Source organism: Macaca mulatta, chromosome 1 (assembly GCF_049350105.2).
Source record: "Macaca mulatta isolate MMU2019108-1 chromosome 1, T2T-MMU8v2.0, whole genome shotgun sequence".
Taxonomy (NCBI): domain Eukaryota; kingdom Metazoa; phylum Chordata; class Mammalia; order Primates; family Cercopithecidae; genus Macaca; species Macaca mulatta.
In genome coordinates, this window is record NC_133406.1 from 217780731 (window position 1) to 218041753 (window position 261023).

At 43.8% G+C, this 261023-nt stretch overlaps 4 protein-coding genes, 3 long non-coding RNA genes, 1 other non-coding gene and 1 pseudogene across 33 annotated transcripts; 3 read left to right on the forward strand and 6 right to left on the reverse strand.

Annotated features, from left to right (window-relative positions):
• The first annotated feature begins 18482 nt into the window (after positions 1 to 18482).
• On the forward strand, positions 18483 to 45139 carry HTR1D (5-hydroxytryptamine receptor 1D). Of its 4 annotated transcripts, XM_028838298.2 has the most exons (4): positions 18514 to 18694; positions 31835 to 31965; positions 39415 to 39473; positions 43097 to 45139. In XM_028838298.2, the coding sequence occupies exon 4, from the start codon at positions 43871 to 43873 to the stop codon at positions 45002 to 45004; it is 1134 nt and encodes a 377-aa protein (XP_028694131.2). In that variant the 5' UTR covers positions 18514 to 18694; positions 31835 to 31965; positions 39415 to 39473; positions 43097 to 43870; the 3' UTR covers positions 45005 to 45139. The 4 variants fall into 4 exon arrangements, with proteins under 4 accessions (XP_014986040.2, XP_077826623.1, XP_077826618.1 ...); XM_015130554.3 differs by lacking the exon at positions 39415 to 39473 and having other exon boundaries at positions 18483 to 18694; XM_077970492.1 differs by lacking the exon at positions 39415 to 39473 and having other exon boundaries at positions 18497 to 18694; positions 43208 to 45139.
• Positions 45140 to 59833: 14694 nt separating this feature from the next.
• Positions 59834 to 156523, forward strand: LUZP1 (leucine zipper protein 1). 16 transcript variants are annotated; one of them, XM_077970168.1, is made up of 6 exons: positions 60191 to 60292; positions 76322 to 76408; positions 131420 to 131485; positions 131942 to 132047; positions 147045 to 150235; positions 152412 to 156523. In XM_077970168.1, the coding sequence occupies exons 5-6, from the start codon at positions 147164 to 147166 to the stop codon at positions 152565 to 152567; spliced, it is 3228 nt and encodes a 1075-aa protein (XP_077826294.1). In that variant the 5' UTR covers positions 60191 to 60292; positions 76322 to 76408; positions 131420 to 131485; positions 131942 to 132047; positions 147045 to 147163; the 3' UTR covers positions 152568 to 156523. The 16 variants fall into 16 exon arrangements, with proteins under 16 accessions (XP_077826324.1, XP_014986010.3, XP_077826344.1 ...); XM_077970179.1 differs by lacking the exon at positions 60191 to 60292 and adding an exon at positions 68996 to 69086; XM_077970194.1 differs by lacking the exons at positions 60191 to 60292; positions 131420 to 131485 and adding exons at positions 69968 to 70595; positions 72467 to 72552.
• LOC114674978 (U6 spliceosomal RNA) lies at positions 73746 to 73840 on the reverse strand (annotated as a pseudogene).
• Positions 75008 to 75114, reverse strand: LOC114674937 (U6 spliceosomal RNA). The gene has a single exon (XR_003726029.2). It is a non-coding gene; the product is annotated as a U6 spliceosomal RNA (small nuclear RNA).
• Positions 78524 to 101724, reverse strand: LOC144335362 (uncharacterized). The gene is made up of 2 exons (XR_013406172.1): positions 100949 to 101724; positions 78524 to 78796 (listed from the first exon to the last, which is right to left on the reverse strand). It is a non-coding gene; the product is annotated as an uncharacterized LOC144335362 (long non-coding RNA).
• Positions 107676 to 108802, reverse strand: LOC144335359 (uncharacterized). The gene is made up of 2 exons (XR_013406165.1): positions 108357 to 108802; positions 107676 to 107962 (listed from the first exon to the last, which is right to left on the reverse strand). It is a non-coding gene; the product is annotated as an uncharacterized LOC144335359 (long non-coding RNA).
• Positions 156524 to 158045: 1522 nt separating the features above from the next.
• On the reverse strand, positions 158046 to 223683 carry KDM1A (lysine demethylase 1A). Of its 8 annotated transcripts, NM_001265639.1 has the most exon segments (21): positions 158046 to 158532; positions 159296 to 159442; positions 160087 to 160214; positions 161993 to 162107; positions 162480 to 162667; positions 164288 to 164420; positions 168236 to 168347; positions 169465 to 169538; positions 170297 to 170431; positions 172503 to 172593; positions 172973 to 173115; positions 175584 to 175595; positions 182896 to 182990; positions 184276 to 184357; positions 185798 to 185904; positions 186664 to 186756; positions 188306 to 188384; positions 191961 to 192094; positions 197949 to 198008; positions 211826 to 211991; positions 223204 to 223671. In NM_001265639.1, coding segments are annotated over 21 exon segments (2631 nt in total). In that variant the 5' UTR covers positions 223555 to 223671; the 3' UTR covers positions 158046 to 158346.
• LOC144335357 (uncharacterized) lies at positions 216042 to 219787 on the reverse strand. The gene is made up of 2 exons (XR_013406159.1): positions 217761 to 219787; positions 216042 to 216794 (listed from the first exon to the last, which is right to left on the reverse strand). It is a non-coding gene; the product is annotated as an uncharacterized LOC144335357 (long non-coding RNA).
• Positions 223684 to 227989: 4306 nt separating the features above from the next.
• On the forward strand, positions 227990 to 231978 carry TEX46 (testis expressed 46). The gene is made up of 2 exons (XM_077970536.1): positions 227990 to 228262; positions 231370 to 231978. Exons 1-2 carry the CDS (start codon positions 228071 to 228073, stop codon positions 231568 to 231570), a joined length of 393 nt encoding a protein of 130 aa, XP_077826662.1. The 5' UTR covers positions 227990 to 228070; the 3' UTR covers positions 231571 to 231978.
• Positions 231979 to 261023: the final 29045 nt, after the last annotated feature.

Sequence of the window (261023 nt, forward strand, 5' to 3'; positions counted from 1 at the left end):
TTTGGGAGGCCGAAGCGGGTGGATCACCTGTCAGGAGTTCTAGACCAGCCTGGCCAACATGGTGAAACCCCGTCTCTACTAAAAATACAAAAATTAGCCGGGCGTGGTGGCAGGAGCCTGTAATCCCAGCTACTCGGGGGGACTGAGGCAGGAGAATCACTTGAACCTGGGAGGCGGAGGTTGCAGTGAGCCGAGATCGTGCCATCACACTCCAGCCTGGGGGGACAAGAGCGAGACTTCGTCTCAAAAAATAATAATAAAATAAAAATAATAATAATTTAAATAAATAAAATAGTTCAATCTAGTGAACACAGTTACAGTCTAGGAAGGAGTATTAAGCTGGGCTCATGAACCCCCACAATAGTTCCATGGACAGAATTCAGGTGGAGCCTAGATAGGGAAAAAATTAATTACATCTGTGTTCTCATCATCATGTATTTGAAAGTTAGCGTCACTTCAATTATGAATGGAGGTTATAAACCACTTATTATTAGTAATTTCTGTGGCTTTCATACCCATGAAAAATCATAGATATTTTTGTATCACTTTATGGTTATCACAGAAAACATATTTTATGTTTTCTCATCACTACTTTGAAATTAGAGTGGTTATTAGACCAGCCGCTAGATCTTGTTATGTAATGTGTTAATAAAGCAGCACTTTTGTTATTATGTCATGGATTTGTCAGGGTTTAAATATATATACATATTTTGACAACTATATTTCCTTATAATTGGTTTCCTTAGCAATTCTACGTATTTTATTTTATGCATTTTAAAACATGTTCTTAAAAATAGCACTGCCGCTGGGCATGGTGTCTCATGACTGTAATCCCAGCACTTTGGGAGGCCAAGGTGGGTGGATCACTTGAGGTCCGGAGTTCCAGACCAGCCTAGCCAACATGGTGAAACTCCATCTCTACAAAAAAATATAAAAATTAGCCAGGCATGGTAGTGCACACCTATAGTCCCAGCTGTTCAGGAGGCTGAGACAGGAGAATTGCTTGAACCCAGGAGGTGAAGATTGTAGTGAGCTGCGATCACACCACTGCACTCCAGCCTGGGCAACAGAGCGAGACTCCATCTCAAAAAATACATATATATAACTACCATTCAACACAGAAATCCCATTACTGGGTATGTACCCAAAGGAAAATAAATTATTCTACCAAAGAGACACATGCACCTGTGTGTTCATCACAGTACTATTCATAACAGCAAAGGTGGTCAGGCACGGTGAGCTCACGTCTATAATCCCAGTACTTTGGGAGGCCAAGGCGGGCGGATCACGAGGTCAGGAGATCGAGACCATCCTGGCTAACATGGTGAAACCCCTTCTCTACTAAAAATACAAAAAATTAGCCGGGCATGGTGGCGGGTGCCTGTAGTCCCAGCTACTCGGGAGGCTGAGGCAGGAGAATGGCGTGAACCTGAGAGGCGGAGCTTGCAGTGAGCCGAGATTGTGCCACTGTACTCCAGCCTGGGCGACAGAGTGAGATTCAGTCTCAAAAAAAAAAAAAAAAAAAAAAAAAAAAAAAAAAACGTAATAGCAAAGACATGGAATCAACCTAGATGCCCTTCAATGGATTGGATAAAGAAAACACGGCTGGGCATGGTGGCTCATGCCTGTAATCCCAACACCTTGGGAGGCCGAGGCAGGCAGATCACCTGAGGTCAAGAGTTCAAGGCCAGCCTGGCCAACATGGTGAAACCTTGTCTCTACTAAAAATACAAAAAAAAATTAGCTGGGGTGGTGACGCGCTCCTGTAGTCCCAGCTACTTGAGGAGGCTGAGGCAGGAGAATAGCTTAAACCCAGGAGGCAGAGGTTGCAGTGAGCCAAGATTGCACCACTGCACTTCATTTCAACCTGGGCAACAGAGGGAGACTCCCTCTCAAAAAAAAAAAAAAAAAAAAAAAGACAAAATCATTACTTTTGCAGCAACATGGATGCAGCTGGAAGCCATTATCCTAAGTGATTAACACAGAAGCAGAAAACCAAATATGAAATGTTCTCACTTATAAATCGCAGCTAAGCACTGAGTACACATGGACATAAAGATGGGAACAATAGAGACTGGGGACTCCCAGAGCAGGGAGGAAAGGAGGGGCAAGGGTTGAAAAACTGCCTACTGGGTACTATGCTCAGTACCTGGGTGATGGAATCACTCATATCCTGAATCTCAGCATCACCCAATATACCCATGTAACAAACCTACACATTTTACCCCTTGAATCTAAAATAAAAGTTGAAATTTTAAAAATAAATTAAAGGCTGGGCATGGTGGCTCACGCCTGTAATCCCAGCACTTTTGGAGGCAGAGGCAGGAGGATCCCTTGACCTCAGGAGTTTGAGACCAGCCTGGCCAACATGGCGAAACTCCATCTCTACAGAAAAACACAAGAACTAGCTAGGTGTTTTGGTGCATGCCTGTAACCCCAGCTAGGTGTGGTGGCGAGGAGTCCACAGATTTTACCAGATTGCCAAAGGGGTCCACAGCATAAAAGCAGGTTCGGAATCCCCAACTAGCCCTGCTGCTATTCCATGACTCTAATTCTTAGCCTCAGTGAACCCCAGCCTGCCCATCTATAAAATGGGAACATCAATACCTATCTCATGAGATTGCTGTAATGTTTAGACGAAATAAGCATAGTGTCTGCCTGCTTTACATATGGGAGGAAATATGTACGTGTTGACTTATCTTCCTCCATCTTCAGCAATTCCCAACTAGTGGTGTCTCGGAAAGCACAGGACTTTGATGCCAGATCTTCCTGGGTTCGAATCCCATTCCTGCCATTTTAGCTGAGGGACTTAACCTCTCTAAATCTGTTTCCTCATCTTTTAAAAGGGGGCATTTCTTTCTAGCAGTGTTACAAGAATGAAGATCTTAAATATGTAAAATGCCCTACATAGCCTGGCATCGAGTGGGTTTCCAAAAATAGGAGCTGCCATCATCATCGATGGTCACATCGGTTTCTGGACGCTGCCTAGCACACACCAAGTCTTTTTCTTTGCCAGGGAATCACCCTCATCCTCAGCCCAGCCCTAAATGGTCCCAATCACCCTCTTCTAAGTGATAAGCAAGTGTTGAGGGGTCTCTCCTCCCTGATCTGCTGTCCCCCCATCACCCCCTCAACATAAGCTCTGCAGGCAGCCCAGCAGGACAAACTTGGTGCTGTCATTATGCGTAAAACACCAAGTGAGCCAGGCACAGTGGCTCACGCCTGCAATCCCAGCTACTTAGGAGGCTGAGGTAAGAGGATCTCTTGAGTCCAGGAGTGAGCCGTGATTGCGCCACTGCACTCCAGCCTGGGTGACAGAAAGAGACCTGTCTCTTAAAACCAAACCAAACCAAAACGCCCACTAGGTGGTCAGAGCTGAAATGTCCTCTAGACCTTGTGTTATAAATGGGGAAACTGAGTCCCAAGAGCGTGAAGGTGCTTACTCAAGGTTGTGTAGATTTCCTTCTGGGACACAGATACAGTTGTCCTTTGTACAAATTGCCTCATCTCTTCTCTGCATTCTTCCTGCCTCAGAAGCAAGAAAGGAGACAGAAAGACCATGCAGGGTCAACTCTAGGCTTTTCAGGAATGGATGGGTGGATACAAACACAAAACAGTAACAAGAGGCAAGACGGGCGCAGTGGCTCATGCCTGCAATCCCAGCACTTTGGGAGGCTGAGGAGGGTGGATCACCTGAGGTCAGGCGTTCGAGACCAGCCTGGCCAACATGGTGAAACTCCATCTCTACTAAAAATACAAAAAGGGCGTGGTGGCGGGTGCCTGTAGTCCCAGCTACTGGGGAGTCTGAGGCAGGAGAATCACTTGAACCTGGGGGGTGGAGGTTGCAGGGAGCCGAGATCGTGCCACTGCACTCCAGCCGAGGTAAAAGAGTGAGACTCTGTCTCAAATAATAATAATAATAATTTTAAAATAATAATAACAAGAGCCAAATATTAAGCATTTAATTATGCCTGGCCTCAAGAGCTGTACGCATATCACCTCTCCACCCCTGAACAAAGTAGGTATGACTATCCCCATCTTACAGAAGAGGAAATTCCAGCGAGGGTAACATATCTTGCCCGAAGTCACATAGCTCGCCAGGGCCAGAGTCTGAATCTAGAGCTGTCCGATTTAGCACGTATACTTTTTCTTCTACGAAAACCCAAAACTTTCATTGGAAAGTTCCAGCGGCTTCCATTGGGTTCCAGTGCTGCTGTGACTTTTACAGCCTTGCTGTTGCATGGGGCCAGCACTGTCCTAGCTGGGGCCCCCACTCTCGCAGCCTCTCCCCAGTATAGCACTGTGCTCTCCACTCCCCAGCCCCCATTGTTAACAGTCAGTACCCACTGCGGCCCCAGCATGCTCCAGTGAGAACCCAGGTTCAAGAGGAGCCCAGGAGCTGACCTGCCACCCACCCCATGGGCACTGTGCTCCTGTTTTTTCAAGATTGCGAGGCAGGCGTAGACCTGCTAACTGTGTTTGTATTGGGGTTGATTTGTATTTGTGCTCAGCACGCATCCACACCCCCTACCACGAAAGCAGATGGGCACGTCTTGCCTTCGAAAGAAATATAATTAACGCGATTTAGCATCTTTCTCAAACGATGATCTTCCTCCACGTGGGAGGAAATGTTTTTGGAGCTGCTTTAGAATATTTGAAGTTTAATTCTGTGGTGCTCACAGCTGGTCCAATCGGGAAGAGGCTGAGGGGTAAAAAGGGGGAAGCTTCTTCTTCTTTTTTGAGACAGAGTCTCACACTCTGTCCCCCAGGCTGGAGTGCAGTGGCACCCGATCTCGGCTCACTGCAACCTCCAGCTCCCGGGTTCACACCATTCTCCTGCCTCAGCCTCCCAAGTAGCTGAGACGATAGGCGCCTGCCACCACGCCCCACTAATATTTTGTATTTTTGGTAGAGACGGGGTTTCACCTTGTTAGCCAGGATGGTCTGGATCTCCTGACCTCGTAATCCACCTGCCTCGACCTCCCAAAGTGCTGGGATTACAGGCGTGAGCCACTGCGACGGCCTTTTTTTTTTTTTTTTTTTTTGCTTAGGTCCTGGGGCAGGAGGAGAGGAGCCACCAATTCAAGGGATGACTTGCTTTGTGATTTTGAGAAGGTCTCCCCCATTTTGAGCCTCAGTTATCACATTTGTTGAAACAAAAATAATAATACATGAAAATAAAACAACTCAGCAATAGTTTTGAGACCAGCCCTATAGATTCAGAATCCTCGAAGATGCTGAACAAGCTTCACGGGTGATCCTGACTCAAGCCAGGCTGGAAAACCTTTAGTGTAAAAGCATTCTTTGGGCTGGATGGGGTGGCTCACGCCTGTATATCCCAGCACTTTGGGAGGCCAAGGCACGTGGATTACTTAAGGCCAGGAGTTCGAGACCAGCTTGGCCAACATGGTAAAATCTCATCTCTACTAAAAATATAAAAATTAGCTGGGCATGGTGGTGCAGGCCTGTGGTCCCAGCTACTCAGGAGGCTGGGGCACCAGAATCGCTCAAACCCAGGAGGCAGAGGTTACAATGAGTGGAGATTGGGACACTGCACTCCAGCCTGGGTGACTGAGTGAGATTCTGTCTAAAAAAAAAATTTTTTTTGTGCTTCACTGAAAATGCTGGTGTGGTGGCATGTGCCTGTGGTCCCAGCTACTTGGGAGGCTGAAGTAGGAGGATCACCTGAGCCTGGGAGGTCCAGGCTGCAGTGAGCTGAGATAGTGCCACTGTACTCTAGCCTGGGTGACAGAGCAAGACCCTGCCTCAAAAAGAAAAAGAAACAAAGGAAAGAAAATGCTTTAAAAAAAAGAAGAAGTAATGTAGAATTTTAGAGCCAGAAATAACTTTAGTAACTTTTCTTACATAAGGTAGAGCATGAAGCTTGCTGAAATAAAGCAGCTTGCTCACAAGCTTCAGAATTACTTTCTTCTCCTTTATTTATTTTTTTTTATTTATTTTTTTAGAGACAGAGTCTTGCTCTGTCACCCAGGTTGGAGGGCAGTGGTACAAGCATACCTTACTGTAACCTCCAACTCCTGGACCCAACCCATCCTCTCACCTCAGCCTCCCAAATAGCTGGGACTAAAAGCATACACCATTGTACCTGGCTGATTTTTTAAAACTTTTTGGGCCGTGCACAGTAAGTCACACCTGTAATCCCAACACTTTTGGAGGCTGAGGCAGGAGGATCACCTGAGGTCAGAAGTTCAAGACCTGCCTGGTAAACATGGTGAAGCTCTGGTCTCTACTAAAAATACAAAAATTAGTTGCACGTGGTGGCGAGTGCATGTAATCCCAGCTACTCGAGAGGCTGAGGCAGGAGAATGGCTTGAACTTGGGAGGCAGAGGTTGCAGTTAGCTAATATGGTGCCATTGCACTCCAGCCTGGGCAACAAGAGTGAAACTCCAACTCAAAAAATATATGTATATATTTTTTGTAGAGACAGAGTCTCCTTAAGTTGCCCAGACTGGTCTCAAACTCCTGGGCTCAAATGATCCTCCTGCCTCAGTCCCTCAAATATGTTTATTTTATTTAAATCACACAAATTACATGCCTGTAAAAAAGTGCCAACAATACTCTACATAGGAGAATAAAAGGGAAAGTTCCTTGCACCAGCCCCATCCCTTTCTCCCTGCAGCTGTCCACTGGCAGTAGTTTGCTGTGGTTCTTTTCAGGGTTGCTTTTCTAGCTAAATGCTAGAAATTTATCATACTTGGCACAGAAAATTATCATATCAATATATAGAAATCTACCGAGTTATTTTTAATTTCTTTATGGTAGTTTGTAACATAGATACAGTATGATCTATTTAACCAAAGGCAATTCAAAGGCATTTAGGGCATTTTCAGTTTTTTTCGCTGTGATAAACATTCATCTGTGTGTATTTAGGAGGGTATTTTTGTAAGATGGTACTCAGCAATAAAATTATCAAAAGGCATGCTTACTTACAATTTTGATAGATGCTGCCAAATTGTTCTCCAAAAAAGACTGCCTGAATATGCATTTCTCCCAATAGTTAATACTGAGGCATTTCCTTGCACCCTAGCCAATACTCAATGTTATCAGTCTTTCTTAATTTCTCCAGTCTGATGGGTGAAAATCAACTCTAATTCAAAATTATCTTTTTTGTTTGTTTGTTTTTGTTTTTGAGATGGAGTCTCATTCTGTTGCCTAGGCTGGAGTGCAGTGGCTTGATCTTACCTCACTTCAACCTCCACCTCTTGGGTTCAAGCGATTCTCCTGTCTCAGCCTCCCAAGTAGCTGGGACTACAGGAGTGCACCATCACACCCGGCTAATTTTTGTATTTTTAGTAGAGATGGGGTTTCGCCATGTTGACCAGGCTGGTCTCAAACTTCTGACCTCAGGTGATCCACCCGCCTCGGCCTCAAAGTGCTGGGATTACAGGCGTGAGCCGCTGGATCTGGACCAAAATTATCTTTTGAAATTTTTTTTTAAGAGATAGGGTCTCACTCTGTCACGCAGGCTGGTCTTGAACTGCAGTTCATTGCGATCCTCCTGCTTCTGCCTCCTGAGTAGTTAGAACTATATAGGTGCATGCCACCACAACCAGCTAATTTTTTATTTTTTGTAGAGACAAGGTCTCCCTATGTTGTCCAGGCTGGTCTTGAACTCCTGGCCTCAGGCAATCCTCGCCACTCTGCCTCCCAAAGTGTTGGGATTACAGGCGTGAGCCACCATGCCTGGCCTGAATGTTTATTTCTAGATGGAATTTGGAGGTTCTTTATGTTTTGAAAAGAATACCTGAGATTTTGAAAGGATGCTCAGGAATCTCAAATGTGTCTGTTAATTATCCATACCAGAAAGTTCCCTTGAATTTCAGAGACTGTCAAACCGTCTTGTCTTTGGAGAGATGAGAGCTGCTTTTTCTACAATATCTGAAGGTTAAATTTAGAAGCAGCATTCATGTATTATTATTTTTTTTTCCTAGCCACCTTTTAGAATTCAGTCCTGCCTTTCAGCTTAGCTGGGTCCTGTGGGAGTGGTATGATGAGACTATAAGGTGATGAGACTGGTATGTGTGTGGGCTTACATCAGCCCTATTTCTCTCTGCTCAACTCAACATAGAGAAAGAACCCACTCCTTACCAGATTCCTCTCTATAATGAGAATGTAACACGCAAGCACTCAGCAGAAAAACTCTTCAAGAACAAGGACCTTGTGTACTTCAGGGGTACAATGAAGAGAAAGGCAGGGAAGTAACTTTTCAGAGCTGTCAGTGGCGCCAGGCATACTGCTGGTTACTCTCCCTAAGCTCCTTTAACCTCAATCTTGTAAAGGTAGATGTTACTATTGCTTTTTTTTGAGACAATGTCTCACTGTGTCACCCAAGCTGGAGTACAGTGGCGTAATCATGGCTCACTGCAGCCTTGACCTCCTGGGCTCAATCTTCCCACCTCAGCATCCCAAATAGCTAGGACCACAAGTGCGCACCACCACACCTGGATAATTTTGATATATATTTTTTTTTGTAGAGATGGGATTTCACCATGTTGCCCAGGCTGGTCTCAAACTCCTGGGCTCAAGTGATCTACCTGCCTTGGCCTCCCAAAGTGCTGAAATTGCAGGCATGAGCCACTACACCCCGCCTACGATTCATATTTCATAGTTGGAGAAACAGACTCAGACCAAGCAATGTGGGCCCCAGAGCCAGCTCCCTACACTGGAATCCCAGCAGTGTCATTTATTTGCCGTGAGACCTTGGGCAAGTGACCACCCTTCTTGTGCTGTTTCCTCACCTGTAAAATGTGGATAACTAAGTACACAGACCTCACAGATGGACTAGAAGACTTCATTTGCAAAGTGCTTCTGAAGACAGTGCCTGGTATCCAGTAATCCCCTTTTAACAGGTGGCTCTTTTTTTTTTTTTTTTTTGTAGCTCCCCAAGATAACTTGGGGAGAGTTATTTCAGTCCTCTGAGCCTCCGATTGTTCATTCATAAAATGGGCATGATAATCCCCTCCCCAAAGGCTGTTGTGAAAATTAATTAAGGAATTTCTTAAGTGCTGTGCCTAGTGCGGAAGAACATAGCAGAGAGAGAAGCAGTGCTCGTCATCTTCCCAGCTCCCTCTGTTTCCCTGAGTGATCTCAGCGCCTTCTCTTATTGATTGAAATGTTCACAGGAGTGTTGTCCTGGAATACTCTGTTAGCCCAGTACATAGGAGGTGACTTACAAGACTGTGGAAAGTGGTGGGGTTAACTGAAGATGCTCTCTGTGTCTCTCCCTAAGTCTAGGATCAGTCCAGTTAGAACCTAGTGGACTTCAGCCAGGCGCGGTGGCTCATACCTGTAATCCCAGCACTTTGGGAGGCCGAGGTGGGAGGACCACTTGAGGTCAGGAGTTTGAGACCAGCCTGGCCAACATGGTGAAATCCCATCTCTACTAAAAATACAAAAATTAGCTGGGCATGGTTGCGCACACCTGTAGTCCCAGCGACTCGGGAGGCTGAGGCAGGAGAATTGCTTTGAATCCGGGAGGTGGAGGTTGCAGTGAGCCGAGAGCACCCACTCCAGCCTGGGTGACAGAGCAAGACTTTGTCTCAAAAAACAAGAGCAAGACTCTGTCTCAAAAAACAAAACAAAACAAAAACAAACAAAAAACTAGTGAACTTCTCAGAAATAGTCCTAATTTTTGCCTCGTCATCTTTTTCCCCACACCACTGCCTGGAGTCAGGCCCCACACCTCTCACGACAGTCTCCTGCCTGGACTCCCCCATTGCAGACCCTTGTCTTCCTGCATCCTATACCCGAGTTCTGTAGTTTTCTCCATATCACACACAAGTGTGGAGTAAACCTGTACGGTCTATTCAACCCCCTGATTTTTCCGGGGCACTTACTATGCACCTGGCCCCATGCTAAACACTTTGTTGGCATGGTTTCACATGGGCTTCCCAACACAGGTAAATACTTTTACTATGCCCATTTCGCAGATGAGCAGGGAAGGGAGGAGTTGGGATGTGAACAAACTGGAAACCTCACACAGTCCTGTGAGGAAACGAATAACCCTGCTTTATATTATTTTGTTCATTCAGGAAATGCTGACTGTGTGTCTAATGGGTGCAGACATCCTTCTAGGTCCAGGAGAGCCGGGTGTGGTGTGGTGCATGCCTGCAATCTCAGCACTTTGGGAGGCCCAGGTGAGAGTTTAACCATGTTGGCCAGGCTGGTCTCGAACTCCTGACCTCAAGTGATTCACCTGCCTCGGCCTCCCAAAGTGCTGGAATTACAGGCATGAGCCACCATGCCCAGTCCACCATTGCCTTATTATTAATAAGAATAATTTTTTATTTAACAGTGTGAGTTGGAACAATTGGGAATATCAAACTTTGCCTGTTTCCTTGACTGGTTTAAATATCTTTTAATTTGCACCACAGACTCTAAAACTTACAAGTTCCTGTAGGAGAAGAGTCTTGTCTTGGGATTAGACCAAAAGACCCCTGTGAACCGAACTTCTCTGCTGCAGCTTAAGCCCATCACAGTTCAATCTGAGTCCAAATAGGCCCCTCCCTCCCTTCCCCTCGGCCACCGGCCTCAGCTCTGCAGTCCCCTCAAATTTCTATTCTCCAGGCAAGGCAATTGAGCTCTTAATTAAATTCTCTCATTATAAGTCAAGCCTGAGGAAAACAAATAGCAAAACCTCTCCTGTGAGACTTGTCTCTTCCTGGCTGGGAGACTCAATACTGGAGATGGTATCGCTGACTGCCCTTGGACATCCATCCCTTGCTGCTCCCCAGGAATTTCCTGTTGGCTCCTTCCCAGGCTCAGCTTCACCTCTTCTGGCCCAGAGGAAATTGCAATGGGAGGTGCAAGGATGTTATCAGGCGTTTCATTGTGTGTTTCACTTAGGGGTGAGTCTCTGGACTCTGGTCAATAAGGGAGAATGGGGGGGGCTTCAAAGACAGGGAAGAGGCATGGTGAAAGGCATTGAGATATGGGGTCAGGGACACAAGGCACTTGTCCCCAAGGACAGTGGACATGTGATCACACACATACCAGCCCCATACCTCCCCTGATTATACTCTAGTAGATACAGGAAGCTTGGGGAGCTGGAAAGAGCACTGGACTGGGAGTCAGGAAACCCTGAGTTACTAACTCACTATGCAATTGTTTAATAGTAATCACAGCAAAATGTATCGTGGGATTGTGTGCTAAGCATTATGCTAAACCCCACACATGCTGGGTGTGGTGGCTCATTCCTATAATCCCACACTGGGAAGCTGAGGTGGGAGGATCTCTTGAGTCCAGGAGTTTGAGACCAGCTTGGGCATAGGGAGATCCTATTTCTACGTAAAATTTAAAATTTAGGCCAGGTACGGTGGCTCAAGCCTGTAATCCCAGCACTTTGGGAGGCCGAAATGGGTGGATCACGAGGTCAGGAGATCGAGACCATCCTGGCTAACACGGTGAAACCCTGTCTCTACTAAAAAATACAAAAAACTAGCCGGGCGAGGTGGCGGGCGCCTGTAGTCCCAGCTACTCGGAAGGCTGAGGCAGGAGAATGGCGGGAACCCGGGAGGCGGAGCTTGCAGTGAGCTGAGATCCGGTCACTGCACTCAGCCTGGGCCACAGAGCGAGACTCCGTCTCAAAAATAAATAAATAAATAAATAACATTTAGCCGTTGTGGTGGCATTTGCCTGTAGTCCCAGCTGTTTGGGAGGCTGAGGCAGGAGGATTGCTTGAGCCTGGGAGTTTAAGCCTGCCGTGAGCTACGATTGAGCCACTGCATTCCAGCCCGGATGACAGAGTAAAACCCCTTTGTTGCAGGAACTCAGGGACCCCAAACGGAGGGACCGGCTGGAGCCGTGGCAGAGGAACATAAATTGTGAAGATTTCATTTTAATATGGACATATATCAGTTCTCAAAAATAATACTTTTATAATTTCTTAGGCCTGTCTTTACTTCAATCTCTGAACATAAATTGTGAAGATTTCATTTTAATATGGACATTTATCACTTCCCAAATAATACTCTTATAATTTCTTACACCTGTCTTATTTTAATCTCTTAATCCTGTTATCTTCATAAGTTGAGGATGTACATCACCTCAGGACCACTGTGATAATTGTATCTAACTGTACAAATCAATTGTAAAACATGTATGTTTGAACAATATGAAATCAGTGCACCTTGAAAAAGAACAGAATAACAGTGATTTTTAGGGAACAAGGGAAGACAATCATAAGGGAACAAGGGAAGACAATCATAAGGTCTGACTGCCTGCAGGGTTGGGCAAAAAGAGCCATATTTTTCTTCTTGCAGAGAGCCTATAAACCAACCTGCAAGTAGGAGAGCTATCGCTAAATTTTTTCACTAGCAAGGAATATTGATAATACTCTGGGAAAATAATTGCATTCCTTTGGGGAGGTCTATAAGCAGCCGCTCTGGGAGTGCCTGTCTTATGTAGTTGAGATAAGCACTGAAATATGCCCTGGTCTCCTGCAGTACCCTCAGGCTTATTAGGGTGAGGAAAAAACCACCCTGATGAATTTGAGGTCAGACCGGTTCTCTGCTCTCAAACCCTATTTTCTGTTGTTTAAGTTGTTTATCAAGGCAATACATGCACAGCTGAACATAGACCCTCATCAGTAATTCTAATTTTGCCCTTTGCCTTGTGATCTTTGCTTTTGTCCTTGCCCTGTTTCCTCAGAAGCATGTGACCTTTGTTCTCTTTTTGCCCTTTGAAGCATGTGATCTTTGTGACCTACTCCCTGTTCATACACCACCTCCTCTTTTCAAATCTCTAATAAAAACTTGTTGGTTTTGTGGCTCAGGTGGGCATCACGGACCTACCAATAAGCAATGTCACCCCCGGTGGCCCAGCTGTAAAATTCCTCTCTTTGTACTCTTTCTTTTTATTTCTCAGACCAGCTGACACTTAGGGAAAATAGAGCCTATGTTGAAATATTGGGGGTGGGTTCCCCCAATACCCCTTCTCAAATAAATAAATAAAATAATAATAATAATAATAATGGGCCAGGCATAGTGGTTCATGCCTGTAATCCCAGCACTTTGGAAGGCCAAGGTGGGTAGATCGCTTGAGCTCAGGAGTTCGAGACCAGCCTGGGCAACATGGCAAAACCCCATCTCTACCAAAAATATAAAAAATTAGCCGGGCATGGTGGCGTGCACCTGTAGTCCCAGTTACTCAGGAGGTTGAGGCAGGAAAATCGCTTGACCCCAGGAAGTGGAGGTTGCAATGAGCTGAGATCATGCCACTGCACCCCAGCCTGGGTGACAGAATAAGACCCCATCTCAAATAATAATAATAATAATAATGATGATGATGATACTAAACCCCATGCATGGATGATCTCACTTAATTCTCACAACTTTATTCCTCTTTCTTGGATAAGAAAACTGAGAATCAGAGAGGTTAAGTGACCAACTCAAAGTCACACAGCTAATAAGTGGTAGAGCTGAGATTCAAACTAAGTAGGCTGGCTGCAGAGCCCAAGCTCCTCTCCTAACTGTGTTTTCCAGGTAATTCCTCCTTCTAGATCTCAGTTTTCCCAACTGTAAATCAACAGGATTAGTACACTCAAACTCCAAAGACACTTCTAGCTCTAACAACCTGTGCTTTATTCGACAGTCACTGTTTTGCCAGGCCCTGAACTGGGAATACAAAGATGAGGAAGCCCTCATCTCTGTCCTCAGGTTAGAAACTTCTTCAAAGTAGAAATCACATTTACTTATCCTTGCTGGCCCCACCCTACTTACCACAGCAATGTGTAAAGAGAAGATGCTCAAATTATTTGTTGACTAGACAGACACCTGATTCATGGGGAGTCAGATGTAACTGAGGACCTTGTCCTGTCACTACCCTTGCAAGAGAAAGTCACTTACCTGTTGAGTCTGTTCCTTCATCTATAGAGTGGAAATACACAATAGTCCTTTCCCCACAGGGCAATGGAGAGGAGAATGCATGTTAGGCCCTTAGTGCAGTGCTTGGCGCACACACACACACACATGCACACACACACAAAGGTCAGGCATGGTGGCTCACACCTGTAATCCCAAGATTTTGGGAGGCCTAGGCGGGTGAATTACATGAACTCAGGAGTTCAAGACCAGCCTGGGCAACATGGTGAAACTCCATCTCTACTAAAATACAAAAAATTATCCAGACCTGATGGCACGTGTCTGTAATCCCAGCTATTCGGAAGGCTGAGGCATGAGAATCACTTGAACCTGGGAGGCAGAGGTTGCAGTGGGCCGAGATCGCACCACTGCACTCCAGCCTGGGCAACACAATGAGACTCTGTCTCAAAACAAAAACAAAAACAAACAAACAAAAATTTTATCCTGTTGCTAGCTAGTGAGGGGTTTGCTGTACCCCTCTTTGTCATCCTCAGGTAAAAGCTATGAACCTATTTCCACTACTAGGGGCAGGTAGCAAATTTACTCAGCCAGATCCTGAGTGATGAGGAAGAAAAAAAGAGTGAGAAGCCTGGGCTTCCTATTCCCCGAGAAGCCCTCCCCAGGATCTTGATTCCCATGCAGTCCTTGTTCCTCCTTTCTGTCTAGACAGCTCTCCCCTGAAGAAACTGCAAACCACAGACTGTCTAATGACAAAGCTTGCCCCAGACACTAGTCCCCTGACACATGATTCATTTAACCCTCTTTAAAAAAGAACAAGCCTGACTCCCACCTCTGAAGCAGAGAGGGACTCTATGGGCATAGAATTGGCTGGGTGTCTTCTTCTTTCATTAATTTATCCATCCATCCATCCATCCATCCATCCATCCATCCATCCATCCATCCATCATCCTTCCTTGGTTAAATGCTTACAACGTACCAGATTCAGTGCTAGACACTGGGGATACCTAGGTGAGTAAGACACAAGCTGGCCTCTAGAAACTCATAATATTGGGGGTGGTAAACACAAAATCATTGTGAAAAGTGTGGCATCCCAACTATAAGTAGAGTCATAGGGAACACTCCTTCCTGTGTGCAAGGTCCTGTGTTGTGTACTTCAGATGCATGATTTCAGTGTGGCCCTCATCATAACTAACCCCATGAGATAGGTATGCTTAATTGTGATCATTTTACAGATGGGCAAAATGAGACTCGCAGAATTTAGATAACTTGTCCAGGATTGCACAGCTATTAAACAGCTCAACTAAGATTCAGACCCAGTCTGATCACTGGACTTATACTTTTGTTTTTCCCCAACAGTGTCAAGTTTATTCAACGGTGAGCAACTTGAAATATTTTATTTCTATTAAGCATTGATAGAGTAAAACAAAAAATTTTATAGATTTTAAAAATAAAAATGAGATTTCAAAATAATTCTAAGCTTTTAGTGAGCTACTTTGTTTCACACATATAAGTTCCTAGAGTTTCGTGCTTTCCCCCTGATGCTGGAGTATTGCAGTACAAATTTTTGAGATGCATATATAGGGTAAGAAACTGAGAAAAACCAAGCTTTAAAAGAAATATATTGGGTATAATTTAAGAGGGATCTTGGGCAATTGATAGGAAAAATTGGGTATTAAGTTTCAGGGCATCAGGGATTAGCAATCTGTCCTGTTTATCATGTCATTCCCTTGCTCAAAGCCCTTCCCTGGCTCCCATCACTCTAAGGATAAAATCCAGCTCCTTTTTCTGGCATTCAAGGTTCTTCAGATTCTGGCCCCTTCCTACTCCTCCAGCTTCATGTCAACCACTCTCCACAATTCTAGTAATACTGAAAGACTTGCAGTGGCCCTAACTGAATTCTCTTTAGCCTCTGTGCCTTTGCACAAGTATTCCTTCTACCAGGGAACTTCTCCCCGTCCCTTGCTCTTTCTTTGCTTAGATGCCTCCCACTCATCCTTCAAGACTCAGCACAGGGCTACCCTTCCCAGCTGCTTCCTGACTGCTTGCCTACCTCCCAGGTGCTCCACTCTGAGCCCCATGGGCCCCCTGCTACCTCTCTCCTGGTCTTCCCCACTGTGCTGTGCTTGACTGTGTGTGGGTTTTCCTTTGTGGACTGTGAGCTTCTTGAGGGCAAGGACTGTGCTTAACACATCCACTGGCCCAGGATAAGGGCTCAGAAGCTGAAGTGAGCCCTCTCCAGCAGACCCAGCCTTTTCCTTCAGCCAGCTTTCCAATGTCATTTACCATCTTCAGCTGCTTGTATTGTTCAACGTTGTCAGCAGATGTTTTGTCAGAAGGCGCTGAGATGCCGTACAAGGTTTACCCAAGGTTCGCCCTGACGGGGCGGCTTCTGGGGCTGTTGGGGTCTTTTCATTGAGGACACACACCCAGGATGTGTCTGTATTTACTCTGCCATTTGGATTTTCAATTGCAGGATCTTAGGCTAGGACCCCAGCAGCAGCTGCAGGTGCTTCGGCTCTGTAGACAGGACGCTTTCCTCCCTCCTGACTTCAACCTAGGGCATGAGCCGCAGTGCCTATTTTGGGAAATGCCTACCTTTGTCATTGCTCAACCTTCCTATTTCCTATTTGGGAAAAGAGCCTAGGGCCTGAGTAGAGTGGAGGCCGAGGTGTGGTTGCCGATAACTCCTATTTGCCAGTGATTTATTTGCCTGGGATTTGCACTAAGTTGAAAAGAACGTTTGCATTATTAATGATCATTGATCACAGGCTTCCAAAACAGAGAGCGATTGAGAGAGATGGAGGCTCCAGGCCAATCATCAAATGGTAAACCAAGAGGGTGGGGTGTGAAGAAAGGAGGGGAGGGCTAGGTTTATAGAGAATTATGCGGAGACAGAAGGACGCAGAAGGACGCAGAATAGAAAGTCTAGACGAGCTGCTGAGTTTTGGGTGTGCCAGATGTCCAACAGCTGTGTGGGCTGCAAATAAACCAGTGCTGGTGGGTGCTGCTGGCCACTCCCTACACCCAGCGAAGGAGACTTCAAGACAAAGAATGTTACCAGGGACAGAGGGTCATTTTGTAATGATAAAAGGGTCAGTTCATCAAGAAGAAATAACAGGGTTGGCCACGGTGGCTTACGCCTGTAATCTCAGCCCTTTGGGAGGCCAAGGTGCGAGGATCACTTGAGTCCAGGAGTTTGAAACCAGCCTGAACAACATAGCAAGACTCTGTCTCTAAAAAACAAACAAAAACACACAAAACAACAATCTTAATGCCCCAAACTAATAACAGGTTTCAAAACACATGAAGAACAAGCAGATAAAAACGCAGTAAGAAGCCGGATGTGGTGGCTCATGTCTGTAATCCCAGCACTTTGGGAGGCCGAGGCGGGCAGATCACGAGGTCAGAAGATCAAGACCATCCTGGCTAACACAGTGAAACCCCGTCTCTACTAAAAATACAAAAAATTAGCCGGGCGGGTGGCACGTGCCTGTAGTCCCAGCTACTCAGGAGGCTGAGGCAGAAGAATTGCTTGAACCTGGGAGGCGGAGGTTGCAGTGAGCCACTGCGCTCCAGCCTGGTCAACGATAGAGCAAGACTCCGTCTCAAAACAAACAAACAAACAAACAAACAAAAAACCGATAAGGATAGAGAAGGCAAGGCCAGTTCCGCATGAGCTGCGAGAAACCTGGACACAAGCCATGGCCGGTGTTCGTGCCTCTTCAGTGTCTTCGGTGGAAGCCTCTTGGCCGGTCCTGCCTTTGTGCTCAAGTCTTCTCTCTCCCCTGGTTCTCTGCAACCAGGCTGGTTTATCTCAGCACCCCAAACACCTGCTGTGGAGGCTGGCACTCGGAATCTGTCCTTTGAAGGACGCTGGGAGCTGCCCCTCCCCTACCTCTCTGGCCATCCCTCCCGCCCCCCACCCCGCTTCCATTCATCCAGCTTGGACACCATCCGGCTCAGGGGCTTTCCCAAGACCTACTCCTTCACCTCCTGACTTTGCTCAAATGCTACTTTTGCAGGGAGGTGCCCCTGAGCCCTCACTTCCACTCCCTACCTTTTTTCTCTGCTTTCTTTTCCTCCCCCTCTTTACCTCTATAAATATTTTATGCGTTTTGCTTATTAAATGTATTGTCTCCCCACAACAAAATCGAAGCTCCCTTAGGTCTACCTCTGTTTTGTTCACTGCTGTATTCCCAGTGCCTAGAACATGCCTGACACAGTAGATCAATAAATATTTGTTAGACGAAGAAAAAAAAAAATCTAACTAGGAATGAACACCGGGGACCTGGACGGATAGGGGAGGCTGGACTTCCACCAAGTGTCTCTGGGCATGGCCCACCTCCCTGCAGACTCCTACCCCAGAGCCAGCCCACCTGCCCTCCTACAGGTGGGGGCCGGAGAGCGCTGGCCTGGGGCTTTTCCCACCTCCCTTCCGCTGCGCGTACCCACCCCGGGGGCTGGGCGGGGGCTGCTACGAGTTGCAGGCGGGGGCTCGGAGCTCCGGACCAGCCCCAGTCGGGAGGCCAGGGGCCAAGCCTTCCTCCGGGCGGGCGGGGGGCCGAGTAGGGAGGGAGCCCGGCGAGGGAGGAGCTGGAGGAGGGAGTGAGGGGGAGCGGCGGGCGCGGGAAGGGGAGCGCGGAGAAGGAGCCGCAGGGCGCTGGGAGGGGCGGAGGCAGGTGCGGGATCGCGAGGGCGCGAGCCGGGAAGGGCCCCGGCGCGGCGGGGCGGGCTGCCCCGGAGCTCGGCGGGGGTCGCGGCGGAGACAAGGCGGCCGCTGCGGGGAGATGCCGCGCGAGGAAGTGGATCGGGCGGGTACGCCGGGTGTGCGCACCTGCGCGCCGGGCAGCGGGTAAGCGCTCGGGGCCGCGTGCTCTCCGGGGAGTGGAAGCGTCTGCAGCCTGGCCCCAGCGGCGGTCCGCGAGGAACTGAGGCCAGGAGCGGCGCCCCTCCTGGGGCCTCGGGGGCCCAGGGCGTCCCGCCTCTCTGTGCCCTCGGACGGGCGCGCGCCAGGGAGAGGGTCCCGGAGGACTTGCCCGGCCGGAGGGAGGCGACCAGGGGTCGCCGTCAAGATCCCCGGGAGAAAAGGGAGGGCTGAGGCAGCGCCCGGGGCGGCTGCGGGATCCCACGCACGCGTTGGGGGTGCCCAGCGCCCAGGCGAGATCTGGAGGGGCGGGAGTCACCCCCGGGCCGGGGACTGCGACGCCCCCGGAGGGGCCCCGGTCGCAGAGGGAAGCCGGGCGCTGCCCCCTGCTGGCCAGGTTCGGGCGCGGCGCCGTGGAGCGGCCGCCCCTCTCTGGAGGGAGTTGAAGGGGCGTACGGTGTGGAGTCCCGGCTGGCTCCGGGCTGGGGCTGACCGGCTCCGTCACCTTGGGCAGGTCACTGCATCTCTCCGAGCCTCAGTTTGCACGTCTATCAAATAGAGGGGGATTCTCTGCCTTGCAGGGTCCGTGGGAATACGTGAGATCCGCGCTAGATGCTTTTTTAGAAACTGTAAAGTTCTATGTAAATCCTAGCTAATCACATAATGCTGGAACTGGAAGGGCGCTAAGAAATCTGCTTTATTACAAATGGGGAGAGTGGGGAATCCGTCTTGCCCAAGGTCATACTACCAGTAGAAGAATCTAAGACTAAAGTCCCCAGGTCTGGGAAAGTTCGGGATTAAGAGCAGGGCTCTCAGTCAGGGTGGTTGCATTAGCAAACTGGCCTTGGCCACCTACTAGCTGTGTGATCTCGGGAAAGCCCTTACCTTCTCTGAGGCGTGATTTCCTCCCATATGAAGTGGGGACAACAATGCTCACCCCACAGGCTTACAGTACAAATCTAATGGGAATGTCACTCAGCACAGCCCCTAGCTCCAAACAAGAGCTCAGCCACTGGTGGCCATCATTTCTCTGAGTAGCAGCAGCAGCAGCAACCCCTCCACTCTTCCTTGCAACCAGCTTCCAGTGTTTTCCAGTTGAGCCTGTGGTGTGGGTCTGTGCTGTCCTCTGGATCACACAGCCACTGGCTGGGGTCTCAGTCCTCCTCACAAGGACATTTGGGGACACTTTATCAGCAGCAAGCGAGGCCACTGGGGTAGCCGGCCTTTTTCAGTCTTTAGTCCTGCTCCACTGGTGGGGAGAAGTAGGCAGGCTTTGTCATTGGGACATCCAGGAAACCAGGACCTAGAGGGTGGCTAGGAGGGAGGGACCAGGCCAGCTGGACTTGACTGGCAGGGGCTAGGGCCTCTACCCCTACAACAACCTCCACAAGCGCTTCAGGGCCCCGCCCTCAGACCAAGGCTTTGACCTCATGAACAAGTAAGTCCCAGTGCAGCCCAGGGGTGGGGGATGGAGATCATGTCTCTGCAGCCACAGAAACCCTGAGCCCTAGTGCTGGCTTCCCGGTCCCAGGCCTGCCTGCTGGCTCATCACCACCCAGAACCTAGTACAGGGCCAGAAATACAGAGATGCTTCCTCAGGGTAACTGACAGAGTTACCCGATGGCTCAATAATGAGGGCGGGTCCACTGGGTCATCCCTTCTCTCCTAGGCCACAGATGGATGACTGTTTTTTTTGGTGAGAGTGATGTGAATGTGAGCAGAAATGTAGATTCTCAGAGTGTGGAGTTCCCAGGCCTGAGAGGTCTCTTTCATCGCACAGATGGTTCCCGTCTAAGGCCCACAGAGGGGCAGGGGTCAGCCGTGTCTTCCAGGAAGCTGAATTCAGTAGACACCACTCAGGCTTTTTGTTTATTTGTTTTTGTTTTTGAGACAGGATGGTGCTCTGTCACCCAGGCTAGAGTGCAGTGGTGTGATCATGGCTCGCTACAGCCTCAACCTCCCGAGTTCAAGTGATCCTCTTGCCTCAGCCTCCCCAGTAGCTGGGACTACAGGCATGCGACACCTTGCCTGGCTAACTTTTGCATTTTTTGTGGAGACAGGGTGTCGTCATGTTGCCCAGGCTGGCCTCGAACTCCTGGGCTCAAAGAATCTACCCTCCTCAGCCTCCCAAAATGCTGGGACTACAGGTATGAGCCACAGAGCCTGGCCTGCTCAGTCTTTCACTATTCTCAGCAGCAGTTGATGCTGCTGACCATTTCTTCTCCCCAAAACACTCTTCTCTGGGCCCCTGTGACTTGACACTCTTACATTGTTCCCTCGTCTTCTCTGTTGTTTTTGCGGCTTCATTCTCCTTTCTACAGCCCTTAGATGCTCTGCTCCCCCAGGCCCTCTGCTCCTCTCCTAGTAGACACTCTCCCTGGGTGATCTCAGCCACCCCATTGGCTTTAGTTATCACCTCTATGTACATGACTCATACATGTATGCCTCCAGCCCAGATTGCTCCTCAGGCTGTTGACCCACCTATTTATTTTCAGCCAAGCACTGTTCTAGGCCCTGGGGATACAGGGATGAGCTAGACAGGAGGTGTATGTTAGCAGGGCATGAGGCAAGTGGGGGGCGTGTGGGAAAGACATGCAATAAACAAACAGGCAGAAAATACCAGATCGGGTTAAGTGCTAAAATGTGCATAAACCAGGGTGATGTGGTGGAGGAGGGGAGCTGCTTTATATTGGCTGGTCAAAGTGTTGCCAAAGGGGTGATATTTAGGACGAACAACTGGTAGGAGATGAGGTCAGAGAGATGGCAGGGGTGGCAGCAGATCACGTAGGGCCTTGTAAGCCATAGGAGTTTTGAATTTTATTCAGAGTGAAGTGGGAGCTGTTGGAGAAATGTATTTATTTATTTATGAATGAATGAATGAATGAATGAATGAATGACAGAGTCTGGCTTTGTCGCCCAGGCTAGAGTGCAGCGGTGCACTCTGGGCTCACTGCAACTTCCAACTTTTGGGTTTAAGCCATCCTTCTACCTCAGCCTCCAGAGCAGCTGGGACTACAGGCGCGCACCATCATGCCCAGCTAATTTTTGTAGTTTTTGTAGAGATGGGGTTTCTCCATGTTGCCCAGGCGGGTCTTGAACTCCTACCTCTGGAATTACAGGCGTGAGCCATTGCACCCAACCAAAAATGGAGAGGAGGAAATACGGATCCTTCTCCAGAGCCTACTTGAGCCTTGCAAGAGAAGTTATTTCCTGTTATTTGCCAGTCTACTGTGCTGTGAACACTGGAGGGGGAAGGAAATAGGTAAATCTTCAAGGAGCTTCCAGCAGTAGGCAGTAAGAGGCACAAACAAACCTGGAGTCGAGAGAGGGCTTAAAGGAGAGAGATTTTGCTCTCAGTTGACCAGGGAAGACTTCCTGGAGGAGGTAGCTTTTGAAAAGGACCTCAGAAAGCAGAGAGAGGGGCTGGGTACAGTGGCTTACACCTGTATCCCAGCACTTCAGGAAGCCCAGGTGGGCAAAGTGCTTGAGCCCAGGAGTTCGAGATTAGCCTGTGCAACATGATGAGACCCTATCTCTAAAAAACAAAAGAAAAATTTAGAAAGCAGACAGGAGTACAATAGATATGTATGAAAGGGAATGGGAAAGAGTGCTGTTCCAGGCAGAAGGAACAGCCTGAACTAAGGCACGAATGCCCCAAACATGTAGTGGAGACAAGGGAGAGAACACAGAATGTGTAGGGGAATGAAAGGTCTGGCCTGTTAAGAGAAAGGCCCTAGACCTTGCCATTGATATGTGAGCCTCTGTTTCCTTATTGTTTTTTTGTTTTGTTTTGTTTTTAGATGGAGTCTCGCTCTGTCGCCCAGGCAGGAGTGCAATGGTGCGATCTCAGCTCACTGCAACCTCTGCCTCCTGAGCTCAAGCGATTCTCTTGCCCTAGCCTCCCAAGTAGCTGGGACTATAGGCGCGTGCCACCGTGCCCAGCTAATTTTTGTGTTTTTAGTAGAGACAGGGTTTTACCATGTTGGCCAGGACGGTCTTGATCTGACCTTATTATCCGCCCGCCTCGGCCTCCCAACGCTTATTATTTTTATGAAGTAACTGGTTAAGCTCTGGGGAAGATAGTGAGGAAGAATTCAAAGCCTGGGCTAGGTGTGGAAGAACAGGATAAGGTCTGCTACAAAAGAGGCGCTGGCCAGGTGTGGTGTTTCACTCCTGTAATCCCAGCACTTTGGAAAGTCGAGTGGGGTGGATTACTTGAAGTCAGGAGTTCGAGACCAGCCTGGCCAACATGGTGAAACCCTGTCTCTACAAAAATACATAAATTAGCTGAATGTGGTGGCATGCACCTGTAATCCCAGCTGCTTGGGACGCTGAGGCAGGAGAATCACTTGAACCCGGGAGGTGGAGGTTGCAGTGAGTGGAGATTGAGCCGCTGCACTCCAGCCTGAGCAACAGAGTGAGACTCCCGTCTTAAGGAAAAAAAAAAGGGCACTCAAGAGGGCCTGCTATGAGTGAGGTGGCTTGAGTTTAGGGCCCCTGTGGAACATCAAGGAGGGATGACCAAAGGATATTTGGGGTCAGAGGTACAGAGAGAGGAGTCAAACAAAGGTAAAACTGTCAGTATTCTTTTTTAATTCATTCTTTGAGTAAATCTCAGCATCTGTGAGTATTAAGCCTAAAATATACAGCTATGAACAAAGCTGTATCCCTGCCTCGGGAATGCACCATCTTGTGGGGAGACAGACCCAGGCATTGGACTGCAGGATAATGAGATGTGTATTACAAATCCTAAACACAAGGCACTGTGTTGGCATAGAGAGAGGCTGGCTCCACTTGGGCAGGAGGAGGACAAATTTCAGTAAAGAGGGGAGAGTTAAACTTGGTCTTGAGAGTGAAGTTGGAGCTGGATGGTGGGTGAGAGGGACGGGCATGCCACACACAGGGCAACTCATGCTTCATGGCATGAGTTGCCCCTTCCTTCTGGAACTCAAGTCTAGCAAGGAGACAGTGTGGGGTGGGCAAGAAAGCCCAGTCCAGGGGAGTCCAGTGTGATGTATACATTAGAAGGCCAATGGGGTGTAGAGAAGGGAAGTGATCAGGTCCCTCCCTAGTTACCAGGAAACTTCCCGAGAGGGTGGGGGACATGAGCAGAAAGGCATTCCAGGTAGAGGGAATAGCCTGTGCAAAGACTCAAGGAAGTAATAGAACTGCAGTGTTTTTGCAGCCAAAGGTCTCGGCCAAGAGGTGGGCTGGAGGTGGGGTCTTCTGTTCAGTCCAGGTGAATAGGAGGATGAGAGGAAATGACCGGGCTATGTGATCCCTGGATAGGTAAACAATAGGAAATGTAGAAAAAGGATTTGGGGCTGGGCATGATGGTTCACAACTGTAATCTGGTACTTTGGGAGGCTGAGGCAGGAAGATCACTTGAACCTAGGAGTTCAAGACCAGCCTGGGCAACATAGGGAGACCCCATCTCTATAAAAAAATTTTAAAAAATTAGCCAGGCATGATGGTGTACCTGTAGTTCTGGCAACTTGGGAGGGTGAGGCAGGAGGAAGGCTTGTGCTCAGGAGGTTGAGGCTGCAGTGAGCCACAATCGTGCCACTGTACTCCAGCCTAGGCAAAAGAGAGAGAGAGCCTGCCTAAAAATAAATAAATAAAAATACATACATACATACATATATACATACATTCACACATAAAAAGGATTTGGAGTGTATTGCAGGGAAGAGTTATCCAAGGTTCAATCCTGTGGAATAGGTATCATTGGCCCCAGCTTCTCTTCACTTGCTAATTCCTTGTTTGTTTTTAACTCAGGACATGGTATGAGATTTCACTTGTTAATTCTATTTGCCCTCTCACGCTCAGCTTCAAAGCCACTTTCAGAGTGAGACCTCAAGGTTGCAGCAGGCTACCTGTCCCCCTACTTTCCTTCCCATAGCTCCCTGCATGCCCCACCGTTATCCTCATCATATCTGTGGTCTTCATTGCAGGATGGTTTCCCCAGGGCCATTGTAAGTCCTCCTAAGAGCAGAGTCCACATCTGCATTGCTCATGCCAACATGTGGTAGACTTTAAGTATATTGTAGTTGAATAGATGAGGAAACAGAGAGGTTGAGTAATTTGCCCAAGGTCACAAAGCTAGAAAACGGGTCAGGTGAGACGTGAATTCGGTCTACCTGACTCCATAGCTGTACCTAGCTCCAAAGTTTGTGCTCTGAATCACAGCTGTATTGTGGCTCCCAGAAGAGAAAGCAGATGGTAAATAGCAACTTCGTATCCTGTAAACACTAACAAATTTTGGTGTTTGGTTTCAAGAAAATGAATTCCTGTTGTTAGTACTTTGTTTACCCAGTCTAGAGAAGATAGCTTCTCCTCTGTCCTGGAAATATTCACTCCATCAGCTCCAAGTGTTCTCTGGGGACCCAGGTGTGCAGCATCTGTGGGAGAAGAGAAGAGACAGGTTGGGCTCCAGTATAGGGGGGATGCAGTTCTAAAGTCTTCTTGCAAAGTATGGTCAGCCCTGCCAGTCGGCTCCCAGGATTATTCACCTGGTGTGGAAACTCAGATGAGAGCTGGGGGGAGACTTGAAAATGCCAGAAGTATATAGTGTGAAATGGGTCTGAGAGCCTCTGGATACTTCTGTCCATCAACTCAAATTCCTGCTGCAAGTAGGAGCCAGTAGAAGGAGCCCTGGTGGGAGTCTGAAGACTTGGTCTTAGCCTGTAACACACTGTGTTACCTTGAGCAAGTGTCTTGCCCTCTCTGAGCCCATTTCCCTGTCAGCATCATGAGGAGTCGGACTAAATGATTCCTAAGAGTCCTTCCTGTCTAATACCCTGATACCCTTCTGAAATCCAGGGGCTGACACTACTGCTACCCCTCACACCACCACCGTGTGGCAGAGCTGCAGCATCTCCTGAGAGCTTGTCAGAACTGCAGACCCGGCCGGGCATGGTGGCTCACGCCTATAAACCCAGCACTTTGGGAGGCTGAGGCGAGTGAATCATTTGAGGCCAAGAGTTTGAGACCAGCCTGGCCAACATGGTGAAACCCTGTCTCTACTAAAAATACAAAAATTAGCCGGGTATGGTGGCACATGCCTGTAGACCCAGCTACTCAAGAAACGGAGGCAGGAGAATCACTTGAACCTGGGAAGTTGCAGTGAGCCAAAGATCACATCATTGCACTCCAGCCTGGGTGACAGAGCGAGACCCGGTCCCAAAACAAACAAGCAAACAAAACCCTGCAGACCCACAGAATCAGCATCCAAATTTTTTTTTTTTTTTTTTTTTTTTTTTTGGAGACGGAGTCTCGCTCTGTCGCCTAGGCTGGAGTGCAGTGGCCGGATCTCAGCTCACTGCCAGCTCCGCCTCCCAGGTTTACGCCATTCTCCTGCCTCAGCCTTCCGAGTAGCTGGGACTACAGGCGCCCGCCACCTCGCCCGGCTAGTTTTTTGTTTTTTTTTTTTAGTAGAGACAGGGTTTCACCGTGGTAGCCAGGATGGTCTCAATCTCCTGACCTCGTGATCAGCCCGTCTCGGCCTCCCAAAGTGCTGGGATTACAGGCTTGAGCCACCGCGCCCGGCCAGCATCCGAATTTGTAATAAGATCCCTGGGTAATGCATGTACACATTCAAGTGTGAGAAGCTCCGCAGTCACCACTTCCTTCCCCTTCCTTTGGGTTGTGCCAAGCTCCCATCACCAGGCCTGTCAGAGAGAGGTCCTGTTCAGGAGATAGTAGTGGAGCCTGGCACATCACAGGTACCCAGTACAGATTTCTTGAATGTGTGGGGTAGGTATTTATGGAAAGAAGGAAGTGGAACTGACTTTACCTGGCACCTTTTATGGATGGTGGAGCGTGGAGTTGGGCAAGCCCAGATTCCAATCCTAGATCCACAGTGCCCCATCTCCAGGGTCTTAGGCAAGCCATTTCTGTGAGCCTCACTTTCCTCCCCTGGGAAGTGGGAATAATTGATAATAATAATAGTATCGACTACAGAGGGTTGCAGTCAGACTTCAATGAGTTAATACATGAGAAGCTTAGAACAGTGCCTGGCACATAGTAAACTCTCAATAAATGTTGGCCACTACTTTACTACTGGGGCCATTCCGACCCCTCCTCATCCCCATGCCCACATAGCAGCCCCGGGCCCCCTCCCTGCTGTCCCAACCCCCTCCCTGGAAATGCAGTTCCCTGAGGACAGACTCCTGATCTGAGCCCTAGGGAGCACTATCACCGCTGCTAAGAGCCACTGCTAGAGGAGGACCAACCAACAGAAATACAACGTGAGTGACACATGTGCTTTTTCAATTTAGGAAATTTCAAAGTAGCCACATTTTTAAAAAGTGAAAATAGGCTGGGTGCGGTAGCTCATGCCTGTAATCCCAGGCATTTTGGGAGGCTGAGGCAAGCAGCCTAGCCAACATGGTGAAACCCCATCTCTACTAAAAATACAAAAATTAGCTGGGCGTGATGGTGGTGCACGCCTGTAATTTCAGCTATCCAGGAGGCTGAGGCAGGAGAATTGCTCGAACCAGGGAGGAAGAGGTTGCAGTCAGCTGAGATTGCGCCACTGCACTCCAGCCTGGGTGACAGAGCAAGACTCTGTCTCAAAAACAAAACAAAACAAAACAAAAAGTGAAAATTTTATTTATATATTCTACTAACCTACCACATCCAAAATATTACCATTTCAACATGTAACTGATACATTTATTAGTGAGCTATTTTACACTTTTTTTTTAACATTCTTTTTTTGAACCAGGTACATCTCAGGGACTACATTTGAAGCGCCCAGTGGCCACACATGGCCAATAGTGGCTATTTTATTTCTGAACTTTGGCTGTCAATCCCAGCTATGCCATATATTACCTGTATGGCTGGGAGCCAGTCATTTTACCTCTCTGGACCTCAGTTTCTTCGTCTGTAAAATGGGTGCACTAATTCATTCCCCGCACCCCCAATTAGTAATAATAGGAGCAGTTGGTGATATATATATATCACCAAATTTTTTTTTTTTTTTTTTTTGAGACACCATACCCGGCTAATTTTTTTTTTCTTTTTATTTTTATTTCTTTTTTTTTTTTTTTTTTTTTGAGACGGAGTCTCGCTGTGTCGCCCAGGCTGGGGTGCAGTGGCGCGATCTCGGCTCACTGCAAGCTCCGCCTCCTGGGTTCACGCCATTCTTCCGCCTCAGCCTCCGAGTAGATGGGACTACAGGCGCCCGCCACCACGCCCGGCTAGTTTTTTGTATTTTTAGTAGAGACGGGGTTTCACCATGTTAGCCAGGGATGGTCTCGATCTCCTGACCTCGTGATCCACCCGCCTCGGCCTCCCAAAGTGCTGGGATTACAGGCTTGAGCCACCGCGCCCGGCCTCTTTTTTTTTTTTGAGATGGAGTTTTGCTCTTGTTGCCCAGGCTGGAGTACAATGGCACAATCTCGGCTCACTGCAACCTCCGCCTCCTGCGTTCAAGCGATTTTCCTGCCCCAGCCTCCCAAGTAGCTGGGATTACAGGCATGTGCCTTCATGCCCAGTTACTTTTATATTTTTAGTAGAGACAGGGTTTCACCATGTTGGTCAGGCTGGTCTCGAACTCCTGATCTCAGGTGTTCTACCCGCCTCGACCTCCCAAAGTGCTGGGATTACAGGCATGAGCCACCGTGCCTGGCCACCTGGCTAATTTTTGTATTTTTTGTAGAGATGGGTTTTTGCCATGTTGCCCAGGCTGGTCTCGAACTCCTGGCCTCAAGCAGTCTGCCCACCTCCATCTCCGAAAGTGCTGGGATTATAGGCATGAGCCACCACACCTGGCTAGATGGTAAGAATTTAAAACCTCTTTACCCACTTTCCCACAGCATGAGTGAATATAGTGAGTTGTTAACTTCAAAGGCTCTTGCCGGCTGGGCACAGTGGCTCACGCCTATAATCCTAGCACTTTGGGAGGCCAAGGTGGGAGGATCAGTTGAGGTCAAGAGTTCGAGACCAGCCTGACCAACATGGTGAAACCCTGTCTCTACTAAAAACATTCAAAATTTAGCTAGGCGTGGTGGTGGGTGGTGTAATCCCAGCTACTCAGGAGGCTGAAGCAGGAGAATTGCTTGACCCTGGTGGGCGGAGGTTGCTGTGAGCCGAGATTGCACCACTGCACTCCAGCCTAGGCGACAGAGCAAGACTCCACCTCAAAAAAAAAAAGAGGCCCTTGCCTTTTAACAGTGTGTTTGGTGGTTTGAGGTGGTCTCTTGCCTGTTGAAGGCTTGTGGAGATCCAGTGCAAGGTTAAAAGCAGGAAGGCACTGGGGCCTCATATTTCCCTAACCATTGCAAAGGCCTTGAAAACAGGTTTCATCTGTCTTTGACTTTTTTAAGGTAGTCAAATTGTCAGTGATGAAGATAACTAGGTGTCATCCAGGCCAGTGGTTTTTCATCTTGGTTTCACCTTAGAAGCAGCTGAGAAGTTTTCAAAAATCAGTGCCTGGGCTCTGTCCCCTGGAGGGTGAGGCCTAGATATCTGTTGTTGTTTTTAACAGACTTTTCTTTTTTTTTCTTGAGATGGAGTCTCACTCAGTTACCTAGGCTGGAGTGCAGTAGCACGATCTCAGCTCACTGCAACCTCTGCCTCCTGGGTTCAAGTGACTTTCCTGCCTCAACTCCTGATAGCAGGGACTACAGGCGCGTGCCACCACACACCACACCCAGTTAATTTTTGTATTTTTTGGGGGGGGGGGTAGAGACGGGGTTTCACCATGTTGGCCGACTGGTCTCGAACTCCTGACCTCAAGTGATCTGCCTGCCTCAGCCTCCCAGTGTCCTGAGATTGCAGGTGTGAGCCACTGTGCCCGGCCTGACTTGTATTTTTAAAGCTCTTGCAGGTAGGTGATTCTGATGCTCACCAAGAGAATCTCTGATCTGATCCAACTACCTCATTTTCAAGTTGGAGAAACCGAGGCTTGGAGGAGGAACTGACTTATCCTAGGTTACACAGAAAGTTAGCAGCAAAGCCAAGCTAAAGCCCGGGGCCTCTGCCTCTCAGGCGTGTGCTCTGTTCTCAGGGCCCATTCCCCACCAGTTCCTGGACCCTTTCATAGACAGGTGTTGATGCCTTGCTCTGGGCCAGGTGTCAGGGCTACAGGGGTGAATGAGACATGGTCCCTACACTCAAGGAGCTCTTGTTACTGTGTCAGAGGCCGTCCAATATGGTGAGAGCTAGGGTGGCAGGCTCTCAGGAAAGGGGTACCTGAACCAAGCTGGGCTTGGGGGGAGGTTAGGGAAAGCTTCCTGGGGAGACACCAGAGCCTAACTCTGAAGGGTGACTTGGAATTAGGCAGCCAGAGGACTGAAGAAAGGACATTTTCCAGGCAGAGGATACAGCAGGGAAAAAGGATCAGCAGGAAACAGCACTGGAGCCGGGGCTATGGCAGGAGGGTACTGGAAGAACAGGCAGGTCTGTGCTGCTGCAGTGTGAAGGTCACAGCCAGCTATGCTGAGAGATGGGGTTGGAGATGGAAGGAAACACCAGTTCATGAAGGGTCTCTTAAACCAAGCTGTGAAGCCTGGGCTTAATCCCGGGTGCAGCGGGAGCTACTGGAGGATTTTAAGGGAGTGACCTGGTCAGACTGTTAGTTGGGTGGGATATGGTTAGAGAATGGGCAGGGGCCAAGAGTGGAGGCTGGGAGACCATTGAAGCCAGGAAGGATGGTTTCACTCTCCTGAAACAGAACAGTGGCAGTAGGAGTGGAGAAGGGAGAGAAGAGTCAAGGCAGTTAGGTGTGGGCAGTAGAATGGACAGAATCCAGTCATTCAGTGAATGAAGGGGCCAGGTGTGGTAGCTCACGCCTATAATCCCAGTACTTTGGGAGGCGGAGGAGGGTGGGTCACCTGAGGTCAGGAGTTTGAGACCGTCTCTACTGAAAATACAAAATTAGCCGAACCTGGTGGCGAATGCCTGTAATCCCAGCTACTCGCGAGGCTGAGGCAGGAGAATCACTTGAACCTGGGAGGCGGAGGTTGCAATGAGCTGAAATAGCGCCACTGCACTCCCGCCTGGGCAACAAGAGTGAAACTGTCTCAAAAACAAAACAAAAACACACACTCAGTGAACGAAGGGACTTTATCAATTGGCTATTGCTATGTAACAAGCTACCCTCAAACTTGGTGAAATAAAACAACAGCATTTATTACTACGAATCATGCATTTGGAAGTTGGCTGATTTAATCTGAACTTGGCTGGGTATTTCTTTTTTTTTTCCCATAGGTTATTGGGGTACAGATGGTATTTGGTTACATGAATAAGTTCTTTAGCAGTGATTCATGAGATTTTGGTGCACCCATCACCCAAGAAGCATACACGGCACCCTATTTGTAGTCTTTTATCCCTTGCCCCCCTCCCACCCTTTCCCCCAAGTCCCCGAAGTCCATTGTATCATTCTTTTTTTTTTTTTTTTTTTTTGAGACGGAGTCTCGCTCTGTTGCCCAGGCTGGAGTGCAATGGCTGGATCTCAGCTCACTGCAAGCCCCGCCTCCCGGGTTCACGCCATTCTCCTGCCTCAGCCTCCCGAGTAGCTGGGAGTACAGGCGCCCGCCACCTCGCCCGGCTAATTTTTTTTTTTTTTTGTATTTTAGTAGAGACGGGGTTTCACCGTGTTAGCCAGGATGGTCTCGATCTCCTGAACTCGTGATCCGCCCGTCTCGGCCTCCCAAAGTGCTGGGATTACACATTGTATCATTCTTATGCCTTTGCGTCCTCATAGTTTAGCTCCCACATATCAGTGAGAACATACAATATTTGGTTTTCCACTCCTGAGTTACTTCACTTAGAATAATAGTCTCCAGTTTCATCCAGGTCGTTGAAATGCCATTATTTAAATGCTTTTTATGACTGAGTAGTATTCAATCGTATAAATCAGTTTCTTTATCCACTTACTGATTGATGGACATTTGGGTTAGTCCTATGATTTTGCAATTGCGAATTGTGCTGCTATAAACAAGCATGTGCAAGTATCTTTTTTGTATAATGAGTTCTTTTCCTCTGGATATACACTTGGCTGGGTATGTCTGCTGATCTTGGCTGGGCTCGCACATGTGTCTGCTGGTTGTGTGAGAGGCTCTGTTCTAGGCTGGGTTTGGCTGGAACAGCTCTGCTTCATGTCCTTGTCTCTCCCTGCAGGGACCAGTGTGCTAGCCCAGGGATGTTCTTCTTATGGCAATGACGGAGTGCAAGCAGACACATGCACAGCCTCTAGAGGACTACATTTGGCACCAGCTTACTGTCACTTTTGCCTCATTCTGTTGACCACAGTGAGTCCATGTTGAACCCAGAATCAAGGGACAAAAAAATATACTCCTTTTGATGGGGGCAGGGAGAGGTGGCACAGGGCAGTAGAAGCATCGAGCTGAGCTGAGAGGGACACCAAACTGCCATGTGAACTTGGGCAAGTCACCTACCTCTCTGTCACTCATGTGACAGTCACGTGACATTGGTGCTGTTGTTTGCATTTTCCACATGAAAAAACTGAGTGCGGCCAGGTGTGGTGGCTCACACCTGTAATCCCAGCACTTTGGGAGGTCGAGGTGGGTGGATCACTTGAGGTCAGGAGTTTGAGACCAGCCTGACCAACATGGTGAAACCCTGTCTCTACTAAAAATACAAAAATTAGCCAGGCGTGATGGTGTGTGTCTGTAGTCCCAGCTACTTGGGAGGCTGAGGCAGGAGAATCGCTTGAACCCGGGAGGTGGAGGTTGCAGTGAGCCAAGATCGCACCATTGCACTCCAGGCTGGGCGACAGAGCAAGACTCTGTCTCAAAAAAGGAAAGGAAAGGAAAGGAAGAAGAAAAGGAAGAAGGAAGAATGGAAGGGAAGGGAAGGGAAGGAAAGGAAAAGGACTGGGTGCAAAGAGGTTCAGTGATGACTCCAAGTTCTCCCTGTAATCAGTGGAGCTGGTGCCTGAGGCTCTTAGGCAGTTAACCACTATTTTTTGGGGGGCGGGAGGGCAAAACTTCCAGAAAAGCAAAAGTACCCCAAACACAAGTGTGCAGCCTGATGAATTTTCACAAAGTGAACCCAGCAGCTCAAGAAACAGAACATGACCTGCACTCAGACGCCCCCCTTATATTCTCACGGGAAACACAATAGCCTGACTTCCCTCAGTGTAAGTCAGTTTTGCCTGTTTTTGAACTTTATGAAGTTTAAATCACACATGACGCCCGGCTTCTTCTGTTTAACATTATGTCTATTAGATTCATCCACCTGTTTGTGTGTAGCTGGGAACCATTCTCATTGATGAAGAGTGATTCTTATAATCACTCTCTCTTATACGATTATGTCACAATTATTTATTCATTCTACTGTTTGTTGTAGTAGTTATTTTTTAGAAACAGGGTCTTGCTCTGTCACCCAGGCTGGGAGTGCAGTGGCACTATTAGAGCTCACTGTAACCTCAAACTCTTGGGCTCAAAAGATCCTCTTGCCCCAGCCTCCCAAGTAGCTGGGACTACAGGTGGGGGTGCTGTCATATCTGGCTTTTTTTTTTTTTTTGTACATGAGTGTTCACAGCCACTTTATTTGTAATAGCCCATCAAGTAAATGGATAAACACATTTTGGTGTATCCATACAATGGAATACTATTCAGTAATAAAAGAGAACATGCAATAACATGGATGAAACTCAAAACAGTTACGCCGAATGAAAAAAGCCAGGCAAAAATGAGTAGATCTCTGATTTTACTTATGTAAAATTATGTAAAATGCAAACCAATCCACACTGATGGTATTAGTGTGTTCTCAAGCTGTTAATAAAGACATGCCCAGTGAGACTGGGTAATTTATAAAGAAAGAGGCTGAATTGACTCACAGTTCCACATGGCTGGGGAGGCCTAACAATCATGGTAAAAGGTGAAGGAGGAGCAAAGTCATGTCTTACATGGCAGCAGGCAAGCGCTAATATTCTTTAACTTTTTTTTCTAGAGACTGGGTCTCCCTGTGTTGCCCAGGCTGGTCTCAAACTCCTAACCTCAAGCAGCCCTTCTGCCTCGGCCTCCCAAAGTGCTGAGATTATAGGTGTGAGCCACTGTGCCTGGCCCTATTCTACTGTAGACGCTTGTTTAGGTAGTTTGCAGTTTGGGGTTGTTATGAATAGTGCTGCTATGAACAATTCTTGCATGTATCTTTTGGTGGATGTACATACATGTTTTTCTTGGGTGTACAGCTAGGAATGGAAGTACTGGGCTGGGAATTTGGCGAACTTTTATTTTCTGTGTTTCACAGAGGTGTTTGTTTGTTTGTTTAAGATAGGGGCTCACTCTGTCGCCCAGGCTAGAGTGCAGTGGCACCATCATAGCTCACTGTAACCTCAAACTCTTGGGCTCAAGCAGTTCTCCCACCTCAGCCCCCCAAATAGTTAAGACTACAGATGCATGCCACCATGCCTGGCTAATTGTTAAATATTTTGGAGAGATGAGGTCTCGCTATGTTGCTCATGCTGATCTCAAACTCCTGGCCTCAAGTGATCTCACCTCATCCTCCCAAAGCACTGGGATTACAGGCATGAGCCACTATGCCCTGCCCATTTTCCAGATTTTATGATTAGAGAAACTGAGGTGCAAGACTGATTTGTTTACACCTCAAGATACTGATTAGATTTTAAAACTGGCATTCAGATATAGGTAGAAAGAGAGAGCATGAAATGGGGGAGATGCATACACATACACACACACCCATACCCATGTTAAAACTTTCCAGATTCGGCTGGGCACGGTGGCTCATGCCTGTAATCCCAGCACTTTGGGAGGCCAAGGTGGGTGGATCACCTGAGGTCAGTAGTTCGAGACCAGCCTGGCCAACCTCGTGAAACCCCATCTCTACTAAAAATAAAAAAAATTAGCCGGTTGTGGTGGTGCATGCCTGTAATCCCAGCTACTCTGGAGGCTGAGACAGGAGAATCGCCTGACCCCGGAGGCGGAGGTAGCATTGAGCCGAGATTGCCCCACTGCACACCAGCCTGGGCGACAGAGTGAGACTCTGTCTAAAAAAAAAAAAAACAAACCGAAAAGAAAAAGAAAGAAAAAGAAACTTCCCAGATTCTTCCCCACACATGTTCTATCCAACCCTCATTATATCTCTGGGAGGTAGACTCGATACCCTGATTTTTGCAGAGGAGAAAACTAAGGCTGTAGGAGGTCCCATGCAGGAGAGAGAATGAGATGAAATAACAGCTGTGGGTGCATTTTGTAAAATATAAAGCCCTGTCCAGATTTGCGCAGAGTGATTTCTCCACCCAGAGCTCACTCATCTGTACTACACAGCATCTACAGCAAGAACAGCCACAAATTACTCTGTGGGGGATGTATTCTACTGCAACAAATCTTTTTATCACAGAGCCTTACTTTTTTCTTCCAAAGAGATGAGACTGGCTTCTAAGGACACATTAAACCCATACATCCTTTTTGTTTCTGGCAAGGTTTTATGACTCACTTAGTTAAAGAGCCCTCAGAAAGTGGAGGCGACAGATCTTCCTGCAGGCTGAATGAGCTCTGGGTAGGACGCTTTTGTAAGAGGCCGGCTTTTGCTTTTGTAAGACGCCGGCTTTTGCTAGCCGGGTGCGGTGGCTCATGCATGTAATCCCAGTACTTTGGGAGGCCGAAGCGGGTAGATCCCCCAGCACTTTGGGAGGCCCAGATGCGTAGATCGCTTGAGGCCAGGAGTACGAAACCAGCCTGGCCAACATGGTGAAACCCCCTACTAAAAATACAAAAATTAGTTAGGCGTGATGGTGCATGCCTGTAATCTCAGCTACACGGGAGGCTGAGGCAGGAGAATCAGTTGAACCTGGGAGGCAGAGGTTGCAGTGAGCTGAGATTGGGTCACTACACTCCAGCCTGGGCAACAGAGTGAGACTCTGTCTCAGAAAAAACACCTGCTGTGTGCCAGCCACTGTGCTAGGCATGTTCTCCCTACTTCATTGAAGCCACATAACAATTCTGGGTGAAAGATGTCATTACCCCAATTTACAGATGAGGAAGAAGGGCCCAGGAGGTGAAAGGACTTGGACCCCACAGTAGGGATTGGTTAGTGGGAAGGAACCAAAAGTCCCCTGTCTTGACTGGGCACAGCGGCTCAGCCTCTAATCCCAGCACTTTGGGAAGCTGAGGCAGGAGTATCACTTGAGCCCCGGAGTTCCATACCAACCTGGGCAACACAGCGAGACCCCGTCTCTACAAAAAAATATTGAAAATTCACTGGGCATGGTGGCTTGTGCCTGTAGTCCCAGCTACTTGGAGGGCTGAGGTGGGAGGATCACTTGAACCCGGGCAATCGAGGCTGCAGTGAGAGCCATGATCGTGCCACTGCACTCCAACCTGGACGACAGAGGAAGTCCCTGTCTCTGAAAATGAAAAAGAAGAAGAAGAAAGTTCCCTGTCTTACTACCATTTCTCAAAGGCTGCTGTGTCCATGTGAACTGGCTCAGCTGGGAAAACACGAGTTGGTACAAATGAGGTTTCCTGGATAGAAGGTCGCTTATGGACATACAGGGATGGGAAGGAGTATTCCCTGGCCTGGAAGCCTCCTTCCTTCTCCTCTCCCAGGACAGGTGGTTCCTCTCCCTCAGCTTCTTTCTCTGCTCCGTTCTCCTGCCTCTCTCTACAGACCTGTTTTTTGTTTACCTTTGGCTTTTCTATTCCCCCCAAACCTTCCTTGATTTGGTAAAGGCTGCAGCCTGACTCCAGCCGCAGGACCCTTGGCCTGCAGATTTATCTTCCCCCATCTTCTATCCAGCCCAGCTCCCCATGGTCACCAGTCTAAACTCCCAAGAGAGAATCTGATTGGCTCATTTTGGGTCACATGTCCTCCCTGGTCCAATCAGCTGTAATCAAAGGTGGTCTCTGAAACAGGCCGAGATTGGTACATAAGTCTCTCTGTCTGCTTTTCTCTTTGCACCCCTCTTCAGAGATGCCAGACCTGGGAGATGCATGGTGTGGCTGGAGTCCACGTGATCTGGACTTCAGGGGAGATGCTTGTGGCCTGGAGGTGGAGGCGGGGCCGAGAAAGGTCCTTGCTTCTGCTGCTGCTATGATGGCCCCTGGGAAAATGGGTGGGCAGGGAGGAAGCTCCTTGGTATATCTGGGTTTCTGGCAATGGCAGACATCTCTCACCAAAACGGTCAGTGATACTTTGTTTCTGGTGAGGGAAGTGATCTTGTTGCCTGGATATCTGAATTTGGTTGGATGCACCATAGAGAACCCAGATAAATCACATTTGTGGTCACCATTGACTACAAGGCCAGGCATGGTGGCTCAGGCCTATAATCCCAACACTTTGCGAGGCCAAGATGAGTGGATCACTTGAGGCCAGGAATTTGACACCAGCCTGGGTGACATAGGGACACCTTGTCCATAAATAAATAAATAAACAAAAAGAAATAATTTACTATGTTGAGCATTTTGTATCCATGATATTGACAGTTCTCCCCAAACTCCTGTGAGATTTGGATTATCATCTCCATCACTGAGGCTGTGCAGGCTCAGAGAGGTGAAGTTATTCGCCCAGTGGCCACAGCAAGAAAGCGAACCAACAGGAATTGGGACCTGAGAATGCCTGCTCTTAGCCACTGTACTCCTCCTTTGTTAGCATCATTACATTTGTTCAGGACTCTTCTGTTCACAACACATCACATACATTTGATCTTGCTGGAGCTACTCAATACTCCTTTGGGACAGCACAGCCAGGCTTTTGTTCTTATTTCACCAAGGAAGTAACTAAGGGTCAAAGAGGTTGTGCTTTGCCCATGGTTACCCAGCTGGTCAGTGGCAGAGCTGGGACCGGAATGCAGATCTTCTGCACTAAAAATTATCAATAGGTATTAATGTATCAACATATTATTGCTGGTAATAGGATTCTTTTTCATGATATACAAAATAGATTGAGAAAAATTACATATACTACCGAGTGCGATGGCTCACGCCTGTAATCCTAGCACTTTGGGAGGCTGAGGAGGGCAGATCACCTTAGGTCAGGAACTCAAGACCAGCCTGGCCAACAAGGTGAAACCCTGTCTTTACTAAAAATACAAAGAATAGCCAGGCAGGGTAGTACGCACCTGTAGTTCCAGCTACTCAGGAGGCTGAGGTGGGAGGATCACTTGAACCCGGAAAGCGGAGGTTGCAGTGAGCGAAGATTGCATCACTACATTCCCGGCTGGGTGACAGAGGAAGACTCCATCCCCCCGTTAAGAAAAAGAAAGAAAGAAAAATTACACATGCATCATTCCCTACAAAGCAGTACACACACACACACACACACACACACACACACACACACACACACACGAATAACAATATTAATGCACTCACCACCTACTTAAAAAATAGAACATCAGGCTGGGCATGGTGGCTGATGCCTATAATCCCAACACTTTGGGAGGCCAAGTTGGGAGGATCACTTGAGCCCAGAAGTTCAAGGTTGCAGTGAGCTATGACTGTGCCACTGTACCTGGGTGACAGAGCAAGATCCTCCCTCTAAAAAAAAAAACAAAAAAAAAGGCCAGGCATGGTGGCTCACACCTGTAATCCCAGCACTTTAGGAGGCCAAGGTGGGAGAATTGCTTGAGTCTAGGAGTTTGAAGACAAGCCTGGACAACATAGGGAGACCCCATCTCTGCAAAAACATTTAAACATCAGTTGGGAGTGGTAGTGTGTATCTGTGGTCCCAGCTACTCAGGAGGCTGAGGTGGGAGGATCACTTGAGCCCAGGAGATCAAGACTGCAGTGAGCTCTGATCACGCCCCTGCACTCCAGCCTGGGTGACAGAGCAAGACCCTTTCTCAAAAAGGCCTGGCGTGGTGGCTCACACCTATAATCCCAGCACTTTGGGAGGCCAAGGCAGGCTGGCCAACATGGCGAAACCCCATCTCTACTAAAAAAAAATACAAAAATTAGCCGGGCATGGTGGTACATGCCTGTAATCCCAGCTACTTGGGAGGCTGAAGCAGGAGAATCACTTAAACCCGGGAGGCGGAGGTTGCAATGAGCTGAGATAGTGAAAAGAATATAATTGAAACTTTTAAAACCCTTTATGATTATATTCCTCTGTCCTTTTCCCTCCAGGGGTAACCACTATCCTGAATTTTATTTATTTATTTATTTATTTATTTATTTATTTTATTTTATTTTATTTTTTTTGAGACAGAGTCTCGCTCTGTCGCCCAGGCTGGAGTGCAGTGGCGTGATCTCGGCTCACTGCAGCCTCTGCCTCCCGGGCTCACGCCATTCTCCTGCCTCAGCCTCCCGAGCAGCTGGGACTACAGGCGCCCGCCACCACGCTCGGCTACTTTTTTTGGATTTTTAGTAGAGACGGGGTTTCACTGTGTTTGCCAGGATGGTCTCGGTCTCCTGACCTCGTGATCCGCCCACCTCGGCCTCCCAAAGTGCTGGGATTACAGGCATGAGCCACCGCGCCCGGCCCCTGAATTTTATATTTTTAATTTCTTTGCTTTTCCTTATGGTTTTGCCACATATATTTATCTCCCTAACAGTTTGTTTCTTCTTGCATGTTTTTGACTTTGGCACTCTGCCTTGTTTGTGATAATCACCATTTTGGTGTGTGTAGCTGTGGTTTACTCTGTTTTGCTTCTCTGTAGCACTCCATCGTAGGACTATGCCATATGCTACCATTCTGCTGTTGATGGACGTTTGGTTGTTTTTAGCTGTTTGCTATTTCATGCTACTAGGACCATTCTTGTTTCTGTCTTCTAGCGAACACAGAAGAGTTTCTCTGCCATGCATACCCAGCAGTGGAATTGCTGAATCATGAGGTAGTCATCACATCTTTAGTTTTATGAAATAATACTAAATTGTTTGCTTCTTTAGTTTTATGAAATAATACTAAATTGTTTGCTTGTGAAGTATCTCCAATCACTGTGTTGCCCAGGCTGGTCTTGAACCCCTGGGCTCAAGCAATCATCCTGCCTCAGCCTCCCAAGCTGCTGACTCTTATTAACTGACATGACATGATCAGATTTAAAATGCTGTACTTTTCTACTAGGTGAAAATGGCACCTTGTTGTCATTTTAATTTTTCTTTCTTTCTTTTTTCTTTTGTTTAAAATAGATAGTCTCGCTATGTTGCCCAGGCTGGTCTTGAACTCCTAGGCCCAAGCGATCCTCCCACATGAGCCTCCCAAAGTGTCGGGATTACTGGCATAAGCCACCACACCCGGCTTTCATTGTCATTTTAACTTTTTTTTTTTTTTTTTTTGAGATGGAGTCTTGCTTTGTCGCCCAGGCTGGAGTGCAATGGCACGATCTTGGCTCACTGCAACCTCTGCCTCACAGATTCAAGCGATTCTCCTGCCTCAGCCTCCTGAGTAGCTGGGATTACAGGTGCCTACCACCACGCCCGGCTAATTTTTGCATTTTTAGTAGAGATGGGGTTTCACCATGTTGGCCAGGCTGGTCTCGACCTCCTGACCTCAGGTGATCCACCGGCCTCAGCCTCCCAAAGTGCTGGGATTACAGGTGTGAGCCACCATGCCTGGCCTGTATTTGTTATTTTATTATTTGAAGTGTGACGGGAAAGAGAGAGTTGCTTATGGAGCTACAGTCCATGTCTCCAAAGGCAGCTAGATTATGAAAACTTCTCCCACCTTTGTTCACAATGGGGGGGGATAGCAGGCAGGAGAGAAGACAGCCTCTGAATTGTGCTACTTCTTTCAAAGCTACAGCCTAGCTTTCCTCACCAAGTCTGTCTGCTCCTGTCCCTGTGTCCCTGTCCTTCTTCCCAAGATGTCACCGAGGGCTGGAGGGCTTGCACACACACCAGCCTCCTGAGCCTTTCTGAACCCACGCCTTTCACTGAAATGAGGTCACTGGAATGCTTGGAACTCAAGGAGTGACCTCATGAGTTTGTGGGGCCGGCACACCAGGCTTCCATGGGAAATGACGCACCTCAGTCACCCAGACTGTCTGCAGGGGAGAAAGTTTCGAAGAGCCAACCAGAGTTCACATTTTCCCCGTGAACCAAAATGGGAGCAAAACTTCAGCCAGAGGCTTTTGGGGTGGAGCCTGGGGAGAGTGGGGGTAGGAGGGGGTCGTCAAACCAGCTATGCATGCATGCCTTAAGGCTTTTCATCCTCAACTGAGGCAATGTAGGCAAGGGTAGAAATTTCTTGAGATCTCTGGACCTGGTTTTTCCACTTCCAGCCAGGTGGCCTTATTTTTTTTGAGACAGAGTCTTGCTCTGTCTCCCAGGCTGGAGTGCAGTGGCGCCATCTCGGCTCACTGCAAGCTCCACCTCCCGGGTTCAGAGCATTCTCCTGACTCAGCCTTCCGAGTAGCTGGGACTACAGGTGGCTGCAACCATGCCCAGCTAAATTTTTTTGTATTTTTAGTAGAGACGGGGTTTCACCGTGTTAGCCAGGATGGTCTCGATCTCTTGACCTCGCCCACCTCGGCCTCCCAACATGTTGGGATTACAGGTGTGAGCCACCCTGCCCAGCCCTTTTTTTTTTTTTTTTTTTTTTTAAGGCAGAGTTTCACTCTCGTTGCCCAGGCTAGAGTATAATGGCGCCATCTTGGCTCACTGCAACCTCCACCTCCTGGTTTCAAGCAATTCCCCTGCCTCAGCCTCCCAAGTAGATGGGATGACAGGCATGCACCACCACGCCTGGCTAATTTTGTATTTTTGGTAGAGACAGAGTTTCTCCATGTTGGTCAAGCTGGTCTTGAACTCCCGACCTAAGGTGATCCACCTGCCTCAGCCTCCCACAGTTCTGGGATTACAGGCAAGAGCCACTGCGCCCAGCTGGTGATTGATTTTTAAAACATTAAGGAGCTAAAGCTGCTCGTGGCTGTAATCCCAGCACTTTGGGAGGTCAAGGCTGGAGGATTGCTTAAGTCCAGGAGTTTGAGACCAGCCCTGGCAACATAGCAAGACCCTGCCTCTATGAAAACAAACAAACAAACAAACAAACAAAAAACAATTAGCTGGGCATGGTGGTATGTACCTGTAGTTCCAGCTACTTGGGAGGCTAAGGTTAGAGGGTCACTCGATCCAGGAGGTCGAGGCTGCAGTGAGCTGTGGTCATGCCACTGCACTCTAGCCTGGGGGACAAAGCTAGATCCTACCTCAAAATAAATAAATAAACAAATAAATAATTTAAAAATTACTGGTTTATTATATAGAATTCAAATGAACAACCAGAAGAAAAGGTATCTAGGACAAGGTCTGAAAAAGCTTCAAGGGGCCAGCCACGATAGTTCACACCTGTAATCCCTCCCACTTTGGGAGGCCGAGGCACACGGATCACCTGAGGTCAGGAGCTTCTAGACAGACACCTGGATACTTGCGCCAACCCAGAAGTTCCCAAGATTTTTTTGCAGCTAGGTTTCCAGTTTCCATTTGGAAAGTTGAATGTATTTTCTGGATTAAACTTCCACAATGGGGAAGGAAGGAAGGAAGGAAGGGAGGGAGGGGAGAAAGAAAGAGAGAAAAAGGAAGGAAGGAAGGAAGGAAGGAAGGAAGGAAGGAAGGAAGGAAGGAAGGAAGGAAGGAAGGAAGGAAGGAAGGAAGGAAGGAAGGAAGGAAGGAAGGAAGGAAGGAAGGAAGGAAGGGAGAGAGAAAGAAAGAACGAACATAATAAAAACATTTTTAAAAATAGACTTCCGGCCAGGTACTGTGGCTCATGCCTGTAATCCCAACAGTTTGTGAGGCTGAGGCGGGCGGATCACAAGGTCAGGAGTTCGAGACCAGACTGGCCAACATGGTGAAACCTCGTCTCTACTAAAAATACAAAAATTAGCTGAGTGTGAGGGCGTGTGCCTGTAGTCCCAGCTACTCGGGAGGCTGAGGCAGGAGAATCGCTTGAACCCAGGAGGCAGAGGTTGCAGTGAGCCGAAATCGCGCCACTGCACTGTAGCCTGGCAATAGAGTAAGACTCCGTCTCAAAAATAAATAAATAAATAATAATAAATAAATAAAAAATAACATTATTCATGCTCACTATAGGACATCTGAAAAATTCAAATGAGTAGAAAAAGTAGAAAAAAGGTCACAACCTTTACTTTGTAGAGAAATACATGATGACAATTTGGCTTCTTTCCTGATGGTCTTTATCTTTCCCCGTGTACAGTTTTATTTTGTTTCCATTGTTGCTAAATAAATAGAATGACGCTTTCTGATTCACAACTTACAGAGCTGATTTCATGTACTTCTAACAAGCTTGTGATGATTCCAACAGCTATGACACTTTGTCCCCTGTGGGAATTGCCTGGGTGGGGCACATCACCCACCCCTGTATTCTGATACTTTCTAGAATGCCAGTTCCACAGCACCATGGCCAGCTTTAAGTAGTATCTTTTTAATCATGTAGTTCATTTCAGGCTTCCACATTGTCCTTCTAGAACCTAACTCTATTTTTTTTTTCTTTTTTAAACCCCAGATCTTCTGAACATGTCCCCATTCCGTGAGCCCACAGTGATCTGTTTGTTTTGCCTGGTCCCAGCTCATGCATTCTTCAAGTCTTGGTAACCAGGATGTTTTGTCTGTTCAGGCTCTAAACGATCAGTGGGACAGGAACCGAAGTTAAGTAGCTCAGGATGCATCAAGATGAACTTGGGAAAACCGCGAGCCGCTGTGCTGACTGGACTGCTTCTCTGAATCAGCTGGAACTTCTTTTTGTGTCTAGTTTTAAAAGCTCCTCGGAAGCAATCCTAAATCCAGAATCGTTTCAATTATTATGAGGGGAATTCTGAAGTTCTCATTAAACACACGAATGACTCAAGCTTTGAAAAGAGCCAGATGCCACAGGCAAGAATCCCAGGGCATTGCCCACCTGGGTGTGATCCCCTGATAACTGTCTAACGAACTCAGCATGTGTCCCCCGGGCATGACCATCTGCTGGGCAAAGCTCCAGGACCCTGAGACATCCTGGAATTCCTGTGGTTTAGGAAAGACCTTTAACTACCAGTGGTAGTTGTCTCATCGTTCTTCAAATAATCTGGTCTTGTTTATTATTATCATTACTATTTAATTTTATTTTATTACAGCTGTACTTGGAGAATAGTCCGGTCTTGAGGCCTTTTCACTGTGGTCTGTTCTAGTGTATGGCTCCCACCAGTGTGAAGCAGAAGGATGACTTTGCTCTGTTGTCAGGACAACCTTGAAGGAAGGAGCCAAATGTGTGGAGGTCTGTGGGAAGAGAGAGCCACCTAGCATGTCCCCACTGAACCAGTCAACAGAAGGCCTTCCCCAGGAGGCCTCCAACAGATCCCTGAATGCCACAGAAACCCCAGAGGCTTGGGATCCCAGGACCCTCCAGGCACTCAAGATCTCCCTTGCCATGGTCCTTTCCATCATCACACTGGCCACAGTCTTCTCCAACGCCTTTGTACTCACCACCATCTTACTCACCAGGAAGCTCCACACCCCTGCCAACTACCTGATTGGCTCCCTGGCCACCACCGACCTCTTGGTTTCCATCTTGGTCATGCCCATTAGCATCGCCTATACCATCACCCACACCTGGAACTTTGGCCAAATCTTGTGTGACATCTGGCTGTCTTCTGACATCACGTGCTGCACGGCCTCCATCCTGCATCTCTGTGTCATTGCTCTGGACAGGTACTGGGCGATCACGGATGCCCTGGAGTACAGTAAACGCAGGACAGCTGGCCATGCGGCCACCATGATTGCCATCGTCTGGGCCATCTCCATCTGCATCTCCATTCCCCCTCTCTTCTGGCGACAGGCCAAGGCCCAGGAGGAGATGTTGGAGTGCCTGGTGAACACCTCTCAGATCTCCTACACCATCTACTCCACGTGTGGGGCCTTCTACATTCCCTCGGTGTTGCTCATCATCCTATATGGCCGGATCTACCGGGCGGCCCGGAATCGCATCCTGAATCCACCCTCACTCTATGGGAAGCGCTTCACCACAGCCCACCTCATCACAGGCTCTGCAGGGTCCTCCCTCTGTTCGCTCAACCCCAGCCTCCATGAGGGGCACTCGCACTCGGCTGGCTCCCCTCTCTTTTTCAGCCACGTGAAAATCAAGCTTGCTGACAGTGCCCTGGAACGCAAGAGGATTTCCGCGGCTCGGGAAAGGAAAGCCACTAAAACCCTGGGCATCATTCTGGGGGCTTTTATCATCTGCTGGTTGCCCTTCTTCGTGGTGTCTCTGGTCCTCCCCATCTGCCGGGACTCCTGCTGGATCCACCGGGCCCTCTTTGACTTCTTCACCTGGCTAGGCTATTTAAACTCCCTCATCAATCCAATAATCTACACTGTGTTTAATGAAGAGTTTCGGCAAGCCTTTCAGAAAATTGTCCCTTTCCGGAAGGCCTCCTAGTCTTATTCAGTGATGACTCTTGTTATCTTTTGTGTCCTGTAACCTAATCAGGATTTTTTTTTAATTATTATTTTCTGAGACCTGGATTAATTAATGATATCTTGAGTCTTGGTTCAATTAACAGAATTGTTCTTTTTCCTGTTGTTTTCTTAACTTCTGAAAGAGCTGTGGGCAGGGGGGCAGGACTGAAGATTTCACTACTTAGCATAATATTTTCTTTCTTTCTTTCTTTCTTTTTTTGAGATGGAGTCTTGCCCTCTTGCCAGGCTGGAGTGCAGTGGCACAATCTCAGCTCACCACAGCCTCTGCCTCCCGGGTTCAAGAGATTCTCCTGCCTCAGCCTCCAGAGTAGCTGGGACTACAAATGCGTGCCACCAGGCCCAGCTAATTTTTGTATTTTTAGTAGAAACGGGGTTTCATCATGTTGGCCAGGATGGTCTCGATCTCTTGACCTTGTGATCCGCCCATCTTGGCATCCCAAAGTGCTGGGATTACAGGCATGAGCCACTGTGCCTGGCCAACATAATGTTTTCACAGTTCCTCTTTGTTGGAAGAAATGTGACCTACGAGATCCCCAGTTGATACAGTTGAGATGAGAAGCTATCTGACTATAGAAAAGACCCCGGGCTCAAAGGGAAGGCTCTCTGGTCTACCTGAGATCTATATGGAGCTTAAAGGAGGGTGGATGCTGGGATTACAGGTATGAGCCACTGAGCGTGGTCTCTGAGCTCTTAATCATCACGCTATCCTTAATTTCTCACATCCTGATAGGAGAGAACAAGTGCCAAGGCTGGAGCGTGGGACCTGGCGTGTGGTAGGTGCTCAACAAATGCTAGAGACTGAATTGAGCTGAATGGTTTCTATATCCAGGGAGAGGAGGAAAAATCACCCAAAGACGTTACTGGCCATGATGTCTCATGCTGCCTGTAGCCAGTAGTCCCAGCTGCCTGGGAGGCTGAGGTGGGAGGATTGCTTGAGTGTGGGAGGTTGAGGCTGCAGTGTGCCATGATCATGTCACTGCACTGTCCTGGGTGACAGAGCAAGATCCTATCTCAAAAAGGAAAAAAAAAAAAAAGGCTCAGGACCTGATGCCTCAACTCAAATCCAAGTGCAGCCAATTTCTCCTGGGTGAACCTGGACAAGTTTTCTTTTCTTTCTTTCTTTCTTTCTTTTTTTTTTTTGAGACAGAGTTTCGCTCTTGTTGCCCAGGGTGGAGTGCAGTGGCCTGATCTCGGCTCACTGCAATCTCCACCTCCTGGGTTCAAGCTATTCTCTTGCATCAGCCTCCCGAGTAGCTTAGATTACAGGCATGCGCCACCACGCCTAGCTAATTTTTGTATTTTTAGTAGAGACAGGTTTTCACCATGTTGGCCAGGCTGGTCTTGAACTCCTGACCTCAGGTGATCCACCCGTCTCGGCCTCCCAAAGTGCTGGGATTACAGGCGTGAGCCACCAAGCCCGGCCCTTTTCTTTTCAAGACAAGGTCTCACTCTGTTGTCCAGGCTGGAGTATAGTGGCACAGTCAGGACTCACTGCAGCCTTGACCTCCCAGACTCAGCCTTCTGAGTAGCTGTGACCACAGGCTTAAACCACCATGACTGGCTAATTTTTTAAATTTTCGTTAGAGATGGGGATCCCACTATGTTGCCCAGGCTGGTCTCAAACTTCTGGGCTCAAGCACTTCTCCCACCTCGGCCTCCCAAAATGCTGGGAATACAGGCATGAGCCACCACACATGGCCTAGAAAAAGTTTCTTTATCTCTCTTTGTCTCATTTTCAAGTATAAGCTTGCAGTGAGCTGAGATCCGGCCACTGCACTCCAGCCTGGGCGACAGAGCGAGACTCCATCTCAGAAAAAGAAAGAAAGAAAGAAAAAGAAAGAAAGAAAGAAAGAAAGAAAGAAAGAAAGAAGGAAGGAAGGAAGGAAGGAAGGAAGGAAGGAAGGAAGGAAGGAAGGAAGGAAGGAAGGAAGGAAGGAAGGAAGGAAGGAAGGAAGGAAGGAAGGAAGGAAGGAAGGAAGGAAAGAAAGAAAGAAAGAAAGAAAGAAAGAAAGAAAGAAAAGAAAGAAAGAAAGAAAGAGAAACCGCTTATGGGCTGGGCATGGTGGCTCCTACCTGTGATCCCAGCACTTTGGGAGGCTGAAGCAGGAGTTTGGGACCAGCCTGGGCAACATAGGGAGACCCCATCTCTAATGACAACAACAAAAATTAGCCAGACATGGTGGAGCACACCTGTAGTCCCAGCTACTCAAGAGGCTGTGGCTACAGTGAGCCCTGATCATGCCACTGCACTCCAGCCTAAGAGACAGAATGAGACCCTGTCTCAAAAAAAGAAAAAGAAAAAGAAAAAGAAGGTTAGCCGGGCGCGGTGGCTCAAGCCTGTAATCCCAGCACTTTGGGAGGCCGAGACAGGTGGATCACGAGGTCAGGAGATCGAGACCATCCTGGATAACACGGTGAAACCCCGTCTCTACTAAGAAATACAAAAAACTAGCCGGGCGAGGTGGCGGGCGCCTGTAGTCCCAGCTACTCGGGAGGCTGAGGCCGGAGAATGGCGTGAACCCGGGAGGCGGAGCTTGCAGTGAGCTGAGATCCGGCCACTGCACTCCAGCCTGGGCTACAGAGCGAGACTCCGTCTCAAAAAAAAGAAAAAAAAGAAAAAAAAGAAAAAGAAGGTTATGTTAGGGCAGGTTTCATAAAGAGAGAACACTTCAGCAGACTGCCAAAAGCTGAGCCTATGTGGAATAGATAGGAGCCCAAGAGAGGGGAAGTCTGACAAGGCCTCTTGGGGGAGATGGGACCGAGCAGAGGAAGGTAGGGAAGGCCACACCAGGTGGAGAAAAGAGCAGTAACAGAGCCTCAGAGACAAGTAATATTCGGTGGGGTCTGTGGTCACAGAAAGAAGAATGAGGGGCAGGAATATAGGGTGTCAGGAAGGAAAGGGAAAGGAGGGAGGCCGAGATTGAGAGGATGATTGGTTATCCAGAGGAGTCTTGTGCTGATTTGAAGCTCATGCTGGACATCATCCAGTGCAGCCCTGGACCACCTGCATTAGAATCACCCATGCAGGGCTGGGCACAATGGTGCACTCCTCTAATCCCAGCACTTTGGGAGGGCAAACTGGAGGATTACTTTAGTCCAGGAGTTCGAGACCAGCCTAGGCAACATGGTGAAACCCCATCTCTACTACAAATACAAAAATTAGGTGGGCGTGGTGGTACACACCTGTAGTCTCAGCTACTGAGGAGGCTAAGGTGGGAGGACTGCTTGAGCTGGGGAGGTTGAGACTGCAGTAAGCTATAATGGTGTCACTGCACTTCAGCCTGGGTGACAGAGCAAGACCCTGTCTCAAAAAAAAAAAAAAAAAAAGTCAAATTGAAGATAAACTTAGAACTTAGGCTGGGTGCAGTGGCTCATGCCTGTAATCCCAGCACTTTGGGAGGCCGAGGTGGGTGAATCACCTGAGGTTGGGAGTTTGAGACCAGTCTGACCAACCTGGAGAAACCCCATCTCTACTAAAAATACAAAATTAGCCAGGCATGGCGGGATGCGCCTGTAATCCCAGCTACTCGTGAGGCCGAGGCAGAATTACCTGAACCGGGAGGCGGAGGTTGTGGTGAACTGAGATTGCGCCATTGCACTCCAGCCTGGGCAACAAGAGCGAAACTCGGTCTCAAAAAAAAAAAAAAAGAAAGAAAGAAAGAAAGATAAACTTGTTTCTCATGACCATAGGGGAAGCCTGTGTTTAGAGCCTTTCTCCTCTTCTCCCCACCCATCCCTGTCATGCCCCTAATTCCTTCACGCTTAGTCACAGACACACACACAGCATGATGGTGATGATGCAGGTTCCCGTCTAGCACAGGACTCTGCTTTTTTTTTTTTCCTGCAGCCAATCCGATTCCCTGGTCACAGGACCCTAGGTCCGTTTTTTTGTTTTTGTTTTTTTTAGAGGTGAGGTCTCACGATGTTGCCTAGGCTGGAGTACAGTGGCTATTCACAGATATGATCGTGGCATACTACAGCCTGGAACTCAGGCGATCTCAGTCTCAGGTGATCCTCCTGCCCCTGCCTCCCAAGTAGCTGGGACTACAGGCACGCACCATCACACCAGGCCTCAGGTCAGCTTAAATGGCAACAGGCTGCAGCCTGTAGGAGGTGAGTCCTGACGTTTGACTAAATACGTGGGCACCGTGGCCCCCCTCTGCTTTCTCAGCCAGTCTCCTTAGGGTGCATGTCACTGTCCCATGATCTCTCATCAGTCTAGGAGCCCTGCGGTGTATTTCATTGATCTTTGTACTCTTAGTACCTGGCACACAGCCTGTGCTCAATTAACGATAATAGCGAGTGTCTATTGAGCTCTTACTGTGTACCTAGGTACTGCCCTAAGCATTTTATGAGTGTTAACTCATTTAACCTACATGAAGTTGGTCCTATTACTATCCTCCAGATGAGGAACTGGAAGCCCCAAGAAATTAAATACTTTGCCCATTTTCACACTGCTGAGAAGTGGTGGGACCAGAATTCAAGACACAGTTGCAGCCCAGAATCCTCACTCTTAACCCCCAGGGGATATGGCCAGGGCCAAAATGGCATGTGGCTCTGAGGAGCAGCATAAACTAGCGAAGAAAGCACTGATCTGGGAACCAATGAACCTGTCCCAGTTTTTCCACTGTCTTGCTTCACATCTTTCTGCCTCAGTTTGTTCTGTACAATGTGGGTAATAATGTCAACCTCAGGGTGGTTGGGGCCTGTGCTCAACTCTGGAGCATTCAAAACTGGGGAAGGTTATTGAATGAGACGAGGCCACAGTTAATTTATAAGGAATTAACTAAACACACACACACACAGACACACACACACACACACTCACACACACAGAAAACATGGTGCAACTATGCAGATCATCAAACAGGCCTGTGAACAAGGTTTGGCCTCTGGGCCACCAGCTGGCAACCTCTGATCCTCCCCATTGATCCCCCCCATGCTATTGACTAATTTCTGTTCTCCATACAGCAGCTGGGTCCCTCGTGGAGCTCACAGTTCATCTGGGGGCCAAAGTACATGAAACAGATTACAAAGGCAGACAGTCTGTCCTCCACCAAGTCTGTGCCACACCCCACGCCCTCAGCTCTCTCAGGTGCATTCCAGCCACCTGTCACAGGAAGAGGCGGACTGGGGGGAGGAAGGCAGAAGTGCCCTTTTTACAGGGTCACTGGCAAGGACAGATGTGAGTAGTCCTCCGCATCCGAGGATCTTAAGATAGTGCATTTACCTGCTTCCCTGGCCCCCCTGTATTTTGCTCCCAAGGGGAGGAGTAGGAATTCTAGACCTAGAGGATATCAGATGGGAGAGGGCCTTCAAAGTCATCCAGGACAACCCCAATCAGATCACTAATATCAGAGCAGCAGCTCATGCATTATAATTGGTGAAGTGGGAACTACTATTATCCCCATTTTGCAGATGGGTAAACTGAGACTCAGAATGGTTAAGTAATTCACTCAAGGTATTGCTGCAACTAAATAGCAAAGACAGTAGGCATGATAGCTCAAGTTGGTAATCCCAGCACTTTCGGAGACTTAGGTGGGTGGATTCCTTGAGCTCAGGAGTTTTATACCAGCTGGGCAACATGGTGAAACCCCATCCCTACAAAAAAACACAAAAACTAGCCAGGTGTGGTGGCATGAACCTGTAGTCCCAGCTACTCAGGAGGTTGAGGTGGGAGAATCCCTTGAACCTGGGAGGTTGAGGCTGTAATGAGCCAAGTTCATGCCACTGCACTACAGCCTGGGTGACAGAGCAATACCCTATCTCAAAAAATAAAAACAAAAATAAATAAATAATAAAGCCAGCATTTACATCTACCAGTATGACCCGAGGGCCAGCATGGCTAGCCATCAGCCTCTACCAACTCCTTGGCAACACTTGTACCAGTTATTTGACCGGGTGCTGATTACCTTTCTGTTTATTTATTTATTTATTTTTTTTGAGACAGAGTTTCGCTCTGTCACCAGGCCGGAGTGCAGTGGTGAGATCCTGGCTCACTGTAAACTCCACCTCCCAGGTTCGAGCGATTCTCCTCCCTCAGCCTCCTGAGTAGCTGGGACTACAGGTGCGGGTCACCACGCCCAGATAATTTTTTTTTTTATTTTTTGTATAGACGGGGTTTCACCATGTTGGCCAGGATGGTCTCAATCTCTTGACCTCGTGATCTGACCACCTCGGCCTCCCAAAGTGCTGGGATTACAGGCGTGAGCCACCGCTCCCGACCCTTTCTGTATTTTTTTAACCATAGCTACACTAACCCAAGACTAGTCAGGCGCTAGGCCTTGCACTCGGCACTTTATTTATTATTACTATTATTTATTTATGTATTTTTGAGACAGAGTTCCACTCTTGTTGCCAGGGTGGAAGGCAATGGCACAATCTTGACTCTCTGCAACCTCCACTTCCCGGGTTCAAGTGATTCTCCTGGGAAGCAGAGATGCGATTTCACCATATTGGCCAGGCTGGTCTTGAACTCCTAACCTCAAATTATCGGCCCATCTCAACCTCCCCAAAAGTGCTGGGATTACAGGTGTGAGCCACCATGCCTGGCCCACTTGGCACTTTAAACATGCTTTCTATGATTCCCTCATAACATTTAAAAAAAAAAAAGTCAAATTGAAGATAAACTTAGAACTTAGGCCAGGCGCGGTGGCTCATGCCTGTAATCCCAGCACTTTGGGAGGCCCGCATGTTCCTGCATGTTCCATAGTATGCCCATTTTATATGTGAGAAAACTGAAGTTCAAAGTCGTGAGGGAATTTACCAAGCTTAAAAGCACATTACGGCCAGACTGAGATCAAATGTGTATTTGTTATTTATCCAGCTATGACTGAAAGCTTCCCTTGGTTTTGGGGAAAGAAAAATCTGTCTCCCAGAAGTGGCAGCCCCTGGTTCCTAGTTCTCAAAGTCCACATGCTCTTTTCAGATGTTTGAAGGTGGGCACATTATACCCCTTCAGTCTTTTTTATACCGGAGTCAGAGAGTGCCTCCTTCAACTGTTCTCCATAAATTGTGATTTTGACGTACCCCCAGCCATCATCTTGCTCATTTTCCTATGGATAAGTTATACTTCTACATGTTCCAGTCAAAGTTCTGATCCCAAAATGGAACACAGTTCTCTAGACATGGACAGAAGGACTATCACCTCCCTCACTGTACACACAGTGCTTCTATTAATATAGCCCCAAACCCAATAAAGTATCTCCTATGTACAAAGCACCACCCCATGCACTTAGGATAGAGAATGAACAGCCAGCAACTTCCCTGACCTCCTGGAGCTTACATTTTTCTCACTGAGCTAAGGGAGGAGGCAGAGTCACTTTAGACATGAATCCTAGAATGTCAGAATTGGTAGGGCCCAGTCCTCGCCTGCCTTTTTATTTTTTTGAGATGGAGTCTCACTTTGCCACCCAGGTTGAAGTGCAGTAGTGTGATCTCAGCTCACCACAACCTCTGCCTCCTGGGCTCAAGTGATCCTCCTCCCTCAGCCTGCCAGGTAGCTGGGACTACAGGTGCTCCCCATCAGCCCCGGCTAATTTGTGTATTTTTAGTAGAGATGGGGTTTCACCATGTTGGCTAGGCTGGTCTCAAACTCCTGACTTCAGGTGATCCACCCGCTTCAGCCTCCCAAAGTGGCTGGGATTACAGGCGTGAGTCAACGCACCCGGCCTCCTGCCTTTTTTATTAACAGATGAAGAAACAGCCCAGAAAGGGGCAGTGACAGACCCAAGATTCTTCCGTGGGACAGAATTCACTTCTGCCTTTCTCATAACCTCAGGCACTGGTCAGACCTGGGCCAGGCCTTATAGAGAAATGTGAACTGGGATGAAAAGTCTGCTGTTGAGAATTTTGCTAAGTGGACCCACCCCAGACCTCCTCAGAGCGTTCTTCAGAAATCCTAATTTATTTTAGGTATGGCCACCAGGTGGCGCAGGAGCACCAGGAAAAAGTGCAGAAATCAAAGGTTGGTGGGCTCCTTCCTCTTCAGATCAATTTTCCTTAGCAATGGGGAACGGTGAATGGGGAATAGTAAAGCCAGCCTGGCCCGGTGGCTCGCACCTGTAATTGCAGCGCCTTTGCAGGCCGAGGCGGGTGGATCCTTTGAGGTCAAGGAGCTTGAGACCAGCCTGGGCAACACGGTGAAACTCTGTCTCTACAAAAAACACAAAAACTAGCTGGGTGTGGTGGTGCATGCCTGTAGTCCCAGCTACTCAGGACGCTGAGGTGGGAGAATCCCTTAAGCCTGGGAGGTCAAGGCTAGGATAGCATTATACTGTATACATTATACATATATACATATACATGTACATTATACATATACAGAGGTGAATTCTGCCTCATTCGAGGAGGTAGCATGGAGTAGTGGCTAAGAGCCTGGATGCAGGCATCACACAGACCAGGTAGGAAACCTACCTTCCTTTTGCTGCCGGGGAACTCCCTGACACCTAGCTCATCAGGTAACCTCTGACCCTTAGATTTGGGTACAAGATAAGGTCCGTATTTCCCAGGGCTCTACACAGAGTTAGAGTTGCTGGTGCCCTCTTCCTGACAGGTCCCTTTTCCAGACAGTTGATGGTCAACTCCAGTCCAGCAGAGAAGTTTCTGCAAGAAGGTGGGAAGTGTTTGCTGCCACACAGAGAAAGTGAGGCTAATGGAATCCAGCAGCTCCACAGCCCAGTATACGTGTGGAAGCTCATCCATACTTCTGTATATCTCATGACACACAGATGTGCAAAGGGTCTGAGGCTGAAAATGATGAATGATTCAGGGGGCTGAGAGTCTAGAGTTCGGGGATGCTGAGAGTCTAGAGTGTCTGAGAGAAAGAGAGAGTTGGAAAAGTAAGCTGGGCCTTGGGGACTTGACCAAGCTCTCTACATTGAACTTTATCCTGGGAGCAACAGGGAGCTATTGAAGATTATTTAGCAAAGGAATGATACAGTTAGACCAGTGTTGAAAGCAATCACTCAAGCTGGGTGTAAAAGAAGGAATGGGCTGGGTGTGGTGGCTCACACCTGTAATACTAGCACTTTGGGAAGCCGAGGCGGGCGGATCACTTGAGGTCAGGAGTTTGAGACCAGCCTGGCCAACATGGCAAAACCCCATCTCTACTAAAAATATAAAAATTAGCTGGGTGTGGTGGCATGCACCTGTAATGGCAGCTACTCAGGAGGCTGAGGCAGGAGAATCGCTTGAACTAGGGAGGCGGAGGTTGCAGTGAGCCAAGATCATGCCACTGCACTCCAGCCTGGGTGATAGAGCGAGACTTCATCTCAAAAAAACAAAAACAAGGAATGGAGGTGGGGGAGCCTGGAGGCAGACAGTCCAACCAGAAGAGCTGCAGGCTAGAATGGAGAGATTACACTGCTGGCTGATTTTTCATCCACTCAGAGCTTTTCATCGGCCAAGGGGCACTCCAGTGAAATTTGTCTGGCTTGCCCAGGAGTCAGCTCCTCCAGGGTAAGGGGCTGCCCAGCCAGAGAGGAAGAGTGGTTGGTCCCAGCAGCGGGTGTGTCCAAGGAAATCTTCGATATAATCAGACGACCTAGGAAGAGAAAGGCTGGCTAATGAGAGAAGCAAGATTCTGAGTCAGGTTGGAGGGCAGAGGCAGTGTGCGATGTAATGGTTAAGAACACATAATGGCACCAGACACATTTTGTTCAGGTCCCAGCTCTGCCTCTTCTTGACTGTGTAGTTGTGGCCAGGTCACTTTGGCTTGCTTACTTTTTTCTTTCTTTTTTTTTTTTTTTTTTTTGAGACGGAGTCTCGCTCTGTCGCCCAGGAGGCTGGAGTGCAGTGGCCGGATCTCAGCTCACTGCAAGCTCCGCCTCCCGGGTTTACGCCATTCTCCTGCCTCAGCCTCCCGAGTAGCTGGGACTACAGGCGCCCGCCACCTCGCCCGGCTAGTTTTTTTGTATTTTTAGTAGAGACGGGGTTTCACCATGTTAGCCAGGATGGTCTCGATCTCCTGACCTTGTGATCCGCCCGTCTCAGCCTCCCAAAGTGCTGGGATTACAGGCTTGAGCCACCGCGCCCGGCCTACACTTTTTTCTTTCTTTATTTCTTTTTTTTTTTTTTTTTTTCAGACAGAGTCTCACTCTTTCACCCAGGCTGGAGTGCAGTGGTGAGATCTTGGATCACTGCAACACCCACTTCCTGGGTTCAAGCAATTCTTGTGCCTCAGCCTCCTGAGTAGCTGGGACTAAAGGTGCATGCCACCACTCCCAGCTAATTTTTGTACTTTTTCTTCAGTAGAAACGAGGTTTCGCTATGTTGGCCAGGTTTGTCTCAAACTCCTGACCTTTAGTGATTCACCTGCTTTGGCCTCCCAAAATGCTAGGATTACAGGCATGAGCCACTGTGCCTGGACCACTTTGTCTTTCTGAGCCTCAGTTTCCTCATCTGTAAAATGTGATTAGGAATAGGGCTCATGCCTTGAGACTATTGCCGGGACTAGACAAGGGAACGTGTGTAAAACTCAGCACAGCACTGGATGCCTAGGAAACACTTGATAAGGGAAGCTCCAGGTTCTTAGCCCATCAAAGACAGTCTGTTGCTGGGGCAGGGTGGTCATTCTGGCTTTGCAGCACATCTCCAGGCCAGGGTGGCTTCAAAAACTGGCCAGTCTGAGCTGATACCACACTAAGTTAGGCGAAGAGAATTCCAGCCAGAAGCAAAGAAATGATGCTTTGGACAGCCCAGGACCACACTCTGGGAGAGATGTGCCATTTCTGTTCCACCTTTATTTATTTATTTATTTATTTATTTATTTATTTATTTATTTATTTATTTCTTGAGACAGAATTTAGGTCTGTCGCCAGGCTGGAGTGCAGTGGTACAATCGTAGCTCAGTGTGGCCTCGACCTTCTAGGCCGAAGTGATCCTCTCACCTCAGCCTCCTGTGCCCAGCTGATTTTTAAATTTTTTGTGGAGACAAGGTCTCACTTTGTTGTCCAGGCTGGTCTCAAACTCCTGAGCTCAAGCAATCATCCCACCTTGGCCTCCCAAAGTGTTGGATTGCAAGCATTGACCACTGCACCTGGCCTCTGTTCCAATTTTTGAAACATTAAAAATTATTCTCCTTTTTCTAGGGGTTCTAGGTGATATCCTCTGTTTTATTTTGCTGGTTTCCTTTTTATTTTGTGGGTGGTTGTATACTGAAGTCCTCCTATAAAACTATAAAACTAGTTATTGTGATAAATGTTTTATGTCCATCCTTGTTTTTCTTTTTCTTTTTTTTTTAGAAGGAGTTTTGCTTTTGTTGCCCAAGCTGGAGTGCAATGGTGCAATCTTGGCTCACCACAACCTCCACCTCACAGGTTCAAGCAATTCTCCTTCCTCAGCCTCCTGAGTAGCTAGGATTACAGGTATGTGCCACCACACCTGGCTAATTCTGTATTTTTAGTAGAGACAGGGTTTCTCCATGTTGGTCAGGCTGGTCTCGAACTCGCAACCTCAGGTGATCCACCTGCCTCAGTCTCCCGAAGTGCTGGGATCACAGGCGTGAGCCACCGTGCCTGGCCTTATGTACATTCTTTTATGTAATCTTTATAGCAACCCTTTCATATAGTGTTATTGTCCTCACTGTGTGGATGAAGAAACTGAGGCTTGAACAAGTTAACAAACGTTCCTGGGTCTGTCTGGCACTAACCCCTTCGGCCTTTGTGACTAAACTTACCTGGCCTGTCAGCAGAAAGGTCCCTAGAACCTTAAGTTACCCTAGTATCCTGCCCCAGAATTACCCAGTGAGTAGAATGCCAAGGTTTGTCTGGACCAAAAATAAGAGAAACAACCATTGGGAGGCCGAGGCGGGCGGATCACGAGGTCAGGAGTTCAAGATCACCCTGGCCAAAATGGTGAAACCCTGTCTCTACTAAAAATACAAAAATTAGCTGGGCGTGGTGGCAGGTGCCTGTAGTCCCAGCTACTCGGGAGGCTGAGGCAGGAGAATCGCTTGAACCTGGGAGGTGGAGGTTGGAGTGAGCCGAGAACGCGCCACTGCACTCCAGCCTGGGCTACAGAGCAAGACTCCATCTCAAAAAAAAAAAAAAAAAAAAAAAAGAGAGAGAAACAACCATGTGACACGGGGCGCAATTCTGATTAAGGAACCATCTGTTGTATTAGGGTCACATGTGTAATACATTCCCTGAGAATTTAATGCGGGGAAAAATTTGTCTCTCCCAATTCACTGGCCTGATTTTTCCAACCATATCACAGCAATAGCTAATTCTTCTATAGGATTTACCACGTGACAGGCCTGTTATAAGAACTAAATATGCGGCCGGGTGTGGTGGCTCATGCCTATAATCCCAGCACTTTGGGAGGCTGAGGCAGGTGAATCACTTGAGGTCAGGAGTTCGAGAGCAGCCTGACCAATATGGTGAAACCCTGTCTCTACTAAAAATACAAAAATTAGCCAGGCGTGGCAGCAGGGGCCTGTAACCCCAGCTACTCAGGAGGCTGAGGCAGGAGAATTGTTTAAACCTGGCAGGCAGAGGTTGCAGTGAGCTGAGATTGCACCACTGCTCTCCAGCCTGGGCGACAGAGCGAGACTCCATCTCAAAAAACAAAACGAAACAAAAAAAAGAACTAAACATGCCTGAAGTCATTTAATCCTTCCAGGGACCCTAAGAAAGGGGTTTATTATTATATTGTCCTGTTTTTCAGAAGAAGCAACAGAAGCACAGAGAAATTAAATAACTGCGTAAGGTCATGTGACTAGTAAGTGGCAGAGTTGGGTTTCAAAACAACGTAATTTGCCTCCAGGGTCTGTGTATTCAATCACATGTTTACTACTTCCTACACAATTTGTAACTCATCCTGGTTCCCTCTTGACTTTGACTGCCAGGAAACTCAGAGCCATGATTTGTTCGTTCTTCACTGTTACTATCCTTAGAAAACTCAGCCCACCATTTCTACCCTAATTAGCCAGTTTTTCATCTTTCTTTTCTTTTTCCCCAGTGGCCTTTGATCCAGGCTTTTATCACTCCCGAATTCTTGGTCTTTAATTATCAGTCAGATGGTCTCGAGGCTGCAATGAAACCACCTCAAAACCCTTTTTGGAAAAGATATGACGTAAGACATCAGATGAACAGATATGGCTTCTGACCAGTTGAGCCAGCTGGACACAGTTGAAGATGTCTTTTGAGCGTCTTTCATGTAACCAGTACTGCCCTCTGTCATGTGGAGGATACAACCGTGAGCCCAGGGTAGTCCCATACTAGATATGCCAACTGCTATGATAGATAAATCCTGAAAATGCAATGCCTAAATACAATAGAAATTAGTTCAATGTGTGGCCCCCTCAGTCAAGTGATGAGTGAGACCCAGGTTGACTAAGGCTCTGTCTTGTCCAATGTGTAGCTTCCAAGGGGGCCCCTGGTGTTGACATCTGATTGGCAGATGAGAGAAAAGAGCTTTGAGAAAGCCTACATCCTTCTTCACCACTTTGGCCAGGACATGGCATTCATGTTCTCTGCCCATATCCCACTGGTGAACACTAGTTATGTTCCTAATAGCAAGGAGTGCTGGAAAATGTAGTCTGGCTGCTTTTCTCAGAAACAACTCTACATTTGGAAGGGGAACAGCTTTGATGAACAGCTGACCTTGTCCCAGTTTATGAGGAACTTAAAATTATTGAACGGTCTAACCTTATAGAATGGCTAAGAATACCATGCAATATGTAATGTGGCCACAGGGAGGAAAATGGCCTGGCCTTGTTTACAAGAAACCATGGACAAAAAAAAAAAAAGGAGCATTTAAGGCCGGGCACAGTAGCTCGCACCTGTAATCCCAGCACTTTTGGAGGCCGAGGTGGGTGGATCACCTGAGGTCAGGAGTTCGAGACCAGCCTTATCAACCAATGAAATCCTGTCTCTACTAAAAATACAAAATTAGTTGGGTGTGGTGGCACACGCCTGTAATCCCAGTTACTTGGGAGGCTGAGGCAGGAGAATCGCTTGAACCCAGGAGGTGGAGGTTGCAGTGAGCCAAGATTGTGCCACTGCACTCCAGCCTGGGCTACAAGGCGAAACTCCGTCTCAAAAAAAAAAAAGGGGGGGAGCATTTACATTTAAACCAAATGTATTTGTCCAACAAGGGAATGGGATGGGGTGTGGGGAGGGGGAGAGTTTATCATGATAGCGAGTATTCAGGAGAGGCTACATTTTCACTTGGCGGAAGGCGCTAGAAGGGGTCACGTGGACAGATGCCTCCTATCAGTCCTTCTAAGTGTGAACTTCCATGTAAGGTTCCCTTAATCACCTCTGAGCACTTACTTTGTGTCAAGTTCTCGGTAAGGCTCTGAGGACCCAGAAACACATGAGACAAGGTCATGGTTACTCAACTGAAACGCAGAAGCAGGATGGAGAAAGGCTGAGCTCTGGAAACAGGAGGCTGGAGTTTAATTCCTAGCTCTGTTATTTCGTAGCTGTGCGTCACTGGAGCTGCCACTTGGCCTCTGGTTCTGTTTCCTCATTTATGAACTAGGAACAACAGTTATCTTCATAGATTAAAGAACCCAGTGACGAAATATACCTGGAGCACAGTGGCTGGTATGTAGTAAGCACGTTATTTTATTAGTAGTAATATTTTTATGACGACCTTGGATAAGTCACTTCATTTTTCAAAGCCTCAGCTTTCTCATCCGTAGGATGGAGTTAACACTGACATCACGGGGTTGGAATCTTGCTGTGTCGTGGGGTCGGGAGCTGCCATTTCGTCTCTCCGCTTCCTTCTGGGATAAGTGGGTCGCACCATGCCCACTCGATCGCGGACGGAAACCAGCCCCGTTCGGCGCGCAGAGGAGGAACCTGATTAATAAGGACGCGATTTCCTGGCTGCGCTCCTGGGGAAGGAGGTTTGCTCTGGGTCCCATCCCCCGGCCGGTCCTGCTCAGGAAACGCGGAGAGAAAGCCAGGAACCAGGCCTGCCAGGCCCTGCGGCCCCTCAGCGCCGTCCCTCCTCCCCGGCCCTCGGCTGCAGGAAGCCGGCTGGCGGGAACGCCCTGCCTGGTGGGTGGGAAAGGCGAGAGCGCGCCCGGCACCGGCGGCTTCCCAGACCCGCGGCCGGCCGGCTGCGCGGAGCTGTCACTGCGGCAAACGGCGAACGCGCCGGCCCCCTCCCCCGCCTCCCGCACGCCTGGTGCAGTCGGCCCATTTGTATTTCACGAAGTGCTGCAGCCGGATTCATGGCTCACTGGCGCAGGAGGGGAGAGGCTGAGTCCTGTCAAGCGTCAGCGCCCCACCGGGTACGGAGCGCACGCCGTGGGGGCCGGGGTGGGGAGGGAAGGGCGTCCAGCCCTCTCTTTTGGGTGGTGAGATGCTGAGGCCTGAGGGTTTCTAGGTGAGTGTTCAAGGTCATGGCTGGTAAACGGCAGGGCCGGGATGCGACTCGGGGTCTGTTTCACCCTAAAGTTTGTGCCTCGCGTCTGTGGTTCTGCTCCAGGTTTTTGAGGTGTTTGGAGGGCGGGGGTTACATTCTTGCAGCACCTCAAGAACCGGAGTTCTGTACCCAGGGGCTACCGATGGCCTCTCAGAGGTCTGTGAACTCCTTGTGTAACATGTTGTGTGTGTTGCATTTTTCTTCGAAGTTCCAAAGGTGTCAGTGATCCAACAAGGGTCAAGAATTATAGCTCTCCGCAGGGTATGGTGACTCACGCCTGTAATCCCACCGCTTTGGGAGCTCGAGGTGGGAGGATCTCTTGATTCCAGGAGTTCGAGACCAGCCTGGGAAACATAGTGAGACCCCTCATCCTTACAGAAAATTTAAAAATTAGCTGGACATGGTGGCACATGCTTCTGGTCCCAGCTACTTTGGAGGCTGAGACAGGAGGATTGCTTGAGCCCAGGAGTTTGAGGCTGTGGTGAGGGGTGATTGTGTCATTGCATTGCAGCCTGGGCGACAGAGGTCAGACATTGTCTCAAAAATCGAAAAATCCCCAAAATTATAGCTCTCCAAGCCCGCTATGAGGACTCCAGCTTCATGAGAGGTTGAGGTTCCTCTATGTCTATAACCTCTTGAGAATATTTCTGCAAAGCCCCAGCTGTTACTCTGTAGCAACTTGGGGGCCTCTACAGGATCCCAGATCTTTCTACTGGATCTTGAGACTCTTTCTATAGGATCTTGAGATCTCTCTGGGGATTTGAGCTCTTTATGGGGTCCTGGTGTCTCTTTCTGCGGTTCTGACAATTTTACTATAAGGTCTGGTGGTCCTCCATGGAATGAGTTCTAAACCTGGGCCTCAGGACAGCTATGAACTCCCTGAAATTGTATGCAAGATTTTGTGGGTCTGTCTGTATAGGTGGAATTCTGGAGAGAGGTTTCACGGATTTCACCAGATTCTCAAAAGAATCTGTGATCCCCAAAAGCTGGGAAAAAATACTGCTTTAGTGCATTCATTTGAACAGGCCTTACTCCTTTCTCAAAAATAAAAGTCAAGGAAGTAGGGGGCCGGGCCGTGGTGGCTCACGCCTGTAATTCCAGCACTTTTGGGGAGGCTGAGATGGGCAGATCGTTTGAGGTCAGGAGTTTGAGACCAGCCTGGCCAACATGGTGAAACCCCATCTCCACTAAAAATATAAAAATTAACTGGGTGGAGTGGCACACGCCTATAATCCCGGCTGCTCGGGAGGCTGAGGTACGAAAATCACTGGAACCCAGGAGGTGGAGGTTGCAGTGAGCCGAGATCACACCACTGCACTCCAGCCTGGGCGATAGAGCAAGACTGCATCTAAAAAAAAAAAAAGTCAAGGAAGTAAAAAGTGGAGGAAATAAAAGACAGTGTTTTCTAGTAGAGTGTGGGCTTTGGACTCAGGCATTCCTGGGTTAAAATCCCAATTTCCCACTTACCAGCTGTGTGACCTTGAGCATGTTCCTTACCCTCTCTGAGCCTCCAGGCCACCTCCTCTAGGAAGCCTTCTCTGGCTCCTCAATTGAGTTAGGTCCCCACCCGCATCCCCCAATCCCTTCTGGCATCTCACCTGATTCTTTGGAGCACTTAATGGAATTGTTATTAAGTAACTGTATTTAATGTTATCCTGTTTCTCCACTCCTCCAGTCCAGGAAACTTGGGACTTTTGCTGTATTACAGTCTGTGTAGTGCCTGGCACCTGTTAGGCACTCCGCCATTTCTTATGAAATAAATAAAAGTGCAAAGGAATGGAGGGATGCAGGCCGGACACTGTACTAGGGGCAGAAAGGGATCAGAAATTAATAAGCATCATTCCTGCTGTTGAGGAAGTCCCAGGCTGGAGGGGGAAATAAGATGCAAACGAGGAAAACCGTCCTAAATGCGCTAATGGGGGATGAACACTAATCGAGGCAAACACTAGCAGGGAAAGCACCAAAAGATCCAAAGATGAGTGAGACCTAGTCCCTGAAGAGCTGAGATGCCTTTCCTTTGTATTATGTGTTACGATTTACAAAGCACTTAGCTTACATGCAATAGCTGGGTATACACTTATTCTGCAGAGGTGGCAAAACTACTGCAGAGAAGAGTTCAATGACTTGCCCAAAGCCACCCAACCAATAATGGCTGCCTGAGTGCATAGCTTATTTGCTTTGGAATATAGCCCATTTCCTCCTGGACTTGGGCTTTGATGTTGCACATGTCTTGGTTTAGATCCTACTAGATGTGTGACCAGTAAGTGACTTTACCTGTCTGAGCCTTGTTCCCAGTCTGCAAGATAGCAGCAATAATGACCCCCTATAACCTTTAAGAGATAGTATATGCAATATACTAGGAATAATGACCCCTATAACCTTTAAGAGGTAGTATATGTAAACTACCCAGCATGACTCTTGGTTCAGAATACAGGATCTATAAATGTTTGTGGAATGAATGAATGAATGAATGAATGAGTGAGTGAGTGAATGAAATACACGTAGTAATGGTTACCCTGAAACATGAGGGAGCAAAGGAATAGAGAGAACTTAAAATCAAGCCATTAGGGGGATGATAGGAGGATTGAGGGCGATTTTATTCCTTCCTAGTCTCACTTTCTATGATTCTTGGCAGACTTTGCACTGGCCTCAATCATACTGGGTAATCATTTATTGTTTGCAAACCAACAAAAGTGAGCCAACTCCAGCTTGGTTAGCTTTCTATTTATGTATATCTTTACTGCCTTTTTTCTGATGACACAGTAATACTACTCCTTGTAAAAAATTAAATTGCAGAATGATATAATGAGTGAAAATGAAAGCGCAAGTTTAGACATGGTAGACACAAGGTGCTGACATATTGTGATTCTTTGGAAGGTGTGGAAGGGGCATAGGACAGTGTGATGGTGAATTTACGTGTCAATTTGACTGGGCTAAGGGATGCCCAGATAGCTGGTAAAACATTATTTCTGAATATTTCTAGGAGAGATTAATATTTGAATTGGTAGATTGAGTAGAGAAAATTGCCTCCACCAGTGTAGGTGGGCATGATCCAATTCACTGAGGGTTCAACAGAACAAAAAAGAGGAGGAAGGAAAATTTGCTCTCTCTCATTGAGCTGGAACATCCATCTTCTCCTGCCCTTGGACATTGGAGCTCCTGGTTCTCAGACCCTTGGACCGTAAGACTTATACCAGCACTTCCCTGCCCACAAACCCCCATTCTTAGCACCACCATCTTTTCTGGTTCTCCACCTTTCAAAAGGCAGACTGTAGGACTTCTCTGCTTCCATAATCTTGTGAGCCAATTCTCATAATAAGTAGATTATATATATATATATAGATATGTATACTCCTATTGGTTCTGTTTCTCTGGAGAATTCTAACTAATACAGACAGGGAGAAAAAAAAATTCTGCCTGCTTAAACGTCTTTTTGTCCTGGCCTTGTCATGGTTCCTGGGACTTATATTAGGTGTCTTACTTTTGGCTTGTAGCATTGAAAGTTCAAATGCAACCAAGGTCTTGGGTCAGGGGAGGAAGGGAAAATTGTCTCAGCATGGGCTTTCCTGGAACCCCATGAAGAAGGAGATGGGATCTGTGGAACTTTCTATTGCAGTATGCACAGGTGGCTCAGATGCCCACTGCTGGTATACCTTGTAGCTGTGTTTTTACCCCCTTTCCCCTCTATAGCAAAGTCTTTTTTGAAAGTTCTCACTATATGCACAGACAGAACAGCAAAGGAGGCTGGACACAGTGTCTCACTGTGTAATCCCAGTACTTTGGGAGGCCAAGGCAGGTGGATGACTTGAGCTCAGGAGATGGAGACCACCCTGGGCAACATGGCGAAACTCCGTCTCTACCAAAAATACAAAAAAATATTAGCTGGGTGTGTGTGTTGGCGGGCACCTGTTATCCCAGCTACATGGGATGCTGAGGTAGGAGGATTACTCGAGCCTGGGAAGTGGACTTGTAGTGAGCCGAGATCATGACATGGCACTCTAGCCTGGGTGACAAAGTGAGATTCTATCTCAAAAAAAAAAAAAAAAAAAAAAAAAGCAAAAACAGAAACAAAACGAAACTCAGCAAAGCAAAAGAAAAAAAACCTGAAGTTTCTCTATTTAGCTCTTTTTTATTTATTTATTTTTTTAGAGACAGGGTCTTTCTCTGTCACTCAGCCTGGAGTGCAGTGCAGAGATCATAGCTCACTGCAGCCTCCAACTCCTGGGCTCAAGCAATCTTCCCTCCTCAGCCTCCTGAGTAACTAGGACTACAGGTGTGAGCCACCATGCCTGGCGGTGGCTCACACCTGTAATCCTAGCACTTTGGGAGGCTGAGGTGGGCGGATCACAAGGTCAGGAGTTGGAGACCAGCCTGACCAACATGGTGAAACCCTGTCTCTACTAAAAATACAAAAATTAACTGGGTGTGGTGTTGCACGCCTGTAATCCCAGCTACTCAGGAGGCTGAGGCAGAATTGCTTGAACACGGGAGGCGGAGCTGAGATCTCACCACTGCACTCTAGCCTGAGCAACAGAGCGAGACTGTCTCCAAAAAAATAAAAATAGAAATAAAATAAAATTTTGGCTGGGTGTGGTGGCTCACGCTTGCAATCCCAGCACTTTGGGAAGACAAAGCTAAAGGATCGCTTGAGCCCAGGCATTTGAGACCAGCCTGGGCAACATGGTGAAACCCCGTCTCTACTAAAAATACAAAAATTACCCGGGCGTGGTGGGTCATGCCTGTAATCGCAGCTACTCGGGAGGCTGAGGCAGGAGAATCGCTTGAACCTGGGAGGTGAAGGTTGCAGTGAGCCCAGATCGTGCCACTGCACTCTAGCCTGAGCGACAGAGGGAGACCTCTGTCTCAAAAAAAAAAAAAAAAAAAGAAAAAAATTTTTTTTTGTTTGTAAAGACAGGGGTCTCCCTCTGTCACCCAGACTGATCTCAAACTCCTGGTCTCAAGTAATCTTCTCACCTTGGCCACCCAAAGCACTGGGATTACAGGTGTGAGCCACTGAGCCTGGCCTATTTAGTTCTTTATAGTCTCCCTATTTTTCTATGCATATACTAAGCATATATTACAAATTATAACTATAGGGTCCTACTACACTTGTAATTCAGCAACTTACTCTCACTCTTTTCACTTAACAATGCCCAATAGAGACCTTTTATTGCCTAATCATACAAATCTATTCCTTTCCTTTTACTATATGGAGCCTCTTGAGGGCAGGGCTATTATTTAGCCCTACTTCCAGTCCAGAGTCCAGCATATGGGAAGTCTTGCTGGGAGGACGAGGACATGTTCAAATAGTAACAGCAACCACTACATCCTGGCATGAACTAGGTGCCAAGCTCTGAACGCAGCTCTTTCAGATGTTTAACCCTCACAGGCACTGTGTGAGAAAGGTGGTATTATTATTTCCATTTCGCAGATGAGAAACTGAGGTGCAGAGACCTAAAAACCCAAGATTACATAACTAGTAAGTGGCAGAGCTGGGTTTTGAATCCTGATCTTTCCTGTGCCAAAGGTTTTGCTATGAATAAATGAATAAGTGGTTGCTGGGATCATGGGTCCTGGGGAGAAAGTTCTTTCTTCAGAACCTCCCTGGTATGTCCTGGGTTCTTCCTTCCAAGGGTTTGTAGTACTTGGAATCGGCTTTAGCTCTTAGGAGCAACTCAGTAAAGGCCCTTCCTTTGCCTCCAGCAATCTTACGGCCATGCTTACTTTTCACAGGAAGTGGTGTTTTTGAATATTTTTTCTAAAAATAAGCTATAATTTATTAGGGGCCTTTGAGGACCAGGCCAGGCATTTCAGGACACCCATGTGCCTGCCTGCAGCATAGGAAATTAATCAGAACCCCAAAGTTCTTCCCCTCCTCCCACAGGCCAGTGCTCTGGAAATGCCCAGTGCCTCATTGCAGCTCTCCTAGAGGACTGCAGAGATGCCAAGGGCAGTTTAACACAGATCCACGTCTCTGTAAAGAAGGTGAGAGGAGAAAGGCACGAAGCAGAAATGGGTCAGCTGTGCTGCAAAGAACTCTCAGAGAGAACCCCACGCTGACCCCAGCTTGGAGGCATGCTGAATGACAGAGATGCCCTGGGGCATCAGATGTGACTGCAGAATCCATCTGGGGTCTGCAGACTTCAGTGCTGGTCTCTGTTCCAATGGGAATGCTTTGCAGGGCCACTTTCAGCAAGCCTCTTCCTTTCTCAAAACCCTAAAGTCTTCCACGTGAAATGATTTAGTGGATTGTAATGAGGTGCTGTGTGGTGTTACGAACTAGAAATAATACCGATGATAGTAATTATATATATATAATATATATAACATACAATAATTATATATATTTTTGAGACAGGGTCTCGATCTGTCGCCCAGGCTGGAGTGCGGTGGCATTATCATGGCTCATTGCAACCTCCACCTCCCAGGTTCAAGGGATCCTCCCACCGCAGCCTCCTGAGTAGCTGAGACTGCATGGGCACCACCAGGCCCGGCTAATTTTTGTATTTTTTGTAAAAACGGGGTTTTGCCATGTTGTCCAGGCTGGTCTCAAACTCTTGGACTCAAGTGATCCACCCACCTGGACCCAAGTGATCCTCCCAAAGTGCTGGGATTGCAGGCATGAGCCACCGCGCCTGGTCAATATAATACTATTGAAAATAAGAACTACAGGGGCCGGGCGTGGTGGCTCACATCTGTAATCCCAGCACTTCAGGAGGCTGCGGTGAGTGGATCACCTGAGGTCAGGAGCCTGAGACCAGCATAGCCAACATGGTGAAACACCGTCTCTACTAAAAATACAAAAATGAGCCAGGTGTGGTGGCAAGTGCCAGTAATCCCAGCTAATTGGGAGGCTGAGGCAGGAGAATCTCTTGAACCTGGAAGGCGGAGGTTGCAGTGAGCTGAGATCGCGCCACTGCACTCCAGCCTGGATGACAAGACAGAAAATTCATCTCAAAAAAAAAAAAAAAAGAAAGAAAATAAGAATGACAATCATATTGATTGTGGAACACTGTGCCTGATGCTTTCCAGAAAGTATGTTAGGTAATTTAAAAACAAACACCACAAGACTACATTATTATCCCCATTTTACAAATGAGAAGATAGGCTCAGAGACAGCCAGTATGACCCCAGAACATATGATCCCAGGGTTTTCTGGCATCAGAGCTTCAGCTCCACAAACATGTGTGGGTTCTGACCTCCAGGGAGTGCTAAGAAACAAATGGGAGGTCAGTTCGTTATAAGTTGTAGTGTTCATGCCCACGTGAGGGTTAAACACAATGTTATTGGGTATTCAGAACAGGGAGGATTGCCTTCTGGCTGGGAGAAGCTGGGAGGTGAGGCAGCAGGGGAAGAGCTTGAGCAAAGGGTCAAATGTGGGAAAGCAGTGGGTGTGCTAAGAGAAGTCTGGATAAACTTTGTGTGTGTGTGTGTGTGTGTGTGTGTGTGCGCGCGAGCGTGTGTAAAGGTAGGAAGTGATCATACCAGGCCAGGGCTTTGGCCTTTATTCCATAGGCAATAAAGAGCTTACACAAGCGATGTCTCAAGAGACCAACCATGCTGCTGTAGTCAGAGAGGAAGCAGCCCTCAGCCCATCTGTGCCCTGGCTTGTGAATGTTGCTGTGTGCCAGCGTGTGGGAGGGCATCGGCAGCGAGAGCAGTCTCTGGCTGTGTCCTGTACTCTGCTGGGTGTGGGTCTTGGGCTGTCTTCAAAGCCCTCCTCCTGACTTCTCAGGGCCCTAGGTGCTTTTTAGATAGTAGACTTAAAGGAAGTATGTCAGAAGTATCGGAGGGGATTTTGAGATCATCTGGTTATTCCCCCCTCCCATTTTAAAGAAGATGAAAGTCGGGAACATAGATAGGAAAGTACTTGTCTAGCGTCACACAACGAATGAAGAGCAGAACGGGGAACTGGAACCCATGCCTCCTGAGTCTGAGCTGAGTTCCTTCTCTGCGTTTGCGGAGTAATAGAAATAGCATTTGTTGAGTGATTATTCCATATCAGGTTCTAGGCTAAGCACCTTTCCATTGATTATCTCATTTAATCCTCACAACCCTTCAGAGTGCCCCGCTTTTTTTTTTTCTTTTGAGACAGGGTCTCACTCTGTCACCCACGCTGGAGTGCAGTGGCACGATCACGGCTCACTGTAGCCTCTACCTCCCAAGCGATCCTCCGACTTTAGCCTACAGGCGCGCGCCACCACGCCCGGCTAATTTTTGTATTTTTTTGTAGAGATGGGGTTTCGCCATGTTGCCCAGGCTGGTCTCGAACTTCTGAGTTTAAGCGATCCGTCCGCCTCAGCCTCCCAAAATTCTGGGATTACAGACGTGAGCCACCACGCGGGCCGAAAGTGCCCCTCCTGAAATCGGGAAGTCTTGTCTTCCATTTCGATTTCCCAGGGCGCCCACCACAGGACCTAGCTAGGGAGGCAATAAAAACTTGGTGGAGCCTAAGTCCTGGGAAGAGAAAAAAAGGACGGAGGGGGCGGGGCCTGCAGACCAATCCCGCCCATCACAAAGACCCCGCCTTCCAGACCGCTGACGTCACCACTTGGCCCCGCCCATCATTGTCAGTCCCGCGGAGCCAGAGGCGGCGCCGGTCGCTGGGAGCTGAGCGCCGGAGCCCTCCGCGGGCGGTATCGCTGTCCGGGGCCGCCGAGGTGAGGGTCCGTGAGGCGGCGGCGGGAGCGCGGCGCGGGGGACCGGGACGGGCGCGGGGAGCGGAGGGCGGCGGGGGTGGGGGGCCGGTCCCCGGTGAGGTCGGGGCACCCGCGGCCACGGGGCAGAAGAAACCGCGGGCGCAGCCGGGGAGGGATGGGGGTGTGGAGTTGGAGGAGAGTTGGAGTGGATTTTGGAGGAAGGGCTCAGGAGGAGACCTTTTGGGGCGAGACCCGGCACATGTTTGTGGAGTTGAAGAGACTCCGAGATTTTTCCTCGGGAGGGGGAGGGAAGGTTCATGAGGAGACTTCTTGGTGGGAGCGAGACTCGGAGGAGAAATGTTTGGGGCAGAGACGCGGAGGAGACATTTTCGAGGGGGCGGCGAAGAGTTTCGGGGGTCGAGTTTGGGGTTGGGGGAGGGGCGCGGTCCGGATTGGGGTGGGGGGCGGCGAGGCGGCCGGGAGGGGGCTGCGCGGGGCCCGGCGGGCACCGGAGGAAGGAAGTGATCAGACAGGAAGGGCCCGGGAGCTCCAGCAGGAGGAGGAGGAGGGCGGTTTGGGAGCCAGTCGGTCCGGCGTGCGGGGCCAGCTGCGGGCGCGGGGCGCGGGGCGGGCAGGGAGGGGTCTTGCGGCAGCCGCAGCTGTCGGCCGCGCCGGCCCACGTCCCGGGCGCTCTGCTGGTCTCGCAGCCAGACCGCTGGGCCGGGAAGGAATTCGAGGCATTCGCTTTGTTTAAGTTGCCAGTAGACAGTCCTTAGGACTAATTAATGGTGGAATCTGCAGGGGGACGCCGGCGAGCGGGGCCGGGGCCTCCCCCCGCCCGCCGCGGTGAACTTTCCGCAGCGCGGGGCCCGCCTCCCCGCGCACCCCCGGCCCCCGCCCAGCTGCCCGGGCGGGGAAGGAGCCATGGCTTCCCGGAGCGCAGGAATGAAGTGCGGTTTCTGGGGCCGGTGGCCTCTGGCTGCGGAGCCTGCCTGCAGGGAAGCCGGCGTCCCGGAGCGGCCGCGCTGGAGCTTCGGAGCCCCGTTTAGAGCTCTTGGAGGTGGCTGCGGTTTTTGTGCATAACCTTGGAGGAGCCTCTGCGATCCGAGAAAGACTATCTTGCTTTGGAGCATCTGTTTCTTCATCGCGTCAACCCCTTTCCTAACACTGCAGAGCTTGTTGTGGCTTGTTTCGGAAATGCCGAGGCCAGTGCTCACCCTTGCGGGTGGGAGAGGGGAAGAGAGTAGGCACCCCCAAAACCCCTGCAATGTGATTTCCAGAAGGCCAGAGAGTGCCTGCAGCTCCGCCGTCGCACCTTCACTGACTTGAATGACCTTGGGGGAAGGATTGCGCTGCGGAGCCCCTGGTGCCTTATGTGTCGTTGGAGGAGAAGATACTCTCTGGACCTCCCTGCCTTTTGGGGATGTTTTGAGGGGTGGGGTTTGGTCAGGGTATTTCTTTTACAAACGGCTGCTGTTCTGGCCTAAGGAGCTGTACTGGTGTCAGAGCCGGGAGAATTCAAATCACCTAGTAAGATCTGACTACCTCAAATTAGGGAGGGGTTTGGATTTTTAGGAGGACATTTCTTTTTTGGGAATCTGGACAGTATGTTCCAGATTGCCTTCTGTCACTTTGCAACTTTGGTAGTATGCATGTGGATAAATTGAATTACCCCCATAGAAAATTCTTCTCTTGTCAGAAATAATTGTTTTGCTCAGAATTCCCCTGGGGGCAGATTAAGGTTTTGCTCAATTTACTCCTAGAAGAATTTACTTCTAGAAGAATTTTCCAGGTTTCTAAAATTAAATCACTTTTCTAAACATAGTAACCAAAGTTTGAAAAACTGGAAGTAGTGAGCTGGGAAGGGAATGGGTTGGAGGATGAAGAAGGCAGCAAACACTGGTTCTCTGTTGGCCAGTGATTAATAATACGGATTGTTAATTAGCCTTCCTTGATTATGAGGTGTTTTCTTAATCTTAAATAATTTAAGACCAAGAAAAGGAACTAATGTTGTTTAGTTGCCTATTCTGTGCCCGGTAATTATGCTAGGTGGTATAGATCTTAGGCAGTCTTCCCAATAATTTTGTGAGGTGGTAGTTAGCATCCCTTTTTTTGTTTTGTTTTGAGATGGAGTCTCGCTCTGTCGCCCAGGCTGGAGTGTAGTGGCCGGATCTCAGCTCACTGCAAGCTCCGCTTCCCGAGTTTACACTATTCTCCTGCCTCAGCCTCCCGAGTAGCTGGGACTATAGGCTCTCCCCAACCCGCCCGGCTAGTTTTTTGTATTTTTTTTAGTAGAGATAGGCTTTCACCGTGTTAGCCAGGATGGTCTCGATCTCCTGACCTCGTGATCCACCCGTCTTGGCCTCCCAAAGTACTGTTTTTTTTTGTTTGTTTTTTTGTTTTTTGGTTTTTTTTTGAGACGGAGTGCTCTGTCACCCAGGCTGTAGTGCAGTGGTGCGATCTCGGCTCACTCCAACCTCTGCCTCTCACGTTCAAGCTATTCTCCTGCCTCAGCCTCCCGAGTAGCTGGGAATACAGGTGCGTGCCACCATGCCCGGTTAACTTTTGTGTTTTTAGTGGAGATGAGGTTTCACCATGTTGACCAGGCTGGTTTTGAACTCCTGACCTCAAGTGATCTGCCCGCCTTGGCCGCCCAAAGTGCTGGGATTACAAGCATGAGCCACTGCTCCGGGTCAGCATCCCTGTTTTATAGATGAACAAGCCAAAGGTCAGAAAGTAAAGTGACTGTCCCAAGTTCACACACACAACTAGTAAGAAATGGCGCTGGAATTCAAACCCAGGTCTGTTTCTCAGGTCTGTGGTTGTCTCTCCACTGTGCACACTGCCTTTGGAATCATGAGACCTAGTTTTTTGGCCTTTGACTCAGCCACTGGGTGACTGTGGGCCCTAGAATAAGTCAGTTAGGTCTGTTCTCCAATAATATTGCCTTTTGTTTCAGCAGTGTTGTCAATATGCACTTGAAGTGTGCTTTTTTTTTTTTTGTAAAAAGACAGACATACAAGGCTGTAGTAGTGGTATGTACTATATGCCGCTAGGTGCTTGCTTATTTCTTATGATGGAAGCATTTCTGTTAAAATGGAGAGTACCTAAGTGATCATATATTTCATTTATGTAATGGAAGTTGATGGATAGCTAATGGCCCTTCCAGTGTAAAGCGGCCATCATTAAGGTAACATTGTCAGAAACAGAACCATTTTTCATGTAATACAGCTTTCAGGGACAGTATCAACTTATGAGTAAAGCACACTACAGGTAGGACCCGGATAGTCCAGGCTGAAAGATGTGGTATAAACTTTGATGCATATAATAGATGCACAGCAAATATTTGATGAATGAGTGAATGAATGTAATGAATGTATTCCTTTTTTTTTGGAGTGCAGTGGTGTGATGATGTCTCACTGCAACCTCAACTGCCTGGGCTCCAGTGAGTTTCCCACCTTAGCCTTCTGAGAAGCTGGGACCACAGGTGCGTGCCACCATGCCTAGCTAACTTTTTTTTTTTTTATTTATAGAGATGAGGTTTCCCTGTGTTTCCCAGGCTGGTCTCCTGGAACTCCTGGGTTCTGGGGATCCTCCAGTGTCAGCCTCCCAAAGTGCTGGGATTACAGGCATGAGCCAATATGCCCTGCCCTGAATGCATTTTTTTTTTAAAAAGCTTTATTGAGGTATAATTTACATACCATAAAATTCACCAATTTTAAGTGTACAATTTGATGAGCTTTGACAAATGTATACAGTTGTATAATTACCACCACTGCGTTTATTTTTTTAAACTGTGTGTTGTCTTTTAGGAATTGCGTAGCAGATTTATCCCTGGAAATGTTGAGGTTTCTATGCTCAGATTCAATACTGTGAGGTCAGAATGAATATTAGAGTGTTAATATGCCAACTTGGGAGGAAATAGGAAAACCTTAGGTATTTAATGGTGAGGTAAATGGGAAGAATAAGAGGGAGAGACATTTATTGGATTAGGGGAAAGATAAATTCAGGAGGAAGTAGATTTTAGTTACTTTTAAGACAGAGGATACATTTTGGGAAAAAGTTACCAAAAGATTTAAGGAGTTGAACTTTTTATTTTTTTTCTTTTGAAATGGTAGCTCCTGAAATATAAAACTTAACATCTTTGGCTGTGCTTAAGAAGTGCTTAACAAATTATGGTTGTTCAAATAATACTTAAGGGTGGGGATGGTGTAAAGTGGTTGAAGGCCTTGCTCTTCCACCTATGACAGAATATCCTTAGTGTTGATGTCTAACTTGTTTTAAGTAATATTCCACAAAGGGAAGAATACATTAGGTAGCAATTGTGGCTTGTGGGGAAGATTGTTTCTTCCTTTGCATAATTTCTCAAGTCACTGAACTTCTCTCAGCATGCTTTAGCTCAAGTCTCTGTCTCTGTCTTAGAAAATGCCTGGAACCTCTGCTAATGAGCTTCTAGAAGAAGCCCCACTTCTACCTTCTCTTTATTTTTTGATTTTATCTTTATTCATTCTGTTTCTGTATGGTGACTGTTTTATAAACCCCTCTCTCACCCATGAATTTGTCTGAGAATGGAAACTTTTTTTTGCTCTGCCCGAAGCAAAGGAATTCTTGTTACATCCACCATTGGTCCTCCATATGCCGTTAGGAAATGATAATTAAAATAACCCTTTAGATCTGCTCAAAGGGGTGACTATAATAATGTTCACTCCTTGATCAGGGGACGTGCTAATCTTTTCTGTATTGTTCCAGTTTTAGTATTTGTACTGCAGAAGTACTACTCTGTTCACCTTTGAGAAAATAATAACTCTATGAGGTGGTTATTATCCTTATTTTATAAATGAGGGAATTGAGCTCAGAGCAGTTAACTGCCAGAGCAAGTGAGGGGCAGACCATTGATTCAAGCTCAGGTGTGATTGATGCTCAGGTTTGGGATCTGTGTCATTACACTCTTTGTTGTATGGGAGTGGAGGGTCAAGGGAAGAGCTTGAAAATACCATATTAAAATATGAGCCGCAACATAACAAGCATTGCTAACCTTTTTAGGCATTGCTGTTGTCATCTATGACTTTCTTAATTTCTGGAGATTCCTCCTTATGTTCTAAGGAATTTATAGTTAATCCTTTAGTATTGCACAACTTCCTGCCCAGACCCAGCATTTCTTTTTTTTTTTTTCTCTTTCTTTTTTTTTTTAAGAGACAGACTCTCACTGTTTCTCCCGATCTGGAGTATAGCGGCAGTCGTAGCTCACTGCAGCCTTGAACTCCTGGGCTGAGGCAGTTCTCCTTCCTCAGCTTCCTGATGAGCTGGGACTAAAAGTGTGCACCACCATGCCCAGCTAATTAAGAAACTTTTTTTTTTTTTTTTGGTAGGGACACGGTTTCACTTTGTTTCCAGGCTGGTCTTGAACTCCTGGGCTCAAGCGATCCTCCCACCTTGGCCTCCCAGAGTGTTGGTATTACAAGCATGAGTGATACCTGGCCCCAACATTTATTCTTTTTTTTTTTTTTTTTTTTTTTTTGAGACAGTCTTACCCTGTCACCCAGGCTGGAGTGCAGTGGTGCGATCTCAGCTCACTGCAACTTCTGCCTCCTGGGTTCAAACGATTCTCCTGCCTCAACCTCCCGAGTAGCTGGGATTACAGGTGCCCACCACCACACCCAGCTGATTATTGTATTTTTAGTAGAGACAGGGTTTTACCATGTTGGCCAGGCTGATCTCGAACTCCTGACCTCGTGATCTACCTGCCTTGGCCTCCAAAAGTGCTGGGATTATAGGTGTGAGCCACCACACCTGGCCTTATTTTTTATAAACATGGTACTTTGTATCACTGGCTATTTGAATTACCCCTCTGAAAGCTTCTACCAGGGTAATCTTTCATTCAAGACCTGCCGTATTTGCATGTGCCCCTTTGTACCTGTTTCTTTATTTTTACAAAAAAAATTAAAAATATGGAATGCTTTGTGAATTAGCATGTCATCCTTGTGTAGCGCACATACTAATCTTCCCAGTACCATTCCAATTTTAGTATTTGTGTTGTGAAAGTGAGCACTCTATTCCTGTTTTTATCTGGACAAAATAATATTTTAAAAATGTATATTATGGGCTGGGCGCAGTGGCTCATGCCTGTAATCCCAGCACTTTGGGAGGCTGAGGCGGGTGAATCACGAGGTCAGGAGATTGAGACCATCCTGGCTAACATGGTGAAACCCCGTCTCTACTAAAAATACAAAAAATTAGCCAGGCATGGTGGCAGGCGCCTGTAGTCTCAGCGGGAGGCTGAGGCAGGAGAATGGCGTGAACATGGCAGGTGGAGCTTGCAGTGAGCAGAGATCGTGCCACTGTACTCCATAATTGCACTCCAGCCTGGGCGACTGAGCGAGACTCCCGTCTCAAAAAAAAAAAAGTATATTACATTATTAGAAACTTTGTTATTGAAGTATATAATAACATATACAGAAAAATGCACGTAAAAGTGGAATTTGATGTTTTTTTTTTCCTGCAAACTGAATATACCCATGTAAGCAGCAACTAGATCTAGATCAAGAAACAGCGTTACCAGTACCTAGAAGCCCCTATCCAGTTCCCTTTCAGTTCTGTCTCCCCTCTACTTCCCAGGGTAATCACCGTCCTGACTTCTGAGAGCATAGATTATTTTGCCCTTTTTTTGTACTTTTGTAAAGATTGAATCATATTGTATGTATTCTTTGTGGTCTGGCTCCTTTTATTTAAAACTAACGTGAGCGTGCAAAAGTTTTTAGTGGTTTTCTTTTAGATTTGGAATAAAATTCAAATTTCAGCTTTTTTTTTTTTTTTTTGAGACGGTCTTGCTCTGTCGGCCGGGTTGGAGTGCAGTGCAGTGGCGTGATTTCGGCTCACTGCAGCCTCTACCTCCTGGGTTCAAGCAGTTCTCTGCGTCAGCCTCCCAAGTAGCTGGGATTACAGGCTCCTGCCACCACACTAAAAAGACAATTTTTGTCTTTTTAGTAGAGACGGGGTTTCACCATATGACGTTGGCCAGGCTGGCCATGAACTCCTGACCTCTTGATCCACTCACCTCGGCCTCCCAAAGTGCTGGGATTACAGGCGTGAGCCACCGCACGTGGCCATTTCAGCTTATTTTGACCTATGATGTCCTGTATAGCCTGGCTCCTGCCTACTTTTCGGGTAGACAATTGCCATCTTATGCCAGTCTCATTGCCTGTTATGCTTCTGTTACGCTAACTTCTTATTTTTATTCTTATTTATTTAATTTTTAGAGATGGAGTCTCACCATTGCTCAGTCTGGTCTCAAACTCCTGGCCTCAAGCTGTCCTTTGGCCTCCAGAGTAGCTGAGATTACAGGCGTAAGCCACTGGCCTTATTTTTAAACTCAATGAGCTGTTTTCTAAAGGGCCTTTGTATGCATGGCTCTGTCTTCCTTGAACACTTCTTTCCCCTGCTCTTTGCATGGCTGCCTTCATGCCTGAGCTTATGTATAAATATCAGGGGTACTTTTCCTCATCATCGCGTCTTGCTAGTCCTTTCCCATTATTCCACATTACTGGCTTCTGTTGCCTCCTTTCATAGCACCTATTGCAATTTATGATTATATATCTGTGTGCATGATTGTTATGTCTTCCCTGCTAGATTCCATGAAAGCAGAGAACTCATCTGTTTTGTTCTCCAGTGTATATCTAGTGCGTAACACAATGACTGACGTAGAATAGGTATTTAATAAATATTTAATGGCCATATTCCCAATTCAGCACCTTTGTTCCCGTTATCTTTTGTCCTTTTCTCTTACGCTGTTTAACTATTTAAATCTTTTCCACCCCTCAAGACTCAGGTCAGTTCTCCCTCTTTGAAGTCTATCAAGGCTTTGCAACAGTTAATCTCTCTTCTCTAAAATTTTATAGCATTTATTGCCAATACCACCTCATGTTCATGGAAAATCACACTATCACATATCTTATTTTACCTAGTTGTATCAAAGGTTTCTTATTTTCTCAAAAGTCTTGTAGCTTGTAATGCCAGTACCCCTCATGTTTTTTGTTAACTTGACCAGTTTCTATTAATATCTTAATTACCTAATTTGACTGGAAGCTTCTCAGTTAGAAGCTATTTGTTTTAGCTAATGCCCTCCTCAGTTGTTTTCACTGGCACATAGTAGGTCCTTAGTAGAGTTTTTGATGACCAATGATATTTATGTATAGGTAGCAATTTTAATTTCTTAAGCTTATTAACATGGATTCTTTTTATTAGAATCCTGCTTAGTGTTTTCTCTAATCTAAAGGCCGGGAGTGCACCAACTGCTTCAGGCGATATAGAGAATATTAGGGTGTGAAAGTACAGGAGTCCAGTCCTAATGCCACAAAGCAGATACTCCTTTGGAACTTGCCACTGGCGTAGAATTAACTATGCAGAATTCCTTAAAAGTGCTTCATCAGTGCTTGTTTAATGTTCTCAGATTGGAGTTACTAACAGAAACAAGACACTAGGTAGTACTTTATTTGAATTTTCTGTTGACTAACATTTTATTTTGATGTCAACAGTGAAAATCTTGAGCCAATTAAATCTGCTTAAAGCTGCTTTGTCTGATCTGTGGGTTAGCTCTCTCAGTAGTTATTCTTCCTCTTGTGTTAAAAGCAGAAATGCACATTTAATTAGTAGCAACTGAATTGATTTAACTCAGTACATATTTCAAATTAAGTGGTAAATGTAAATTATTTTTTAGGAGGTACCTACTGTGTATTTTAAATCAGTGATTATTTTGGCTTTTCTGATGAAACTGTGTCAGAAGATTATAGGGTAATGTAATAATTGGTTTGTTTTTGTTTTTTGAGACGGAATTTCACTCTTAACGCCCATGCTGGAGTGCAGTGGCGTGATCTTGGCTCACTGCAACCTCCACCTCTTGGGTTCAAGCGATTCTTCTGCCTCAGCCTCCCGAGTAGCTGGAACTACAGGTGCATGCCAGCGTGCCTGGCTAATTTTTGTATTTTTAGTAGAGACGGGGTTTCATCATGTTAGCCAGACTGGTCTCGAACTCCTGACCTCAAGTAATCCTCCCTCCTCAGCCTCCCAAAGTGTTGGGATTACAGGCATGAGCCACCACGCCTGGCATGGTATTGATATTGTTAGCCATTGGCTATGTGACAGACACTATCCTAAGCATTTTTCATACATTGGTTTATTTATTCATTCACTCAACAAATATTTATTGAGTCCCTATCATGTTTCAAGCACATAATCTCATGTATTCTTCACTACATGTGAAGTAAGTATATAGTTTATTACAGATGAGAAACTGGTACACACAGAAGCTAGATATCCAGTGTCACAAGCTGTTGAGGGTCAGATTGAGATTTTTTTAAAGAATGCCAGTTACTGACATCTTTGGCATGAATTACTTCTATGCTAGAGTTTTATCTTTGATAGGGGAACAGTAATCAAATTTTGAAGTCTCTGGTAAACTGTAGTCAAAATGATTAGAACAGAATGTGATAAGCTAAACTGAGATTACTCCTTCTCTTACCCCCAACCCATCTCTTTTTTTTTTTTTTTTGAGATGGAGTCTTTCTCTGTCATCTCAGCTGACTGCAACCTCTATCTCCCGAGTGTAAGGGCTTCTCCAGCCTCAGCCCCCTGAATAGCTGGGATTATAGGTGCCTGCCACCACACCTGGTGAATTTTTGTATTTTTAGTAGAGACGGTGTTTCATTCACTATGTTGGCCAGGCTAGTCTTGAACTCCTGACCTCAAGTAATCTGCCCACCTCGGCCTCCCAAAGTGCTGGGATTACAGGCATGAGCCACCACACCTGGCCCCTAACCCATCTTTTTTTTTTTTTGAGACAGAGTCTTGCTCTTCTCACCCAGACCGGAGTGCAATGGCGCAATCTTGGCTCACTTCAACCTCCATCTCCCAGGTTCAAGCGATCTTCCTGCCTCAGCCTCTCAAGTGACTGGGATTACAGGTGCCTGGTACCATGCTGGCTAATTTTTGTATTTTTAGTAGGCAGGGTTTTGCCATGTTGGCCAGGCTGGTCTCGAACTCCTGACCTTGTGATCTGCCTGCCTCAGCCTCCCAAAGTGCTGAGATTACAGGCGTGAGCCACTGCGCCTGGCCTAGCCCATCTTTTACAAGAAAAATTTCACAAACAGCAAACAGTATGGAAAATTCTTATTTTGGAAAATCCCAGTTTATTCAAACCAAGGTGAACTAAGTATAAAAAGATGAATGGATATAATTAACCATATTAAATACTGTGCCTTCAGGGGCACTCTGTAAGCAAATACAAGTATAAGTTTAAATGTTTAAATTAGACAATTTCAGTTGTGTTTCATTACTTTTCGGCATCATTTTACTGCTTTTACACAGATCTCGTATGATATTTCACATTTCCAATTTTGTTACTGTGTAGTTTCATAGTCATTTCTGGGGCAACTGTAAGGTATTATGACTGCCTTTTTTTTTAAAAGAAAAGACAGGTTCTCATTCTATTGCCCAGGTTGGAGTGTGGCGACTCAATAATAGCTCACTACAACTTTGAACTCCTGGGCTTAAGCGATCCGCCTGCCTCAGCCTCCTGAGTAGCTAGGGCTACTAGTGCATGCTACCGTGCCTGGCTAATTAAAATTTTTTTTTTTTTGTAGGGACAAGTTTTTTTTTTTTTTTTTTTTTTAATAAGATGGAGTCTCACTCTGTTGCTCATGCTGGAGTGCAGTGGCGCAATCTCGGCTCACTGCAACCTCTGCCTCTTGGGTTCAGTCAGTTGTCCTGCCTCAGCCTCCTGAGTATCTGGGATTACAGGCACCCACCACTACTCTGGGCTAATTTTTGTATTTTTAGTAGAGACGAGGTTTCACTGTGTTGTCCAGGCTGTTCTTGAACTCCTGACCTCAGGTGATCTGCCTGCCTTGGCTTCCCAAAGTGCTGGGATTATAGGCATGAGCCACCGTGCCTGGCGAGACAAGTCTTGACGTGTTACCCAGGCTGATCTTGAACTCCTGGCCTCAAACGATCCTTCTGCCTCGGCCTCCCAAAGTGCTGGGATTATAGGTGGGCACCACTGCACCTGGCCTAGGACTGCTTTTTAAAAACAAACATTAGAACTTTCCAAATGGGAAGTTACTATTATTATTTATTTATTGAGACAGGGTCTCACTCTGTTACCCAGGCTGGACTCCAGTGGCATGATCACAGCTCACTGCAGCCTTGAACTCCCGGGCTCTAGCAGTCCTCTCACTTTAGCCTTCCTAGTAGGTAGGACTATAGGTATGCTGTACCACATCTACTAATTCTTGTATCTTTTGTTAGAAATAGGATTTTGGCATGTTGCCAGGCTGATCTGCAACTCCTGGGCTCAAGTGATCCTCATACCTCGGCCTTCCAAAGTGTTGGGATTACAGGTGTGAGCCACTGCTCCCTGCCTTGGAAAGTTATGTATTTATTTTAGTAACATTTCCAAATTCTGAAATACTTGGTGTATTTCTTTTGAATTTGTCTTTAGAGCATATTGCGCGTTCTTAATTCTGGTAAGTCTTCATTTTGCAGGTGCTTGTATTTAACTTTTGGAGATAGGAAAGTCTGGTGAATGAAGTGAGTGGTCAGCATTGTTTTTGGTCACAAATGAAATGTAATTCTAAAAGGTGGAGACTAGGATTTTGTGTGTGTGTGAGGTTTGTCTTTGAGAATTCTGTCAATGGCACATCAAAAAAGTTTTGAGTCTTGGCCACGATTGGAAGATGCACCCAGTCATCCCAATCCTTGGAAGATCTTACCTCCCAAGATGGCGCCATTGAATAACAGCACTTGTTTTCAGTGCTGAAACCTCTATAAAACAAATCATGGTATGAATATAACCCGTATTACAATTAAATTGGAATTCTCTTAATGAAAACATTAGCTTGTATTAATGTCACTGTGATTTTATTTATAACCTTAATAAATTAATATTGTTAAATTTTGTGTAAGAAAGGAACATTTTTAGTCTGCTGACAGGCAAATCTGTGTAGGAACAGATTTGAACTTACGTATAATTAAAGGGAGAAATGTATTTTCCTGGCCCACTTTCCAACACTTTATTTTTTATTTTTATTTTTGAGACAGTGTTGCTCTGTTGTCCAGGCTGGAGTGCAGTGGCATGATCTTGGCTCACAGCAACCTCTGCCTCCTGGGTTCAAGCGATTCTCCTGCCTCAGCCTCCCTTGTAGCTGGGATTACAGGCTCATGCCACCATGCCAGGCTAATTTTTGTAGTTTTAGTAGAGACAGGGTTTCACCACGTTGGCCAGGCTGGTCTGGAACTCTGACCTCAAGTGATTCGCCTGCCTTGGCTCCCAGAGTGCTGGGATTACAGATGTGCGCTACCGTGCCTGGCCAACTTTATTTGCATAGGCTTTCTACAGATGCTGAAGAACTCAAATAGAAAAATGGTATCATTTACCTTGGTCTGACAGCATTTTTCTGTTTCTGAACATAAATCTCTGTTTTTATCTAGTTTCATGTTAACTGGTAATGTTAAATGTTGAGATAAATAAAGTTAATTTTTGGTTAAGTCCTGGAACAGCTATATAAAAAATGTGCTGATTTCCTGGTTATCTGGGGGTATTTATCTGATTTAGGCCATTTTAGTGATGAGCAGCTCATTTAAGTTTTTTTTTTTTTTTTAAGATGGAGTTTCACTCTTGTTGCCCAGGCTGGAGTGCAGTGGCGTGATCTTGGCTCACTGCAACCCCTTCCTCTCGGGTTCAAGTGATTTTCTCATCTCAGCCTTCCAAGTAGCTGGGATTACAGGCACCCGCCACCACTCCTGACCCATTTAAGTTTATAATTGAGATTTTTCGAAGAATTCTTAGTTATTGAGGACTAATGATACCAGTTTCTGACTTCTGTGTGACAGCTATGGTTCTTAAGTACTTTATATGTGTTTATTTAATCTCCTTTCAGCAAGTCTTTAGGGTACATATTAGTACTATTATTATCCCCATTTTGCAGAGAAAGAAACTGAGTCCCTAAGATGTGAGATCGGTTTGCCCCAAGGTCAGTGCCAAGCTAGGATTTGACCTTGAGTTTACTCTTGAACATTACATTATTTTAACACATAATGATTTTATGAACTGTGTGCGCTGCCCTCTAAGTAAATGATATCAACATTGTCTTATGTTTCCTGGGATCGAAAGAATGCCATTTTTAGATCTTGATGGACTTAAAGATTCATTAAATGGAAGACTTTACAGAAGTATATAGAAGCTAGTTAAATATAGAAGATTCTTATGGAGATATTTACAAAATGTAGTTAGGGTGTGGAAGCAAAGTAATGGGCCCTGGTAGGTTTAAATCAGTAATAACAGTTTTTATGCTTCTTGCCACAGCTGTAATGGAGTGTAATATGGTGTATTCTTAGTGTAATTTGATGAAATTAGACATTTTACAACATATGCGAAAATAATTTCTGTAGGAACTTGAGGACTTATGATTATGTTAAGAATTTTGTTTGAGACTAGATCCTAGGGCAGTTTTAAAGTGACTACCAGAATCTTAAAGAAATGTGATGGAAAAATAGATGGGAGGACAGTTAATGGAGCAGGGAGAAATAATAAGGAAATAATAAGGTAACTTAGAGAGAGAGAAAAGGAAAATAAAGAAAGAAAAAGAAGACAGGGTCTCGCTCTGTCCCCTAGGCTGGAATGTAGTATGTGATCGTGACTCACTGCAGCCTTTATCTCCCAGCCTCAAGCAGTCCTTCCATCTCAGCCTCCCCAAGTAGCTGGGATTACAGGCGCAAGCCGCTATGCCTGGTAATTAAAAAAAAAATTTTTTTTTGTAGAGATGGGGGTCTGGCTATGTTGCCCAGGCCGGTGTTGAACTCCTGGCCTCAAGTGATCCTCCCACCATGGCCTCCCAAAGTTCTGTGAGTTTTGACAGATGTATATTGTCCAACCACCACCACAATCAAGATTTCGCAGTTTCATCACCTCCTCAAAGTCCCTTCTGCTCTTTTGTAGTCTACTCCAATTCTTACCCTCAGGCAAGAATTGGAGTAGTTGTTTTCTATTCCTATCATTTTGCCTTTTCCAGAATGTTCTGTAAGTGATAGTCTGTAGTCTGTAGCCTTTTAGTCTGGCTTATTTCACTTCTCATATTTTTGAGGTTCATCCGCATTATTGCATGTATCAGTAGCTCGTTACATTGCTGAGTAGTATTCCATTGTATAGAGTTTGTTTATTGGCCAATTGAGGAGCATTTGGGTTGTGTGTGATAGAGTCTCACTCTGTTGCTCAGGCTGGGGCTGCAGCCTCGACCTCCCAGGCTCAAATGATTCTCCCACCTCAGCCTCCTGAGTAGCTGGGATGACTACAGGTGTGTGCCACCATTCGTGGGTAATTTTTTTGATTTCTAGTAGAGTCGAGGTCTCACTCTGTCACTTAGGTTGGTCTCGAACTCCCAAAGTGCCTGTGACTGACTGAGACCCTGTCTTAAAACAAAAACAAACAGGTAAGAGAAAGGGCATCATCTCAGATTAAAGGGTTTTTTCATGTTAAATAATTTAGCCTTATGAAAAATTTACTATTCTTGGGTGAAAATACCGTTGACTGAAATGACTGCCCTAGGAAGTCTGTTGTTATGCTAATAGTGTATGTTGAAATGACAGGTTACAGTTTACTGAGATTAGTTTAGGCTGAAGTGGTCTGTGAGGGCTTCATGCAGGCAGTTAGACTAGAGTTTTTCAATGGTGGATGGATAGTGCTTGAAGAGGCGGAAAGGAAAGAGAAAGTTTTGTTTTACTTTTTAAATTTTTTTCTTTTGTATTTGAGAAAATTAAGGATGAGGAGATGGTTTTCTAGGCAAGAGCAAATTAAGGGCAAAGATAGAGATTAGAATAAACATATTATTGATGGGAACTGCACATACTTGTCTGATCTAGTAATAGAGTTTAGATTATGGACTAGGAAGGAGATAAGATTAGTGAAGGAATGCTTATTGAGATTATGAACAGTCTTAACAGTCATACCGAGGAATTTGGACCTGATCTTGCTAACATGTGGGAATCATTGAAGGTTTAAAAGTTGAGCAGTGACTTGATGAACTTGGAATTATGACATTAATCAAGAAGTGTTATATAGATTATCCGAAAGGAAGCCAGTTAAGGTTTTTTTTTTTTTTTAAAGAAATAAAATTGTGAACACTATACAGGCATGAATTTAGCAAGTGGAATGGGAAGAAAAAGGAATATATTGGAGAGATTTTGGAGAAGGAAGAGATGGTACTTAATAACGCAGAGAAAGAAGAAAAGAAAGTGAAGATAGCTCTTAAGCTTATGAAATCGGTAGAATTGGCCAGGCACGGTGGCCCACGCTTGTAATCCTAGCACTTTGGGATAGCACTTTGGGAGGTCGAGGCGGGTGGATCACCTGAGGCTAGGAGTTCAAGACCAGGCTGGCCAACATGGCAAAACCCTGTCTCTACTAAAAATACAAAAAATTAGCCAGGCCTGGTGGTGGGCGCCTGTAATCCCAGCTACTTGGGAGGCTAAAGCAGACGATTCGCTTGAACCCAGGGGGCAGAGGTTGCTGTGATCCGAGATTGCGTCACTCCACTCCAGCCTGGGCAGGAGCGAAACTCCATCTCAAAAAAATAAAGAAATGGTAGAATTGAGGAACATTTGTGATATTAGTTAACTGAATTTGGAAAAGGGGGCAGGACATAGCCTCTCTCTTCTGCCCTCAAATTCTCTGCTGACTGCATTATATCCATATGCTTTTTCAATTCCATTTATTTGTGAGATGTTGAGATTCTCTAAAATTGCCCCAGGATTAAGCTGGAAGTTAAAAGGTTAGTTTATTTTGGAAGTACTCATTTGGAAAAAAATACAGTATGTTTCAAACCATGAAACATTGTATAAGTTCCTAGTTATGAAAATCATACCCTAATAAATACTGTCATCTTTAGTTAGGTTAACTGTTAGGTAGAGAGGCCTTTTTGGAAAACATTAGTTATTTTATGATTTGTTTAACATAATTTGCCCTGTGTGTATTAACAACAGTAACCAATAAATTGTGGTTCAGCTTGGATGGTTTAGTTTATAATGACATTAGTTAAAATAGTCTTCCATTTCTTTCATTGCAACATGTGGAGTATATTATCCACCATTTCTTTTTTTTTCTATTTGGGAGACTGAGTCTTGCTCTTTTGCCCAGGTTGGAGTGCAGTGGTGCGATCTCGGCTCACTGCAACCTCTGCCTCCCGGGTTCAAGCGATTCTCCTGCCTCAGCCTCCTGAGCAGCCGGAACTACAGGTGTGTGCCACCATGCCCAGCTAATTTTTGTATTTTTATTAGAGACAGAGTTTCACCATATTGGCCAGGCTGGTCTTGAACTCCTGACCTTGTGATCCACCCGCCTCGGCCTCCGAAGTGCAGGGATTACAGGCGTGAGCCAGTGCACCTGGCCATTATCTACCATTTCTTAAGCATCTACTATATAGTAGGTACTTGACTTACACTTTAATCTTTACATCTGCCTCATGAAATAGGTACTACTATTCCTACTTTACAGATGAGGAAATGGAAGCTCCTAGAGGTTTAAGAAATATTCCTGGGGGAACCGGGAGAGTTAGAATTCTAGATTAGTGACTTCAAAGTCTATGTTCTTTCTACTCCTCTATCCTTGGATTACGTATCAAAAGAATAGGAATAAAGAGTGGGTCAGTTGAGCTAATTGATTAGATAGTAATTTGAGTCAGTGAAGTGCTACCCAAATATTAACTGGTGTTATCTAACCTTTTCCATCCTGTCTGAGTGTGCAAAGGGACCTTAAAGACCCAGTTATGGCTGGGTGCGGTGGCTCATGTCTGTAATCCCAGCACTTTGGGAGGCTCAGGTGGACAGATCACGTGAGATCAGGAGTTCAAGACCAGCCTGGCCAACATGGTGGAACCCCATCTCTACAAAAATACCAGGCATGATGGCGGGTGCCTGTAATCCCAGCTACTCAGGAGGCTGAGGTGGGAGAATCGCTTGAACCTGGGAGGCAGGGGATTGCAGTGAGCAGAGATTGCACCATTGCACTCCAGCCTGGGCGACAGAGTGAGACTCTGTCTAAACAAACAAACAAAAAAACCGAGTTCTAAATCATAAATAAATAAAAATAGAAGACCCAGTTCTAGTCATGTGGCATTCATTTATCTTTTGGGGAATGTCCCTCCTATGCCTTTGTAGAACGCAACAAATCTTTATTAAAAACAACTGTCCAATTCAAAAAACAAACACAAACAAACTATTGACATAGTTCAGCAAATTGCTAGTCTTGGCAAATGAAATTAAAGGATGTTTCAGGTCCTGCTTCTGGGAAAGTCGGTTTTGGAGATGATTCCACTTGAAAATTAGGGCTAGTGCTGAAGACTTGTTGTCTATGGTGTCCAGCAGTTTTTTGGTATGTTTGTCTTCATTCCCCTCATCCTCTGCAGCCATAAAGTTCTTTAGATTACTCTTCTTCATCTTCACTGTTGGTAAAAAGTTATCTCAAAGTTCCATCTGCCTTATTGCCTCAGTATTTTAAAAGCTCAGTCCCATTCTTTTCTACCTCATTCTTGATGTCCCTTTACTACCTATTTCTGCTGGGTCTGATAGAACCTGTGCACAAATGTGAGCAAAGTCCTCCAAGTTCTTAATTTTTTTTCTTCCCATATTTCTTCCGTCTCCTAACCCATAAGTGAAAACAAGGCTTTTTCTGTAATGAATGCTATTATTTCTGTTTTCATTGGTTGAATACTCTGCAACTCCTTGGACGAGGGGAGCAGTCATTGTAGTTCTAGTCATTCACTGTCCCTGTAGACCATTGTTTTGCCATTTTTGCATAGCTTCTGATTTTTCAAAAAGTCCTTACCATCTGTTCTCTCCCCATTTTTATTGCTTTTTGTCTGATGACTTCCAGGATCCACATGGATCAGTTTTCTTCTCCATTGCATACTCCCGGCTGAGGCAGGAGAATGGTGTGAACCCGGGAGGCGGAGCTTGCGGTGAGCTGAGATTGTGCCATTGCACTCCAGCCTGGGCAACAAAGGAAGACTCCGTTTCAAAAAAAAAAAAAAAAGACCCAATGTCTGTGTATTCAGATATTTTCCTAGCCTTTGTTTTCCTTAATATCTCTGCAATATTTTAAGTTGTTGATCATCTTTCTTGAGTCTTTTCGACTATGAGTTAAAAATATATGTGTTTGACCCCATCTAGCCTGGTAAGGCCATTTTGCCTGGCATTTAACTGATTGTTGGACTCTGGTGTTCATCTTGTGTCCTGTACTGACTAGCAGAGAAAGGGTGGAGCATGTTGGCACTGTACATCTTACAGTGCTCTGTACTCTGTGGACTTTTAAGTAAATAATTGATTTGACTTGCTAGTCTTCCTGTTTTCCTCTCTCCCCAGTCCTGCTGTGGCTTGTGTGTAAAATGGATTGATCACTTCTGGTCTTGACTCTGATTAAATCTATAACATATAAAAAGGCTTACGTTGTTTTAGAGTGGACTTTCTTAATTTTTATTTTTGAATTTAATTTTTTTTTTTTTTTGAGGCAAGTTCTAACTTTGTCATGTGGCCTGGAATACAGTGTTGCCATCACGGCTCACTGCAGCCTTGACCTCCCAGGCTCAAGTGGTCCTCCAGCCTCTGCCTCCTGAGTAGCTGGGACCATATGCGTGTGCCACCACACCTGGCTAATTTTAAACATTTTTGGTAGAGATTGGTCTCCCTGTGTTTCCTAGGCTGGTCTTGAACTCCTGGGATCAAGTGGTTTTCTCACCATGGCCTCCCAAAACATTGGGATTATAGGCCAGACTTTTTGAAAAGAATGATATGGATTAAGTCCTTTGGTAAATGCTTGTTAGATTTGAACTGCTCCAAAAATTTTGGGAAATTTTAATATCAATTAGTGGCCTAAATGAGAACATTTTTGTGTTCTCTTTTATTTTAGTATGGTTTCATGAAACAAATCAGATTCTATCACAGAAAAATAATTACACTGAGAATCTCAGTGGAATAGAATTCCCAAGCACCACGTATTTTCAGGAATATTTGCTATAACATTGCACTGTGACAGTTCCCTGGAGTTTGTCATTAGAATTTTGAGCTGAAGTTGCCCAGTTTCAGAAAGTTGCAGAGATAGCTGGGACGAAGTAGCATGAGATTTGGGTTAAGCTAATACAAATTTAGTAAAGCAAATTTTCGAGATGATTTGATTTTTTGAGAAGGAAACTACTGAGTTATGCCACTTTGGTGGTTGTTTTGTTGTGCTACATTAAATGACCTTTGAAGATTGGCTTCTTGAAATTTTTTTTTAACCTTGGGAGATTTGAGTCATTCACTGTTTTCAGATGTTTATTCCCCTCCCCTGACAAGAAATGGAATTATTCAGCCCAGAGAGATGAAAAAGAGCTTTAAACTCAGTCTGAAGGTTCTGGGTCAGTCTTTGTCATTATCTACCTGTATGAACTTGAGCAAGTCACAAGTCACTTTACCTTGTGGGTTTGAGATTTGTCAAATGAAAAAGTAAGTAATTTTAAGAAGATACTACCTATTTTAATTTGAGGTGTTTGATGAAAAGCCATGCAGAGTGGCTCTCAAATGTAATGTGGCAGAAATGTGGCAGTTTGTATTAAGAGATAAGGGTTTGCAATATTATCACTACACATAAGAAACACAATGTAGCTATTGTATTCTTGTATTTCCTAAGTTCAGAATGGTAGAGTAGTTGCTTGCATAGGCAGCAATGTTAGTTACATGAATTATAAATTTACTGGAAAATATTACCAAAGTATGGAGACACTGAAATGTGAAATGTAAAACATATGCCCATTTCAAGATTACTTGATAGTTTTGAGGCAAATATTTTTTTTTGTTTGTTTTTTTGTTTTTTTGTTTTGTTTTTTTTTTTGTTTTTTTTGAGGCGGCGTCTTCACTCTGTCGCCCAGGCTGGAGTGCAGTGGCACCATCTCGGCTCACTGCAAGCTCCGCCTCCCGGGTTCACGCCATTCTCCTGCCTCAGCCTCCGGAGTAGCTGGGACTACAGGCGCCCGCCACCGCGCCCGGCTAATTTTTTTTTTTTGTATTTTAGTAGAGACGGGGTTTCACCGTGTTAGCCAGGATGGTCTCGATCTCCTGACCTCGTGATCCGCCCATCTCGGCCTCCCAAAGTGCAGGGATTACAGGCGTGAGCCACCGCGCCCGGCCGAGGCAAATATTTTTTAGATATTTGTTTACATGAAGAATGGCAAAGAAAAACGAAATAAAAATACTAACAATAGTAGCTAATGGTGTTTGCTTAGCACTTACTGTGTGCCAACAACTATTCTGAGATGAGTTTATAATCCATTTAGTGTTTTTTGTTTTTTTTTTCAGTAGAGACTGGGTCTCACTATGTTGCCCAGGCTGGTTTCAAACTCTTGGTCTTAAATGATCTTCCCACCTCAGCCTTCCAAAGTGCTTGCTTGGTTTACAGGCGTGAGCACCTGGCTTTGGCCAACTTTCTTAAAGCATTAAGCATTTTTTTTTTTTTTTCCGAGACAGAGTCTTGCTCTGTCGCCCCAGGCTGGAGTGCAGTGGCGCGATCTCGGCTCACTGCAACCTCTGCCTCCTGAGTTCAAGTGATTCTCTTACCTCAGCCTCCCGAGTAGCTGGGATTACAGGCTCCCACCACCACGCCTAGCTAATTTTTGTATTTTTAGTAGAGATGGAGTTTCACTATGTTGGTTAGGCTGGTCTGGAACCCTTGACCTAAGGTGATCCACCCGCCTCGGCCTCCCAAAGTTCTGGGATTACAAGCATGAGCCACTGTGCCAGGCCAGCATTAAGCATCTCTTAAAGCCCATTTCGTTATTATTACTTTTTTGGAGACAGAGTCTCATTCTGTCACCTAGGCTAGAGTACAGTGGTGTGATCACTGCTCACTGCAGTCTTGATCTTCCCTGGGCTCAGGTGATCCTGCCACCTCTACTGCCCAAGTAGCTGGGACTATAGGCACACACCACTACACCTAATTTTTGTATTGTTTTGGTAGAGATGGGGTTTTGCCATGTTGCCCAGGCTGGTCTCAAACTCCTGGGTTCAAGTGATCCTCCCACCTTGGCCTCCCAAAGTGCTGGCATTACAGGTGTGAGGCACCACATGGGGGTCCCATTTAGTTCTTAAATTCTATGTGATAGGTATTATCCCTATTTTACACATGAGGACACTGAGACACAGTTAAGTAACTTGCCCATACAGCTATTAAGTGACATTGTGTGACTAGGTTTATGTGACTCCAGAGCCTATGTTCCTGTGCATGTTAATCTCAGAATGCATAAAGATAATGGTATATGGGCTGGGCACGGTGGCTCACGCCTGTAATCCCAGCACTTTGGGAGGTTGAGGCAGGCGGATCATGAGGTCAAGAGTTGAGACTATTCTGGCCAACATGGTGAAACCCCGTCTCTACTAAAAATACAAAAATTAGCTGGGCGTAGTGGTGCATGCCTGTAGTCCCAGCTACTCTAGAGGCTGAGGTAGCAGAATCGCTTGAACCCAGGAGGTGGAAGGTTGCAATGAGCGGAGATCACACCACTGCACTCCAGCCTGGCAACAGGGAGACTTTGTCTCAAAAAGAAAGAAAAGATAGTGGTGTTATGATGGTGGGGACAAAGAATTCAAGTATTTGTTGAATATTTTACTAGGTTATTGTGTTTGCTTCCTTAATCCATGTGTAGTAATATTCTAACATAATTTTCGTTACATATCGTAAGTATATTTGAGTACTGTATAATCAAATTTATTGGCTCAGATGAATTGAGTTTGAATTCTAGCTCTACCATATCATATTTGTGTAAACTAGGGAAAGGAACTCTGTTTTTCTGGGCCTCAGTTTACTCATCTTAAAAATGAGGTTGGCTGGGTGCGGTGGCTCACACCCAGCACTTTGGGAAGCTGAGGCAGGCAGATCACTTGAGGTCAGGAGTTTGAGACCAACCTGACCAATAATGATGAAACCCTGTCTCTACTAAAAATACAAAAATTAGGCGTGGTGGCATGCGCCTGTAATCCCAGCTACTCAGGAGGCTGAGACAGGCAGATCATGAGGTCAAGAGATGAGACCATCCTGGCCAACATGGTGAAACCCTGTCTCTACTAAAAGTACAAAAATTGGCCGGGCGCGGTGGCTCAAGCCTGTAATCCCAGCACTTTGGGAGGCCGAGACGGGCGGATCACTAGGTCAGGAGATCGAGACCATCCTGGCTAACACGGTGAAACCCCGTCTCTACTAAAAAATACAAAAAAAAAACTAGCCGGGCGAGGTGGCGGGCGCCTGTAGTCCCAGCTACTCAGGAGGCTGAGACAGGAGAATGGCGTGAACCCGGGAGGCGGAGCTTGCTGAGATCTGGCCACTGCACTCCAGCCTGGGCGACAGAGCGAGACTCCGTCTCAAAAAAAAAAAAAAAAAAAAAAAAAAGTACAAAAATTAACTGGGTGGGGTGGCGCATGCCTATAGTCCCAGCTACTCTAGAGGCTGAGGCAACAGAATCACTTGAACCCAGGAGGTGGAGGTTGCAGTGAGCCGAGATCGTGCCATTGCACTCCAGCCTGTGCAGCAAGAGCAAGACTCCATCTCAAAAAAAAAAAACAAAAACAAAAGCAAAAAAAACCCTAAGCCTGGGCGACAAGAGTGAAACTCCGTCTAAAAAAAAAAAGGTTAATAGTATCTGCCTCATAGGTTGTTGTGAGACAATACATTCCTTCACGCAAAGGGCTTTAAATGACACAAAACAAACACAGTAAATATTACCTGTTATTGTGTTATGCTTTTAAGTTTTTCAAGTACTTTAACATTTCCTTCAAATAGCATTCCTGTGAGAGAGGTAGGGTCTAGAGTCTATTATATTAAGTCTTGTTTTACAAAGAAATCCATGAAGAAACTTATTTAAGGACACCAGAACAAAATTAAAAGAAATAGGCTGGGCATAGTGGCTCACACCTGTAATCCCAGCACTTTGGGAGGCTGAGGCAGGAGGATCCCTTGAGCCCAGAAATTTGAGACCAGCCTGGGCAACATGGTGAAATCCTGTCTTTGCATACACGCAAAATACAAAAAATTAGCTGGGCATGGTGACATGTGCCTGTGGTCCCAGCTACTTGGGAGGCTGAGGTGGGAGGATCACTTGAGTCTGGGAAGTTGAGGCTGCAGTGAGCTGTGATCATGTCGCTGCATTGCAGCCTGGGTGACAGAGCAAGACCCTGTCTCAAAAAAAAAAAAAACAAAACCAAAAAAATCCCCCCCAAACCCCCACAAAAATGAAATACAATTTAAAACATTCCTTAACCCCAACTTGAAAGAGAAAAATGAAAAGACTTGGGATGTGTTCTAATAGTTAACCTCTCTTATATAAGCAGGACTAACCGGTGGTGTTTGGAATGAGAGAAGAGATCATTGCTGGCTACTCCTTTCTTCTTTTGGTTTTTGATTCTCTTCCTGCTGTTAGATGGGAGATAGGAAGGATGTCACTGCATCTTTCTTATGTCCTAGTCTAGCCTAGCCATCTGGGAAGCTGAGAAACAATATTTGAAGGATATCACATTTCCTGGGAATTGAAAAGACAGCTTACCTTTTTATGTGAAAAAAAGGTAAAATGAGGGGAGACGTGAGCTACCAGTATGATCTCTTGGTGTTATGTGAGTTGTTTCACCAATTTAACTCTTAAACGGATTTAACAGAATCCCACTCTTGTTGTGTGTCAGTTTCCTGCAGTCGTTTAGAGACATTTTTGGAATCTTAAGTACTTCTAGGACTTTTTTCCTTTCTTACAGCCTTATGCCACTTGATATCTCTCAGCTGTCAGCACCTGATTTTGCTGCAGTAGGTACTGCAAGATCTCTGCATTGCTGTAACCAGATCTTGGTCAGATGAACTCTTTCCATCTTGATGAAAAGATTTATTTGCGTTTCTGTCTCAGGCTAGTATACTGTAGCATTGGAGACTCTTCCATATCCTTTGGAAAAACCTGAAAAGAAGAGTCTTTGAGAAGTCACTTTGTGTTGGGGCTTCTCTTGGCTAGCATTTCTCTGGCTGTAGCCTTCCCTTACATTTAATACATAAAAACACTGTCTTCGGCAAATGTATATTGTACCTGTCTTTGCAAGAGGCTGCTACTGTTTTAGTTACTGGAAATGCAGAGAATATAACAATCAAAACATATTGGATTGGACTGAGTTAAGATTGAAGATAGATAGAGTATTATACTGTAATGGAAGAGAGCTTTAGGATAAGGCAGTCCTGAATTTTAATTCCCAGTTCTGCCTGTTAATACCACTGTGACCCTGAGTAAATTGCATAACCTCCCTGAACCTCAGTTTTCTCGTCTGTAAAATAGAAATACCAATAATACCTAGTTCTTAAGATTGTTTGAAGAGTTAAGTGAGATAATAAATTTGCAACACCTAACAGAATGCTGGGATGTATTATCGTGAACTGTTACAAACCTTTCTGAAGTTGAGTTTCTCGTTAAATTGGGATAGTAATACTTATCTCAGATTTCTTGTAAAAATTAAATAAGGATGGTAAACAGCCTGGCGCAAAGGTTTTATCCAGCATAACAATCCTAGAGGGATGTTTATGGTAAGAATATGTGCAAAAAGGCCAGGCGCAGTGGCTCAAGCCTGTAATCCCAGCACTTTGGGAGGCCGAGACGGGCGGATCACGAGGTCAGGAGATCGAGACCATCCTGGCTGACACGGTGAAACCCCGTCTCTACTAAAAAATACAAAAAACTAGCCGGGCGAGGTGGCAGACGCCTGTAGTCCCAGCTACTCGGGAGGCTGAGGCAGGAGAATGGAGTGAACCCGGGAGGCAGAGCTTGCAGTGAGCTGAGATCCCGCCACTGCACTCCAGCCTGGGCGGCAGAGCGAGACTCCGTCTCAAAAAAAAAAAAAAAAAATATGTGCAAAAAACAACTGAAGCAACTAAAACACTATAGACAGTGTTTCTACTAAAGTCATGCCATCACCAGTAACTAGGCAGTGCTGCTTCAGCAATCTGAGTTACTCTGGCTGTGCCGAACTAAGTATGTGCATTTCCAGTTGTATTTTGCCCACTATTTATTATTTCCTACTAGTCCTTTTTCTTTTTTATACATAGATTCTACTCATTTTAAAAGAGTCAGCTTAAATTTTACCATAGACCAGGTGCGGTGGCTCATGCCTGTAATCCCAGCACTTTGGGAGGCTTAGGCGGGTGGATCACGAGGTCAGGAGTTCAAGACCAGCCTGACTAAGATGGTGAAACCCCGTCTCTACTAAAAATACAAAAATTAGTTGGGTACAGTGGCGGGTGCCTGTAATCCCAGCCACTCGGTAGGCTGAGGCAGTAGAATCGCTTGAACCTGGGCGGCAGAGGTTGCAGTGAGCTGAGATTGTGCCACTGCACTCTAGCCTGAGTGATGGAGTGAGACTCCATCTCAAAAAACAAACAAAAGCAAAAAATTTCTCCATCAAGCTTTGTCAGATCACTCTGGAGAAATGATTTGCCCTGCTTCTAAATGCCATTATGACGTTTTAGCATGGCATCAGTCCATGGACTGATATGTAGCATCTTTGCTCCCATTATGTGCTTGGAAAGCACTTCTAGTCTTTTTTTTTTTTTTTTTTTTTTAAAGGAAAAATAGAGGCCAGTGGGGTAGCTCATGCCTATAATCCCAGCACTTTGGGAGGCTGAGGCAGGTGGATCACCTGAGGTCAGGAGTTCGAGACCAGCCTGGCCAACATGGTGAAACCCCTGTTTCTAGTAAAAATACAAAAATTAGCTGGGCTTGTTGGCGGTTACCTGAAATCCCAGCTACCCAGGAGGCTGAGGCAAGGGAATTGCTCGAACCCAGGAGACGGAAGTTGCAGTGAGTAGAGATTGTGCCACTGCACTCCAGCCTGGGCAACAGAGTAAGACTCTGTTGTAGAGATGAAGTCTTACCATGTAGCCCAGGCTGGTTTCAAACTCCTGAGCTCAAGCGATCCTCCCACCTCAGCCTCCCAAAGTGCTAGGATTACAGGTGTGAGCCACTGTGCCTGGCCTATTTGTTCTTTAAAATCTACTTTTAGATATCTTCGGCCGGGCGCGGTGGCTCAAGCCTGTAATCCCAGCACTTTGGGAGGCCAAGACGGGCGGATCACGAGGTCAGGAGATCGAGACCATCCTGGCTAACACGGTGAAACCCCGTCTCTACTTAAAAAATACAAAAAACTAGCCGGGCGAGGTGGCGGGCGCCTGTAGTCCCAGCTACTCGGGAGGCTGAGGCAGGAGAATGGCATAAACCCGGGAGGCGCAGCTTGCAGTGAGGTGAGATCCGGCCACTGCACTCAAACCTGGGCGACAGAGCAAGACTCCACCTCAAAAAAAAAAAAAAAAAAAAGATATCTTCTCTTCTGTGAGACCTTCCCTGATCCATAGTAAGTTGCAGTTGACTCTTGAACAATGTGGGGGTTAGGGGTACCAACCCTCTGGTGCTGTCAAAAATCTGTGTGTGTGTACACATATATATACATACATATATACACATACACACACACATACACACACATATATATATGTATTTTATGCAGCCACCATTTGTTGGATGCCTGCGTGCCCAGCACCTCAGGTGTGAAGCCAGAACCACCAGGGCTCTGTTCTCACAAGCTGTAATGTGTAATTCTGGCCCCATCATACCCTAAAGCCAGATTCAGAACTCGGATTATCCCGAGGCCACATAACGCACCTAGAGAATCCAGATTCGTCAGAAGGGACTGGCAGCTCCTTCCTCAGTGATCAAACAGCAAAAATGCCCTTTCAGAGTGGGAGGCAATGCCAAAAAGAAAAAAATTGCCTTAAGAGAAAAACCATTACAAAAGGAGAAATGACTGTCACCAAAATTAAAGTGTCATGTATCCACAAAATAAAATAGTAAGTAAAAATATTGCATTAAAAAGACCTTTAAAAATTTAGAGTAGGCTAGGTGCGGTGGTTTATGCCTGTAATCCCAGCACTTTGGGAGGCTAAGGCAGGAGGATTACTTGAGTCCAGGAGTTCGAGACCAGCCTGGGCAACGTAGCAAGATCCTGTTTCTACAAATTTTTTAAAAAATTAGCTGGGCTTGTGCCGGGCGTGGTGACTCCTGCCTGTAATCCCAGCACTTTGAGAGGCCGAGGCGGGCGGATCACCCGAGGTTGGGAGTTCAAGACCACTCTGACCAACATGGAGAAATCCCGTCTCTACTAAAAAAAAAATACAAAATTAGCCGGGTGTGGTGGCACCCGCCTGTAATCCCAGCTACATGGGAGGCAGAGGCAGGAGAATTGCTTGAACCCGGGAGGCGGAGGTTGCAGTGAGTCGGAGATGGCACCATTGCACTCCAGCCTGGGCAACAAGAGCTAAACTCCGTCTCAAAAAAAAAAAAAATCTAGCTGGGCATGGTGGTGTGTGCCTGTGGTCGCAGTTGCCTGGGAGGCTGAGGTGAGAGGATCACTTGAGCCCAGGAGGTCAAGACTCCAGTGATCTATGATCTTGCCCCTGCACCCCAGCCTGGGGGACAGTGAGACCCTGTTTCCAAAAAAACACAAAAATTAGAGTAAAAACTTCAAGATGATTTCATGTTATGGGCCATGACGTCTCCCTGCTTGGCCTATAGTGCTGTGGTGGCCCATGTGGCAGAGGGATGGCTACACCGCTGTGCCCACCCACCTTGCTGCCCAGGCCAAAATGTAACACACTGAATACTATGTACTTGGTTGCTCTCGTTGCCTCCAGGGACACCAGAGACACATTCCAAGTGGCCACTGATGTGGCTTGCTCCCCTCCTTGGCTCTGACCAGTGATACCCATGTGAGTGGTTGAGGGCAAGAACACACCTGTCTTCTTGGGTCCCTTGAACATGGCATGAGGGTGTGGCTTTGCCACAGGAGGCTTAAAGGATACACTGGGAGGGCACTGCCCAAGGCTTTTTGTCTCCCTACAAGGTCCCAGGCTCCCTTGCCTGGCTCCTCTGAACTCAAAGCAGAAAGCAGCTTTCCTGAAATCTAGCCTTCCTCCTTTCCCCACCTTCCAGGAATGTGGGGCCAGGCCGTGTCCCATTCTCCAAGAGCCAGGCTGAGGGCTAGTTGTCATGCATGGGTGGCTCCAACCCGCCGGCCTGGTCAGAGTAGAGGGGTGGTAGGGACTGCTCCTCTCCCAGTCCACAGACCAGGTAGCTGTGGTTGTACTTGGCCTCTTTGCCATACAGCTCCAGGAGGACCTTGGTGAGCTCTTTATCCACCTTCTCCCTAGTCACACTGTGGCTAAGGAGCCAGCCTGTGAGGTGCTTGAGCATTGGATTGGGCTCCAGCATGAGCCTGGTGTGGCCTGGCTGGCTCTGATGCCTGAGCAGGCCAACGTCAGAGATGGTCTGGAGCTCCATCATGGCCACGAGCAGAGTGACCAGGGAGAGATGCAGCTCTGAGGGTGCTGCCATCAGCAGGTGTTGCCAGCAGCAGACACTGCTGTAGGCCCTGAGGGGGCCTCACATGTGCCCCCGGCTCTTGTGAGTGGGAGAAGGGGTCAAGGGGTCAAGGAGGCTGAGAAGGGCTCACAGTAGATCCAGTCGAGCATACCTGTCTTGCACACCAGCTGGATGCCCACCTCCGTGGTGGTCCAGGGCTAGAAAGGCAGCTCGGTGGCCTCAAAGGGTAGGAAGGACTTTTAGCGCTGGCACCAGGCTCTGAGAAGCCAGGCAAGCAGTGCCATGCCACTGTCCCACGAGGCACTGCAGTGGTAGTTGAAGATGGCATTGTGAGTCAAGTTGCCCAGTAGTACCATCAGCTCCCAGGAGTTTGAGGACAGGGCGTGGCCCCCCGGTTGTGCATCTGCAAGATTCAGGTGATCATGAACTGCTTGGGGTTCTGCTTGAAGCCACAAGAGATGGCCAGAAGCTTGGTGTAAGTGTAATATGTGTAGTACATATGTGTAATATGTGTAGTACCCTTTCTCCCACCCATGTGAGTGGCTACCATTTGTCAGCCATGATTGTAGTTGCCCTAAGTCAGAAAACAGCAGAGAGCCTGGATAGGTGCCACTACAGGAGTGAGAAGAATGGCCAGGCCCTTCAACTCCTGAAGGACTCACCAAGAGGAATGGCAAGGCTCTTGGACTCCTGGAGGAAACACCATGATGCGGGGGTGGTAGTAGGGTGGCCCCTCAGCTTGAAAATACACCCAGCCCTTACTTTCTCCAAGGCCTGAATGTAATTTTGACTTCCCCAAAACTTAATGGCCTCCTGTTGACCAATAACATAACCAGTTAACACATTTTTTTTTTTGAGACAGAATTTTGCTCTGCCCTCCAGGGTGGTATACAGTGGTGTGACCACAGCTAACAGCAATCTCAGCCTCCCAGGCTCAAGTGATCCTCCCACCTCAGCCTCCTAAGTAGTTGGGTCTATAGGTACGTGCCACCAAGCCCGTAAATTTTTTTAAAAAAATTTTTAAAAAGCTAATTTTTAAAATTTCCTTGTAGAGACAAGGTCTTGCTATGTTGCCAGGGCTGGTCTTGAATTCCTGGCCTCAAGCAATCCTCCTGCTTCAGCCTCACAAAGTGTTGGAATTCCAGGTGTGAACCACTGCATTAAACCTACATATTTTCTGTGTTGTATGTATTATATACTTGTACTCTTATAATAAATTAAACTAAAGAAAATGTTATGGAAATCACAAGCAGGAGAAAATATATTTATGTTCATTAAGTGGAAGAGGATCATCATAAAGGTCTTCCTTGTCATCTTCACATTGAGTAGGCTGAGGAGGAAGAGGAAGGGGTTGGTCTTGCTGTCTTGGGGTAGTGGAGGCAGAAGAAAATCCATCTGTAAATGGACCTGTGCAGTTCAAACCCATATTGTTCAAGGGTCAACTATACCTTCTTCTGCCCTTTGTACATCTGTTGTTGCACTTAACACATTGTGTTGTAATTGTTTGCGTACTTTATTTATAATAAGACTATGAATATCATAAGATCAGACTATCTCTGTATTCCCACTTTATAGTACATCCCTTACTCAATGGATACTGAATTGAGATCTTGATGCTTTCATCTTGTGTTGGCATTTTACTTTTTCCAACCAGAGAGGACATGGATGGGAAATGAGTGGGAAGTACGCTTTGGTGTCTATGTGTGTGTGTGTTTAAAAAAAAAAAAAAAAAATATATATATATACACACACACACACACACACACACTATTTATACAAAATATACATATGATGCGTGTGTGTGTGTGTGTGTGTGTGTGTATATATATATATATATTTTTTTTGAGATGGAGTCTTGCTCTGTCACCCAGGCTGAAGTACAGTGGTGTGATCTCGGCTCACTGCAACCTTCATCCGCTGGGTTCAAGCGATTCTCCTGCCTCAGCCTCCTGAGTAGCTGGGACTATAGGCTCGTGCCACCATCCCCGGCTAATTTTTGTATTTTTAGCAGAGACGAGATTTCACCGTGTTGCCCAGGGTGGTGTTGAACTCCTGAGCTCAGGCAATCTGAGCTCAGTCTCCCAAAGTGCTGGGATTATAGGCGTGACTCACTGTGCCTGGCCTCATTTTTATACACACACACACACACACACATATAACTGACATGCCATAAAAATAATTTTATGTGTATAATTCAGTGTTTTTAAAAAAGTACATTCACAGGGCTGTGCAACCATCATTATTTAATTTCAGAACATTTTTATCACTCCCAAAAGAAACCCATACTCATTAGCAGTCACTCTCCATTCTCTGCTATTCTAGCTCCTGGCAATCATAATCTACTTTCTATCTCCATGGATTTGTCTATTCTGGACATTTTGTATAAATGGAATCATACCATATGTAGACTTTTGTGTCTGACTTCTTTCATTTGCTATAGTGTTTTCCAGGTTCATCCACATTTTGTAGTATCTATCAGTACTTCGTTTTATTTTTTTAGGGCTAATAACCCATTGTATAATAATACTACATTTTTTGACCGGGCGTGGTGACTCACGCCTGTAATCCTTGCTCTTTGGGAGGCTGAGCCAGGTGGATTGCCTGAGCTCAGGAGCTCGAGACCAGCTTGGGCAACACAGTGAAACCCTGTCTCTACTAAAATACAAAAAAAAAAGAAAAAAAATTAGCTGGTCGTGATGGCATGCACCTGTAATCCCAGCTACTCAGGAGGCTAAGACAGGAGAATCGCTTGAACCCGGGACGTAGAGGTTGCAGTGAGCTGAGATCGCGCCATTGCACTCCAGCCTGGGCAACAGAGCGAGACTCCATCTCAAAATAATAATAATAATAATATAATAATAATAATACATTTTGTGTATCTGTTTCTTAGTTGATGGACATTTGGGTTGTTTTCACTTTTTGGCTGTCATAAATAATACTTGTTCTACAAGTTTTGGTATGGACATAAGTTTTCATTTTTGGGGGTATAATTCCTAGAGTAGAATTGCTGGGTCATATAGTACCTCTATGTTTAACTTTTTGACAAACTGCCAGACCTTTTTCTCAGTGTCTGTACCATGTTACATTCGCAATAGCAATGTATGAGGGTTCCAGTTTCTCTACATTCTTGTAACAGTTGTTATTGTCTTTTTTTTTTTTTTATTATAGCCATACTAGTGGGGATGAAGTGTCATCTCTTTTTTTTTTTTTTTTTTTTTTGAGATGGAGTTTTGCTCTTGTGGCTCCCGCTAGAGTGCAGTGGTACCATCTTGGCCCACTGCAGCCTCCACCTCCCGGGTTCAAGCAGTTCTCCTGCCTTAGCCTCCCGAGTAGCAGGGATTATAGGTGCCTGCCACCACACCCGGCTAATTTTTGTATTTTTAGTGGAGGTGGGGTTTCGACATGCTCGCCAGGCTGGTTTCGAACTCTTGACCTCAGGTAATCCACCCGCCTCGGCCTCCCAAAGTGCTGGGATTACAGGTGTGAGCACCGCGCCCGGCCTCACTTTGGTTTTGATTTGCAGTTTCCTAACGGTTAATGATGTTGAGCATCTTTTCATATGCTTATTGGCTATTCATATATCTTCTTTGGAGAAATGCCTGTGCAAATCCTTTTCCGATTTTTAGTTGGCTATTTTTTATTATTGAGTCATAAGCTCTCTGTATCTCTCTGTGTATTCTGGATACTCGTCTCTTACTGGATATAGGATTTGGAAATACTTTCTGTGTGGGTTTTTTGATTTAATTGCCTAGAGTTCATTGCCCATGCCATGTATAAAGATGATATAGTGGAACTAGAGGTTCTGACAGAGCATATGTTGACTGAAGTGATTGCCATATGACAGATAGCACCATTGTTATGCAGTTCTAGAAGCCTTTGATTACAAGAAAGGAAGTAAGCATTTAACGGGGAGCTGGGGAAGTTTGGGTTTTAGTCCTGTCATTGTCGCTGCCAGAGAGTATGACCTTGGTCATATTAATGTAATTTTTTCAGAGTCAGTTTTCTCATCTGTAAAGTGAATGATTTGGACTAATCTTTTAGGTCACACAGTACTAAAGTTTGAGTTGATAAGGTCCTGGGGGGCATGTGTTATAGATCATATTATACTCCCTCTCATTTGTTCTTACCATAGAACCTATGTAATGCTGTTTTACCTTTGCTGGAAAATTTCATTTTTGTTTTTTTCTCTTTAATGAAGGACTCTGTGTGTGTGTGTGTGTGTGTGTGTGTGTGTGTGTGTGTGTGTGTGTGTGTGTTTTAAGACGGAGTCTTGCTCTGTCGTCAGGCTGGAGTGCAGTGGCATGATCTTGGCTCATTGCAACCTCTGCCTCTCAGGGTCAAGCAATTCCCTTGCCTTAGCCTCCCGAGTAGCTGGGACTACAGGTGTGCACCACCATGCTTGGCTAATTTTTTGTTTTTTTTTTCAGTAGACATGGGGTTTCATCATATTGGCCAGGATGATCTTGATCTCCTGACCTTGTGATCCGCCCGCCTCGGCTTCCAAAGTGCTGGGATTACAGGTGTGAGCCACCGTGCCTTGCCCTGTCTGTTTCTTTAAAATTAGTCGTAATTAATTCTGACCAACTCTAATCATTTGAATAAACCTGCATTTTTATTTAAGAATTTATAGCTAAACCAGACCTTTAAATTTCTTTTTTTTTTTTTTGAGAGACGAGTTTCGATCTTATTGCCCATGCTGGAGTGCAGTGGCGTGATCTCAGCTCACTGTAACCTCCGCCTCCCCGGTTTAAGCGATTCTCCTGCCTCAGCCTCCCGAGTAGCTGGGATTACAGGCACGCACCACCACGCCTGGCTAATTTTGTATTTTTAGTAGAGACGGGGTTTCTCCATGTTGGTCAGGCTGGTCTCGAACTCCTGACCTCAGGTGATCCGCCCTCCTCGGCCTCCCAAAGTGCTGGGATTACAGGCGTGAACCACCATGCCCAGCCTAAATTTCTTTAATCCAGTGTTCTGTGACACAAATGATGAATTAGAGGCACAAAAAAGTTCTTTGATTTAGCAACCCAATTGCTGGGTGTCTACTGTGTTTCTGGGTCAGGTGGTATAATTAGGTACTAGCAGAATTGAGATGAGAATTGAGGTCTCCTGGACTTTCAGTTCACTGCTATTTCCAGTATACTACTTTGTCATGGGTTACTAAGTTAGTCTGGTTAAGGAGTTATATCAAGAATTTACCAGCTTCTCAACTAAGGATTATAGTAATTTGTCTCCAGATTCTGATCCCTAATAATTTATAGCATCAAATAAAACCAACATATATTTGTTACATATTTTAGGTATAAGTTGATGCATTAATTTAAAATTTTAATCATCTTCCCTTCCTTTGAGGACCTATTCATAGCCTTAAACAGTTACATGTATTTCTAAACTCTTGAATTGGCTACCTATGATATATGTATAGCAACTCTGGTCCAGCATGAGTGCTTTTACGCTATCCCAACCCATGTTCTCTCTGGTTGCTTTGAATCCTGATTAAAATGATTTATTCCAGTACTGTGCCTGTTCCTAACCACTTGTTCATATTAATGTGGTTTTTCCAAATCTTTAATGGAATATGCAACTATGTTGGAATCACAAATACAATTCTCTTGGAAAATCTCTGAAGTCTACCCAACTCCACCCCATAAGTAGGTACTAGTGTAGGCTGATTAAATGATTTGAATACAAGTGTAGAATATTCCCAAGGAGTCCATAGTTCTTTGTATGTAATTCTAAAAGCCAAAATGCATTTAAAAATGAAAAAAGTAATTTGCTTCCTGGCAAAACCTGACCTGAATTGAAGTAGGCTATTTATAATCTTTATCTCACCTTTTATTAGAATTGTTCACATATTTAACTGTAGAAATATTAATGTGTTTGCCTGTTGGGTGCTGCCCCAGTCCTTAAGTTTCCAAAGTTTGAAAAATTTTGAATTTCAAAACACATTTAGCCCCAAACAAAGAATTGTGGATTGGTACTTGTTTTGTTGGTGATAGTTCCTTGTTACACGGATTCTTCTTGAAACATACTCCAGGGGATTGAGTTTTTGTATTGAGCTTTCATTGGTTAATAAAGCATGGTGGGGTTGGGAGGAGGGAGAGCATCAGGAAGAACAGCTACTGGATGCTGGGCTTAGTACCTGGGTGATGGGATGATCTGTGCAGCAAACCACCGTCACACACAATTTATCTGTTACAAACCTGCACGTTCTGCATATGTACCTCTGAACTTAAAAGTTGGAAAAAAAAGAAAAGCATGGCAATTAATTTCCACTGCTATTTTTGTTTGTTTCACACAGGGTCTCATGCTGTCTCCCAGGCTGGAGTATAGTGGCCTGATCATGGCTCATTGCAGTCTTAACTTCCTGGGCTCAAGCAATTCTCTTACCTCAGCCTCCCGAGTAGCTGGGACCACAGGTGTGTGCCATCATGCCTAGCTAATTTTTAAAAATTTTTTGTAGAGACAGGGTCTCACCATGTTGCCCAGGCTGGTCTCGAACTCCTGGGCTCAAGCAGTCCTCCTGCCTTGATCTCCCAAAGTGCTGGGATTTCGGGGGTGAGTCACCACACCTGGCCTTGTTTATTTTTTTATTTTTTTATTTTTTTGAGACGGAGTCTTGCTCTGTCACCCAGGCTGGAGTGCAGTGGCCGGATCTCAGCTCACTGCAAGCTCCGCCTCCCGGGTTTACGCCATTCTCCTGCCTCAGCCTCCCAAGTAGCTGGGACTACAGGCGCCCGCCACCTCGCCCGGCTAGTTTTTTTTTTGTATTTTTTAGTAGAGACGGGGTTTCACCGTGTTAGCCAGGATGGTTTCGATCTCCTGACCTCATGATCCGCCCGTCTCGGCCTCCCAAAGTGCTGGGATTACAGGCTTGAGCCACCGCGCCCGGCCAACCTTGTTTATTTTTTAAGAGACTGGGTCTCACTCTTTCACCAAGGCTGGAGTGCAGTGGTGTGTTCATACTTCACTGTAGCCTCCATCTCCTGGGCTGAAGTGATCCTCCTGTTTTAGCCTCATGAGTAGCTGGGACTGCAGACGCGCACCACCACATCCAGCTAATTTTTAAAATTTTTTATAGAAATGGGGTATGGCTCTGTTGCCCAGGCTGGTCTCAGACTCTTGGACTCAAGTGATCCTCCTCACTTGGGCTACCAGAGTGTTGGGATTGTAGGTGTGAGCCACCGTGCCTGGCCTCGTGTCTGTTTTAATCTAGAGTAGGAGTCAGCAGACTTTTTCTGTAAAGAGCTAGATACTACTTTCAGCCCTGTGGGCCATCTTGTCTCTTGTGAGGGAAAAACAGCCATAAATTATACATAAACAAATGGGCATTGTTGTGTTCCTATAAAACTTTAGTTTGCAGACCCCTGCCAGTCCATTCTAACTTGTTTGTGTGTATATCTTTAATAACATTCTCCTTTGGAAGAGTACAGGCCAGTTATAATGTCTCATAAATCGGATTTGTCTGATTGTTTTTTTTTTTTTTTTGAGATGGAGTCTCGCTCTGTCTCCCAGGCTGGAGTGCAGTGGCGTGATCTCGGCTCACTGCAAGCTCCACCTCCCAGGTTCACGCCATTCTCCTGCCTCAGCCTCCCGAGTAGCTGGGACTACAGGCGCCCGCCACCGCGCCCGGCTAATTTTTTGTATTTTTAGTAGAGACAGGGTTTCACCGTGGTCTTGATCTCCTGACCTTGTGATCCGCCCACCTCGGCCTCCCAAAGTGCTGGGATTACAGATGTGAGCCACCGCGCCCGGCCTTTATTGTTTTCTTATACTTAGATTCAGGGTAAACATTTTTGGGAAGAAATATTACATAGATGCTGCTGTGTACTTCCCCTTGTGTCGTATTGGGAGTCATATAATGTCAGTCTGTCTCTTCATTTATTTATTTATATTTTTTTGAGATGGGGTCTCTCTCTGTTGCTTAGGCTGAAGTGCAGTGGCATGATCTCGGCTCACTGCAGCCACCCCCTCCTAGGTTCAAGTGATCCTCCGCCTCAGTCTTCCAAGTAGCTGGGATGACAAGTGTGCGCCACCATGCCTGGCTAATTTTTGTATTTTTAGTAGAAACAGGGTTTCACCATTTTGGCCAGGCTGTTCTTGAACTCCTGACTTCAAGTCATCCACTTGCCTCGGCCTTCCAGAGTGCTGGGATTACAGGCATGAGCCACTGCACCCAGCCTGTCTCATTATTGTTGATGGTAAGTTTTATCTCTCTATTGTAAAGATCCCTACTTCCCTTTGTAAGAAATCTTTACAGTGACTTTGAGAGAGTATGAATATCCTGTTTTCCAACCAAATGGTTTTAGCATCCACTGATAATCTTGGCTTGAATCCATTATTACATTGGTGGTTGTGATTATAGTTCTTAATATCTGCTTAAGTAACAGCAGCAATAATAAATTATATTTTTAAAATGCTTGTGAACTTAGAAAGCTCTGTTCATATATATTGTCACTGTGATTTTGTAGTTTAGTTTCCCATCATAGACTTATCTCCTTGGAGGATAAGGCTGAAAGATTGGGTCTACATGTGTAGTGTGCTTCCTAGAAGCAGGCTTCCAAAATAAGAGTGTCTGTCTTTTCTGAACCCAAGGCTGGTTAAGAAGAAGGGACTTAGCCTAGGCTTTTGCCCAGGTTTTTGCCTTGGGTTCCTTACTTCTTATGTCAGTATTTCTTGTGTTTTAGTGGTTCAGTTTCTGAGTCCTGTAGTATTTTCTGCATCAGTTTTGGTCTAATTATATGTAAATGCTTGTATTAAAGACCATCAAGTAGTTATAGCCAGAAAGGTGCACATAATAATCTTCTTAAACATTTTCTTCTCACCAACTTCTTATGAAAAATTTCAAACATAGAAGAGTTGATAGAATATTTATTAGAATATTCGTTGGAATTCAATAATTATCAACTGTTTGCCTTATTATACTTGAGTAGCTGTTGGTATCTGTGTCTCTATATACATCACAACAAATTTTTTTCTGAACAATTTGACAAGCTGCAGATGTGTCACCCTAAATAATAAGGATAATCTGCTACACAACCATCGTACCATTCTCACACCTAAAAAATTGTTTGTTTTTAATCAGCCCATATTCAGATGTCGCCAGATTTCTCAGGAATGTCTTTTATAGTTTTTTTTTTTTTAAAGGCACGTTCTCTTGAAGAACAATAGTAGATGAGAGACTGACGCATATTAAGAATTGGACAGTAAAGTTTTCTGTGTGGTCTCCTGACATAAAGAGTAACTAGTACGTTTATATGGTGCCCTGAAGGTAGCTGTAATTAGTCGCATTTCTTTGTTCGATAAAATGAGATCGACTGGGGGTGGTGGTGTCAAGGCTTCTTTAGCTTATGACCAGGTGTTTGACCTTTCAGAGTATCATTGATGAGCATGACAAATTGAAAAAGTAAGAAATTAGAATGATGCCTAGCTCACTGCCTGACTCATGGTAGGTACTTAATGAATATTTGTTGACTTAAAAAGATGTAACTGGAGGGGGTGTGCCAGAAAAGGAAATAACCATATTTCTGTCCTCCTTTGTTGAGCAGTTATTTGGTGATTTCAGTGCATTTAGTCTGTTAGAGGTTGTGGGAGATTAAAGGTGGGAAACAGCACCTTGGGCAACATAGTGAGACTCTGTCTCTACAAAAATAAAATTAAAAATAAGCCAGGTGTGGCCTGGACACGGTGGCTCGTGCTTGTAATCCCAGCACTTTGGGAGGCCAAGGCAGGTGGATCACCTGAGAGGGTCAGGAGTTTGAGACCAGCCTGGGCCAACATGGTGAAACCCCGTCTCTACTAAAAATACAAAAAATAAGCCAGGTGTGGTGGCAGGCACCTGTAACCCCAGCTACTTGGAAGGCTGAGGCAGGAGAATTGCTTGAACGTGGGAGGTGAAGGTTGCAGTGAGCCGAGATCATGCCATTGCGCTCCAACCTGGGCAATAAGAGCGAGACTCTGTCTCGGAAAAAAAAAAGAAAAAGCCAAGCGTGGTGGCAGATGTCTGTTGTACTAGCTACTCAGGAGGCTGAAGGGAGAGGATTGCTTGAACCCAAAAGTAAGAGCTGCAGTGAGCTATGATCACACCACTGCACTCCAGCCTGGGCCACAGAGTGAAACCCTTTTTTTTTAAAAAAAAAAAAAAAAAAAAAAAGAAAGATGGAGATTTGCTCTTGTTGCCCAGGCTGGAATGCAATGGCACGGTCTTGGCTCACTACAACCTCCACCTCCCGGGTTCAAGTGATTCTCCTGTGTCAGCCTCCTGAGTTGCTGGGATTACAGGCATGCGCCACCATGCCTGGCTAATTTTGTATTTTTAGTAGAGATGAGGTTTCTCCATGTTGGTCAGGCTGGTCTTGAACTGCTGACCTCAGGTGATCCGCCTGCCTCAGCCTCCCAAAGTGCTGGGATTATAGGCCTGAGCCACTGTGCCTGGCCGAGACCCTGTCTTTTAAAAAGGAGCAGGAGGGCCAGACGTGCTGGCTTCCACCTGTAATCCCAGCACTTGGGAAGGCAGAGGCGGGCAGATCACCTGAGGTCAGGAGTTTGAGACCAGCCTGGCCAACATGGCAAAACGTTGTCTCTACTAAAAATGCAAAAATTAGCTGGGTGTGATAGCATGCACCTGTAAACCCAGCTCCTTGGGAGGCTGAGGCAAGAGGATCACTTGAACCCGGGAGGCAGAGGTTGAGGTGAGCTGAGATCACACCACTGTACTCCAGCCTGGGTGACAGGGTGGGACTCCATCTCAAAAAATAAAATAAATAAATAAATAGGAGCAGGAAACAGTGTTCTGGCTCCTGAGGAGAACTACAGTATTAGCTGAGAGGAAACAAACTCTTTTTTTTTTTGAATTAATATTTATTGACTGCCTTCTGCATACCAGCTAGTATTCCAGGCTAGGCACTGGGGTACAGTGGTGAACAAAACTCAAAATCCTTCTCTTCATGGAGTTTACATGCTGGTTGGGAGAGACAAGTAGTAAACATCAACAGAATCATTTCAGATAGAGATGGAGAAAAAGAGTAGTTTCATATACTAGGAAGTAATGTGAGAGGAGTGCAGCTTTCGCTAGGATTGTCAGCTAAGGCATTTCTGAGGAATGATATTTGAACTGTGACTTGAATTAGGAGGCAGTAGCTGCCATGGGAAGGCAGAGGAAGCTCCGAGTAGAAAGGTCTTTTTTTTTTTTTTGAGACAGAGTCTCACTCTGTCACCTAGGCTGGGTTGCAGTGGGGGTGATCTCAGCTCACTGTGACCTCCACTTCCTGGGTTCAAGCGATTCTCCTGCCTCAGCCTCCCTAGTAGCTGGGATTACAAGCGCCTACCACCACGCCTGGCTAATTTTTGTATATTTAGTAGAGACGGAGTTTCACCATGTTGGCCTAGGCTGGCCTCAAACTCCTGACCTCAGGTGATCTGCCCACCTTGGCCTCCCAAAGTGCTGGGATTACAGGTGTGAGCCACCATGCCCCGCCCCCAGGTAGAAAGATCTTAAGGTGGAAGTGAGCTGGCCAAAGTGAGGACACAGGAGGCCAATGTATGTATAAGAAACATTGAGTGAGAGGTCTCAGAGAGAATGGTAGAATATGATAGGAGATGAAGTAGGAGGGGTGGCAATAACCAGATTCTGTAGAGTTTTATTTTAAGTGATGGGAGACCATTGATAAATACGAATGGTGCTCCATAAAACAACGGAAGGATCCAGGCCATTGATAAGGACTTAATTTCAAGAAACTCTTAATTTAGGGACTGGGCATGGTGGCTCACGCCTGAAATCCCAGCACTTTGCCAGGCTGAGGTAGGAGGATTGCTTGAGCCTAGGAATTCAAGACCATACTGGGCTATATAGTGAGACCCCATCTCTACAAAAAAAAAAAAAAAAAAAAGGAAACTATTAACTTGGTGGATCCTAAGGATACCCCCCTCTCTTGCCCTCTTTTATTTTTTTTCTTAAACATCTCTCTATTGGATAACCGTTATATTCATAATATTGTACAGGTAAAAATACAAAGAAATGACAGTTCTGCACCTTCAGTGAGTTTTGTGTTTTACTTGGAGTATTATGACATAAACACATACACAAATGTTTATGCATGTCCTGTATAAAAGAACAGTACATCGATCATAGTAATATATGCTTGTATAGCAAATGTCAGTAGGTTTTCAGCAAGGGTAGAGTTAAAGAATAGTGAGTGTGGAAAGGTTCCACTGAAGAGAGGTTAGCATTGAATTTCTTGAATAGATTTGATGAGCTGGAGAGGGCATTCCAGGCAGGAAAAATGTCTGGGCAAAGTTAAAACATGAAGTAATTTGTCTTCCGGAAATGAGTAGATCAGTCTGTCCCTAGAAGGAAAAAGATGACCTCCAGCTTGCCAGGGCCTTGAGTGATGCATTAAGGAATTTAGACTAATCTGTAGTTATTGTGGATAACCCTTTATACATCTTACTTATGTGTTAGTCACTTGTATTCTAAATCTGCTTATTCATTTATAGTATTTATAATATTGTCTGCTATGATCACTTGCAGATATATAGTGGAATTGTGATTCTGGCACATGGTACATATATAAACATAGATACAGATGCAGAAAATGAATGAACCGGGGAGGAAAATCTTTTAAGTGATCTTACTTCCTTAGGAAAGTTTGATGGGATGGAATTTGTTTCTCTAGTAGGAGTGGAATAGTTGGAGGATTTTGTTGAGAGATGGGTTGGAGGAAATGTTGAATTATAAGAAGGCTATACTGATGTTAAAATGTGTTGCAAGATTCTGAAGCTCATTGTCTTATTTATTTATTATTTATTTATTTATTTATTTTTGAGATGGAGTTTTTGTTCTTGTTGCTCAGGCTGGAGTACAATGGCATGATCTTGGCTCACTGCATCCTCTGCCTCCCGGGTTCAAGTGATTCTCCTGCCTCAGCCTACTGAGTAGCTGGGATTATAGGCATGCGCTTCCATGCCTGGCTAATTTTTGTATTTTTAGTAGAGATGGGGTTTCTGCATGTTGATCAGGCTGGTCTTGAACTCCTGACCTCAGGCGATTTGCCCACCTTGGCCTCCCAAAGTGCTGGGATTACAGGTGTGAGCCACCGCACCTGGCCTCATTATCATCTTTATAATCTGGGTTTTGATAAGGCAATGATCATTAATTTTTGAGGGCTGAAAATAAGAGAATGGTGAGTCTAATGATGAGATTTTTCTATCTCGATCATTATTTAAAATATGCCCCACGATATACACACAATCCCAGTAGCTTCTAAACACTCTCTCATCTACCCAAATTCCACTGGCTTTAAAAACATTTTATTTCATGTCAGTCTCAGCAACGTCATTGATAAATGCACTTTGTGACATTCATTAGGACTGATGCTATAGCCTTTTAAGATTGTTGAATATTTTCTGTTTATTTTCTCTTTAGCTTAGGGAAGACTAATCAGTATATAGGCCTATGCTGTTTATTGGCTCCGCCTAAGAAGCACAGCTTTTATAGCTGGAAGAAATATCTGGAATATTTTTTATCACTCAGTATTACAGATCTGACATCTAATGTTCTGCATAGATAAGTGCCTTAGCATGAAAGGAGGGAGTTATTATCTAGTTATAGAACCCAGTGTCCCTCTCCCACAATGAAGCCAGGGTTATAATCCTTCTCAAAGTGAAACAATATATTGAGGTATATATCCCAGTTCTCTGCTATTGGAGGCTTAATAGTGCCAATTGGAGAGATAGCACTTAGACATATTATAAAAAGATTAGTAATGGTCAAGCCACATCCTTTCTTTCTTAAGGGTAAACTAATTTGAGTTTAAGATGTTTACCTTGTAATGCTCCAAGTATGGTGGGACTTTTAATAATGCTGGCCTTAGAGGCATTTATTCTGTCTTCAAGGCTCAATTAACACTAATAATTAATTTTGTATAACACTTTACATTTATGAAGTGTTTTTATAAGCATTAGCACATTTGATTGTTAGATGGGGAGGCAAGTACATTTATCTCTATTTTAGCTGAAACTTAATACATAAATTCAGATTTTACTTCACATCCATGTCTTAGTATACTAGGTTATGCTGCTTTTTATGATTTCACTTGCTTTATATCCAGAGTCCCATAGTAATGAATTATGTTATAATGGATTCCATTTTGGAATAAATCCAGTTTTTTTTTTTTTTAACTGAAAAACCTGTATTTTCCACTTTTTTAAAAATTCAAAGCGACTTGAATGAACTTAATTTTTTTTTCTTTTTCTTTCTTTCTTTCTTTTTTTTTTTTTTTTTTGAGACGGAGTCTCACTCTGTCCCCCGGGCTGGAGTACAGTGGCCGGATCTCAGCTCACTGCAAGCTCCGCCTCCCGGGTTTACGTCATTCTCCTGCCTCAGCCTCACGAGTAGCTGGGACTACAGGCGCCCGCCACCTCGCCCGGCTAGTTTTTTGTATTTTTTTAGTAGAGACGGGGTTTCACTGTGTTAGCCAGGATGGTCTCGATCTCCTGGCCTCGTGATCCGCCCGTCTCGGCTTTTCACTCTGTCATCAGGCTGGAGTGCAGTAGTGCGATCTTGGCTCACTGCAACCTCTGCCTCCTGGTTTCAAGCGATTCTCCTGCCTCACCCTCCCAAGTAGCTGGAATTACAGGCATGTGCCACCATGCCCAGCTAATTTTTGTATTTTTAGTAGAGACTGGGTTTCACCATGTTGGTCAGGCTGGTCTCGAACTCCTGACTTTGTGATCCAGCTGCCTCAGCCTCCCAAAGTGCTGGGATTACAGGCATGAGCCACTGCGTGCGGCCAATTTTTTTCTTTTTAAAACTAAAACGGGGCCAGGTGCGGTGGCTCACGCCTGTAACCCCAACATTTTGGGAGGCTGAGGTGGGCGGATCACGAGGTCAGGAGATCGAGACCATCCTGGGTAACACAGTGAAACCCCGTCTCTACTAAAAATACAAAAACTTAGCCGGGCGAGGTGGCAGGCGCCTGTAGTCCCAGCTACTCGGGAGGCTGAGGCAGGAGAATGGCGTGAACCCGGGAGGCGGAGCTTGCAGTGAGCTGAGATCCGGCCACTGCACTCCAGCCTGGGTGACAGAGCGAGACTCCGTCTCAAAAAAAAAAAAAAAAAAATAATAATAAAAAATAAAAACGCAAAACTAAAATTGGAGCTGAAGAATTTGATCCTAGACAGATCCTTGAGTTTGAATTAAATTATCCTTTTTAACTCTCATGGATTCAGTAAATAACAGATGTCCTCTATGTGCCAGACTTAGTGCAGAGGGTGGGAGGTGGTGGGAGAAGCCTTAAGAATTAAACTATTACAGTGAAAAAACCAAGAATTTAAAGTCAGGTAGACCTGAATGCAAATCCCAGCCCTGCTAATTAGTTATTAGTTGCAAATTGCTAAGTGCCTTGGAGCTTCAATTTTGTAATCTCTAAAATGAGAATAATAACACTTACAGAATTATTTTGAGGAATAGGGTGATATATATAAAGCACTTAGTAATGTGTGCTTTATAAGACGTGACTGCCCATAGACGAATGAATAGACAAAAATGTATGGTGAGAGTTACTGAGTCTTTTTTTTTTTTTTTTTGAGACTGAGCCTCGCTCTGTCACCCAGGCTAGAGTGCAGTGGCGCCATCTTGGCTCACTGCAAGCTCTGCCTCCCGAGTAGCTGGGACTACAGGCGCCCGCCACCACGCCCGGCTAATTTTTTGTATTTTTAGTAGAGATGGGTTTTCACCATGTTAGCCAGGAGGGTCTTGATCTTCTGACCTTGTGATCCGCCCGCCTTGGCCTCCCAAAGTGTTGGGATTACAGGCGTGAGCCACCGTGCCCGGCCTGAGAGTTACTGAGTCTTGACAGGAAGTGTTTGGCTGACCTAATGCAGAATAGAGTGAAGTGATTTTGGCTGCCAGTATACTGTGTGCTGCTTTTGTTGAAACTTGTAGCTCTCACACTGGTATTTGCCAACATTACATTTTACTTCTCACATAGTAAAAGACAACTCATTCCTGTGGAGTTTAAGGCATGTGGGAACATCTGTCTGTAGGCTAGACATTTAAACTTCTGTTGTAGCTCAGTTGGGGCAGAAATTGCACATTACAATAGTAGTAGCTCTCAGGTAGCAGAGAGCCTCTCTGGGCTGGTACCTATATTCAGTTTCCTGAATTCTGTAAACATCAAAAGCAAGAATGGCCATCCAGGATGAAGGGTACAGCTGACAGTATGGTCAGTAAACTGAACAGGGTGTAAGACTAAGAACTTATTTTGTTTTCTAAAATGGTGCCTTCTTCCTGTTTAAACTTCTGTTGAGCATCTGTCATATGCCAGGTACCGTTCTGGGTTCTAGGAATAGAGAGTGTAAGTAAGTATAAAATATAACGAATCTCAGGAAATACTGAGAACCATGAAGAGAAGTAAAATAGGAGAAGCAAGTATATTGGGTCTCACTATGCTGCTCAGTCTGGCGCCAAACTCCTGGGCTCAACTGATCCTCCTACCTTATCCTCCCAGTGTACTGGGATTACAAGCATGAGCCTCCACACCGGCCTTGCTTGTTTTGAAATAGGATCTAAAATAGGAGCCAACATAGTGTGTTTTAGTCACTAGAAGGGCCCTTTATATGAATAGAGAGAGCACTGACTTCAGAAGTTGCTTTAGGAGGTAGAAGGGAGGGGAGTGGGTCTGGTACAGTTAAAAATTGGCCTGCATGCCATCCTTGGAACATGTATTTTACTGTGAGTTATACCACTCCAGAAGACATATATTTATGTGTCCAGGACACCTAATGATCCCCTCCCGTACACACTTCACAGTATTTTAAAAAGTATAGTCTGTGGACTATCTGTATCAGAATGCACAGTCTGTGGGCTCTGCAACAGGTCCACTTAATCAGAAGATTTGAAAATGGTACTGAGGCATCTGTAATTTTAACAAGTACCCAGGTAATTGTATATCCATACAAAAAGTTGAAAATTACTGTTTGTAACCTTGTTGATAGAAATAATCTTTAATCCAGTCTTAGTAGGCAGGCAGGCAGGCAGGCAGGCAAGTACTTGCTTATTTAAGAGTCGTTACTTTTCATAATTGACGTTGGAGCTTGCATTTCCTTTTGCATTGATTTAACTTCTTGCTTTAATCTCTGATATACTGTGTCCTCCATATTAAGATGTGTCAGTGAGACAGCAGAAAATGAAACTTTTGTCCTCTTTCCTCACATTATTTTGTTTTCACCATTAGCCACATCCCTGGGAAGAGGCAGCCTCTGAACGGAGAATGCTGAATTGACTGTATAGACTGATGTGCTTTAGTAAAAAGCTTGCTCACACTCAACACTTTTTTCCCTGTTTGTTGAAAATTCTAGTTGTTTACCTGTTACTAAGAATTTATTTATTTTTCGTAGATCTTTAAATGTCTAACATGCACTTAAAATGAAAGAGAAAAACAAAGAGAATGAGGATATTGAGAAAGTATATGATTTACTTAGTAATAAGACAGTAAATACTTGGTATCAAGGTAGGGGATAGAAAAAAATCAGCAATGGCAAATTTAAACCATCTGCAGATGGTCCAGCTAGATCCTTACGGGGGTCACAGCCAACGTTTTAGTGGGCATACTTTTGAAGAAAGTGTGCACTGTTTTCTCCATTTTAATTTTAACAGGACCACTGATATTGTCAGGTTGTAAGCATATCTGCTAGGACTCATGAGTAGGACTAGGCCAGCAGATACCCAAGCGTATCTGCCAGCTCCCAGGGAGGGCTACTGAGGACAGGGTTTTCCAGCTTCCTTGGAATTTCCACTTCCTAGTAGTAGGATTTGAGTCCCTCTCTCAGCTCTGTATGACTGGAAAATCTGCAATTCAAGCTTGATTTATTTGGCTTAAATGATGGGGCAAACCTCCAAACCTGGGCAAGCTCAACACTTTTGTACCTTGCCTTTTTTGTGCTGTCAGGGCTCCTGTCAAGGTTAGGTCATTTAGAGTTTGAAAGGACATTAGAATGAATGAAAGTCTATACCTTTCATTTTATTGTTAAAGAAACCAAGAGTCAGAAAAGTGAACTTATTTTCTTGAAGTCTAAATACCAGAATATGAAGTCAGATGATGTGGATTCCTTCAGTGGAGCCATCTAGTTGAGTAGTCTTTTTAAAAAATGTACCCCCTTGCCCCAAAAGGATGTTACTCTTTCTGTTTAGGGTTCATGTAGTCTTTCCATTCTAGTAGTCGATTGTTTTTGACTTCACCTGTATAGTGGAGGCCCCATTAAGCCATGAGTGATAATTGTATCTTGCTTCTTAGTAAAATTATGTAATATTTAAGATAAAAACCCTTGAAATTAAGGCATATGGAGGAGGAATAAATCTTCCTGGGTCACACCACAAAGCAGCAGGGGAGAATTCACGGAGAGTTGGTTTGTTTGCTTGGTACCATATGTTTACTTTCTTTTGCCCACCCTCTCTTTAGCCACTTGACTCCCTTAAAGTCAATCTTGTGAAGAGGTATCATGTGGCAGAAGATACCAGAGTTGGGAATCTGGCCACTTAGGTCCTAGCTTTGCTTCAAGACTCCACTTCCTCTCTTTGGGCTTTATTTTTCCCCGTCTTTAAAATGAAAGGCTAGGCTAGATTATTGCACCCTAAGTATCTTTCCATCTCTGATACTCTTTGATTTCACAAATCTTGGAAGGTTCTAATGCTGTTTGATGAAGGGCTGCAGCTTTCCATTTGCTTTTGCTCATAGCATGATTCTACATTGGAACTTTACCATGGTGTACTTTGGGTGGTCTTAGGGCAAGGTTTTTTTTTTTTTTTTTTTTTTTTTTTTTTCCAGGAGGAATTTTTCTGAGAGTGTAGATTGTATAGATAAGCCAATTTTTGTTTTCTTTTTCTTTTTTATTTCTTCTTCAGTGCTCCAAGACATCTGAATTTTTTTTTTTTAAGAGAGATGGTAAAAGGTTAAAAATAAGCATGAGAAGACTACTTTGAAAGTTGGATCTTTAGGAAGTACATTAATGAGTATCCCAAGTGACTACTCTTGGGAATAATCAAGAATAGCAAATGTCTTAGGTCTGTATAGGGTGGCATAGCATTGTGGCATTTTCCTGGTGCTGTTGCAAAGCACAAGGATGTTCAAAGCGTATGGTTAATTTTTGACCTTGGAAAGGAAGTGCTGGCTTACCTCAGGGCCTGAGAGCAGGGAGAGCTACTGAGGACTGGGTTTTCTAGCTTCTTTGGAATTTCCACTTCCTAGTAGTAGGAAGCTGAGAGAGTAGGAGCTTCTCTCAGCTCTGTATGACTGGAAAGTCTGCAATTCAGTCTTGATTTATTTGGCTTAAATGATGGGAGTTTGTTTACCCTGAAAATGTCACTTCAACCCTGAGATAGCCTAATGATGCTTTTTTTTCAATTGGAGTCTCGCCCTGTTGCCCAGGCTGGAGTGCAGTGGTGCGACTTCGGCTCACTGCAACCTCCGCCTCCCGGGTTCAAGTGATTCTCCTGCCTCAGCCTCCTGAATAGCTGGGATTACAGGCATGTGCCACCACGCCTGGCTAATTTTTGTGTTTTTAGTAGAGATGGAGTTTCACTGTGTTGGTCAGACTGGTCTCGAACTCCTGACCTCGGGATCCATCCGCCTCAGCCTTCCAAAGTGCTGGGATTACAGGGTAAGCCACCTCGCCCTGCCAGCCTAATGATTCTTTTCTTTTTTTTTTTGAGACGGAGTCTCGCTCTGTTGCCCAGGCTGGAGTGCAGTGGCTGGATCTCAGCTCACTGCAAGCTCCGCCTCCCGGGTTTACGCCATTCTCCTGCCTCAGCCTCCCGAGTAGCCGAGTAGCTGGGACTACAGGCGCCCACCACCTCGCCCGGCTAGTTTTTTTTTTTTTTTTTTTTTTTTTTTTTTTTTTTTAAGTAGAGATGGGGTTTCACCATGTTAGCCAGGGTGGTCTCGATCTGCTGACCTCGTGATCCACCCATCTCGGCCTCCCAGAGTGCTGGGATTACAGGCTTGAGCCACCGCGCCCGGCCCAGCCTAGTGATTCTTATAGGATACTAAAGCTCTTTGGACATGAGTCTGTCTCTAGAACATGCTTGATGGCTTTGTTCTAAAGTGATAAAGTATAGTCTAGCTCTGTACTAGACACTATTTGTCCTTATGCTGTATTCTAGGTAGGTGAGGCTCCTCCTATGCCTGCCTGAATGAAAAGCATTTAGCTGACTTCCTGAGCATGCTGCATCTTGTCCTTCAGTTTTCCTTTGTTTTTCATTATTCTTTGCTGCAGCTCAGCATGTCTTCCAGTTGTGGCTCTACACAAGGCAGGAGCCATGGAAGTTCTGCACGTTTGCTTATTGGAAAAGAAACATTAAAAGCATGAGGTTAGGAAAGGAGTTTAGGTCTTTCACTGTGTTCATAGCATTAGGATGAAGAGTGGGGAAGATGGGGGAGGTGTGGAGACTTGGATCCAATAAGACTAGACTAATGAAGGATTTGAGGAAATGGAACTTTGGGTTGCTGGCAGGGCAGAAATACTTGAGGAGCACTCCTGTTTTAATAGGTTATTTTTAGTTTGTAGGAAAAGAGTCATTTCATCAGTGTACTGGAATCTTGTAGTTGTGTTTATAACCTAAACTAATCAGCTTAGCCTGTGCCAGAAAAGGGTCAGGTGGCATGCTCATTTCCTTCTAACTTTTAGTACTGCCTGGCTTAACTGCTGCAGTTCTGTGACTATGCTTCAGGGCGTTGGTAATGGGGACTAACTGGGGGAAGGGGCAAGCTGCTGCTGGTTGCATGCTGCTGGTCTGAGCAGAGAGAACCCTCGTGCTAAGTCACTGCCCTAATGCATTCACTCTGGCTGTAGATACAATGTGGTGCTTAAATCCAGAGTGTTCACTTGTGGTACCCTAAGTATGACTTTGAGTGAACTACCTTAGAATCTTATTTTTCCAATTAACTTGACAGTCTCTAGTCATTTCTTTTGGCTTTTGTCGTGGATATTTTATTATGCCTTAAGTGGTTTTTAATGGATTTTAAGCTCTCAGTTATCATTCATTCAGCACAACTTTATTGAGTGCCCACTCAAATGTATGCCTGGCACCATTGTAGGTGTTAAGTGTCTTTTGGTGTTTCTTTATTAGAAACTGTAGATTTTATAAATGTTAGTTGAAGAATGTCAATTACTTAAAGTCTTTAAAATTTTTTTTTGTTATTTATTTATTTATTATTTATTTTTAAGACAGAGTCTTGCTTTGTCACCCAGAGTGCAGTACAGTGGTATGATCTCAGCTCACCGCAACCTCTGCTTCCCGGGTTCAAGCAATTCTGCCTCAGCCTCCTGAGCAACTGGGATTATAGGCATGCGCCACCAACACCCAACTAATTTTTATATTTTTAGTAGAGAGGGGTTTCGCCATGTTGGCCAGGCTGGTCTCAAACTCCTGACCTCAGGTGATCCACCCGCCTCGGCCTCCCAAAGTGTGAGATTATAGGCATGAGCCACAACACCCAGACTATTTTTTAATTTTTGAGGCAGGGTCTGCTCTGTCATCTGGAGTGCAGTGACGTGATCTTGGCTCCCTGTAGGCTTGACCTCTGAGGCTTAAGCTGTCCTCCCACTTCAGCCTCCCAGGTGGCTGGGACCACAGGTGTGTGTGTGCCACCATGCCTGACTAATTTTGTTTTATTTTTTATAGAGACAAGGTCTTACTGTGTTGCCCAGGCTAGTCTTGAGCTCCTGGTCTCAAATGATCCTTCTGTCTTGGCCTCCCAAGTGCTGGGATTACAGGCATGAACCACTGTACCCAGCCTGTATATTTTAATTTTTAAATTTGGGTAATACTTTATATAAATATCCAGGCCAGAAAAACCAATTTTGGTTTGGGTGCTATATGGTCATTGTATAGGAACAGTTGTAAATTAACTAGAAGATGTGACCTTTGCTCTTGAGGCATTTAGAATGGTAGGGAGAAAACAATAGGCAGTACAAATTATTGAAGAAAGTACAAAAACTATTACAAACTAAATTAGCTGTGTATAACTACCTGCCTAAGTGCTGAGGGGCTGTTTGGTCAGTAGGGTTTACAACTCCCCATTGGAGCAGGTTTTGCCCTTATTTCTTTAGCTTTGTATATAAAGATATAAGCCAGCAGCTTATGAATGTGGTTGTTTGTAGTCTTGGGGATTTTTCTCCCTGGGCTGGTCTCATTTTTTGCTTAAGACATAATAAAAATACTCTGGGCAGCTAATTTTTATGGAGACAAGAAAAACGTAAGAGGTAGTCAGCTCAGTAAAGCAATAGCAGATAGTGGTCTGATCCACCTTGTTTGTACAGGCCAGGGGAGTGGAGATGGTGGTGTTCTTGTTCCTGCCTCTTTTGGGCACTGAAGCAAGAGAGACTAAATATGAAAGCCCTCCTTTAGCTGATATCAGCTTGCCTTAGGCTAGCAAATTATTTAAAATATGAGCCTCAGTTTCTTCAATATATAAAATAAATTTGATAATACCTCCTTATGGGGTCATTATTAAGGATTGAGAGAATGGAAGTGAAAGTGCTTTGAACTATGAAATAATGTATAAGCATTAGGTATTATTGTCAGGCGTAGTGGCTCACGCCTGTAATTCTAGCACTTTGGGAGGTCGAGAGAAGAGGATCATTTGAAGGCCAGGAGTTCAAGACCCTGTCTCTACAAAAAAATGAAAATAAAAAAATTTAGCTAGGCATTTTGGTACACACCTGCAGTCCCAGATACTTGGGAGGCTGAGGTGGGAGGGTCTCTTGAGCTCAGGAGGTTAAGGCTGCATTAAGCCATGGTTGCGCTATTGCACTCCTGCCTGGGTGACAGAGTGAGACCTGTCTCCAAATATATATATATATGGAGGTATATTATTTAGAGCACGGGAGGCATGCACTTTTGAGGCTCCTGTCAGGATATCTTCTAGGGATCCTAAATTTCAGATTATTCTGGGCGTTCAATAATTGGACTTCCTAAGCCTCGTGCCGTGTCTCATGCCTATAATTCCAGCATTTTGGGAGGCCGAGGTGGGTGAATTGCTTGAGCTCTGGAGTTCGAGACCAGCCTGGGCAACATGATGAAACCCCATCTCTACAAAACATACAAAACTTAGCTTGTTGTGGTGACACATCCCTGTAGTCCCAGCTACTCTGGGAGCTGAGGTGGGAGGATTTGCTTGAGTCCAAGGGGTTGAGACTGCAGTGAGCCATGATTGCACCACTGCACTCCAGCTTTGGTGACAGAGCAAGACCCTGTCTTAAAAAAAATAAAATAAAATAAAACTACCAACAAAAAACAAAACGTGGACTTTAGTTGGTAATAATAAGAAAAATACTATTATTTAATGTTATTTGAAAGGGTTGTACATGTGGGAGATGGATTATTCTTTCTTATAAGTTTATATAAGTCCATTTATACATAAAAGTCTTCGTAAGTATAGGCACTTGTAATTTTCAGCAGTTTGGCCATTGAACATTGAACCGTTACTGTGTGCCACGTTCTGTGCACATGCTTGGATTCAGAGATGAATACATAATTCTGGCCTTTCAAGCGCTCAGAGTTTGGTATAGGAGAGTAACGAGTAGACAATTATAATACAGAATGATAAGTGCTATACTAGAGATAAACTTAGGGTTTTTCAGAAGGGCTTGTTCTTACCCAATTCTTCTCGACGTCCTCTCCAGACTTTGTTTAAAAGTTGTAAGAGGTATCTTAATGAGGCCTGGAGAAATGAAGCAGTTTGCCTAAGGTCACACCCGTAGTGTTATTTTTAAAATGAAAACTAAGATCTAAGTTGTCATACTTGCTTTCACTTTCAGTTATGTCCTAGCTAATCGGGAGGCCAAGGCAGGAGGATTGCTCGAGCCCAGGAGTTCGAGGTTACAGTGAGCTACGATTGTGCCACTTCACCGTAGCCTGGGCAACAGGGCAACAGAGTGATACCCTGTCTCAAAAAAAGAACTAGTCACATCAGGTTCTTAAAAAATATTGACTATGTATTTCACACAGTACCAGGCCAATGGCAGTACAAAAGAATAAGGTAGTCTATAATTATGGTGTAGTAGGGATGAGTATAAAAAAATGAGAAATTAGCATCAAGTCAATTCAACTAATACTTTTTTAGTACCTTGTGTATAAAGCTCCATGTTAATTGCTACAGGGAATATAAAACAACATAGGACAACCTACCTGTGGCTTTTTCTTTAGGAGATGGTGTCAGATAAACCTGTATTGCAAAGTAGACTAAGAAAATTGCTCAAGTAGAGATACAGACAAAGTGCATTGGGAACATAGGCCCAAGAATCTTAGAATATTAGAACCAAAAGGATAGTTAGAGGTGATCAGTTCTAGTGGTCTTTATTTACCATTTTGGAGACATGGAGCCCATTTGGTTAGAGAAGTTTGAGGAACCTTGCAAAAATCAGGGAATCAAGTGAAATTAGGATGACAGTATAAAATGTTCAGCTGCCCGGAAGAAGAGGACTTGAGCTGGAAATAGGCAGCCTTGGATCACAGAAATAGAGTATTGTAGAACTGAGGCCTTTTTAAAGTAAAACTTAACACCTAAACTGGCCAAAGGTAGACTCACTGTACCTATAACAGTAACCATGTTTCATAGTATACAAAGTACTTTCACATACATTCTTCTGTTTGGTCCTTATAATCTTGTAGTCAAGACACGTTGTCATTTCTGTTTTACAAATGAGGAAACTATTCTAGTAAGTTGGAGAGACAAATGTGTAGAACTCAGGATTCTACTGTCCATTGTACTACCTGGTATGTGAATGTGAGTGAGTTTTAATTTTAATTTTAATTTTTTTTGAGGTGGAGTCTTGCTCTCTTGCCCAGGCTGGAGTGCAGCAGCGTGATCTTGGCTCACCGCAACCTCCGCCTCCCGGGTTCAAGCAATTCTCATTGCCTCAGCCTCCCAAGTAGCTGGGACCACAGATGTGCGCCACCATGCCTAGCTAATTTTTGTATTTTTAGTAGAGATGGGATTTCACCATGTTGATCAGGCTAGTCTCGAACTCCTGACCTCAAGTGATCCACCCACTTTGACCTCCCACAGTGCTGGGATTACAGGCACAAGCCACCATGACTGTTTTTTTAAAAAAATTATTTATTATTTATTATTATTATTCGAGATGGAGTCTCGCTGTTTCATACAGGCTAGAGTGCAGTGGCGCAATCTCAGCTCACTGCAACCTCCACCTCCCGAGTTCAAGCAAGTTCCTGCCTCAGCTTCCCGATTAGCTGGGACTACAGGCATGCACCACCATGCCTTGCTAATTTTTGTACTTTTAGTAGAGAAGGGGTTTCACCATGTTGGCCAGGTTGGTCTCGAACTCCTGACCTCATGATCTGTCCGCTTTGGCTTCCCAAAGTGCTGGGATTACAGCCATGAGCCACCTTGCCCAGCCTCCTGTTTGTTTTTAATAATGTAGACATTGACTTGAGAAGTGTTGGCAAGTGTGACTTAGTAAAAGAAGGAGATAGACATAGTTATAGCTAGAAGAAGGAACTTGGGGCTTAGGGGTGGGAGGCAGAGAACTGGCAGGGAGCCTGATTATTCTGACTTGGGCATCTTCCCTGCCCTTTTGGATGCTGTCTTACTATACCTCTGGCCCCACCCATCCACCTCTCTTAGTACTTATTTAAAATTATTTCTGCTGTAACTGGGCAAGTTACTTTCTCAAGGTGTTTTTTTTCCCCTAGGGCTTCCTGATGTGCCGGGAGGGGGGGGTGCGGAAACTAAGAATGTGTAAGGCATAATCAGAATAGTGATGAAAAGAAAATTGAATTAATAAGTGTAGAGTGTATTTTAGTTCAGGCATTATGTGCATTTAATGTATATTTTTATATAATCCTTACAACAGTCCCATGAAGTTTAGATGTAATCTCTATATACAGTTGTGGAAACTGAGGTTGTGAAGTTTAATCACTTAAAGTAATATGTGACTGAATTAGAGTAGAACCCAGATCATCTGACTTTCAGTACCATGTGTGGTTTTCCCTTATAGCATGTTGCTGGGGCAGCAGGCAGGATGGAGAGAGAGTGTGGAATAGAAACAAAGGGAAGTTCTCTAGAGGTAATAAAATGGAAAGAAACTTATTATGGGGGTAGAAATAATAGTGACCCTGTAAAATATGCCTTCAAATTAAAATAAAAGCAGAAAACCTTTTTCACTCAGGCTCTCTAATATGTACAGCTTAGTATTCTTCTCCTGATACCACCAAATATATAGAAGGGCATTTTAATCTTCCATTTTAAGAGAGATGAAATACATTTCTCCTAAGGGAGATTAGATGCATGTAAAACAAAAAACTTCTAGATTGATACTCTGGGCACTTAACAGTCAGTACAAGGGAAGTCACATTCTCTGAGTTGAGTGTGAAGGTAAAAAGATTTGAAACCTTTGGGTGACTTGCATCTCCTAAGACTTGCAGCTCGTACATGTGATAGACAGTGCTAGGATAGTACCCTCATTAAACAAAAATAACAGCAAAACCCATCCTCAGCTCTGCGTTTTCCTTATCACTTTCACATAGGCAAACTTTTCTTTCTTTTCTTTTCCTTTTTTTCTTTTCTTCCCTTCTTCTTCTTTTCTCTTTTCTTTCTCTTCTCTTCTCTTTTTTCTTCTCTTTGCCTATCTCTCTCTCTTTTTTTTTTTTTAACAGCGCAGTGGTCTTTTACTTTTTTACACCTTCTGATTTGGTCAACTTTCATTCATTTATTTATTTGGAGGCAGGGTCTTGCTCTGTCACCCAGCAGTGATGAAACCATAGTTTACTGTAACCTTGTACACCTGGGCTCAAGCGATTCTCCCATCTCAGCTTACTGAGTAGCTAGGACTACAGGCATATACCATGCCTGGCCAATGAGACAGAGTCTCACTCTGTCCACGCTGGAGTATAGTGGTGTGGTCATGGCTTACTGCAGCCTCAGTCTCCTGGATCAAGTCATTCTCCCACTTTAGCCACCCGAGTAGCTGGGACTACAGGCATACACCACCACACCTGGCTAATTTTAAAATTTTTTTTAGAGACAGGGTCTCACTATATTGCCCAGGCTGGTCTCGATCTCCTGAGCTCAAGTGATCCTCCCATCTTGGCCTCCCAAAGTGCTAGGATTGTAGGCATGAGCCACTGTACCTGGCCTGGTTTTATTTTTGGAGAGATAGGGTCTTGCTATGTTGGCCAGACTGGTCTCAAACTCCTGGGCTCAAGTGATCCTCCTGCCTCAGCTTCCCAAAATGTTGGAATTACAGGCTTGAGGCACTGTGCTTAGCCTTGGCTAGCTTTCTCTCAGCAGGTGAATAGCAATTTTAGATGTGATTCTGTTGCTAAACTTCACAAACATGGGCAAGGAAGCCTAGTCTCAATTATAGACCACTGGTTAGAAAAGGAAACAGCAGGGCTGGGCGCAGTGGCTCACGCCTGTAATCCCAGCACTTTGGGAGGCTGAGGTGGGTGGATTACTTGAGGTCAGGAGTTTGAGACCAGCCTGGCCAACATGGTGAAACCCCATCTCTACTAAAAATATAAAAATTCGCTGGGCTTGGTGGCATGCGCCGGTAATCCCAGCTACTCGGGAGGCTGAGACAGGAGAATTGCTTGAACTTGGGAGGTGGAGAGTGCAGTGAGCTGAGATCGTGCCCCTGCACTCCAGCCTGGGCAACAGAGCAAGACTTGGTCTCAAAAAAAAAAAAAAAATTAAGTAGCAGAGCTGGTTCTTTGAGTGCCAGCTTTCAAATAGATACATTAACCTCAAGCTAGCTTTATCAATCATTTATTAATAAGCACTCCCAAAGTGCACAAAAATATTTAAGTTCTTTCTAATTCTGGTCTTGTTTATCCTCCTCTTTGGTAAGGTTTCTTTGGTAAGGTGAAAAAGAACCTGACACATAGAGATGGGATTGCTGGATTCTAGTTTTGTCTGTTACTAGCTTCCTAAAAAGGTCTCACAGGTCCCTTAGTTTGTTTGCTTATCATAAGATATAAGAGTATTTTTGCCTTCTCATCCTAAAGGTTATGTAGATTTAAAAAGTTGTTCTGGGAGAATTAGCAGCACTTTCAGATGAAAGACATTATTTTACAGCAGTCCTCTATCATAGATAGGTACCGAAATATCTATTATTGATGTAATTTAAGTATTAATGCAATACTTAAGGAAAATTATTTAAAAAGTTTGAATAATTTATATAACATGAGGTACTCCAGTGAATCAAATGATATGCCTCTACTTCTGTCTTTTCAGACCTGTTTATAGTTTCTTCAAGGGCAAATGGAGGTAGCAGGGTTAGGGATGTCATTCATAGTGTTACTGGAAAGGACAATAGTGTATCATTGCTAAATATCATTCAGTCTGGCCTTTTTGTTTGACTGATGAAACTGAGACCCAGAAAGTGTAAAAGACATGTCTGAGGTCCAGCAATGTCTATGGTAGAACTAGAGGCCAGCACCCGTGATTCTCACTCCCCATCCAAGTTTCTCTGCACTTAGAGGGCATGTTGTCTTACTCTCAGTTTCCCACTTTAGTCAGAAAAGATTACTGGCTCTGGATTCTCTTCCTTCCTTCTTGTTGGCAAGTGGGGTAGGAAGGAGGGGAGTGAGCAAAAGGCAGGCCTTAAAGAAATTGACATGTTTTCTGCAGCTTATGTTTTTTCTTCCACTTTTATCTAGTGTTCTGAACTCCAACATGAAGTGACTTGAATGTGAGAAGCGACTCAGTGATGGCATTCAGGGAAGCTGCCTTTAAAACCACCTAGGTTGGCTCATACATAGCAAGCTGCTGGCACTTCCTTAGCCCCATACCCCCTGGTTGGTCCCCACCCCATCCTGCCATCAGCCTGTTTATCATGTTGGCTTTTTGGTGAAGAGACTGCACAGGGCAGAAAAACTGTTAAAACTATTAAAATCCCTCCTGACTTTTTTCCTCAACAATCCTGAGTGCTACTTCAGCAATTATAGGGGGAAAAATAAAATTACTTTCCCTTTACTTCCTATATAATTTAGGACCACTAGAAAACTCTGTGATCCCGTTATTCTGTTAATCTCTGATACCAATTTTTCTGATAACAGAAAATTATCCCTGTGTATACTTTAGTAAAGGGTCTGAGGGTAGTTTTTCTAGAGACTGAGAATGACCCAGAGTTGTTTTAGTTTGAATCATTTCTATTGTTCTACTTCCATGTTTCACTGACTCTTTCCTGTGTCATCTCCATTCTGTCCTTAAGCCCATTCAGTGAATTAAAAAAATTCAAATACTGTGTTTCTGTTCAAAAATTTCCACTTAAATTTTTTTTTTTCAGTTTCTCTTCTTCTTTTTTTTTTTTTTTTTTTTTTTTTGAGACGGAGTCTCGCTGTGTCTCCCAGGCTGGAGTGCAGTGGTGTGATCTCGGCTCACTGCAAGCTCCGCCTCCTGGGTTCACGCCATTCTCCCGCCTCAGCCTCCCAAGTAGCTGAGACTACAGGCGCCCGCCACCACGCCCGGCTAGTTTTTTTTGTATTTTTAGTAGAGACGGGGTTTCACCATGTTAGCCAGGATAGTCTCGATCTCCTGACCTCGTGATCCACCCGCCTCGGCCTCCAAAGTGCTGGGATTACAGGCTTGAGCCACCGCGCCCGGCCTCAGTTTCTCTTCTGAGACTTACTGTTTTTTCCCCTTCATTTTGAGCACATTTTCTTTCTTTTTTTTCTTTTTTTGAGATGGAGTCTCGTTCTGTCACCAGGCTGGAGTGCAGTAGCTGGATCTCGGCTCACTGCAAGCTCTGCCTCTCAGATTCAAGCGATTCTCCTGCCTCAGCCTCCCGAGTATCTGGGACTACAGGTGCGCGCCACAACACCCGGCTAACTTTTGTATTTTTAGTAGAGACGGAGTTTCACCACGTTGGCCAGAATGGTCTGAATCTCCTGATCTCGTGATCCACCCGCCTCGGCCTCCCAAAGTGCTGGGATTATAGACCTGAGCCACCATGTCCGGCCTTGAGAATATTTTCTTTTACCTCATTCAGCTTAGTTATAATAGCTGTGTTAATATCTTTGTCTGAGATTTTCAGCATCTGGGTTGTCTTGGAGTTGCCCTCTGCTGATTGTCTTTTCCTTTGCAAATGGGTTTAATTTTTCTAGGTTTTTTTTGTTTGTTTGTTTGTTTGTTTTTTTGAGACAAGGTCTCTCTCTGTTGCCCAGGCTGGAGTGCAGTGGTGTGAACATGGCTCACAGCAGCCTTGACTACTGGGCTGAAGTGATCCTCCTGCCTCAGCCTCCCAGGTAGCTGGGACCACAGGCATGCATCACCATACCTGGCTAGTTTTTTTAAAATTTATTTTCATTTTTTGTAGAGACAGTGTCTCACTGTGTTGCCCAGGCTGGTCTCAAAAACACTTTGGGCTCAGATGATCCTTCTGCCTTGGCCTCCCAAAATGCCAGGATTACAGGCATGAGCCACTGTGCCCAGATGATTTTTCTTGTTCTTTATGTAATTTGGAATTGTATTCTTCACATTGTGAATGTTGTATTGTGGAGACTTCGGTTTCTGTTGATGTTTTTGGTTTAGTAGACAATAACTCAGACTCAAAACTGCAAACTCTCTCACACCTGCAGTGGGTGGCAGTTCAAATCTCAGTTCAGTTCTTTTCTCTTTAACTGAGGTCTTTGGATTCTGCCCTGCCTGAGCCTGCCTTGCATGGCTCAGGGTTCAGCCAGAGACTGGGCAGAATTTACACACAGAACCCGAGACTCTCCTTCCTTCTCTGGCTCTCTTTTTTCTTACTTCCCGTGATCTCTGGCTGCTCTGGGCTGTTTCTTCAGGACAGAAAACCTAGGGTTTGTTTTTTAATTGGAACTTCAGCTCGACCAGCCTCAGGCCAGAGTTCCAAAAATGGGGAGTTCATTCCATGTCAGCCCTTTCTTCCAGCTTTCAGCTTATTTTCAAAATCTGCCAGCCCTTGTTCACTTCAGATAGTTTTTGTGTTTTATCCAGACTATAGTTGTTGCCTGTGGGAGGGTCATACTGAAAGCAGAATTTCGTACGGACATTTTAATCTATTACTGAAGTGTTTGGGGGACAAAATTGTTCACTTGAACTGGTTTTGTAACCTTGGGCAAGTCTCGTTTCCTCTCTGGGACTCACTTGCTCCTCTGGGAAATGAGGTGGTTGGACTCTGTGATCTGTAAGGATCCTTTAGTCTCTGCTTCTAGGCAGACAGACCCGTACACACATACTACCACCGCTGTCACCACCAACAGTAACAACAAACAGTAAGTGCCAGAAGAGATGCTTGAGGGAAGTGATGAGGATGGGTCTGTCATGGTGGAAAGCTCTCTGAAGTGGCATCACTAAGGAATTTGAGGATGTTTACAGTCATCCTCTTGTTTTGGGGACAGAGGGCGAGTACACTGAGGATGCAAGAAGTAAATGGCATTCAGAAGAAAGAAATCAGTTGCTGCTTGCTTCTACCCCTTAGAAACAGGAGAGAATGTAGACAGTTGAAAACAAATCAGGGTTAGCTGGAGTTCCTCTTTCCTTTTGGCAGTGCATTCTGTCTTGTTTTGAAGAGAAAAGCCCCTGGGCCTTAGTAACATGTCAGCAAATTTGGCAGTAGGTGGTAGGTGCTGGGACAGTAGATTTTAGCAGGGGTGCTGCTATCACTGTTAGGGCTGCAGAGACCTTAGGGGAGATAGACTAGATTTATGTGACCTTTTCTTAGGGTTCAGAATTTTTATGTAGGAGAGGTTTTAGGCTATGCAGAAGAAGGTGTGTGTATGTGTGTATGTGGGTGTGTATTTGTGTGTGGGTGTTGTGTGTTTATGGTGGGTGGGGAGGGAGAAAGAGACAGGTGGTGATGGGGCAGGACAGAACGTCTGTGGAACTGCCCTAAAACTGTTTGAATACCGATCACACTTACTTTAACTTCCATTGATTCTTTTTTAAAAGCAGAGGGTGGAGAGCTAAAGCTTCCCCCACATCCACCTAAGCCATCTCTTGGGTACTGCCTTGGTATAGATCCTTTTAAAAATTATTTTTAAAGGTAGAATGTCACTCTGTCGTCTAGGCTGGAGTGCACTAGGACAATTGTGGCTCACTGCAGCCTCAAACTCCTGGGTTCCAGGTGATCCTCCTGTCTCAGTCTCCCAAGTAGCTAGGACTATAGGTGTGCATCACCATGCCCAGTTAATTAAAAAAATTTTTTTTGTAGAGATGGGGGCCTTGCTTTGTTGTCAAGGCTGTTCTTGAACTGGGCTCAAGCAATCCTCCTGCCTTGGCCTCCCAAAGTGCTGGGATTATAGGCATGAGCCACTGTGCCTGGCCTAGATCCTTTTTGATACTTATTTTCTAGCTGTTTTTATTATCAGTAACTTTTTTTTTTTTTTTTTTTTTTTCAGACAGTGTCTCACTCTGTCGCCCAGGCTGGAGTGCAGTGGTGCGATCTGGGCTCACCACAAACTCCGCCTCTTGGTTTGAAGTGAATCTCTTGCCTCAGCCTACTGAGTAGCTGGGATTACATTCACATGCCACCACGCCCAGCTCATTTTTGTGTTTTTAGTAGAGACAGGGTTTCACCATATTGGCCAGGCTGGTCTTGAACTCCTAGCCTCAGGTGATCCACCCGCCTGGACCTCCCAAAGTGCTAGGATTACAAGCATGAACCACTGTGCCTGAATACTATCAGTAACTCTTCTCTTTGGGAGGCTGAGGTGGGAAGATTACTTGACGTCATGAGTTTCAGACCAGCCTGGGCGACATAGTGAGACCTCATTACTACAAAAAAAATTTTTTTCCAAATTTTATTGGCTTGAGGCTTGAGTTCCTCCTGTTCCCCTCATCTTTTAAACTATTTTTAAAAACTCTCATTATTTGTCCATCTTCATTCTAGCCTTTTTGCTCTCTAGGAAGAGGCAGGGATGGATTCGTGTGTGTGTGCGCACGCGCAGGTGCATGTGTGTTTGTGTGTGCGTGCGCCTGCGTGCGTGTTTTGCTGGAGGTGTGGAAGTTGGATTGAAGGGACCAATAGTCTTGGAAGGCAGTCACAAGGTGGCTTGCAGGGATGTGCAGGGGAGGCAGTTGTGATGAAAGAAGGGAGGATAGTTTGAATGTAAGATCATGTACAAAAGCTTTAGGTTTACCACTAGCTTAGAAGCTACCTTTCCATTTTCCTCAAGAGTAAGTGAGAAACACAAGAAGTTTGACCCAGATTTTCCATCTCTAGTAGCTCTTCTCTGATTTTAGGGGTAAGATTCAATGGGATGGTAGGCTTTTCAGCTCTCCTATAGAAGGCTGCTTGTTACAAAACTAGAGGGTAAGTTTGCAGACAAAGAAGCTCTATTTTTAGTTCTAATTGATATTGGGTGGTTCAGGGCTCTTTTGAGGACCAAGTCTAGAAGGCAACAAAATGAGAACCAGCATGGTGAAAGGACTTTCAAAGTCAGACAGACTTGAGTTTAAACTCTGTCTTTTAATAGCAAGCTGTAAGACCTTGGACAAGTCACTTCTTGAAACTTAGATTCTTTATCTGTAAGGTAGAGGTAACATTATGTTCTTATTGTCTTATATAAAACATAAAGCATAGTGCTCAGGGTTGGTAAATACCCCACATATGTTTTTTTCCTATCTTCTAGAACATCTTATTTTTACTAGAATCCTTTCTTTTCTGCTAAATAATTGCATGACTCACTACCAAGTTTTAGTTTCCTTCCGTAAAACAAGGACATTTAACTGAAGGTTGAGTATCCCTTATCTGAAATCCCTGGGACCAGAAGTGTTTTAGATTTCAGATTTTTTAAAAAAATATTTGCATGTATATAGTGACATGTCTTGGGATAAGACCGAAGTCTAAACATGAAATTCATTTATGTTTCCTATACACCTTATAGAGCCTGAAGGTAATTTTATTTTTCTCCAGGGGACATTGAATAAACCTGAGTATTGTCTGCCTGTGTTTTGACTGCGACCTATCACATGAGATCAGGTATGGAATTTTCCACTTGTGGAGTCATGTGGGCACTCAAAACGTTTCAGATTTTGGAGCATTTTGAATCTGGGATTTTCAGATTAGGGATGCTCAACCTGTAGTTGATTTCTGAGATGCTTCCTAGCTGTAAGATGTCATATACATTTTTAGACTGTTGAGGAATGTTTAGGTGTTTTAATTTAAGCAAAGACAGTGGGTTCTACCCTAGGACCATATCATCTTATAGGGAAGGGGAAGTCTCCTACAGCCAAATTCTTTCTTGACTTTCCTGAGAGAGACATAGCCAGCTTAGCCAGTTTCCTTTAGTGTCAGGATCTAGATGCAGGTTTTACTTTGGCCCCTTGCTGACAGTGAATTATATGTAAAAGGGTTGGGACAACCCTCTGGGTCAGCTCAGTCTTGGTATGATTCATGCATTACCTATCTCTTGCATTCTGTTTATATTCTATCCAGGTCAAGAGACAACTGTCTTTGAAAGATAGTGAGTGACTGTTTCCAAAACTGCAAGCAAAGGGAGAACCGCCGGAAGTATTGACGGAAAGCTTGAATTGCCTAAATGGTAAGTATGTTGTACAGTGAAACCTGGGCATACCAATAGGATTGGGTGGTTTCTGAAGCCACTATAATTTTGCCACTACTGGAAGTGGGGAGGAAAGTCAGTATTTGTGATGGCCTATTATGAACCAAATACTATGCTGAGTACTTTACTTGTTTTCTCCTTTAACCAACCAATCAACCTGATGAGGGTGAAAAATCCTTGCATGAGGTCAGCAACCAAAAGAAGTAGGCCATCCTTAAGAAGTAGCTACCATTTATTGAATATTTACTCTATGTCGGGCGCAGTCCTGTTGGACATGTTAGCTCCCTACCAACCCTATGAAGTAAGTACTGTTGTCATCACCACAAGGAAACAAGCTTAGAGAGGTTAAATAACTCTTCCAAGTTCACACAAGTAGTAGAACTAGGTTTCAAACCTGTGTTACTTTCTTTCCTTTTTTTCTGAGGCTGGGTCTCACTCCCATTGCCCAGGCTGGAGGGCGGTGGCATGATCATGGCTCACTGCAGCCTTGACTTCCTGGGCTCAGGTGAGCCTCCCACCTCAACCTCCTGAGTAATTGGGACTACAGGTGTGCACCACTATGCCCAGCTAATTTTTTTGTAGAGACTGGGTCTCTATATTTTCCAGGCTGGTCTCAAACTGCTGGGCTAACGCAGTCCTCCTGCCTTGGTCTCCCAAAGTGCTGGGATTATAGGCATGAGCCACCACCACAGTGGGTTATTTTCATTATACTGTAATGTTTCTCTTTTGAGAAAGTTACTTTTTGGTTGAGGCTGTGACTGATTTAAGGTTGGAAAAGCAAAGCAAAATACGAAACCTTTTGATCAACAACTAGCTTCTTTTCCTAGCCATATGTGGATTTTATGTGCCAATATTTTATTGGTTGGTGTTGGCTAAGGCAGAGTAGAGCACTAATGAAATAGAAGGGAGAGAAGTGAGAACCTGAGTGGTGAGTGGCCAAGAGACCCAGTGGTCTTGGTTGCTACTGATAGCTGGATGATAGAGAAAACTTCCCTAGGAAAGTAGAGCAATAGGATAACTCGGAATGAGTGGGAAATGGGTTCTCCTCATAGCAGTGACTGGGCATAGGAAAGTAATCTTAACAAAGCCTCTTGCTCTCATGTCAACCCCTCTTAGGAAATAGGTGTAGTTAGGGATACTACAGAACTCTTCTTGAAGGAGTGGGAAAATTCAAGGCAAACTCTTGCCCTGTTAATTGGTTCAGGATTCTTGTTCTGTTCCTTTCCCTGGAGCATTTCTCTTACCTCAGAGAACTGGGTTATGAAATTAATTTCTTGTTGGGCGAGTGGCAGCCAGTATTTGGTCTCTTTTAATGGAAGAACCAATGGTGTTTTCATATATTTGGTGAAATTTTGGGGAGAACAACCATTTTATTCATAAAACTTATTACAAATACCTATTTTTAATTTTTTTATTTTTTGAGACGGAGTCTTGCTCTGTTGCCCTGTCCGGAGTGCACTGGCGAACTTGGCTCACTGCCACTGCAAACCTTCGCCTCCTGGGCCCAAGCGATTCTCCTGTCTCAGCCTCCCGAGTAGCTGGGATTACAGGTGTATGCCACCACGCCCGGCTAATTTTTGTAGTTTTCGTACAGACAGGGTTTCACCGTGTTGGCCAGGCTGGTCTTGAACTCCTGACCTCAGGTGATTTGCCCACCTCGGCCTCCCAAAGTGCTGAGATTACAAGTGTGAGCCACTGCGCCCAGCCTACACATACCTATTATGCATAAAATATTTTGCTATATACTGGGGCTAATGTTCTGATGACAAAAAAAAATTGACCACTTACTACATGCCTTAGTTATTGGAACCAAGTATACAGCATTAAACAAAATAGAAAAAGTCCTTGCTCTGAAGGATTGTATTCTAATGGGTAGAAACAGATAAAAATGAATAATTAGATATAAATAAATAAACAGGTAAATAGATAACATCCACTAGATTGTACATGCTAAGAAGACAAAAAGCAGCGTAAGGTGATAGTGGTAGGGAGCTGAGGGATTGCTTCTTTGTGTATAGCAATCAAGGAAGGCCTCTGATGAGGTGATATTTTAAGCTAAGATCTAAAAGAAGTGAGGAGTCCAGCCAGGGAGATATCTGGGGGAAGGAAAAGCATCCTAGGCAGAGGGAACAGCAGGTATAAAATCTGTGAGGGATGAGATGAGTGTAACTGGTCATGTATAAGGACCCATAAGGAGGCCGTGTGGCTGGAGTGGAGTCTGTAGGGAAGGAGCAGCAGATGAGTGATGGGACCTAGATCTTACAGGGCCTTAGCCATGTGACACCTTTGGAGTGCATTGTATTCTAAGTGAGGTGCACTAGAGAGTTTAGAGCAGAGGAGTGACTTGATCTGACTGATGTTTTAAAAGGCCTCCTCTGGTTGTTGTGGGAGAACAGACTGTGGAGGGTGGGGAAGGATGGACAGTGATGGGAGCAGGGAGACAAGTTAGGAAGCTTTTGCAGTAATCAGTAGTCCAGGGCAGGGATGATGGTAGGTTGGACCTGGGTGGTAGTGGTGGCTAACCAGAAAGCAATGGATTCTAGACATATTTTGAAGGCTCTCAAATTTTAATTCTCCCCGTAGACATGTTTGATTTTTTTTTTTTAATTTTTGTCTTTGTTTTTTGAGACGGTCTCACACTCTGTCACACAGGCTGGAGTATAGTGGTGTGATCTCAGCTCAGTGTAGCTTTGACCTCCCAGGCTCGGTTGATCCTCCCGTCTCAGCCTCCTGAGAAGTTGGGACTACAGGCACATGCCACCATGCCCAGCTAATTTTTGTATTTTTTGTAGAGAAAGAGTTTCGTCATGTTGCCGAGGCTGGTCTCGAACTCCTGGGCTCAAGCTGTCTGCCTGCCTCAGCCTCCCAAAGTGCTCTATGATTATGGGCATGAGCCACTGTGCCCATCTGAGATGTTTGATTTATTTGGAGTTAACCTCTGGGTCACATGAGTTTAAGGATGTCATTGGAAACTTGACAGTGATCTCGGGTAAAATTCTAAAATTGATTGATCAAAGAATGAGAACAACAGTGACCCCTAGAAGCCAGCTTGTATTCATTAAGAATAAATCATGCTAGCTGATAACAATTCTTTTTTTTCTTTAAGCCTTGCCATGATTTTATTTAAATGATTGGTCCAAGTTAAGTATAAAAATATTAGAGAATAGACATAAGCAAAAACAGAAAAAAAGCACATTATCCAGAAATAATTACCATATAGCAGTTTGGTATATATCAGCGCATTTCATTTTTGGAAAGATTCCTAGGTTGCTGGAGGATTGGAATGTGCTACAAAGGTGATGTTTCTTAAGTGCTAAAATTAGGTATTTAATGTTTTCTCATGTGATCCCAAGACAAAAAAAAAAATTTGACCTGGCTTTGGAGCTTGCTGAATAATTGCACTCAGGAATTGTAGTAGATCGGTGTTAGTCTATATGAGGTGTTTTTAGTGACATTCTACAGGGCTGTCAGGGCTGTTTTTGGTTATATTTTGTTTTTGAACATCAATTTGGATGAAGATATAGAAAAGACATGCCTATGAGACTTACATAGTGAATGCTTGCAGGCTGGACAGTGTAGAGAATATTTAGTCAAGGGATTAAAACTAAGAAGTTGAAATCCAGAAATAATAAATAATAATTTAAGCTGAAACTTACATGACACTTACTGTGGACCAGGTACTAGTCTAAGCAATTCTTGCGTTAACTCATTTACACATACCATAACCTTACAGGTATTGAAGCATAGAGAAGTCAAATGACTTATCCAAGGTCACACAGCTAGTAGCTAGTAAAGTCAGAGTTTGAACTTAGGCTACCTGGCTTCAGAGTTCGTAAACTTTAATCATTGTATCGCATTGCCTGCAAAACAATTAAACCCCATATTTCGGTTATTAAAAATGAGATTTAACAGTTTATTTGGAAACAAAACAAGTATGAATCTACAAACTGGTACTGTGGCTGCCAGATTAGTTCATGCAATCTTGGACTTCGTTATGAGAACTGGGCAGACCAGGTCATCTTTCATCTGTCCCACCCTCTTACTCCATTTGAACTGTCCTGGTTCAGGCCCTTATCCCATCTCTTGCCTTGACTATTACAATAGCACCCTAGTTTATCCTGCTAGAATGGTCTTTTAAAAAACTGCATTTCTGATTGTGTTACTCCCTTACTTAATCCCTTTGTCCAATACAGGTTGCAGATTTGCTTCCCATTTCCACTTGCAGGCATGTGTGTTTTGGAGGACTATACAGTGGTATTCTTTTTATTTTCTCTTTTTTAAAATCTGAATTCATTGGCTACATTTAAGAGATTATATATAAAAGGAGGGCATAACCCCTCTTAGCTGTAGTCCTTCTAGGCCCTTGAACTCATTTAAATCATTGGCCTGATCTCTTTGGCACTTGCATTTCAGCCTTTGGCATAAAGGCTAATCATCTTTCCTAGAATGTAGTGCCTAGATCTGAAAATAGTCCCCTTTATGTAAATTTGGCCAGTACGGAATATAATAAAACTATTACATTAATTTATTTACAAAACATTTACAAGGTTCCTACCTTGCCCCTGTCACTGTATTCAGTGCCCAGGACTGAAAAATGAAGATAACACAGTCCCTGCTCTCAGAGCCCAGCAGAGGAATGACAGATATTTTAAATATCGTGGGTATAGTGATAGAAGCATCTACAGAATTTAGGATGGTGCATTTCTCTTGTGGGGAAGGATGTTTTGAAAAGGAAGTCCCAGAGAACAGATGCATTGAAAGATGTTTACCATTGGGCCAGGCGTGGTGGCTCACACCTGTAATCCCAGCACTTTGGGAGGCCAAGGCAGGCGGATCACTTGAGGTCAGGAGTTCAAGACCAGTGTTGACAACATAGTGAAACCCCATCTCTAGTAAAAATAGAAAAATTAGCTGGATGTGGTGGCGCACACCTGTAATCCCAGCTACTCGGAAGGCTGAGGCAGTTCTCGAGAATTGCTTGAACCCAGGAAGTGAAGGTTGCAGTGAGCTGAGATCGTGCCACTTCACTCCAGCCTGGATGATGGAACAAGATTCTGTCTCAAAAAAAAAAAAAAAGGCCGGGCGCGGTGGCTCACGCCTGTAATCCCAGCGCTTTGGGAGGCCGAGGCGGGCGGATCACAAGGTCAGGAGATCGAGACCACGGTGAAACCCCGTCTCTACTAAAAATACAAAAAATTAGCCGGGCGCGGTTGTGGGCGCCTGTAGTCCCAGCTACTCGGGAGGCTGAGGCAGGAGAATGGCGTGAACCCGGGAGGCGGAGCTTGCAGTGAGCCGAGATCGCGCCACTGCACTCCAGCCTGGGCGACAGAGTGAGACTCCGTCTCAAAAAAAAAAAAGATGTTTACTGTTGGAATGGCTGTGGGTTGGGGGGGCTTGGAAGGAAAGGAGATAAGGGAATGTTCCTCAAACAGTACACCCTCAGCCTCTGCACTTGCTGTAACATTTCAGGGGCCTCAAACCTACCACCCAAACCTTACCAGTTAATTGCTCTTCCCCTTGTGTCTCTGGTGTCAGCCACGCTGAATTAAATTCCCCAAATGCAGCATTGTTTTGTTAGCTTGTTCACTCCCTCCCTCCTTCCCTCTCTCCCTCTCTTTCTCCCTCCCTCCTTCCCAATAAACAACTATTTTATACTCTTTATGTACTAGGCACTGTTCAAGGGGCGGGGGATACAGCAGTAAAAAATCACAAACACAAAAATCTATGCTTCTGATGTCACACATTCCTACTTTATGGTAAGAAGAATCAGTGTAAATAAATTTACAAGTAATCAGGTGGTTAAATGTGCCAAGAAGAAAAATAAGTAGGGTATCTTACCTTAGAGATGTCCAAAGATGGAGTGAGTTGTCTTGGGAGGAAGTGACTGTCATTCCTGTCATTAGAAGTGTTTGAACGGAAGCTGAGTGACTACTTGCTAGATAACGTCTGCATTGAGTGGGAGGTTGGACTAGATGATCTCTAAATCCTTTCCAACATGAAGAATCTCTATATGCTAGCTGGGTTCCTAACTCTTGAGTTTGCATATCCAAATTACATGAATTTGTGATTCTGGGAAAAATAATGTAAGCCCTGTAATTAAATAGAAATGTGCAAGAATTTGATGGTGAGACTTAGACAGCCTAAGATTTTAAAACAGGTAACTACAAGTGGTCAGGAGGAAGCTGCTTGAAAATAGCTCTTGGCCAGGGCCAGTGGCTCGCATCTGTAATCCCAGTACTTTAGAAGGCTTGAAGGGCAAAGTGGGAGGATGGCTTGAGTCCAGGATTTTGGGACCAGCGTGGTCAGCATAGAGACCCCCTCTCTCCAAAAAAAAAGAAAAAAAAAAAAAAAAAAGAAAAATTAGCCAGGCATGGTGGCGTGTGCCCGTAGTCCCAGCTGCTTGGGAGGCTGAGGTGGGAGGATTGCTTCAGGCTAGGAGGTGGAAGCTGCAGTGAGCGTGGTTGCTCCACTGCATTACAGCCTGGTAGACCCTGTCTCAAAAAAATAAAAAATAAAAAATAAATTGCTCCCATTATCCTTTAGATCAGAGATTGGCAAATTCTGGCAGACAGGCCCACTGTCTTTTTGCTTTTTAAATTTTTAATAATTTATTTAAATAGAGACAGAGTCTTGCAGTATTGCTAAGACTGGCCTTGAACTCCTGGCCTCAAGCAGTCCTCCCCCCATATCCTCCCAAAGTGCTGGGATTACAGGCGTGAGCTGCCATGCCCTGCCCACTGCCTGTTTTTGTAAGTCAAGTTTAATTGAAACATAGTTATGTTCATCCACTTCTGTACAGTATGTATGTGGTTGCTTCATCACTACATTGTCAGGGTTCAGTAGCTGGAATAGAAACCTTAGATCCTATAAAGCCTAAAATATTTACTCTCAAACTAAGTTTGCATACTTACATGTATACTGTCAAACTTTAAAAAAAAAGTTTGCCGACCCCTCTTTAAATGACTATTGGGAACAGGAAGTGAATCATGGCAGCTGTGTTAGGAGAAGGGGCAGGGCAGGCCTGATTATGTTCTATTTCAGACCTTCCTGATCTGCCAGGACAGGAAGAAGAGCCACCCTCCAAAATGCTGGATGGGGCCACTTGGAGCTGGGTTCAGGAACTTTGATAGAAAGAGCCCTGAATGAGAGACAGTTGGCGCTGTATCTTGCTAGCATGAATTAGAACTGAGCCAGGTACTAATGTAGGGGAAGTTGGCATGAAAAAGTGAGACTGTCCTTCCCTTTGTAAAAACCTTCCTATGATTTTCCAAGATTTAATATAAACAATTTCCTTCTCAGACCCCACCCTTAGGCACATTTAATTACTTCTTCTGAGCTTCCGATGTATATGTATGATAGTACAATATGCTAAGGAAAAAAAGAAAAGCAGGATAGAAGACGGGACGCAAAAGGGTGGGTGCTATCTTATGTAAGATGGTCAGGGAAGACTTCAGGCAAAGGTAAGGTTTTCTACTTATCTTGGCAAAATGTTGGGTGCATCATAGGTGTTCTCTAAGTGTCTGCTAAATAAATGAATTTTGCCTGGATAAACATACTTAACAGAGAGTAAGGGAGACAGTAGGAAGAGAGGCGTACTTTGCTTTTGGATGATCTGGGAGGCAGCAAAGCATTTCTTACTTGCTTAGGGCCAAAAGGTCAGAGATAAGTAACCTCCTAACCCCATTTTCAGTCGAGTTCCTTGTTTACTCTGGGGAGAAAGGATGATCTTAGTGAATCACTATTTTTAGGAGGATTCTCCCTGATGAAACGTACTTTAGGTATGCACAGGACTTTTCAAAGTGTTTTTGCTAACTTTATTGCATAGTGTTGCTCTAAGGTAGTTGAGTTGATATTCTTTTATTTCTTCAGAGGAACTAAAGCATAGAGAAAGTCAGTGACTTGGCCAAACAGTATAGTATTCTTAAAAGAATATAAACTTTGGAATTGGACCTAGATTTGCTCTATCCTTGCTAGCCGTGTACTTTGGGAAAATTTGAGAGTCCCTGCCCCATAAGGTTATTGTGAAAGCTGAATAGAGGAATACTAGGTACTGTTTGTTGTGACTTATGTGCAAGGTGTTGTGCTAAGCATTTTACACGCCCAGGGATTACCGTATTGTGTTTGTGTAGACACTGAGGGAAACCTCCATGGAGTAATGTAAGAACATGTAAAGTAAACGGTAGATCTGGGATTCCTGCAGAAATCATGTATATAAGGTACTTAGTATTGCCTGTAGTATAGTAGTGCCCTATTTGTGGTTGTACTTATTTATTCCTTTATACTCTTTTGTCATTGTTAGTTTGTTTATAGAGTAGTGCTCAGAACTCCTCATTTTGTAAAAATGCTTAAGAGTTTATAAGGAGGTGATTTTGCATAATGGGAAGAATCCTGAATATAGTCAGGAGACTGAAGTCCTTGACCTTGCTAAACTGTTGGAGAAAGCACAGAATTTACTTCTGAGTCCATTTCCTTGTTTCTAAATTAAGGGGATTGGATGAAGTAAGTGATTTTATTTTAAATAAAAGCTATGTAGATCTCTTTATTTAATAAAGTCATATAGGGGAAGCCCAATATGGTAAGAAGCTAAAATCAGTTGCTTTGGTTGAGTAAGTGGAAAGGAGCCTGGAGTTCAGCCTGCTCAAAATATCTCCCCGGCCCTCTTTCCCCTAAATGACCCCAAGGGGATTTGCTGAGTCTAGTTTGAAAACCAGTTGACTAAATGATCTTTAGCTACCTTCTGACTCTGAAATCTCATTCTGAGGAGTGGAGGAAGATCCAGAAATGTTTTCTACTACTTCTGCAACACTTGGTCCAATAACTGGAGCTGGACATCCTGTGAGTGCTGTGGTTTTTTGATATCTGTGTCCTGTTTGTGTGGCATAGACCTGCAAGAAAGGACTTCCCAGCAGGTCAAGGGGAGAGTATTGTGGTTGAGACATTGTGCAGGTGGCACAGGGCTAGGGATGAGATCCTTCAGAGCATTACGACAGGGCCTGAGAGTCTGTGCTGTCTGTTCACTCTTGCCATCTGTTTTCTCCTTTGTAATCCGTGATTAGATCATGGTCATTCTTATTGTTTTCTGTTAATGGTCATTGCCAAGGGACTGACAAGCTATTTGAAAATTAGGAGACTCACTCATCAGTCAAATTCATGGAATTTTCAGCATTCACTGTGTTCTAGGCTCTCTGCTGGGTACTGAGAATATAGTGGTGACACAAGTTGAAGAGAAGAATTGAGTAAATAAAGCTTCAATAGAGTGTGATAGGTTCTGTGGTGGGAACCATACAGCAGACTGTGAAATCGAAAAAGACAGGCCCTGATTCTGGCCTGGGGTTTGAAGAAGGCACTCCAGAATTTTCCAGAAGGATGCCTTGTCTAAGATGGGATCTGAAGAAATGAGAAGGAATCAAACTAGTGAGGGCCCAGAGGGAAGAGGGAGGGCGAGGATGTAGATGAAGAGGCTGGCGGGGCCAGATCATGAAGGGCTTTGGGTGCCATCATGGGGAATTTGGACTATCCTAACAGTAGCCAGGACCTTTAGAGGGTTTTAAGTAGTGATGTGTAATACCTGCTTTCTCTGTATGTGTCCAGTAAGTATTTGCTGCATATTTACTGGGTTTAGCTTTTTCATTGCCTGTACTGGTTGGTTGATATCATCCAGAGTCTTGACTAGAACATACAAAATTGGCACTAAACACCAAATAAATAAAACAGTGGTATAATTCCCAGACTCTCCTAATTCAGAATTATGATAATTTATAGATGGGGCTATACTAAAGTTTAACGTTTCCTTCTTTTGAAAAAGAGATTGTGAAAACTATAGTATAAGCTAGTATAAATAAGATGTGCTGAGAGAATGCTACAGTTTGAGGATAAGCTGGGTTTTCTTTAACAGCTTTATTGAGATATGCTTTATGTATCGTGAAGTTTATCTCTTTAAAATATACAATTTAATGGTTTAAGCGTATTTATGACGATATGCTGTTTTAAAGCACTTTATAGATGCATCATATATCATTTGTCTTCCAGTGACTATGATGGGAACACAGATCCTTTGTATCATACACTCATTTAAAATTGGTATGTGGTCTAAACTTAGTTAAGTCCCTCCAAACCAACACTGTATATAAATTGACAAGGTTTTAATTGTACCACTGGGCAGAAGGCCAAAGGCAAGAGTTTTTAAAAGGGAAAAGGTTTCCTTCTAAAAACATAAACATAGAAGGTTTTTTCCCTCTATGTTTTTGAGAATGAGGAAGCAGGTAGGCTGGGGAAAGGAGAAGGGGGACCAAAAGAGGCAAAGATGAGAGGACAGAGAAAGATGTACCCAGAAAAACCAAGTGATGGACAGGGAGCTGTAATCGGGTGGGCAAGACCTGAATGGAAGGGGGAGGCTTGGTCTTTTCAACAGCTTCAAGCATTGGTGTTTTTGAGGAGCTGAGCTTGAGCCCCATCTGGTGGCTCTAGGCTTATAGTGCAGCCATTAGAAGAATCAGGCTTGGAGAGAATTGGCATTTGGCGTCTCCGCCAGGCCCAATTTCAGTTGTTTTTCTTTTGCCCTGAGCTTTCTCATAGGATCATTGTTGGAGTCATTTCTTCCCTCTACAGTGGTGGCTGTTTTTCTCTTATGTCTCAGACTGTGTTTCTTCACTCTTATCCGTGAGTTTTAAATGCAATCTTACTGGACAACATCACCTAATACCCTATTGTTGCTGTCATCTATTGATGCCCTGAGTCATTGCCCCTACCTTCTCAACAACTTCAGATTCTGTCTTAACGTCACTCTTTCCAGCATTATTCCTGTTAATTTGTGGTGCTCACATGCTGGTGACCCTTGTAACACCTTTACCTCTCAATTATTTCTCTCTTCCAATGATCTTGTTTTCTACTTCTCCCTACTCCCCCACAGGATTCCTATAATTATACTTCGTTTTTGACATTATCAATAACTACAGTCCCTCCATGATTTCAATTACTTGAAGTCCCTCTCTGATTTCTGTCTTCTATATTTCAGGCTTAATTTCCTCTGGTACCTGGTACCCTTACTCCAACAAGCCTTCAAGTCCCCTTCAATTCATTAGTTTCTATTATATTTTCACTATTCGTCACCTCCTTCTATACAGAGTGAATTTAAAGTCCCTCACACACATCCTCTGCTCTCCTGTCCTTCTCTTACTTTGTTATGCAGTGCTTCGACCTGGTTCAGTCCAACTCTGGTTTCTCTATTCTTTCATCTGTTCAACCAGCTGAACAAGACTGGAGAAAAAGATGGAACTTTGTTAATTGGTTTCACTTCAAATCGTTACCAGGAATTTTAAGTAGGCCCTTACACATCTTATACACATCTCATACACATGTCCCAAATGAAACTCTTCATCTTCCTTCTCAGACCGCTCCATCTGCAGTCATCTCCATTTGAATTGATGATAATGCTGTCCATCTACAAATTCAGCCCAGCCACCTTAGAGTCTACCTTAATTCCTACCTATCTATCTACCTACCTACCTATCTGTCTGCTTATTTATTTAGAGATAGGGTCTTGCTCTGTCACCCTGGCTGGAGTACAGTGGCGCAGTCATAGCTCGCTGAAACCTTAAACTCCTGGGCTCAAGCAGTCTTCTTGCCTCAGTCTACCAAATAGCTGGGACTACAGGTGTATGCCACTGCACTTTCTAATTTTATCTTATTTTACCTTTTTATAGAGACGGGATCTTACTGTGTTGTGCCCAGGCTGGTCTTGAACTCCACCTCAGCTTCTCAAAGTGCTGGGATTATAGATATGAGTCATTGCACCCGGCTTCTTAATTCCTTTCTTTGCTTCATGCTTAACATGTAGTCTAAGAGCAGATCCTTTGGTCGTACCTTCCTACAGCCAGAATTCTGACCATTTCTCAACTGTCTTGGTCATGTGCTCTTGGAACGCATGTATTGTCACCATCCTGATCTAGGCCATAACTGTGTTTTGGTTGGATTACTACAATAGCCTCCTATTTGGTCTTCCTGCTCCCACCCATATCCCCTATAGTCCATTCTACTTGCCACCTACTTAAAAGTTTCTGCTGAGAAGTGGTTCAGTTGTTATTATAGATTGTTTTTGTGTTTGGGATGTTTTTGCTTCCTCCAAAATTTGTGTTGAAACTTAACCCCCAGTGCAACAACTTTAAGAGGTAGGACCTTTAAGGAGGTAATATTAGGGATCAGCACCTTTAAAAAAGGGTCTGAGGGAGCGAGTTCAACCGTTTTCGTTCCATTCCTTCTTCCCTGTGAGGAAACAGCATTCTAGATGTCATCTTGGAAGCAGAGACTGAGCCCTCAGCAGACACCAAACCTGCTGGTGCCTTGATCTTACATTCCCAGGCTCCAGAACTGTGAGGAAATACATTTCTATTCTTTTTGGAGATGGAGTCTTGCCCTGTTGACCAGGCTGGAGTGCAGTGGCACGATCTCAGCTCACTGCGACCTCCATCCAGCGGGTTCAAGCAATTACCCTGCCTCAGCCTCCCGAGTAGCTGGGATTATAGGTGTGCGCCACCACACCCGGCTAATTTTTGTATTTTTAGTAGAGACAGGGTTTCATCATGTTGGTCAGGCTGGTCTTGAACTCCTGACCTCAAGTGATCCTCCTGCCTTGGCCTCCTAAAGTGCTGGGATTACAGGCGTGAGCCACTGCACCTGACCAATTTCTGTTCTTATAAATTACTACCTCAGGTATTTTGTTACAGCAGTACAAATGGACTGAGACAATGGTCTTTTTTTTCTTTTTGCTTTTTAAAGATTTTCTGTTTGTGGTATTTTCTTCTGTATCCTTATGATGTGTCTAGGTGCAGATTTAGTTTTCTCCTGTTGGGACATTGCTTCCTGAATGTGAGGTTCCATATCTTTAATCAACTCTTGAAAATTCTTACCTGTTGGCTCTTCAGATATTGCCTGTTCCCCATTCTGTATTCTATCCTTTTGGGCTGCCTGTTAAACTTCCTTGTTTTGGACCTTTTTAATTTATATTTCCCCTGTCTGTTAACCTCTCTTTTACCTTTTCCATCTTTTTAACTCTGTGCTTTTTGTAATTTCATATCTCTCTTGATCACTATTTTTTAATATCTTCCTTTGCTTCTAATATGCCATTTCTCTTTTCTATTTGTAGCTGTTGTATGTGGTTAATTTTCAGATCTTCTGATCTTTGTTGATAGCACCTTGTTCCTTTCTCCTGTTTTTTCATTCCTTCTTTTATGACTTTAAACATTGGAATGTACTTACTGTATGGTTTCTAGCCAATAATCTTAGTAACTTTGGTTCTTTTTGGTATAAACTTGCTCTGCCCAGTTATAGTAAAAGATGGATCTTTATGTGTTTTGTAATTTTTAGTTATAAGCTTGGGTTCAGCTGGACTTTAATCTGTGGGAATCCTGTGTGACCTCTGTAGAGAGGAGCTCCCTTCAGAGTACTTTTGTTTGCTCAGCTAGGTTTCCCAGGGATATTACTAGGCTGATGGCCATTTTATGCTAGTTTCTCAGAACAGATAGGTTCTGGACCACTCAGGTGGTATAAATTTGAACTCTGAATTCAAGTGAGAGCAGGTCTAAGATGACAAATTCTCTAGGGATAATCCTCCTTTAACTCCTAATGGAGCCCAGGTCCTGTTATCTCCCTGTATCAGGGAGGTGACTTTTTTCACTAGTTATCCTGAAGCTGTAGTTCTCCAATAGTCCTTGCTTTAGATTGGGGACTGAAGTCTCATTTTCAACTTACCACCTCTATTGGGTCCAGACTCTTGTCTCTTATACCTGCATGATTGTTAGGACCCAGACTCCTTGGTTCTGGAGATCAGCAAGACACTAATAAGGACAGCTCAGTGGTAGTTTAAACTTACTATTCTTTTTCATTTAGTCTTCTTTTCTTCTGGTTTTAGCTGGAATGTCACTTACTTTCTGTGTGATCAACTATACATTTTAAGTGATTGTTACATTTTATTCAGTATTTTTAGCTGTTTTATAGTATTAGAGGTTTTCCAGTCTATCTGGTTTGCCATAGTGGTGGAAGTGGAAGTCTGTTGTCTGCCTTTTAATTTCGTAGGACTTATTGTTTATGAAGGCTGTTTAAAATACCTTTATTAATCCATTCTCCTGTTTTAAAAATGAGAAAATTACATTAAAAAACTAAACCTTCCCCTTTCTCTCTTTCCTTGGGGTATTATTATATGTTTGGTATATATCCCTAGTGAAATGGCTTTCAAAGAAACAAACCAGTCTTCATATCAACCTTAACATCTGGGACATTTGTCTTACAGTGCCAAAGGATACATTTTGTAGAAGCTGCCTGTTGCCTGGGTCGGGCCAACTCACACCTGAATTCCACTTACAAATACACTTTTGGGAGAAGAGATGTTGAAAACGGGCGTGGAGAGATTGCTTTAGTATATTGTGAAGCTCACCATTTATAGCAAGGCAGATGGGTTAATTTGTATCACTTTTAAGTCACAATAGCTCATAAGAGATAATCTTTTTTTTTTTTTTTTTTTTAAATAATCTTAGGTTTGTTTATTGCTTTGTTACCAAGATCTTCTACATATTGTCTCAGAACAACACTGGGGAGAAATATGGTAGACATCATTATGCCTATTTTACCACTAAGTAAAACTGAGGCTCAGTTTACATTGTTAATGACTCTCCTGAGATTATGCAGGTTGCAGGTGGTAATGATGTTACTATACCCTGCCATGAGAATTGAGGCTTCTTATACGTCTTTTTGCCATGCTGCCACTGGTGACATTCTTTATTAGGGCGAAACGAGGTATCAACTCAATATCGGCCATAAAGAACCAGTGTTTTCTTGCAGGTTTATTTGTCATTCATTCAACGAGTTTGAGCCCCTCCTATGATCCAGGCACCAGGAACAGATAGGAGCTCTTTTCTATAACTGGGAGCTAACATGCAGGTTTTACATTTGCTGACTGACGTGCTTTCTACTTTGCTTCCATAGATTGATGATGGTCTCCAGCTGTCAAAGAAGATTGTGGTTGCCAAGAGAAAGGTAACCATTTCTCATCCCCTTGAGTGGAATTGGATGCCTCTAGGAGTCCACATTGGCTGGCAGTAGACATGGCCGAATTTACAAGCTACAAGGAGACGGCCTCCAGCCGCCACTTGCGATTTAAGCTACAGAGTCTAAGCCGCCGCCTTGATGAGTTGGAGGAAGCCACAAAAAACCTCCAGAAAGCAGAGGATGAGCTCCTGGATCTCCAGGACAAGGTGATTCAGGCAGAAGGTAGCAACTCCAGCATGTTGGCGGAGATTGAAGTGCTGCGCCAGCGGGTGCTGAGAATTGAAGGCAAAGACGAGGAGATTAAGAGAGCAGAGGATCTGTGTCGTCTGATGAAGGAGAAACTTGAAGAGGAAGAAAACCTCACCCGGGAGCTGAAATCTGAGATTGAGCGGCTTCAGAAACGAATGGCTGAATTAGAGAAGCTGGAAGAGGCCTTCAGCAGGAGTAAGAATGACTGTACCCAGCTGTGTTTGAGCCTGAATGAGGAGAGAAATCTGACCAAGAAAATCTCCTCTGAGCTAGAAATGCTCAGAGTCAAAGTGAAAGAACTAGAATCTTCTGAGGACCGCTTGGATAAAACTGAGCAGAGTTTAGCGTCAGAGTTAGAAAAGCTGAAATCATTAACTCTGAGCTTTGTAAGTGAGAGAAAATACTTGAATGAAAAGGAGAAAGAAAATGAGAAATTGATAAAAGAACTCACTCAAAAACTAGAGCAGAACAAAAAAATGAACCGAGATTATACAAGGAATGCTTCTAATCTGGAAAGAAATGACCTTCGGATTGAGGATGGCATCTCATCTACACTGCCGTCCAAAGAATCAAGAAGGAAGGGCGCTCTGGACTACCTGAAGCAGGTGGAGAATGAAACAAGAAACAAATCAGAAAACGAAAAGAACCGCAATCAGGAAGACAACAAAGTCAAAGACCTTAACCAGGAGATTGAGAAACTTAAAACACAAATCAAACACTTTGAATCGTTGGAAGAAGAGCTTAAGAAAATGAAAGCCAAAAATAATGACCTTCAGGATAATTACCTAAGTGAGCAAAATAAAAACAAATTATTAGCCAGCCAACTGGAGGAGATAAAGCTACAAATCAAGAAACAGAAAGAGTTAGAAAATGGGGAGGTAGAAGGGGAAGATGCTTTCCTGTCCAGCAAAGGCAGACATGAGAGGACTAAGTTTAGAGGCCACGGAAGTGAGGCTCCTGCGTCCAGGCACACAGCACGGGAACTGTCTCCTCAGCATAAGCGGGAACGACTCCGGAACAGGGAGTTTGCTGTCAACAATGAAAACTGTTCTCTGAGCAACAGGCAGGTTTCTTCTCCCAGTTTCGCCAACAGGAGGGCAGCAAAAGCTTCTCACATGGGGGCGAGTACAGACAGTGGAACTCAGGAGACAAAGAAAACTGAAGACCGATTTGCACCCGGATCCTCCCAGAGCGAAGGGAAGAAGTCTAGGGAGCAGCCCTCAGTGCTGAGTCGCTACCCCCCCGCTGCTCAGGAGCACAGTAAAGCGTGGAAGGGGACTCCCAAGCCGGGCACCGAGAGCGGACTGAAGGGAAAAGTGGAGAAGACAACACGAACGTTTAGTGACACCACCCACGGATCTGTTCCCAGTGACACATTGGGTAGAGCTGACAAGGCTTCTGACACCTCCTCTGAGTCTGTCTTTGGCAAGAGGGGACATGTACCTGGCAATGGAAGTCAAGTAACTCACGCTGCAAACTCTGGCTCTTCTAAGGCCATTGGAGCTCTGGCCTCATCTCGAAGATCCTCCTCAGAAGGGTTCTCTAAAGGCAAAAAGGCTGCCAATGGCCTTGAGGCCAATACCAGTTCCTCAAATTCCAAGGCTCCTGTTTTATCAAAGTATCCTTATAGCTCTAGAAGCCAAGAGAACATCCTTCAGGGATTTTCAACCTCACATAGAGAAGGGGTTGATCAACCTGCAGCAGTTGTGATGGAAGACAGCAGTCAGCATGAAGCCTTGAGGTGTCGAGTCATCAAATCCAGTGGCAGAGAGAAGCCAGACTCAGATGATGACTTGGACATAGCATCTCTTGTTACTGCCAAGTTGGTAAATACAACCATCACTCCAGAGCCCGAGCCCAAACCACAGCCTAACTCTAGAGAAAAGGCCAAAGCCCGAGGGGTACCTAGAACCTCCCTGTTTGAGAATGATAAAGATGCTGGAATAGAGAATGAATCTGTGAAATCTGTCAGAGCCTCCACCAATGCCATGGAGTTCCCAGATACCAATGGTGCTGGGGTAAAAAGCCAAAGGCCCTTTAGCCCCAGAGAGGCGTTGCGATCTAGAGCCATCATCAAACCTGTTATTGTTGATAAGGATGTGAAAAAAATCATGGGAGGATCTGGAACAGAGACTACGTTGGAGAAACAGAAACCTGTCTCCAAACCAGGGCCAAACAAAGTGACAAGTAGCATTACTATCTATCCCTCTGACAGCAGCAGCCCCAGAGCTGCTCTGGGTGAGGCCCTGAGGGAGAGGCACACATCCACCAGCAATATCCAGGTGGGGCCGGCAGAGCTCACATCATTTAGCAACCATGTCAGCTCCCCTTTTGAGCTCTCCATTCACAAACATGACATCACCCTGCAGCTTGCAGAAGCGGAGAGAATGGCAGATGGGCCCCTGAAGAACAGGCCAGAAACAGTGGTCTCTCGGAGCAGCATTATAATCAAGCCATCGGATCCTGTGGAGAGGAATAGCCATGCACCTCCAGCGGAGACAATCAGGTGGAAAAGCCATAGTGCCCCTTCAGAAGTGGGCTCCTCAGATGCCAGACATGTTACTGTGCGGAATGCCTGGAAGAGTAGGCGAGACTTGAAATCTTTAGAAGACCCCCCAACTCGAATAGGTAAAAACATGGAATCTGCCAGTACCAATGCCTACACCCAGAGGTCTTCCACAGACTTCTCAGAACTTGAACAGCCCAGGGCCTACCTTTTTGAGCAGGGCACTCGAAGGGTAGGACCAAGTTCAGGGGATGCCCCTGAGCCCTCCTCCAGAAGGACCCAAAGTAGCCTCACTGTGTCAGAGGTGCTTACCCGTCGGAATCGGGTAGGAGACACCATCACTGTCGCAGCCTGGAACCACTCAGCAGGCATGGTGAGTTCCAGCCTCTCTGCCCTCTCTCTTTTCTCTCTCCCTTTTCCTTCTTTGCTTTTCCTTTTTCCCCTCTCCTCTGGCCTGTGTGACCCAGGATCCTGAGAACTGAGTAGAACTGGGTTCCTTAAAGAACTGTTGAAAAATCAGGTGGGTTTGACCTTTCTCCTAAAGAAGGTTTTTAGCAGCATGACTTTTCAAAATCCTTTTTCCAATTTGTTGTCTTCATTTTGCTCTCACATATGAAGGCGACACAAAAAGGAAATATGTCTTCTCTTCGCTTGGTTTGCCAGAGCAGCTAAAGGAGCTCCCTGTAGGACCTCAGAGCAGCACGAAAAGCACAAGCAGCAGCTATAGCTGCTGGGGAGCTCTGAGCGACAGTAGGAGGCCTGGTGCCCTTTCTGTAGAACACAGCGATGGGGAGCCAGGTCAGCAAGTTCTCGGCTGCCTCAGTTAGCAGATCTTCACAGGCTGCTGGCCTCTCAGGGATGAGGAGAGCCGGGGCTTACACTGGGCCTATTTCAGATAAGCTTATACCCAATTCCAAATGACACTTTCTTTTGACCCCCCCAGACAGCTGTCTGTCTCATATCATCAGTCTGAGGGCAGGGCTGGTTCAGTATGGCTCATTACAGCTTTGATAAATCCAGAACCACCTGCCTTATGTGAGTGTTAGGGTCAGAGTGTCAGAACAGCATCTGGAGAAGCCCTTGGGAGTGTCTTTTCAGTAAGAAACCCGTGATGATGAAAAACTCTTTGGACCTGGCCACAGTGCTCCCTTCTTTTACAAAAAGCAGATGACTATTAACTTGAAAAGCCTGTGACTCTTTACAGGGTACTTAACACTGGACAAAAGTACTTCACTACCCACTGTGTCATTCAGTCCCTTGAATATCTGCCTGGGGGCAGATACTATCCCCATTTTTCAGATATAGAAGCTAAGGGTCAGAAACACAAAACATCTTACCCAAGGTTACCCAGCTTAATTACTGGAAGAGCTAAGACTTGAATCCAAGATTCCTGTCTCTAAATCCAATGTTCTTTCTACTCTGCTAACCTTTCTCACTCATGCCTATGTTATTCTTTGATCTGCATTTGCTTGGGAGAACCAAGGAGAACATTAAAAAGATAGAATTCTGGCCAGGCATGGTGGCTTACACCTGTAATCTCAGCACTTTGGGAGGCCGAGGTGGGCAGATCACAAGGTCAGGAGTTCAAGGCTAGCCTGGCCAATATAGTGATACCCCATCTCTACCAAAAATACAAAATTAGCCAGGTGTGGTGGCACATGCCTGTAATCCCAGCTACTCAGGAGGCTGAGGCAGGAGAATTACTTGAACCCGGGAGTGGCTGAGGCAGGAGAATTACTTGAACCCGGGAGGTGGAGGTTGCAGTGAGCCGAGATCGCGCCATTGCACTCCAGCCTGGGCAACAAGAGCGAAACGACGTCTCAAAAACAAACAAACAAAAGAAACCAGGTGTGGTGGTGCGTGCTTGTAATCCAAGCTACTTGGGAGGCTGAGACAGGAGAATCGCTTGAACCGGGAGGCAGAGGTTACAGTGAACTGAGACTGTGCCATTGCACTCCAGCCCGGGAGACAGTGCGAGACGTCATCTCAAAAAAAAAAGGTAGAATTCTAGGAATAGGGAGAAAGACAGCTATTTGTGCCCCAGAAGCTTTGGACATTTAAGAGGAGAGAAAAAGGATGAGAGACGGGCATGTGAGCTTTCTGGTAGTTTGTATGTGGGAAGGAGGAAGAGAGCTGTCCAGACCTCTCTTCAGCTCCCCACCAAGGATGTGGATGGGTCTCATCCCCAGAATCATGCAGCCTGCATGCACGTGCAGAACTCAGACTGCTGGCCCCTCCTCAGGGGTACCAGTCCCATGCACCTATTCCAGGCTCTGTCCTCTGTAAGGCTCCTGTTCTGTTGTGAGCCTCCTCCTAGCCTACCCTGATGGTTCCTAGCAGCTTGGAGTTCCCGGTCTACCCGATTTCCAAGGAACTTACATATTGGCCCGTACTCAGGCAAAAGCATATCTTTGCAGTTAACTTATGGCCTGTCTGGGCTATATCTGCCTCTGCTAGGTTGGAAGGGACCCATTGTGGTAGCAGGTGAGGGTGTCTTGTTCCTCACTTTACTGATCTCCACAGTGCACTTTTATTATCTGTTGGCACAGGAGGAAGAAGAAGACTGTACACTCAGTGTCTACAGGCAACTGCACAACTCCCTGGATCCGTCTGAACTGCCTGGGAAACAGAGGCTGCCAGAGCCTGGGCGAGTACGGGCCGAGGAACAATTACGGCCAACCAGGCCCTGTGCTGAGGAGAACTGAACCCGCTAGGTGTCTGCTGTCTGCCCTCTGCTCCTGCTTCTTAGCTCTCTCCACTGTCCTGCCCCATGAAGGATCCAAGGCCAGTTAACCAGGCAAGACACAAGCCTTGGCTGGGAAACTGTGGTAGAGCTGGGCTGTGGCTCAGGTAATTTTTGCCATTTGGCCAGAGGGAATCAGAGACTACAAGCTGGACAGTCACCCAGGCCCAACCTTCCCCAATGCACGAGTCCTCTCTCTCTCCTTGTCCCTGTCAACCAAGTAGTTGGACCATTCTGGCCCCCAAACGGGGGAAGATAAAGTCCCCACCACACCACAGGAGTCAAAAGTTCTTCTCGGCTCCTTGGTGGGTTGTTTCTGGATCCTAAGACAGCCCCTGTCTGTGTGGTTAATGTTCTGATTTCTCAGTCTCACTATATCCACTTCATTCCTCATTTGCCCAGTGGGCTCAAGTACCCCGTAAGATTTACCAGCCATCAGCTCCATCTAGGGGGCTTTCATTTCTTTCTCCCTGGCGTTCTTTTCCGCAGCCTTTTAAAGCAGAAAGGGGTCTGTGCTGCCTCTGAAGGATTGAGACTACCCTTTAGGTTGAAGTTTGACCTGGCCCCTGGCTGACCAGTCTCCTGGAAGCAGAGCATGCAGATACCCATGCGGATACCCATTGGAATGACATCATCCCTCCCCAACCCCAGCTCTCTCTGCTCACCTTTCAAAGGCACCTGGGGCAAGCCTCATGCATCTTCTTTCCCGAGCACCAGTAATGCTGCTGGCATCGCCTGCTCTCTCTTCATTGTTTCCACCTTGGGAAAATCCCTAGGCTAAGCTGGGCCTGACCCAGCATCCTCTGCCTTCTAGGAAGTGCCCAGCACGGGGGAAAGCAGACCCGAAGTGACTCACCTTTAGTCACTCCACAAGCAATAGCTCCATGAGAGGCATGGACTATGAGACTACTCCCTCCTGTTCCTCCTCCTCCGTCCCCCATGGAGGAGGCATCGCACTTTACCAAGCTGATGCATTCCTACAGAAGTGGGCCCCGGATTTCTGCAAGTCGACTATCATGATGACTTCGTTGGAGGAGAGGTGATACGTACATACCCATTGAGGGCCTCAGGTTTATGTAGTTCAAAATGCAGCAAACCTTTCAGAAAGCCACGTAAATAAATTGGTTAGGTTCCTTATACCAGTCATATGGGGAAGTTTAAAAGAATTGTATATTCTTGGCACTGCTTTTTCTTTAGCGTTCTTTCAATTCAAAGAAGGGATCCTCTTTCAAAGGCTACCTTTATGAAGCAGACACTATTGCCCTCAGAAGGAGACAACATTAAACTAGCAGTCTGGTAAGCTGTATTTGTTTCCCCATGGCTTTACTTCCTTGCTGTGTGACCTTGGGTGAGTCATTGCCGCCTTGGAGCCTCAGTTTCCCTGTCTGTAAAATGAGTTCTTTGAAATGGATGATCTCTAAGGGCACCAAATCTGGTATTCTGAGGTTCTCCTGTTTTCACCATCTGTAATAGTATGGGATGATTTACCTGTTCTCAGGTAAATAGTATAATAGTATGGGATGATTTTTGCTTTTGGAAGGTATCATCCATGTGGGTTCTTCCCCCCTGCCCTCAGTTGTTTTTCTGGGCCTTGTTTTTTAGTTTCCTCATGTTTTAATCTCATGGGGATGAGCTCAGAGAAGCTCCCTGGGCCTGTTTCCCAGTCTGCAAAGTGAAGGGATTAGATCGGATGGTCTCTGAGGCTCTTTGTGGCATCAGCCTTGTCCAGTGCCACACAGTATCTCCTGGCTTTCTAGGAGTCTAGATGTTATGGAAAGTACCCAAGTCTGTGTATCTCCTATTCCTGTGCATCTCCTATGAATCTCCTGGCAAGAGGAAGACTCAAGATTTCCTCCAGAGGAATTGGTCTTCCCTGCCTTCACTCAGCATGGGAATCAGTGTTCATCCTGCCCTTGTCTGCATCAGATTTGGCAGTGAGGAGGCTTGGGGAGCACCTACCTTACTTTCAGGGACAGGAATCTATTGCTCATACTTGTTTCCTAGAGTTGTCAATCTAAAGGCATTGTCATGTGGCCTGCCTTTCCTCTCCACATCCCCACCTCTAATGCTCAAGATGCTATTTCCAGGATCTCTTCCTGCTGCTTCTCCTGGCTCACTGGCCAGAAACTAGCTCACTCAAGGCTGCCGTCCCTCACTTGCGGCCTCCCTGCCATTCTCCTTCACTGGTTGGCAACCTTGAGAGTTCAAAGGAAATCAACCTCCGTGGTGGTCAACTGAAGGTATAGGAAACTAAGTCTGTGGCTCTTCTCTGCTGATGGAAACAGAAGGGCGCCAAGCCATGCTTAAAAAGATCTCGCCAATAATTCTTGTGTTTGGGTGTTGGAGCCCTGGATTCTGGTGCTATATAGCTCCTGGTGCCAAAGTCTGGATCTTTCCACATTTCAGCAGCACCAACATCTGCTGCTACTCAAAATGTCCTGTGGAAGAGGGACAGCTGTGAAGCCCTTTTGCTGGGGCTGTCATCTTGAAATCTGAGTGCAATAGGATTTGATTGTAACAGTTATTTCAGGATATTTTGTTTCTTTAATCTGCACACTTTCTAGATAGATTTTATTTTTAAATGTCCTCAGCATTGCAGAAAATAACGTAGTAATAGCAAGTAAAGGCTGGAGGCTCAGTTTCTCTGGGCTTCAAATGGCTGGCAAGGCTGGCTCTCAAATCCCAAAGTTGGGAGGCATGTTTCTGGAAAGCAACTGAGGTGTAACTGTTTGGACCCAGGCCTCATCGTCAGGGGTCCTGGAGGAAGCCTCCAAGTAGAGGGGAGACCTGTAGTTGGATAGTTGTTTAATCAAGCCAAATAGTCTCACTGCCCCCAGTCAGCAAACCCACTTTTATGACAAGTTTCTTCCATAGCTTGGCTCTTAAATTTTACTGGCAGGTGTATGGTTGTTGGAGGGTTCCTAGTGAGTTGGGGGACCTGGCAATAGAGCTGCTTGGTTGGAGGGAGTGGAGCTGGCTTAGTACCAGCAGCTGATCTCTTCCACCTGCTGCTGTTTTTTTGCCACTCTGACACGAAACCAGAGAAAGCTGGAGGTGGATAAATAAGCGGTGGCGGTTTTTTTGCTTTTGGGTGGCAATGAAAGAGTCACAGTGTGGGTTAAAGGGATCTGCAGTGGGGCCAAGGATGCCACCTCACCCTCAGCTGCAGGCAAGCTTGCACAAAAATAACCCCCTCTCGTTGGAGTGTTCGGGATGTGGGGGGCGCTATAGTGTTCTTGGACTTGTCGTCCTGGGGCACTTTTAGTTCTTTATATTTAGTGGGTCAGTGCCAAGTGCTACCACTTCCCAATAAAGGAACGGGGATCCAGAGGCTGGGTCCCTGGCTACCTTGTTAGGAGGTTTTGTTATTTCTCTGACAAGACTGCTTTGGAAAGAGCTGCTTTTAGGGATTATGTTTTGAATACCCCGAGTGGGGAACAGGGTTCTCCTCAAAACCTCACAACCAAGATCATAGGAGAAAGGGGCCCTATTTTCCTGCTGCTTCCCAGCTCAGAACATACTGAATGGAATGTATTTTTAAGAGAATAAAGTCTATTTTTTTGTATTTTAAAGATTGAGAGGGCTAAGAAGGTAGCCCTCAAATAAACTGTTATTGCATTATAGGCCCCTTTGTTGGGGGCAGTCTGTTGGTCCACACCTACTTGCTCAGGCAGGTGCTCTGGTCTCACCCCTGCCCCTTGGAGTCTAGGTGCAGCAGCTTCTACATTCCTGCTCCAAGCATGGGACCAAGGAGGCCGGAACCTGTCGCTGGAAACCAGGGCAAAGCAGTGGCTCAGGGCTCCTTGGGTGCATGTGTATCGTTGGAGCTGCCTGTCTGCATGTATCCTCTGGCGCGAATGCTCTCTGTTGGCTCTGCAGTACAATATGTAACCAATAAAGCTCCCTCGTTTCCATATATACTCTGTGCAAGTCTGTGATGCGAGTGTTAATGTCATCCCTGTGTATCTGTCTTCTATGCATTGATGCAGCTCTAGTGTATTTCATTGTATGATGCTTAAAACTGGGTATTTTACCTAACCAATTACTGATACTGCGAGGACTGGAAACATTAACTGAGGCTTAGAAAAGGACATGCGTAGGACCCACATAACTAGAATTATAATCAGCAGCTATTTCTTTGCAACATTTAATTTTCAGGCTTGCCCATTGTTGCCAGATAGTCATCTCTCTCTCAAGCTGCCTATGCCATCTGTTTAAAAAACAAAAACTCTTAAGAGACCTACCCCGGATTAGATACCCTAGCTAATCCCCGTGAAGTAACAATGTTGATTCGCAGAACTCAGATTCAGACGCAGGTGTATGCCGAGGTCCATGCACTGTGCACTGTGCACAGCCCTCACCTTTTCATCAGTTCCGCCACTTGCCCTGATCCTGGTGTGCAGATTCTTTCCATACTGTCACGAATTCTTAAGACTGGGGGGGGGAAAAGCCTTCTCTGTTTTCATCTTCCCGTCAGACCAACAATATACATTATGTCCCTTAACTCATACTAAGAATAAAACCACATTTAAGGGGCATTACTTGGATTTGTAGTAACTGAGTTTATCTGTCAGGAGCCCCTGGTAAGGAACCAGCATGTAACATGTTTTTATCTTATATGGGCAAAAGGGACTTTGCCGGTAAGGATTCTGGGATGAGGGAGATCATCCTAGATGATCCAGGTGGGCCTTAAATGTAGTCACAGGTATATCCTTTTAAGAGGGAGACAAAGATTTGACTACAGGAGAAGGCAATGTGATGATGGAGGCAGAGATTGGAGTTAGGTGCTCTGCGGATGGAGGTAGGAGCCACAAGCCTTCCCACCCCTAGAAGCTGAAAAGAGCAAGGAAATGAACTGATCCTCCCCACTCTGAGAGCCTCCATAATGAATGCAGCCCTGCAGACCCATTTTAGACTTTAAGCATCCAGAACTGTAGATTTTTTTTTTTTTTAAGAGCCACTAAGTTTGTGGCAATTTGTTAAACCAGCTGTTACCTAAGCCCTTGCTCTTACGTAGTGTGCTTCCCAAAATGTACACCAACAGCTTTCGTAGAATTGGGAAGTTTTAGCACGTACCCATGGAGGGAATCAGGAATAAAGGCAGACTCATCTCCCAAAGGCTCAAACTTTGTTTCACTCTTGTTTTATCTTGAAAGTTCATCCAAAGTTTCCTAATACCTATGTTCTTGGCACACCACCACACCCCTCCCCAGTGGGGAAGTCTAGTCCCACTGACTAGGAAATCCACTGCTTCTACAGGACCGCCCCCCACCTTATCTTCTGACCTGATCAAACCATTTTTCTCTTTTATATAAACATCTTCCTTATTTAAACATGGAGAAAACATACATTACCATTGTCATAGGATAAACTTGGCATTTCCAAAGGAGTAATGCCCCCATCTTGTATGTAACTCCAACCCAAAGGAACAGAAGGGCCAATTTTATATGAACTTTTATTCTCAAAATATATTAAAAAAAACAAAAAACGAGACTAAGATGTTACTTCACAGCACTTGCCTCACAGTCTTTATGAAGAACACAATTCCAAACTAATAGACAAGTTCCTCCCTGTGCTCTAGGTCATTCAAAGGAGGGAGGCTCCCTTGTCAAATCAGGAGCTCCAGCAGCCGATCAGGTGCCAGGGTGGACTTTCTCAGTGGGATCTAGTATTGCTAGAAGAGCCTTGCTAATACGGCAGAAACAGGCACATGGGCCTCTTCTCTTAGAATGTTATCTGTCTCACATGCTTGGGGACTGCTGTGCAGGAACACCTGGTGTGGCCTGGCGAGGCAGCGTATACATGGCCCCCAAAAACTGGTCTGCAATTCTTCCTGCTTCTCGCAGCCCACTCAGCAGAGCACCATGCACTGTGGCTGGGTAGTTACGGATTGTATGTTCTCCCGCAAAGAAGAGTCGTGGAATCGGCTGTTTTAGGGGAAAAAGAAAATTGGCAGGCTGCACATACACCTTTACTCTTGTACTTAAATTACTAAATTCCTGTTGACCTTGTGAAGGCTGACCCCCCAATTACTATTCATCATTCTGAGTCTCCCTTATCAGTAGGCATTTTCCAAGAATTGACAAGGAGAAATGAGACAGTAAAACTCCACCTAGCCTCGGGGTCCTAAAGTGATGCTTAACGTGTTCTCATCAGTTTAGATACCCAATTCTAGAGCGTCCTTCCCTCAGTACCTTCTGGGAGGGAGCCTCACTACCCTGAAGCACAGGACATTTGGTGATCAGGGACACTTCAGCCTTGCAGCTGAGAGCAGGTCTGGGCTATGACACTGAGGAATTCTTACTGCTCTTGGAGTGGGGTCTGGCATAAGGGTCTAGATAAGGACCCAGGGTTATTTCTCAGGAATGCCCTGGAAGCCCCTAGTAATTGTGACCTTGCAGCAATCCTGTGAGCCATTACAAAATGGAAGTGCAATTAAAAATGGTTTTGTTTTTTAGGGGGAAAACCTGAATAAGGAAAAATGTTATTTGACTTAAGACTCTGGACTCCTTCATTCTGAATGCAGGCTGCCTAGATTTACAAAACCAAATGATGAGAAATCAGAAATGGTGCCATCCTTTTAACTCTGTGCTTGGTTATCTGAAAGGTCCGAAGATAGAATGACTAAAATCTGAAAAAAAAAATCAGGGCCTCTTCCCAAATAAGCCCAGATAGTTTGCCAGTTCTCACCTGTGGGGCACCTGGAATCGAGGGGCCTGGAGTGATGGGCTGAGCCATTAAATCATAGTCATTTCCAGATGATCCTGCAGCAACATAGGAATAAGAGCCCCGGGCCCAGGGATCAGCTCGCCAACGAGACACCACAGTTTCCTTGGGCTAAAAGAAAAACCAGGAGCAAAAGTCATTATGATATACCAAGGACAAATCAATCCTTGAAAGGTAGAAAAGCAGTGGTGGGTGGAGATGTAAGTGAGAGAAAGAAGGGCAACAGATGTGAGAGCCAGTGATCAAGTGATGAATGCTCTGCTTTAAAATAGACGTGGACAAAAGGACTTCAGACAGGAAGGATGCCTCCATGTTGCCTTCCTGTCTATGAATCTAGAGATCTACACAGGGTTCGGCCTTTATTCTCTTTTATAAATTCACAATATGCTTCCCTTCAAAGGAATCCTAAGGGGTTAAAGTATTTCAAAGAACAGGAAAAAGTACCAAGAGGTTCTCTGAAAACTTCCCAGAGATACTCACTGGAGTTTGGCCATTTTGTCTAAAATGTCGGGTATGGTGTGACTCTAAAGCCAGAGGAGAAATGTAGCTAACAGCCTTCAGATTCCCCAGCTCTTGTTCTGGGGGGCTTTTCTGAACCCCATGCTTAGGCCATGAACTCCAAACATTAATATTCATGTAAAGGCACACACCTCAATTCTAGCTTAAACTGTCCTGACCAAGAACGTGCTGCAAATACATTAAACCTTGGTTGAGTTTGAAGCCTAGATCCCTGCTTACCTCACCTATCTACTTACCTGGGGTACTGCACTGCTACCAAAAATCCCTTTGAGAATGGCCAGGCATCGGCCAACAATCACATCGTCACTTATGTTTTCCATGATACCAGCAGCTTCTCCTGCCACTAGTGCCAACAGTATTGGAGCTGGGGAAACAGAAAGGATAATTCTAGGGTTTTCCTACAGACTTTCCTCAAAAACGTCCTTATCAGGCCCCACCTTATTCCTGGTGCTCTGAAATCTGATGACAAGACACATACAGCAGCACCACTGAAATGCAAAGAGACAAATTATGTTTCTGAAACAGCCTATGGAACTATTGTCGCCAGAAACCAGCCACTAGGAGCTGGCAGACTAGAGAGTGAAGTAAGATTCACAGGCACCTCACTGCTTCTAACTTGACAAAATACAGCAGAGTTCCAAAGATACAATTTCAGATCTTGCTAATAAAAGGGAATTATTAAGCATCCCTTTACTTTGGCACAGAATTCTTAAGCTTGAGTACCTTAGATAGCTCCATGACAATGGCTACATCCCTTTCAGCCATCCCAGGCCCCTCCAAGCCCAGGACTGTCTTCAGTCACCCATCTGGTGAATAGTTATGCAACAGACATAGGTGGTAGGCACACTACTAGAAGAGGGGGATAAAAAAGCTATAAACTATATACTCCAATAGAGCAACAGATGCAAAATTACACAGATAATTATTAACTGTGATAAAAGCTATGAAGAAAAAGTAGGCTATAGGGAAAAGCATACGGGGGTAAATTTAATTTACATTTGGTGCAGTGGAGATGTGTGTGTCCTGGAAGTCTTTGAAATACTGACGTTTATGTCAAAACCTGAATGCTGAATAAGACAGGCTGTGAAGGAAGTGGGGTCGAGGGGGTGGGGGGAGAAGCAGCCCCCCAGGCCTAGACCACAGCACATGTAGAGGCTCTGAAGCAGAAAACAGCATGGTGTCTTCCAGGATGTGAGAGCAGCCAAATGTGCCTGGAACCTGGGGATGGACAAGGAAGTAGAGATGAGTTAGATAATGAAGAACCTTAGCATGGGCCAAGATAAGGAGTTTGAACATTTTCTTTCAGCAGTAGAAAGTTGCTAAAAGAAGCAGGAATAGCAGTAGTAGCTATTGGTAACCGTCCAGGCAATAGGTAAGAATGGCTTGGACTGGGAGGTAGGCAATAGAAAAAAGTAAATAGGTTTGCAAGACATTATAAGGCTGGCACTGACAGGACTTGACAGTCTGGATGGGGAAAAGACGCTGCTGCTGTCAGAAAGCAATGTGCTCAGGGAGCCAAGTTCCCCCTCTGTGAAGTTAGAGGCGCTGGGGTGTGAAAGACCATTCACCACTGGGCAATGAGGAGTAATGGAAAGAACTGGGGATGGGGGGCAAGCCAGTTAGCTGATGTGTCTGCAGTGACAAGGCCAATGTCTTCTTTTTACAGCCTTTTCTGGGAATGAGGTGGTGTACAAATATACTTTAAGTCTACATAGAGTTAAGTCCAATTACAGAAGAAAATAACTGAACAGGAGGTAGGAATTTCTTAAATACATTGTAAGGGAAGCAAGCAAAGAATGGGGGCAAGTCAGTCTGAGAATGAGGAACACAAGCTTCCCCTGGTAGGAAGCCTCCCTGGGCCTGTCCCTCCAGTCTGAGTGGACCTCCAGTAACCTGGGCGTTCAGCCCGTCATGCCACCTACTGCCCTGTTCTAAGGCTGCTTCCCCGCTTACTGTATCCTAAGTTGGGAGCTCCTCGAAGGCAGGTATTTTTACACCCCAGTACCTAGAAGATATTTCAGGAATTGTTTGTTGAGTTAATAAAGAGAGAAATTAAGGCATCTATATTGAGAAAATCCCAAATATTTCAAATTCTATATTCCTGTAAGGATATGGAAAAGATTAAAATTAGAAGGCATTTACCTTTATAGAGGTTCCAGAAGAGGAAGAGCTCACCCCTGCTGGCAGTCGTACTGCCAACATGCCCGAACAAATTGACACTTGGATCCCAGAACACCCGGTCAAAACACAACACCACCTACCGTAAGAAAGAAGCACATGAGCTAGTGACGGGCCGGATGATACTGGCTTCAACAGACTTCCTTGAAGTCTCTTCTAATCTGCTTTCAAAATAAGCCCAGAAATTCTTATTATTTAGGATGACATTTACGATCCTCTTTTTATAGGCTTGAGTTTGTGAAATGACCCCATAAGAGTAAGTCCGTATGAACAGACACTTGATGATAGACTTAGACACTGAAGAGAATCAACTGACATGCCTCAGCCCTGATGTCACAATTGAGAGCATAGCCAAATGCCCAAAAACGCAAGGCCCCTCCTCACCAAGTAAATGACTAAGACTGCTATTTGTACATTAGATCTGTAGACGGAAGTGTCTAAGGCAAGCTACCTTGTTAAGGTTGCCAAATCCCATCCTTTGGACTGCAGATGTTTTCCACTCAGGGAGAGGTGGCACAAACTGAACGGCTGGTGGCTGCTGCTTCAGCACACCCAGGGGAAGGGTACAGAGAACTGCATCGCATTTATAAATAAAGGTTTGACTCGTGGAGCGGGTATTCACAGCTATCACTTCACATCCTGCAGAGGTTGGGTGGGAGAAGGCTAGTGGTGATGAATATGGCACTGATAAGGACACTGAACGTTTAGTGTACAACAGATGGACATCCATCTCTCAATTCTCATTTTTCTATTTTCATTACCTTCATGTTTCACATAAGAAAACTGAGGTAGAGGTGAAATAACACATCTAAGGCCACACAGGTAATAAGTGCCAGGATTCAAACCCTCGTAGTCAACTTCAGAATCCTTGATTGTCATCCCCACACTACCCTCCCGATACACTGGTGATCTAGACTAATGAAAGGACCTTACCATTTACTCAAGTTAAGTACATTTAGACCAAAAATAAAGAGTAAAATGCTCATCCCAACAGAACCAATGTCTTCTGACTGTGGTTAGTTGCTCACTATCAACCAACAGAAGAATGCTACAAGAAGGCTGTGATGCAGATCTGGGGGATGCAGCCTAACACTGCGGAGCATGCTATGCTTGAGAATGTAGAGTCATCCTCAGCTTGTCAGAGTATGAATGAGCTCAAAGCTGACCTCAGAGAGGGTACTGAAATTATGTTAACATCATTTTCCTCATTTATTTTTTAATGAATGTCTGTTTATATACTATATATACTTTGAGATATATATATGTATCTCAAATATGAAAGCTCAGTACATGCTCATTTTCTGTGGCTGCAGAACTACAGAAAATGGCACAACATCTATTCTCACTGTTCTCCGTCTGTCTGCAAAAGGCTCAAGGCTGCAGATCTTCTCAGCACTGTCAACTAGAAGCTGCCTCTGATGGGAAAATTAAATGGAAAACTGTTTCACTGATTGTTAGAAACAACCAAAACATCTGTGGTGATCTCAGTAACTCTAAGGAAACGGGCAGCGCGGGGTAAGATTGATGGCTATGTCTCCATTTCTCATGCCTACACAGTCACACATGGGTTCTCGGAGTGGGAGATGACTAGCTATCTTGAGGAGTTCAAAATGCAACAGTTGCCTGCACTTTACATTAAATGTAGTCTGAAACCAGCAATAATAATGAGTATTGAGCCTATCCCCATAGCAAGCACAGGGAAACTATCTCTAAAGAAGTCAACTTATTAGCAGGACTGCTCCAGAACTAGGAACCAAACGTAAGCGAATTAGCCCAGCTGAATAGAAAAGGCCAAAATGAATCCAAAGACCAAAATGCGGATGGTGAAATAAAAGGGGTGGGTCCTACTGGAGCCCAGGTGCCAAAATTCTGGTATTTATGAATATACGTAACAAAATTAGATCCAAACTCACTGGCTCACCAAAATGGAAAACTTCTTGAGCACTGACATAGTGCTCAAAGGAAATGCTCACTGGGGCATTGCAGATTTCAGATTTTCAGATTAGGGATGCCCAACCAGTAATATCCAACTAGCTCAAATTGGAAACTCTAAAACTTGCTTCAGTTTCCCAGTTTATAAAATGATAAGGTTAGAACCAAAGACTCTATAGGCTCGATTGTCTGTAAATGCCAGTTTTTACCTATGGTGTCATAGTTTAAACACTCTATCAGGAAATGTACCTGATAGTTCATACCTAACAAAAGATCAGTCCTGTTTCAGGAGAGTTCTCTCTTACCTTTTGTAAAGCAGTGACATACCTGAAGCCGTGTAGCGAACCTGTCGCACTGCTGTATTCAGTTTAATGTCTAGGCCTTCTGCTAAAGCCACAGGCACACATGAGTAGCCATTCCTTACTGTCAGGTGGCTGCCAGTGAACTCAAAGTCATCATCCTAAAGAGGAGAGAAAAGAACATATTTCCAACCTTTTCTTAATCTGTGTCATTTGCACCTAGTTCTGTACAACAATGAAAACACAAACTTCTGGAAACAGTCAATATTTTAAGGCAAACTAAAGAGCAAATCACTCAGTATTTAGTTACAGTTATCAAAGGAAACTGAAGAAAGAAGAGAAAACACCAAAATGTCCCTAAATCTTTGGGCAGTGAGATTAGGGAAGTTTCTTTCTTCCCTGGATTTTTTTTCCCCCCCGATACAGAGTCTTGCTTTGCCATCCAGGCTGGAGTGCAGTGGCATGATCTCGGCTCACTGCAACCTCAGACTCCTGGGTTCAAGTGATTCTTTTGCCGCAGCTTCCCAAGTAGTTGCTGGGATTACAGGCATGCGCCACCACACCCAGCTAGTTTTTGTATTTTTAGTAAAGACAGGATTTCACCATGTTGGCTAGGCTGGTCTCAGACTCCTGACCCACCCACCTCAGCCTCCTAAAGTGCTGGGATTACAGGCATGAGCCACCACGCTTGGCCTTCCCTGGATAGTTTTTATCATCCCAGTCCAATACCACTAAGTCCGGATCTTCTATGGTGGTTAGGGTAGGGAGGTGGTAGGGGGAATGATAATCTAGGAAATCCAGATGATTAAACATCACGTGTATTTATCTGGCTTTTGAATACATTACAGACTTGAAGGATATCAGGGTCACAGTCCTGATTACATTTTCTTTTACCTGAGAGCAAAATCCGTTTTTATGCTTTAAATTTACAGGTTTTAAGTTGAGGAAGATTTCCAAAACCAAGTCAGTCAAACTAGATGTAGGTAATCCAGGATCATAAAGAGTGGCCCAAGACAGTCCACACAGTAAAAAAAAGTCAGGATTTGACCTGGTTTAAAGATCCCCAAAATGATCTTACTTCTCTGAATTTACTGAAAATTTTTCTGTATAACATTTTTTTTTGTAAGCTAGTAAGGATTTCTAATTTCATGAAATTCTCGGGGAAATTAGATCAAAATGCTGGGCTGGCAGCAACACTCTAGTTGAAATCACTCATTTAAAATTTTATACTATTACAAATAGACACAATATTGAAACATCAAATGATAAATCAATGAATAGAAGGGCCTAATTTAGTATTTACAAGAAGAATCATAAAGGAACGGTAGTTCTGCAAGACTTTAACAAGTTCAACTCTTCAAACACTAAAAATATCAGATTATTTATAAAGATTAAGAAGTCAAAATAATTTTTTTTTTTTTCCCGAGACGGAGTTTTTCTCTTGTTGCTCAGGCTGGAGTGCAATGGCACGATCTTGGCTCACTGCAACCTCCGCCTTCCGGGTTCAAGCAATTCTCCTGCCTCAGTCTCCCAAGTAGCTGGGACTACAGGCATGTGCCACCACGCCGGGCTAATTTTGTATTTTTAGTAGAGATGGGGTTTCACCATGTTGGCCAGGCTGGTCTCGAACTCAGGTGATCCGCCCGCCTTGGCCTCCCAAAGTGCTGGGATTACAGGCATGAGCCACCACGCCCGGCCTGTCAAAATAATTTTTACTAGGAAAATGTACAATGTAAATTAAAATATATAAGTAAAAATTTAATAATTTACTTCCATACTGGTTTTTTCCTTTTTTTTTTTTTTTTTGAGATGGAGTCTTGCTCTGTCGCCCAGGCTGGAGTGCAATGGCGTGATCTCCACTTACTGCAGCCTCTACCTCCTGGGTTCAAGCAATTCTCATGCCTCAGCCTCCCAAGTAGCTGGGATTACAGGTGACTGCCACCACGCCTGGCTAATTTTTGTATTTTTAGTAGAGACAGGGCCAGGCTGGTCTTGAACTCCTGACCTCAATTGATCCACCCGCCTTGGCCTCCCAAAGTGTTGGGTTTAAAAAGGTGTGAGCCACCATACCCAGCCTATACTGCTTTAGTCTGGTCAAAGTCTCAGATTTAGAGATTGGTTCAAGAAGCCCTGTGATTTCTCACTTGAAGAGTAAATCACACTGAAATTTAAGAAAAGATGGTATAGCCCTGCCCACTGAGAACTATAAAACATCACTGACGTAAATGAAAGAAAACCATTTTTGGAGAAGTAGACTGTATTTAAGGATAAGAATACTCAATATTGTTAAGATGGCAATTCACCCTAAATTGATTTAGAAATTTAATGCACTCCTCATCAAAATCCCAGAAAGTGATTTTTGTAGAAACTGACAAGTTGAACTGTTATGAAAATACGTACCTTAAAATAGCCAAAACAATCAAAAATGAACAAAGTTGGAGAACTTATAAGACAGTATGATAGTGGCATATGGATAGACATATAAATTAACAGAAAAGACAACCTTAAATACTCATGCTTACATGCCAATTAATTTTCAACAAAGGCGCCAAGAGAAATGAAGAAAAGGATGGTGCTGGAATAATAATTACATAACTATATGGAAAAACATGAACCCTTCACTTACTTTTCCTTATACACAAAAATTAACTCAAAATGGAGTATAGACCTAAACATAAGAGCTAAACCCATACAATTTCTGCAAGAGAACACAGGATAAAATCTTTGTACCTCAGGTAAGACAAAGATTTTTTCAGGATACAAAAAGAACATAGTTTAAAAGAAAAAGTTTATAAATAGGAATAGGAGTCCAAGACTGGAAGATTACTTTAGCCCAGGAGGTCAAGGCTGCAAGGGAGCCATGATCACACCACTCCAGCCTGGGCAACAAAGCAAGACCTGTCTCAAAAAAACAAAAACAAAAACAAAAACAAAAAACAACTTTTACTCTGAGACAGATTTACAAAATTAAAGACAAGCCACAGATGAGAAGGAAATACTTGCAAAACATAAATCTGACAAAGGACTTCTGCCTAGAATTTAAAGAACATAATAAACTTCAAACTCATCAACAAGCAGACGATCAGACTTTTTTAATAGGCAAAAGATCTGAGCAGACATTTACTCAAAGATGACACATGAATGGCTCATAAGCTCAGGAAGAGATGCTCTCCATCACTAGTCATCAGAGAAATGTAAATACTACTATACCTATTAGAATGGCTGACATTTTTAAAACTGGCATTACCAAGATTGGTGAGGATTTGGAGAAAATGGAATTTTCATACACTGCTGGTAGGAAGGCAATTTCGAAAATATTTTGGAAGTTGATTTATAAAGTTAAAAATCCACTTTCCATAGTACCCAGCAATTCCATTCATATTTACTCAAGAGAAAGACATGAACATTCTTAAGCAGCTTCGTTCATTAGAAGTCAAAAAAGGGAAACAACCCAAAAGCCCATTCAGGCGCCAGTGAAAGGATAAGCGACCTGGGGTGCATCCACACAATGGAATTCTACTAAATAATAAAAAGGCAAACAACTGATATAGGCAAAAAAGATGAATCTCAAAAACTTCATGCACATCTCAAAAACTATACTAAGTGAAATACATCACACACAAAAAGCTATGTACTTTATGATTTACTTTATATGAAACTGTAGAATAAACAAAATTACAGTGATAAAGCAAATCAGTGGTTGTCCAGGGCCAGGAGCCAGAGCACAGGGGATTAACTACAAAGGAGCAGGAGAAAACATTTCAGGATGATGGGAATGTTCTATATCCTGATTGTGTGGGGGCTTATGATTGAAATCTGGCAAATCAATAAACTGTTCACTTAAAATAGGTGAATTTCACTGTATTTAAATGATGTCTCTTACTAAAGCTGTTTAAAAACACACATACAAAATTAACTGTTTCTCTTACAATCTCTCTCAAAGACATGTGCAACAAAAAAAATAAGGGAAACTTACCTGATCCCAGTGCTTAAGGGAGAGAGTTGAGAGAGGTGTGGCATTAGCAAATTCGAGATTTGCAAAATGCCAATCAAGTATTTGTCTGTCTCTTGATGAGAGATATACATCACTGCAAAAGAACAAAGGAGTACAGGATTATTAAAAGATATCACTAGTTCTCTCAGTGTGATGTAGGTGATCTCAATAACTGTGGCGGAATCTAAGCCAGGGCTGTGCCTTATATGAAGAAATTACAAATCAAAAAGTAGCATCTTATCCGTCTTATTAACCTCCTTATCTCTGATGTCTAGAGCAGTGCCAAGCTCACTACGTAAAGCAAATTACCTGTAGGCCTCATTTGTCTGGGGAAAAAAAAAAAAAGAATTCTTCATATGAAATTACCTTATATCATAAAAGCTTATTAGTTGTAAAAAAAAAAAAAAAAAAAAAAAGAAAAAAAGTCTTATATTTTACACACAGCATAGACTCTATAGAAAGGATGGGCAGGCTGGACGCGGTGGCACATGCCTGTAATCCCAGCACTTTGGGAGGTCGAGGCAGGTGGATCACCTAAGGTCAGGAGTTTGAGACCAGCCTGGCCAACAGGTGAAACGCCATCTAAAAATACAAAAATTAGCCGGGCATGATGGCGGCACCTGTAATCCCAGCTACTCAGGAGGCTGAGGCAAGAGAATCACTTGAACCCAGGAGGTGGAGGTTGCAGTGAGCCGAGATCACATCACTGCACTCTAGCCTGGGCGACAAGAGCAAGACTCCATCTCAAAAAAAGAAAGGATGGGCAGCATCCTTGAATACAGAACAAAACAGATTTACGTGGAGGCTGGATGCAAGTGAAAACATTTCACCAGCATTCACTGTCAAAAACCCAGTGGAAATAAAGTATAATACCCACCTAGTTCCCAAAATTATGGAAGTATAAAGCAACAACACCTTCTACCCCCTCAAAAAAGATAATTTCCATCTATTGCATCTTTATCCAAATATCAGATCTTATGGAGAAAGGCTCTCTCTTTAGAAACAATCTGTTTAGGTATCTAGGACACATTAAAATATAGAAGCAGGGGATTTAGAAACCTCACAAGTAGTCACATATTAATTTATTTAACAATTTAAACCACTCACTGAACATAAATAAAAGCTCACTATGATTTACAATTTTCCTTCTAAATCAAACTGAAAGAACAGTAAAAGCTATCCCTCTGAACTTTTGTGTTTGTTTTCCTTACCTTGGGGGATTCGCTTCCAATTCTTGAAGTTTTTCTTCTAGCTTTCCTTGTGTTTCAGCTAATTCATCATACTCCTGATAAAAATTAAGTGAATCTGAGTTATCCTGAAGGGTCAGATATCTACCTAGTTTCTTTATACCACAAAGTATAAGGTCTGGATCATATTTCCTCTTCGGATCACGTATAGGAAGTGTGGCTCAATTTTAGGCTGGGGTTAGATAGAGCTCAGAGATTTTTGTTTTTGGAGACAAGTTACAATTGGGGGCCTGAAATATTAGGGGGAGGCAGGGCACACACAGGAGAAAATAATAGAAGAAATACATTAGTGTGCTACAAAGTGGGGATGAAAAATCATAGCAAGTACCATTTCATAAGCATGCCATGTCCCTGGCACTGGGTAAGCATTTTATACATAATTGTATTTAAGCTTCACAATTACTCTACAAGGTAGGTGTTAAGACCATGTTACAGATGAGGCAATTAAGGAGTCCAAGGTCACATGGCTCGAGACTCCAAGTTAGGGATTTGACAGTTTGACCCCAAATGACTCTGAAGTCCATGTTTAATACTCTTACTCTAAACTGTTACGGCTAAACTGAGATTTAAGATAAAATGATGAGATCATTAAGACAGGATAAGAATTCTGCAGGACAAGGAGGTCTTAAAACAAACTAACCCATTAAATCCCCATGGCTCACTATGTACCAAATCGTCTTCATTGCACTGAAGGCACTTGTGATTGGCTAGTAGCTCTCTTTTCCAAAATTCCCCAGATCTGTGCTATTTCTTAGGATTCCAAGTAAAACCAGTTAAGCCTGTATGTATACCACACCTTGCATAGGGCGGTCAGATCCCTGTGTTTGCTTTTCACTAAGAACTCAGCAGTAATATCTCTGGGTGGCTTTACTTCAGATGCTTCTTTGTATTGCTGATGGAGTTCTTTAATTTTCTCTTTCAAATTTACCATCTAAGAAGGAAAAGCACAAATTTACCACTCCAGATAGTAATGTAGTTTATGTCTGTATCACATGTACCCTTTTCTGGATCCTCAAAACTGCTATCACAACAAAACAGGGCTACAGTGCAAGGTCCTTAGAATTCTTAAATACTTGTTCTAACCTACATCATTCCATCTGGGAAACAGGAAAGAAATCTTATAGGGCTTGACATAAAGGTACCACAACTCTATCTGCTAAGATCAGTGCTGCCTTCTAAAATGAATGAGAAGGATGAGGAGTGTCCCATTAATTTAAATAAACAAACAAAAAACCCAGTATTGAAATAAATTTAATACCCACAAAAAAGAAAATACCGCTATTGTAACTTGAACTGATTTTCTGAAACAAATTGTCATAATGTGTTTTTTTTTTTTAAGACGGAGTCTCGCTCTGTTGCCCAGGCTGGAGTGCAGTGGCGTGATCTCGGCTCATTGCAAGCTCCGCCTCCCGGGTTCATGCCATTCTCCTGCCTCAGCCTCCCGAAGAGCTGGGACTACAGGCGCCCGCCACCACGCCCGTCTAATTTTTTGTATTTTTAGTGGAGACGGGGTTTCACCATGTTAGCCAGAATGGTCTCAATCTCCTGACCTTGTGATCTGCTCACCTCGGCCTCCCAAAGTGCTGGGATTACAGGCGTGAGCCACTGCGCCTGGTCCTATAATGTGTTTTTTAAATATGTAAAAGGTCAAATAACTTTTTTTTTTTTCCTAAGAGACGGAGTCTTGTTCTATCACCCAGGCTAGAGTGTAATGGCACAATCTCAGCTCACTGCAACCTCTGCCTCCCAGGATCAAATGATTCTCATGCCTCAGCCTCCCGAGTAACTGGGATTACAGGTGTGTGCTACCATGCCCAGCTAATTTTTTGTATTTTGGTAGAGAAGGGGTTTCACCATTTGACCAGGCTGGTCTCAAGCTCCTGACCTCAAGTGATCCACCTGCCTCAGCCTCTCAAAGTGTTGGGATTATAGGCGTGAGCCACTGTGCCTGGCCAAAGAATCTTAAGGAACCATTCTTAATGTTAGCTTTTTTCAGGTTTCTGATGATACTACACAGGCCAAGAGTGACAAAGCCTGAGACTGGGCACCCTATAGGTATCCTGCCACTTGGCAGTTCTTAAGTCACTCTTCTCTTTTCATCCTTACCACAATCCATGAAGACTGTGAGCTGGAGACCTCTTCATCAGACCGGATGAAGAAATGAGGCACAGTGAGAGTGAGAGGCAAGAGTCCAGTCACAGGCACACCCACACCCAGAGTATGCACTATAAAGGCCCCCTCCAGGGGCTATTTTCTCCCTAAGCTCATGTGACCTTTGCAGCTGGCAGGGTGAGGAGAAATAAATGGTTGGACTTTAATGCTCCGGAGCCTGGGGCGCTGGAAGGTGGTGGCAGAGAAGAGCCCTAAGAGTTCAGCCCTGGGGAACAGAGGTGGGGGTGCTGGCAACTCAAGAGAAGTAATTATGCCAATGAACTGGCTGCTGATTTGTTGGTCTTCACCAATGGAAACTTGGCTCCAGTACAGCTAATCTCCTGCTAGTCCTAGAATTCAGCCGAGGGCACTGGGATAGCTTTAGAATGGCTAAACCAAGCTTGTCCAACTCGTGGCCCAGGACAGCTTTGAATGCTGCCCAACACAAATTCATAAACTTTCTCAAAACACTGAATTTTCTTTTCTTTTCTTTTTTTTAAAGCTCATCAGCTGTCATTAGTGTTAGTGCATTTTATGTGTGGCCCAAGACAATTCTTCTTCTTCCACTGTGACTGAGGGAGGCCAAAAGATTGGACAACCCTGAGCTAAAGGGAACCAGAAAAAGAGGAAAGATCTATTTCCTCTGGCAACATTTATCAATAATGCCACCCCGAAACACTGACAGATAAAACAGTCTCTTTGGTTAGTCATTATTTTCTTAAGAATGAGTCCCAGCTGTGCAGACTTTCTCTTCCATGGAGAAAAAAAGTCTCAGAAATGCTTTTAAAATTTCTAAAGACATTTTATCCTAATAAAGCTTCTTCAGCTATAAAGAAAATACAGAATTTCACCTTGTTAAGAAGTTCTTTCAATTCTTCCTGAGTTTTCACTATCTTCTTCCAATGTTCAATCTGCTCATCTTTGACATGCTTCTCTTGTAACCTAAGAGAGACAATATGTATAATCTGGTCTCAAAGCCAACTTTGCAAAATAAGACAGGTGCCCATCAAAAACATTTAAGGGCATCAAGGCCCACTGACACTTCTAATACTTAGGAACAAGAAAGTTGGCTAGTGGGAAATTATTTCCTAGGCTATGTTAAATACAGTATAATACCATAAAAGCAATGAATTTTAGAAGTGAAAGGGACCTTAAGAGATCATATAATAATTTTAAATAATTTTTAATTTTGGATTCAATGGTTTCACATGAAATTAAGTAAAAACTAGCTCAAATAAGACTTGCAGAAAAACTTAAAACATAAATGGCAAATCTTTACATATGGAACTCACTATACAATAAGCACTATCAAAGTACTTACTGAATGACAACTTCCAATGCCTGGCCAAGGGACACAGGCTTATTATTGAGGACATTGAAGTCTAGTTGATGACTAAGGTAAGATGTAGCTTCTAGCAACCGGTTAAACTCTTGCTCTACCATTTCATCTTTCTCTTTAGGAACCTGAAAATCCGAAGTATAGCAGAGTTGGTCCTTATAAAACTAAACATATCCATCCATGAAAACACAAATGCTCTATAGTTTATAAAGGTCAAAATATGTATCTCAAAGGGGAAACCTTTGAGCACAATGATTCAAATTTTCTTTTCTATGAAGTGGTCAAATCCATTTAAATGAGATATGAAATGTTTGGGCCCTGACGATTTCCTCTTCTCCCACTTCTGCCCTCAGAGCTGGGACTCCACCTCTATTAACAGCCACAAGATTCACACTGGTGCTAACTGAAGTCACATGGAGCACAAGTGGCACTGAGCTGACATGCATTAAGTTGAGCTGGCTAACATGCAAACAACACACTAGAAAAGTCCCAGAGAACAAAAACTATGTCAACAAATCTGAGGACCTTCCAAGAATAAGGGCAGGATGGGAAAATAAGAAGCCCAAGGTATCTGCTTCCCCTCAAAGATGAATCTCAGGTGGGAGGAGGGAAAAGAGAAATGAAATTCATGGCTACTAATAAGAACATACTAGCACTTTTGTTCTTTTGCACAGTAATAACATTTTATGGCACCAATAAGTTCAGAATTGAATGTACAAAGCTCTTAAGAGAGTCTATGAGTAAATGAAGGACCAGAAGGTCTGGCTCCTCATTGATGTGGATGAAGCAAACAGAATGCAAAGCAGCTCATCAAGCTGGAAGACCATGATCCTAAGCCATGCTGTGTGCCTGCCTACCGATAACATCAGTTAGTTCACAAGCACCCCTCTGCTACTGCTTAATTCAGCCCCAAAGTAAACTGTATATGCAATCCTATTGTTGAATTCATGGCAGAAGTGAGAGAAAGAAAAAATATGCTTAAGGCAAGCATTGCTTGTTATAAGCTGGGCTGGTATCAGCTGGGAAATGTGATTCAAAACACGGAATTTCACTACACAGTCAACCTAAAATTGGTAACACAAAAATAAAACATGGAAGTAAATTCTAGTAAACACTAAGACCCAGGAGGAGCGACCTCTAACAATCAGAGATAACTGACTGTTGACAAGACCATCCCAATAATATTCTACCTCTCATTTGAAACTCCACAGTTTTTCTACTTCCCAACTTAACAGATGATTTTGAACCCTGGCCTCTGCTCCTTCATTGATCACACAAGTAACTCTATGAGATAAGCCAATGTGTGGCAGAAAGAATCTGGCAAGAAGGGCAATCTGCTCCCAAAAAGAAAGAGGACTGCAACTCTCCTTTGAACTGTAAATATGAGACGCCGTAGCTGATTTAATCAAAATCACATTCAAAGCAGTAAGTTCCAAAAGACTATACATGGGAGAGATGAGGGTGTCTTTATAATTAAAGAATTACCCTTAGCCTAAAGAAAATCTAAATCTCTAAAAATATTCTGGTTTGTGTTAAATGAGGCAGAGAATCAGGCTTTGGATGCTTGGTGCCATTTATATCAGGAAGGTACCTAGGACTGGTGGATCAAAAACCTCTGACCTATTACTCATTCAACTCAATGGTCAAAAAAGAGCTTGCTCTTATTACACAGCTATGAGAGCTGATGGAAGAGACAGATCCTTTGGTCAGGAATTTCATTTACTTTTTCAGCTACTTTTCCTCACTGATGTGATATGTGATGGTCATATATAGAGCGACTCAAACAATGCCGAAATTTTGCTCAGAAACGTGCTACTTCCAGTGCAAATCCTGCAATGATGCTACAAAAGACGGTTCTGGAAATCTAAATTTGGTTCTTCTTTCAAAAAGGAAACAATTACATTTCCATGTGAAATCCAGGTAGTTATGAGACCTTAATTCATCACAGATGCAATGCGTATGACTGATTTTCTTGGAGTATAAAAGTGGTATTTCTATGTGTTGCTTCTAAAATGCCTAGCAAGAGGATGCTACAGCAGCAAGAGGGACTACTAGATCACATATGCCTCTACAATAGGGCAGAATGTGTCAATACGCAAGTGTGCAAATGGTACAGATTAAAGCTCTTCCAGCGTCAACTGGATGGTTTGCTTCAGACAAGCTTTAATCTTTGCAACTAGGATGACAATCACATAGGGAAGTTCATACTGAAAAAGTACACAGCACTCAGGCTCAGTAACTGGGGTCCAGGGTGTGTGGTAGAGAAATATTTAAAGGGACACTGTCAAGGTTAGAGGGACCAAATTTGACCTCTGTTTCCTCCCTCTGTTTGCTGAGCAGCCCACTGGATTCATTACACTTTCCCCCTTAGTCCACCCACACCACCCACAAAAAACCTAATGTTTTACACGCGCTTTCAATGACAAAAACTCAAATGGCACCAGCCCAACATATAGGCGCAACTCTACAACAACAAACCAGTGTGAATGTATGATGGAGAGGATCTTTGAAAGGAAAAGATTTAGGTTTCAAGCTTTTAATGGGTTATTGTAAACAGTGAGGAAAATGATTTGAAAAATTATGAAAAAAATACCTTGACAGTGTCCTTTTAACCAGTGCAGCAGAGAGAGAAATAAACTGTAAATAACAGCCCAACAGCCACGTCAAGTTTAGTTTTGTATGACAGCAATAAAATCAAGGCTTTAAACACATAGCATGACAGAAGCATTCTGTTAGCTCAGAAGCTGCAACCACCAGAGAAATAAGGAACAGATAGTACGGAGACTAAATGGGAAAGTCAAGGCATAGAAATGGCCAAAAGAAAGGCAGTTAAAAAAAGGCGGGGGAGTGAGGGGGAAGTGTCAGAAAGCAGTGAGGAATAAAGCAAAACTCAAAAGAGGAAAGGAAAAACACAGAACAGTAACAACAACAACAACAACAAAATCAAACAAACAAAAACCAAACCAAAAGATTGCTGCCACATTTGACTGACACCAGATGACAGGACTGCATCTCCGGTACACCATTCTAACCCGAGGCTCAGTTGTATGAGATTATGTGAGATTGTCAGCCACCAGGCCCCATCCATTTTCCACCTAAGCAATTACAGGAATGTTGCAAGTGCAGCCAGGGATAGCTCTGAAACCTGGCTTTTTTTTCCCCACTAACATTAAAATTTCACTTGAAAATTAAAGGAATATTTGGAAAATAATACATAAAATACTTGTCCCTTAGGAAATCAATACTGACTGGGAGAAAACCAAAATGTGTTTTTAATACCTTTAAATCAGAATCATTTCTAAAAACAAGCTAGTTAGAAATATTCTATTTAACATACCCAGACAATAAAAGGAACTAACAAATGACTACCCTGACAACCCCAAACTACCCATACTTTAAGTCATTTATTTCCCCTTGATGAGAATCCTTGGATTCTATTAGTTCTACAAATTATTATGGAACAATAACAACAAAATGGAATTGAAATATTGGCAATCACTAAACATAGGTAACAATAATCTAAATCTTACCTGACTATTCTAATCTAGATCCTTAACTTGTATCCCGAGAAAGAAACTCAACGAATGATTCCAAAGGGTTTTAAGTACCACATTAGAAGGCAGGTGGATTTCTACACTGCAACACAGTGAGAACTTGTAACAGCAAACTAAAAAGCATTTTTGGGGAAAGGACCAATAATGTAAGAGCCTTCTATCTAAGAAGCAAACAAAATGGACATCACTTTAAACAGATTTTGACTGACTTTTTGAAACCATTTATTTCTCTATGAAAGGCTCCAGGTAAATAGTTCCTACAAGACTAAGAGAATTTGAAGAGTCTCATTGTTCCAAATAGGTTCAATCCTGATTGTCTTGGTCCAGTAGATTATATGGACTATCTCTAAATGTGTCCAGGGGAAGGGAAGCCTGTGTGTCTACCCCATGCAGAATGTGGGAAAGCCAAACACCTTTCTGGACAAGGTCCCTGGTCCTGCAAGAAGTAATCTCAAAGGAAGAAGGACAGCTCTCTTTAGTTCTACCTCTGGTTTCATTCTGACAAGCTCTTTAGGTCTTCAAAAACATTGTACACCTATCTTACTTCCAGTCTTCACAAACTCACCAGCAGCAGAGCAGAATGGAGTTAAATGCAGCAACGTACACTAGGTAATGAAAGGTCTGAGATTTAGCCAGAGAAATCCCCAGAATGAATCAGAAAAAAGGAGTAATTGCCAAATCTGACTAGACAGCCAATCTCCACCTCCCCATCCCATGCCATCGAGCACTTCTAGAATGATGGTGAAGCAGAAGATTAAGATTAGTTCATTTGGTAAAACCTGGAAGAAGAAATTTACTTCTGAAGAGTCTCTAATTTCAGATTCTCCTCAACAGCCAAGGGAAATGAGATATAGCTATTATCCCTACAGGGGGAATATATCCTTAATGCAAATAAAATTCAACGTGATTCTAGGCTGGGCGCAGTGGCTCTTATCTATAAATCCCAGCACCTTGGGAGGCTGAAGCAGGAGGATCACTTGAGTCCAGGAGTTTGAGACCAGCCTGAGCAATATAGTGAGACTCCATTTCTACAAAAATTCTTTTAAAGTAGCCAGGTGTAGGGGTGTGTGCCTGTGGTCCCAGCTACTCAGGAGGCTGAGGTGGGAGATCACTTTAGCCCAGGAGGGCAAGGCCACAGTGAGCCATGTTTATGCCACTGCACTCCAGCCTGGGCAACACTGCAAGATCTTCCTGTCTCCAAAACAAAACAATCAATGTGATTCTACAGAGACTGTTGTCTCCCCCAACTCCCACCCCATAAGGAATCTTTTTGACTTCCTTAAAGCAGTGATTAGAGTGTATGGAAAAGGCACACACAACATATCTAAATAGTTCTCTCTAGAAGTTTTTAGTCCAGTAAATTCTTGTTAAACAAATAAATACAGTTTGGAAAAGCAAAGTCAGTATTATAACTATAATTAAGGGGGCAAAAACTATTTGCAACTTCAGGACCATTAAAGGAAGGCATGAGATTTTTACATTTATAAACAAGCATGGATTGGCAGTAATGATTTTAAAGGGCAGAGAAAGACTGTCATAAAGATATTGAAAATGTTTCCTCAAAGGAAGAAAACCAAAAAGGCCAACAGGTCTGTGTCAAAGGTGTACTAACCTAAGCACCACTGTATAAGAACACAAATGAAAACTGGCTAAGTTATGACAGATACCTAATACACCTTTAGTTAATGGTCTTTGTAAGAGACCTGACACCCATTACTTTTCATATGTTGTCTGTCATTCTCTTAACAGCTGAGTCATTCCCAAGAAGAAAATCAAAGCTCAGTTTTTCAAAGGAGTCCTCTGGATCTGTAACAACACACACACACACAATCACACACACATACACAAGGATCTGTAACAACACACACACACACAATCACACACACACACACACACACACACACACACACAAATGACCAGAGACCTTGTGAAACAGAATGCTACAGTACTGTGGGAATTTGATTTAAGATACCCTAAAAAAAAAAAAAAAAAAGTAAAGCCCATGAGTTACTAGCTGGTGTACAGGAGATGCAGAAAACATTCAGAGCCATTTCCACTGTCTCCCCGACCAATCGTGTTTTCAGTCCCCTCAGCAGAGACCAGCAAAATGTTCCCTGAAATATGAATTACCCTATTTCCCAACCTTCTCCATGTCCAGTTACAGCTGTTACTGATGACAGCATAGGTCAGAGTATAACTCCATCACCAATCAACTGAAGGCAGCTGCTATACTAGCTTTGATTGTTTTATAGGCTTAAGGTAGTGGAGATCCCTTCTATTTAGAGGGATATGCTTAGTATCCCTACATTATTTTATATCTCTATATTATATCCCTCATATTAATTAATATGTTTACTAGGGAAGTCCTTGTTCTAGTCATCCAAAGCCATAAAATAAATGTCCCTTGTCAAAAACAAACACAGAAACTCAATATACTAGCTACAAATGTAGGAGAGAGAACAGAGAGGTAAACTTTTTTAGGGATTCTTGTGATTGTGATTAAAACAATGACATAAAATAAAAATCACTTGCTATATGATTCCTTTCCTACAGCAGCAAAATGTCTGGGTATGCAGATACGTCCTTCAGACATTATTACTAGTGATATAACTCAGAGTAACTTTCTGGCCTTCTACAGGATGATATCATTAATTTCTATGTACTAACAACAGAACCAACAAGTCAGTCTTTTTTTGACTGAAGCTGTCCACAAAGCATGGAGAAACAGAACCAACCCCATTTCATCCAACAGTTGGAAGAAAAATCAATGACTGAATGAATTTTTACTTTAGGTAGGCCTTGCTGGCTCCTGGAGTAACTACTGAAACAAAGCTCTCAGAGAAGGAGACTTAGCTGATGTCGTCACACAGGCAGTTAGAAAGAGGTGCATACACTCACCTCACCCCATCTTCCCTGAAATGTCAGCGGGCTGTAGTCAAACAAGTATGGGAATCTGAACCAGAACACCAGGCAATGGATTCTGGCTCTTCAATTTACTGATTATGATAACCTTAGGCAAACACACGTGTGAGCTTTAGTTTCTTCTCCTGCAATAAGAGAATAAAGCTACTGACCTATGAGCTTTAGTTTCTTCTCCTGCAATAAGAGAATAAAGCTACTGACCTATAAGCTTTAGTTTCTTCTCCCACAATAACAGAATAAAGCTACTGACCTCTCTTTAGATCGCTAAAGCCATGAAACGTATTTGTAATTACAAGCATAAATTAGTGGGGCTCTTTGTACTTGTCCTATAAGCTTGTTCAAAAGCTAGTTTAGGCCAGGCACAGTGGCTCACGCTGGTAATCCTAGCACTTTGGGAAACTAAGGTGGGTGGATCACCTGAGGTCGAGAGTTCAAGACCAGTCTGGCCAACATGGAGAAACCCCATCTCTACTAAAAATACAAAAAAAATTAGCCGGGCGTGGTGGGGCACGTCTGTAATTCCAGCTACTCAGGATGCGGAGGCAGGAGAATTACTTGAGCCCGGAAGGTGGAGGTTGCGGTGAGCCAAGACTGTGCCACTGCACTCCAGCCTGGGTGATAGAGCAAGACTGCCTCAAAAAAAAAAAAAAAAAAAAAAAAAAAAAAAGCTAATTTACTAGTCAACAGTTTTCCATTCTTACTCTGAGACAGACAACTGGAGACAGCAGTACAGAAACATTAGCATGCCTTATATTTGATTAACTAAGGCAAGCATAAATCAAAGCTGCAAAGAATCCATTCCCAAATTTGAGAATGGTTTAAAATATTCCTTATCACTTGGCTACTGCACCAAATATAAATGTATCAACTTAGAAAAATCCTATACATATCAGAGTTGAATGACAACTACCAATTTCATTGGGAAAAATATCCTTGCATTCAAAATGCTGAAAACCACACACAAGGTTAACAACTGTTTACAGCGCTACTCAAAGGGCTGGTCCTGGTAAGATGTGGATAAATCAATGTACCACTTTCTTCACTGAGAGTTTTGCTACCAGGAAAAAAAAAGTCACCAACTGAATTAACAGTGTGGTTAGCAGTGTAATTTCTTTATTTCATCCCACACTGGTAATCAACAGTTCACAGAATGGCAGCCAGTGCAGGCCCCACCTGAGGACAGCAGTGGTACAGAAACAAGTGTTTTAAAAAATGCGCTAAAGCTCATCTAATACTAAGAAAGCAGTCCATTTCTCTGGGTATCTCTAATAGAAAAAACTTCTCGGCCGGGCGCGGTGGCTCAAGCCTGTAATCCCAGCACTTTGGGAGGCCGAGAGGGGCGGATCACGAGGTCAGGAGATCGAGACCATCCTGGTGAACACGGTGAAACCCCGTCTCTACTAAAAAAATACAAAAAACTAGCCGGGCGAGGTGGCAGGCGCCTGTAGTCCCAGCTACTCAGGAAGCTGAGGCAGGAGAATGGCGTAAACCCGGGAGGCGGAGCTTGCAGTGAGCTGAGATTGCGCCACTGCACTCCAGCCTGGGCGACAGAGCGAGACTCCGTCTCAAAAAAAAAAAAAAAGAAAAGAAAAAACTTCTCTCTTTACTGTTAGAAAGAATTAATGAACCTGCTCTACATTCAGAAAAGTCTAAAGAAAAAGATGGTGTCTCAATGATCAGTGATTAATCTTTACTGTGGACTCTTACCACTTCTTGATGACTGTAATAGCCACTCTGGAGCCTCGCTTCTCCTCACCTCAATTCTGTACTTATTACCTACTACTAATATTATACTTTCAATGCTGACTTAATCATGTCATTTCCCCTGTTCTCAAACCTCTCCAGTTCCAACCTATAATCAAGCCTAGCAAGTAACATCCACTACAACATGGCCCCACCCTAAATTTTCTATCTTCCTACCCTCACTGGTATAATCCCATCCTCCTTTACAGACTTATCTGCTTAGACTTAAGCCTCCTCTGCCTGCAATCCTGATTTGCCATTCACAAATGTTCTCCTTCCCTCCAGATCTCTTAGTGCCCTTTCCCTCACACCTTCATACATTCTCTTGCCACCTTGGTTCTTCCACAGCAATTTGCTCTTCTATCTAATCCTTGGCTTTCACTTTATGTTACTGGTATTAATATATTTATGGATGTTTGTGATTTGCTTTAAAATACTCCAGACTTCCCCTGGACTCAAAAGTGTAGGAATGGGACAGATAAAACAAGATTGGGAAAACAGGTTCACTACAGTACTCTTTCTACTTCTGTCCATGTTTTAAAATTTCCGTAATAAAAAGTTGGGAAAAAAGAATTATTTCTGTACAAGTACCACTATAGCAGGGACTATTTTATTCATCTCTATATCCTTTACAGATCTTGGTAGAATAAGAGAAGTTTACTCAACTGTTGAGTTAATCTCTGCTTCATCCTTTCTCTCTCATTCTGCTCAGTTTATTCTGCAAGAAGCCTCCTGTTACCCACCCCACCCAAGTACTGGTAGGAAATCTGGACCATGATGGTGGGGATGGAAACCAAAGCATTCCCTGAGAGTCTGCCCTTCTCTTGATAGGAACTCCATAAAGCCTTAAGGTAGATAGGAATAAGTGAGAATGTTCCTTGAAACACATCACACAAAATTCAAGAGTTGGGATCCTACCACTTTTAGTAACAGTAGCTAAACCCACTGTATACACAGGAAATCGCCCTTTTCCCCAGATATAAAGATAATATGTGCTTATATCCTGAGAAGTGTTGGCTCTCATCTTGATAAAGGGAATCACTAAAATTTCTGCTAAATACAAACTTTTGAATTTCACTCACTTCTAAAAATTAGGACTGACTTACGTAATTTAAGCCTATCTTAAAGTTGTTAAACTGTGCAATTCCCCATACCATTCATCAGTTCCATGCTACAGTCATACTAAGTATAGGAAGCTCCTATGCCTCTGGTCAACAAATATACTTTAACCTATCTAAGCATGTGGGTAAGTACCACCATTTGGCTATTAGCCCATCAAAAATATTAGCCTATAAACACAAAACTGAAGTCATAAAGAACACATGGAGCTAAAGCACATGATGGAAGGCACAATACAAAAAAAACGAAGAATCAGGTTTCAATTCCATAAGTCCCTTGGAGTAAGGGGCCACAGCCAAATAAAAAGATTAACTGTCTAGCTAGCCTTCATTAAATATCTAAAGATAAATGTTAAACAGACAGGTAAATGTGTATACATACAATAATCCCTTCTTACATAGCTCAGAGTTAAGAAACAATCAGAATAACGTCACATCATCTCTACCCTCAGTTTATATATATACACCTCTGTATGTGTATATATGTATATGCTCATCCATACCATCCTCCTAAAATTGTTTTCAACTAAACCAAAGAAATGTTGAAAGTTGTTTGTCCTTGACTTACAGCTTGTCCGTTGGCTTCATAAAGTGGGCATTTTTGCTTGATCTTGGCCAGTTCCATATTTACTTGTTTGCTGACCACAGCCATAGGATTCCCTCCTAGAAAAAACTCAAGCAATTAAATTCAATAGACCTATGAAGAGAGAACAAAAACCTCACAGTAAAAAATATTTTTACTCAAAAAATGCTCAAAAGCTTACAGTATGTAAATTATTTCTCAAAAAAGCACTCCAAGTAAAAATATGTAAGATAAACATGAAGAGTGCAAAAAAATTACCTATAATCCCACTAAGTAACATTTTATTACAGATCCTTCCAGATTTTAAGTGTATAAAATTACAGACACACACAAAAGGATCATAATAAGTACTGTTTTATAATCTCTTTTCAACTTAGCAATATATTGTGGACATTGTTTTACACTAATACGGAGCTACATGATTTTCAGTGGCTGTATATTGCTCATGGTATAATATTCTAATCTGTGGTTTCTAATATTCTGCTATGAAAAACAATGCCAGGGATGGGCAAGCTGGCTAATGCCCACATAGGATTATGGTGGTAATCCTAGCACTTTGGGAGGCCGTGGGGTGGGTGGATCACCTGAGGTCAGGACTTCGAGACCAGTGCTGTAATCCCAGCACTTAGAGAGGATCACTTGAGCCCAGGAATTCAGATCAGCCTAGCAATATAGTGAGACCTCATCTCTACAAAGAATTAAAAATTAACCAAGCATGGTGGCATATGCCTGTATTCCAAGCTATTAGGGAGGCTGAGGTGAGAGGATCCCTTGAGCATGGAAGGCAAAGGTTGCAGTGAGCTGAGATCATGCCACTGCAATCCAGCCTGGGCAAAAGAGCGAGACCACGTCTCAAAACAAACAAAAACAATGCCACGTTAATCATGAGATCAGGAGATCAAGACCATCCTGGCCAACATGGTGAAACCTCGCCTCTACTAAAATACAAAACATTAGCTGGGCATGGTGGACATGGTGGTATGTGCCTGTAGTCTTAGCTACTCGGGAGGCTGAGGCAGGGGAATTGCTTGAACCCAGGAGGGGACTGCAGTGAGTGGAGATCACGCCACTGCACTCCAGACTGGGTGACAGAGCGAGACTTTGTCTCACAAAAAAAAAAAAAAAAAAAGCTTCAAACACATTATCTACTTATCTTCATAGGATAATTTCTCAGAACTAGAAAGAGGTACTCTAGGTCAAAAGATATGTACAATTTACATTTTCCACATACTGCTATATCTCTCAGTAACAGAAGATAACTATTCTAAACCAATACACCTTAAAATTGCATCTCTGGCTTTAAATTTTTTTTTTATTTTATGAGTCTCAGACCACGTACTATAGGACAAACCAATAGCTACTTACCAAGACCTGTTACCACCATGGCTCCAAGATCAGCTACATAGTTTCCTTTGCGAAATGTGGCAACTCGTCCACCCACACGATCCTGTTTCAGAAATTAAATAGCCAAAATCATCAATTGTGTTTTAACCACAAACCTGCCATAGTAATATACCATGGCTCTGTCTTCTATAATTTAAAAATAAAGATATAGAGTTTACATGGAATGCAATCAACAGTGCTATGGGCACAAAGAACAAATGAAGTTTAACTTGAAGACTATTTGAAGGAGAAGCAGGCAACAAATGACATATAATTAAATGTCATATAACTAAATGACACAGAATTAAATGATGTGATATAAAACAACTTGACAGTTGGAAGATATATTTAGTCACAGGTACCTCTCTACCCGGCTGTCTATAATACCTTTTAATGTACAGGATGAACGAGGCTACCCACATAGAAAATATTTGTTCACAAATCCCAACACTATTTAAATACCAACTTTCTACCACTGTAATCTGACTCTTACACCCTGATCCCCAAAATTAGCTGGGAAAAATCTGAAGGATAATTTTTCTGACAAATGGTTCTCCAGTGCAGCCCTATGCCCAGGGTCCATACTGAACATAGCCTGTTCACATTACCTTTCATCCCTAAATAGGCCCAGGTTTATCACTGCTGACCAGGGATTTTCAAGTATGGCTGAGTTCTAGCGATAATTTAATGATTATAGATAATGTAAGAATACTCTGGAACTCCAAACAAACAAACAAAAATGCAAAACAAAACAAAAACCTACGCACTAGATTATAAATTCCTCATGGGTAGGAATCATAATGGTCCTATTATTCCTTATTGTATTTTTCAATACAAAATGTACAAAGTGCACAAAAATGTTTTCTGAATATATAAAATTTTTAATAACAGTGTATCAGGAAAATATTTAATTTCAATTTCCCCATACTCTCTTAAAAAATCAGCAGTTTAAAGCCATTAGAAGATAATTAGATTTCAAAAATTATTCATGAAAATAGCTTGAACAGTAGCATCCTAATATATGCTCTTTTTCCTACTGTATGTCATTATCCCTTATTGCTCCTCCTGTTTCAATTTCTCTCTCTAGGACTAACAGGAAAAAAAACAGTATCTTGGCTTCTAAAAGATGGTTCCTGCCTGAGAGGCAGCTTTTTTTCTTTATCAAAAATAGGGAATTCACTCTGTTCCACCACCAAAAATAACTGCCTCCTAACAAAAGATATGTCCATGAAGGCCCCAAATTTAAGAGCTAACTACAAGAAACAATGATCTGAAAATATCAGTCAGGAAAAGAAATACTCTAAAACCCTCCTCACAGAGCACTTTTCAAAGCATTCATATGAAAAAATGCGTCTTTAAAATATAAATAACACTATCCAAAACACTCTATTTTACAAATCAATTTCACTTAGTTCAAGTTGTATAATTCCTTAATTTGCAACAGACAATTTGCTTACCATGTTTCCAATAGGTCAAGCCTCTAAACTCAAAAGGCAATTCTTACCCTGGCTTCCAAAAGTGTGACATCCATTCCGAAACTTTGTAACTGTCGAGCTGCTGCCAAGCCTGAGACCCCAGAGCCTATAATAATTACCTTTCCTGTCTTTTTAGCTAAAAGCAAAAAATGAAAAAAAAGAGTATTTTGTTGTAGGTATAAAAGTTTGTACTTACAGTCTTATTCATGAAAACCTCTAGGTTCTTAACATATTATAATATCTTACAAAGTAAAACATTCAGAGTTATTTTCAAAATATGAAAACTACCTGAAAACAAACGAACGAACAGCTGAAACTTATGAATTCAAATTCAGTGTCGAACATTTATAAATCAAATCCACTATCCTAAGATTTATTTTCTCATTACCTCAGGCATATGTTTCAGTATCTGTGATTCTTAGTTAATTTGGTTAATAATCTGCTTCATTATTATATTAGGACACATTCTGCATATAAGCTATTTCCCTTAACCTCTACCCTTGTAGTCTTAAGTTAGTATTTCTTTTTGAAAAAATGATTAAAGCATTAAAAAAAGCAACTGTTGAAAACATAAAGAATGGGTCAATGAGAGAAAAACCTCAAAATGAACTCCTCTCATTTTTAACAAATTTACTGTTTTATTCTTTTTTTTAAATTGGAAATCTAGTATCTTTTACTAAGTAGCTATCAAACTAGAAATTAAGGGAAATGCACATTTATTCAGAGACTTTATTTTTTATTATTTATTAAACTTGACTTGTAAGATAAACTTGGAAATATTTTTAAATATAGTCTTATGAATCAAAATAAAATCCTAACATCATAGACATAATACACAGTCCTGAAACTGTAACTTAAAAATGTAAAATTTATCAGCCAGGTAGGAGGTCCTTACTTGGTAGGGGTTTTATCCTCTTATAGATGCCGAAGTTGATAAGACCATGACGCTCTAAATAACTGTGAACTCGGTGGACAAGCACAGTATCACCTACAGAATAAGCGGATTAAAAACATGGTTTTATTTTCAGCAGTTTAAACAATATTCTAACTCTTCTATTTCTCCATCATGAAGTCCTTACAAACATCTTTTCCATTAAGCTTCAGGTCATGTGACTCCTTTAAAAAAGTAATTCTAAGGCTGGGCACGGTGGCTCATGCATATAATCCTAGTGGCTTTGGGAGACCGAAGTGATAGGATCACTTGAGGCCAGGAGTTCAAGACCAGCCTGGGCAACACAGCAAGACCCCACAGCAAGACCCCTTATAAAAAATAAGCCATGCATGATGGTGCATGCCCATAGTCCTACTTACTCGGGGGGCTGAGGAAGGAGGATCACCTGAGCCCAGGAGTTCCTGGCTACAGGGAGCTATGATTGTACCAATACACTCTAGCCCGGGCTAGATCAGATCTCAAAAACCACTGTAGAGACCCTATCTCTACAAAAAACAAAAAATTAGCCATGCATGATGGTGCCTGGCAGATCAAGGCTGCGGTGAGCTGTGAATGTGCCACTGCACTCCAGCCTGGGCAACAGAGGGAGACCCTGTCAATCAATCAATCAATCAATCAATCAATCAATCAATGTGATTCTTAGAACTATTAGTCTGTGAAGTAGACCAAAATGTATAACACATACTTTGGAATTGTATTGATTTAATTTTTAATTTTTTTGAGAGAGAGTGATCTCACTATGTTGCCCAGGCTGAACTCAAACTCCTGGGCTCAAGGAATCCTCCCACCTCAGTCTCCTGAGTAGCTGAGATTATAGGTGCACATCACTGTGTCTGTCTAATTTAGAATTTTTAAGAATTTCATTCCACCACAAATGGAATGAGAATAAAACCAAACCTTCACAAAGTAGTTATAACACTCATTTACTTTGGCAAAAACATCACATGACATTGTTGGTGGCAAGCCGGAAATAAGAAAACCAGACAGGCTGGGCACAGTGGCTCACGCCTGTAATCCCAGCACTTTGGGAGGCCGAGGTGGGCGGATCATGAGGTCAGGAGATCGAGACCATCCTGGCTAACACGGTGAAACCCCGCCTCTACTAAAAAATACAAAAAATTAGCCGGGCATGGTGGCGGGCGCCTGTAGTCCCAGCTACTCAGGAGGCTGAGGCAGGAGATAGGCATGAACCCAGGAGGCAGAGCTTGCAGTGAGCCGAGATCACGCCATTGCACTCCAGCCTAGGCCACAGAGCCAGACTCCATCTCAAAAAAATAAAAATAAAAAACCAGATAGTGAGCCATGAAGCGCCAAAGTATTTCATGGATCAAAGCTGGACAACAGGTCTAGGAAGAGTACTTAGCAATCTCTTGAACTCATGTGTTAACACAATTTAAAGACCAGAAGATGAAAAAAAACATAGAAAACAGGTTTTCTAAAAGACTTATTTTTGCACAGCACAAGGTGAAATAACATGGAAATATGAATGAAAAAATTAATTATCAAGGAACCATGAGGCTCCTAGAAGAATACAGCAATTTTCACAATCCAGTACAAAATTAGTCCTATTGAACACACTACTTACTGTTATAAGGTGCTTCTAATTGTTGGAGAGTAGCCTCAAATGTCAGCTGAATCTTTGGATTATCCAACCACAACTGCAGCTGCATTTAAATGATATAAATTGTATTACATACAAATAGACATATGTCATTTAACCATCTTTAAAATCATCTTTTAGCTGGCTGCAGTAGCTCACACCTATAATCCCACCAGTTTGGGAGGCTGAGGCAGAAGGATCACTTGAGCCCAGGAGTTTGAGACCAGCTTGGGCAATATAGTGAGACCACATCTCAACCAAAAATATAAAAACTGGCTGGGTATGGTAGCACATGCCTGTAGTCCCAGCTATTTAGGTGGCTAAGGCAGAAGGATCACTTGAGCCCGGGACGTCGAGGGTGCAGTGAGCCATGATCATACCACTATACTATAGCCTGGGCAACAGAGCAAGAGCTTGTCTCAAAAAATAAAAATAAATAAAATCATCCTTTTAACTTTAAGGCCCCAAACATGGGTTTTCCTTGAATTAAAACAGTGAGATTATACTCCTGACAAAGAAACTGATGAACACAAAACCGTATCAAATAAGTAAATTACTGAAGAAGCCGGGGTTATTTAGCCTAAAAGAGAAAACCACCGAGTAACTTGCCAAGTCCATACAGCTAGCAGGGAGCAACTGGCATTTAAACCCGAGTTATACGACTTCAGAGATACTAAGTGGATAAAATCCACAAAATCTAATGATCAGCTGGTTATGCTGAGGCTGGGGAGAAAGGTGTCAAGGACAACACCTCCATTTTGGTACAACTAAGCTAGCTGGTATGCCAGACAATGAATGGAATCACTTTAAAGAAAAAATAAGATAATGAGTTCAGCTCCAAGCCAACAAGACGAGATACAAAATAGATGGATATAGAGTCTGGAGCTCAGAAGAGAGAGGAGGTCTGGAGTCATCTGCTTATGGGTAATAACTGAAGTCAAATGCATTGAAAAGGATTCTCAGAGGAAAAAATAGGGCGAGAGGAGAAAGAACTCCCAAACAGTCCACATAATGGCTAATTGTTAAGGATCATCCTATAAAGCAATCAGAGAAGACACCCAGGGAGGCAGGAGAAAAACCAGATACTAAGTTATTGAATCCAAGGAAGTACTGTGTTTAAGAAGAAAGGAGCAGTCAAATTATTTCAAATACTGCTGAAAAAACAGATGAGACATAAAAAACATTATGATACAATCAATGGGCTCTAAAATGAATTCTCTTCAAAGTGAGTATATACTTGCAAAATGCAAGACAAACTAAATACTACTATATTTAAGTCTTAGCTAAAAATTAAAAAGACTGCTCCATAAGACAACTTTCAACCAAGAAGAAATTAATTTGGCTATATGTAAATAAACCAAATACTAAGGGATTACAACCAAATCTACACAGATACTCTACTCTGTGGCCACTGTAAGGTAAATGGACTTCCTCAGGTGCACACTGTGCCCAAGTTCCTCACGCCCAACACAAGTCTTCTTCCTCCTCCTCCTACAAAATAACGCTTAGGTCACAGTCTAGTTCAATAATCCTAAAGTTTCAATTTTAAAGTATTATAGTTTAAGACTAGAGAACTGACAAAATTCTTGCAGTAGACGTTGATTTACATTCTGTTTCACAGCCAGAGACCACAAATCTAACATGGTTTGGAAACCCTTCCCCAAATCTGGACTTTTGGTGAATCAGAGAAGACAGAGATCCCTGTAAATCTATCGCTCAAATCTAAGTAAAAAGTGAAAACTCTCTTCAGATAAAACAAACAAACAAACAAAAAAAATGACAATTTTGTCTTAAAAAAAATCCACTTAGAGCAAATACTGATATGCTACACACAGAAACTGATTCAATTATAAGACAAATCAGCCTCAGACTACACACTAAGAATTTTCTGTTCACTGTTTTAAAAACTCACTGTCTTCACTGTTCTTTTCTGTTTTACAAAAACCCAGGATAACCTATCAATTGCTCTAGCTAAATGATATTTAACAATCGAAATTAAGCAGTGGTTTTGCAATCTAATAGCCAAAATAAAGAAACTGGTGGTGGCTAAAAAGCAGACATATCAATGACATCTCTAAGCTATATTCATATTCAAATTAGCTGAATCACAAGGTAAATTTCTTCTGTGTTGTATCACCCTAGAGTAACATGAATATGTTCTTTTTTTTTTTTTTTTTTTTTTTTTTGAGACAGAGTCTCGCTCTGTCGCCCAGGCTGGAGTGCAGTGGCCGGATCTCAGCTCACTGCAAGCTCCGCCTCCCGGGTTCACGCCATTCTCCTGCCTCAGCCTCCCAAGTAGCTGGGACCACAGACGCCCGCCACCTCGCCCAGCTAGTTTTTTGTATTTTTTAGTAGAGACGGGGTTTCACCGTGTTCGCCAGGATGGTCTCGATCTGCTGACCTCGTGATCCGCCCGTCTCGGCCTCCCAAAGTGCTGGGATTACAGGCTTGAGCCACCGCACCCGGCCGAATATGTTCTGAATAGCATCTTTCCCTCATCTACTTACTCTATGGCTAAATAAGAATTCCTGATGAATAAAATATATGAAAGAAAAATTTACAGAAGAAATACAAATGACCAATGTGAAAAGCAGTCAGTCTCAGTAATCCAAGAAATGAAAAAGAACAAAGATGGTTTCGGCCAGTTATAGGAGCACAGATTATCACTGTTTTAATAAAAATGGGCAGGGCAAAGGGGGGTTGACTGGTTCGGCCTTTCTGGGAAAAAATCTGGCAATATGTACAAAACTTTTAAAAAGTGTTCATAACTCTCTGACAAGGTAGTTTTCCTTCCAGAATTCTATAATAAGGAAATAATAGGTAGAGTCAAGAATGCATAAGACTGTCCAGAGTTAATTATAATAAAGCAAAATTGGCAACAAATGTCCAGCAGTTATATTATAACCCAACTGTCAGACAAAATATTATGCAGACACTGAAGTTAAATCATTCAACCAGAGGAAGAGGTTGAACAAGATGAGCAGAAAAGGGTAAAGATTTCTCTTATCTTGAGAGGGAAGGTCAAAGTGATTATTATTATTTTTAAAATATTTTTTAATGCTTAAAGGGTTTATTTGTTTTGAGACAAAGTCTCACTCTGTCGCCCAGGCTGGAGTGCAGTGGCATGATCTCAACTCACTGCAACCTCCGCCTCCTGGATTCAAGCGATTCTCCTGCCTCGGCCTCCCAAGTAGCTGGGACTACATGTGCCCGCCACCATGCCCAGACAATTTTTGTATTTAGTAGAGACAGGGTTTCGCCATGTTGGTCAGGGTGGTCTCCAACCCTTGACCTCAGGTGATCTGCATGCCTCGGCCTCCCTAAGTGCTGGGATTACAGGCGTGAGCCTCCACGCCCGGCCTAAATAAATATTCTTAATGTGTATTTATGAGGTTGTGAAGTATAAAAGGGATCCACAAGAATGTATCCAAGAAGGATCTCAATTTTATGAAAACAAAAATTATATACACATTTTTAAAATACCCAAATGAAAAATAACTATTAACAAAGGTTATCTCTGGGTAATAGTATTATAGATAATTTTAGAATTCTTCCTTCCCTTTTTATTTTTCCCATACGCTCTATCAAAGTCATACGTACTTTTTATAATCCAGGTGAAAAAGTTGACATGGAAACTTACTGTGCGGTTTCTAATGAACAGAAAAACCTTCTGGGTCTGTTGTGGTCCACTGATAATATCTGGAAAACAGGCTGCTTCTTGAGAAGTCATCCGGTCATGAGGAAGTCGGCTCTGGAAAGCTGCGCCCTCCACACCTAACGAAGAAAGCAAAGGACATCTAGGAAAAGTTCAAGTGAATACAAAATGGGTAGTGATGATGCTCAAATTCCTTTGCCTCACTCAAAGACTGACCTTATTAAAAAATTTTCAATTGTCTCAAAAGCTGAAACTTCCTTAGATATTAGCCACTTGGTTGAGCTTAACATTCCAAAGTTTATACTTTACTGAGTGAAACAACTACCTTATGAGACAAAGCATTTAAAATAGTTTCTTCGTCCATAAAATAACTTCATTATATTAGATGATCTAATTAAAATTAACACTACTGACAGGTGTACAGTAAATTTTAAAACTGAAGAACCAGAATAAAGGAAAATGCACTAACAGGAAAGCAAAAGAAGCTGTGGAGTGAAAAACACAATCACATGCCTTCTTTTAGGATTACAGCATGAAACAGAAAGACGACTTTAATAATCAACAGCAGAAAATCACAATCTCATCAACAGTATCATCCATTAGTAATCATAATTCAACGCTGGCAAGCAGTGAGAGAAATTAAGCAGACAACAATAAGACAGAAGAATGCAAGCAATTTACCTTTTCTGGCAGAAACATTAGAAATGCTTTACTATATACTACAAATATTACTATGTATACTCTATAACACATATACATATAGCGTATACATACACTATATACGGCAAATAAAATGTTATTTTTTTTCTTTTTTTTTTTTTTTAAATGAAGTTTTGCTCTTATTGCCCAGGCTGGAGTGTAGTGGTGAGATCTCGGCTCACTGCAACCTCTGCCTCCTGAGTTCAAGTGATTCTCCTGCCTCAGCCTCCCGAGTAGCTGGGATTACAGGCACATGCCACCATGCCTGGCTAATTTTTTGTATTTTTAGTAGAGACAGGGTTTCACCATTGTTGGCCAGGCTTGACTCGAACTCCTGACCTCAGGTGATCTACCCGCCTCAACCTCCCAAAAAATATGTTATTTTCAAACTCTTAATTAACTGGGTATTGTCTTGATAATTTTATAAATTTGTGGATAAGTACACCTTTATAAGGTGATCTTAAAAACACAAGCACAACAAATGCAAATGTATTTATAAGATCACCTTATAGATGCACTTATCACACCAGCTTATAAAACTATCAAGACTAAATTTAAAGAGTTTCAAAATTCCATACCATTTAAGTAATTATATATAAGTAACAAAATAGGCACCAGATATCCATGTATAATCTTTTTTTTTTTTTTGAGAGGGAGTCTCACTCTGTCGCCCAGGCTGGAGCGCAATGGCGTGATCTCGGCTCACTGCAACCTCTGCCTCCTGGGGTCAAGCAATTCTCTTGCCTCAGCCTCCCAAGTAGCTGGGACTATAGGAATGCACAACCATGCCTGGCTAATTTTTTTTGTATTCTTTGTAGAGATAGGGTTTCCCCATGTTGGCTAGTCTAGTCTGGAACTCCTGGCCTCAAGTGATCCACCCACCTCAGCCTCCCAAAGTGCTGGGATTACAGGAGTGAGCCACCCTGCTCAGCTATATATAATTATTTTAAAGCACATAAAACAGAAGTTGGAAGCACTGATAATGGAAGCAAAACTAATGCTAAAGTATTAGTAAGATTAGGAGAATTAAAAAAACAAGGCAGGTAAAGATGTAACTTAGAAAATTATAGCTAAGCTATCAAGGAGTCTGTTTCCACAAGACATTCATGTGGCAAACACTACCTAGAAAAAAATGATGTTTAACAAGTGGTCAAGCAAAAATACCTAATGCTAATTATGGGCCACATATTAAGAAATACTGTTCTTAGAGACAAGGAGGAAAAGCTATCCATTTACTGTAGATAATGAGGGCATAAACACTGTGTCTCACGTTACTAAATCAAATAAACAATCCTTACATTTAATTAATCCATAGCTAAATTTAAGACTGTCAGGACAATTTATTCTTGGGCCAAAAAAAAAAAAAAAAAAAGGAAAAATAGTAAAAAGCCATATTATAGGTGGAGCATGAAATTAAGGCAAGAAAAGAAGAAATGCTTACTATTGTGGATACAGTTTATTTCAGTAATGTGAAATTTTCTATACTACATGGCTTTGATGTCCCCAGCCCCCATTCCCAAATCAAAATAAATAAAAACTGAAAACAAAACAAAAAACCAAGACTAAAAATATCTCACATTATAAGGAACTTATCTACATTAATTCTGAGTATCTGAACCAAGTATCTCTAAACAGGCTACTTCTTGGTATAATTCATAAGTATATACTATTAACATGAAAATGATCTCTATTAAATTCCACGTCTCCCTGCCAAAAATGGTAGTTTTCTTTCTTAGCTATATTATCTTCTATACATTTAATAAGTAGTCATTGAACTCCTACTGCAAAATATTATTTTTCAATGACAGAAAAATCATGTAGGATACAATACCAAATTTTATAATACATTGGGCTCCTCACTACAGATGTTCTTTTTTTTTGGCGAGGGGAAGGACAGCGTCTCCCTCTGTTGTCCAGGCTCCTGGAGTGCAGGGGCGCAATCTCACACTGCAACCTTTGCCTCCTGAGCTCAAGTAGCTGGGCTGCCCCAGCCTCCCAAGTAGCTGCGACTACAGGTGCAAGCCATTATGTCTAATTTTTTTTATATTTTGTGAAGATGGTGTTTCACCATGTTGCCCAGGCTGGTCTCAAACTCTTGAGCTCAAGCAATACACCATCTCGGCCTCCCAAAGTGCCAGGATTACAGGAATGAGCCAATGCGCCTGGCCTCAGATGTTCTCATCAAAAATCACTCTAATGTAGTTGGCTAATTTGGGGAATTTTTGAGAACATGTAATGATTAAGAAATGTTATTTATATTTTCAAAGTATTTTTAAATCAAACATCAGAAGTTTAAACAAAGGAATTTAAAGAAACTAAACATGGTGACATTAATGTATGCTTGGAATAATATTCTTCTCCATCTCTATCTTCTAAACAGCATCTAAGAAAACTAGCTATTCTCAATACTCTGATATCATTTTTAAAATGAAAAATGGTCTCTAAAAACTCTCAATAATTATTTCCTTCCCTTTAGTGTTTAGGGATACTTATTTTAAGGAATGAAGACCATTATCAAAACCAGGGTGAAAAGCCTGCAAGATAAAAAGCTAACCTTTTCTTTAAGAAAAAAAAAAAAAGTATGTTAATTTGTAACCTAAACTGTTGAGAAGCTAAAACATCCTTCTTATAGGACAGTACCAAAATGAAGTAATAGACACCACTTTGGATAATCTAACTCATGAGTACCTATCTCTTCTAGAGGAAAAATCTTTTAGAATACAAATGATTTTAATAACATCCTAAAAGTACCAACAGTACACATAATTCACAAGTAATTTACACTTGGCTCTGATAGTTTTGTACTTCAGTGTTTGTGTTTTCCATTAAGTAATGGAATCTGGTATTCTGAAAATTTAGAATGTTTCCAAAACGTTGTCTTTGAAACATTCAAAAATTAATATAAAGCTCCAAGGTTGCCTAAATACCAGTCTTACCTTCTGTTCAGTTCCTTACTGCTCACCACGTTTATACAGGAAATTCCAGCATCACCATCCAGAATGCAGTCACTCTCAAGAAGAATTGCCCTTTCTAACGGTCTGACTGGCTTATACTTTCTCTGAATACATAGTAAATGTAGTTAAATATTTGAAGGAATAATTTAGACCTTTCGAAGTAGGTTAATTAGAAGGAGAAAAAGCGGGAGAGGCAGGTGAGATGACAGGTCCTCTATTCCATTAAATCATTTCCTCCTGATTCTGGTAAGATATAGGTAACATCTTGACTGCAATAAGGTAATAGAGATATTAAAAATTAACAAAGAAAAGAAGGCCTCCATGACAGTTACTTGCCTTTGATTTTTTATATCAAGTAGATAACTATAATCAGATTTCTAGCATGAAAACAAAAGCCTGATGGGATCTACATATTAAAGACTTTACTTAAAATGAGAAAACTAGAGATGTATCATATCAAGTCCTAGAATAGTTTTAAAATAAAAAGAATAAGGAATAGCGGGAGGTGAGAGAAAATGAAAAGAGAATTATACAACCTCCTATAATTCAGATTTTTTAATTTCTAGGGCAAACACTATTTTAAAGGATTTTAAGGGTGTAAGGAATAGTCTTTGCACTAAGAAGCAAGATCCCTGGGTTCTCCTTCTCCAGAACTGCTTGTGTATTGCTGGTCAATCTATTTAACTTCTTTGGGTTTCAGATCCTAATCCATAAATAAGGGAGATACAATACTGTTTGAAGGCAGGAAGTTAGACAAGATGACCTCAAGTTCTCTTCTAGCTCTAAGATTTAGGATGTGTATACCAACTTGAGGTGGATTTTAAGAAGTCAAGATATGATCCTGGCACCAAGATACCCATGAGGGTCATCTGGCTTCATTAAGAGAAGAATGTTGATCTCTTACAAGTACATTTCTAACCCTGATTGATCATTTCACAAATGCATACTTCTGAACATGACATACCCAAAGAGAGGTACTGAAGGGTTTAGAACAGTCACCATCATTCCTGGAAACACTCAAAATTCATGTTCTACTAACAGTAATCAGCAGCACCACTGTTTTATGAGAAAGTCTGCTTTCACTTTCAGCAATATATGATATTGTTTACTTATGCAAAAGAGCAAACAGTCACACATACACATACACACACACAAAACAGAAACAAAAAACAAGAAAACTCAATCTCTTTCTTCAAGATTAAGACTCTAAAGGCCATCCCTGATCTTCAACAGTTCCATGGAAGATCTAATTGTGTGTCATTTGATGAAAAGCATTCTTGAAGGTTTATATGCCACAGATATAGACTCTGAACAGGGTTTAATTCTGCTGAGATAACCATGTACTGATTATCAACCAGAAATCCTTGGGACAACATTTTTAAAAGTCTTCTCCTAACATTCTGGATCCCCTAACTACTAATTGCTGTATTAACAATGAACTATCTTTAATTCGAGAGAGTAAAATACAAATAATTCCAGGACCTGTTATATGCAAATAAAGCAGACTTAAGACAGTTGAAAAGTAACAACCTCCAAAAGTGAAGTAGCGCCTATTCCAATTCTATCAAAATGTATCTATGAACCAGTTTTGAGCAACTGGAACAAAAACATCCTTCAAGAGACAAAGGATGAAATCCAGATACGTTATTTTGGATTGCTGGGATAAATTTTAACTGTTCCAGATGGTGGCCCCTATAAATTCTTTACTTTTTCCTAGAAGTAAAAATCTCATACTGTTTGGTCTGAACAGAAAAAGTATTTCAAACAGACTTTTCAAAAGACATTTTTCACAGGAGAAACAAAATGTTTAAACTGAAGAATGATTAACTATGTAATGTTAACTAAAAAAAGGTACCCAATACCATGTAACAACCATTTTTAAAAAGATGTCACTTGCCCATGTAGTTCCTCTGACTAGTCCTAGAATGCCTCTCAGTCCTTTGTGTTTTTAGACTTTTGAGCCTGTGGCTTTTCCTCTCTGTGTGTACTGCTGTATTTCTCTTAAGGGCCCCATGATTCCTAAGTCTATGTTTTATATCATGTTTACTATTAATATAAAGGCTGCTGGGGAGAAAAGTACCCGCCATCTCCTCGAAAACATAAAGAGTGGAGGGCTGAGATCGGCCTGAGGACTTCAAAAGGTTTTGCTTGCCTTTGTTCTCGCTACACTCTCTACTACTACACTACTATGTCCTGTGGGTTACATTTCACCTGCGCTTCTGGCTAAAATGTGGATACCACAGCCAAAAACACTTGCAAGCATCAATTCCTACTTGGCGGCTCTTGCTACTAAGTGGCAAGCATCTAATGCCACCCTCACCTGATGCTTGGCCGTCTCCATACCCTCCAGAACTGTCGTCTTGAAGTCCTCCTGCTTGCCCTGTGGAAGGAAAGAGGAGAACTCAGGGACCTTACTCCATAAATTAGGATAATATCTGGACATAAAGGCCTAATAGTTGGTGACTCATGAATTGGCCACCAACTAGTAAACCCATATTCAGAGAGCTCCTTCTTCTGGAATCAAGGCCCAGGGAATTACATCATAGTCTTCCAAATTCTGGTCAGGAAGTTTCAACTTTACATGCTGATTCTTGTTGAAAGGCAGTGGAACAAAGTACATAGTATTTTTAATCACTAAATCCTTGCTGTCGGTCTTATTTAATATTAATAGTCTGGATGGGGGAAAATGGATTCCAAGTGTCTTTTACTAACAGCTGCTAGACTGGAAATGGAGGTGACATAGACTCTAGAATCTGGTGTTGCAATTCAGCATCAACTTAATATCCATTTAACTTTCTAATTTTAATGAAAAATTCTCTCCTTCTCTTCAAAGTAGGGAGTATAATTAAAAGACTCAGTCTCCAAAGAAGTTTCATTTACTATACACAGTAGACACTACTACAGTTAAATATGCCAGTACTTCCTAAATAAAACTAAAGAATACATAATAAGACACTCTGTGTGCTTGTGCCAAGTACTGTAGATAAACACACACTTGTGGGAACACACAGAAAGGCAGGCAAGATGTTGAATCTTCTACTTCATGCTACATAATAAGCTTTGTTAAGAAATTTTCCTCACTGATTAATATGTAGAAGTAACTTCAAGAAAAGAATCAAAGCTTGAAAATTCAATCTGAAAAAGAATAGACTGTCTTCTGAACTCTTCCAAAATCTATCATCAAGACAGATGCCATGATGCTCTTAAGCTTCTAGTCACCTGGTACAATATAGGAAAATGAGTGTGATCTTTGGAAGATATAAAACACCACCTCCCAATGATCTAAATAACTCAGACAAGCTTCATTAAACAGTTTATTTTAAAATATATACCCCAATAAGAAAGCAGATTGATTATTCCACCATTTGAGTTAGAAGGGAACAACAAAGAGAATAAAAAGATACTTAGATATAAGACATTATTTCTGATAATGATATTAGAATGTGTTGCTAGAAGATACATGCCCTGTTATGAAGATAGAATAGAATCTCATTCTAAACTCATTTTACTATGCTCTCGTCTGAAGGGTCCTTTAGGTTCAAAAACGTTATGCTTCTCAGACAAGGCCCAAGGTATACCTGTTTATAGCCCTTGGAAAAAGGCATACAATCATGAAGAGATGATCAGGTTACTAAATCCAATCTGAAAACTTATCTTGAAAATACAGGTCCTGTATTTTAAACTCTACTATAAACTTAAAATCAGATATATTCATTCTTAGTAAATTCTGACTTTATTCATAAAATATATTTTGTAGAGCTGGGCACAGTGGCTCAGGCCTGTAATCCGAGCACTTTGGGAGGCTGAGGTGGGTGGATCACTTGAGGTCAGGAGTTCAAGACCAGCCTAGTCAACATGGTGAAACCTCGTTTCTACTAAAAACACAAAAGTTAGCCAGGTGTGGTGGCACTCGCCTGTAATCCCAGCTACTCGGGAGGCTGAGGCAGGAGAATCGCTTGAACCTGGGAGGCAGAGGCTGCAGTAAGTCAAGGTCGCGCCATTGCACTCCAGCCTGGGCGACAGAGCGAGACTCCATCTCAAAATAATAATAATAATAATAATAATAATAATAAATTTCATAGGGTTTTAAAAAATGTTGCCATTGTTTTGTTTGGTTCCAAATAAAACCAAGCTGGATCAGAAAACTGAATTGTATTTGGGGAAGAAAGGGAGCAGCGAGGGACTCAGAACAATGAAACAAATAGTTTCCAAGAATCACACTTAAGATTAGGAATAATATAGCTGTTATCTTTCAAATTATGTTTCTGACTTGGCAAAAATAAAAGTAACAGTCTCTTGTCATGAAGGTATTTCACCACTAAAAACTTAGATAAAAACAGCAAAAAACCAAAAAAACAAAAAACACACACTTTGAAGTGAGCCTAAGCCTGAATTACTTTATCTTTCCTAATCCTATCGTTTTCCTTCTTTTCCAACTATAACACATGTCATACAATAAACTCATTAATTTAACCTACAGGTAGCTCTTGGCTGATTTTTTGTGTGTGTGAATCAATGGTGCTCTGATTCACAAAAACAGACGGATTTCTTACCCCTGACTTGCGTACTCAATAGGTCAACGAGAACAAAAGGGCAACAAGGTAGTCTTTTTTGTCTTCTGATTTTGAAGAAAGGAATTTAAAAACTTCTTAAAAAGATACTTTTTTTTTAATTTAAAAAAATACAGGGGAAATATAGAAAATACTCAATACCCTGCAAAGATTTTTAAAGGGGATCCCATAACAAAATGTCAAAAAAGAAATGAAACTCCAGGCCGGGAACGGTGGCTCACACCTGTAATCCCGGCACTTTGGGAGGCCGAGGCGGGTGGATCATGAGGTCAGGAGTTTGAGACTAGCCTGACCAACATGGTGAAACCCTGTCTCTACTAAAAATACAAAAATTAGCCAGGGGTTATGGCATGCGCCTGTAATCCCAGCTACTCAGGGAGCTGAGGCAGGAGAATGGCTTGAGCCCGGGAGGTGGAGGCTGCAGTGAGCCGAGACTGTACCACTGCACTCCAGCCTAGGCAACACAGCAAGACTCCGTCTCAAAAAAAAATAAAAAGGGAAACTCCAAAGTATTATTTAAGCAGAGGAGTAGAAGAAAACCAAGCAGAAGGTTCCATATAACATAAGAAATGATGGAAAACAAAAGTTAAAAATGCTTAAAATTAAATTAAGAAACATGATATTTATCTCTTGATGATGGTTTAACTTGTCTGGAAATAAAGAATGAAGTTATTATTTTCACTCCAATCATACTCGAGAGTACTTTGAAGGTGCCTACTTCTCCAAAGACAACTTAAAGATCATCTTTACTAGCAGTCTATTATGGACCAATTCTTGAACATTTTCTTAAAAACAGCAAATATACAATACTGCTTGCAGCTAACTTTTCATCCAGGTAGTCTCTGATTATGATGTATATAAAATCCCTTATTCATCTGCTCTTTGAGTCTTTCCAGCCTAGGACTCTGTTTCTGATAGTGGCTCAGGACACATTAACAGCAGGCAAGTAGCGCTGTTAGCTTTCCATGAGTACAAATCCAAAACAGAAAATGAAAATATGCAAAAGCAACTTTGTAATATCACCTCGATTTTGGCACCTCTACACAAGAAACTCCCTTTTGTTTTTATCCCAAACCATCAAACCTACAAAAGAGTCCTCAAGCTTGACGTAGAGACTCTTTTTCATTTTTAAATTATTTTTAGAGAGACAAGGTCTTGCTCTGTCGCCCAGGGTGGAGTACAGTGGTTCATCATAGTTCGCTGTAACCTTGAACTCCTGGGCTCAAGGGATCGATCCTCTTGCCTCAGCCTCCTGAGGAGCTAGGACTACAGGCATGTGCCACCATATCTGGCTAATTTTTTTTTTTTTTTGTAGAGACAGGTTCTCGATATGTTGCCCAGGCTGTTTTTGAACTACTAGCCTCTCACTTCAGCCTCTCAAAGCACTCAGATTATGAGCATGAGCCACCACAATCGGCCTAAAGTAGAGACTCTTCATACAGCTTATTTGTACACAGCTACTCCAAATTGAAAATGAAGATCTTTTTGGTTTATCTTACATAACAGCCTTTCAGTTGACTTCAGACCTTCAGATCTAAGAGTCCTTCTTGAACCGTGAAGTATTGTAGTTATAATCACATTACTGAATTTTTTCTCATCTGAATTAAAATAAGAGATCACTCTTCCAACATCTTAAAAGGAAGTCTATGTTGACTTTCAAATGCTTTTATCTGGCAAACAAACAAGAAAGTGAAAATTACTGGTTGGTTGTTTCCAGAAACAGATTCACATTTTGACTAGTTTCTTGGAATCACATTCAAATTGTAAACATTTTAAGAAACTTCTAAATCTAGGAAGCAACGATTTTCCGATACAAGATAAATTTATCAAAATGACCAAATTTATGGAATAAAAGTGAATGCCAACCTACTGATTTCAATTGAATTTAATAAATTAGCAGGTGAAAGAAACATTTCAAAAGTTAAAGCCAACTTGGAATATACGTCTCTACCGTATTAAGACACTAATTGAGTTTCTTATTTAATAAACAATGTTTACTATATCTACCCCAAAACTTCAAAGCACAAATACAGAAGTAGAATAGGTAGACTCTCTGTTTTCAAAGAGTTTACAACCTAGTTGAGAAAAGATGAAAAATATCTACAAGGAAACTTTTGTTATTGTTAAGAAACAAGAAGCTGTCACAGTCTTGGAAAACCAGGGAAGCTTTCAGAACAATTCCCAAGAGATCTGGATAGACTACGAGGCAGTGAAACCACCACTATGGTCCAGATCATTTACAAAGATAAAGAGAAAAGCACAGACATGGTATGTGCAGAGGACTGCACAGTACCTACTTACAGAAGGAGATGGTCTGAAAAAGCAGTGGGAGATCAAGTGGATTGGTAAAACAAGCCCTTTCCAGTACCCAAATCTGAATGTGATTTTAGTAGTAATGGAGGAAAACTGTGTGATCTTTGGCACAAAGACAGCACAACAAATGCTATTTTATTTTAGTTAAACTAATCTGGCCACCTTGTACGAGATGGATTAGAGGGAAAACCCAGATAAAGGAGATCCAATTGAAAAGCTATTGAAATAATTTACATACAAGTTGAAATTCACTAGAAAAAGGTGACAGTAAAAACGGGTAAGGCCTAACAAATGAGAAAGACTGTGCACAGTAAGATGTATGACTTTACAACAGACTTGGTAAAAGGGATAAAGAACTTTCAGGATGACTCTAGGGTTTTAAGTTCAGAAGACTAGTAATGCTACTAACAAAATGGGAAATTTGGGAAACCGGCTAATACAATTAAGTGGAAATGTTCTAAAGATGGCTGGAAACTAAAAAATAGAACTCAGAAGTAAGAACGTAGCTAAAAGACTTTAAGATAGCATGGAGGTAATAATAGGCTCAGAGAATTTGAAGCAGTCATAAATGCATGATTAATCTCATGAAGATAAGGAAAGTCACAGTTCCAAAGAGGAATTAACAGTGGCTCACACCTGTAATCCCAGTGCTTCGGGAGAGACCAAGTCAGGAGGATCACTTGAGACAAGGAGTTCAAGATCAGCCTGAGCAGCATTCAAAATGAAATTATGAGTTTCAACTAGAATAGCAATCCCTGGGTTACAGTATCATTTAAAATATTGAACTAAAACAGCCTTCTTAAGGTTTAGAAAAAAAGAAAAATTGTTTTGCTTGAAGTAGGAGCTTGCCTGGAACTTCCACTGAACTGCTGAAAGAACAATACCACCACAGATTTGTGCTTGAAGACTTCCGCTGGGTAGTAGTAGCAAGGATCCCATCAAAAGAAAGTAAAAGGCCCTACAAGCTAGGGAGAAATGCAAAGCTTTAGAAGCCAAAGGAAAGAATTTACTTTTTCACATATTATTTCCCTCCACATTCCATAGTAGAAATTTTCCTGATCCTTATTTTGCTGCAGTCTTGGTTTGTGTTCACTTTTCAAAATGTTCCAGAGAAAGCTTACATTTCAGATGTTACGTTGTCCAACTACCAAGCTTAAGGTGTGTCTGGTTAATAACAAAGCTTACAAAACGTTTCTTATAACTCGACAGCCGATGCAAGAATTTCAATTATATTATTCTCTTGAGGAAAGAAAAAAAACTGTTAGAAAGTCCCAAAGTCATCTGTCATTCTCATGATTTAACATAAAATATCACGATTTAAGTTACACACACACACACGCGCACGCGTGCACGCGTACAGTTCCAGATGCTTAAAAAGTTATCTATTTCATAAGTGACTCATTACTGTAAATGGCCTACCACCAACACTTTCCCAAAGTAAGATAGTATGTGTGTCTGTCTGGTCTAAAGCTGCCCTGAATTTTTTTCTAAATGAAAGACCAATCCACCCTATTCTTGGTTCAATTAACTCTGTTTAATAAACACAAGATGTTTATACATAAAGGTGGATTTCACATTTTCTCATTTGATTCTCATAACAAGTCTCATTTTGTAGATGAGAAAATCCTCAAAAAGTATCTTGTTCTCCTATTACAACATGATCAGACCCAATAAATGATGGCAACAAAAAGAATTCAAATAAATTATAAAAATAAAGGTGATCAGCTAAACAAATTACTATTTTGCCTTAATAAAAAGTACAACAAAATAACCAATGAAATGACATCATTAAGAAAAGCAGGTCAATCTCTCAAAGACCAAACATAAACTTGTAGCATCTGATTCAAGGGTTCTTTATCAGCCAAAAGTAGTAAACAGTTAAAAATCAAGGATCTAAAACTCCTTTCATGTTTAACACAAAATTTCAAAACCCAATTTTAGGGAGAAACATTATTTAAAAACAGCTTCTGAGAGATCTATTGTACAACATGGTGACTATAATTAATCACAATACATTGTATTCTTGAAAAACGTCAAGAAAGTGGGTAAGTGCTCTCACCACAAAAATGATAACCATGTGGGGTAACGCATGTTTATCAGCTAAATTTGGTCATTCTGCAATGTATTTATACTTCAAAACATCATGCTGTACATAATAAATACAATCTTATTTATCAATTAAAAAATAACTTCTGAGTTCTCACCATACTTTCTATATATTTCTATTGTAGTTTCTTCATTGTAGCTACTTATTAACATCTGTAACCCTAAACTGAACTGCAAATTCTTTTTTTTTTTTTTTGAGACAGGGTCTCACTCTATCACCCAGGCTGGAGTGCAGTGGTACAATCCCGGCTCACTGCAACCTCTGCCTCTCAGGATTAAGCGATTCTAGTGCCTCAGCCTCCTGAGTAGCTGAGATTACAGACATGTGTCACCACTCCCAGCCAATTTTTGTATTTAAAAAAATTTTTTTTTAAGTAGAGACGGGGTTTCACCATGTTGGCTGGGCTGGTCTCGAGCTCCTGGCCTCAGTTGATCCACATGCTTTGGCCTTCCTAAGTGCTGGGATTACAGGAATGCACCACAACACCCAGCCACTGGACAACAAATTATTTGCAGGAGGATGTAGTCTTTCTCTTTGAACCCTTATAATCCAGCACTGTGACTGAGACAAAATAATTATCATTGTACAATAATATATGTAGAATAAAGTCAATGAGGAACTACCACATTTGGGGGAAATCTTAATTTTTGTAGAAAATGCCTCATTTATTTTTTTAAAAATTTGCCCTCCATACTACCAATTCTCTACTCTTCACCCTTCCTACCTCTATATGCCTCTAGAATTTTTATATTGATATCACACTTGAGTATTTTGCTTTCCATTATGCATTTATGTCTACATTTGTGTCTCATACTAGGCTATAAATTATCTGAGAGTGGGGACCATGTGTTGTATAGCATATTTATCTTGATCTATTCATAGTGCCTCAAAATATAAGAATGTAAGAATTCTGTTGAATTACTTTTTCAGTCTGTCACTTTTTTTCCTTAGCCCTCCAGTAAATTTTGGAGCATAGATCACTGAAATGATGTTGTTATTCAAAAAAGGCAGGGAGGCAGGGAGAGGGTGGCAAGAGAACTAACCCTATGCCTATTTTCTGAATGTATGCATCATACTTCATATAATGAGAACTCAAATGATTTCGGGCATTTATTTTATACTAGCATGTCAAAATGACAACACAGACAACTCTGTCAGGAATGAACTCCCTAGTCACTTCTGGTAAACCTATAAAACAGGGTCTCCTGCTGGGCTTGGGGATGTAATAGAATCCTATCATCTTCCCTGTGGTGGTAATCTGAGTTAATTCTCACTAAACCTGAAAGCTAGTCCTTCTCTCTGGTTCCATTTGTAGGCATGGAGAGAGAAATCAGAGAGAAAAGCCTGAGATTAGCCACTTGAGAATAGTTACAGCATGATTTTAAAAAAAACAAAGTGGTTCACCTGAACTCTGGTCATTACTATTCATGCTGCCAAACCCAGTGCTTGGCAACCACCACCCACGGCTGTACTGACTGCACTCAGTATGACTGTCTCACAGGAAGAGATCAGAGTACCTTACAAACAAAGAACTATACTAATATAAGGTGAAAATATTAGTATCGTTTTTTTTTTTCTTTTAAAGTAAGAAAATTAATCTTCAACTCTTCTCTGGTCAAATTCTATTATGCCAAGTTCTATAGAATAGTCTAAAAGATACCACCTTTTAATACTTGCTCTACTAAATAATTCATCAAATTTTTGGTCCTCAATCTTTTGTTATATGAAATTTTCATTATAACAGCATTTGTGATCAAATTTCATTGAATCTTTAAATTCTTCTACCCATAAATTGTGTATTTTCTGTAATTTAGTATTTTTACTAATTCAGGTTAACATCACCTTTTAGGTAAATTTTAAAAATACTTTCAACCTACAGTATGATTATTATGTGAACAAGCCCCCAAATTTATTAAAACCACACAAAATTGTTTACCATACCTTTATCTCACATAAATGATTTTTGTTAATTTAACAGCCAAACTGGGTGTGGTGGCTCACACCTGTAACCCCAGCACTTTGGAGGCTGAGGCAGGTGGATCACCTGAGGTCAGGAGTTCGAGACCAGCCTGGCCAACATGGAGAAACCTCATCTCCACTAAAAATACAAAATTAGCTGGGCATGGTGGTGCATGCCTGTAACCCCAGCTACTCGGGAGGCTAAGCCAGAATTGCTTGAACCAGGGAAGTGGAGGTTGTGGTGAGCTGAGATAGCGCCATTGCACTCCAGCCTAGGCAACAAGAGGGAAACTCCGTCTCAAAACAAACAAACAAACAAACAAACAAAAACAGCCTACATGTCTTTATTTTATTTTTTATTTTTTATTTTTTTTTTTGAGACGGAGTCTCGCTCTGTCGCCCAGGCTGGAGTGCAGTGGCCAAATCTCAGCTCACTGCAAGCTCCGCCTCCCGGGTTCCCGCCATTCTCCTGCCTCAGCCTCCCAAGTAGCTGGGACCACAGGCGCCGCCACCTCGCCCGGCTAATTTTTTGTGTTTTTTTTAGTAGAGACGGGGTTTCGCCGTGTTAGCCAGGATAGTCTCGATCTCCTGACCTTGTGATCTGCCCGTCTCGGCCTCCCAAAGTGCTGGGATTACAGGCTTGAGCCACCGCGCCCGGCCAGCCTACATGTCTTTAAAAACACATACCTACAAACTTTTAAAATTACCACATATAATAGAGAAGAGGGCTTCCTCTGGTACAAATAAGAATATAAACAAGAAGATAAAGTGATTCTTCGCATGGTCATTCATAAAATAAATTATAATATAGACTTGTTGACCAATCACATCTAACAAAATCTATTTGAAGACTTAACCAATAACTTAATGGAAGCCTCTGAGCTTCATTAGAGTCTTAAGTATTAGGACATCACAGAGCCTAGAAAAATGATATACACACTCACATGCATATACACACAGACACAAGCACACTTCTGATGTCTCTACTGAGAAATCCATTAACTTGAAGAAGGCTTGAGAAAGGCATCTTAATAACCCATTTCAAATTTCCTTTTATTTATTTTAGAATAAGTTTCCATGAAAGTCTCAGGCTATGTATAACTAAGTTACTTCTAACTCAGAATGTATCTTGAGTTCTCTAGTAAAAAGTTACCCGATACAAAATTTAAATCCAGGAACTAACTAGTAAGATTTTTCTGGTAAATTCTAACTGCTGAAAGGCAGCGGAGGGAAAAAAAAATTGAATCATGTTTCCATATGAAAATAAAAAAGCCAAGTGTTGGAGAATCAGTTAATACAGGAATATAAAACTCACTGAGGAAAATAATGTAATGTACACAGGGTAACAATCTGAGCAAAGACAGGAAAAAGGCATTTCTCCAAAAAATAAAAGGTACTTTACCAGGGGACTATTATTCTAAATCAATGAAGTCCCACTGAAGGAGATTTGATTCTATTTTATAAACTCTCCACTATTACGTGACACTGCTAGTAACCAAACACACTCAATTCCAAAGACAACCTGTTCAAGTTTAGTTGGCATGACCTAGAAAAACTTCCATCTTCACAGAAAAGGTACTAGGAAACCAAGTAAAACCATCATGTGTTAAAACAAATATATGCAAAAGTACAGTAAATATAAAAATGCATGGAAATGTTTAGGAAAACAAAATGAGGTAGTTTTTAAATATAAACAGTAATATTTGGTATGAAAAATCCATTATTTACCCATTTTGACTACCATAGGACTACAATGCCACATTAAGTTATGGTCAAAAATTGACAAATCTAAAAACAATATTTAGGTCAACAGAGACAACTTCCTTCCAATTAAATAAGTTCAATCAGACCAACAAAAACACCCAAACTTTTCTTTCCATAAAAATTCAACTTTGATATTAAGAACATTTTTCCACTGACCAATAGTCTAAATTATCTCTCCAATCTCAGCTTCTTTACTCCCTTAGTTCACCCTTAGCATGAGACTGGTCTTTCCAAAAACATATTTCAGAGTAACCTCCCTTGCTCAAAAAACCTCAGGGCTACCACTGACACTCCTAATGCTCAAATTCCTTAGCCTGGCTTAGTCAACCAAGGCTATTCACAATATGGCTCCCATCTTTCTGGCTTCCTCTCAGTACTCTCCCAGAGGAACCTTATTCAGTCAATTTGACCCACTGACTTCAGGACATCTTGTGCTTTCATAATTAACAAAGTATTTTCTTCCTGTTAAGATTAACACACTGCAGAAAGCAAAGCAAAAATTTCTAAACAAATTTAAAAGTTGGTAAGAATGAAATGTATGCAAATATTACTTTTTTGTTTTGTTTTTTTGCATTTTTTTTTGAGGCGGAGTCTTGCTCTCACAAAGACTGGAGTGCAGTGGCACTATCTCAGATCACTGCCACCTCTGCCTCCTGGGTTCAAGCAACTCCTGCCTCAGCCTCCCAAGTAGCTGGGATTACAGGCACGCACCACCACACCTGGCTAATTTTTATATTTTTAGTGGAGACAGAGTTTCACTATGTTGGCCAGGCTGGTCTCGAACCCCTGACCTCAGGTGATCCACGCGCCTCAGCCTCTCCAAGTGCTGGGAGCCACCGCGCCTGGCCCTTACCTATAATTTTTGACAGAATAAGTCAATTCCTAGTGATTGCCTTATAAAAAAAACTGAGAACAAGAAACGGTTTGGTAAAGAAGCAAACCCACAGGCCTGGCATGGTGGCTCATGTCAGTAATCCCAGCACTTTGGGAGACCGAGGCGGGCCAACATGGTGAAACCCTGTCTCTACTAAAAATGCAAAACTTAGCCGGGCGTGGTAGCGCACGTCCATAATTCCAGCTACTCAGGGGGCTGAGGCAGGAGAATCACTTAAACCCGGGAGGCGGAGGTTGCAGTGAGCCGAGATCATGCCAATGCACTCCAGTCTGGGTGACAGAGCGAGACTCTGTCTCCAAAAAAATAAAAATGAAACAAACCTATATCTTCTCTCAAGCTTTTAATATAGTCATATAGCAATGCTTCCATTCAATTTTTGACTAAAAACTTTTGCAAAAGATGATAAGACAAAAGACTTAGAAACCCTGGACAGTGTCCAAATATTTAACTTACCTGATAACATTTTATGATTCACCATCAGGACCCAATCTATTGCTAAACTACATAAGCAGTTTAGGCTAATAAGTTGACACTTTTTCTAGGGAAAGTACATCCCTAATTCACTCCAGAAATTTTCAAAATCATTAAGTTGTTTTAAAGGAAAAATCACTATTTTCATAACCACAAACAATATATTAGCAAGTTTTGGCTGTTATCACATCTCTAAGCACTGAAGACATCCTCAACTTAAAATTTCAACTTCCCCCCAAAAACAAAGATAACTTAAACTAAACCACTGCATTATAATTAACTACAACACAATAAAGACAGCTCCTAAATCCTAAATCCTTTTGTTAAGACATTTACTTTTTGTGGGAACAATACCTGACATTTATGAAATTAAAAACAAACAAACAAACAAAAAACGCTTTCAGAAAAAAGCAAACAGCAACACCAAGACATGGTTTAAAATTTTCAAAGAAACGCTTATCAACTTGGAACCTATGGTAAATCAATTATTTACTGGAGACACAACCACACAAAAAAGGTGAGGCAGCATCTGAGATATCAGATCATCAATGCGTAATACTTAGAGCCCTTGAACTAAAAAGTCAGTCCACTCTTGAGCTACCACAGACATTAAAAGGGTTATCCCCAAGTATCTCATTAGCAGGTCTACAGCAAAGGTAGAAGAAATGTAAGAACCAAAAAGAACACAGAAGAAAAAAGCACAGGGTGAAGGGAAAGGTTGGAGGTAAGAACAGAAAGAAGAGAGATAAATGTGTAAGACTAGAAAGAGGAAGAAGAAAAATGAAAAATGAGAGAAGGTGTAAAGTAAAAAGGCAGCTACACTTGCCCGGGGGACATTAGCCCCAAAGGTAATATACTACTGAAACTAGAAACCTTCAAACAAGGAGTTGCCCAATAAATCATTTTAAGAAAGTTTTAGGAAAACCACTCTTCTTAGAAAACCCCTGACTTTTGAATGAACTAAAACCAGAATCTAATCTATCTTTTTTCTGAATGTTCTCAAACTGTATTCCTTTAGTACACTTTATTACAGTCCTATAAATTATAAATTTGATTTTTAAGTTTTAGCCAGACTTTGATAAGCTCCAAACCTAAGTAACACTTGACTGGTAATGCCCTCAAGTGAAGCATCAGTACTTCTGGTAATTCACAGTAACACCATAGGGGAGAAAACCCTTAAAAAAAAGAGGCTAAAACAAAAGATAAAACATCTTAAATGAAGTATGTCTTAATCTGGGTACCCATGAAAGTCACGCAAGACACAGCAGATGGGGTCTGAAACCACCATTCTGTTTTTAAAAGGTACAGGACTAAAAGAACCAGAGAGATGTGTGGGTCTGAAGCTATTCGAAATATAAAACTTATTTCAAGAGGAGGAACTTAGTAAAAATTCAAAGTCAAACAGAGTAAATAAAATGTCATTAAGGGCACGAGATACAAAAATTCATTAAAATACTGCTTTTGCTTGGGCTCTCCAAAACAGAAAGGCATGTATCGCTGACTGGTCCAGCCATCCTCAGAAAGCTAGTACTCAGCATTGAGGGTGTGTTAGTGAGAATTCTTTAGAGCTGTTTGAAGCTCTGAAACCAAAACTATAGACTCCCATAATCTTTCTAGATTTTTCTGGCCTAGAATATATTTTTATATTTGTTCACCAGGAAAAGGCACTTCTCAAAACCAATCCACACCATGAAAGTTTTATCATCAAGTATCTAACTACGTGGTAAACACATCATTTAGCTAGAACAATTTCTGAATCAGAGCTGTCATTGACGGGTCTGGTGCTTTGGATGTAGCTTTCTGTATGTCTTCTCTAATCATTTATTTTCTCCTATTTTCCAACCACCTTATATTGCCACTGTCCTTCCATTCCCACCCTTTACCTTCCTCCTGTATATGTACAGACACACAAAAAGAGTATCAGTACCACTACGTATGTATCTATGTGTATACATACACACATATACCTGTATATGTATACACACACACAAAGACACACATGGCAGGAACCCCAATATCAGAGTTTATTGACATAAATAATATTGTAGAATAGAAATAAATCCATTAATTCTTATTTCTAAGATAAAACAGAACTGTCGTTGGACACTACAACTCACCCGATGGTTCTTCAGGCTCACTTTCATTTTCTTCCTCAGGCGGGGCTTGAGGGGGTGGTGGGGGAAGTTTCTTTTCCTTCTCTGCTTTGGCATTTCTCTCTTCTTCTGAATAATACTCATCTTCTGAGAGGTTGGCCAAGCTTTCATCCATCTCTCTGTACTCTACCTATATGGAGATCATACCAGGGAAAGCTAAATGCAGTGAACATTTAAAATCAGGGACTCTATTTGGAACCATCAATCAATGTGAATTGTTAACTTCACATTTTAAGGGAAGTAAGTGTACAACAAGGAACAAGCCAGCTTATAATAGGTAGTTATTAAAAACAAAACCTTCATGAAACAATCTTGTGTCAGTTCAGGTTCAAACTAATCTGCAACTTTTACATCATAGCACTGACATTCAAACCATTGACTCTAAGGCTCTCAACAACTTCTCAAAAAAAATTTTTAATTGTATGTATCATGCTCACATACTGGAATTTCCAACAAAATTTCCAAAAAATATCATGCTCACATACCGGAATTTCCAGACAAAAATATAGTTAACTAGAATATCAAGTCTGTCTAATGCCAAGCCTGTGCTTCTAACTACTATTCCAACGGAAAATAGCAAAACAATTCCAAAAACCAAATGGAGGGCATGGAGTAGAAAATAACAACAGTCAAACTGAAACTATGAAAAGGTGCATTTGCTTAAAAAATTCACTTAGGAGAGGCCAGGTGCAGTGGCTCACGCCTGTAATCCCAGCACTTTGGGGGGCTGCGGCAGGCAGATCACCTAAGGTCAGGAGTTCGAGACCAACCTAGCCAACATGGTGAAACCCTTCTCTACTAAAAATACAAAAATTAGCTGGGTGTGGTGGCAGGCACCTGTAATCCCAGCTACTTGGGAGGCTGAGGCAGGAGAATCGCTTGAACCCAGGAGGTGGAGGTTACAGTGAGCCGAGATCAAACCACTGCACTGCAGCCTGGGCGTGAGACTCTATCTCAAAAAATAAAATAAAATAAAATAAAATAAATTAAGGAGTAAGTGACGTGGAAATGGAGGATACAGGTCTTACTACTAATTCACACCGGCTATAAAGGAAAGGGAGGTATGTCATTAGCAAAAAGAGGAAGCAGTTTTAGTGAATGTGTCACTGAGGGTAACAGAGCGTAAGACAGGAAAGATTATTATGGATTGGTTAGCCAAAATGTGTAATATGGTATTACAAATAGTTTTCAACATTGGAACATTCTCAAATCATCATTGTGACTTCCTAATAAAAGAAACTACAGCTAATTATTATGGAATCAATTAAAAGATAATTATTATGGAATCAATTAAAAGATTCTAATTATTATTAATTCCATGAAAAGATAATTTATTAGACATGGAAAAAAAGCAAAGACAATGTGGTTTCCACACGTATCTAATGTTTTACATTTCCAAGATTAATAGTCCTGTGGATTACAGTGAATGTAATACATTTTAACTTGCTAAACATCTTTGATATAGCTTTGGATGGTCAGCTGTTTTTATACTATCTTTTTGCTCTTTTTTTTAAATGATAGGACCACAAGATTTGGGGGAGGGGGAATGGCTGCTGGAAGTACAAGAGTTTTACTGAAAATAGGGATTGGGTTAGAAAACAGAAACAAAAATTAAGAATAATGAACTGACTAGTTCTGACCCATGCTCTAAGAATCTTATTTAATATATGAATAATTGTATTCACCTACTCAAATACTGAACACTGAGCACATGGTACAATGGAGAAAACAATTATGACTGAGTGTGTCCCTGCCCCTAAAAAGCTGAAAATCTGGTTCCAAGTAAATGATCCTGATCAGATGACCATCTCATACAGGGTCTCTGCAATAAGACTCCAGAAATGTAGATGATATTATACTAAACTTTATCCTAACTGACTGAGATAAACTGTGGAAATAGGTCTCAGGACAATGGATGAAAAAGCAGCAAGGAGAAAAAAAAAGTTTCAAAGAGGGAGAGAAGTCAGAATAGGCCATAAACTTTTATAGTATGCAGTTTTCTTGTCCTTTTACCCCTCAATAGTGCTTGACTCTTCCCTTCCCCAAAGATTCAGTCCTTTGATCCTCTGCCCATCAATCTTATTTACTCAATAATGACTTAACAAGTACCTAATATGGAACTGGACAATGTGCAAATTTTGAGACAAAAACAAAGACTAATACAAAATCCTTTCTATTGTAGTTCAGTTTTTCCCAAAGGATGTTCCACTAGATACTATATCCTTTGAAGGAGTAAAGGATCCAATATCAAGTCTGGGAAACTGCAATCTTTACAGGTCCCCTCTAGGAGAGTCACAATTCACATTAAAGGAGAAGGCTGGGTGTGGTGGCTCACACCTGTAATCCCAGCACTTTGGGAGGCGGGGGCAGCAGATGCCAAGGCAGGAGGACTGCTTAAGCCCAGGAGGCCAAGGGGTGCAATCTGTGATCGCACCACTGTGCTCCAGCCTGAGTGACAGACACAGACCCTGTCTCAAAAAAATAAAAAATAAAGGTACTGCTAAGTTTTGCATCAAAAACAATCTTTTCAATATTGTTTAATCCAGTGTCTTGACAAAGAAATAATTAACAAGGAAAACACTTGGAAAAGGCTGGTCTAGAAAGGGTTCTTAGTCTTTAGGAACAAAAGAGATTAGAAAAATACGTACAGGTAGAAGCAATAATATCCGATGGTATTATTAAAAACAAAACTGTTTCACAGAACCCTAGGATTCTTCAAGATTTAGAATTTTAATTTTTAAATGTATTAAATACACACTCATGTGTTAAAACAAATCTTAATTCTTTAGAGACCACCAACACATTAACTTGTGCTGCTCGGGTAACTTAACTTGGGGTAGACTTAAGAATGAAGTTTCTTCTGCCATCTCTGTTCAACTGAGAGCATCCTGAGATGACAAAGCAAGCTTAAAAAAAAAAAAAAAAAAAAAGCTGGGAGCAGTGGCTCAAGCCTGTAACCCCAGTACTTTGGAAGGAAGAAGGAGGAGGATCATTTGAGCCCACTTCTACACCAGCCTAGACAACACAGGGAAACCCTGTGTTTATAAAAAACTAAAAAAACTTAGCCTGGTGTGGTGGCGTGCACCTGCAGTTCCAGCTACTAAGGAGGCTGAGGTGGATCACTTGAACCCAGGGGGTCAAGGCTACAGTGAGCTATGATCTAAACACGGCACTCCAGTCTGTGTGACAGAGTCGAGACCCTGTCTCAAAAAACAAAACAAAAAAAAAAAAAAAAAAGAAAGCAAACAAAACCAACCTCCTCCCTTTTGCACAACTTGTCAAATCAGTACTAGACTGCCACAATACTTCATAAACAAAGCAAAATACAGAAACAAAATTGGATTCTTCCCTGGTTGTCTAGTTGCTGGGTGAAAAGAATGGATTCTGGCCGGGCGCGGTGGCTCAAGCCTGTAATCCCAGCACTTTGGGAGGCCAAGACGGGTGGATCACGAGGTCAGGAGATCGAGACCATCCTGGCTAACACGGTGAAACCCCGTCTCTACTAAAATACAAAAAAAATTAGCCGGGTGTGGTGGCGGGCGCCTGTAGTCCCAGCTACTTGGGAGGCTGAGGCAGGAGAATGGCGTGAACCCGGGAGGCGGAGCTTGCAATGAGCTAAGATCTGGCCACTGCACTCCAGCTGGGGTGACAGAGCGAGACTCTGTCTCAAAAAAAAAAAAAAAAGAAAAGAAAAGAATGGATTCTAAGGCTAAAACAAGACTATCATGCTTAATTTCCAATCTCAAATTTGGCTTCACCAGTAGCCTCATTTTCTCATAGACTGACAACTAAAATAAATGTTATAAATTTTAATTTCTCAATACTACTTAATAGTAGTGTGTGTTTTATTTTGGGATTTTTTGCTTAAAATTTTATTTTGTAAAAAAGGCTTTCCTCATTTAATAAAGCTTTTTTTTTTTTTAGATAATTTTTAAATTGCCCGGAGCCAAGAAGTGACCATTTAAGCAAAGTTTTAAAACCATCGGAAAGAATCATACAAACTTTAATAAAAACTATTCCCCTGAGAAAAGGAATGGGTACTTTGAACCTAAAGGATTAGGCATCTCTCATCCCTAAGTAAAAACCCCAAAGACTTCAGAGACTCTACAACTACTTACAACCACGGACATAAAGATGTCCCAACAGGGAGACTATGAGTGAGTAGGGTAATTATTCTTACTTTCACACTGATGACTCTCGAATTTAAATCTTTAGTCTCTTCCTTCTCCTCCCTACCCTTATTACAATGATTCATTCACTCCTCAATCTCCTTAAAGCATCAGTCTTTATAAAGAAATCTTTCTTGGGCTGGGCATGGTGGCTCACACCTGTAATCCTAGCACTTTGGGAGGTCGAGGTGAGCAGATCACTTGATCTCAGGAATTCGAGACGAGCCTGGGCAACATAGCGAGACTCTATCTCTACAAAAATTAGCTGTGGGTGGTGGTGCACATCTGTAGTTCCAGCCACTTGTGGGGGCTGAGGCAGGAGGACCACTTGAACCTGGAAGGTCAAGGCTGCAGTGAGCCATGATTGGGCCACTGCACTCCAGCCTGGGTGACAAAGTGAGACACTGTCTTAAAAAAAAAAAACAAACCCACAAAGACCACAAAATTTTCTCCTTTCACACTGCATTCCTATATCAAAACATCTCATGTATCCCATAAATATATATACCTACTACGTACCACAATAATTAAAAATTTTAAAAAAACCTTTCTCACTTTTATCTAGGGCACAACTGCCAGGTTAATTTTCCCATTATGTGATATTTTCTAATAGCTTAACAGATGAACATCAAAATTTTCAAACCAGCATATAAACTCTCTGGCCTTGACTATTCACACTGCCTTTTTTATTTTTATTTTTATAAGACAGGGTCTCACTGTCACCAAGGCTGGAAAGCAGTGGCATGATCTCAGCTCACTGCAACCTCTGCCTCCCAGGCTCAAGTGATTCTCCTGCCTCAGCCTCCTGAGTAGCTAGGAATACAGGCGCATGCCACCACACCTGGTTAATTTTTGTAACTTTGTATAAACAGAGTTTCGCCATGTTGCCAAGGCTGGTATCAAACTCTTGGGCTCAATCGATCTGCCCACCTTGCCCTCCTAAAGTGCTGGGATTACAGGCATGAAACACCATGACTGGCCAGAATTCAAACTTAATTCTAATCACTAACACACTAGTAAAAAAGTCCTCAATGCTGTTCTACCAACCTCTAAGCTCCCTAAAGCTACTTCCATCTTTTTCTGTTAATCCAACACCATATACTCAAGGTCCACCTCCTCTGAAGATTATTTCTTAATTATTGTAAATTTTAAAACTATATCTGTCAGGCACAGTGGCTCATGCCTGTAATCCCAGCACTTTGGGAGGCCAAGGCAGGTGGATCACCTGAAGTCAGGAGTTCTAGACCAGCCTGGCCAACATGGTGAAACCCCCGTTTCTGCTGAAAATACAAAAATTAGCCAGGCGTGGTGGCAGGCACCTGTAATTCCAGCTACTCTGGGGGCCGAGGCAGGAGAATCGCTTGAACTGGGAGGCGGAGGTTGCAGTGAGCCGAGATCACACCATTGCACTCCAGCCTGGGGGAAAAGAGTGAGACTTCATCTCAAAAAAAAAAAAAAAAAAAAAATCTTTTATCTTCTCTGAAGTCTCACAGTACTTATGGTCTGCACTTCATAATCTAGTTCAGGGCTGTCTGATGAACTTTTTTGTCATAATGGAAACTCCTCTATCTGTGCTTCCAATTCTGTGGCTTCAACATGTGCTACACTGAGCACTTATAATGTAGCTAGTGTGACCGAAGAAACTATTTTTAATTTCAATTTAAACTTAATAGCCACATGTGGCTAAGGGCTACCATACTGGATAGCATGAATCTAATGCTCACTACAACATGGACACAACTCTACAACCCCAACACTACTGGTCCCTTCAATCTATTTTGTTCCTAGACAATTCCTGTTTCTAATTAAATTCATATGATCACTGTTCTCAACATTCAGTTGTCCACTCTGGATTCCCTGATGCTTCTCAAACCACTTCCTTTTCTCCACTGGTAGCACCTTAATTACTGGTCACCTACTAATTATATGCCAAACACCGCAATAAGCATTTTGTTTATATTATATCTAAACTTCACAAGGTAGGGCTTATTTACATGAGGAAAATGAATCAGAGGAAGATGAAATACTTAAACTCCAAAAAGTCCACCCTTTTCCAGAACACTTTTCTAAATTCTGCCATTTCATGGCCTAGCTCAAGGCCACCATTTCTAAAGGAGTATGGTGTTCCTGAAGTTCCAGCCCAATTTACCAATTTCAAACCTTAAATATTCTGCCATAATTTTAGCATACACATACTCAAAAGTGAATTTATTCTGAAACTAATGAAACTGGAGCTTCAGGGACACTCAATTACATGAACTCCTTCCAATACCCTAAACATAATTTTAATTATGTAATGATATAATTCTGTTAAAGCACAGTTCCCAAAACTGGATAAGCTCCCAAGTCATGAAATATATACACTTTTTTCCCTGCATACACTGAAGAATTACTGAAGCACGGCCTGTCTATACTGGCCTCAGCTTGCTTTTCATTCCTTAAATGGATATACTATCCTCTAAAGTCTGTTTCCTCTGGATCCCAAGAGCGGCTAGTTGCTAAGCTTCCTAGTTGCTGTTCCAAACAAACACATAACTAATTTTTTTTCTGAAAGTTTAAGAGCTAATTACAATAGGGGATACAAAACAGGATAAGCAAGATGAGTTAAAATAAACACAGGAGAATTACAAAGAAAAAAATCTTGGTTGGGTGAGGTGGCTCATGTCTGTAATCTCAGCCCTTTGGGAGCCTGAGGCAGGAGGAATGATTGAGCCCAGAAGTTCGAGACCAGCTGGGGCAACATAGAAAGAAGCCATTTCTACAAAAAGTAAAAAATTAGCCAGGCGTGGTTGTGCACAACTGTAGTCCCAGCTACTCAGGAGGCTGAGGTAAGAGGATCACTTGAGCCTGGGAGGTTGAGGCTGCAGTGAGCTATGATTGCGTGACTGTACTACTCCAGCATGGGTGACAGAAGGAGACCCTGTCTCCAAAAAATTAATCAGTTAGCTAAGAAAAAAAATATTTCTTGTAGGAGAGAGCTTAAAATATAACAGTAAAATCTTACAGTGTGCCCCAAACTTATCAATCTGCAGATTCAACACAGTCACAACCAGAATCCCAGCAGCCCTTTTTGCAGAAACTGACAAGCTCATCCTAAAATTCATATGGAAATGCAAAGGATCCAGAACGGCCAAAATAATCTTGCAAAAGAAGAACAAAGTTGAGGAACACTTCCTAATTTCAAAATTTATTATGAAACTAAAATAATCAGGATAGTGTGGTACTGGAATGGATGGAAATATGTAATAGATCAATGGAATAGAGTTGAGAGTCCAGAGATAAACTCTTACATTTATAATCAATCAGCGAGGGTGCTAACTATATGTTGAGGGAAAGAACAGTCTTCAAAAAACTGTGCTGGGACAAGCTGCAAAATAATGAAGCTGAACCTCTACCTCACACCATATACAAAAATTAACTGAGAACAGATTTTCATCTGGCCGGGCGCGGTGGCTCAAGCCTGTAATCCCAGCACTTTGGGAGGCCGAGACGGGCAGATCACGAGGTCAGGAGATCGAGACCATCCTGGCTAACATGGTAAAACCCCGTCTCCACTAAAAAAAAAAAATACAAAAAACTAGCTGGGCGAGGTGGTGGGCGCCTATAGTCCCAGCTATTCGGGAGGCTAAGGCAGGAGAATGGCGTGGACCCGGGAGGCGGAGCTTGCACTGAGCTGAGATCTGGCCACTGCACTCCAGCCCGGGCGACAGAGCGAGACTCCGTCTCAAAAAAAAAAAAAAAAAAAAAAAAAAAGATTTTCATCAACATAAATGCAAGAGCTAAAACTATAAAACTCTTAGAAGAAAACACAGGAGTAAATCCTCACGACATTGGATAAGGCAATGGTTTATTAGATGTAACACCAGAAGTAAAGGGAACAAAAGAAAAAATAAATTGGGTCTCATCAAAATCAAAAATTTCTCTAACCAGAATATGTAAAGAACTCTTAGAAGAAAATGATGAAGACAACTCAATTTTTAAAAACGAGCCAAGGATTTGAATAGTCATTTCAACATAAATATTAAAATGGCCAATAAACACATGAAAAGATGCCCAACATCATTAGTCATTAGGGAAATGCATATCAAAACCACAATGAGATATCACTTTACCCCCACTAGGATGGTTATAGCAAAAGACAAACAATATTAAATGTCAAGAACGATATGGAGGGTGGGCGAGGTGGCTCCGCCTGTAATCCCAGCACTTTGGGAGGCCGATGTGGGTGCACTGCTTGAGGTCAGGAGTTCAAGACCATCCTGGCCAACATGGTGAAATCCCTTCTCTACTAAATATACAAACATTGGCCAGGGGTGGTGGCAGGCGCCTGTAATCCCAGTTACTTGGCTGGCTAAGGCAGGAGAATCACTTGACCCAGGAGGAGGCTGTAGTAAGCCGAGATCATACCACTGCACTCCAGCCTGGGTGACAGAGACTGTCTCAGGAAAAAAAAAAAAAAAAAAAAAGGCCATGCGCAGTGACTCACGCCTGTAATCCCAGCACTTTGGGAGGCTGAGGTGGGCAGATCACCTGAGGTCAGGAGTTCGAGACCAGCCTGACCAACATGGAGAAATCCCATCTCTACTAAAAATACAATACAAAGTTAGCCGGGCATGGTGGCACATGCCTGTAATCCCAGCTACTTGGGAGGCTGAGGCAGGAGAATCGCTTGAACCTCGGAGGCGGAGGTTGCAGTGAGCCCAGATCGCGCCATTGCACTCCAGCCTGGGCAACAAGAGTGAAACTCCATCTCAAAAAATTAAAAAAAAAAAAAAAGAATAATAATATTGGAGAAACTGGTACCCTCATATATTTAATAACGGGAATGTAAAATGGTGCAGCTGCTATGGGAAACTGTTTGGTTGTACCTCAAAAGTTAAACCTAGAATTAACATAAAACCAAGCAATTCTACTCCTGGGCCCACACCCAAGAGAACTGAAAATATATTCATACAACAAACTGTATATTAATGTTCATAGCAGCATTATGCAAAATAGCCAAGACATAGAAACAAACCCAAGTGTTCATCCAATGATGAATGGATAAACAAAATTTGGCATATCCATACAGTAGAATATTATTCAGCCATAAACAGTTATCAAGTACTGAATGGAAGCACTACAACGTGAATGAATCCTGAAAACATGCTAAAGCCAAATACAAAAGGCCACACATTGTAATATTTTATATAAAATGTCCAGAATAGACAAATCCATAGACAAAGAGTAGATCAGTGGTTGCCAGGGACTGGGGGTAGGGAGGAATGGGGAGTGACTGCTAACGATACAAGTGTCTTTGGGGATGATGAAAAGGTTCTAAAATCACTTGTGGTGTTGGCTGTACAATCTTGTAAATATGCTAAAAAACACTGAATCGTACATTTTAAAATGGTGAATATTATTATACATGCATTATCCCAATAAGCCTGCTTTTTGTTTGTTTTTAGACAGAGTTTCGCTCTTGTTGCCCAGGCTGAAGTGCAGTGGCATGATCTAGGCTCATTGCAACCTCCACCTCCTGGATTCAAGCAATTCTCCTAACTCAGCCTCCTGAGTAGCTGGGATTACAGGCGCCCGCCACCACGTCCGCCTAATTTTTTGTATTTTTAGTAGAGTCGGGGATTTCATCACGTTGGACAGGATGGTCTCGAACTCCTGACCTCAGGTGATCCACCGACCTCAGCCTCCCAAAGTGCAGGGATTACAGGAGTGAGCCACTGTGCCCGGCCAATAAATCTGTTTTTAAAAACATCTTATACATGGCTTCTGGTCACCTGTCTATTGAAATAATAAAATAACACTCTTGACTTCTGTCCTTTATTTCATTTCTGAGGGCTGGTGTCACCAACCTCTATGCTTTCCTAACCCATGCTTTGGTTAAAAGCTCCAGAAAGTCTTGCCTGCAAAACGGTCTTTTACCCAGCACTGGTTATAATTCAGAGAGTTGGCTCAAGTAGGGAGATAAATATGAGGGCTCTCAGACTGGGTAATACTCATCTCAAGAAGCTCTCCATACACAATGACTTGGTATTCACACTTAAAAATTATGTAGACAATTTTTTCAAGCATAAATTATATAATTTGCAAACTTTTATTCAAATGTTGATTATACGCACATATATATCCAGGTTGTTTTTTCCAACTAGACCATTAAATCTCCAGAAAAGGCCCAAGTCTAAAGTCTGTGCCCTAATATTGCCCCAGTGCCCTGCACACAGTGTCCCATGTGGTCCTTTGTTTCAAGGGCTGATGATACCCTGTAACAACATGAATGTGGGAATTATATTCCAGTTCCATCACTTACTTAGCTTTGTGACTTTAGGCAAGTTGCTTAAATTGTGTGCCTCGGTTCACTCATTCCTAAAATACGGCTAGCAATACTTGCCCGTTGGTATTCAGCAAAAAAAAAAAAAAAAAAAAAAAAAAAAGTAATGTTGGTGACACGCTGAATACGGCATCTAGGACACAGAGATGTGAGGCAGTCTCTGTATACACTGTGTGGAGTCAAATCTTCTCCTTCCCATATATTTGCATTTTGACTGTTATTTGTTCTCTCAATCAGCAGCTTCCTCATCTGCAAAATTCTACGCCAAAAGATCGCTGAGAGGATTTTTAAAAAGAAGAAAAACAAAAAAGACTGGAACTCCTACCACACAGCAGGGTTTTGCTCAAACAAAAACAGAAACAAAAACGACCCTTTCTTTTCCACCTCCCCAGCTAAGGCGATTTCTTTAGCATCAACCTACAGCCTCCTAGTGCACCCAGCTGAAACGCCATCAATATCGCCGAACAGCTTCCAGACCTATCTGTGGACAAACAGTGATGCCTCCAAGAACGCCAACCGTAACCCCACATCAGGGAGCCATCTTCCAGTCAAGAAAATGAAAAGGTGTGCAAGAAAGACCTAAGGAATAAAATACCCCTCCCAGCAATCATCGATGACCCTTCCCACGTCGCTCGGGACCCAGCACAAAGACCGCAGTCAACACCGGCAAAGACTTTTCCTTTCTCACCCCACCCGTCCAGCTAGAGGGGACGTGGCGTGGGCAGCGATACAGGGGGAGGTCTGAGTGGTCGCAGGGCCCAAGACGCGGCGGCGGTGGGGGAGGGCGGAGCAGCCTCGGGGAAGCTCGGCACCCGGCGGTGCCGTTTAAGGGAGGGGTCCACCCTTACCTTCGCCCGCTTGCGCCGGCTGGTCCGACGCCCCTCCGGAGTCTCTGCTATTCCAGTTTCCATGGGGGTCGCAGACCCAGGCACGACGGTGGGCCCGGCCTGAGGCCCTGCGGACCCTGGCGGTTCGGCCAGGCCCCCGGGGGGCGAGGCCCGCGGAGGCTCTTTCTTGCGGGGTGTGCGCTCGCCGGCCGCCCCCGGCCCGACCTCGGCTGGGCCCGACAGGCCCGCGGGTTGCGCGGCCACCTCAGACCCATTCTCAGAGCCGCCCGCTGTCCCGGGGCCAGCCTCCGTCCCGGCTGCCGCCGCTGCAGCCGCCGCCGCCGCGGCTGCCGCCTTCTTCCCAGACAACATCTCGGGCCGCCGGGCCGCCGACGGCCGTAGGGGCCGCTCGGTCTGTCGCTCCGTGGGTCCGACCCGTCTCGCCTCGCCTCGCTTCACGCTGCCCGCGCGCCGCCAACCGCCGTCGCGTACGCACGCGCTAAGCGCGCTCCCGCAGCGCCGGGACAAAAAGGGCCGGAGACGCCCACGAGCCCCGCCCCTCCCCCGCAGCCATAGAGTGGCGTTCTCGCGGCTAGAGCGGCGCCGCAGCAAAGACCGTGTAGCTTGCCTAGAGCGTCTCCCCGGCGTTTGGCGTGGGACCTGGCACCGTCCGTGGTGTTAGGGCTTCTGGGCCAGACTAAACCTCCGAAGGTGACCATTTCCTCTAGGCACTTGCGGGTTTGCATGCGTTCGTTCGTTCATTCACTCACCCAATTATTCGTCAGTTCTACCAGTATTTATTAATGCTTGCCCACTACGTAACAAGGGTTACATTATGAAGTTCTAGCTTTCAAAGAACTTACAGTCTAATGGGGAAAAACACTGAAATATGTTGGTAGAGCGTCTTTCTTATTCATAATTGCTCTGCTTGGACTGGGCAAAAAACTTGGAGAGCGTAGCAGTTTCGATAGTAGTAAAATGGAGACAAGTTAGGAAATCCAGGTTTGAGTCCAGACAGAATTGTTCTTGTCTCCAAGCCTTTGTTCATGCTTTTCCTTCTGTCTGGACCCCAACCCCATTCGCACCCCATGTCTTGCGCTTCTCCCATCCCCCATGTCCCTCATCCCCCATGTCCCCCATCCCCGCCGGCATAACACCTCTTTCTATTCCAGGTTAATTCTTTCTAATAATGATAGTAGTGGTTTATTCTTTTAATTTTTCGAGGAATCCCGTGCCGACCCAAAACTGGAACAGGTCTTGTCTACTTTTAGCATGTTTGTACTTACTACACAAACGATTGTCTTTTTAGTAGTCTGTCTCTTCAAAGTGAAATTGTCAAAAAGTTATTCCGTTTACATGAAGTTCAAGAACTGGTAAAACTAATCTCTAGTAATAGATTCCAGTCAGCCCTTGCCTGAGATGGGGGTCGGGGTCTGACTGCAAAAGAACAAGAAAGAACTTGCTGGGGGTGATGGAAATGTTTTATATCCTGATTGGGATGACGTTTACAGAGGTGTATATATTTGTCAAAACTCTATGAACTCTCCATGTAAAATAGGTATATTTTATGTAACTGTACTTAAGTAAAGTTGTTTTTCTAAAAAACTAGGCAAACAGACAAAAAGGCAATCAAATGTAGAAAGGAAAAAAGTAAAAGCTATGTAAGAAAGAAAATGTATCCGAGTGGGGTGGCATGCACTTGTAGTACCAGCTGCTTGGGAGACTGAGGTGTGAGAATCACTTGAGCCTCGGAGTTCAAGTCCAGCGTGAGCAACGTAGTGAGACTGCGTCTCTAAAAAAAAAGAAAAGAAAAAGAAAGAAAAATATAATCATAGTACAACATATGGCTCAGCTGTGAACTGTATTAATATGACCATAAAAACATAAGCAGTTAATATTGTTTTTATTTATTTTTTCTTTTCTTTTGTTTCTTTTCTTTCTTTCTTTTCTTTTCTTTTCTTTTCTTTTTTTTTTTTTTTTTTTTTTTTTTGAGACAGTCTTGCTCTGTTGCCCAGGCTGGAGTGCAGGGGTGCAATCTTAGCTCAATGCAACCTCTGCCTTCCGAGTTCAAGCGATTCTCCTGCCTCAGCCTCCCCAGTAGCTGGGATTACAGGCGCGTGCCACCATGCCTGGCTAATTTTTGTATTTTTAGTAGAAACGGGGTTCCGCCATGTTGGCTAGGTATGTCTCCAACTCCTGACCTCAAGTGATCCTCCCACCTCGGCCTCCCAAAGTGCAGGGATTATAGGTGTGAGGCACCGCGCCCGGCCGAGCAGTGAATATTGTTTTAACCTAAGTGATAGAATTACATTAAGAGAATGGAGAAAAAAGAAAGTTTGTGGAGAGAAAGATGAGAAGGTTTTAAGGATTTAGGGAAGTAGGGAGGTTGTTGGGGGAGGTGCTGCTCGGGAGCTAAATTATCTTTCACCGTAAAAATATAATACATAATGTTGGCCGGGCGCGGTGGCTCATGCCTGTAATCCCAGCACTTTGGGAGACCGAGGTGGGCAGATCACGAGGTCAGGAGATCGAGACCATCTTGGCTAACACGGTGAAACCCCGTCTCTACTAAAAGTACAAAAAAAATTAGCCAGGCTATGTGGCGGGCGCCTGTAGTCCCAGCTACTCAGAGACTGAGGCAGGAGAATGGCGTGAACCCTGGAGGCGGAGCTTGCAGTGAGCCGAGATCGCGCCACTGCACTCCAGCCTGGGCGACAGAGCGAGACTCCATCTCAAAAAAAAAAAAAGAATTCCTGGCCGAGTGCAGTGGCTCATGCCTGTAATCCCAGCACTTTGGGAGGCCAAGGCGGGTGGATCACCCGAGGTCAGGAATTCGAGACCAGCCTGGCCAACATGGTGAAACCCCGTCTCTACTAAAAATACAAAAATTAGCCGGATGTGGTGGCACTTACCCGTTTATTTCCCCAGAAATAACTAATTCATTTCAGATGTTTTTATTGTGATCAAATACACATAACATAAAATTTACAATCCTAACCATTTTGAGTATACTGTTTAGTAGTGTTAGATGCATTCACGTTGTTGCATAAACAATGTCCAGAACTCTTTTCATCTTGCGAAACTCTGTACACATTAAACAATGACTACATTTGCCCCTCCTTCTAGCCCCTGACAGCCACCATTCTACTTTTTGCCTCTATGAATTTGACTACTGTAGATAGCTCATATAAGTGGAATCATATGGTATTTGTTTTTTTTGTGACTATTTCACTTAGCTTAATGTCCTCAAGGTTCATCTATGTTGTAACATGTTAGAATTTCCTTCCTTTTAAAGGCTGGTAATGTTGTGCATATATAACATTTTATTATCCATTCATCTATGGATGGACACTTTTGTTGCTTCCACATTTTGGCTATTGTGAATAATGCTGCTGTGAACATTGGTATACAAATATCTCTTCAAGACTCTGCTTTCAATTCTTTGAGAATATCCAAAGTGGAATTACTGTAGCAGTGTATGCTTTTTTTTTTTTTTTTTTTTTTTTTTTTTTTTTTTTTTTTTTTTTTTTTTGAGAAGGAGTCTTACTGTGGTTGCCCAGGCTGAAGTGCAGTGGCGCGATCTCGGCTCACTGCAACCTCCGCCTCCCGGGTTCCAGCAATTCTCCTGCCTCAGCCTCCCAAGTAGCTGAGATGACAGGTGCCTGCAAACCACACCTGGCTAATTTTTGTATTTTTGGTAGAGACGGGGTTTCCATGTTGGCCAGGCTGGTCTCAGGCGATCTACCCGCCTCGGCCTCCCAAAGTGCTGGGACTACAGGCGTGAGCCACCGTGCCCGGCTAGCATTTTTTAAAAGCTAATGTCTCCACTGGGCACGGGGACTCACACCTGTAATCCCAGCACTTTGGGAGGCTGAGGTGGGCGGATCATTTGAGGTCACGAGTTCGAGACCAGCCTGACCAACATGACGAAACCCTGTCTCTACTAAAAATACAAAAATTAGGTGGGTGTGGTGGTGCGTGCCTGTAATCCCAACTACTTGGGAGGCTGAGGCAGGAGAATCGCTTGAACCCAGGAGGCGGAGGTTGCAGTGAGCCAAGATGGCGCCACTGCACTCCAGCCTGGGCAACCGAGTGAGAGTCCGTCTCAAAAAAGAAAATAAATAAATAAAATAAAATAATAAAAGTTAATGTCTCCAGTTGGGAGAATTCTTGAGGCTAGGAGTTTGAGACCAGCCTGGGCAATATAGCAAGACCTTATCTCTAAAAAAAAAAAATTTTTTTTTTAAATTAGCTGGGCATAGTGGCACATGCCTGAAGTCTTAGCTGCTCAGGAGGCTGAGGCAGAAGGATCACTTGAGCCCAGGAGTTGGAGGCTTCAGTGAGCCATGATCACACCACTGCACTCCAACCTGGGCAACACAGTGAGACGTTGTCTCAAAAATAAAATAATAATAAATAAAAAGTTAATGTCTAACTGTACAGAGTCCAAAACCTATCAATATTACATATTATATTAAACAAAGTTACCTTCCGCTAAGGTATCAGGTGACAAATAGATGGGCTAGTATAACTGTAAAAGCCTTTATGTCCAAGTTTGGATAGCTTTTCTTTGCCCCTGTGATGGTAGGGGCTCTGTATTGGCCATTTTTTTTGCTAGTTGCGAGGCCCAGAAGTACTGGTGAATGAATGAGGAGGCCTACATCACCTGGCTGTTGTGAGGACATCATGAGATAATGCTTGCAAACTGCCTGTCAAAGAGTCTGGCACATAGTGGTTGCTTCAGACATAGGAGGAGTTATTATTATTGTTATGCGGCAGCTGGGTGGGGGGAGGGAGCTGGCTATGACTCAGAGGAGTGGGAGGCCATGACTCTTGTCATGGAGGGGCCTCAGGCAGGGTCCTGGGGCCTGTGTGCCTCCATGCCATAATGCTGGCAGAACTGGTATTTCTCTTTAGGAGTCTCCATGGGATACTTGCCTCCGCGGGCACCGTAGGAGCAGTGGCAGCTTGGCTGATGAGCTATAAGCCAGCCTTGTTTGGGTTCCTATTCCTTCTGCTGTTGCTTAGCAACTGGCTGGTCAAGTGTGAACACAAGCTCACCCTCCCAGAGCCTCAGCAGGTGAGCAAGAGGGGGCTTGGCTTCAGCTCAGGGATAGGGGGTATTTGCAGCTAGATTAGGTGGTAGGGAACAGGGTAGGTGTCGAAATAATGGGGCAAGACTGAGGAATCCAAGACTCTGGTCTAAATCACCACTCTACAGTTTCCTCTTAGGTGGTGCTGGGTAAATCACTTCCCTCCATGAGGCCTCAGTTGCCTCACCTGAGCTGTTAAATCAGGACCACCCCAGACTCTCCTATTTCATATTTGATGTCAACATGTTTTGGCAAGAGTAACAACTACTTTAATGTGAAAAAAGTCAAAAACATGAAAATGGATGAACATAGATACATCTCTAAAATAGAATAATGAAGACAGCAGAAATGTACATAGATTATGACATCTTTCATTTAATGCTAAAGAAAACATGCTAGGCTGGGTGCAATGGCTCACGCCTGTAATCCCAGCACTTTGGGAGACCGAGGCAGGTGGATCACTTGAAGTCAGGAGTTCAAGACCAGCCTGGCTAACATGGTAAAACCCCATCTCTACTAAAAATACAAAAATTAGCTGGGTGTGGTGACACGCACCTGTAACACAAGCTACTTGGGAGGCTGAGGCAGGAGAATCACTTGAACCCAGGGGATGGAGGTTGCAGTGAGCTGAGATCATACCACTGCACTCCAGCCTGGGCAACAGAGCAAGAGTCCATATAAAAACAAAAACAAAAGCAAAAAACCATGCAAAACAGCCTGGTGCAGTGGCTCACAGCTATAATCCCTGCACTTTAGGATGCCGAGGCAGGTCAACAACCACTTGAGGCCAGGAGTTCGAGAATAGCCTGGGCAACATGAAGAAACCCCATCTCTACAAAAAATACAAAAATGAACCAGGCAGGGTGGTGCGTGCCTATAGTCTCAGCTACTCAGGAGACTGAGGTGGAAGAATCACCCGAGCCTGAGAAGTTGAGGCTGCAGTGAGCACGCCACTGTACTACAGCCTGGGTGACAGAGTAGTGAGACTCTGTCTCAAATAAAACAAAACAAAACAAAACAAAACAAAACAATAGCCTGTCTTATTTATAGAGGCATATGTGCAGTGAAAATATTTTAAGGCAGGCTGCCTCAACCTTGGCACTATTGACATTTTGGGTCAGATAATTCTCCATTGTGGGAGGCTCATGTCACCTGTGCATTGTTAGCTTAGCAGCAACCCTGGCCCCTACCCATGAGATGCCAAGTAGCACACCCACCATTTCATAACAATCAAAAGTATTTCCAGATATTGCCAAATGTCCCCTGGGGAGGGCAGAATGCCTCCCATTGAGAACTACTTTATAAAGAAATGCATGGAAAAATAAATTTTAAATGCAGGATTACAGTTAAGGTGATGCTATTCAGGGAGGGAGGAGGACGCTGTGAGTGGGAGAGTCCACAGGGAACTTTAGTTATATTTATGATATTTTATTTCTTAAGTTGATATGGGAATATGAGTATTTTGTGTATTATTTACCTATTTTGCATGTCTGATATGTTGAATTTTTTTCAGTTAACCATTTTATTTTATTTATGTATTTAGTTTTTGGGGACAGGGTCTCGCTCTGTGGCCCAGGCTGGATGCAGTGGCGCAACCATGGCTCACTGCAGCCTTGACCTCCCTGGGCTCAGGTGATCCTTCCACCTCAGCCTCCCAAGTAGCTGGGACTACATGTGTGCACAGGGCTAATTTTTTCTAGTTTTTGTGGAGATGGGATTTTACCATGTTTCCCAGGCTGGTTTCAAACTCCTGGGCTTAAGCAATCATCCTGCCTTGGCCTTCGAAGGTGCTGGGATTACAGCCATAAGCCACCACACCTGGCTTAATTTTTAAATTTTTTTTTTTTTTTTTTTTTTTTTGAGACGGAGTCTCGCGCTGTCACCCAGGCTGGAGTGCAGTGGCCGGATCTCAGCTCACTGCAAGCTCCGCCTCCCAGGTTCACTCCATTCTCCTGCCTCAGCCTCCCGAGTAGCTGGGACTACAGGCGTCCGCCACCTCGGCCGGCTAGTTTTTTGTATTTTTTAGTAGAGACGGGGTTTCACCATGTTAACCAGGATGGTCTCGATCTCCTGACCTCGTGATCCGCCCATCTCGGCCTCCCAAAGTGCTGGGATTACAGGCTTGAGCCACCGCGCCCGGCCCTTAAATATTTTTAAAGACCATTAGTTTGTAGCTAAATCCAAAAAGAAAAAAAAAAAATAAGTGTTATTAACCAGGGGAGGGAGAGATGAGGATCATGGAGATAAAAGCATGTCATGAGACCACTGAGACTTTGCAGTTTGAAATCGTACTGAGCCTGACAAAATGCTGGAAAAACAAAGGCTTTGGAGATAGATATATTTAGGCTAAGGGCTTTATGTCCACTGCAACTGGCAGATTAGCGAGCCATCTCATGCATTCCTATGAACCAAACGCAAGTGGAGGACTCAGGAATTTGAGGCTGTACAATGCTGAGAAAGTGACCTCCCAGCCAGGCCTGGTGGCTCACACCTGTAATCCCAGCACTTTGGGAGTCCGAGGCAGGCAGATCACCTGAGGTCGGGAGTTCGAGACCAGCCTGGTCAACAGAGTGAAACCCTGTCTCTACTAATAATTACAAACACAAATACCAAAAATTTATACTAATACAAAAAGTTAGCTGGGTGTGGTGGCACGTGCCTGTAATCCCAGTTACTCCGGAGACTGAGGCAGGAGAATCGTTTGAACCTGGTGGAGGTTGCAGTGAGCTGAGATCACACCAGTGCACTCCAGCCTGGGCAACAAGAGTGAAATTCTGTCTCAAAAAAAAGAAAAAAAGAAAGTGACTTCCTGTTACTGGGTCCCAAGTCTCCACAAAATGAGGCAATGATGCTCCCCTTGCAGGCAGTTGTGAGAATCTATTAAGATAATGTTTGTAAACCACCTGGCACAGAGCAGGTGTTCAAGCAAGGAAGGGATTATCATTTTTAACCAATTTTCCCCTTTTCGTGGTGGTGGGGAGCTTAGAAGGAGGAAGAGAAACCAAAGGCTTCCGAAAACGAAAACAACTCCAAGAGCGACAAGGCCACGAACACAAAAGAAGTCAACAGAATGCATTCCTGCTTTACCCTCCAGGACAAGATCTTCCAACGGCTTTTGTTCAGTGAAATGAAGCTGAAGGTCCTAGAAAATCAGATGTTCATCATATGGAATAAAATGAATCACCACAGGCGGTCAAGCAGACATGGGAATTTTCCCATGAAGAAACACAGAATGAGGAGGCATGAGTCCATTTGCCCCACCCTGTCTGACTGTACTTCCAGCTCCCCCAGCTAATGAGGCCGAGGCGGGCTGGCCTCTGCTGATGTTACCTTTTACCTCAGTAAAACCCAGTCAAAGCCATTGAATATTCGTAGTAAGTCATAATGGAAAGGTGCCTATGAGCCAGGAAGAGGATCAGAGGCTGAAAGATCGCCTTTGGAAAAGAAATCTGTACACACCAGGTCCACCATGTAGCATGTAGTGACATGACCTGACAGGGCTCTACAACTGTCCCTTTCTAGAGCCTTCTATTTCAGTTGGGTCTATCCTGGTTCCTCCCTGGCCCTGTGCTTGTTCACTCTGAGTCTCCCCACTCCTGCCCCAGCCCCTAGTCTCCCCTATCATCCTGAACCCAGAGGCCGGAGCCAGTCCTGCCAAGCCTGGCTCTGACCATGTCCATTGCTCTTTTTTTCCTTTTTTTTTTTTTTTTTTTTTTGAGGCGGAGTCTCGCTCTGTCGCCCAGGCTGGAGTGCAGTGGCGCGATCTCGGCTCACTGCAAGCTCCGCCTCCCGGGTTCCCGCCATTCTCCTGCCTCAGCCTCCCGAGTAGCTGGGACTACAGGCGCCGCCACCGCGCCCGGCTAATTTTTTTGTATTTTTAGTGGAGACGGGGTTTCATTGTGTTAGCCAGGATGGTCTCGATCTCCTGACCTCGTGATCCGCCCGTCTCGGCCTCCCAAAGTGCTGGGATTACAGGCTTGAGCCACCGCGCCCGGCCCCTTTTTTTTTTTTTGAGACAGAGTTTTGCTCTTGTCACCCAGGCTGGAGTGCAGTGGCATGATCGCGGGTCACTGCAACCTCCACCTCCTGGGTTCAAGTGATTCTCCAGCCTCATCCTTCCAAGTAGCTGGGATTACAGGCGCCTGCCACCATGCCTGGCTAATTTTTGTATTTTTAGTAGAGACAGGGTTTCACCATGTTGGCCAGGCTGGTCTCGAACTCCTGACCTCAGGTGATCCACCTGCTTTGGCCTCCCAAAGTGCTGAGATTACAGGCGTGAGCCACCTTGCCCGGCTTCATTGCCCATTCTTGAGCCAATGTCTTGCCTTGATGTTGACAGATTAAAGCCCACCTTCCTTCCCATGGTGTTGAGGCTCTCCATGACCTGACCCCTTCTCAGCCTTTTCCCCATCCATTACTCCTCTTCATATGCCTTAAACTCTGCATCAGAATATCAGAAACATCAGATATTTGTATGCTACCTTTGTGATATTTGCCATAACCAGGAACCACCTGAACGTTAACTCAATGTTATCCCTTTAAGTTGACTATTTTTTCTTAAATTTATCTGTAAAGGAAAATAAGTAAATAAAAGAATTTCTGCATACATTAAAAAAATTCTTGGTTTAAGTAGAACACAACTGTAAAATTAAAGACATGAAGACAAAAACCATGTTACTGAGTTTCTTTTTTTTTTTTTTTTGAGACAGAGTTGAGCTCTTGTCATCCAAGCTACAGTGTAATGGTGCAATCTCAGCTCACTGCAACCTCCACCTCCAGGTTCAAGCGACTCTCACACCTCAGCCTCTGAAATACCTGGGATTTCTGGCACCCACCACCACGTCCAGCTTATTTTTGTATTTTTAGTAGAGACAGGGTTTCACCATGTTGGTCAGGTTGGACTCAAACTCCTGACCTCAGGTGATCTGCCCACCTCGGCCTCCCAAAGTGCTGGGATTACAGGTGTGAGCCACCATGCCCGGCTCATGTTACATTTCAACCAGAGCTCGGTTGCCCACTGACAGATCTGAGCCAGTGGGTTTTGTTTTAAAAAGTGAGATCAGCAAGTGTTAGCGTTTGAAAGACAAGCCAGCACCTAGCCAAGGCTTTTCTTCATAATGAAAACTGGAAAGGAAATCATTATCTCACTGTTTGATTCAGTGTGACTTAGTGTTAGGTTGGTGTTCTACCTAAAATCGTCTCTCTCACACAAGTCACATGCATTCTAACCAAACCAGAGGACTTGCCATCCCCCAAATGCATCCATATCTTTGGTTACATTGTTTCTTCCCCTGTGATCCCTAATTTTCTCCTATCTGCTCTTACAATTCTTCACTTCTTCCAAAGCCATCAACTCTAGGAAGCTCCCCTCAACCCAGCTATAATGAATCTTTTCCTTAGCATTCTTTCCACATTTTATCTGTAGTTCTACAATAGAATGTTTCACAATCTGCTGGGATTTGATTTGTACACATTACTACAGTCCCTCCCCATGCTTCAACTAGAGTATAAGCTCTTTGAAGACAAGCACAGAATATTGTTCATCTGTATATCCCTCCCCCACCTGTAGCACCTAACACAGTGGCTGGTATACAAGCAGTGCTCAATAAAGAATACGTAGGCCAGGCGTGGTGGCTCACGCCTGTAATCCTAGCACTTCAGGAGGCAGGGGTGGGCAGATCACCTGAGGTCAGGAGTTCGAGACCAGCCTGGCCAACATGGTGAAACTCCGTCTCTACTAAAAATATAAAAATTAGCCAGGTGTGATGGCACACGCCTGTAATCCCAGCTACTCAGAAGGCTGAAGCAGGAGAATTGCTTGAACCTGGGAGATGAAGGTTGCAGTGAGCTGAGATCGTGCCACTGCATTCCAGCCAGCTTGGGCAACAGAGTGAGACTTCATCTCAAAAAAAAAAAAAAGACTGTGATTGCTTATCAATGTCTTATGTGTGCAGACATTTTCTCTGCCCTTTCATTTTATGATGATTCTCCTATATCCTATTTTGTTTTGAAAGCAGAATCTCTGAGGCTAAACTGCCTGGGCTTAAATCCTAACTCACCAACTCTCTGTTGTGTGATCTTGGACAACTCTTGATTGTTTTATTCTTCCGTACCTCAGTGTCCTTAACTGTCAAATGGGCAGATTAACACTATGAATCTTATAGAATTTATAGATGGTGTCTTAGTCTGTTTGTGCTTCTATAAAAAAATTCCTGTCTGGGCATGGTGGCTCATGCCTATGATCTCAGCACTTTGGGAGGCAGAGGCAGGAGAATCACCTGAGCCCAGAAGTTTGAGACCAGCATGTACAATGTGGTGAAACCCTGCCTCTACAAAGAATACAAAAGAACTAGCTGGACATGGTGGTGCACGCCTGTGGTCCCAGCTACTCGAGAGGCTGAGGTGGGAGAATCACCTGAGCCTGGGAGGTCAAGGATGCAATGAGCCATGATCGTACCACTGCACTCCAGCCTGGGTGACAGAGTGAGATCCCATCTCAAAAAACAAAAACAAAAAATTTAACCGGGACTGGTGGTGTGCACCTGTAGTCCCAGCTACTCGGGAGGCTGAGGTGGAAGGATCACTTGAGCCTGGGAGGCCGAATTCACAATGAGCCAAGATCACACCACTGCCCACCAGCCTAGGTGACAGAGTGACACCCTGTCTCCACACATACACACAAATACCTGACACAGGATAATTTATTTAAAAAAAAGAAAAAACACAGATATTTATTTCTTACAGTTCTGGAGGCTGGGAGGTCTAAGATCAAGGCTCTGGCATCTGGTGAGGTTGGCTCTCTGCTTCCAAGATGGCACCATGAAAGCTAGATCTCTGGAGAGGAGGAATGCTGTGCCCTCGTAAGGCATAAGTGGAAGGGCAAAAGGGAACAAACTCCTTCTATCAAGCTTTTTTTTTTTTTTTTTTTTTTTTTGAGACAGAGTCTCGCTCTTTTGCCCAGGCTGGAGTGCACTGGTGCAATCTGGGCTCACTGCAAGCTCCACCTCCTGGGTTCATGCCATTCTCCTGTCTCAGCCTCCCAAGTACCTGGGACTACAGGAGCCTGCCACCATGCCCAGCTAACTTTTTTTTTTTTTTTTTGTATTTTTAGTAGAGATGGGGTTTCACCGTGTTAGCCAGGATGGTCTTGATCTCCTGACCTCATGATCCACCCACCTTGGCCTCCCAAAGTGCTGAGATTACAGGCGTGAGCCACCACGCCCAGCCTTATCAAGCATTTTATAGTGGCATTGACCCATTCATAAGGGCGGAGCCCTCATGACCTAAATACCTCCCCAAAGGCCACACTTCTGAATACCATTCCATTGGAGATTTTTTTCAACACATGTGTTTTGGGAGACACACTCAGACCATAACATTCTTTCCCTGGTCCCCCAAATTTATGTTCTCACATGCAAAATATATTTAGTCCATCCAGATAGCCCCCAAAGTCTTCACTCATTCTAACATCAGCTCAAAAGTCTGGAATCTCATCTAAATCAGATATGGGTGAGACTCAAGGTACAATTACCCTGAGGCAAATTTTCCTCCAGCTGTAAACCTGTGAAATTGAACAAATTATGTGCTTCCAAAATACAGTAGTGGAGCAGGCGTAGGATAGATATTTCCATTCCATAAGGGAGAAATAGAAAAGAAGACAGGAGTAACAGGCCCCAAGTAAGTCCAAAACTTTTTTTTTTTTTTTGAGATAAGATCTGACTTTATCGTCCAGGCTGGAGTACAGTGGTATGATCTCAGCTCACTGCAACCTCGTCCTCCTTGGCTTAAGTCATCCTCCCACATTAGCCTCCCAAGTAGCTGGGACTATAGGTGTGTACCACCACATCTGGCTAATTTTTTGTATCTTTCATAGAGACAGAGTTTCACCATGTTGCCCAGGGTGGTCTCAAACTCGTGAGCTCACGATCCGCCTGCCTTGGCCTCCCAAAGTGCTGAGATTACAGGCGTGAGCCTCTATACCTGGCCTCTAAGTACAAAACTTAACTGTGCAAACAACATAAAATCTTAAGGCTTGCATAATCTTTGACTGTGTGTTCTGCCTCCCAGACACACTGGTATGTGGGTTGGGCCTCCAAGGCTTTGGGCAACTCTACCCCCATGGCTTTGCTAACTGCAGTTGTCACACACATTAAAGGTGGGTGCTTGGAGTAGCACACTAATGCTCTACAGTTCTGCGGTCTTCCCATTCCTATGGCTCCACTAGGCACTGCCCTAATTGGGACTCTCTGCAGAGGTCCCAACCCCACAGTTCTGCTGGGCATTGCTCTGGGTTTGGGGGGCGGCTCTCTGCAGTGGTCTAGGTCTCTGCCTAAGTCCCCAGGCTCTCTGAGGCATCCGTTAAAATCTGGGTGGAGGAAGCTATGGCTTCACAGATCCTGCACTCTGCACATCTGCAGAATCAGCACCACATGGATGCTGCCAAGACTCACTGATTATGCCCTCTGGAGCAGTGGCCCCTGCTGCACCTAGACTTGCTTTAGCCACACCAGCAGAGGCAGAGCAGTGCTGCACCAGAACACAGGGAGTTGGCCCTGGACAGCAAGCCCTGAGGTCCCACAGGGTCCCCTGGGCAACTCCTCCAAAACTATTCTGCCTCCAAAGTCCTAGCACTCTGAGCCTGTGATGGGCTTGGCAGTGCCCGAAGATCTTCGAGATGCCTTTGGGGTCATTCTCCCATTGTCTTGATGAATAGCATCTGGCTTCCTTCTATCCATACTGATCTTATCAAATGGCCCTTTGCTTGGTTTAGTGTTCTCTCCTAAAAACACTTTTTAATTCTTTACATGGCCAGGTCTGAGAAATTTCCAAATATTTATATTCTGCTTCCCCCCTTACCCCCTCCCTTTTTTTGAAACAGAGTTGGAGTCTTGCTTTGTCGTCCAGGCTGGAGTGCAGTGGTGCAATCTTGGCTCACTGCAACCTCTGCCTCCCAGTTTCAAGCGATTCTCCCGCCTCAGCCTCCTGAGTAGCTGGGACTACAGGTGCCCGCCACCATGCCTGGCTAATTTTTGTATTTTTAGTAGAGATGGGGTTTCACCATGTTGGCCGGGCGGGTCTCGAACTCCTGGCCTCATGGTGGCTGCCTGCCTGGGCCTCCCAAAATGCTGAGATTACAGATGTGAGCCACGGTGCCTGGCCTGCTTCCCTTTTAATTATAAGTTCCGCCTTTAAATCATTTCTCTCTTATTGGGCTTTACTGAAAGCAGTTAATAGAAGCCATGCAACATCCTGAATACTTTGCTGCTTAAGGATTTCTTCTACTAAATATCCTAGTTCATCAACTCTTGTAAACCCAAAAGTATCTGAGACAAGTCTCAGTCAATTTAGAAAGTTTATTTTGCCGAGTTTAAGAATGCACCCATGACACAGCCTCAGGAAGTTCTGACAACATGTATGCCCAAGATGGCCAGGGCACAGCCTGGTTTTATACATATTAGGAAGACATGATGCATCAATCAATATGTATAAGTTGTACATTGGCTTTGAAAGGCCAAGGTGGCCGGGCGCGGTGGCTCAAGCCTGTAATCCCAGCACTTTGGGAGGCCGAGACGGGCGGATCACGAGGTCAGGAGATCGAGACCATCCTGGCGAACACCGTGAAATCCCGTCTCTACTAAAAAATACAAAAAACTAGCCGGGCGAGGTGGCGGGCGCCTGTAGTCCCAGCTACTCTGGAGGCTGAGGCAGGAGAATGGCGTAAACCTGGGAGGCGGAGCTTGCAGTGAGCTGAGATCCGGCCACTGCACTCCAGCCCGGGCTACAGAGCGAGACTCCGTCTCAAAAAAAAAAAAAAAAAAAAAAAAAGAAAGGCCAAGGTGGGGAGATCACTTGACGTCAGGAGTTCAAAACCTGAGTCTCATGATCTCCCCACCCTGCACCTTGTGACCCCCGCCCCTGCCCGCAAGAGATAACCACCTTTAACTGTAATTTTCCACTACCTACCCAAATCCTGTAAAAATGCCCCATCCCTATCTCCCTTTGCTGACTCCTTTTTCGGCCTCAGCCCGCCTACACCTAGGTGAAATAAACAGGTTTATTGCTCACACAAAGCCTGTTTGGTGGTCTCTTCACATGGACGTGCATGAAAATTTGGTGCCAAAGACCCAGAACAGGAGGACTCCTTTGGGAGACCGGTCCCCTGTCCTCACCCTCACTCTGTGAGGAGATCCACCTATGACCTCAGGTCCTCAGGCCAACCAGCCCAAGGAACATCTCATGAATTTCAGATCAGGTAAGTGGTCTTTTCACTCTCTTCTCCAGTCTCTCTCACTACCCTTCAATCTCCCTGTCCTTCCAATTCCAGTTCTTTTTCCTTTCTAGTAGAGACAAAAGAGACACATTTTAACCATGGACCCAAAACTCCTGTGCCAGTCACAGACTCGGGAAGACAGTCTTCCCTTAGTGTTTAATCACTGCGGGGACGCCTTCCTGATTATTCACCCACTTTTCAGAGGTGTCTGATCACCATGGGGACACCTGCCTTGATCCTTCACCTTGGTGACAAGTACCACCTCTCCTTGGTGGCAAGTACCACCTCCCCTGCATGGCAAATACCACTTCCCCTGGGTGGGAAGTACCACCCCGCTCTCTCCGTTCTCTACCCTCTCTTTTCTCTAAATTTATTGTTTTACTATGGGCAACCTTCCATCTCCATTCCTCCTTCTTCTCCCTTAGCCTGTGTTCTAAAAAACTTAACACCCCTTCAACTCATCCCTGACCTAAAACCTAAATGCCTTATTTTCTTCTGCAATACTGCTAGGCCCCAATACAAACTTGATAATGGCTCTAAATGGCCAGAAAATGGCACTTTCGGTTTCTCCATCCTACAAGACCTAGATAATTTTTGTAGAAAAATGGGCAAATGGTCTGAGGTGCCTGATGTCCAGGCATTCTTTTACACATCAGTTCCTCCCTAATCTCTGCTCCCAATGTGACTCATCCCAAATCTTTCTTCTTTCTCTCCTGTCTGTTCCTTCAGTTTCAGCCCCAAGCTCTGAGTCCTCTATTGCTCACACAAAGCCCGTTTGGAGGTCTCTTCACATGGACATGAGTGACAATTAGGAAAGCTCATTTTTAGCAGATTGTGAAGTCTCACATCATAGGAAGAGAAAATAGGGGAAAGAAGGGAGAAAAACAACAACAAACAAAAAAAGAAGAACAATTCTGGAAAATCAATATAGGCTGTATTAACTCTTAAGTCCATACATCAGTAGGCAGGTATAAAAGTGGTTTATGTATGCAAATAGATTGCTGTTATTTTCTTCTGAAGTTTAAATTGTCTGGCTTTAGTTTATAGGGCTTTAAGAAAGCACAGCTTAATTTTTAGTGATTTCAAATCAGGAAAAATAGGAGGGAAAAGGAAAGTAAAGAAGGAAAAAAAAAAAAAGGAAAATATTACTTTGGAGACTTAGCCTGGAAAATTTTAGAGTTCAGTCCAAACTTTAGAGAATAATAAAAATGGAAAAACATTAGGCAAGACTAGACTCTAACAATAGGTGTACTATAGTTTATTTTGAAACATAATTTTTCTCTCTCCAGTTCCATTTTCACTAAAGACAATTCATAGAACAAATCCATTTTCAAAATAAGTTTTAGTCTTGTTATATTTGGCCAGAGTATTTGCATAAAGTCAACAATAATAATTATTTGCTATATAGGCTTCTCCCCTTTCTTAAATTGGCTTTGCTGGAACTTTATCCCATTAGGAATCTCAGGTTCAACTTTAATGCCTTAAGCTCAGCCTGTGCCTGCAAATACCTGTATTAATTGGGTGATTTCCTCACCTCAAGGTCCCATGAAAACTTGGGACTCCTGGGCATGTCAGAAAGTGACATTCTTTACTTACCACAGGTCAGGAACCTGTACAGGGACTGTGTAAACAAGGTATGAGGCCAGCTTTCCCAAGGGGCTTTTATTTACTCTGTAAGTCAACTAGGATTTGTTTGTTTGTTTTGAGATGGAGTCTCGCTCTGTCGCCCAGGCTGGAGTTCAGTGGTGTGATCTTGGCTCACCACTACCTCTGCCTCCTGGGTTCAAGCAATTCTCCTGCCTCAGCCTCCTGAGTAGCTGGGATTACAGGTGCATGCCACTACACCTGGCTAATTTTTGTATTTGTAGTAGAGACAGGATTTCACCATGTTGATCAGGCTGGTCTCAAACTCCTGACCTCATGATCTGCCCACCTCAGCCTCCCAAAGTATTGGGATTACAGGCATGAGCCACCATGCCCAGCCAACTTTGATTTTTTAAAGCGGCCTATATCTGAAAACATGCTATTCCAGTCAAAATGTTGATGCAATAACCAGTGTCTCCAATTGTATCCTGTTACAAAAGAAAACAGATTATTATTGCACTTATGCAAATAACTATATTGTCATAAGAATACTCACAACTAGTTTCCACATTATGGAGAAATCAGGTAGAGAGAAATATGCTCCAAATGTTGTTTATAGAAGTATACTTTACTGAATTATTAACAACTGTAAATAGCTCCAAAGAGAAGTTTTCTTGGCTCTGAAAAACAAAGGATCAAATGTTTTAAGCAATAAGTCATAAAAGGGTTATTTCAGTCTCCTATTAGTTCAGTCTATGTAATTAACTCCTGTTCTGCTTGATATTCATGAATAACTTAGCTCTCCATGGAAGTCTTGGAAGTGTTTCCTCTATTCTAGAGTCACAGTCTCCAAAGTTATCAGAAACCTGCATTCAGAAGCACCTGTCAGAGTCCTCTGCTGATTATAAAACCACCTTTTGAAAAGGATAAAAGTAAAACACAAGTCTTAGAACAGTCATAGTTAAAGACACTATTGACAAGGAAATTTGGCTATTTCTGAGGAATACAACAATTTTACACAATAATCTTAATTATTACTGGTAAGGTATGCTAAGACATAACAGAATCACAAGAATTTCAGACAAATCTAGAACACATACTAACAACACATTTATATAAATATAATCCAAAGAAAGTTAAACACTGTTTCATATTTGACAATACTTCCTGTATAATATTATTATGTTGAATAAGCTGAATATGTCTCTTTGGACTTCAGGGCACTAATATAAAAAAATTAATGAGGACCATAGTTAGAATTTGATTTTGGAAAGTTTGTCAAATATAAAAAAGATTAAAACACTTCATATCACAAAATAGGATCGCAAGTCATTGTAAAATAAGTCATTCATTTTGAGAAAGTAATAAATATTTCAAAAAAAGGCAAAAACCTTCATTCTTTGAGGGAGACTTAATTTCCCAAACAATAAACCCTAATAATGACAGAATGAGGCCAATTAAATTTGTTTCTCAAAATTTTATAAACAATCTATACAATTTTAATCATCTTGACCATAAGATATAATTTCCATTAGCCTTTTTATAATGTTTACAATCTTTTATTAAGGAGTAAGTTAATGCTCCAAGAAAACCTTGTTAATTTGACACAGGGGTCCATATGCTCATCTTGCATCAGTGTGTCTTTGATATTGATGGTTAATTTATAGAGAAACTGAACTTATTTTATCTCTCAAAATCGACCCTTACAATCTCACATGCCCACCTCTTCCACAATAGTCCCTGGGCCTTGAGGGGTTGAATAGTTTTAATTGCTGGCCCTGTGTCTCATGAATGCAGTTTATTTTAACTGGCATCTTCTACAGGGTCTGAAGATGAGGCTTTAATTGCTGCCAGTAGTTAAGATTTAGCAGGACTTGGTGTCCTTTTTAGATGCAGGAGCCAAAACCCTGCAACTTAATGACACAGGGACTTTGAAAGTACAGGCTGGGAGTGGTGGCTTACACCTGTAATCCCAGCACTTTGGGAGGCTGAGGCAGGCAGATCACGAGGTCAGCAGTTTGAGACCATCCTGACCAACACGGTGAAACCCCGTCCCTACTAAAATACAAAAAATTAACTGGGTGCGGTGGCGCCTGCCTGTAGTCCCAGCTACTTGGAGGCTGAGGCAGGGGAATCGCTTGAACCTGGGAGGCGTAGGTTGCAGTGAGCCGAGATCACACCACTGCACTCCAGTCTGGTGACAAAAGGAGACTCCATCTCAAAAAAAAAAAAAAAAGTACATACAGAAAGTTACATGGATATAATAACCTTAATTAATTTTTTAAAATCTCCATGTATTCTAAGCAAACAAAAACTTCATAATAATTACACAGGAATTATTTCAATGAAGCATAAAATCTGTTTGTTAGGCCAGTTACCCAAAGGCAACTGCAGTGTGACTGCTGTTCCCTCTGGGGAGTCCATTTAGATAACTGCAAGTTTTTGTAAGCACCATTAAGGAGTCAAAACTTGTAGTTATCTAAATGGACTCCCCATAGGGAACAGACCTTCTGTGGTGTGAGTGCTGTTCCCGATGAAGAGTCCATTTAGGTAACTGCAAGTCAAAACTTATGTAAAGGGTACTTGAATTAGTTAGACATAGGAAGAGTGTTTCCTGAATCATAAGTGAAAATTTTTGGATCCATAGAACAATTTAAAGCTGAGAGCACAGAATATTACATTGGAAGGAAACATTTCCTTTAGACCGTTAAGATAAAACATTTTTAGCATCAGGCCACAATCATTAGAACCCAAGGAAAAAAAACTTACAGGAGCTGAAAATGAGTTGAAGGATAGAGCTATTATTTTAGGCCTTTTAAAAGAGGAGGAGAAAGCTGAAAACAGAAATAAAAGTTGAACTTTGCTTAATAAAATTATAATGTCTTGTAATTTTATTAATAGTAAAGCAATACCTTAAGAAAATTTTATTGTTCTAAATAATTCTTTACTGTATCAGTGGTTTTTAAAAAATATTAAAATCTGCACTTTGGGAGGCTGAGGTGGGCAGATCACTTGAGGTCAGGAGTTTGAGACCAGCCTGGCCAACATGGCGAAACCTCGTCTCTACTGAACATACAAAAATTAGCCGGACATGATGGTGGGTGCCTGTAATCCCAGCTATTCAGGAGACTGAGGTAGGAGAGTCACTTGAACCCAGGATGCAGAGGTTGCAGTGAGCCAAGACTGCACCACTGCACCCCAGCCTGGGTGACAGAGTGAGACACAATCTCAAAAAAAAAAAAAAAAAATCAAAACCCAATCTCTAGAAAGACTATTATAAATAATTTCCCTTCAATTATAGACAATTTGATCATATAAAAGTTTTTTCCATAAATCTTATTATGACTTACCCAGACCATTCATGACATGCTTAGACTTTCTGGTTTGACCTGAACATCCCTCTTTCTTAAACAACCAGTCATTTTATTCTAGGACAGAAATTTACCATACAAGAATTTTTTCTCATATAAAATTATTTTTCTTTAAGCTTTCTTACCAAAAAATACCTCTTTATTTCTATAACTTTCTTTACATCTCTCTTATTTTCTAGTTCCTTTTACCTTGTTTTATGCATAATCTTTAAATAAGCTTCAAATTAGACAAAAAGTATTCATCTTTTAACAAGTACACACATTTTTTAGAAAGAATGTTATCCTACTACATATATTTTTTAATTGGAAAATACCCATTTAATGAAATATCTATGATTTAATTTAATATAACTTTAGATTGTAAATTATGTTTGTCTAGAAGTATTTATCCCATTACACTTACCAAATTATTTTATTTTATTTTATTTTGTATTTTGAGACAGAGTTTCGTTCTTGTCATCCAACCTAGAATGCAATGGTGCAGTCTCAACTCACTGCAACCTCCGCCTCCCAGGTTCAAGTGATTCTCCTGCCTCAGCTTCCTGAGGAACTGGGATTACAGGTGCCCACCACCATGTCTGGCTAATTTTTGTATTTTTAGAAGAGATGGAGTTTCACTATGTTGGCCAGGCTGGTCTTGAACCCCTGACTTCAGGTGATCTACCCACCTCAGGCTTCCAAAGTGCTGGGATTACAGGTATGAGCCAACGTGCTCAGCCTTACTAAGTATTTTATTTTAATAGTTTACCTAGATTATTTATGAAAACTGCCATGGTCATCATTTAAAGTTATTTCCCTGTCAACCATTTTATATCTTGTGAATTTCAAGTGTTTATCTAAGTAAGAACCATAAAATTAAATATATGGTCATTTCACTAAACAATTCAAGTTTTAGCTGATTTCACTAAATCAGTATTAATGGCTTATTTATAAAAAATTACTCAAGCAATGATCATTCTGTTTTGGGCTGGGTTTATAGTTTAATAACCTTTAGGCCAAATTTTGACACCGTAAAGTAATTGACAGGAATAAATATGAAATCTCTTCATCAGTTAATGAAAACAAAAATGTATGCTGATATTCTTAAGGCATTTCTAATATTGCTTTACCAGCAATATTTTATTTTATTTTATTTTATTTTATTTTATTTTGTTTTAAGATGGAGTCTTGCTCTGTCACCCAGGCTGGAGTGCAGTGGCATGATCTCAGCTCACTGCCAGCTCCGCTTCCCGAGTTCAAGCTATTTTCCTGCCTCAGCCTCCCAAGTAGCTGGGATTACAGGCGCGCACCACCACACCCGGCTAATTTTTGTATTTTTAGTAGAGACAGGGTTTCACCATGTTGGCCAGGCTTGTCTTGAACTCCTGACCTCAAATGATCTGCCAGAGTTGGCCTCCCAAAGTGCTGGGATTACAGGCATGAGCCACCATATGCAGCCTGCTTTATCAATAATTTTAAAGCTAGCTTATTAAAGATTTTACTTAAGTCACAAGACGTAAGTAAAATAAGTAAATAGTAAGCCCAAATGCTCTTCAAGTTCATATGACTTGAACTTGAGTACCCTTTAACTTTAAGGCAGTTTGGTACCTTGTGGCCAAAACCACATAAGAAAATATGGGTACATATATGTAAACACACACATACACACTCATACAAAGATCCTATAGCTTTTACTTCAGAGCTCTAGCCGTGAGATATTAATACAAACTCACCAGTTTGCAAACAATAACAAAAAGAATTGGTTGGATGCAAACAGTGGATTTTATCTCAGTAGAAAAGTTACAGCAGACTTAAGGCAAGCAGAAAAGAAAGAAGAGAGATAGCGAACTTGGGAACTTTATAGTTGTAGGCTGACCCTCGTGCTCCAAATTTTCCTTGATGTGATTTGCCTCTCAGTTTAAAATGTGCATGGGAACAGACCTAATGTGTAACCAGCTGGAGTATGAGAAAACGGGGCATGCCCTTCCATTTACACAACCACTTGCAAGTAGAGGCATCATAAAACCAAATGGAGTGCCTGTCCTTGTCTATCCTCATTCTTAAATGATTTGTCTCCCACATTTTTTCTTTTCCTTTCTTTTCTTTCTTTCTTTCTTTCTTTTTCTTCTTTATCTTTTTTTTTTAGGCGGAGTCTCGCTGTGTCGACCAGGCTGGAGTGCAGTAATGCAATCTTGGCTCACTGCAACCTCCGCCTCCCGGGTTCAAGCTATTCTCCTGCCTCAGCCTCCTGAGTAGCTGGGACTACAGGCGCACGCCACTACACCTGGCTAATTTTTTGTATTTTATTAGAGACAGGGTTTCACCATGTTGCCCAGGCTGGTCTCAAACTCCTGAGCTCAGGTAATCTGCCCGCCTCGGCCTTCTAAAGTGCTGGGATTACAGGCATGAGCCACTGTGCCTGGCTGCATATCTTTTTCTTAAAAGGAGGAACTGAACTGTGGCCTAGGGTTTAGTGGAGTGGGTCAAAGTGTGCTGGTTGTGGGCGGGATTCCACAGTGTGTCACCACTGAGACGTTTCTGCCCTTTTATGTGTCTGTTTCTCTGTCCAGAGGTCTAGCACCTCCAGGAGGGCTCAAAGCGTGGAGTGACCAGCTCCTCATTACTTCCTGGATGAACCTTTTTGTTTGTTTTTCTGTTTTTTGAGATGGAGTCTTGCTCTGTCACCCAGGCTGTAGTACAGTGGCGTGATCTTGGCTCACTGCAACCTCCACCTCCCGGGTTCAAACGATTCTCTTGCCTCAGCCTCCCAAGTACCTGAGACTACAGGCATGTGCCACCATGTCCAGCTAATTTTTGTATTTTTAGTAGAGATGGGGCTTCAGCATATTGGCCATGCTGGTCTCGAACTCCTGACCTCAAGTGTTCTGCCTGCCTCGGCCTTCCAAAGTGCTGGGATTACAGGCAGGAGCCACTGAGACCAGCCTGGATTAACCTTTTAAAACTAATTTTGTTAGGAGTTTCCTGTAGGGCCATGGCACATTGCTGGGAGTCAATCTCCCAGACACTCCCACTCAGCCCCCAGTGACCCAGGGGTGCATTTTGGCTGGGAAGAGCAAAATGCCCTTTCTCTTTGGAGCTGAAGAAACTCAGTCTCTCATTTTTTTATAAACACCACAGTTCAGTTCTTCATGCAAATGCTCACATGAGCCAATTGAGAGTAATTTCCAGAGGAAAGACAATGGAGAAGACTCTTTAGAATGCACCTCTGAACTAGAATTAGAATCCTAAACAACAACCTCCTAGGAGTGAGGGGGGAAAAAAACAGCTAAGACCACTTCCTGTAAATTGTCCTCAGTCGCCCCTAACTTGGTAGCTCTGGTCCACCATTACACACGCCAAGATCAAATCCTCTCACAGTGCAAGGTAATCTCTGGTACTCCCCCCAAAGCCAAAGAGGTCAGGTAATGCAATGCAGGAAAGCAGAGCTTTAGACCTAAGAAGAATCTGCCCATGACTCTTGAAACTCCACAAAGAAAACAGAACACTCCAAAAAGGGATTAGTGGTGCTTTTGTTTTGAGTTCTTTGAGGAGTTCAAGTCTTTAGAAGCCCTCTCTAGATTTTTTCTTGGTACCAATGATGGTGAAGGGAAAGAGGGAATAGGGTGGAAGAAAAGTAAGACAAAAAGCAAACATAGAAACCAAACGTATGGTGTTTTTTTCTTTCTGTGGCTGTGAGGAAATTTTAGCCAACTCAGAGGCCTTGTTCCCAATAATTTGGAATTCTCATTTGGATTTGGCCAAGTTAAGGAGAATTGGTAAAATCTGATGGGACAAAGATTGGAACAACAACAAAAAAACCCAATAATATGGTCACTGAGTATTCTAATGGTAAGGAAAAATTAAGACCAGCCATTGTCAATTTTATTTCTTTTTGAGACAGGGTCTCACTCCCATCACCCAGGCTGGAGTACAATGGTGTGATCATGACCCATTGCAGCCTTGACTTCTCAGGTTCAGGTAATCCTCCCATCTCAGCCTCCCAAGTAGCTGGAACTATAGGTGTGTGCCACCATGCCTGGCTAATTTTTTGTATTTTTTTTTTTTTTTTGTAGAGGCAGGGTTTTGCCATGTTAACCAGGCTGGTCTTGAACTCCTAGGCTCGAGCTATCTACCTGCCTTGGCCTCCCACAGTGCTGGCATTGCAGATGTGAGCCACCATACCTAGCTGTCAATTTTAATCTTTAGTCATTAAGGGGAATTTCCAAGCCAAAAGAAAAAAAAAGAAAAAACCCACAAAAAACAAAAACCCAATTCAGCTAGTTTCCTAGAAATGAGTCTCAGGCTGAAGACTGCTCTCTACCATCCTAGAAGCAGGAAGAAACTCAAACTCAGCTTCCCTATTAGAAGCGAGCTTAACCTCCAGAGTTACCTGCCTTCTATTGTCATGGAAGCAAGAAAACTTGCCTTCCTCGTTGCAAGCAAGTAAAACTTCAGAAAAGGAGCTGTACAGCAAAATAAACTTTAGATCTCAACCAAATTTTGGGAGATCAGGAATTTCCTGGAAGGAGGGGAGCTCCCAGGCCTCACCAAATTGTCCTGTTGGGTTGAGCCATAAAGATAGCTTAAGCCGGTACGAAGCACCCATAGGAGATTTGTCAAAAGTCAGGGCCACCTCCATTCAGAATACCTTCATGATTGCCAATTTGTAAACCAAAAAGTATCTGAGACAAGTCTCAATCAATGTAGAAAGTTTATCTCGCCAAGGTTAAGGACTCACCTGTAACACAGCCTCAGGAGGTCCTGATGACATGTGCCCAACGTGGTCAGGGCACAGCTTGCGTTGATACAGTTTAGGGAGACATGAGACATCAATCAATATAGGTAACATGTATGTTGGTTCAGTCTGGAAAGGCAGGATAACTCAAAGTGGGTAGGGGGCTTCTAGGTTATAGGTAGATCAGAGACAAATGATTGTATTGTTTTGAGTTTCTGCAATTTACTTGTGAGAGCAGGGTAAAAGAATAGTCACTTATGCCTTAGTCTGGCTTAATGAAACAATAGGGCAAAGGAAGCTATCAGATATGCATCTGTCTCACGTGAGCAGAGGGATGACTTTGAGTTCTGTCTGTCCTTCATTCACAAGGAATTTCCTTGTGGGCAAATTGTGAGGGAGGTATGCAGCTTTTTAATCTTTGTAGCTATCTTATTTAGGAATAGAATGGGAGGCAGGTTTGTCATCGCAGTTTCCAGCTTGACTTTTCCCTTTGGCTTAGTGATTTTGGAGTTCTGAGACTTATTTTCCTTTCACACTCTTAACTTCTGCCTTCCATAAAGTTCTAGGACATTAATACAATTCAGCCACGCTCCTGGTCACTTTATAACAAGGATGGACTTTCCTTCTGTTTCAAATACCTTGCTCCTCATTTTCATCTGGTATCTTATCAGAATGGCCTTTGCTGTCCATCTGTATACCAGCATTCTGATCAGTACCAGTTAGGCAATCTCTAAGAAGACTGGGGCTTTCCCTGGGGCTCTACTCTTCTTATTCCTCATCAGAATCCCCTCAATATTTCATCCATGGCAATACAGCTTTTCCCAGCATTCACTTCAAAACTGTTTCAGGCTGGGTGCGGTGGCTCACGCCTGTAATCCCAGCACTTTGGGAGGCCAGCGGGAGGATCACTTGAGGTCAGGAGTTTGAGATCAGCCTGGCCAACGTGGCGAAACTCCGTCTCTACCAAAAATACAAAAATTAGCCAGGAGTAGTAGTGGGTGCCTGTAATCCCAGCTACTTGGGAGGCTGAGGCAGGAGAATAGCTTGAACCCAGGAGGTGAAAGTTGCAGTGAGCCAAGATCATGCCACTGCACTCCAGTCTGGGCAACAGAGCAAGACTCCATCTAAAAAAAAAAAAGAAAAAAAGAAAAGATCTGGAGTCAACTGTAAATAAAGGCCAAGTGTGGTGGCTCATGCCTGTAATCCCAGCACTTTGTGAGGCTGAGGCAGGGGTATCACTTGAGTCAAGGAGTTCAAGACCAGCTTGGGCAACATGGCAAAATTCTGTCTCTAAAAAAAAAAAAAAAAAAAAAATAGCCGGGCGTACGCCTGTAATCCCAGCCACTTGGGAGGCTGAGGTGAGAGAATCCCTTGAACCCGGGAGGCTGAGGTTGCAGTGAACCGAGATTGTGCCATTGCACTCCAGTCTGGGTGACAAAGTGAGACTCCATCTCAAACAAAAACAAAAACAAAAACAAAAAAACCAGCAACAAAAAAACTGTTTCAGCCTCTACCCATGACCCAGTTCCAAAGCCACTTCTATATTTTAAAGTATTTATTATAGCAACACTGCACTCCTCTGCTACCAGTTTCTGACGTAGTCCATTTTATGCTGCTATAGCAAAATACCACAGATTGGGTAATATTTTTTCTTGAGATGGGGTCTTGCTATGTTGCCCAGGCTGGCCTCAAACTCCTGGACTTAAGCAATCCTTGACAGACTGGGTAATTTATAAGAACAGAAATGTATATCTCACAGTTCTGAAGGCTGGGAAGTCTAAGAACAAGGCACCACAGATTCAATGTCTAGTGAGGGTCCAGTGTCTGCTTTCAAGATGGCACCTTGAACTCTGTGTCCTCTGGAAGGAAGGAATGCTGTGTCTTCACATTGCAGAAGGTGGAAGGGCAAAAGGGAACAAACTCCCTCTGTCAAGCCCTTTCATGATGGTATTAATCCATTCTTGAGGGCAGAGCCCTCATGACCTAACCACCTCCCAGAAGGCTATGTATTTCTGTGTTGGATAACTATTGCACTGAGGATTAAGTTTCCAACACACTAATTTTGGGTGACACATTCAGGCCATAGCAGACGGGTTATTGCACTCCTTCAGATCTTTGCTCGAATAACTTCTTCTTAGCGAGGACTCCCTTCACCTTCCTATTTTGAGTCACACCCCTCTCTCATGTGTCTTTTTTCTTCTTCCTGTTCCAGGTCCACTCTCCATCCCTCCCCTGCTTCTCCTGCCAGTGGGCCAATCTGTATGAATTACATCATTGTGCTCCCTTGCACTGTGGCTTCCAGTTGGGTTTGGCCAACAGGGGATCTCTAGAAAAAGATTGGAGGGACGGAGGAGGTTGAAGTGGTTACTCCCCCAGCTTCCTCCTATGGGTTCACTTTAGGCAAGTTTTGGGCTGGCTGGGTCCCAGGGAGCCTCCCTCTACATGACCGTCTTCTTTCAGGTTTCCTTTACAGATCATTGACTGATCCCTGGGGACATGACAGACCCCAGTTATTTATATGATAATCCCTGCCATGGAAACAAATACAGCAATTCAGTCACAAACTCAATCTGCAGGTGACATACACACAAGCCACAATAAGGCACTGCATCTCGAAGACAGCATCTGTAATGAAAAAGCTGATTAAGATGATGGGGCGCCACATCCCCTTTGGTGCACTAGATCCATGTTTGGATCTGCTGTAATAGCCAAACCCCCATGGAGGTCTGAGGTGGCCCAATGAGGGTTCATTTGACCTGCAAAGAAGATGCTGGTGCTCATGGAGAATGCATTACTTGCCAGCAACATTGGCCTGTGGCTCAAAGTGAACTAGGCATAATAACTTGTCTGACCAATTCTCAGTTGATAGTTGGTTACAACGGCTTCTGATTACCATGGGGTCGCTATAGATATATAGGTGGCTGTTCTTTTCCAACAAGCAGATAGCATCCAAACTCTTTTTTTTTTTTTTGAGACAGAGTTTCACTATTACACCCAGGCTGGAGTGCAGCGGTGCAATCTTGGCTCGCTGCAACCTCCGCCTTCCGGTTTCAAGCGATTCTCCTGCCTCAGCCTCCTGAGTAGCTGGGATTACAGGCATGCGCCACCACACCCAGCTAATTTTTGTATTTTTAGTGGAGACGAGATTTCACCATGTTGGCCAGGCTGGTCTCAAACTCCTGACCCTGTGATCCAGCTGCCTCGGCCTCCCAAAGTGCTGGGATTACAGGCGTGAGCCACCACACCCGGCCGATAGCATCCAAACTTAAGACTGTGATGATTATCTTTGTCATGTGTTAGAGTTTCCTGGTATGACACAATATGACAAGAGAATGCTGTTTACAGCTGCGGGCCCTGAAGTACATTTCAACATGGAATTCTCCTTTCCACTTGCAGGTGGTGGGTAAAATCAAACTTTAGTATGGCTGGTTAAGGGAGCAGCTATATCAGCCACTGCTTCTTCATTCTTTGCAGGCACATGGGAGGGGGAAGAGTCTACTCAGTGTGCCAGGACCCCAGAACCTGTGTCCCTAATTGCCCCTTCTTTTTTGAGCATTAACTTTGACCATTGGTTGGTAAGTTCGCATTGCTCTAGCTGAGGCTAACTTGGTGGACATGACTTTGGGTCTTTTTTTTTTTTTTTCCTTTTTTGAAGGGCACTTGATGGACATACACAGCGGGCAGGCAACTCTGACACTGTCTTTACCTAGAGGAGGGCAGTGTTCCTACCATCCATCTCCTCTGCAAATGGAGAACATTGCTGTGGTCACTATGCCTGTGCAACAGATTCCTTCTGCTCTGCAACGACCATCCTCAGTCCCAAGGGATTGCCTTTGAGAGCAGACTAGTGACTGCTGGATTCCCGTGAGGTCAGTGCTCTAAGAAAAAGTACAGATCATTTGGCTGATTCTGGGGACATCCTCAGCTGATGGAGCAAGGACATACGCAAGCAATATCAGGAAACAGATCAGCGTTGAAGAGTAAATAACCTCTCACCTGCTCTTTCAGGTTCGGACAGGAAGAGCTTCAACAGCCTGTAGCAGCTGCCTAGGCCAGACTCCATTCCACAAACCTACAGTACTGAATATATCACCACCACTACCCCTGTCATCCATACCCAGCTATGGGAGACCTTGTTGGTCTTACTCTCTGACCATGGCAGGGGAATTGCTCCTAGCTGGCCATTGTCACAAACTGCTGTGCTTTAGAGTGTGAAAGGAAAATAAATCTTGGGATCCCAAAACCACTAAGCCAAAGGAAAAAGTCAAGCTGGGAACTGTTAGGCAAACCCACCTCCCATTCTATTCCTACAAAGATTAAAAAGCTACATATGGCCAGGCACGGTAGCTCACACCTGTAATCCCAGCACTTTGGGAGGCTGAGGCAGGCAGATCACCTGAGGTCAGGAGTGAGTGATCAGCCTGGCCAACATGGTGAAACCCCATCTCTATTAAAAATACAAAAATTAGCCGGACGTGGTGGTGGGCACCTGTAATCCCAGCTACTTGGGAGGCTGAGGCAGGGAGAATTGCTTGAACCTGGTATGTGAAGGTTGCAGTGAGTCAAGGTCGTGCCAGTGCACTCCAGCCTGGGCAACAGAGGGAGACTCCGTCTCAAAAAACAAACAAACAAACAGCAAAAAAAGAAAACTGCATACCTCCTTCACAATTTGCCCACAAGGAAATTCCTTGTGAATAAAGTACAGAGAGAACTCAAAGTCATCCCTCTGCTTACATTAGACAAATGCATATCTGATTGCTTCCTTTGCCTTATTGTTTAACTAAGCCAGACTAATGCATAAATGACCGTATCTCTACGCTCCTCTCAGAGTAAATTGTATATTCAGTGAAAGTCTAATCAGAAACTCAAAAGAATGCAATTGTTTGTCTCTTATCTACCTATGACCTAGAAGCCCCCTCCCTGCTTCGAGTTGTCCTGTTTTTCTGGACTGAACCAACGTACATCTTACATAATCGATTAATATCTCATGTCTCCCTAAAATGTATAAAACCAAGCTGTGCCCCGACCACCTTGGGCACATGTTTTCAGGACCTCCTGAGGCTGTGTCATGGGTGCATCCTTAACCTTGGAAAAATAAACTTTCTAAATTGATTGAGACTTGTCTCAGATATTTTTGGTTCACAGGGGGAATTCAGTTGGGAGAAATCAGGCCACAGCTGTAAATGGCACAACCATATTCCCATCCCCTGCGTGGAAGGTGTGGAGGTGAACTGGCAGAATACTGAGCAGTCCTATATATCCCCCAGGACTTGATTTGTACTCTGGATATATGTCCTTCCTTGCTTTCTCTTTGGAAAGAATACCACCTGCATATGAGCCCTCATGATAACCCAAGACCTGTGGGCACAGCAATGTTCCCAGTCCTAGTCTCTGGTGCTTTTGACAAGACATGCCTGGGTATTCAGTACATAGATTTCACCATTTTATGCAGATTTTCCTCCCATAATAGGTAGAATCTACAATCCACATGGGCTCAGATATCCTGAAGGGAATTGCCACAGGGACAGCCAGGGTTCTCACTGGCGAAGTTATCATGAACTCAGGTCACGCTGGATAACCACACAGCTTTGCACTCTTTTTGGCCAACCAGGAGAGTAGCTAGCTGCATTGGACAATATCCTCTGCTGTTTCTCGATGAATACCTTTGGCCAAGTCCAGAAGCCCAAAGCTACCATGGGAACATGCCTCATGGCTCCAGGCTACTCCTCTGTCTGAGCCTTGGGCTCTTTCCTCAGACTTCACATGGTCTCCATGTCCAGGTGGCTCAGGCCTCCATGGTGGGCTTTGTACTATGACTCCAGGTCTCCCTCCTTCTGCAGTGTCTCCTCCAGCATTGCCAACAACCATTGTAAATCCCATTATAAACCCAGTTGATTTCTACTCCTGTTGGGCGTGCTTATGTTTGATGAGCCTGCAGGTAAGGGGATAAACCTTGGAAAACCAAGTTGCTCTGTATTGGAAGCCCCTGGGGGCTCACTCCAGGCTCCTAGTAAACAGATAGCAGATGGATTCCAGAGAGGGCGTCTTTCCCAAAAGCAGAATTGACTCTACCTGGCTTCTACATCCCATAGGGGCTCCGGGTGTCCTCAGCACTGCAAGCAATTTCCCCGGCGTCTAAGTTCGGACCTGTTTTTCTTTACTTACAAGACTAACCTCACATTTGCTTACACAAAAAGTAGAGTAGCAAGGTGGGGTTCCCCTTCTGGAGCACACTCCATGGTGTTTCCCGCTGTGCCCTTGTTCCCTGCCCCTCTCTCCAAACGATGATGAGTGGTTGAACAACTCAATGCCTCATTCGGCTTCCACCAAATGTTTGTGCGTTTCTCCAGTAAAGGCTTTTCTGAGCCCACACTCAATGACCTTGTGGTTTTTGCCTTCACTCAATGCCCAGATCTCTTGCACCTTAGAGCTCTGTCCTCAGGTCCCTTCTTTTCTACATCTCCCTACCTTGGTGATGGTTTTACATAGCATCTAAATGCCAATGATTTTCTTTTTTTTTTTTTTTTTGAGACGGAGTCTTGCTCTGTCGCCCAGGCCAGAGTGCCATGGCCTGATCTTGGCTCACTGCAACCTCTGCCTCCCGAGTTCAAGTGATTCTCCTGCCTCAGCCTCCCAAGTAGCTGAGATTACAAGCACCTGCCACCACACTTGGCTAATTTTTGTATTTTCAGTAGAGATGGGATTTCGCCATGTTGGCCAGGCTGGTCTTGAACTCCTGACCTCCACCTGCCTCAGCATCCCAAAGTCCTGGGATTATAGGCGTGAGCCACTGTGCGCCTGGCCCAGACTTTTTTTTCTCATCGTTATTCCCTGAATAACACAGTATAACCATTAAGTATATAGCATTTACATTGCGTTAGGTGTTATAAGTAATCTAGAGATAATTTAAAGTATACAGGAGGATGTGTGTCAGTGATATGCAAATATTGTGTCATTTTACATCAGGGCTTAAGCATCTGTGGAGGGGTCCTGAAACCAATCCCCAGGGAGGTAGAGGGACAACTGTATATCCAGAATCTGACACTTTCCCACTGTCTCTGCTGAGGTCCAAGCCACCGCCATACCTTGCCTGAACAAGAGTGGCAGTCTCAACTGGCCTCCCCACTCCCACTTCTGCCTTCTAGTCAGTTATCAGCACTGAAGCCAGAGTGCACCTTTATTTTCTTTTAATAATTAAAAAAAATTTTTTGAGACAGGCATATGCCAACACACGTGGATAATTTTTGTATTTTTTGCAGAGAATGAGGTCTCACTATGCTGCCCGGGGTGGCCTTAAACCAGAGTGCTCCTTTAAAAATAAGTCAGCTGGGCATGGTGGCTCATGCCTATAATCCCAGCACTTTGGGAAGTTGAAGCGGGTGGATCACCTGAGGTCAGGAGCTCGAGACTAGCCTGGCCAATATGGTGAAATCTCATCTCTATTAAAAATACAAAAATTAGCCAGTTGTGGTGGTGTGTGCCTGTAATCCCATCTACTTGGGAGGCTGAGGCAGGAGAATCGCTTGAACCTGGAGGGGAAGGTTGCAGTGAGCCAAGATTGGGCCACTGCACTCCAGCCTGGGTGACACAGCAAGACTCCATCTAAAAAAAAAAAAAAAAAAAAAAAAAAAAGAAAGAAAAAGAAAAAGAAAAAAAAAGAATAATAAAAACGATAAAATAAAAAGAATCAACTGGGTGTGGTGGCTCATGCCTGTAATCCCAGCACTTTGGGAGGCCAAGGTGGGACAATGGCTTGAGTCCAGGAGTTTGAAACCAGACTGGGCAACATAGCAACACTCCATCTCTACAAATAATCAAAAAATTAGCCAGGCAAAGTGGTGCACACCAGTAGTCTCAGCTACCCAGAAGGCTGAGGTGGGAGGATCACTTGAGCCCAGGAAGTTGAAGCTGCAGTGAGCTGTGATTGCGCCACTGCATTCCAGCCTGGATGACAATGCAAGATCCTGCTCAAAAAAAAAAGGAAACAAAATAAATAAAAATATGAGTCATGGCCTGTAATCCCAGCGTCTTGGGAGGCTGAGGTGGGAGGATCCCTTGAACCCAGGTGTTTGAGGCTACAGTGAGCTATGATCATACCACTACACTCCAGCCTGGGCAACAGAGTGAGACTCTGCCTTAAAAAAAATGTGAATCAGATCATGCTACTCCTCTGCTTTAAAACTCTGCAAAGGCTCCCACCTCACTCAGAGGCGAGCCAAAGTTCTTCCTGTGGCCTAGAAGGTTCTACGTGACCATCCTGACTTTTTTTTTTTTTTTTTTTGAGACGGAGTCTCGCTCTGTCGCCCAGGCTGGAGTGCAGTGGCCGGATCTCAGCTCACTGCAAGCTCCGCCTCCCGGGTTCACGCCATTCTCCTGCCTCAGTCTCCCGAGTAGCTGGGACTACAGGCGCCCGCCACCTCGCCCGGCTAGTTTTTTGTATTTTTTAGTAGAGATGGGGTTTCACCGTGTTAGCCAGGATGGTCTCGATCTCCTGACCTCGTGATCTGCCCGTCTCGGCCTCCCAAAGTGCTGGGATTACAGGCTTGAGCCACCGCGCCCGGCCCATCCTGACTTCTTACTTCCCTACCTCACCTACTACTTTGCCCGTCGCTTAGTCTGCTCCAGCCACTGACTTCCTTGCTATTCTTTTAACACACCAGGCACATTCCACCCTAAGGCCTGAGCACTGGCTGTTGCCTCTACCATGAACACTATTCCTCTGTTGTCCATATAGCTAACTCTCCTACTTCCCTTAGGTGATTTGCTAAATGCTTCTTTCTCAATGAGGCCCATTCTGACCACCCAATTTAATACTCTAATCTACCCCTCTTCTCTAGTTCTATTTATTTTACCATGGCATATATTGTTTTCTTTTTTTTTTTTAATTTATTTTTATTTTTGGAAACAGGGTTTCTTCTGCCACCCTGGCTGGATTGCAGTGGCGTGCTCGTGGTTCACTGCAGCCTCGACCTCCCAGGCTCAAGTGATACTCGCTCATTAGCTTCCTTGAGTAGCTGGGACTACAGGCATGCGCCACCATGCCTGGTTAATTTTGTTTTTTCAAAAAAATGTTGTATAGAGACAGAGTCTCCCCTATGTTGCCTAGGCTGGTCTGGAGCTCCTGGCCTCAAACGATCCACCTGCTTCAGCCTCCCAAAGTGCTGAGATTACAGGCATGAGCCACTCTACCTGGCCATGTATCACTTTGTAATGCAGCATTTAACTTATTTATCCTGTTGCCCCTGCTAGAAGGTGGGCTCTACCAGGTCAGGGACCTTTGTGTTGCTCACTGATATATCTGAAGCACCTAGAACAGTGCCTAGCACTGAGTAGGTGCTCAATAAAAATGCATTGACAATGAGTATCTGTTACTATATCTGCTTTGCCCCACACCCAAGAGTAAGATCCAGTCAATGGCAGATCTTCAGTAAACATTTGTTGCATGACTCGTGACTCAGTGGGTAAGCGAGTGAATGAATGGATCAGTCAATGAATCAATCAAAGCCTGATTGCTGAAAATGCTAAGTATCTTCGTATATCCTTTAGGAGGAACATTTTTCTTTGTAAAGTTTTTTTTTTGAGATGGAATCTCACTCTGTCACCCAGGCTGGAGTGCAGTGGCGCGATCTTGGCTCACTGCAACCTCCACCTCCTGAGTTCAAGCGATTCTCCTGCCTCAGCCTCCTGAGTAGCTGAGACTACAGGCATGTGCCACCACACGCAGCTAATTTTTTATATTTTTAGTAGAGACGGGATTTCACTGTGTTAGCCAGGATGGTCTCCATCTCCTGACCTCGTGATCCACCCACCTTGGCCTCCCAAAGTGCTGGGATTACAGGCGTGAGCCACCATGCCTGACCCTTTTTAAAGTTTAATTTGCCCTTTGGTTTGATGTCTTTTCAGCTTGCTCCTTCCTTCCTTCCTTCCTTCCTTCCTTCCTTCTCTCTCTCTTTCTCTCTTTCTTTCTTTCTTTCAGCAGAATCTTGCTGTCACCCAGCCTGAAGTGCAATGACATGATCTCGGCTCACTGCAACCTCTGCCTCCTGGGTTCATGATTTTCCAGCCTTAGCCTCCCAAGTAGCTGGGACTACAAGCGCCCACCACCATGCCTGGCTAATTTTTGTATTTTTAGTAGAGACGGGATTTCGCCATATTGGCCAGGCTGGTCTCAAACTCCTGATCTCCAGTGATCCGCCTGCCTTGGCCTCCCAAAGTGCTGGGATTACAGGAACGAACCATCGTGCCTGGCCCACATTCTTCTTTCTTAAAGGTCCCGACTTTCTCCCAGGAGGAGAGGCCAATGAGACTCATGGTAACAAGAGTGACTAACATTTGCTGAGCACTTGCTGCTGGATTGTACATTTTGGGTGTATTATTTCATGCAATCCTCACTCCTCCTGCAAGGAGGTGGGTTCTACTTCATTACTCCATTTTATGGATGAGCACATTGAGGTCCAAAAGAAGCCAAGAAATCCAACCAAAGCCACACCGATAGTAAGTGGGGAAGCTGGAATTTGAACTCTTGCAGCCTGACTCACAGGGACATCTACTGGATAGGTTTAGACCATGCAGATAAGGTTTTTGATTTTTCCCCAAAGAGTAGGAGGCAGCCATGAAGGGCAAAGGATGAACATGATCTTTCGTGTGTAAACGATGATGAATAATTCCTCCCTATGGGGATACTGTGGGGGAATAGCTTGGTTCATGGATGGAAAGCCCCTGGACAAGGGCCTGGAGGAAGAGACACACGCAAGTAAATTACCCTTTAAAGGAGGCTCAGGCTGGGCCAGAGATCTTACACATGGGCATCTACTGCCATCCTGGGGCCACTGTGCTGTATGACACGCTGTGGGTTCCCGTCTAGTTAAATTTGGGAGGGGCAGGGCTGGTCTCTGCAGTGAAAAATGGCTGCCTTCGGAACTAGGCTAGGAGCAAGGGAGGAGTTCTCAGGGAGCGGGTGGTGTCCTGGGGGCGAGGGCTGCAGAACCCAGGAGTGCTAGGTCTGGGGACATAAACCTGAATAAGACACAGTCCTTGCCCACAGACTGATTAATATTAGGTAGTGTTAGTGAGACCTTGTCTCAAAAAACAAAACAAAACAAAACACAACAAACCCGAGTCATAGTAGGAAGCTGAACTTTATGGGGCCCTTACTAGGTGCCAGGCTCTCTCTGGGCTGCCTGCTTCATGAGCACATCCCATTTAATCCTCACAGCAACCGAAGAGTCTTGTCAGTGTCTAGGAACGACAGGATTCCTGGGTCCAATCCCAGTCCTGCCACTTCCTGGGGACTTCCCTTTCCGGAGCATCAGTTTCCTTGGATGTGAAATGGAGACAGAATAGAAGCTGCCTCCCGGGATTGTGGAGACCAGAGGACATAGCACAGGGGGCTCTAAGGACCGTATGTGGTACATTGTCAACAGGCAGTCTGTGTCCAAGAGGTGGGCTGCCAGCTCTGAGCCGCAGAGATTAACGAAGCAGCCAAGTGCAATGAAAAAGACCTGGGTCCAGGTCAGTTGTTGTCAGTAAACTTGCTATGTGACCTTGGTAAGTCATTTTCCCTCTGTGAGCCTCTTTTGCCAGCCACACAATGTGGAGTTTGGACAAAATCACTCAGATTTTTGGCTATAGGGGCTACAGAAGAAGATCTAGAAGGTTTGCCACCATCTATCCCCGACCCTGAGCATCAGTAGAAGGAGATAGTAATTCAAGGCTCTGTTGAAATAATGAGGTGGAGACTGGTGTGATCCGTGAGTTGCAGAGGAGCCTCGCTCCTCAAAGTGTGGTCCTTACACCAGCCTCAGCATCATGTAGGAGCTTGTTAGAAATGTAGGCTCTCGGATCCCACCCTGGCCCCCTGGCTCAGAACCTACCATGTAACGCAATCGCCAGGATGCTCCTACACACAAGTAAGTGGGACACACACTGATCTGGGGCACTGATTCTCAACCTTAGCCACACAGTGGAATCACCAAGGAGTCTCCAAAGGTTGCGGCATCCAAGCTGCGCCTCGGGGATCTCTGCAGTGGGACTCAGACACCAGGGGTTTTTAAGAGCTCCCCAAGTAATCCCAATGTGCAACCTCATCTGATGTTGAGAAGGAATATATGTTTTAACTTTTGTATCAACTAAAATCAATAGAAAATCTTCGAGATTGTTCACAGAGAAGATCTGATACCTGCCACAGAGGCCAGGTAGAAGTTTGACATAAAAGCCAGGTCATGGCTGGGAGTGGTGGTTCACACCTATGTCGACCAAAAGAATCAAAACTCTGTAAAATACTTGAAGAGAAATATTAGCTAAATATGAGTCACCAATGGCCCGTGACACAGCCCTCAGGAGGTCCTGAGATTATGTACCCAAGGTGGTTGGGGTACAGCCTTTTTTTTTTTTTTTTTTTTTTTTTTTTTTTTTTTTTTAGACAGTCTTGCTCTGTTGCCCAGGCTGGAGAGCAGTGGCATGATCTCAGCTCACTGCAACCTCTGCCTCTCGGGTTCAAGTGATTCTCCTGCCTCAGCCTCCCAAGTAGCTGGGATTACAGGCACACACTACCACGCCCGGGTAGTGTTTTGTATTTTTAGTAGAGACGGGGTTTTGCCATGTTGCCCAGGCTGATCTTGAACTCCTGACCTCAGGCAGTCTGCCCGCCTCTGCCTCCCAAAGTGCTAGGATTACAGGCATGAGCCACCGCGCCTGGCTGGTTTTATACATTTTAGAGAGGCATGATACATCAATCAAATACATTTAAGATGTACATTGGTTTGGTTTAGAAAAGTGGGACAGCTCGATGTGGGGGCTTCCAGGCTATA

Bases quoted from the DNA above. Each gene is read 5' to 3' on its own strand.
- HTR1D (XM_015130554.3), top strand. From the start codon at position 43,871: ATGTCCCCACTGAACCAGTCAACAGAAGGCCTTCCCCAGGAGGCCTCC.
- LUZP1 (XM_077970198.1), top strand. From the start codon at position 147,164: ATGGCCGAATTTACAAGCTACAAGGAGACGGCCTCCAGCCGCCACTTG. The intron at 150,236-152,411 runs GTGAGTTCCAGC...CTGTTGGCACAG, and splicing joins GGAACCACTCAGCAGGCATG to GAGGAAGAAGAAGACTGTAC.
- KDM1A (XM_077996427.1), bottom strand. From the start codon at position 223,554: ATGTTGTCTGGGAAGAAGGCGGCAGCCGCGGCGGCGGCGGCTGCAGCG. The intron at 186,757-188,305 runs GTAAGTAGTGTG...CTTATTCTGTAG, and splicing joins ATTAGAAGCACCTTATAACA to GTGATACTGTGCTTGTCCAC. The intron at 185,905-186,663 runs GTAAGGACCTCC...TTTTGCTTTTAG, and splicing joins GAGGATAAAACCCCTACCAA to CTAAAAAGACAGGAAAGGTA.
- TEX46 (XM_077970536.1), top strand. From the start codon at position 228,071: ATGCTGGCAGAACTGGTATTTCTCTTTAGGAGTCTCCATGGGATACTT. The intron at 228,263-231,369 runs GTGAGCAAGAGG...TTTACCCTCCAG, and splicing joins CCCTCCCAGAGCCTCAGCAG to GACAAGATCTTCCAACGGCT.